The following is a 288,358-nucleotide window of genomic DNA, read 5'->3' on the forward strand; positions in this document are numbered from 1 at the left end:
AACCATGAATATACAAGAAGCCTACAGAACCCTAAATAGATTGGACCAGAAAAGAAACTCATTCTGATATATAACAGTCAAAACATCAAATATTCAAAACAAAGAAAGAGTCCTAAAAGCTGTAATTGAAAGAGAACAAGTAATATATAAAGGCAAGCCAATCAGAATTACACCAGACTTTTCAACAAAGACTATGAAGGCTAGAAGATCCTGAACAGACAACATACAGACCCTAAGAGAACACAAATGCCAGCCCAGGTTACTATATCCAGGAAAACTCTCAGTTACCATTGATGGAGAAACTAAGATATTCTAAGACAAAACCAAATTTACAAAATATCTGCCCACAAATTTAGCCCTACAAAGGATAATAGATGGAACACTCCACCACAAAAAGGGAAACCACCCTAGGAAAAGCAAGAAATTAATCTTCTTGCAACAAACCCCAAAGAAGAAAAGCACGCAAACATAAATATACCTCTAACAACAAAAATAGTAGGAAACAACAATCCCTATTCTTTAATATTTCTTAACATCAATAGACTCAATTCCCCAATAAAAAGACATAAAGTATCAATCAGACTGGATATATAAACAAGATCCAGCATTTTGCTGCATACAGGAAAATCATCTCAGCAACAAAGACAGGCACTACCTCAGAGTAAAAGGTTGGGAAAGGAACAAAACAGCAAAGTATACAAAGAACTCAAGAAGTTAGACTCCAGAGAATCAAATAATCCTATTAAAAATGGGGTACAGAGCTAAACAAAGAATTCTCAACTGAGGAATATCGAATGGCTAAGAAGCACCTAAAGAAATGCTCAATATCCGTAGCCATCAGGAAAATGCAAATCAAAACAACCCTAAGATTCCACCTCACAGCAGTTAAAATGGCTAAGATTTAAAACTCAGGTGATAGCAGATGTTGGTGAGGATGTGGAGAAAGAGGAACACTCCTCCACTGTTGGTGGGATTGTAAACTGGTACAACCACTCTGGAAATTAGTCTGCCGTTTCCTCAGAAAATTAAACATAGTACTACCTGAGGACCCAGCTATACCACTCCTGGGCATATACTCAAAAGATGCTCCAACATCTAACAAGGACACATGTTCCACCATGTTCATAGCGGCCTTATTTATAATAGCCAAAAGCTGGAAAGAACCCAGATGTTCTTCAACAGAGGAATGGATACAGAAATTGTGGTACATTTACCCAGTGGAGTACTACTCAGCTATTAAAAACAACGACTTCGTGAAATTCCTAGGCAAATGAATGGAACTTGAAACTATCATCCTGAGTGAGGTAACCCAGTCACAAAAGAACACTCATGGTATGTACTCACTTATAAGGTGATACTAGCTCCAAAAGCTCAGAATACCCAAGAAACAATTCATAGAACTTATGGAGCTCAAAGAGAAAAAAAGGACAGAATGTGGATGCCTCTGTCCTTCTTAGAAGGGAGAACAAAACACTTATGAGAGGAAATAAAGGGAAAAATAGAGGAACAGGGATTGGAGAAAAGATCATCCAGAGATGCCTCACCTGGGGATCTACCTTATATTCAGCCACTAAACCCAAGCACTATTGCTGATACCAAGTAGTCCTTACTGGCAGGAACCTGATATGGATGCCTCATCAGAGGCTCTGCCAGAGCCATACTGATACAGAGGAGGATATTTGCAGCTAACCATCAGACTTAACATGAGGACCCCAATGAAGGAGGAAGAGAAAGGACTGAAGGAGCTGAACGAGTCTGCAACCCTATGGGATGAAGAAAACGATCAACTAACCAAACCCACCACAGCTTCCAGGGACTAAAACACCAACCAATGAGTTCACATGGAAAGGCCCATGGCCCCAGGTGCATATGTCACAGAGGATAGCATTCTGTGGGAGGAGAGGCCTTTGGTCCATGGAAGGCTTGTTTTCCCAGTGTAGAGGAATGCCAAGGTGCTGAGGTGGGAGTGGGTGGTTGGGAGAGGGAGCACCTTCATGGAGGAAATGGGAGGGGAAGGGGGGATGAGTTGGGGAAGGGGTTAACATCTGAAATGTAAATACAGAGAATATCTAATTAAAAAAAGGAGAAATATAAAACCAGAAGAAATACTGTCAGTTGGTTGACTGTTAACTGAGCCTGGGTCCTCTAAGTAGCAATTACTAAGATAGATAAGATGTGTATAAAAGGTCTATGAGAGAAAATATAGAGGCTGCAAAAGTGACTAGTCCATGGTTTTGATCATGTATGTAGAATCCTTAAGCCATAGTTGGCCACCAGAGGAGTCTTGTGTCTTACTGGAAAGGGGCTGATTTAGAATAACTACTTTGGGACCAGGGAGATGGCTTTACAACCCGAGTCCAGGTCCCCAGAATCTGTGCAAAACCCAAACATGGTGGCAAATTGCCTGTAATCTCAGCATTCCTACAGTGAGATCAGAGGCAGAGATAGAATCCCCCAGAAGCTCACTGGAAGCTAGTCTGAAATAACATACTCTAGCGGTCAAATTTATTGCACTTTTTAACTCCAGAACATTTCTTGCAGTGCTGGATCTGGAACTTAGGGCCTCACACGAGCTAGGCCAGCACTCTGCCACTGAGCTCACCCCCATGCCTGGGTTTAAATAAAAAAGCATGCTTCTCCAACTCTTAAATGTCCCATAGCCTGTGAGGATAAAGCCAGCAAACACACTGAGGGTGGTGGGGGAGCAGAGAGATAGAGAAATCCTGACTCTTGGATGGTGCTAAGCATCCCAACTCACCAAGTTTATCTAGTACCTTCTCTTTATCTAGATTTTTGCCTTATGAGATTATAAATGCTATTGTGTAAATGGATTGAAATTGGGTTTTTTTTGTTGTTGTTTGTTTGTTTTTGTTGTTTTTGCTTACAGCCAAGGCATGCTAGCATACAAAGTCAGGACTGATTTTTTAAATGTTTATTTTACAGAAATAATTTTGTCAGTGTTTTATAGACATGCTTATGTTTTCATCATCATCATCATCACCATCATCATCATCTTTTATGTATGTTTACTTTGTACCTGGTGCTCAGGAAAGTCAGAAGGCTTTAGCTCCCTTAGAGTTGAAGTTAGAGATGGTTGTGAGCCACTATGTGGGTGCTGGCAATTGAACCTGGGTCCTCTGGAATAACAAGTGCTTTTAGCAGCTGAACCATCTCTCCAGCCCATGAGAATCTTAAGCTTTCATGCTACGGTTTTCTTATCATGCACATCACCATGCACAAGGCAAATATTCAGTTAGTATGCTTTGATCGTGACTGCAAAATATCAGATCTGTGTCCTTTTCAACTAGGACATGTTTTAGCTTGGTTTTGGTCATGGACAATACTTTCTTGCTGGGCAAAAAGGACCTTGTAGTCTATAGATTGTGGTGAGATGGCCATTTTTACTGTAAACATGGAATTCATCTATGGAAGTTTGGTTAGTGTTCTCCAGAGAACTTCAGAAACAGGGCTTCTTATGAAGTTGAGCAAATGTCCATTTGGATGCCCATGGTGACAATTTAAGGTGGGAAAGTAATCCATAGCAAAGCCTCGTTTATTTTGGGCAAAAAAGAAGAAATTGAAAACAATGAAGCAACCCAGACATACCGAGGCACTGGGCAGTGCTATGAGTTTGCAATCTAGCTTAGCCTAGTAAATCCACTTTCTGCTTTGTTGGTGGAGAAAGGCTTAATGAAGAATCTAAAAAGTTTGTATCCTCACAAAAAAGAAGTGAAAAAAGTAAAGGGATGTGTTCACCACGAGAGGAAAAACAATAAGCTGAGATACCTAACTATGAGGTGAGTTTTTACAACCAGCTGACTTGGTAGGATAAGAAATTTATATGATTCTTGATTAGAATGCATCAGAATACATTCTTTGTGACCACAGAAACTTCCAAGCAAAGGTTTGAGACTCAGCATCTTGATTGCTCCTAACAGGAGGGGATACTTCCTGGATGCCCATGTGTTGGCATAGTGTTAAGCTCTTTCTGTTCATTATCTCTTGTGACCCGCAGAACAATCCTGTAAGTACATCCCTTATGTACAGGCATTGCAGGCAAAGTATGTAAACCATGGCACAGGTCCTACCAGCAACAATGGACACATAGAGATAGTAGAGTCATCCTTATGCAAAGTAATTCACTGTTGGCTTGTCCAACTCATGAGTAAGGAAACCGAGGCACTGAGAGTTGAAGTAATCCATCCAGCCTGAGTTTGGCTGTTAGCACAGTGCCTGCTGTGCTCCTTGGCTCCCATAGCAAAGGGAAAACTTATTACACATCTGGTCATACTTGGATGCTTGGTATATAGCAAAGACATTACTTACTGGGGTTCGATATTTTTCTTTATTCACAAAACTCTGTCTCGCAACTACTTTAGTCTGAATGCTTGATCTGTCCCCTTCCATGTGCCACCAAATCATGGGTTGAAACCCAAGCCCTTATGAGATAGAATTAGGTGAGGTCTATGGGAGGTGATTACTTCATGTGGACATTTCCTTCATAAGTGGAGTTAGTGTCCTGATAAAAAGTCCCCCAGCTCTTGCCTCTTTCTACCATGGAAGGGTACACGGAAAACAGACCTTTACCAGATGCTGACTGTGCCAGTGCCCTCATCTTGTGCTTCTCAGCCTCGAGAACTGTGAGAAATAAATCGCTGCTGTTTATAAATCACCCAGTTTACCATATTCTGTTATTGCAACCTAAGTGGACCAAGACAACCTCCAATGTAATGTTGTAGACTAGGACACAGATATTATGGAAATCCTGCCTTATTAGCAAACACACTAAAGACATACTACCATGGCATACACAGGAGATCTTGGGGAGATTAATAACTTTTACTGCTTTAGGATTTTGGAGAGAGACAGAGGTTGAAGAGGAGGAGTGTTGGTTGTTAAATTATCGGTTCCATAGGGAAAGTATTTCTTAGTGTGCCCCCCTTTAGTAAAGCATGCATCTTCAAACAAAACTACCTGATTGATGCATGCCCCATTTCAATGACCTGTACACAGTGTCATCCTGACAAGGCAGGGAGAGGACGCATGGCCATTAAGTAGAAGTGCAAGGCTGGTAGTGAGGGAGGCTCCATGTAGGACATGAGTATGAGGGATGGAAAAGGAATTTGTTCACATTCTGCTGAAATCTCCCATTGTTTCTTTCAAAACACCACAAATCTTTTCTAGCAGTTTCAGCTGGGGCTCAGAGTCAAGGCCAAAGTTCAAGTAACATCAGAGTTTATTTTTGAAATAAAGGTTTATTTCCTCATGGAATTCTTGAAGAGTTTGCCCTGTGTGTGTGTGTGTGTGTGTGTGTGTGTGTGTGTGTGAAGCATTGAGTCTGGGCTGAAAGGAATTTATTTTAGGACCCTGAGCCGTCTTTGGCTCTCACGCCTATTGCCCTAGGAGGTGATTGATGGCTGTGTAAGTTTCCAGTCCACCCCCGGAGGCCCCGCTTTGAGCCTGCGCTCCTCCAGATGCAAAAAGCCTCTGTTGCCTCCAGGGCAAGAACATACTTTTCCCTCTCAGGCCTTGTAGCCGGGACTCCCTCAGAGAGTCATCTACTCTGGGCTGTGGCTCATTGGTTAGCACGTACATCGGCTGTGTTCTTCACTGAATTATAGGCGCTTTTCTGGTTGAGGAGCTACCGCAACCTCACATTCTTGGAGTCACTAGGCTGGATCTGAGGAGAAAGCATGCTTGTGTTAAATTGCAAAGCCAAACATTAATATCAAAAAGACTAAGTGGCACTTAGAAGATCCATCTATTGTCTGCCAGTTTTTATTAATTCTCTCTGTTCAGACACTTAGTACCCAGAATGACCAAATGTTAGAGTTCGGATTGACAAGCGATTTTTATGACCTGCTGGCTACATACTTTTTTCATTTATAATGAAAGTATCTTTCCTGAAGTCATAGCAAGGGCATGTGTGTGGAATGCGCAGTCTTAAAACACAGATACAGCAGGCCCAGGGTGCAGCTAAAGGGTAGAGTGTCTGCCTACTGGGCTGGTTTGACTGCTGCTTCACAAATGCTTCAAATAGCAAACAGAACCTATTGGATAGAACAATTAACCTCCAAGGACCGTCAGGAGAAACCCTGGCATCCTTCCTAAGCCACCAAGTCACGATTTATGTGTCATTCGGAAACATGAGGGAAGCTTGCTTTCTTCTCGTTGTGAAATGGGTCTGGGGGCTGTGCTGGCAAACTGGCCTCAGAAGAAAAGGATGCTTTTTTCTTTTGCAGCTGTGAAAACTGTCAGGTTGAAGGAGAAAGGGCATATCTTATATTGTTCATTCTTTCAAATTTATTTGTTTAAATTAAAACTCTCGGTTCTTTGCAGCAAGCTGGGAAAACAGGGAGGGCAGTGGAAGGAAAGCCCAGTGCTTGGTTCCCCAGCTCCTCCCTCTTGCCTCTCTCTCTGTCTCTGGTTTAGTCAAGGCTGTGCCCAACTCCACAGGTGGGCCCAATTTAGGCCCAGATAGTATCTCCTAGCAGGCTGAGGGGAAAAACTGCTACAAAGTCTTGGAGCCTTGGAGCTGGCAGTGGGCGGGACCTAGCACTTTGAGGTGTGGGAGGGCATAGTTGCTAAAGGCCTCCCTGTCCTCTGCCTTCACAACTTCCTTGCCTCTCTTGGCTCCTGCATGGGTTGGTGCCAAGGTTTAGAGGCGAATCTGAGCTTTAATTCACAGAGTTCTTATTGGTAACTCAGCCCTGAGGATGTGGGCACAGGTGGTTGCAGCAGCCTTGGCCTCCACATTGATTCTAGATGAAATTCTTAAGTGCCTCCTTCCTGTCTCAGGCAATGCCAGAAACTGCAGTGACCTTTCATTGCCCCTTTGGCCAAGTTAAATTCTTTAGTAAGGCTTTTTCATATCTGGCTCTGCCTATAATCTAGCTTCATTTATTCATTCATTTAACAGACACTTCCTGAGTAACCTAACATATGCGAGTCACTGGGCTTGGCATTGGCCGTACAGCAGCAAGCAAGACAAATGTGGTTCCTGCCTTTAGGGAGCTATCGGAGGGAGGAAGATGATAGTATTACAAAGAAATACTATTACTATTATCATAAACAAACAGAGATGATCAGATTACCATCTGTACACTGCACCAGATGCTGTGCTAGAGGGTGCTGGAGACCCTTCACCTTAACTGCTTTTTTGCCTGGTGAGCTTGGATGGAGAGTGACACTTTTAGGACCCCAATTGTCCCCCCATAGACCAGTGGAACCCTGGTTCCCCAGAGGCTGTCTCTATTCAGTTTCACATCTTAAACTGTAACAGCAGTCCCTCTCTGGAGGTCTCTGTCTTTCCTGTGGGAAAAAGACAGGCTATGAAGGAAGGTGAAGACTTTAGTCCCCTGACCTCCTCCCATCTGCACACAGACTCACTGGAGTCCTGGGAAGGGAGGAGGGGCTCTGCTCTGAGGTGGCTCCATTGCAAGTCCTTGATGTTTCCTTGATGAAAGCCAGGACTCTCTCATTCAAGAGCCTGCTGGAGTGAGTGAACTGACTAGGCTGGGGGGAAGGGCATGGGGCCCAAACTGAGCTTCTTCTAATGGAGCTCTGAAAGACTCAACTTCAGGAATCAGTGTAGGGGATGTGAGTGCGGGTGGCCCAGCCACCAGGCCCAGCCCAGGCCTGCTGCACTCGCTGCAAAGCTCGGCCCAGACAGTCTCCTTCAATCTGCTCCTACCTCATTCCTCCTCCTCTGGAGCAAAGATCAGTCAGAACAGCTCATAGGTCAGGGAGAAGTATCTCTGCCGAGTAAACCCAAGTCCGCTACTTCCTGCCAGTCACTCTCTTGGCTGAGGTTGGAGTTCATCAAGCAAAGAACTTTGGAGTCTCATTCCACAGTTGGACTTCACAGTTCAAAAGGGAGGGGGTCATGTTTTCTTGGTTTGTTGATTCTTACTTTAATAAGAACTCAGTGTTTCTAGTAAGTATGTTTTTATTTACTAAACAAGAATGAGTAGACATGAAGGCAACCGGATTGCAGTACATTAAAAAAAAATTTCAATTGACAATAATTAGTTATATATGTATAGGGCACAGTATTGGGTTTTGATATATGCATCGCAGAATTAATAAATAAAGCCAAGGAATATAGCCATTGTGTCACATACTAATTTTGTGTGTAGCAAAACAACATTTAAAAACAGATTGCTTTAAAAATGTATTTTATTGTTTCGTGTCTAAAAGTGTTTGCCTGCATGTACGTCTGCACACCACGTGTGTACCTGGTGCCTTCAGAGCAGAGAGGAGGGCGTTGGATCCCCTGGAACTGGAGTTAGAGAGTTGGGACTTGCCATGAGGGTGCTGGAAATTGAACCTAAATCCACTACAAGAACAACCAGTGCTGCTGTTACTGACTGAACCATCTCTCAGCCCCCATAGGCTTTCTCCAACTAAGGAACAATTAACTTTTCTGAAGCAAAGAATGGAAACAGTCCACATTGTGTTAGTGTGGACACAAGTATTTTGTTTAAAAATATTTTGCTAATAGATTCTCTGGGCTTATACTCAACAGAACATGTAGGATGGAAAAGGAACACACCCCAGGTCAAAGCAGATTCTTAGAGAAGCCGTTGAAAGTTCATGAGTTGCTTTGGGTGGAAATGTCCCAAGTACATGCAGACATCGAATGCACTGAAGACACTCTACTTTCCTGAGCACAGTTTTCCTTCTACAGTTGAGAGAGATCGGGGTTGTGTGCACTGAAAACACATGTCAGCTCCTAAATCCCCTCTTCTGGGGTACTACAGGAGCTCAGAGGAAACAGATCTGTGCTCCCTTTTGGCACAAAATGCAAGCTGGGTCCCTCAATCCCAACGGAATAAATTATTCCACAAAATGGGTTTGTGTTTATTCACCCATGCCTTTACAATTCCACAGTGCTGGTGTCACTTCCCTCCTGAACAGTCAAATAAGATATTTGCTTCTCTCTCCTCTGATTCTAAGGTTCAGGCTGCTGGCTTGCTGTAGTCACAGCTCAGTGTAGCTTGGTGCATGGCACAGAGTACACTCTAGAAGGAAAACTAGATGCCTGTAGCCGGACTTCTGCATGTTTCTGCTGTGACTCGCTAGTGTGGACGCCGGCGCGTTTGCCTTGTTTAGTATTTACAAAGAAAATCTAAGTTAACAAAACAAAGCAGAAAACAACCTTACCCACCAGTACCGGGCCTGAAGCTGCTCAGGAGGGCACATTCAGCGCACGGACCACCATAAACACACTCACACCGACCTTCCTTGGTTAACTCTCAGCTTCTCTCTACTTCCTTCTTTTTTTTTTTTTATTCCCTTTCTTTTCTCCCGGATCAAGCGTTAATCTGTGAATTTTTGACCGCAAAAGAAAAAAGAAGAGGGGTGGTGGGGGTGGGGTGGGGTGGGGTGGGGAGGAATCCCGAAGTAGCTGAGTGAGCTGAGCGAGGGAGGAGGAGAAAGGCAGGGAGGAGGAGCCCAGTGGAGCAGAGTCGGAGGGACTAGTGACTCCTGCGAGTGTGCAGCCCGCGGGGAGCCGGCGCTGCAGGCTGTGAAGCCGCCTGCCCGCCCAGCCGCCCGTGCCTCTCGCCTGCCCGCGTCCGGGCCCTGCTCTACCAGGATCCCGGCTGCCTCTCAGGGTTCCCGAGTGCCACAAGGCTATCGGAGCGGGCCGGTCCCCGCGCCCGCGTCCAGGATGCCTTTCTACCGGCGCACTGTGGTGCCCCAGCGCCTGTGCCCGCGCAACCCTCCGCAGCCGCTGGCCGAGCTCCGCGACGTGAGCCACCTGGCCGCGCTCAGCCTGCTCCGCCAGCTCGCAGACCTCTGCGGCCACTCGCTGGCTCTGCTCGAGGACCTTGAGGGGCACCTGCTGGCTCTGGGGCGCCGCACCGACAGCCTGTACCGGCGCACCGTGCGTCTCCGCCACCGCCTTCCCTGTCGCCTTCTCGGCCCCGAGGACGATGAAGAATTGCTAGGTAAAAGGCGCGAGGCGCCCACGACCCTCTCCCACCCTCCTCTGGGGATGCCCTTCTGGGTCTGCCCGTGGCCGCCCCTCAAAGATCGAGGGACACCTCCCGTGATCCGCTCGCTTGCTCCCTAGTGGCCCTCTGACTTCAGGGTTCTGGTCTGGGGGTTGCCGCCACTCTGGAGTGCTTGGAGAAGGAGGGAGGGGATCTGTAGGGTCCTGGGCTGCGCAGACTAAAGCGTCCCGGTGGCCCCGGGAACCGAATGGCTGCGCCTGCGTCTCTCGTGATGGGCCACTTTGGAAAGCGCGCCCGAGCTGCACGCCTGCCTCCCGTGCCCGTGCGACCTCGCGCAGGACTGGACCGGGCTGCCCGCGCCCAGCCGCTTCGGAGCTCCCTTCCCGCCCGCTTCTCCCCGCACACTCCGCGCTGCTTCGCCGGGAGTGGCCGGCAGGGGGAGGGGAGACTGCCCCGGGCTTAGCCGATTCCATCCACCTACCCCACCCCCCCACCCCCAACCGCTATGGTCCGGCTGCCCAGATTTGCTGGAGAGAACCATTTAAAGAAACTGTCATCGGTTTTCTTAGAAATGTGTTCGTTTTAAGAGGCACCAGTGCCCAAGAAATGCCAGGACCTGGGAGTTTCCTTTCTGAACACTAAAAACCTGTGAGACTGGGGCTGGCGGGAGCTCGGGCTCTTTACTACTTTGGATCTCAACACTTTGAGAGGGAGGGGCCTCCTCTGTGAAGAAAGGCAGCGTTCCCTTAGAATGTGGGACTTCTCTCAAAAGAGGTCGGGGCTGAGTATGTTTAAGAATGCCCAGAGTAGCAGCGGCATGGCAGGTAACCTGGCCAAGGTTAGAAAGGGGTGGCAGGGGAGCAGTGCAACCCGAAAGTTTCAGAAGGAGGCAGAAGATGGCTACTTGCTGACTTTTGAGTGAGGCCTTGGGAGAGATTTGTCTGGGTCAGCCTTTCTTCCTCTCAGACTCCACCTCTACCAAAAAGACAGGAGTCAGAGGCCCTGGCGCCCCTCTTCCTTCATAAAGGTCCCTGACCTTTGAGGTAGATGGCAGAGGTCACCTCTAGAGAAAAAGAAACTGAATCCTTTGAGCAAAGGAAGGTGAAGGACACAGATGACTGCCAGATGAAATGTGGACATGGGACCAGAAGCCTCTGGGAGTTAGGGGACCAAGAAAGCTGAGACCCGGGGTCTGGCTCCTTCTCAGTTAACAAAGAGGGTAAGAAGGTCATTGTTTTTCTTTCCCTGGGGTCCCACTGATTACCAGGATTAGTCTAGGAGAAATTTGATAAGACAGCTTGGAGAATACTTTTCCAAATCCCTGTACAGCATGCAGTGTACAGCCTGCGTGCAGCTTACAGCCTGCAGACAACCACCTACTGAGTTTAGCAGGGTAAGTTGAGGACAGGAGAAAGCTTTGCTTTTCCAATGCATAACTTTCTGTTTGCTGAGTCAGCTAGCCCTTCCCATGGGTTGGGGTGTTGGGATAGCTTCACTAAGTCACTTGAGGGCCTTTCCAGTGATCTATTGGGTTAGAAAGAGGTATTTTATGCCTCAGGTATATTAAGGGAGGGAATGGCTCTTAAGATAATGTGTCATTGAGTTAGTCTCTTGGAAGTTTGCAAGAGCTGGGAATCTACTTACCTTCAAGAACGTACATGTTACTTGGCCCCAATGTACTCCAAGAATTGCTGCACATACCAAACAGGGCCACCTTCTGTGAGTCTCTAAAAAGAGCTGCTTTTCTAGTTTCTTGCCCTAGCCTCTTCTTGAAATTCCCAGTGCACACTTTTCAATAGCTGTAGGTCCTCTCAACAATGGGCTGAGGGCAAGTGCCAAGTGCAAAGAGAGGTGGGGAGCATGATCAGAGTACCATCTGGTACCCCCTTCTTGCTGAGGCATAAGCTTCAACGAGGTGTCCAGCAGGCTGGATATTAGATTCTGATAATAAACAAACAGGCAGACATTGTCAAGTCCAGTCCTTTTTGTTTGTCCTTTCTAATACCCTTTCCTCCTAGGATTCCCACACCTCCACTGACCATCTTGCTGAGGGCCAGCTCTTCTTCCAGTTAACATTCTACCCTGCATACTGCCTCTCTAGCTAGACTTACCCTCCTATTCTTCCTCTAGCTATTTCTTCCAAAGAGGTTTGGAAACATGGCCAGAGTGAATGACAGCTGACAGGCCAGCAGCTTGTGGCCTCCCTGCTGGGACAACTTGGCTGCTACTAAAGGGCTGAATAGTGTGACAAGTCACACTGGCCCACAGCATGCAGGCTGGGCCTGGGCTCTGGGAAGCAGCAGAGGGAGGACAGGACAGGAGGGAAGATAGAAGAGGAGAAGGTGGATGCTAAAGGATCACATGTGATTCTTTACACTGTCTGGGGTCAAGCTCCCACCATCTTCAAGGTTACAGGGGTGGGACTGGGCTGGCTTGGTTGCCTGGCAACACTCCCCCCAAAGGCTGTTCTTTGGTAACTTGAGCCCCTTTGAAACTGCCCTAGAAACTCTTGTAACTGGCGTGAGGTGGGGGATGAGGGTGGTAGGGAAGAAGGCCCACTTAGGTCTGAACCAGGTCTCTGTCTGCGAATCAATGGCAATTGCTATATACCAAGGCCCGGCCTTGCTTCTAAATCGTCCCCCTCCCCAAATATGGCTTTGGATGTGACCCATTTGTTGCATCCTGTGGCCTTTATTCTGTGATCTTCTCAAAGTTGTAATGGTTAAAGCCTGTGGGAAATAGTTCTATGTCTGCTGCCATATGCTGAGTCAATCGAAGCTCTCCTACTCAGAGATCTATTTAAGGTTTGTAGGTGCTTCATGATAATTACGAAAGCAATATAGGTCTAGGTATGCTTATTTTATTTTATTACATGTTATTGTAATACACACACACATGCAACACACACACACATGCAACACACACACATGCAACACACACACACATGCAACACACACACACATACACACCAAGGTGCCACAGTGCATATGTGGAAGTCATAGACAACTTGTGGTATCTGGTTCTCTCCTTCTACCACATAAGTCCTGATGATTAAACTCTGGTCATCAGGTTCATTGGCAAGTGCCTTTACTTCTGAGCCATCTTGATGACCCTTCTAGTTACATTTCATAACACTGGAGAGCAATTGTTTCTCACTAACCCATGAGCTTTCTGGGAGAAACATGCTCTGTTGCATTTTTGCAGTTATTTTGGCTTGACTACAGTCAGTGAGATCCACAGCAGAGCCCCCTTCTTTGTTAGATACCCCTGCCTCTTGATGTTTCAACATTACAGCAACCCTGACTACAGACTGTAAGGGACAGTTAACTTATTTTGTTTGCAATTATAGTCCTCATATGTTATAACTCTGCATAGGATGAAAAATAGGAAAACTATACTTCTTGACTACAGTCAGTTTGCCACGAGATGAGATGCCACACTGTTCTTGCTTAGAAGAATAGGACGTGACCGCTGGGGTTGGATCTTAGGGATTCTTGAGAGACTTGGGATACACTTTGCCAGGACTGATTTTGTCTCCATCTTGCTTGTCATCTGAAGAAACTCTTGGGACAGTGGGTTGACAGAAGGAATTTGGGGGGGGTGGGAAACAAACCTACTTTCATTAATTTTTTTCTTCACTTCCCGTTTTCTCTTTAAATACTATGAAATTCTTGGTCTGCTTCATGATCTTTTCACTTGTTGAAAACATCTTCTCTGGAAATTTGAACACCAAAATGTCCACTAGAATTTCCTCTCCTTTAGAAACAAGAAATGTAATCTTCTCCGTTTTAGATGCAGGAACAGAGTGTCAGGCTAAGAGAGGAACAGAAGGTTTAAGTTATGACTTCTGGGCTCACATTTGACCTGGATGAAGGTGATCAGGTTGCAGGAGAAGAGTGGTGCCTTAGCATCATCTGTCCCTGTCTGTACCTCTCTGGCTTGGGCAGAGTCTATTTCCACTATATGAACTAAAAACTCAGTCATTAATCCATTGTGCCATTGTGAGCATCATTGTACTTGACAGCCGAATCCCAAGAAGAGGAAAGGACCTTTCCAATGTTACCCAGATGAATCAAGACTCTTAGTGCCATGGGCCTCAAATTAGACCAGTCACTGGTTGGCCACTCCCACAAGTTCTGTGCCACCACTGCCCCAGCACATCTTGCAAGCAGGACAGATTATAGTTTGAAGGTTTAGTGCTAAGAGAATTTTAGGGTTGCCAATATGTAATTCTAAATGAAAGGAGTAGAACCTTCAAATAAAGCATCAGCCTTTCAAAACGACTCAACGATCACTGGTATGTTGAAATTAAAATAGTTTCTTACTAGATTCTTTTTCTTCCTCTCCTCTCTCTTTTGTATTCCTGTTGTTTGTGATCTACAAATGTATTCAGCCTGCCAGTGTGGTGATGTGGCACTGACCAAGTGACAGAAAGTCAGTGACAGAAGTTTTTTATTCTGAAGGGGCTTCTGACATTCTAAACCAGTGTTCTGACCTCTGCCATGACATTGTGTTCCAAGTCAGTTCATTGAGAGGCCCTGCTCTGGCATTTTCATTAGCTGGAATTTGTCCAGGATAATGAATGATTCCCAATCTCTTTAGTTCCTGAGGGGTGCTTTAAAGAACAGCACCCCTCCTCATGGTTAGGAGGCAAGCTAGAGCTGGAGAGGAAGGATGCCTAACCCTGCATGGCACAGGGAGCAGGTGGGAGGCATTGGACACCCCTGTTAAACCTCTCAGTTAGGAGTGAAGTTTGCTCTGAAGAAATGATCGTCAGGTGGAAAAGGGTAGTTAGCCTCAGACACGCTGACTTCTGAAGCTCACCTTTCTTCAGGCCCCTTTTCACTTGTTTGTCTGGTTTGGTTTTGGTTTTTTCTGATCCTTCTGTTTTTTTTTTATACTGGCTAGTTGCCCTTTGAGATTGCAGTTCAGTTATGAGTATGAGGCTACATCTTGACTATTTTCTGTTGCTGCAGTACAGCTCAGTTGGCATTTCAAAAAGCATGTTTATTAGAAACCAAGGGGAACAAGAAAGTCAAATGATTGCCAGAAATGCATTTAGCATACATGTTTCCAAGGAATGGATTGCTTATCCTTCTGTGCATAAGTAGCTTAACAGGCTTACTGGCTTTGCTGTTCTGTACTCTTCCAGGGGCCTCAATTCATCATTTCTTTTAGGCATAACTTGGTTTGGGTTCTTACTGTTGTGCTGGATTCTAGAGACTGACAGTCAAGTAGACTGGGCTCACCTTTCAGAGTGCTCCTAGTCTGCAGGCCTGGGCGCCATCTCTGTTCCCACCATGTCAGCATGGGACCTCGAGTGGAAGAGCAAAAAACAAAACAAAACAGAAAACAACCTTCTGAAAGCTGAAGAGAGTTAACGAGTAGCGTCAAGACCTCAGTTTACACCCCAGAGAGTTCTTCAATTCAGTCTGGTTTGGGGCTCAAGAATAAAATTAGGGCTTCCAGAGTCCTCTATGGTAACAATTAACCCCAAAACATGATAGAATGCTATCAACAATTTTTTAATTAATTTGTACTTTTAGACATGAGACATTTTATGTTCAAACGTGTGGAGAATAGTTAGCTATTCGGCAAATAACCAATGCTTAGTGGGTCTGTGGTTACCATGAACCTTCTGCTCCTACTGCTCCTAGTTGGGAATGGCAGATCTTATTTATGTTCTTGGTTCAAGCAAGAAATAAGTTCTTTGCATAAGTTTGTTAAGGCAAATTTATTTTAATTTTTATTTCTGTCTTCCTGTCTCTGTCAGTCTGTCAGTCTCTCTCTCTCTCTCTCTCTCTCTCTCTCTCTCTCTCTCTCTCTCTCTCCCTGTCTGTCTGTCTCTCCCTCCCTCTCTCTCTCTCTCTCTCTCTCTCTCTCTCTCTCTGTGTGTGTGTATGTGTGTGTGTGTGTGTGTGTGTGTGTGTAATTATGTGCAGGTATGTACACATGTGCAGAGGCCAGAGATCGGCCTTAGATGTTGTTCTTTTTATCCACTCACTTGTTTTGATTGTTTTGTTTTAAAATCATTTATTTTTTGAGATTATAATTACACAATTTCTCCATTCCCTTTCTTCCTTCTAAACCCTCCCATATACCCCTTCTTGCTCTCTTTCAAATTCATGGTCTCTTTTTCTCACTAGTTGTTGTTACATGCATATATATACATATATGCATAAATATAACTTGCTCAGTCTGTATAATGTTACTCATCTGTATATTTTCAGGGCTGACTATTTGGTACTTCATAACTGACTTGTATGCTCCTCCCTGGGGAAGACCATTTCTTACACTCTCAGCATTCCATAGTTACTTATAGTTTTTTTGTTTGTTTGTTTGTTTGTTTGTTTAGGGTTGGGACCTCCTGGGCTTTTCCCCCTTCCATGTCAGCATGTTTATTGCTCTCATCCTTGTTCAGCTTCATCCTTAGGCAGTCATTTTGGTGAGAATTTAGGATGCTTTGGTTTGTTTTTAAGACACATTTCATTGGCCTGGTATTACCTACCGAACCCATGACTTCGTGCATGGTAGACAAGTGGTCTATCACTGTGATATATTCATGGCCCTTAAGTCTTATTTTCATTATTATCGTGTTTGTTATTTATTATTTATTATTGTGTATGATGTTTATGTGGAGGTCAGAAGACACCTTTTGGGAGGCGGTATTTTCTTTCTACCATGTGGGTTCTGGGACTTAGACTCAAATGATTAGGTTTGTATGACAAATGCTCTCACCCACTGAGATATCTTGCTGGCCTTATTAACTATATAAAAATATTATATAAGAATGTGATAATTCAGTTCATGTGTACAATGTGTAATGATAAAAATTAGGGTAGTTAACTCTCTTTATTTAAAATATTTATTAGTACATAGTAATTTGTTTATATTTATATACTATGCTGTGATGGTTCAATACATGTATTTCACATGTACTGATCAAATCAAGGCTTTTGTTTCTATTTATCCTTGGTCTGTGTTTGGAGACTTCAAGACCCTCTCTCCTAGATATTTATAAAAAATAAAATAAAGGGTTCTTGTGAACCGTAGTTACCCCACTGTGCTGAAGACCATTAGAACTTAATCCTGTGGCTGCCTGCATTTTGGTGTATATTACCCAATTTCCCTGTAAAACTCCTCCCCCGTCATTCCCACCCCTTGGTAACTGCTTTATATTTACATTTAGCACAGCCACCCCTCCTCCAAACCTTGTATGTATGACTGAGAACACACATTACTTGCCTTTCTGTGCTTGGCTTATTTCATTCAGGATAATGCTCTCTGATAATGCTCCATGTCTTTGCTGCAAATGATAGTGCACAGAGGATGGCAGCATCCTAATGGACAAGGCTACTTTGGTAATGCCACAGTCAGGTGTGAAGAGTAAGTATTAGTATAAATAAGCTTACAGCAAGGCTCGTGTGTGATGGACGGCGTGGCTGTACATGCAGGAAACAACTGGATACGAGCCGTTTAACTTGGAAAGTTTGTGCACTCAAACAGCTCTCCATCCTTCCTTCCCACCCTTCCAACTGCTCCCCTCTCTGGAAATTGTAAACAACTCAATAAAGTGTAGGGTTTTTGAGGGTGTGGATACTTGCACTTTCACCGCCATTTCTCCAGCTCCTCAGTCAGGATTTGACACCTAGGGCATTTTATTAGGTACTGTAGCTGGATTCCTTCCTTCCTCTTTTCTAGCCTAGGTTGGCCCATCCTGGGATAGTTTCTGGGTAGGTGGAGATGAAGTAGAAGGCAGGTCCCAAGCGGAAGGATCTGACTGTTGTGCAGATGAATGAAGGCTCTGGGGAAGATGCAAGAGACACAGCGGACTCAGTGCAGAGATGTATCTGGGAGGATGTGATGTCTGAGTCTGAAGGACAGTGTTCGTTATTGTGACAGGGGAAGAGGACAGGATTTCTAGCTCAGGAGGTTGTCTAAGCTAGTATAGGGCTGTAAGGGGGGCTGATGCGGGGAGGATGAGCTGCAGAGATTCAGGAGACAGCACAAGGCTCCACCGCACAGAAAGGCCACCAAAATGTATGGTTTAATTGAAGGTGTACCTCTGAGGCAGATGAGGCTGAGGTGGCCTGGCAGAGCCAAATTGTCCCCCCTCCCTGTATCCACTCCCAGCCCCAAAAGTCTCTAGCTGGAAGGACTCTAAGAAAGAGAAGGAAAAGAAGAGTCTACTGCTTGTGTGTCCCTGGCCCTTGAGACCTAAATCTTTCATTCATGTCAGTTTTGCTGTGAGAGGGGACGTCCGAGGGTTGACTGTATCTTTTATTACTTTTCCCCCCTAAAGAACGTAGATTCTTTGGAGTGATCAGCAAGTTCTCTATGGGAAAAAATAGGTTCCTTCCCTTTTTATTTTGTGGTGCTGGGAATTGGACTTATTTAGGGCCTACCCCCTGCTAGACAGGCACTGAACTACATCCTTAGTCTAAACAAAAGCATCTCTCCCTTTGGAAAGTGGAGTCAAAGGAAGGATGGGTTTTTAAGATCCATTACCCCCTTTTCCCTTTCTTTGAGCAGATTCCTTTGCTGCTGAGAGCCATGTAATTATCCTCCTGACATTTTATAGTCTGATTCCTCAGTATAAGCAAAGTACCAAACAAATTATTCTCCCCAACTGGGAGGCTGTGAGGTGACCGAGACCTCCTAATATTACCATACTCAGGGGCTCCCTTCCCTTGAAGAAGGTAGCACTCCAGAGCTGCTAGCAAAACAGCTCTTGTCATTTATGATGTGTCTCTTTTGATCCATTTCAGGATCTTATGCTAAGGAAAAATCAGATATTGTACCAGGAGACTTGCAAGGATCTTCGCTACATAGTTTGGTTTTTTTGTGTTAACCTGGGAAATGAAAATAACCTAAACATTCACAAACGGAGTGGTTATGTAAATCTTTCAAGGTCTGTGATAGAAATGATAAAATAGCAGACAGCTATGAAGAACCATGCTGTGAACAAATATGTCTTAGTTGACTGGTGTTCTAAGCCACAGTTCTTTATGTGTAAAATGAAGTTAATACTACCAATTTCAAAGGGTTATTTCCAGGGCCTAATAATGTGTATAAAATGCTTGGTGCATATCCTACAATCATACTCACCATCACCAGATACTACCCAAAAAAGATGTAATTCTTTGAAGTCATTGTTTGTTTGTTTGGTTTTGAACTAGGATCTCACTATGCGTTGCCTAGGCTGACATGAAGCTTTCTGTCTTCCTCCCTCTGCCACGTGAGTGCTGTAATTACACCCATTTACTACCATATCTGGCTGCTTTGAAGCCTTTTGAAACCCCTAGATGGAGATCCTGTTCAGTCTCTTATAAGAAAAATGTTTCCTAGACGGCTCCCAATTACAGCCATTCTTCTCTAGAACTTGTGGAGAAGTCTCATGCATGCACAGAGAAGCACACCCCACTTTTGAGGCTGTCAGCTCATCTCTCCCCATCCTGGGATTTTGCTTCCCTTTGAGTCCTTCCTCCATTCTCCCACACTGAATTTGTTCACCACCTCACTGCCAATCAAGGGTGGGGGCCATCCTCTGTAGTTGAAGCAGGCTCTATTGAGAATGCTGGCAGCCTTGGGATATTTATTGGTATAGACTGATGCCTGCCGACCTCAGACCCTGCCAGGCTAGGACCCTGAAGAGGCATTAACAAGGCAGCAGAGGGTAGATTCTGGTTTACCAATCTAGCAGCTGCCTTTGCCCTCTGGTAAGGCTCCTGTGTAAGTGTCTTGCTAGCTCTGTTCTAGTCTCCTGGTATGGGGAGGGCATGGATCCTGGCTTGGCTCACCAGTTTTGCAGAATCAACTTGGCTAAGAGATAAAGAAGGTTTTTTTTTCTTCACAAAATATACTGATAAGTTTGCCTGAAAGTCCAACAGGTCTATCTTTTCACCAGTGCTGATATGGATTGAGTAAATCCCAATCTCATAGCCAAGCAGCATTGAGGTCACAGAAACACCTTGGCATTGTCTACGAGATGCCCAAACCACTAAGCAATTGTGTCATTTCCCTGAACACACCCCACTTTTAACCAGAAGTTCTTGGGGACAGTGGTCAGGAACCAGTATGGTTTAAAAGTTTCCAAATGGTTGTACTGTGCAGCTAGGGGTGAAGACTTGCGTTATAGATGCTTAAGATGGATGTCACCAAGCCAGAGTTTCCTGACCTGTTTGACCACACAATTCTCTTCCTGCTGCTGCTCCTCCTCTTTCTTCTTCCTTGCTGTTATTTTGTCCATGGTTAATGTTACCAGTGAATCACATTCCCAGTGCTTCATTATATAGTCTCTTATAGATTATATTTGTGGATAATAAGCATGATGTATAATGTAAACTTAGGTTAAAGCAGGTGACAAAATGTTCACATGTATGAATTAATCCCAAACAGCCATGCCTCCAAAATTGAATAATATACTTTAAAATTTTCTAAGTGAAGGAAGATAATTAGAAAAGAATTACTTTATCAGTAAAAGGAATATGTGCTACAGCAAAGGAAAAGATCTTTCATCTTATGTTGCTTTGCTCCCGTTATCAAATCCTTTAACATTTTAAATGAAAACAATGTTTTTCTTTGTTATAACTATTCAGTGTCACACCTTCTGACACTGGGCAGGGTCTCTACCTTCAACCAACTTTTCAACAAAATAGAGAGATTTTGCTATGCAGACATTTTTTTGGGGGGGGGGGGAATCCAGGCAGAAGGAAAGACATTTAGACATTTTCACTTTATAGTTTCATGCTTCAAATTAGGCCAGGCCCGAGATTCTGGATCAAAGTGAAACGGTTGCTTCTGAATTGAAGCGCGCAGTGGGCTCCATGCTCTCCACATTTGGTCCAGACCGCATCATATGGCATAATAGAACAACTGTATAAACACGTTCAGTATTTCAAACCATGTACACTCCAACAGATTGAATTTATTTTTTTAATGTTTTATTTCATTTGGTTGGGGTTTTTGTTGTTGTTTTTTGTTTGTTTGTTTGTTTGTTAGTTTTTGAGACAGGGTCTTCTGTACCCCAGTTTTATTTTTAACTTGCTTTATAGCTGAGAATGATCTTGAACTCCTGATCTTCCTACTGGATCTTCCTACCTGCTGGAACTACAGACATGCATCACTAAACCCTGCTCAACAGATGCAATTTAGAAGACAGAATAGCTGTCCTTTATTTCATGATACTAACAGAAGTACTTTTAGAATGTGGATCCTGGCCAACAGCCACCCAGAGAAAGAAGGAAGCCTGGTCCAATAGCATCTTCTGTATTTGGACTTCCTATTTGGAACCTCCTCTGTAGCTATTTTGGGGTCCCAAAACGTATTTGATTCTGTCAACAGTCACTGGGGAAATACTGGCACAAAGGGTTTAAGGGGGACAGGGGCACGTTTAGCATGCTCATCTCAGCTGCGATCAGAGAAGAGATGCTATAAAAAGGAACCCCCACAGTTTTCCTCTCAAGCAACCCCGGACCCTGGGGTTGAAGACAAGGCAGAAAGAAGGGTCTTTAAAAGGAATGAGGAAATGGTGGCTGTTTAGAGACACCAAGGCCCAGACTCACAGATAAAATAAGCATCTCACGCTGTACACACATCCCAAAGCACTTCGTGAGACTCTATTTCTATGTATAATTTTTGTGCTTTCATCAGTTAAGATTTTCAATTTTCACCAGCAAAAACACACGCTTTAAGTTTAAAAAAGAGGAAGGAATCTATTTATGAAGGTTCAGAAGTAGGTTTTAAGAAACAGTTCCGCTCAAAGTGCTACAGGAAAGGTCCCTTCCTGAGATGTGGGAACAGTACAACTCAGAGAACAGAGTTGGGAACTAATTTCTTGAGGATTTGGGGGTAGTGAGATCTTGCTGAGTTCCAGCTTCTGGACCAGATTACCTCTTGGAATAACAGGTTACATAAATTTACTCCCCACTGTGAACTAGCTCAGTGAAATCTTATTTTTTAATAACTCCAAGTTAATGAAAACAGTAGAATTAGGGAACAGGCGTTATTCGTGTGCAGAGAGCTTTTGTATTTTGTGCCCGAGGCTTCTAGATTACCTGAGGCATGTGAAGATGAGGAGGAAGAAAGAAGTCCAGGTGGGGAATGCCTTGGTCTCAGAGAACATTTATGGATTTCCAGGTGCCAATAGGGGCTGCTAGAATAAGTAGCAGATAGGTGTCCCCTGTGGGCAGAGGGGTGGCAAAACAGTGCCTCTTCTAGGTGAAACAACTTCAAGATATAACTATTAAACAATGGAACAGCATCTGGGCGGACCCAAACTTAAAAGCTGTCTTCTCCGTCACAACTAAAGAAAAGTACCCTTTCTCCATGGGCAGTCACACATGACAACCAACTTCACTGAACCGTGGCAGCAGTTTGAGACTCCATTTTCAAGAGAACCCTCTAGAACACTGCCAGGTTCTTTGAAGCACCAGGGACACAGAGATTGGTCAGAGATAGACCAATCTGTTTGAGGAATTCCCAGGCTAGCCCCTCCAACTCCTATTCTATCGAACTAGCTTGATCCACTACTGCCCACCCTGCCAGGCACAATCATTTGGTGGTAGTAGCCTGGATATTCATCAAATGCCCAGGTGCTGGCTACAGTTTGAGGGGGGCATCAGCCATTCCTCTGCCTGTGGCTCTGCACTCTAGAATGAACAACCAGGGCTACTTGTTAACTGTGACTAAAACATCGCTTTAGGATACTGGATGGGAAAATGCCACGATCATTTCTTCCTTCATGATGGTTTGAAAACTTGGCTGTGTTCTCTTGAAATGAGCTTCAAAGTGGGAGCTCAGAGTGGGTTGTGGTGGTGACTCATCATTGCCATCTTAGCACTTGGGAAGGCTGAGGCAGGAGGATCAAGAGTTCCAGGCCTGGACTCTATAACATGACACTGTCCTTTAAAAGGCTGAGTTTTGGCATAGCTGAGATATATTCCCCTTTCATTTTCTTGTCCCTTAAGAAAGGAAAGCAGTTTATCTCTAATGTGGTGATTTAGAGTTGGCTCCAAAGACTAATTCCTACCCTGATCGTCACACTAAGCCTGTGCTGGCCTTTGTGCCAGATATTGGTGATACTGATTCTCAAGAGTTGTCTTTCACTCTTGAGAAAGCGTCACTGCAGACAGCTAAGTCCTCTGTGGAAAGCATTGGGCACAGGGGCAGGGAAAGCTTCCATAGCCCGTTCCTCTCTTTTCCAGAACCTAGTCATCCTTCCAGACTCACACCCAGCTCCTCCCAGCCTTCCCTCTGCTATGCTCGGACCCCACTTTATTTGCGTTTGCGGCCATGCTTCCTCCAGGTGGGGGGGAGATAGTCCAGGCAGAGGCTGCCAAAATGTATTGACCTTTCTTGAACCCACTTTTATTTCCTTTCCTTTATTACCTCTTGAATGTAATGTAACCCCCGTCATAGGAACTTGGAAGAACACTCTGGTAACTCCTTTCCTAAGATGAGCCAGGAGCTGGAACTCAGAGCCGTCTCTCCCTGGGGGAGGTAAATCTTGTCTTGGTGGTGGTGGGGACTTGGACATAGCATGCAGCTGCTGAGCCCTTCAGATCCTGAAGGGGTGGGATGAATTCCAAGTGTCTCTCCAAGCCAGACTTCAGTCCAGTGGCTGTGGGTAGTGAGCCACAGACCTTTTGGGGAGGAAGAAGCCCCATTATGATGATTGTGAAGTTACTTGCTTTTGCTTATTTGGCCTCTGGTAGGAGCAGAGTCCCGGTATCAGCTCAGAGGAGTAACTTTTAGTTCTGAGCCTCTATTTTTTCTGTCAGAAGGATCAAAAATACTCCTCTATGGAAAAAAGCTTTGGAAACAAAACCTCATGCCTACAATGTTCCATATTATCCTTGAGGAAAAGGACAGTGGCTGACTCATCCATCTGTCTTCAACATCTACTTTGAAAGTAGGGATGATGCAAGTGTTTGTTGAATGACTAATGGCTGAGCAGGAGATGGATTTTTGTATTTTTTTAAACTTTTGCTTACTACCTAATAAATCCTCTGTATCAATTAATGCTTTCTCTTAGACGTAGTTAGTTTTTAATTACTGGGATAAAACACCATGACCAAGGCAACTTATAAAAGGGAGGATTTATTCAGACTTAGAGTTCTAGAGGCATTGGAATCCATCACCATCATAATGGGGAAGATGGCAGGTGTGACACATATCCTGATCCTCAAACAGGAAGCATGGGGCACACCAAGAATGACCTACATCTTTTTCTTTTTCCATTTTCTATTAGCATATTTTCCACACAATATATTTTGACCATGTTCCCCCCCCCCACTCCTCCCAGATCTCCTTCATCTCTTAAGCCACCCAACTTTATGTTCATTTTCTCTCTCAAAAACAAACAAACAAACAAACAAACAAACAAAAAAGAACCCTCTCTCCTCCTGGCTCAGGGATCTATGCAGAAGAGGAGGTGGAAAGACTGTAAGAGTCAGAGGTGGTGGGCAACACCTAGGAAGTGGCAGCATCCAGACTCAGAAGGACCGATGCATGATAAAGTCACAGAGGTCGTGAAACTCACAGCAGACACAAGACCTGCACAGGTTCAAAGCAAAGTCCGGGCTTAGACAGGAAAGCTGACACTAAATCCCACCCCTAACCAAGAAGCTCTGTGTAATTGATAACCCGCTGGGAGAGGGAAGGTCAGTTTTCTCCAATGGAGTGTCACTGGGTGTGTCAACTACACTCCAGGGCAGGCCCCATGCTGAGGAGTAGTTAGTTAACCCAAAGCAAACTCTGTGCTTAAGCCTACTCCCAGTGATAGACCTCTACCAACAAGGCCACAGCTCCTACTCCTGTTGTACCAATTGGGCCCAAGTAGTCAAATATATAAGCCTATAGGGCTGTTTTCAGTCAAACCACTAATGTTTTGTAACTTTTACCATTACCAATACTGTGAGCCTCACAATACTGCAATACTCAAGAGGACATTTATTGGCTCTCTGCTGTCTTGCCTGCAATAAGACATACCACTGCCAGGTTGATGGTGACTTCCAGGCTATGGCCTTTATTTTATCTTATTTTTTAAATGTGTTTGGGTATTTTTCCCACTTGTATGTCTATGTACTGTGTTTGTACCTGGTTCCTGTAGAGACCAAAGGAGGGCATCGGATCTCCTTAGAACTAGAGTTACACGTGGTTGTAAGTCATCATGTGGGTGGCGGGAATCCAACACAGGTCTTCTGGAAGATCGGTCAATGCTCTTAACTGCAGAGCATCTCCCTAACCCCAAGTATGACCTTGTATAAACTCAAGTCTTGTACCAGGTTCCTCCAGGCTGCGTCCCTTCCATGCCTGTGCCACCAACCCAACCACAGTATGCAGTTTTGCTTAATACATACCTGCTGTGTGATTAACCGAGAAACAAAGGGAGTCCCACGTTTTCACAGTGCTATTTGGCCAGTCCAAAAAGCCCACTGTTATCTTAATGTGGCAGCTAGGTTACCTCCCCCAACCCCCGCTGCACCTCTGTGCTGGCGATGAACCTCGAGAGGAACACACGGTAGGCGAGTGCTCTGGTAGTGAGATACCCTCAGCCATTTAAAAATTCTTTGTTTAAAAAAAAATTGGAGACCGTCTCACTAAGTCTCTTGAGCTACTCTTAAACACATTCTGTAGGCCAAGCCATCCTTATATTTATGATTCTCCTGTCTCAGCCTCTTGAACAGCTGTGCCAGTGGGCCATGTACCCCATCTTATTTTTGCACACCCCTTTTAAACACACCTTTAACTTTTTATTAAGCAGAACACACCAATTTTTAAATTGTCAAAAGCCCTTTGTTAATAAAGGCATGGCTCATATCCCGATGTTTAGGAGCAATATGTGTGTTACAAACCCATTTTATCCTCAAGGATTTCATGGTAGAGTCAGCCATTGTCACCCCCATCTTGTGGGTGAGGCAACAGTTTCCAAAGAACGTAAATAATTTGCTCAAGGGTCGGAAGGGCTGAGGGTGGCAGAGACTGTGGGGAAGTCTATAGAGGCATTGTCTTGATTAATGATTGATATTAGAAGGTGTAGCACGCTGTGGGTGGAGCCACTCAAGGGCAGGTGGTCCTGGTGTGTAAAAGAAGACAAGGTGAGTGAAGCCTGGTGAGCAAGCCAGGAAACATCCTTCCCCCATGGCCCCTGCATCATCACTCCCTGGGCCTTGCTGCCTTGAGTTCCTGCTCTGACCCCCCTTCATTATGGACTCTAACTTGTAAGGTAGAATGGAAATCCTTGCTCCTGGAGTTTTAATTTTTTATTATTTATTATTTATTTATTTATTTATTTATTTATTTATTTATTTATTTATTTATTGGGCTGTGGTATTTCATCTCAGCAACCGGAAAGCAAATTAGGGCACTATCTGTAGGGATCCACCTAACTAGGAAAAGAGCTGGCACAGGTCTTTCTAAGGAGACCTAAGCTGATGGGACAAAACCCAGAAGGAGCAATTCTTGATAGGGCCAAGAGAGAAAACAGGAAGCTTGATTTTCTGTGTAAAAGTAGCATTTTTGCACATCTGTTTCATTTATAAAGCACCTTTACATGTATTTTATCCTATGAGCCTCTTGTAAGAAATGGAAAAAAATGGATTCAGAGAGATTGCAACTGGCTTGCCCAAGGTGGCAAGGGGGGCGGCTGTGAGGACCAAGAACCATTTGCACTGCTTTAGGTGCCAAGGATACAAGAATATATAAGGTGGGCAAAAAAGTCTTTGTCCTAACAGAGTGTATAAAATGAAGCATTTTGTTTCTTTTCATTTACCCTGCCTGTCAGGCAAGCAATATCGATTTTAGTTTTGATCTTGGCTGTGTGTTTTAGATTCACCTGGCATGCGTCCATAAAAAAACAATGATGTCTGAGGGCAAATACACGTGCGTACTCAAATTTTACAGCTGCTCAGGAAGCAGTGAGTATCCAGCTGAGCTTGAGAAGGATTGGCTTTGAGCAGTGATTCCTACAGTCACCTTGGGAGCCAGGCATGGTGGTGCACACCCAGAGCCCCAGCTACTTGGCAGGCTGAGTCAGGAAGGAGGGATAGCTTAAGTCCAGTCTGTGCAACACACCAAGACCTTGCCTCAAATAAAAGAAAAGAAAATTAGAGTCAAGCATCATCTTCTCAAGGTTGCGAAAGCGGCGGGGTGTCCACATGTAAAAGAATGCAGTTGGCACCTCACCTCACACCACACTCGAAACCTACCTCAAAATGAGCAAAGGGGTTAAATTATAAAACATCTTAGGAAACACAGGAAGAGCTCTTTAAATAAAGCCTCTTACCCCTTAAGCATATGGGTTATTACTATTTTGTTCTCACAACAAATATTTGAGCACCCGTGTAAGTCCCTTCCCTTTCTAGGGTCCTTGTTCTCCTCTCTCTATAAAATAAGAAAGTGGGACATCTCTAAGGTCTATTGCAATTCAGTCTTGTAATTGTGTCGGGGAACCTGTGCTGGGGGTGGACACGGGGCACAAGAGCCACTCTTAGAGACCTGGGCTTAATTATACATATCCTTGATACTAGCATATATATTTCACTTGAGACACGGAAGTTTCATTTTTAGATGGGTAGACAAGTTTTTCTTGTCTTGTTTTTATTTGCTCTAGTAAGCATGCAACCTGTCAGGAATAGGTAGATTTTTTTTCCTTCTCAGTCGCCATTCTTCTGACACTACGTTGACTAGACAAATGGTCATCCAAGGGCAGAATCTCAACTAAATCAGACTATGAAAGTTAAACAGAGGAAAGAAAACAAAACAGTGTGCCTGCAGATAGATGTGCTGAGAACAGGGGGGAACCCTACCAGAAAGCAGCCAGCCATGGACTCTCTGTCTCTTTGTCTCTGTCTCTCTGGCTTTCTTGCTCCTTTGCTCTTACCCATGTGCATATGCAGGCCAGAGGTTGACACGGTCCTTTCCTCAATCACTCCCTACCTTATCTTTAAAAGTCTTTTCAATGCTATGTGTATGTCTGTGTGAATGTATGTCACATCTTTGCTGGTACCCTTGGAAGCTAGAAGAGGGTGATGGATACGTACTTGGAGATGGTTCTTGGTGGTGACCTGCCTGACATGATTGCTGGGAACCAAAGTCAGATCCTCTAGAAGAGCAGGAAGTCTGCTCAAATGCTGAACCATCTCTCTAGCCCTTCTGCTTTGTCTTCTGAGACAAGGTCTCTCTTTCTGACCCTGGAACTCATAGATTTAGCTAGATTGGCTGTCCAGGAAGCTCCAGAGGTCTACCTGTTTTCATGTCCTCAGTGCTGGGTTCTACACATGTGCCCCTGCACTCAACTTTTTATATGGGGACTGGGAAACTTGGGTCATTTCTAGCTTGTATGGCAAACTTCTACTAAGACATCTCCCCAGCCCTTGCACCTTATTTTCTTTTGTACCAGTAAGTAGTCTTAACTGGTGGAAGAAAGGAATGGCATGATTCAGATAGTGGTTAAGTGCTTGGACTTTGGAGTCACCTTCTCTGGGTTTGAATTCTCACTCGTCGTTTCACTATGACCTGGATAAGTAGCCTGACATCCTTTGGCATTAGTGTCACTCACTGTATGTAAAGAATCAGCACAGTGTTATTTCAGAACCCCAATATGAAGATTAGAAGCTCGGCAAGCACTATATTTTGTCATCTAAGTGTACATATAATATTTAAGTTACTTGCATTTGCTCCTTAATCTTTATTTTATGTAAAGTAAGTACTATTTTCCAGTTTAATAAATAAACTAAGGCACAGCGACATTGTCACTATGTTAGTGTTAACTAGGTCATTTTTGTAACTTAAAAAGATGGCCTAGTCACAGAGTCAGGGCTTGACCCTAGGATAACTGATTTCTTCATGACCACTAAACCACAGGACTGTAATATGCCATTATCTTCATCTTGATATTTGCAGATAAATAACCAAAGTTAGCTCTGGGGATGCTGAGCAAAGTGTGGGTTCTACCCAAGGAAATCTACAACTGTAGATAGGAAGAGAAGACACACATGTAAGGGGGTATGATAAAAGACACATCACATCACAGGAGTTCTAAGTAACTTTGTCATGATGTTGGGCCACGGACTGGTTCCTTGCTAGATACAGGGAGGGATTTGAAGCCAAGAAAAGCCACATTAATGAGGCACAGGAATGGTAGGACTCTGTGAAGCATCTGTGCATTGGGGAAAACACCTTATGCCATATTATTGGAGAATTCTTGGGAGGCCCAGAGAATTCAATGGCAAGGTCAGGTGCTGTGGACTTCATTTTAGGATCCCAAAGAAGTAGCTATTTTTTAGCTGCACAGGCTTTGAGACCATCCAGGCAAAATTTGTCATAGTATACAGAGAAAACTGAGGCCAGAGAGGAAAGGATAAGCCCCAGCAAGCCTGCAGCAACTGGAGGAGGATTTGTCACATTAATATTTCTAACCTGCATCAGAAAGTCTGGGCCATGTCCTGGAGAAATCCCTCAGTGACATCTTAATCTGTTCCCCCACTACCCAGAGATGCTCTTTAGAATTTTCTCAAAAGTTCTTGCTTCAGAACCATGAGTGGTGTGACACATATCTCTTAATTTCAGCATTTGAAAGGCAGAAACAGGAAGATTATTAATTTGAAGACAGCCTGGGCTACACAGCAAAACCCCTGTCAAAAAGCAATACAGACAAACAAAAACAAAGCCACTAAGTCTACTGTGTCATTTAATGGCCTATTCTACCACAAATTAGGTCTTGAACAGAAACCTTGATGGGCCTGCTATGGCAACACAAGACTACATTGAGAGAAAGACAGAATAGGGGTCTTAACAGTGATGTGTCAACTCCCACCCACCCCTGCGACACTGGTATTTTCAATCTTTCTCAGGATTGTCTCTTAGCCTCATATGGTGGTACCAACCTGTAATCCTGGCATTCAGGAAGCAGAGACAGATGGATCTCTGTGAATTCAGGGCAACTATGGGCTACATAGCAAAGTTTTAGGCTGACCAGGGCTATACAGTGAGACCCTGACTCAAAAAATATTTCTAACTGACATCTACCGATGTGTAATTTAAGTATTTGTCAGTTCTCCCAGTTCAAGTATATGCACTTAAGTGGCTTAAGACAGTCATGAAGTGAAACCATTACCAGAATAAGTTTTTAAAAGGCTATTTATTCATTTTCTTGTGTGCATATATTGAATATATATGTACACTGTGTGTGTGTATGTTTGTGTGTGTGTGTGTGTGTGTGTGTGTGAACACAGGCCAGAAAAGGGTGGATTCCTGGAGCTGGAGTTACAGTAGCTGTGAGCTGTCTGATATGGGGGCTATGAACCAAACCCAGGACCTCTGTAAGAGCAGAAAGTGCCCTTAACCACTGAGTCATCTCTCTAGTCCCTACCACAATCAATTTTATAACATTTTCATTTATAAATTTATCTCATTACCCTTAAAGGTAAGCTCTCCTTACCCAATCAAGTCCTCACGCTACTACTAATCTCCTTTTTCTTTTGTGTCCGTTTGCCTATTCAGGAATTTTCCCATTTATTATTATTATAGTTATTGTTATGATGACAAGGGGAATATATGTCACAGTGCATATACCTTTTATGTATGTAACTAGGAAAGAGATCTATTGGCTCGTATGGCTACTCTCTATTTAGACATTTGAGGAACTCCCAGATTGTTGTTTCTCACAGAGCTGGCTGGCATCAATTTATTTTCCTCCCAGCAATGTACCCAGTGTCCTGCTTCTCTGCATCCTTGCCAATTCAGGTATTAGCAATATGTTTGGGCACAGCCATCCTAGTGGGCATGAAATGATTTCTCATTGTGTTTTTGACCCGAATTTCCCTCATGACTATGATGTTGAACATCTTTCATGGACATAGTAGCCATTTGAATTACCTTTAAAAAAAAAGTCTTTTGCCCATTTTTGAGTTGGGTTGTTTGTTTTTGGTTTTTTGTTGTTGTTTTTAGTGGAATTGTAAATATTTTTTTGTCTCCTTGCTTTTATTTTTGCATCTGAGACAGATTTTGAGTATAAAAGCCAGACTGGCCTTGAATTTGCAACCCTTCTACTCCAGCTTCTCAAGTGGTAGAGCTTCCCATCCCTAGCTTACAGGAGTTCTTTGTACATGCTGTATATTGATACCTAGTTCTATGTGTAATTTGTTCATGTTTTCCCAATTTAAGTTGTCTTTTCAGTCTCTTGATATACTTTAATACACAAAGGTTTTAAATTTTTATGACAACCAACTTCTATTCTTCCCTGGCTGCTCATCCTTTTAGTGGTATGTATAAGAAAATATTAACTAGAGATGTAGCTCAGTGGTAGAACATTTTCCTGGAATGCGTGAAGACCTAGGTTTGATCCTCAATATTACAAAGAATATGAAATTCCTTTCTCAGCCCAGGCCATATAGATTTACATTTGTTTCTTTTCAGAATTTTATAGTTTTAAATGCTTTTATTTTCATCTTTGAAAGCCCATGTTGACTTAACTTTTGTACACGTTGTAATGTAATGGTCCACATTGTAGGATAAGACATCATCTGGATACCTTTTAGAATTGTCACATGTCACAGCATGCACGTGACAATCAGAAGACAACTTTATGGGCTTGATTCTCTTCTTCATCCTAACGAGCGCTCCAGGGATCAAATCTGGGTTGCCACGCTTGCACAGCAAGCAGCTTTACCCACATCTCTCTAACCATCTCTACTCTTCTTTGTTTTTCCGAATGATGTTGAGACCCTCACCAACATCAGTTGATTAGAGCTGAACTCCATTCTTTCATGGATCCATGTGTGGATTGTTATGCCAGTACCACAATATTGTTATTATTGTGGTTAGTTTTGATTTCTGTGCAGAAGCTTCTGAGATTGGAAAGTACTACTCCTCTGATCTTGGTTTTTCACTGCTAAGATTATTTTGGCTGTGCCAGGGCCCATGGATTTCTATATGAATCCTGAAGTCACTTGTCTGTTTCTGCAATATTACCTTTTTTCCCCCCACTTTTTAGCTGTTTGCCAAGGATATCACCTACCATGAGCTAAGCACTGTTTTAAGTTTTGGAGTCATCATCGTGGGAGAAAAATAGCTCTTAATTCTGCCTTCAGGGACTAAGAATCAAGTGGGAGAGGCAAACATTAATCAAATAATTACCAAAATAGAGGTGACATGAATAATGAATTGGCTAAATCAGAATGGGGTTGGGGACAGCGGTGGGGTAAGGAAAAATGTTCTTAGGGAAATCAGTAACCAGAAAGTGCCCACAGCTAGAAGGACTTTGGGAGCAAGCACTAAGTAGCAGAGAACAACACTAGGTAAGGGTCACCACTGGTCCTGCAGGCCTAGGGGAGCTCCCAGGGGTTTTGTCCTGAAAGCAACAGGAAGTCGCCAACACAGAGAACTGACATGATCTAATTTTGCTGTCAGAATCTTAGCTCTGGATGCTCTAAGAAGAATAAACTGGAGATACAGGCCATCGCCATAAAGAGACATTGGAAGTTTGGGTCAGGGTGGTAGCTGGAAAGACTAGCATTTGCAGATGCAGGAGAAAGCAAGATTGTAGAAATAGTCTTTGGCTAGAGAGTGGGATAGAATGGCGTTGTCTTTTCCAAGATTAAAAACAACAACAACAAAAACCCACTAGGCAGCTTTGAGGGGATCAGTGCTTTTGACTTTAAGGTGTCTTCTAGACATTTAAAAAAGCTATTTGACCCTTATTCTGAATCATCCTTGCAAAGAAGCCATAAAACATTTTTTTTCTCATTTTTCAGATGAGGAAATCGAGTACCATAAGGTTAAGTGGCAAAGCTAGCCAGAATACTATTAGTCTAAAAATAGCCCCAGTACCCTTCTCTTCTAGGACAGTGGAGCTGACTTTTCAAGAAGAATCCATGTCAAATAATTTCAGATAATAAGAGAAAAGTCATTGGAAGCATGTCTCCCCACCCACCAAGGCCTCTCAGACCCCAGAGCTCATGATCCTAAGGCAGCCATTGCCCCTCTCCTAACACCTCCATAGCATAATAGCCATTCCTCACTCCAGGATGGATCTGACCCCCCTCCAAAACCTTTAGTTTCTGGACCCAGACTGTTGATCAGGAGCAGAAAACTACCCACTCCTTTTCCCTACAGTGATCATGCTGCCGGAAAGACCTCACTGCTTTTAGAAACAGACTATTGTTGCCAGTCTGTGGGGAATGTATAGAAAGCTGAGATGCTAAGACATGGGGCCAGACGCTGGTGGTTAAAAAAAAAAAAGTAACAAGTCAAAGTGAACTCAGGTTTTTTTTTGGAGGGGGTTGGTTAATGTCTAATGGGGAATGTGAGGACAAAAATAAATAAATGGGTGGTGGGAAATGGGGTGGAATGAAAAGTTAGAAGAAAGACAAATGTAAAACATCATGGAGTTAGAGGAAGAGAAAAATAAAGTATTTGAAGGAAGAAAGTTGGGGAGGAAACATCCTGCTTCCAAATCAGGAATCTGACATTTACTAGCTGGATGATGTTATGCAAGTTACTCAGTGTCTCTAAGTGGAGATAAAATTGCACTAACTTTATGGGGTTTGTGTAAGGATTATAGGGAAGGCATGTATGTAGTGTCCTGGACACAGTGTGTACCTCACGATTAGCACCGATAACTCTCAGCTGTTACTCTGCCTAGGCCTGCCCTCCTCATTTCTCTTGCCCCTGCTCCAGCCACCAGTTCCAGACTGGGCCGGCTTATCTCACCAGGTCTGGATCAGGCAGGAAATATCCTGTTTCGGGATTCTGCTGCCTTGCTTGTTTCCTCTTCCTTTCCTTGTCTCTTCCCTACCACCCCCACCGTGCTGATTCTTAGTTCTAATCTCTACCCAGTCACCATGCTGCAATACCCTTCTAGGTCCTGTCCTTTTTCCTGCTTTAGGCAGTAATTGCCCGGGTGAATGACACCCCTGTGTGAAGCATGCTAGCTTGGCTTGTTGACTGCATCCTCTGTGCTTCGGCCCTTGTCTTTTTAGAATGGTGGCTAAAATAATTCTTTAAAGTTCCAGACTTCCTCAGGAATCAGCCGACACTGTAAAGCCTGCTCCGGAGACATTTGTGAACTCGCTGTCAGCCAGGAGAGAGAGTAAGCTATGCTGCCAACAACAAATAACCAAGGCTTGCTCATGGGATCTAGACTAGTGGAGAATCCATTTTCAACATGTGTTTCTATCATTGTTGAAACAGGAAGAAGGGCTATACTATATGCTCTGGATTCTATATTTAAAAGATCCTCAACGCCTATGTGGGAGTGAGTCCTGCTGCAGCAAGGGTGGGCGCAGGGAGGCCATTGAGGAAACTTAATCCTGGGCGAGTTATTGGTAATATGAGCTGTACTGGTGTGTGTGTGTGTCTGTGTGTGTGTGTGTGTGTGTGTGTGTGTGTGCGTGCGTGCACGCGCGTGCACGTTATGATAGATTTGGGATATCGTCCAGAAAAGACAGGCAAGATTTTCCTTTAGATTTCATATGAGGATTAAGGAGAATAATAGAATCAAGGCTGGTTTTTGGCCAGTGTTTGGGCTTGAATATGTGGATGGATGGCATCCATCCTTAACTGGCACAGAAGTGGCAGAATCTGTGGGTTAAAAGACAAAGCCCAGTAACACCTGATGGGAACCCCAGCTTGGAGTTCTTTTTATGGGGAGCCCTGCCAGTTGTTGCACAATGACTTAAAAAGAGGAAGATTTTTAAGGAGAGCTCTTTGATAAAGCACACACACAGGCACGGCCACAGGAACACAAACATGTCCACACGTATCATATGCCACCCACACTGCTGGCCAGTCCCTTCTGGACCTCACACAGTACTATTCCCCAGGAAGTTCTTCAAGGTCTCTAAAGTGTCCCATCCGTGTTTTTATTTCTGGTGGGAATGAACATTTTGCTGATGATTTCTAGTTAAAGAAACAACATCCACGGTAACCCTCATACCGGAAGGACTCCCGGGAGTAGGGTTAGCGGTGATGCATGACCTTTTATCCTGTCAAACTGCTTTCCAACCTAGGGAAATGTAGAAAATATACGAATAGCACATCTATTAAGCCAATGTACACAGTCCAAGGTAACAATCTGTCACTCTTAAGCACGACTTCTAACACAACGTGTAGTACCTGGGTACCTCATTAGAGGAGGTTGCCTGGGTACCTCATTAGAGGAGATCAGGGTTGTGGAAAGTTGGAAAGAAAGTGAAGGCGCCACGGCCATGGACCGGTTAGATCCTGGCAACTGTTTCCGACTGAAGTTCACTTTATAGCCTTGCTATTTCCAGGATCCCCAGGCTGGACTTTTCGCAGTGTTAAAAGCAGGTACTAAAGGGCTGCGTTCGGCTTCAGGTTGCCAGACTCTCCAGAAATGGCCAGTTGGATAGAGGGCATCCCTCAGGCTGTGTGCTTGTGGGGAAGAATAGAAGAAAACAGAGCCCCGGAGCTGGGAGAGATGAACCTTATTTCAGTCCAGGCTGGGAAGCAGCCTCATCGTGCAGGGAAAGCCTATGGGATTTGTGAGAGGCCACAGGCTTCTCTTGGCTAGGAGTCAGCATTGTGGGAAAAGGAATCACTTTTCCTTCTGCCCAAGTAAAGGAGAAGCTGTGAGCTGCCTGACTTCCAACCTTTATTGATTGTGCCTTCTAGAAATGTAGAAAGCCAAGTGTAACTTATAGTAGCCACATGCAGCTCCTGTGAGGTTGTATTGCCCACTTATCAGTGTAATAATGAAGACAAGACATACAACTACCAAGCGGCTGTGCTAGGGTTTAGATCTAGTTGGTAAGCTCTGGACAGTTGCAAGTGAAGCTGCTTCCTAGGCATAGGGACAGACTGTACTCCTTATGACAGAGATGGATCAGAGGGCCACCGTGTGTCAGCCAGCCTTACTGCCTCCTGTGATTCTCGGGATTGTTTCCAGCCCCTCAAACTATCATCTCCTCGAGCCTCTAGACCTGTTTTCCCATCCAGTAAACTTGGGCAGTGGGTCAGCAGAGAGAGAGCAAAAGCCTACTGGGTTTTTGTTTTTGTATATTGTGTTTTTAATTTGTGTTTGTTTTGGATGTGGATTTTTAAAAATGTTTTCTGACATAAAATTTTGCTATATAGCCCGGGCTGACTTCAAACTTTCTGCTTCACTGTGAGGAATGCAGGTATAAGCCACCGCCCAGGCCAGTACAGGGAATTTTTGTTGCTGTTTACAGTACTGAGGACTGAACCCAGTGCCTCTGTGCAGTGCTGAGGAGCCTTTGAATTATAGACTAGTGTAACCTTGAGTTCCTGCTCATCCTGAGCACAGCACATTCCCATGTGTGATCCACGGAGCCCTAGGGAATCTCACAGTGGTGTTCCCAGGGCTACTGGGAGCAGCTCTGGTTTCATATCATATGTTGGAGATCTATAGGTAATTTCTTTTCAAAGGTGACACCTGTGTTGTGCTGGGAATCAGATCCAGGGGCCTTGATGTGCTCAGTAAGCGCTCTGCCGCTGAGCTACACCCCTGTCTCCAAAGGTGCCACTTGTGATCACAAAACAAGCAAGCAAACAAAAAACGAGTGAAACGGAACAGTCAAAGCCTAGAATGAGAGAAATGGGGATGAATGGTCTGCTCTGCTGAGAGTTCTGCAGCCGCTGAGGTGAGGGAGGGGGTCTGGGTGTGCGCATATGGGTATGTCTTGAGAGGAGTGTGTGCTAGAACAAAAAGAAGAAAACCAGAACAAAAAGAATGGGATGAAAGTTTGAGTCAGTGGGATGGCTAGTTGCCATTTTGAAGAAGAGACAGTAGAAAAGAGAGGAGAGCAGGGGGCTACCCTCCTGATACCCACCCATGATCCAGTGTTTCTGCCCAAAATCTCACTCAGAATACAGCACCAGCTTCCCACCTTGAGCTTTAAGGGCAGATGCCCCTTGGCTCACCACAGGGTTATGTTCCTAACAAACCATTGTAAGCTAAAAGTACTGCAAATAGAAAATGAGTTAATACACCCAATCCTTAGCCTAGCCTACTAAAGGCACTGAGATACATCACCTTATGGTTGGGCAAATCATCTACTGCAGAAGCTATTTTATAACACAGTATCAAATAGATCATGTAATTTATCGAACACCTGTATCAAAAAAATACTGACAGCACAGAACACCAGAGAGAGGCCATTGTTTGCTCTTGTGACCATACAGCGGACCAGGCTTGGGCTGGCTGATGCTTCCCAGCATCAGGAAAGAGTATTATATTGAGGGAAGACTAAAATTCAAAGTTCCTCTTGCATTAAATGTATATGTCTCACTGAAAGGTAAAATCAGTCAGTCAGTCAGTCATTAGTCACACCACAGTATGTCAAGGACATCTGTATTATTGCCCCTATTTTAAAGATGACGTTGAGGCTTCATGAGAAGAAAAGGACTTAATTAAGATCACACTGTAAGTAAGTCAGCTTGCTGCAACTCAAGCTGTGCTCGTCATCCTAAAAGCCTACATCCTTTTAAAATATTTTTCAATTACTTTTTTAAAATTTATTTTATAATGTGATAGTGTTTTGCCTATATGTATGTCTGTGCACCACATGCATGCCCAGTGCCCAAGGAGATCAGAAGAAGACATCAGGTCCTCTGAAACTGGAGTTATGAATGGTTGTGAGCCACCATGTGAGTGCTGAGACTTAAATCCTCAGCAAGAACAAGTACTCTTAACCACTTAGTAATCTCTCCAGCCTCTATTTTTAATTATTTACATATATGTATACATACATATATATGTGTGTGTATGTGTGTGTGTGTGTGTGTGTGTGCTCACATGTGTATGTGTGTTGGTATGTGCACATGTAGGGGTACCTGCCGTGATTACATGGAATCATTGGATCCCCTAGAACTGGAGTTATGGGTAGTTGGGAACTGCCTGATGAGGGTGATGGTAACCAGACTGGGTCCTGTGTGAGAGCTTCTGACTGCTGAGTTAGTTGCCTCTCTTGTCCCTGAAAGGGATAACCTGAGAGCAAGGTTGAGGAAGCCATGTGAGTTTTGCTGTTCTTCAAAACTTTAGATGCTACTGTTAAGACACGGTTCTAATCTCAGCCCACTTCCAAGCCAGATGCCCTTGCTTCTCAGAACTTCACCACTTTCTGCCTGAATCTTCTTGTTTTCTGGACCAAAAGCACAGCAGAGCTTCTGATAATAGAGTTGTCTTTAGACCTCACTTGAGCTCTCCTCTTGGGCACTGCTTCTCCCCTGTACGCACACTATCTCAGATAACCAGGGAGCTGCCTCTACTGTGTCTGGAAGGGGACATCACTTGACAGTAGTGGGAATACATCCTGTGCGGGTGGTGAGGGGTGGGGACAGACTGAGTCATCATTGTTATTTCCCTTGCATTCTCATCATTCTCTCAAGGCTATTAAAAGACTTAGTAACTAAACCATAGTGTGACTCGTGTTTTGAAAGTCAAGAGACAGTTGAAAGCATAGTGCAAAGCCAGTACAGGGAATGGAGTAACAGGAAGGCACTGTCTCTTGACTCTAGCATTAGGAAGGAAGGTCTGAGCTGATAGGCTCAAGGAACACAGGACCTATGTTTGGAGAAATGAGGACAGAGACAACTCTGGCATAGTTTATACACCTGTGGCTGGAACTCACTAAAATAATGGGTGACTCAGATTCTTTTGCTGTGACAAAATACCTGACATAAAGAATTTTAAAATAGGAAAGATTTATTGTGCTTTTAGAAGTTTCGGGCCATTGCCATTGGCCCCATTGATTCTGGGCTCTTGGTGAGGCAGAACATTATGGCAGCAGGAGCATGTGGTAAGGCTACTTACCTCATGTCAAACAAGAAAGGGACCATGGCAAGACATAGCCCATAAAGGAGCTATGTCCAGTGCACTACTCTGTCCAGCTAAACCCTGCTCCTGAAGATACTTACAGAGCACTTTCCCAAGCCTCCTGTTTGGATTTCTAAGAGATTTGCCATTAGCTCTTTGACCTTCGGACAGGTTCCTTAACCATCTTGTTCTTTCTGGAGTATGCAAAGGATTCAATCAGTGTTAGTTATTATGGGCAACAACAACAACAACAAAAGCTTCTATAGGAATGATGGCCAGCTCAGATCTGGGAATGCCAACTTCAGGGATTTTGTTTGGTTTATTTTGTTTTGTGGAACTTGCAAGTGAAAATTGACTACATGGGTTTGAGTGTGGAACAAATTTAGGCCAGAAATAGGAACTTGAGAGTGATCACTTTCTAAATGGACATTGAAACCTTAGAAGATTTTATAGGGAAAATCTATTGGGAAATAAAAGATGGCTTAGGAATAATCCCTAAGAACTGTCAACATCTTAGGGAAAGACAGAGACAAAGGAGCCCACTGAGGTGGCTGGGCAGTACCTAGAGATGGGAAATATTTTGGGGAGAGGCAAAATAACTGTTTAGCAGGTATGAGGCCCTTGCTTGCATCCCTAGCACTGAGAAGAAAAATCAGAACAGCGGCCTCACAGAAGCCAAGATAAGAGAATACATCAGCAGCGGCTGAGTGTGGTGGGGCTTAGGAGAAGCCATTGTAAGGAAACGGGAGAGAAATAAGAATGAGACTTGGACCTTTGGTCTAGTGTTTTTCACAAGGGGTAAAAATAGCCATCAAGAATGGGAGTGGAGGAATGGAGAGAACTCTTGTAAATAGCTCTTCATCTTCATTCAAAGGAGATGAGAGAAGATGACTGAGAGCTGGGGTGGGAGAATAAAGCAGACTTGAGTGTCCATGAGGAAGAGGCAGTGTAGAGGAAAAGATATGAGATTCTGGAGGGACAGTGGACATCCAAGACTTGAGATTCCCAGGTACATAGTGATCACAGACTTGCCACAGAAATGGAGGAGAGAGCCCAACAGGGACACAAACATGCATCATGTAGCATCTAGCCGTATGGAAGCCCTAGTGCTTTTATGATGATTCCCATCCATGTGGTCCTGAGTCAGTGGCAGAAATTGTGGGCATTTTTTTGTAATTTGTTGAAGTTTGGGGGATTTGCAAAGTGGATGAAGGATAGTCAATGAGACATGTTGAGGATACTGACAACAAAATCCAAAATGTCCACCCTTTCTGCTAACAATACTTTCTCTTTCCCACTCTATTACTTCTTAGCTTCTACTTACTAAAATCCTTTGTACTCCCTCCCCCTTCTCCTGTCCCCATGGTACTTTCAGGTTCCACGGGAGAACTGAGCTGGGTGATGGTACTGGTCGTTATTATGGTGTTTGACAGCTCAAGACACCCTGCTGCCTGCTGGACAAACTATAGGATTTTTTCTGTCCTGAGTCATTGGATTATGTCTAATCCAACCAGCTGCACTTGGCATGAACATTCTTTAGAAAGTGTTCTGGGGAAGCAGAAGAGTTAGACTTTGAGTTCTGGACCAGCAAGATGGCTCCAAGGATATAAAGGGGTCAGTTGCCAAGCCTGATGACTGAAGTCAATGGCTTGAACTCACAGTGGGATCCACATGGTGAAAGGACAAAATTGACTTTGACCTTCGTTTGTACACTGCAGTGTGCGCATATAGGCATGTATGTGAGCGTGCATGAGTGTTCACACACATACGAACACAAATAAATAAATTTAATGAAAGATAAATTTTAAAAGAAATTTGTTTTTGAGGCAGGGCTGGCAGTGCAGGCCTATAATCCCAGCTCTTAGGGAGGCTGACATAGAAATGAAAGTTTAAATCATGCCTGAGTTAGACTGAGTTCCAGACCAGTCTAGGCAATTTAATGCAATCCTGCCATCAGTGTAATATTTAAATAAAAAGAGGATCTAGGTGTGATCGGGCACACCTTTAATACTAGTGCTCAAGACTGAAGCCGGCTAGGAGTCCAAGGCAAGCCTGAGCTACATAGTGACTTCCAAGAAAGCCAGAACTATATAGAGAAACCCTGTCTCAACAAAACAAAACAAAACAGGAGGATGTGGCTTTTCTTCACTCAGTGGCAGGTGCAAGGCTCCAGGTTCAACACCTCTTCTCCCCTGTGCCACACACAGGCGCACACACAGTGTTCTGGAATGAGATTACTTAAATCTGAATCCAGGTTGGCTCCTTTAGTGTATAGCCTTGGGAAATGGGAAATTTACCCCCCTCCCCCAGTTTCCTCCTTTCTAAAATGGGTTCGGTAAGAGGACCTGCTTCATCAGCTCTTTGTAAGGGTAAAATAATACATGAATGTTTCCCTGATGTACAGTTCCTTCCCCTGTAAACACTGCTACATACTGTCATTGCTAGTGTGACACATTCCCTGAGAAGGAAGTATAAAGGGCCTAGCTGGCATTCAGACAAAGTGTGGAGGTGGAAATCGGATTCTAGCACACTGAAAGAACAGCCTTCTTTCATTTCCACACGTCCTCTGCTACTTTCTGGTCTGTTGGTCTTTCCCCAGGGAATGCTACCCCCAGGCTCTAAAAGTCTGCCATGGTCTTGGGACCTAGCTGCTGTGTCTGCTTGTTGTCAACTGGGAAGCAATCTTGGCTGTCTGACCCCTCCAGTCCAGTCCTTGGTTTCTGAGTCACAGGTCTCTATGCCTAACAGCTTCTTTTAAAAGAGGAGTGGGGGTGGGGTGGGGGAAGAAAGAAAAGCGGCTGCAATCTTCTTGCTGAGAATCTCAGCTCGAGTTGCAGGAATATTTTCTTTACAGCCATCATGAGAGGATTTGGGGCCTCATTGAGTGCAGACTGCTGTGGGAAGAGACATTTCAACTACTCCACACGGCCCCAGATAGTTGATGTAGGAACAATACTTTCTCAGGCACCCTGACATCGAGGACATCCATCTCCTATGTAGCCCCAGAAAAGAATGTAAATTGCTGACACAGGAAAAGAGTACATGGGCTGGAGACTGCATCTCTCAAAGCATCTCCCTCTCACATGCTCACAAATCAGGTCCCAGCTCATTTGGCCCAAGTTGGTATTTTTCCAAGAAGTATGTTTCCAAAATTCTTTGGTTAAGATTTTAGTTGGTGTGGTACATGAAATAATTTCAGGTGGTATGTGGCTGAATATATACATTTTAAAACCTTAATAGCTGTGAATTAATATTTTTATTAGATGAGCATTGGTGTTTTTCTTGCATGTCTGTCTGTGTGAGGTGTCAGATCCCCTGGAACAGGAGTTACAGACAGGTGTGAGCTGCCATGCAGGTGCTGGGAACTGAACCTGGGACCTCTGGAAGATCACCCAGTGCTCTTAACTGCTGAGCCATCTCTTCAACATATTTTAATATTTTTTAGAGTAAAACTTTAAGTAGCATGTTGAATCTGTCACCTTTAAGGATTGTATTTGCTTTGAAATGTGGGAGATTTTCTAAAAGCAACTTTTAAAAATATTAAATAGATTATTGAGACAATTGTTAAGCATGTGACAAAGTCATGATGGTGACTGGAATTTTAGACTCACTAGTCCTAGGTAAGTGGCATCTTTTCTTGTGCTCCTTTTGCCCTTACCCTAAAACTTAGTCTGTCTCTCTCTTCCTCCCACTTCCTCCTGCCACTTCCTTCTCCCTCTCCCTCCCTCTCTGACCTTTCCCTCCTCCTCCTTTTGTGCCCCCCCCATCTCCTTTCCTTCCTTTCCAAGCTTCGAAGTTGCACTGGTCAGTCCTCCAGTTCCTCTTCTCCCCCTCCTTTAGAATGTCTCCTGCACCATGTGTGACTGTCTAGCTGTCATCACTCATCTGAGTCCCACAACCTCAGTCCGCCATTGCACCTCACTACCCAATTAATCTTCCTCCAGTACAACTTTCAGCACCGCTCCCTCCTGCATTGATGCTCCAGTGAGTAGCACTCTGGGGCTAGATCCTGAACTAACAAGTCTTAGTTTTCTAGCCTATACCATCTGCCCATACCTTCCATTTCCTGTCTCGGATCCATCTTAGTGTTGCTGCCCTTCAAACCAACCGTGCAGACTTCCAGATTCTGCTCTCCCTATACACCTTAAGATTCTTTCCTCAGCCCTTAACATTTATTATTTTTCATACATTGCTATTTATATCAATTTTGTTGTTGTCATTCTGACACAGAGTCTTGTTTATTATCCCAGGCTGGCCTGGGACTCAGTACATAGCATTGGCCGGCCTTAAACTTAATGACTCTTACTGCCTCAGCGTCCCAAGAGCTGGGGTTACAGGAATAAGCCTCTATGTCTGACTCCTTTCTTCTTTTGTATCTCTCCAAGCAGGCTTAGTTTCCTTGTGGGAAGGAGTACGCTGTCCACTTCTTTTGTAATTTCTTTGGTACTTAATGAAGCATCGATCAGGTAGACCGTGCAGCAGGACGTGCTCTGTTCTGCAAAGTGACAAAAAATGCAACCTATAGTGACTTAAATGAATAAAAGCTGTGCTTCTTTTTCATATAGCAGAATTTGAAAGGCAGGTGGTTTGGCTCTTCTGCTACACATGGTAAATGTCAACATTTACCATCATAGTGGTTGTCTTATAGTTGCAAATGGCTGCCATAAAGCCAAGCATTAACATCTTCATCTTAGCAAAAAGAACTTGCTTCTTGTGGGCTTTGTCCTGTTGTTTTTAAAGAAAATTTTTTTTCTAAGGGACTGTCTCTCATATTTTATTAACTTTAACTGTCATGTGCTCAGTCTTAGATCTGGTTTAGATCAATCTGGGTCTTCCCTGTTTGGTATGAAAATACCTTTGTGAGCCACCTGAACAAACTACATGTCTGCTAACAAGCAAGAAGGTAAAGAGAATGGCTGTTAGGTAGATAGCCCCAGTTTGTCTACCCTTGACCCAGTAAAGACTGGTTCAGATAACCATTAGACCATTCTGATCTAGAGACAGGTTCTGAAACTTGCCAAGGGTATGACCAAGTGCTTTCCAGTTCTGCTCCCGCCTCCCCCTCTTCTGGTTGAGAGGAAGAGCTTGGGCAGATTTGAATTATGTCTTGTTAGATTACTGCTAGGTAAGTGGGAAGCTTCTTCGTGTGGCCAGGAGGGAGCAAAGAGGGAATGGACATCTTGCTTCTTGGAGAAATCACCCCCATCTTTGGTTTCCATATATGCTTTTCTAAAGTACTTCTGAAACAGAATTTGTGCCCAGTGAAACAATATAGAAAGTCTTGTCCAAAGCTCATTATATAGTGTTATAATGACAACAGATACTATCAGAACAGCCAGTGGCAGAGATCTGATGAAGCAGACTGTATGTGTTAGAATATTCGTTCGTATTTTATAGTCACCAAATGTGACAACTATGTAAACTACTGATATGTGAAAATATATGCACAGAATAATGTTGAGTAGAAAGATAGAACACGAGGGTGGAAAACTACTATGTAAAAGGCACATGTGTGCTTCGACAAATACCAAGGGACAGTGATCAAGTTTGAAATCAAAGGCACATCAGGTGGGGGTACAGCTGAGGTTTAATTCAGTGGAAGACTGTTTGTAGAGCATGCACAAGACCCTGGGTTCCATCCTAGCACTGTATGGGGGAAGAAGGTATTAGGCAACTGAGTCCAGTGTGCTGAGATTGAACAGCAATTCCAAAGTAGTTGGAAGCTACTGGTGGGTGCTCAGTTCACCTGGAGTTTAGGGAGATGGGTCTCTAGCTCTGCCCCCTCTCATGACAAAGACAGAGATGTTCAGCTAGAGTTAGTACTTGTTTGTACTTGGGCTTATTTTCCATCAGATTGCATTCTGAATGTGGAGAGAGCTCTAACATCCACGGCACCCTCACCAGGCCTGGCAACTGGTAAGATGAGGCATTTTGATGACAATGTCTACTGTCACTCTAGAAGAGTGCACATTACTGTGTGGAGACCCAGTGTGAGCTCCTTCAAGTTTCTCGGTATGAGCTGTGCTCCCCCATTCCAGATGTCATCCAAGGTTTAGACTGAATTTCTGGACAGGACATAAAGAAAAGCCAGACCTTCAACTAGGGTTGCTTGGCTGGAAGCTTTGCCAAGGGTGTGGTTTGATACAGAAGATATCTCTTTCCTAAGAGGTTACTGAAGCGGATTGTGGGTTTGCTGGCTCAGGTCTGAAGATGGAGAAAGCAGGATGGGTGTGTGTGAAGAGAGAAGTCTTGTTTTGCATTTTTCCTGACCACCAGCTGCCCAGCAAGAGCTGTCGTTTGGTGAATGAGCATGTGTTACCCCCACTCTTTATTACGGGGAAACAAGTTCCGACTGAACTTACTCAGGGTTGCTCTAACTCGGGGAGCAAGGAAGGCTGATGCACTCAATACAATTTATTGGGTCACTTACTCTGTCAAAGCCTTTCTGATGGGTTCTGGGTATGCCATTGTGGACAAAATAAGGCTGCCCCCCTCAGCAATCTGCAGTCACGGTGGGAGGTATTATAGATAAGCAAGCAGGCAGTAACAGGCTAGGATGGTGCCTTCCCAGAAGAGGAAGAAAATGAGGTTCTGGGAGCAAGGTAGGAGGAGTACCCATCACATAAGGAATGGGAAGTGGGGTATCAGCAAGGGCTTGGCAGGAGATGTAGTGTCTGGAACTGGAATGTGCATTGATGTATGTATGTGTGCACATAAATGCACATGCATTCCATGGCCCACATGTGGAGGTTAAAGGTCAACTTGTGGGATGAGTTCTCTCCTTGTCAGGCTTGGTGGCAAGTGTTCCAACCCACTAAGCCATTGTGCCAACCCCAATTCTTAATTCATGACTCCTTCAAAACTTCCTTTAGGCTGTGGAGCTCCGATCCTGATCTTGGCCCAAAGACAGACTGCTAAGTTCCCCTAGATGTACTAAAATGTTGGGATGAAGTAAATCAGATGTGAAGAGACAGTCTGAGGCGCCTTCAGAGCTTTTCATACACTGGTTTTCTGTATCATCCCTGATGCTTTGGAGAACGAAAGGACTTTAGAAACTAACAGATACTGAAATCCTACTGGGTCCCTGGCTTTGTGCTGGATACCTTCCTAAGCTGTGTCACTGACAGTCATAACAAACTTTATGACTTTCACACTATACCTTTTCTGTGAGCTCTGTGACTTTGCATTGCAGAAAACATAGGGTCTGTGCTTAGTGAATATTTTTACTTTTTTTTTTTTTTTTTTTTTTTTTTTTGTAGTGCTTGGGTTTGAACACAGGGCCTTGTAAGTGCTAAGTAAGGATGCTACCGCTGAGATACACTCCCTCCAGGGCATTCTGTGTGGCAGGTAAGGATGCTGTCATGGAGCTACACTCCCCCTAACACCGGTACAGTAAATACTTTCTCCAGGCACTTGGTTGATAACCCTATTGTTTCAAAGCAGCATGGCCTAGGGCAAAAAATCCAGGACTTGGAGGATCTTCACTACCTTCTTGGCTTGGACAATCAGTTTCACTTTTCTGAGACTATTTTCCTCAAGTATAAACTGATAATAGCAACTCTTTTTTTCCTGGAGGGTGTGATCATGCAAATGAGTCTTGGTGACCTCCAAACTGCTTTCTGAACTGTTAATGGGATGCCACATTTACACTAACCTAGGCTTACTGTGGATCTTTTTTTAATTATTTATTTCTGTGTGTATGTTTATTTGTGTGACCTTCAGAGGTCAGAAATGGAAGGGTATGGTTCCTTAGAGTTATGAGTGCTTGTGAGTCATCTGACATGGATGCTAGGAACCAAATTCAACTCCAGGTAGAGCAGTAAAGGTTCTTAGCTACTGAGCCACCTCTACAACCCCTAAGCTTTTAGCCAACCACTTGTCATGTAGAACTGAACTGTATTTCTCAAATGCAAACTAATGCCCTTCCTTTATAATGAACTCTTCTGGGTTACAAAAGGAGAAAAATAATGATGTAGTTTTTCATAAAGCCAAATGTCTTGTTCTTCTTGTTCTTGTTCTTCTCCTCATCCTTTTACTTCTCTTTTCCCTCCTCCTCTTCATTTCCTCCTCCTCCTCCTTTCCTCCTCTCCTTTTTCTCCTCTTTCCCTCCTCCTCTCCCTTTGCCATCTCCTCCTCCTCCTCTTCCTCTTTTCCTTCTCTTTTTTTGCAGTTCTCACAATGTTATTTCAACTTAGAGATGCTAAAACTTCCTTTTATTGATGGTATCACATCGTATCTTGGTTTTAGTATATGGCAGTTGTTTGAAAATGGCACTATTTAGATAAAATGCTGGCACCACTAGTGACAAAATTAGTACTGGCTGCACAGGAAAACACCCTGAACTGGATGGCAGAGATGAGGGCCAGATGCTGTGGGTTCCACCCAGCAAGCTGGTACCTCTAGGCTGCCCTGACTGAAGGTTGTAGTACTGTGTAGTGTTCAGGTGGAGAAAAAGTTGCTGTAATCCAAATACCTAGTTAAGGATGGAAACCTCTAGACCACTGCATCAGACAGCAACTGAGAACCTCTGTTGAAGGTGCTTTGGATCTCCAGTTTTTCTTGAAAATAATAAAAAAAAATTCATAATTTTATGTAGCATGTGTGTGTGTGTGTGTGTGCATGTGTGTGTGTATGGATGTGTACATGTGTGTATGGGTGTCCCAGGAAGTCAGAGGTGTCACATCCTGAATTCAGACCTCTAGAAGGGCATTAAGCAATCTTGACCACTGAACAATCTGTCTTAGCTATCTCACTGACCTTTTGACTTCTAGTCCCCATCCCCCTTGCCCAGGCCAGCTTCAGCTTCAGGAATCACTCAGTTCTATGAGAATGACAGGGGCTCACAGCTGGGACGAAAGCACTCAGTCATGAGCTCCACACATTCTCTCACTCACCTTTCACACACACACACACACACACACACACACACACACACACACACACACACCAGGGAGAAGGGGGTTGGGGCAAGACTGGCTTCTTGCCGTGGAATGCCACATGGCCTGTCTGGGGATTCGGGTGGGGAGGTGTGGTACACAACTCTCTGCCTGCTGTGTGACCTCTGGCCTACAGACAACCACAGGAGGCCCCGGGCTGCTGGAAGGGCCTGTACTTTCCACAAGGGCTCACAGTGTCACTACCTGAGCATGTGCTTTCACCAAGAGCCTGTCTGGATTATCCATTTCTTAGATTTCTCCAGACCTCTGTTCCAGCCATTAGATTTTTTTTTTCTACCTGGAATCCTTTGGCCAGAGGGTGTAGCCACAAGTTAGCCACTAAGGACATAGCCCAGGTGTCTGCTGGCTGTGCATCTGACCCAGGCAAAAGGCAAAGGATAACTTCTAGGAGAAAGCCCATGGGGCTGGAGTGGAAGGTAAAGCCAAGGAGCTGTAGTAGCTGTGTCCATGCCCAGACCCATGACCCAAGCCTGGCCAACAATACTTGGCAGGCTTCCTGGCTCCCTGTTTAGGGCGGGTCGCCATGGTGCTTTGCCTGCTGGCACATAGAGGCTGGAAGCAGAGCAGAGGCATGCGCCCAGGAGTGGGTGGGAGATGTGGTTACAACAGGGGAGAGTAGGACTTCTTGCCCTAGTTCCAACTGGATTTTGAGTCATCTGCAGGGTAGTATGACTGCTATAAGAAGAAGCCCCTATATCCTTATGGTCCCAGGGATTCCTGGCACTGTGGGTGCACATGCCTACAGTCTTTCCAAGGGGTTATCTGTGTCATGGTTCTGCTTTCTCCACTGACTGGCAGATTTTTCTTATGCCTAGTAAGCTCTTCCTGCCCCTGTGGCTGAGCTTGGACAGCTTTGTTTATCATTCTCACTTTGAACCAACCATCCATTTCTATGGGTGGCTTTTCTCCATACCCTCTCAATATCTGTTCTGGCTTGATGCTTAAAAGCAGTCTATGGAGGGCTGGGGAGAGGGCTTTATGGTCCTTTTGAAGGAGGCATTAGAGCTAAGTCTAAACTCCTGTGCTGGGTGTTCAAAGACTTCAACAGCTAATCTTTATAATACTCAACATTCCAATGTCACATACTTCAAGCATCAAGGCAAACACGTGCATACACATACATACATTCGAGAACGAACACACACACACACACACACACACACACACACACACACACACACTCATTACTTGCACATCTGGCTGTGTGTAAAACTATGGAAATGTAGACAGAATGTTTTAAGTTTTCTTTTTTTATTTGATGTCTCATAGAGGCGGGTATAAAATTTTATTTGCAAGTTAACAATGTCCAACTTTGTGTGTCTACATACATTTCAGTGGTCAGTATTCAATCTAGTGGTCAATAGAAATTGGTATGTTCATGTCTGCCTTTTACTGGCAGGTTGAGTAACCCAGTGTGTCCCAAATGAATTCAGATACAAAGTTAAAATAAGGTACCCCTCCCACAGGAATGGTGGCTCATGTTTGTAATCCCAGCCCTCGGGATTCTGAGACAGGAGGATTGCCTTGAGTTCTAGACCACTCTAGGCAAAGAGTGAGACCCCTTCCCAGAAAATATAAAAATGAAAAACAAACCATAGACTCCAATCCCATCTATCTCTCAGTGCCTAACGCAAAGACCACCTCCTCCTGGAGGTCTCCCTGCCTCTTCTGGCTGAGCATCCTTTCCCCTCCTAGCTGTGCTCCCAGCTTTTTTTGGCTTTCCTCCAACATTTCCAGCACATTTGCTCTGAGGCTGTAGTTAGCAGTGCATTTGGCTTTTCCCCCCATGGCGTATGCTCACAAAAAGTCCATTTCTGTTCTGGTTCCTCCTAGACACCATCAGCCTTTACAACCGAGTCAGCACTTGCAAACTCCTGAGGATGAGTGGCTTGTCCTGATGTCGGAGTTTAGCTGAGTTGAGAGAAGCTGATGAAGTTTCCAGAGTTTCTCTTTGAGAACTATTTTTCCCTCTCAGCCTAGGACATTAAGTAGAGGCGCCTCTTGCTTTCCCCCTTTGCTTCTCATCTTCTTTCTTACTAGTACCTGTGTGACATGTTCCTCCCCACAATTAATCCTTGGGGTCATCAATGGGGTGCGAGCCTCGGGAGACAGGCCACTCAGCCATTCCCTCCATTTGCCTTTAATGAAGGGCAGGAGAAAGAGGAAGGGGGAAAAAGGGGGATGGGAAGGAAGGGAGGGAGGAGAAGAAAAGGAGGAAGAATACATACTGAAATCTAAAAATATACTTAAAGTTTGAGTCTGGGGAAATAGCTCAGTGAGAAAAATGCCCACTGCACAAGAATGAGGACCCGAGTTAAAATACTTAGCATCTTATAATTGCTGGTAACCACAGCACTGGACAAGCAGATCTCTGGAGTTCACTAGCCAGCCAGACTAGCCAGTCCATGGGCTCCAGACTTAGGGAAAGTTCCTGTCTCAAAAAAAAAATGACGAACAAACAAGAAAGATGCCTGGCATTAATCTGGCTCCACAAGTAAGTATGTGCATATGCATGCACAACATGTATAACCAGTCAAATATATGCATGCATCACATACACATAGCTAATGATAAAAGAAAAGTATTATGCATAAAGCTTACCTGTTTGGGCATTTTATATGTATGGTTTAGATGGCATTAAGTATATTTGTATACTGTGCAACTGTCACCAAAATTTTTCTGTCTCCCCCAAAGAAACTGTCCATTTGTTAATCAGTAGCTCCTCATGTTAGTTTTTCTCCAACCCCTTATAAACTCTAATTTTGATTTTTGTTCCAATGAATCTGACTATAAGTAATTCATATACATGGAACCATACTGTATCAGTCCTCTATGCCTGACTGTCTTTCCCCAAGCTTCATGTTTTCAAGGCTTATCCGTATTATAGCATGGGCCAGAATTTTCTTCTTTTCAATGACCAAAGGATCCTCATTGAATATCCTATAGAATTTGCCCATTCATCTGTTACTTGCAATTAGGCAATATCCATCGTTTTGCTACTGTGAATAGGGTTATTAGGAGAATGAATATCTAAGGCTTGGCTTTTGATTGTTTTGGGTATATATGCAGAAGTAAAATTGTTGGATTTCTTTTACATCCACTTACTGTGTATGTGTGAGGTCAGGGGTCAGAAGACAATTTGCTTCTTTCTTTTTACCGTATGGGTTCTGGGAATTGAGCTCAGGTCATTAGGCTTAGCAGCAGGTACCCTTACTTACTGAGCCATCTCACCAGCCAGTTTTTCTTTCTCAAGCTAAGGTCTTATAACACAGGCTAGTTTGGAACTGTCTGTGCATTCCAGGATGGCCGTGAATTCACTCTCTGTCTCAGCCTCCTGAATGCTAGGAGTACAGACATTTGCCACTTCATGGAATTCTCCTGTCCCATTACTAGCCAGTTCTAATCCTGGTCAGCTTCCAGGATCACATGAGATCTGATACTTTTATGATGGTATGGCTGTAATTCTTGTAATTCTGTGTTTAAATCGAGGAACTACCAAACTGTTTTCTACAGTGCATGACTCATTTTACAACTCCTCCACAGATATATAAGGGTTCTGGCTTTTCTATATCTTCAAAACATCTCTCCACAGCGAGGAGTGTGAAGTGCTATATCCTTGTGCTTTGGGTTGGAATTTGCCAAGTGACTATTGATGTTGAGCAGTACTTCTCCTGCGTGGGGCTGCTAAGTCTTTGACCAGCCTTCGAGACTAAGCATTTAGCACTGTTTTCTAGGAGCTCTTGTAAGTCAGATGTTCCTGTAATCTTTCAGGCTATAAAGCACTTGACTTCAAGAAGTTTTTTCTTGTATGGTCATTGGCTTCTAGACTCATTATAGACTAAAGCCTGCAAACCCACAGATGTGGTCCTGCAGAACGTGCACCAGTGACATGCTCTACTGGTGAGCTATATACCAAATACTTATTTTGAGCAGCAGCGTTATGCTGAGTGCTTTTCTGATTTGTCTAGGCTGGTTTCGAGCTTGATCCGTTTGCCTCGGTAGCTGAGGTTACAGACATCTGCTACCAGACCTGGCTCTACTTGCTCTTTCTGAGCTGTACATGCCAAAGGCCCTGGGTTTCTTTGATCCTGGTTTCTGTTCATTTGACTCACATAGTACCACCTTACTGTGAGAGCTAGCATGCCATCCTGAAAAGAAAAGAATCAGGGGAGAGACTACAGGTGACAGATTTCTTTCAATTCCTTTTTTTTTTCTGGTACAAACAAGAAGATACATAAAGCTGCTTTTCTTTCCAAGCAGAGCAAATTCATCCCTTTCTGTCAAGGAGTTCCAACACTTCTTAGAAACTTAGCAGTTCTCCCTCAGTTTCATTCAAGATGAAAAAGAGAAACATACTTGGCAGAAAGTGTCAAATGTCTGCATTTGTGCCACCTAGGAACTGCTTTTTATTCTCTGTGTAAAAAGCTGCGACCCCCAGAGGAAAACAAGAAGCCTGTACTCAATGCAGTGGCAAGATCCTGTAATCTCAGCTACTCAAGAAGCTGAGGCAGGAGGATCACTAAGTTCACAGTCAATGTGAAAAAGTTAGCAAGACTCTATTTAAAAGGTTTTTATTTCTTTTTAAACCCCCTTTCCACATTAAGGACTGAGGATTTGGGTTGGTGGTAATGTGAAAACGTGCCCCTGGGTTCTCAGCAAGGTCTGAATTCATTCAGGCTGCTATATCAAAATTCTATTATAGACTTCGTAATTTATAATAGAAAATTATTACTTACAACTCTAGATGCTGTTAAATCCATGGATAAGACACTGGCAAATTTGATGTCTGGTGAGGGACTATTGATCAGAGATGGAATCTTCTATGAGGTTGAAGGAGCAAATAAACTTCATTCTCCTGGATCTCTTTAAAAAAGACAGGTCCATTCATTAGAGGGGAATCTTTAAGAAGTTTTTCCTTCTTATAAAGTTCCACAGCTCAGAACCACCACACTGGGTTCTAGGCTCGAAACTCTTGAAAGTTGAAGGACCTTTGAGACGTGGGTCTTAGCTGGTAGAAATAGGTTAATAGAACTACATCTGCTTCTAATTTTAGATTCGTTGTTTCTTTTTCACTAAGATGTGAGGAGCCTTACCATATGATCCCATTACCACAGAGCCATCCCACCATGCCTTCCCCACTATAATGGCTTTGAAATTTCTCTGGAACTATGAGCCAGAATAAATCTTTCTTTCCTTAAATTGTTTCTGTGACATATTTCATCACAGTGTTGAGAAAAGTAACTAATTTTCCATATTGTCCTCTCTTTTAAACCTCTAGCTGCTCCCTGTACCCCATCCGAGAGGTAGCTGTGGTACCAGGTCTATGAGCTCAGACTCAAAGGCCTGGTTCTCTAAAGTGAGCCCCATGCACTCCTGGTGAGGTGTAGGTCTCATGCTTTTAGATAATTATTTTTATGAAACTACACTTTATTTTTAGAATGGAAGGAATTCCATTTAGCTCATGGGGATTTCATTCACATAACTAATCTAGACTCTAGTGATGACTTCTCTCCTTGTGCTCAAATGACTGACAAGAGTACCTTAAGGAAGGAAGGGTTTAGGGTACAGGTCAGCATAGCAGGGAAGACAGGACAGCAGGAGCATGAGACAGCTAATCACATTGCATCCAGTCAGGAAGCAAAACCAACAAATGCAGGTGCTCAGCTTGTTTTCTTCTCTTTATTCAGTCTGAGACCTCAACCCATGGAATGGTACTGGTCCCATTTGGGATAGGTTTTCTCATCTCAGTTAATCCAGTGTAGAAGCCCCCTCATAGATGTGCCCAGAGGTTTGTCTCCTAGGTAATTCATGATCTTGTCAAGCTGACAATATTAACCATCACATATACTTTCTTAAAGAGTAAAAACTTGCCAGGTGGTTGTGGTGTATGCCTTTAATCAACATTTGGGAGGCGAAGGCAGGCAGAGCTCTATGAATCTGAAGTTAGCCTGGTCTGCAAAGTGAGTTCCAGGACAGCCAAAGTTATATAGAGAGTCTTTTGTTTCACAACAAAACAAACAAACAAATAACCCCTCCAAACCTAAAAGAGAGTGAAAAATCAAAAGAAAAGTATTAATTTAAAAATTGTGTGTGTGTTTGTTTGTGTATGTGTGTGTGTGTGTGTTTGTGATGTGTGTTTTAAAAAAGCAAGAAGGTGTCCACAAGTGACTAGTGATTGGGATGCATTAAATTGTTGAAAGGACAGTGTACAGGAATCAACAGCATTCAATTCCACAGCCCTCCTTTCCATTTCTGAATCTTTGATGTTCTCTGATGAGAGCAGGGGAAGCCTAGAATAAGTTTCTTCCTCCTCTTGGAATAATTCTATGACAACTTTTACTGTAAATTCAGAGACAGGGCCATTTACTATGTCTTGGATCCTGATTAGTTTCCTCTAATGTTATTCTTGCCGAAATTTAAGGCACAATTAGTAGAACCTTTCCTAGTCCATTTTTCTGTTTCTCTGAGTGCCATGGACTAAGTGATTATAAAAAGGAATTTTAAAAGCTCATAGTGTCAGAATCCAGGACGTCTAAAAGCATTGTACCAGCATCAAGGGGTGGCCTCTTGCTGCGTCGTAACATGGCAGGGGTAGCACATTGCAAAATGCAGCAAGCTACTAGCTCATATCTCTCCTTTTCTTATAAAATCACCAATTTCATTAGGGAAGTCTTATTCTAATGACCTCACTGTATAAGTTACTGTCACATTGCTGGGACCAAATACGAAACAGACATCTTAAGGGAGGAAAAGTTTATCTTGACTCACAGTTACAGAAGGGTTTCAGTCCTTCATGGTGGAGATGGAAGGTGACAGCTCTTCACATGAGGACAGACCAGAGAGCAAAAATATTGGTCAGAACCAGAAATGGATATAACTATCAGAGGCCCACTCTAGTGACCTACTTTTGTCAGCTAGGACTCATATAGAAGGTTCTACAGCCTTCACAGTAGTGCCACAAGTCAGATACTGAGCATTCTAATTATGGTTCTATGAAAGACATTCCAGATTCAAACCACAGCTTTTTACTAATTCCCTTCCGGAATATACACACCTCAAAATGCCACCTATTTATGAATTCATGGATTTGGTTTCTGTATTAGTAGCTCTTCTCACTTCTGTACCTAACAGAAGCAACTTAAAGGAGGAAGGCTTTATTTAAGCATATGGTTCAGAGGGTGTAGTTCAGTATGGTAGGTGAGTTGGTTGGTAACAGGTTCTTGGCCACTTAGTGGGTTCTTCTTACTTCTACCCTTCTCCACCCCCTTTCTTCCATTCTTTCAACCCCTAACACTACATAGGAGAGAAGAAAGGATAGAAGGGAAAGGGGATAATGTTATCAATAGGACTTCTTCCTGCTGATTAGGGGCATTGAGTTTCTTGGGGCAAGTTTGATCTTCACTGTCAGGATATCTTATTTCTTCTTGTTGTTTCTTTGTACATGACTACTTAACAAAACACAAACAACAGCAACCAACTAACAACCAACAACCAACAATAACAACCTCTTCAGGACCTAGCATTTTTATATCCTCTGAAGAGTCCCCAGAATTCCAAACATAACATAATTGCAGATATTCTCTGCCACTGGCAAAATCATACCTCCACTAGAGCACAAGGCAAATCATAGTTCGCTGTTGTGGACAATCTGAAGCAGCCTCATATCCCGTTCCTGGGATTAAGACAAAAACATATTCACATAATATTTCTGTGCTTTTTGAAGAAACCAACATTCTCACGACAGGTTGGTGGCAGCAGGAGCTTGCTTCTCACATGTTAGAGATGAGGCAAGAAGTGACAGTCCCCTGCTATCACCCTCAAAGGCCTGCCTTCAGGGAGCCAACTCTGCTAGCCATGCCTCCTGTTCTAAAGATTCTAAAGCCTTCCAAAACAATGTCAGTGGTGGACGATCAAGCATTCAGCTATCTAAAGTGGTGGGAGAAATTTTACACTCAAACCATAGCAGTCTCTAATACAAGAATTTGTTGAAATGCAAACATTCAAGCTGTAACAATGTTGAGGAACCATAGAATTACTCTTCTTTGGAAGAATCTCTTCAATTTAATAGTGCACTTCCATTTTCAACCTGGCTCCTCCAGAAAGAGGCTCAGGCCTTCTTCTTTACCTCCACACTTCCCTGGCCCACATTATCCCAAGGCACTGATTGTAAAGTATTCATACTATTTCTGTCCTGAAGGAATCCACATGAGACTCATCCTTCTGCTTGTGGGAGTGCTCCTTGCTACCCTGTATTTGGGTGTTCGATGGTGGCCTATTCCTATGGACTCCCTACCTTGACCCAAGCACTCACTGTACTGGGCCTTATAGCTCATTTAGCTCTTTGGCTAACCTAGTAAGGAATCATTTGACATCTGAGAACACCGAGACTTTAGGAAATTGTCAGGCAAGAAAGGGGCCGAAGCCAAAAAGACATGCCTCGTGAGGGTCTTCTGACATCCACAAACTTGTATTCTTGGAGAGCTAGTAACAGTTTTCTCTACACAGGCTGTCTTTGTGCCTGTGACAACAGTGAGCTAGGGGGAAACAGATTGCTTTGAGTCCAATCTGTCCTAGTGGGAAGCATGCCAGAGCATCTCTGGAGAGCCTGGGACTGAGCCCGAGTTACAGTCAGGATGTGGCCCAGAGCCTCATTTTCCTTCCTGCCCCCCTTTATCGTCCTCTCCTCCTCCCCTGCCTTCTGTTCCATGACCCCACTGCCCCTTCCATGGGAGCTGCAGAGCAAGCTGCTCAGAAGGAAGTGGCTTTTGAAATTCGTCTTGCAGAAGTGTCTCGGCATGCCTGCTCTGCAAATCTCATGGCTGAAAAGGAGAACCAGGGTCACTCTGGTGTGCTGTTAGGGACTTAAATTCAAGCAAAAGAGGCACCTTACAGCTTCTCTACCTGTTCTGGGATCTTACTTTTTGGTCCAGGCTGCTTTGAAACTTCTAGGCTCAAGCAGCACCCCCCCCCCGCGCCTCAGACTCCCAAGTTGCTAGGACCCTAATCTTATAAAACATAGTGAATGATGAATACGCAGATCCTTTACCTGGAGTTTCAGTTACCAACAAACTGACCTCAAGCTGCCTTCCAAACTTCATGATCACCAGTTTTATACTTAGTCCTCATTTCTCACTGGCCATATCAACAGTACCTAAAACAGGTCCTGCCCGGCCCTTCCTGTTCCTCCCATATCTGCTTATTTGACAGCTTTATGGGGTAGACAGAGAAGGCAAAAGCTGGAGTCCCAAGTTGAATGTCTCACCACCAGGCTCATTCTGTATTGGCCTCAGTTTGCTTTCTCTCCCAAATATGGCTAATCATATAGCCGACTTTCCCTGTCAAAGGGCCATGGTGATTAGAGTGATTTCTTGTAAAATTAAATTAGAGAAAATTATTTTGTAAAAGGTTCACACTATCTGAAAGCCATTTTTCCTTTTTTCCTGCCCTGTTTCCCCTTCCTTTCTCTCTCCCTCCCATCCCCCTTTTTTATCCTTCCCTCTTCCCTTCCCTCTGTCTCTCCTTTTTTTTTCTCCCCCATTTTTTGGACACAGGATATCCATACATAGCCCAGGCTGGTCTTACACACAAATCCTCCTGCCTCAGCTTCCCGAATGCTGGGATTACAGGCATGTGCCATCATGCCCACCTCCAGTGCCATTTCTGATTGGTAAGGAAAACTGAGCCATGCTTTAAGGCTCAGCCTGGTGGTACCTCCTCGATGACTTGGCCGCAGTTGAGAAGTGAGCACTCCTCTCTCTGAACCTGGAAAGTCATCACGGGGCACATGGCTTGGAGCCCAGAGGGAAAGGTGCTATGCCTGCACATGTGGCTCTTCTGGGCAATGCACTTGTGCGGAAGGCAGGGAAGTGGCTGTCGTCCCTTTTTATGGATCCCAGTGCTACACGTGACCAATTCTCAACAAGAGTGTGTGGAGCTGGGGAGGCATAAATAAACAAAGGAAAGTCAGTTTTGTGGCTTGGAAGCTAATCTTGGCACCAGTTACTTGTGTGTCCCTCTGGACATTGTGAGGTGAGGGCAAATGACAGAGTGCGCTGGCAGAATAGCTGGGGAGGGAGGTGGTAGGAACCTTTTACATAATGTAAATTAATCCATATTATTCACTCCGTTTATTTTTTCTCATTTGATTTAGGCTGTCAGTTTTGCCAGGATCCTGAGGAGACAGAACAGTTAGTCCTGCCTCATCCTTGCCTTGCCCCAAGTACCACACAGATTTCAGAGCAAGGTGCCTGCCTCCATGTGCCCCATACTTCAGCCACTGAGCAACAGAGGGAGTGCCAGCCTTTGGGTGCCCCCTCCTGTAACACCTCATAAGATTGCTGTCTTAGGAGCTAGCGAGATGGCTCTGAGGTTAAGAGCATAGACTCATAACTCTTCCTGAAGACCTGAGTCCAGGTGATCTAACTCCCTCTTGTGGCCTTTGCAGGCACCATGCATGTATGTGGTACACAGACATATGCAAGCAAAATACCCAAACTCATAAAATAAAATCAAATGAAATAAAATGAAATAAGAAAGCTGCATTAAGAATTGGTAGGTGCATCCATGAAACAAAGGAGAAAGGAATGCTGATCTTGAGCAACAAAGCTTCTTGGAGGTCACATTAATCACACAGAGGTTCTTTCTAGGGGTTACATTTGGGTCCTCCTCTGGCCATCTCTTCTTTAAATACATTATTGGGATAAAGTTGGCACTATTAAATGACGTTTTTGAAGTAGACAGGGTATGGACCTATGAAGCACCACTAAAGTCATACATAAGAACCATTTCATCACACCCAGAACTCCATGCCCTGGCTCACCTTTACCTTTCTCTACAGCCTAAGTGAAGAGAACAGAGCTCTATTGTTGGTGGGGCAGTCTAAGATTAGAACATTCTCAGGAGCTGTGGCCTTAGATTTTGGCAACTGGAGCCAATAGAGCTCCAGTTGGAAGTCAGTTCTTCGTGAAAGCTTAGTCCCCTGACTTTGCAATGTGGATGACCTGAGGGCATATAGTACTCTCCTCTGGCCCAAGTCTATCGATGAACAAGACACTATCAAAGGACTAAGCTTTCTTATCAATTGGGAGCACGTGCCCTTTCTGTGACAAAACCTTTCTGAACAGTACTTTAAAATATATATAAAAGGAGTGTAATCCATTTTCTTTGTTTTCTCATGCCTGGAATTGCAGTGGTACTAAGTAACCGGGTGAGGATGCTGGCCAGCCATGACCCTAATGTAAGTGTTCCTGGCCCAGCCCTTCTCCCCTTATTCTCATCTTGAGATTACAGATGCACTTCTCTCTAGCTAGCTTGTAAGGGGCAGTGGTGTACTCCTGGCTCACTTCTTCAGGGGAGGATAAGGATGAGAAAGGGTGGCTTCATTTGTCTGCCTGAACCACCAAATCATGCCATAGAATGCAGGGGGGGCATTAGCTTTTCTTCGACTGGAATTTCCAGAAAGCAGGCACTCTTTTGGGATTTGATGACTGAAGTGCATGCTGCCTCCCTGTACTGTGTGCAGACGTGTCAGTGAGCCCTGGTGGTGGGAATACAAGACCAGTGAGAGAGGACAGAAATACTTAGGTGAGAACGGAACACTGTCTGGCATACTAGTGCTGGAGGTTGCCTCTGAGTATAACCCTCCAAGAGGACATGCTTTGAGCTGGGGTTGGAGGAGGAACAGCGGTGAGCAATATAGGACTTTTAGAGAAAGCATGAGCCTTAAGGGCTTTTCTCACCCCCACACACATATACATACACACACACACACACACGCACATACACACATACATACATACACACACACATACAAACGGTTAGTGTTTTCTGCCTATTTGCTGTGCCCCAGAAAAGGTGGTAGCAGGGTTGTGAGCAGATTCCAGGATTTATTTCCTGTGTGCTCAGCAAGTGCCCAGTAGGTGCTCAGTAAATGTCTGTTGACAGATGGAGTATACTCTAATGCCATGTCAGGCGCTGGGAGGAATACAGAGAGAAGCTGGCCCTAGTCCCTGCCTGTGGTCAGAAAGGAAGGATAAGACAAGCACATAAATAACTTTATACAGGACAGGCTGTGGTAAATGCCTTGGGAGAAAAAAAACAGTGAAGAGCCAAGGAGATGGGGCACTCACATCTGGCAGAAGAGGCAGCTTGGCTCCAGAGAAAACCATCTCCTGGTGCTGAGTATGCTGACCTGGAATAGGAATGGGGTTTCGACCATGGCTCAGGAATGTGTGTATGGTGAGGTCGAGGAGTGAGAACAGGCTGCATTCCAGGCCCCAGGGGCAGACTGGGGACCTGAAAGTTCCTTAGCAAGCACAGATAGAATAAATCACTGACCATTCAGAGCCTTCCTAGAAATGGGGTTTTTCTGACTTCTCGCCATGCCTCAACCCCCAACATAGAGAACAGACTTAGCAGAGGTCCTAGCTGGTTCAAACCGTAAGTAATAGCCAGTCCCAGTGGCCTACCAGTGATTTCACAAAAGCCTTCCTTCCAAGTTCACTGTGCTTCTAGGAACAATAAAACTCCTTGACCCCAGGAAAGGGCCAATGCAAGGACCAATGGTTGGTTTCTGGCTTACTCTATCAGTCATGTGACGAAGATGAGCCATTGCTGAGCAGCAGTGTGATCAAATAGGGACAGGGGCCACATTATTATGAGACTGTTTATTTGCTTATTTGCTGCCCTAAAACTACACAGTGGGGAGTTGGGTGGTAACAGTCTCAGCTGTGCTATACATAGGCAAGAGCCTGGGAATCAAATCCATCCCTTCTTCTGCTCTCTGCTTCTTTGTTCCCTAGTCTGGGTCTAAAGGAGGCCACTTGCTGTTAACTGATGTATCAATAACAAGCTGTTATTCCATTTATCAGGCATTTTCAAATGTATCAATCATGTCATTGAATCTTCAAGAACAGTCTTCTAAGTGGGAATTGTCATTTTCTCTTGACAGATGAGGAAATAGGCCAAGAGACATTAAGGGCCTTACCCAAAACACACCTAAAATTAGGGTGAGCCTTTAACCCTGATCTCCTAACTGCAAGTGGCTCCATCTGCAGAGAGCTTCAAGTCTGAGAGTTTGAAACTAGTTATGAATCATCACGATTCAGGAACCAAACAAAGGAAAAGCTGAAGTGCAAGAGCTCCCAGACTAGAATCTGCTATTGTAGAGACAAAGTTCATCAAATGGGAAAAGAAATCTTAGCATATCAAGTCTAATATGGAGGCATCAAGAAGCTCCAGATTATTGAGAAGAGGGTGGAGATGGAACTCTTCCTCACCTGGGATCTTTCCTGCCCACTGTGCTACATACAGCCCCAGCTATAGCCCATCAGGGGTACACAGGGAACAGTTCTGCTCACAGCCTCAAGGCTGATGGGGCCAAGAGGGTCCCTAACCCTGATCAAATTGATTCCACAAATATATGTTACCTGTAAAAAAGCAAGAGTCAAGGTAGATATCACTCTGTGTATGCATGTTTGTATACTGGTGCCTTTACACATGTGTGCATGTTAGAGAAGAATCTTGGGTATTGTTCAACCACAATTTTTTTGAGATGGCATTTCTCATTGGTCTGGAGCTCACCAAATAGGCCAGGATGGGTGATGAGCAAACTCCAGACATCGTCCTCTCACTACCTCCCCAGTACTAGGATTCCAAGCCCACACCATCAGGTTCATATGATTACATGATGTTCAATGTTCAGTTATCACCACAATCAGTTTTAGAACATTTATCATCCCCACAAATAAATACTCTACCTGTTATCCTTGACCTTCATCTTTCAGCTCTTTACTCACCAGACATAGATAATGACTAATCTACTTTCTGTCTCCATGGGTTTACCTATTCTGGACATTTTATATAAATATTATACAATATGTCCTCTTTTATAAATGGCTCCACTCACTTAGCATAAGCTCTTTTGTAATTCAGCCATATTGTAAGATGGCCTGACACATTCCTTTCTGGGGCAAGATATTAAATTATATGAATATTCTACATTTTGCCTACCCATTCATCGATCGATACAGTTGACAATATTTAAAGAAAATTCTTTCTAAATTTTAAAAGGTATTTATATGTGTGTGCAATGTACCACCACCACAGGAGTGTGAAACTATCATACAACTTGTAGGAGTTGGATCTCCCCCTCGACTGTATGAGTCCCAGGAACTGAACCCTAGTTGTCTGGGTTGGCAGTAAGCACAACTTTTTTTTTTACCCACTTGTTTTTTAATTCACTGAGTCATCTCACCAGCACTGACAAATTTGAGTGTGTGTGAGAGAGAGAGGAGGGGGTGGAGGAAGAGAGGGAGGGAGGGAGGGGAGGAGAGTGCTATTATATTTTCCTGGAGACTATGTGTGAACTTTTGAGTATATAGGAAAGTGGCTGTGTGCTAATTAGTTTTTGTCAAGTTGACATAAGCTCCAGTCATATGGGAAGAGAGAACATCGGTTGAAAAATACCTCCAGTGAGATTAGCCTGAAGGTGAGTCTGTATGGCATCTTCTTGACTAGTAGTTGCTATGGGAGGATCTAGCCACTGTGGGCAGTATCATCCCAGGTGGTCCTGGGTATATAAGAAATCGGGCTTAGTGAGCCATGGAAAGCAAACCAGTAAGCAGCGTTCCTCCATGGTTTCTGCTTTAGTTCCTGCCTCCAGGTTCCTGACCAGGTTCCATCATCTTGTGAAAGCCAAATAAACACCTTCTTAAGTTGATTTTGGCTATGTTATTTATCAGAGCAACAGAAACTAAACTAACATAGTCTGCATCATCTGTCTTTATCAGCACTAGCTATCCAGTTGGCAGTTATCAGGACCATCTTAGTAAGACATGGTGTCTCATTGTACTTTTGCGTCATATTTCCTTAATGATTCATTATGCTAGATATCTTTTATGTTACTAGGTCATTTGTATATTTCTTTGGAGAAATATCTATTCACATTCTTTCCTATGAAAGTAACTAATCTGGTCCAAGTTCAAGTTCTAGGACACAAGAATCAGGAACTCCTCTGGAGGTGCCCACAGAACCCCAACACTGTACTGGTGCAAAGGCCAGTGGAGGCAGGCAGTGGAAGGGGAAGAAGAGAGGACCATAAATAGAGGAGTTGGGATATTTGGACCTTCTATTTGCCTAGCGGGTATTGCATGGATTAATGTTCCAGTCATTGGCAAGATCTTCTGGATCTTACTTCACTCTCTGTCCTGTTCCCCTGCCTTAGTCTGATCAAAATTCAGATGTATGTGTTCTCTAACTTTGCTGTTCTTTTCTGAGACTAATTTGACTTAGAAATTCCAAAGGTGCCATAGAAATCCACGGAATTTTAAAATTAGTTCTTTCATTTATGCAAAAAAAAAAGGGCCATTGAGATTTGAATAGGAATCACATTGTGTTTGTAGGTTTGGGGGTCATGGCTATTTGTTTGGTTGTGGGCTTATTTCTTTATTTAGGTTGGGTCTCCTGCAGTTAAGGCTAGCCAAAAACTTCCTGGGTAGCTGAGGATGACTGGAACTTCTGCTCCCCTGCCTCAGCTCCCCTGTGCTGCATCACAAGCGTGCACTCTTGTGCCCGGCCCTGAGCAGCTATCCTTCTAGTGTATGGCTTATTTTTTCTACATTTTTCATAATTCCTGTTTTTTTAATTAGGGACTGAAAAGTTTTAGAAAACTTATGTATTCCAGCGACTCTTAGCATTGGTCTCCACACCTCATCCCAGCGTTTCTTCATGTTACTTCCTGGCTTAGTTCTGACCACATCATTTTCACAAAGGTCTCCCCCTCAACCAAAGACCAACAGGAGGTGATCCCAAGAGTGTCCTCACATACCCTGGGGTTTGACTGAGCTCTTACCCAGAGCATAAATTGCCCCCTAACCTGTCTAATCAAATTGTGGGTTTTGTTTCTTGTTGCTTTTGTTTGTTTTGTTTGCTATTCCAGTTCCCTAGATTAACATTTGTGGTTATTTCTGACCAGGTCTACTTTTCTTTGTGCAGAAAACTAGCTAGCCTATAGTTTTGCTACATCTCCAAGGCATCCACCATTCTCTGTGTCTGCCTTTCACCTCATCTCCTCTGGTTAGGTGTCCATAGAAATGAAGTCAGTTCCTTCCAGGAGTCATTCAAAACTCTGTTCTATTGCCTGTTTTATCTCCCAGGGAAAAAACCTCTGAGACATAGTTTTATTCTAAAGTCAGAGACAATGGCTAGTCTCGGAGTAAAGCCTCTCCTTCCTCTCAATTTAGAGCTAAGTCTCACCCAAAAGGGAACACCACTGTCTTGGGTTTCCTCATCTGAGCCCCAGAGTTCAAGCCAGAGGACTTCCATATTGTCGGTGGTGGGTGCTCTATCTCACACGAGGGAGCAGAATGTCCCACCCACCCCGCCCCCGCCTCTTTCCAGCTTCTTTACCTGGAACTAAGCCTGAGCAGTGGTCACTGAGAACAGGATGAGAAATGCTCCCTTGCTACTCCTCCCAGGAAGATAGCCCTCCCACTGGGAGCAGAGAGACAGGATTCCAGTGTTCTCAGGAACAGCCCAGGATGGGTTTTCTGTCCCTGTCCTGGGGAAAAAGGAGGGAGGAAATATGCCTTCTTTGTACTATCCCAGGCTCATACTGAAATTTGCTGGATTTTCTTGAATAAGTGTGTCCCCCTCCCCATTCTTTGTACACTTTTAGGAACATTTCTAAGGACTTACAATTTTATAAATGACACTATTTTAGAGGGTGGCTTTAAGGTTTCCATGGCACGCACCCACATGCCTCCCACATACACATCATGGACTACCTCCTCCAATGCAGATACCACATACCACAGAAGAAGGTTTGTAATGACTGATGACCCATGGTTACCACTGGAGCGGGCAGTTTACATTAGGGTTCCCTCCTGGTGTTATTCTAATGTGCAGCGGTCTGTGTCGTCTCTTGTCTCACACAGAATACCTCCACTCCCCTAAACATCCTCTGTGTCGCACCCACTCACCCTCCTCTCCCCAGTAAGAGCAGGCAAGCCCTGGTCTTTTTGCTGTCTCTGTACTTTTGTTGATTCTGAACTGTCATATCGAGGCAGGATGGAAAGCCAAGGAAAATTAAAGGGACATGGAAAGGAAAAGAAGAGAGACAATAACTTCAACGCAAGTGGCAAAATAAAGATTACCTCCAGAGACAGAATTCTCCTTTCCAACAGATGGCTTGCACAAGAGCATTAAAAATCAACAAGTACACCACTCGTGTTTAGGGCCAGAACATGTCCATCCTTTCAGGTGAGCAGAGGTAGCCTTCCTCCTTCATCCTGAAGCCTGAGCAACGTGCACTGTAAAGCTGCCTTACAATTTTGCTTACAAAAAGCAAATTCTTTAAGAAGAGAAAGGAAACTGGCTCATATAGTTTTACTTAATTTTTAAACTTCCCTTAATCTTTTCACTTGATAGGAAATTATATATATCCTCTGAGCAATGCAACTTCAAAAGCCCGAAAACCTTATGTCTCGAAGTGACATGGTTAGTCTTTTCTGAGGCTGGAGAGACTGCTCGGTGATTAACAGCACTGTTGCACTTCCTGCAGACCTGGGTTTGTTTCCCAGCACCCACATGGTAGATCACAATCATCTGAAACTTTAGTTCTGGCCTTCAAGGGCACCAGGCACATACATGGTACACGGGCATACATCACCCAAAACATCCCCACACATTAAATAAATATTTAAAAAACACTAGCCTTTGTTTTTGTAAAACTTGCATCTACAGCAAGTAATTGCAACCTTTTCATCTCTTACTTCGTTAGATTTTTTAGGCCAATATTTAACCCCCCACCCACCCATCCAACCTTGTTAACAGAAAGCTACCCATGCATTTCACGATGTCCTAAAGCAGTGAACCTCTCTTTCCTTTTTTTCACTTCTTTTGTATTGATTCTTTGTAAACTAGCCAATCAAGAAAATCTGTGAGGTCAGACCCAAGCCAAAGAGGAAAGGGTAGACTCACCACCTGCATTACAATAAAAAGGAAGTTCACTTCTTGTCTTGGTACTCTTGCTCCTCCAAGTACATCCTTGTGATGAAGCGTAACGTTTGCCTGGAGACAATTCAGTAGAATTGGTGGTGTCTTTGTTACCCCCAATGTTGTTTTTTTTTTAAAGATGGCTATTTTGGGGACACTCAAAGTATCTCTCTCTCTCTCTCTCTCTCTCTCTCTCTCTTTCTCTCTCTCTCTCTCTCTGGCACAGAGAAGTCCACTTGTTTGAGCACAATTTATTGAAAAGATTTCTTTGCTTCATCATGTTGCTTTGTTGCTTTCCCTTCGAACAGTTGACTATATTAAGTCAGCCTGTTCCTGTCCTACTGATCTGTTTGTTTGTCACAAGCAACTCAGTCTCACTTGCTGAAGCTTTATACGTGGTTCCTATTGGATTGTGTCAGTCCTCCAGCTTTGTTTCTTTCCTCCAATATGGAGTTAGTTATTCTGGGTCTTTTGTGTCTCTCTCTATAAAACCTTAGAATTAGTTTTAGTGAGATCCAGAAAATAGCTTTCTGGGTTTTCAATTGGAATTGCACAGACCTGTAGATCAACTTGGGAAGAAGTGGCATCTTGGCAATATTGAATTGTCCTGTTGTAAGCAGAATATATTTCTCCTTTATTATTGATTTCTATCATCATGGTTTTATAGTTTTCTCCAAACAGATGTTGTATAGCTCGTGTCAAATTTTCACTCGTGTTTGATACTTTGGGAATGCTAATATATGTAATGTGTTCTTAAAAATAATGAACAAGTTATAATTAATATAGGATATGTTATACATATCTCATATATATATATATATATATATATATATATATATATTGATGAGCGTGAGGGAAAGATATACTAAAAATATGAAACATTTCACAATGTTGCCTATCACCTTTGCACAGGGACCACACTAATCTTCTCTGTCTTGTTTCAGCTTTGCATGGTACTGAAGCAAAAAACATCATAGTAATGTGTCTTTAGTTCCAAACTCCACTTCTTCATTGCAGTTGGCCTTTGTAGGTCAACCCTGTGTCCTGCAGCCTTGCAATAACAATTAGTTGCGAGAGTTCTTTGGGTTTTCTTCAGATTGTCTACCTCTATGGTCATGTGACCAGTGAACAGAGACTCTCCATTCTCTGTTTGTACTTCAGCTCTTATTGCATTATCTTCCCTATAGGGACTCTGACAGCAGTGGTGAGTGGGGACCTCCCAGCCTTTCTATTCCCGATCTTAGTGGGAAAGCACTGACAGTCTTACCACTAAGTATGTCTGCTGTAGATCTTTTATAGATATTTTTCTTTTGGTGTGTTTGATTTTCGAGAGGGGGGGTCTAGCATTGAAGTCCGGGCTTGCCTTGAACTCAAAATCCTCTAAACCATGTCTGGAGTGTTAGGATTACAAATGTACACCACTACGGGGGCTTGTTTACTTCTGGTTTGCTGAGGGCCTTATTGTGACTAGACATTGATCTTTTCATCAAAACCTTTCTCTGCAGCTACTAAAATTATTGTGGGATTTTTTTTTTGTTACCTTATTCAGTACTTGATTCATTATGCTAATTAATTGATTTTTTTAATTTTTGTTTTTGTTTTGTTTTGTTTTTTGAGACAGGGTCTCATCACATAACTCTGCTGGCCTGAAACTCACTTTGTAAACTAGACTTGTCTGAAACTCCTGGGTCTGCCTCTTGAATGCATTGATTGATTCTTGATGCTGAACCAGCCCTTCATACCTAGCATAAATCTCAGTTCACTGTGAAGTACAATTCTTTTTCTACATTGTTGGATTTGATTTTGTCTTTGTTTGATTTTAGTATTAGGATAATGCTGGTTTCATAGAATGTATTAAGAAGCATTCCCTCTGGCTTCAAGAAAACTGGTACATTTTTTCTCACAAATATTTGGTAGAATTTACCACCGAAGCAATCTAAGCTTGGTGTGTGCTGTTTGGGAAAGGTATTAATTAGTGGTACAGTTCCTTTAATAAATACAGGCCTATTCATATCACCTAGTTCTCTTTGTGTGGGTTTTGTCAGGCTGTCTCTGAAGGAACTGACTGGCTTTGTCTAGGGTGTTGAATCTGAGGGCCTAGAGTTGGTCCCTGAATTCCTTTGATTCTTTTGGTGTATGTGCAATCAGAAATGATGCCCTCTCATTTGTGACATTGATAATCTATGCCTTTTTTTTCTCTGCCTGGCTTTAAAGATTATTGGATTTTTATTTGTCTGTTTTGTTTTGTTTTACTTAAATAATTTTTCTCATTAATTCATTTATGTATTCACTTTACAGCCTGATCGAAACCCCCTCCTTCCTGTCCTCCCAGTCCCCTTCACACCCCCTCTCCAATTCTCCCACCTCCTTTTTCTTTAAATACTGAGGGTTCTGCGATCAGCTTTCTGTTATCCACTTCCTCTGTGGTCTGCAAGTAGATAGCATGTGATTCCTTTTCATTTAAGTGGTTAATGTGTGCCTTATGGCCCATAAAAAGTTACTATGAGCTAACCTTTGTCAACTTGTCCTCAGTGAACTTTCACTAATCAATCAATTAAAATTCATATTTTCACACTCTAGTACTGTTTTCTGCTTATGTAACTTCCATGCCTCCTTTCACATACATTTTCTTTTTAAGTCATGGTCTTGCCAAAGCGTACTAGCTGCTCTGGCTGGTCAGGGCTCCCCACCTCAAGTGATCTTCCTGCTTTAACAGCCTGAGTACCTGGAGCTACCTATGTAGCATGTCTGTAAGCTTCTGCTACCTTAAGTTGTCACTCTATATCTAGTGTCTGTCTCCAGGTTTTAAAGGCAGCAGTCTTCTGTACCTAAAAACAAAAACAAAAACAAAAACAAAAAACCCCCAAAATCATGGCGGGGGGGGCTAGAGAGATTGCTCAGTGGTTAAGAAAACTGGGTGCCCTTCTCGAGTTCAATTCCCAGCACCCATGTGGTGGTTTATGACCATCGCTAAAGGGATATGGTGCCCTCTGCTGGCACACAGGTGTACATGCAAGCAGAGCACTCATACATTAAAAAAAAAAAGAAAATCTTAAAATCTTAAAAAAGGTTTTAAAATTCTTATCCAGCTTTTCACTTGGCACTTTAAGGTTTTTAGTTTGTTGTCTTAAGTTTAGGGTCTTGGATTTTATGTGGGAATTGTTGTGATGGTAGGCGTTTGTGTCTATTTGGTTTTGAGCTCAGGTCTCTCTATGCAGCCCAAGCTGTCCTAGAACTATAGTTTTCTTTTTTTAAATATTTATTTGTCTTTATATGTATGAGTACACTGTAGCTGTCTTCAGACACACCAGAAGAGGGCATCAGATTTGCAGATGATTATGAACCACCATGTGGTTGCTGGGAAATGAACTCAGGACCTCTGGAAGAGCACTCAGTGCTCTTAACAACTGAGCCATCTCTCCAGGCCCCAAATTCTAGTTTTCTATGTTCTTATTTATTTTCTCTTTTATTTATTTAATTTTTTGCTTGCTTTGGATTTAGTTTATTCTTTAGTTTTGTGGGACATTTTTGGTTTGTATTTCCCGTATGTCAGCTGGTTTTGTACCACCGCTCTGTTACTTGCTTCTTTGGTGTTAAATGTCTTCTATTTTATGACATAAGTCCCTTTAGTGATTTTTCAGTTACAGTATTTTCATCTCATTTTTCAACTACAGTATTTTTATCTCATTTTTGTTTTGACATTTTAGACTTAGGATTTTTTTGTTTTCTTGTTCTGATACTAATATTTGGGGGGGGGGATGTTTTTCTCAGTTGTTTCTTAATTGACTTGAGGGCTATAATATGCATTTTAGCATATAAATTGGTTGCTTTTTTATTGCTCTGATAAAAAACAACAACAACAAGCAAATTCTAGAGAAAGGGATTTATCCTGGTTTGTGATGAGAAATCTATAGTGATGGGGGAGACATGGCAGCCAGAGCAGGAAGCCAAGAGGTCACATCTCAACCTCCAACATGAAGTAGAAAGAGTGAAGAAGGGTTGGTAGCCTATGAACCTTCAATCTCACCCGAAATTGGCAGGCTTCCTTCAGCATGGCTACACCTCCTAAAGGTCTCATCCCATTCCTAAACAGTACCTCCAGCTGAGGACCAAGTATTCTAATCTGTGAACTTGTAGGAGACCTTTCTCATTCAAACCACCACATTCCACTCCTGGCCCTCATAGGCTCATGGACATCTCATGATGTAACGTGCATTTAGTCCAGCTTCAAAAGCCCCTGTACTCTCTCACACTTTCAACATAGTTTAAATCATAAAATCCAAAGTCACTTTTCAGACTCAAAACAATTTCTTAACTGCGATTCCTTGAAAAACAAGAAGCAAAGTACATACTTCTAGCATACTATGCACATTGCCATTCCTAATGGAGAAGGGGGAATGAAGACATGGTGAAGAAATACTGGGCTAAAGCAACACTGAACCCCAGCAGGGCAAATACCAAATCCTGTAGCTCTGCGTCCACTGCTTCTATGGTTCTGTTCCTCCAACTCTGCTGCCTGTCACCTCCCCCTCTCCCTCCCCTCTCCCTCCCTCTCCCCCTTTCCCTCCTCCTCTCCTTCTCCCTCTCCCTCCCTCTCCCCCTCTCTCACCTCCTCTCCCTCCTCCTTTCCCTCCCCCCTGTCCTTCCCTCTCCCTCTCTCCCTCCCCCTCTCCCTCCCTTTCCCACTCCCCCTCTCCCTCTTTCTGTCTCTTTGTCTCTCTTCTTTCTCTGTGTGTCTCTCTCCTTTCTGTCTGTCTTTTTCTCTTCTCTGTCTCGGTGTCTGTCTCTCTTTGTGTCACTGTCTGTGTCCCTGTCTCTGTCTCTCTCTCTCTCCTCTCTCTCTCTCTGTCTCTGTCTCTGTCTCTGTCTGTCTGTCTCTCTCTGTCTCTCTCTGTGTGTTTCTGTCTCTGTCTCTGTCTCTCTCTCAGCTTTCCTTTGCAGATGTCTCACAGCTCTCCCTAACATCTTGGGTTCTCCACTGCAACTCGGGCTTCGCTATTATAGCTGCAACACAATGGCTTCTCGTGGTCTTCTGCTCTCTGGGGGCCGGGGGCCTTCTCACAGTAACTCCAACACTGCCACATAGTGCCTAGATGGACCTTCACCACTTTGAGTCGCATTAGTAGCAGCTTTCTCATGGTGAAACACTTAGTTTCTAGATGCAGAAATACTTCCTAGGCTTTCTTTCTTTTCACAAGATGGAAGCTTAATTGGATGGGCTATTGCTCTGGGGGCACCCTTCCCATTGTTCTAGTGCAAGCAGTACAATTACAGCCTCTCTTCTAGCACATGCCCTGCTCTAACATTAAGCTTCCCAGTGGTTTTTCTCGACAAACTGTACATTTTATATTTCTTTCTGCCCTACTTGTCCTTTTCCATTGAAGACCTCCATAAGTCTTTCCAGCAATAACCATGCCATGTATTTGATCTTATGCTACTTGAAATTTCCTCAACCAAAGAAGTTAGTCCATTACTTTTTATGTAGCCTCCAGCAAGTTCTTAGGACATAGGCAAAGGGCAGCCCAATCCATTGCCAAGATATCACAGGAGTGGCTTGTAGTCCAGTTGTTAATATTGTCTGAAACCTCATGAGCCCCCCCTGCCTCTTGTCTGCATTTTTCTCAATACTGCTGTCTTCCAGGCTCTACCAGAATGTTCAATTAAACTCTGCTTACCGCATTCAACTGCTTTTCTAGTCCTAAGTGCCAAAATCTTCCACATATCTTCCAACTAACTTCTCTGTGATCATTACTATTCTGTCAATGTGATAACATTCTGTGAGTGAGGTAATTTACAGGAGGAAAGGGGTTATTTTTGATTCTAGTCCTAGAGGGAAAGGCCTTAATATCAGGGAGCCACGGAAGCAGGTGAGCAGAGCAGGAAGCTGAGGGACCACATCTTCAACCACAAACAATAAGAAATCACACTAGGAGGGAGGGAGGCTAAAGACTCTCAAAGGATGCCCTAGTGATACACTCTCTCCAACAAGACTGCACTTTCAAAAGGTTCCGCGATGTCCCAAAACAGCACCATCAACTGGGCAAGTGTTCAAATATGTGAGTCTCTGGGGGACATTTCTTTTTCAAGCCACCGTGGACTGAGAGAATCTACTATAGATACACACTCAAGAAAGATCAGTGAAGGCTAGGAACCGAATTCTCATGTAGCTAACTTTCTCCTTTCTTGTGCTATTATTGTCTGTCCAAGTACATTCCAAATCTAACAAATACCTGTTTATGATTACTGTTTTACAATACCTGCTTACGATCACTATTTTATATAGTCTTACGTCTTTTGAAGCAAATACAAGAAGAAAGAAAGGGTAAAATCAATTTTTAAAGTTTCTTTCCCTGCACACTGACTTAACATCTTCCGTCGTGTTTTTCCACCAGCACATGGACACAGTAAGGCTTTTATCCTAACTACCTCCTGAGTCAAAAATGTTTTATCTATTTATAATACGGGGATATAATACTAGTTTTATAGATGTTACTCGTGAAATTATTTTTTAAATCAGCTAAGTGAAGAAAATAAGTTTATTATTATAATTCCCCCACATACACTTTCTCCAAGAAATGCTGGGGATTGTACCCAAGGGATGCAGGCCCTGACAGATACTTGTTAGCCACCTGATATCGATGCTGAGAACTGAACTCTGGGTCCCCTGTAAGAGTAGCAAGCACACTTAACTGCTGACCCATCTTTCCAGCCCCATGAACCCAAGGTCTTGTGCATAGGAAGGAAGTGCTCTACCACTGAGCCACACCCTCAATCCTCATTATAACACCTTTTGATTGTTATTTACATAATTGCCTTTCATGGAACTCCTGATCCTCTGTGTGACTATGCAGTGCTATTGGAAATGTGCCCTTAGTACATTGGTTTTCAAACTGTGGGGGTGTGGAGGGGTCTGAACAACCCTTTTATAAGAGTAGCTCAAGACCATTGGAAAACACAGAGATTTACATTATGCTTTATAACAGTAGAAAAATCACAGTTATGAAGTAACAACAAAAATAATTTTACGATTTTGGAATGATCACAACATGAGGAACTGTATTTACACAGCGTTAGGAAGGTTGAGAAACTTGGTTTTAGTATGTTTTGTAAAATATGTATGCTGACAGGGTTTGTTTTCCTGGGGTTTTTGTTTTGCCTTTGTTTATAAAATGAGGTCTTGTTGGGCTTAAGGATTAACAGGGTTTCTTTTCTTTTTTTATTTTAGCACTTTGGATACATCACATCCTCTTGTCCTGTTTTCTTGTACATGAATGATGAATTAAGTTTTGTCTTTTCCTACTTCCAAGATTTTCTTTTTGAGTTTGAACAGTTTAGTCTTTCAATAATTGTGGGGGTTTATGCTACTTGGAGTCAATTGAGCTGGGTGTGCTATTAATATTTTCCATCAATCTAGATTGGCTTCATGTTTGTTTTATTGATGGTTTGGGGCCTTATACACACACATATGCTGGTACACTTGATGGTGTCCTGTTTCTCTGAAGTTCTGTATATTTTTGTTATTCATTCAGATTCAAAAGTCTCTTCTGACTATTTTTTCCTGGTAGGTAAGTGTGTGTGTGTGTACAGTGTAGCTTGAACACTGCCTTTGCAGGCCAAGAAACTTAGAAATTTGCTCTCTGTTTAATCCCAAACAAATAGCTTAAACATTGTCTCCCAAGTCAACTCTTGGAAGGGGTGTGATTGTAGGCGGACGCAGTCCTCAAGACTGCCAGGGATATGTGCTGTTTAACTTTAAGCCTGGCTTCGTAGGAGTGGCTCTTCAGTGAAAGCAGCTGATTCTTCAACCAGTGTCAGATAAGAGACTGAGCTAGTAAAGCATATGTCCTCTGCCATTTTATCTGCAGGCAGCTAGGGACTGTTTGCCCCATGCCCTGCTCTCACGGTTGCTTACTTGGATGCAGCTTGTACATGTATCAGGTCTTACAGGTCTTTGGGAATGGTATGATGCCATGAGGTAGCTGGATAGCTCTCTCCCTCCCAGGTTTTCTCTAGTGTGTCTCTTTCTGTTCTGCCATTTCCTTTCCTGTTGCTGCTAGTTTCATATAATCACCAGCCTCCTGTTAATTGCTCATGGCTAAGATCTCCATTGTTTTCAACAATACTCTTTAAGTGTGAACTTTCCCATGGCCTCTTTTAAATAAGCATTCTCTATAGGGCAGACCTGTGGAACTCTCCATCCCACCATGTGCCTGACACTGAGAACAGTGCCTGCATCCCCCAGACTGATAACCCCTTGCCCTGTGACTGGGCACCAAAGAAAGACAATGGTAGTGCCAGTTCTTCTCTCCTTGTCTCTCCAAGTATAGACTCTCCATGCTGAGAGCAAGCTGGGGTAGAGTTCTTGGCCTGCAGAGCCTAGGACAGAACATCTGCCCTGTGAGTGGGATCTGAGTAGGGGAAAGGCTCTTCTACCAAAAATGGAGCGTCTGTTACACTGACGTGGGGAGATGATGTTCCTAGGGTGGAATTGTCACTATTAGACTGGGAGGTGAGGAAGAGGGAGCTGTGATTTTTTTTTTGTGGCCTCTCCCATCCAGAACAGTCGCATAGAATGTGGTTGCGGGGGTGGGGACATGGATGGGGACTGTGGTACAGATGCTACAGATTCAGGGTCCTTCCTGACATTTAGTAGATTTCCTTGGATAAATACTTCTCCGTTTGTGTGTACTCTGAGAACAGTTGCCAGAGACTTTAAATAGGTGCTTTAAATTTTTTTTTTTTACCAGTGAAATGCCTGTTACACTGGAGAGAAAAAAAACGAGCTTCCCACACAACCATCCTAGAAGTCCCAACCCTTAAATTTTTTCCAGGGGAAAAATATTTCTTTTGTTGGAGACTTTGCCTCATATTATCTCTCCTAGAATTCAATGAAATCCAGATCCGAGATTTCATGCACGCGCAAATGAAAGCACACAAAATGGCAAGATAGGTTTTCAATATAAGGCTCATTTCAAAAACCAAGTGAAGAAATCATTTGAGGTACTTTGCAGAGTAGCTGCTCTCCAGAAATCAGGCGGTAATCAGAGGGGAAACACTAGTAATTACGTGTAAATCACTCTAAACTCAGGAACAGCAGAAATAATCTCATCCCTGGGAACTGCTTGAGGGGAATGTTGAGACTTCTCTGCTCTTAATACAACCATAGTGTTGAAATTTCAATTGAAGTTTTATGGAGGTGGTTGGGAAATTGTCTTTAATAAATATTGGCAAGAATACAAAATAGCCCTCATCTGGTTTCTCAAAGCACCTGGGGCATCCCGAAATGTACAGCAGATTGTGTGGCAGGTGGACAGAATGAGACATTCTCTTGCCTCTGAACTGCTTCACTGCTGGGAAGTTCCTGTCCCTTCTCTCTGCCTCACTTTCTCCTTCTGTAGCCCCTGCCTCACTGGAGCATGCAGAAACATGGTGCCCCTGGGACAGATGCCTTCTGATTGGATACCTTCTCCCTGGTTGGACTTTTTCCTCAGTCCCACAATTTGCTCAAGAGAATGGCCAGTTGTGTCAAAGGGCAATATTGCCAAAGAGAAGCCAGGGCTCTAGCAGCCTTTGCTTCTGTCTCTCATTTTTTATCCTATATGCCCCAATTCTCAACAGTCAACATCCTCTGTGCCCCAAGCAGACAGCCATTTTCCCTAGCTCTGGGGCTGAAGGGGTAATACTGGTTCATCTGCTCCCCAGGGACACTTCCTTACTTGCCTTTTCAAAGGAAGTTCAGGATTGATGGCCAGGGGCACACTGAGGACTGGCTACTTGCAGTCTCTGACAACTGCAGGGGTGACCTGACCTCTCCCTTTCTCATCCCGACCTTCACTCATGTACTCTCTCTTTTGTATCAAAATATCCCACTCTTCACCTCTCTATTCTAAACACAGCCTTTCCTCCCACTGCTTCCCAGCACATCTGCAGTGGGGCCTCTCAGCTTTATCCAGAATATCATGAATTTAGATACTGCCTCCTATCTTCTCTGCATGTTGTCTGCCCCCCCATCTCTATCCCTCTCCAAGACCTTCTTCCCCTCCTTACACTCTCTCTCCATCAGTAAATACATTCTATTCCTTCTCTAAATGGCCTGGCTACCATTATGACCTCACCTCCTTGACCTTTTGGCCTTCCTTGTCATACCAGTTGTCTCAAGGCTTACTCTGGGTCTCTTACCATAAGAGTTTTCTCTTCTCCTGGCCCTAAATACTCTCTAAAGAGACAGCAGGATTCCCTCCATACCCATCCACCCAGAACCCAGGCTTGAAGCTGATAAAAGGCAGGGCTCTTCTCTTAGTCAACTGAAATGACAGAGAAGTAGGCACAGTCGGTCCTGTGGAATGTCCCAGAATTCAAGGGAAAACCCGCTGCTAGACTCGCCCACTGTGTCCTGCTAAAATGCCCATTGGGTACTACTCAAACCTCTGACTAAATAAGAGAGGAAAGAAACGCAGATATCAATGTAAACTGTCTCACTTTTAAATGTTGACAGTTATTCTTTTTCTCTTCAAGAACCCGGGAGAAGGGCTGGAGGGACGGCTCAGCAGTTACAAGCACTTCTGAGTTCAGTTCCCACATGTTCACAACTGCCAGCAACTCCTGTTCTGGGAGATCCAACACCGTCTTCTGGTTTCTGTGAACATAGCACAGACACACCAGAAAAAAAATCACTCATATACATACAATTAAACTAATAGAAAGACCTGGGAGCAGTAGGAAAAACACCTCCCACAGTAACTCTGTTCCCAGTCCTGGAGGTTACTGGCTCAGGATGGCCCACTTCAGTATCCCACTAAAGGTAGCTGAGCATGGTGGCTCACACTTGCATTCCCAGCACGTGGGAACCTGAGGCAGGAAGGTTGCTGGTAGCCTGGGTTATACAATGCATTCTAGAGCAATCTGGGCTATACAGAGTGAGAACTTATCTCTGAGAGATGGAGAGAGAGAGGGAGAGATGAGAGAGAGAGAGAGAGAGAGAGAGAGAGAGAGAGAGAGAGAGAGAGAGATCTGTATCATAGGGTTGTCATAAAAGTAAAGAGTTGCTACATATAAAGTGCTTAGTATAGCAATGGGTGCAGGTAAATTTTGATTTAAAAAGCTATTATTAATATGATCAGAAAATGAATCAAGAAATCATTAGGTCTGTCTGAAAATTTCCCTCTGGGTTTCCTCATCTAGCTTCATTTTCTAGCTACATTTCCCATGTGTTACTAGCTCCTGACTGGAGTTTGTGCCCTTCTAGAAGAAATCCTGCTCTTCACTTTACCAGCCTCCACCCTTGTAGGCTTCAGACCCAACCTCAGTCATGGGGTTCTCACTTGGTGCCAAGACTCTTAGAACATCTACTTGAAAATCCCCCCACTGTCATGCTGTTAGTATTATGGTATGTGGGACCAAAAAAAAAAAGTTTCCAAGCTACATGCTTTGCTCAGCAATGGAGGCGTGGAATGGGGCTCATATCCCAGATATGAAGTTGTTAGTGCATTCCCTACTAAATGCTGAGGGTTTGGCTGGGTATGGCAGTCCACCCACTGAGTCCCAGTGCATGGGAATCTGAAGTAGTGGGATTGTGAGTTCTAGGCCAGCCTGGACTACAGAGCAAGGCCCAGTGTCAAAACCTAACCCAAATCAAAAGTGACAATGAATGCTGAGACTTCATTTATATTCCTATTAGGCTATTCCATGGCTCTGGTATCTTTCAGCTTCCTCTGGCCTCACATTCTGTCCAATACCAGCCATGCACCATGCAAACTGAACTCATCTAGCCATTCTCCCATATGTCTGAAGCATTTAGTACACAACACAAACTTACATAAAGTGAGTGAGTGCACAGGATCAGTGGACAGAATGATGCAGAATGCCTTCTACATTTCTGCGGCTTTGTAGCACTGAGATTTGGGGGTTTGGTGACTGATGGGCCCGATGCACATCTTGACTCTGCCTCTTGTCAATTGTGGAACATTGGACAAGTTCGAGGCTCTTTTCTATTGCTGCTACAAAATGCCATGACCCGGGCAACTGCAGAAGAAGGGCTTATTTGAGCTTGTCGTTCCAGAGGGTCCATAATTGAAAGAGCCTGGCACAATGGACAGACATGTTGACTGGAGCTTGAAGCTGAGGGCTGAGGACTCACATCTCAAACAATAAACAGGAAGTAGAGAACGTGAACTGGGAATATGGAGACATTTGAAAACACACAGCATACCCTTAGTAATATAGCTCCTCCAGCAAGGTCACACCTCCTTACCCTTACCATACAGTGACACCAACTGGGGGTCAAATATCTAGATGCCAGAGCCTATGAGAAACATTCTTATTCAAACCACCATAGTCGGTGTGTAACAACAGAGTCCTAATCAATGATATTTTCTGTTTTTATGAATCATGATTTCATCTAAACCCAATACCCAACTGATGCTGTCTAATGGTGCTGGAGCAAGTTCATTTTCTCTACTAATTCATTAAAAGGCAATAAAGAAGTGTTACTGGAAATGTTGGGGCGTCCTGGTGGAACCAACAAATGATTCCAGGAAAGTCAGAGTCTCCTTTTAAGGTTGTCTTGTTAATAAAAGATTTTGAAAATGAACTCAGTGGAAGCTCAAAGACAGTTTATCAGAGTTTTCAAAGAAAAGCCACAGGGCAGACAAGCTGTAAATCTTGTGTCTGCCTGGAGGAGGAGAATGGAACAGAAAAGGAGGAAAAGTCATGGTCTTTGAGATAAGCTGACACAGAGGTCAGTCACGTGACATGGAAAGAAGACTAAGGAAGCTCAAAGCATTAGGGAGTGTAGCAGGACAATCCCAGTGTAGGCAAGTTTCAAGTCTCACAACTGCCCTTGGGAAAATGTGGAAAAGTGAATTGGGGGTCAGCCATTTGAGACACACTGGAATGGGGATCATCATCCTGTGGCAGCAGGCAACCACATGTTGGGAAAAGGAACTTTAAAGAGAGTAAGGTCGAAGTACCAGGGAGTTTAAAGGCATCCTTAGGCTCTGGCCACCATCCAAAAGAAAAAGACAGTAGAGAAGAAAAAGGAATAGTTACACCTTCCTGAGGTAGAGCTCAGAAAGCCTCCCAGAGCCAGGAGAGCCTCAAGGTGTCTTGTACGGAGTGTATTAGTGAGTGGGAATTCTCGGAAGGAAAGGTACACCACTTTATAGTGAGCCCACCATTCTAAAAGTGGTGCCTTAGGGTAGGTTCTTGCCCTGACTGACTGAATTAACTCTTAAGGGAGGAATCAAGAGCATGTCTCCACCTAGAGGTAGATTCCAATCTTCATCAGAGTGTAACCAGGGTGTTGCTCCTAGAAGTAAAAAGAAGGTGAATCCATAGGGGAGGGGCAGAGTAAAGGTGGGTCCTATGTACAAAACTTAATTCAGAGTGGGTTGATCAAAGAACCAGAGCTTTTAAAGTTTTAGAAGATAGCATAAATCGTCATAATTTTGAGTCAGCATAGACTTCTTAGGCACAGGTGACAAAGAAAAGGATTAGATAAACTGAACTTTGTCAAAAGTAAAAAAGGGGGGAAATGTGTTTCAAAGGACACAATGAAAGAAAGTGAGATGCTCTAACAAAGAAAAACCCACAGCTACATGGATTCTTTCACTTCTGACTTCTTCCAGACTTTTAAAAGAAGAATTAACACCAAGTTTACTTAAATGACTCCAAAAAACAATAATAATAAAGAGAAGAAAGAATCCTTCCAGACTCATTCTGTGAGACCAACATTACCTTGAATAAAAATAAAGCATCAGAAGACACATTAAAAACAAAATTACAGACCACTGTCCTGAATAAACAAGGTGAAAAGCTTCTTCACAAAATGCTGGCTAACTCATTCCAAATGACAAACAGTCACCTTGATCAAGAATGCAATGTAAGGGATGCAAATCGATACAATATCTCCCATCTTTTCTTGTGGAAAACTCTCAGCAGACTATGTCTAGACACCCTTGGGTAAATATCAAAGGAATCAATGAAAGTTCCTGCATACTTGTGTTCACTGATCATATAGCCAAGATAATAGAATCAGCCTAGATAGCCATCAACAAGTAAAGGGGTAAAGAAAATGCCAATCTTGACAACACAAGGTCAAAACCTAGCTGGGCTAAAGAGTGAGTTCAAGGCAAGTCTGGGCCACTTAATGAGATCCTGTGACTAAAATAATAATAAAATTGGTGTATATACTTAATGGAATATTATCTAGCCATGAAAAAGAAAGAAGTTTTTATTTGCAGAGAAAGGCTGAAATGCCTGATCTTCACATTAGTGAAATAAGGCAAACCCAGAAAAATGAAAGTCACATATTTTTCCCATATATGGAATCTCTATAAAGACAAAATAAAAATAGAAGATGACTATTAAGAAGATATAATCTAGGGAGTGGGGAAAGGAGGTAAAAGAATTTTTTTTAAAAAAAAAAAAAAAAGGAGGATTGAATGTGGCCAACAGTCTATGGGTATGAGGAAATGTCACACTCAAAACCATCTTTTACAATTAGTCTACTCTAACTTTTTAATCTTGCTTTTAAAATTAGGTATAATCCAAGAGCAGAAGCACACATTTATTAAAATTCTAGCACTTGTCGGGAAAAGGTAGGCAGAGGTTGGGGCCACACCAGAGTACATAGCAAGTGCCACAGCAGCCTGTTCCTTACTCATCAACATGATGAGACCCTGCTTCAGAAGAATGTATATGCTAAATTTAAGTGTTGGTGGCTCATGCCTGTCATCTCAGCAGTTGACACGCTACAGCAGAAGAATCATAAATTGAAATTTAACCTGAGCTACAACCTTCTGCAACTTCAGTTCCAGGGTCTCTTATTTTCTCTTCTGTCCCCAACAGGTACCAGACACACACAGAGTACACAGACATATCTGTGAGCAAAACACCTATAAAAGAAACTACCAATTCAAAAACAGAAAAAAAATCCAAATAGTCTATACCCAAAGTAGTTACACAAATAAGCAATAAACATGAAAAAAATTATTATCCTTGAGAGAAACTTGATTCTTAACTACATAAGGTACCACTTCACACCTAATAAGATGATTATGATTCCTCTCTTTTATTTACCAGTCAGATTTATATTAATAAATTCTCAACACACAAAACACCCACACAATGAACTCAAAACTCAATTGATATAAACACAAGCTACACACCTAGATGGGGCAAATGCACCCTATTTATTACTTAATCATCTGTCTAAGAAATCCCCAATACTTATGGCTCCCACGACTGTGTGGCTCTGGCTCTTCTTCCTCTCCTATAGGTTCTTGTCTCGTCCTCTCCGTCCCTTCTTTTGTCTCTCTGTACTCTCTGTACTGGTCTCTAAAATTCTCAGCCCGCCTTCCTTTTCCATTGCCCAATCACAGGCTCTCGCCTTATCTTGTGTCTGCCCTCAACTGCATATGAACAGCAATCCACATTTCCCCCTTTTTGTCCAGTTAAAAGGCTCTTTCCTCTCAAATATAAATTGAACACAACTATTAAAATTCGGTAATTTATAAAGTTCAAAATAGACCTAATCTCTAGCCTCTCATTTTGTCAATTAAATAGAACACCCTGTCTAAGTTACCTATCCTAAGTTAAACAAGACTCATAAATCCATATCTGTTACGTCCTACTTTAGCTTGTATACTCTGAAAACTATCGATTAAATACATTCTCTCAATGCTAAACAGACCGGGTAGACTATGAGACTGTAACTAGTCTTTCAACCCCATCAGAAATCTGAGAACAGCCAATAATATCTGAATTTCCTCTATTGTTACAAAAAAAATTAAGTACAAGGCTTAGACCCAGTCCTTCTATTACTGCCTTTACAAACTGATTTCGAATGATTAAACATATGAGTTAAGGGCCAGTTAATAAATTCTTGGCTCTGAGTTGATTGCTAGAGTTTTTGCAAGATATTTTACTTAGAAATAGCTGAAAGTAGTTAACGAACAACAGTCCAGATTACTTTGCATAGTTTTCAAAAACACCAGAAATCCACAGAATGTGACATTTAATGTTATTTAATCATTTGTTTTTGAGGCATATCTGCTCCTAGAAGCACCCCTTTCTTCAAAGAAGAAATTGGGCATCAATGGAGTTGCTCCAGTTAGAGACAGCCACTAGGCAAGAATTTGCCTATTTCTCCTACATACCTGTAATGCTCATGAGAGAACACGAGTTACAGGGTAGAATAGCTTAGTTCTGCTGAGACAGAATAAGCTAGTCCTTAATATTTCTTGTTACAAGGGTCTGTCAGATGATCCTGGGCCTGAAGGCTGAAGACTGATGCTCCAACTTCCTTACACATAGGCGCTGTGTAGGTCGGCAGCTGTCTCGACAACTTGTCTCAGTTCTGGAAGCTGTAGGCTTCCTATATTCTCACTCTCTTTTTAAAAAGATTATATTAAAGGCAGGTTTGTTAGGAAGCTGCTCTCAGGTGGACCTAGGCCAGGAAAGTCACCATGGAGAAAGAGGGGGTAAGGGAGGAAGAGAGAAAGGACACAGGTGCAGAGAAAAGAGGAGAAAAAGACCACTGTGAATTTTTTTTTGTTGTTTTTGTTTTTGTGGTACTGGGTTTTAAACTTAGGGCCATGTGCCCATTAATCAGGAGCTCTATGGTTGAACTACATTCCCAATTCAGCCCAGGATGGTTGTAATCTAGTAGACAGACCATAAAAGGTGTTAATAGAGATATGGAGCAATTAGAACTTTCAGACATTGCTGACAGGAATGTGAAATGATACAGTTTCTGCAAGAAACAGACCAGTAATTTCTGAAAAAAAATTAATGACATGACCCACCCAGGTTACCAACATCAGAGAAATAAATGCATACCTCCACATAAGAACTTTTATATTAATATTCATAGATTTTTATGCATAACGGTTAGAAAATGAAAAGGGCACAAATTTCCTTTGGTATGTGAGTGGGGAAGCAAATCCACATGATGGAACTCAGTTATAAGAAGCAATGAAGTAAGTCAGACATGGTGACACATACCTGAGTTTCAGCACAAAGGATGCTGAAGAGTGCAGTGAATTGGAGACCACACCCGGTCTATATAGTAAGTTCAAGGTCAGCCTCAAAACCAGAATGAGACCTTGTCTCAAAACCAACAAACAACTCCTCCTCAACAAATTGAAGATATGTGCCATAACATGGATGAAATTTGGAAACATTGTGCTAAGTGGAAGAAGCCAGGCATAGAGCCTCCAAGTTTTTAAGGATTCCATTTATGAGATGTGCTCAGGTGAGAAAATCCATAGAGAGAGAATAGACTAGTGTTTGCCAGTGACTAAGGGAGAAAGGAAATAGAACACTAACAAATGTGGGGTTTCCTTGGGAAGAGCTGCAAATTATCTAATGTTCAATGGTGAGAGGGCTACACAATTCTGAACGTACTTAAGTCCACTGAATTATATATTTTAATTGGTTGGCTATGTGTTTTTATCAGTTTTCTATCACCATAACACATATCTGAGTTAATCAACTTACAAAGCAAAAATATTTATTTCCATTCATGGTTTTGGTGTTCTGTCTTTGATGGATTGGCCTCACTGTTGAGGGCCCATGGCAGCCAAATGTGGCAGGAGTGCTGGGCAAAGCCAAGGATCCCATGAATAGTCAGAAGTCAGAGAAACAAAGAAAGATACTAGGAATCCCACAGCCCTTCAAGAACACTTCCTTCATGGTCCAAAGACTCCCCCCTACTATGCCTCACTCTTAGTGGTTAGACCATTTTTTTTTCAATGGTAAGAAGCTGGGACCAAGCCTTTAACACAGACATTTGGGAGTCTTACAGATGCAAACTGTGGTGGCATGTGAATTATATCTTAATAAGACTTTATTTTTAAGGGGAGAAAAGAACTATTTAGAGCCACCATGGTCAACTTAACAAGTCATCAGAAGGTATCTGTGTAGGAATGTGTTCCTTTGGCAATTGTGTCTATATTGTATGCAAATATGTTTGAAGTGCACACATGCGCATGTGCACATATACATGTGTGTGCATGAGCACGTGTGCACATATGTGTAACTATGTTTCAGAAGATTCTGATTCCTAGGTCTGACCCTAGGCCAAGCGATCACATAGGCAAAAGTCCTCCTCGGACTTTCCAGCTATAGATGAAAATTCTGAATTTTCTGTCCTTTGAAAAGGTCTTTGCATTCCGATTGGACACCATTGGCAGCAGCGGATCTTCTGGGTGAGGCAAATTTAAAGAAATGGATTTTTACCATTTATTTCTATTTGCAGGCAAGGCTTCAAGAGAGGAGTGGAGTTTTAAATACTGTATAGAGTGGGGGGCTGGAGAGATGGCTCAGCAGTGAAGAGCACTGGCTGCTCTTCCAGAAGTCCTGAGTTCAATTCCCAGCAACCACATGGTGACCCACAACCATCTGTAATGGGATCTGATGCCCTCTTCTGGTGTGTCTGAAGACAGCAATAGTGTACTTACATACATTAAATAAAATCTTTTTTTTAAAGATTGCATGTAGTGTTTAATGTCACCACTAGGCCTCCCGCCAGCTACCCTAATCTACTTATTGTATAGAAGACCTAGGGACAGAATGCTAGACTTTCCCAGTAAAGACTATGTCTGATGAAAGCCTTCTCAAGTTGGCCTGAACCCCAGGCCACTAATACCAAAAGCAGGGGATTCTTAGAAGAATTAGCCTTGACAAGTCCTGCACCCCTCAAATGAGGGACATCTGTGGCTAATGAAAAGAGAGCTGACACTTAGGCTTGTGGCACTGATGGTAAAGTAGTGGACAATGAGTACCACCCTAGACTTCCGACTTTAAGTAACTGAAGTTGAACATGTCCATAGAAAGAAATGACAATAGCCTGTGACACACATGCGCATGAACGCGCATACACACACACACACACACACACACACACACACACACACACACACACACACACACTGTTTCTTCATAGATTTTAGTTCTTCATTTCTTTAAATAAAACGTTTCAACTGTTATTCTTCTTTGCCATTTGGGGAAATTTGTTGACTTCTACTCAGCTAGCTGAGGATTTAATGTCATTGTATCATTCATAATCATTCTTCATTCCGTGTTTGTAGTATCCTAACACCTTGATGTCCCTGTCATTTGTAATCAGTTGCCTTTCAGCCCCTGCTTGATGAGCTAGGATGCTGGTTCCCTTCTCAGTACCTTTCTCTCTTCATCCAACTCTCACTAAGAAGCATTTTAGTAAAACCTTTGATCCTTATTTTATTTCGTTTTGGTGTTTTGACATAAAGTGTTCTGTAGTCCAGGTTGGCCTTAATCCTGCTATACAGCCAAGGATGACCGTGGACTCCTGGTTCTCCTGCTTCTACCTCCTGAGTGGAAGGATTTCAGGGGTGAGCCACCACTCCTGTCTGGTTCTTATTTTCAAAAGCACTTGTCTTAAAAGTAGACATGAAAGATGGAGCTGGTTTTCCCTACACTATTGTCACGGGCAGTGCATGCAGTCTTACTTAATCCTCGTGGCAATCCTGAGAAGGGAATCACATTATTGTGATTTGAGACATGAGAAAACTGTGACCAAACCACACATCTGGTAAGGACCCAAGCTGGATTTGAATCAAAGTTGGACTCCAAAGTCCCAATCCTTTTCCCAGAGGCCCATGATTCCTTCAGCTTCGGTTTCATCTACAGCATTTTGAGTCCCTTTTCTAGGAGCAAAGTTTGGACTGAAAATCATTGTCTATTTTTGGAACCCCATAGTGATTCTGGCTCATTCACCAGAGGGCACAGGGAAGGGCAACTTAAGAGGGAACTGAAGGCAATTGCACTGTCATGGGATGGAGGGAGTGGACCATCTGCTGAGATGGATGGATGGATGGATTAGCTGCAGGCCTTGGCAGGCCTCCCTCTCTTCCTGAGGGCTAGGCCTTGACTTTTAGAAGCTAGCACAGAAATCTCAGGTAGTGTCTGAGGTGACACTGGGAGCCATGTTATAGCACCCTCATGCCTCTCCCAGTCATACTGCTTTAGATATGAAGCAAATTTTGGATTTTGAAGGTTGTATAGCTGACTCAGACCATTGCTCTGGCATTGCGGTCATAGACACATGTGGGAAATTCCCAAACTAACTTTCCCACAGAGCTGTTTTGGAGTGGGGGACAGAAAGAGGCCAGGGGTGGAAAATGTATTTTAGTTATTTATTTGATTAGTATTTGTTAAATTGGCAGACCATTTCAACCAGAGGCTCTGAGTGGGATTCCCCCAGGGGTCACTTCCGGGCATAGAAAGAGTCTAGAGCTTAGAAGGCCTGGGCTCAATTTTTCCATGTGGAGGAGAGAAACATCATGATAGAATAAAACTCTCCAGACTCTTTTACTCATCTTCATGCTGCTGTCATAGAAAAACATTTGGACATCCATATACTTCTGATTCCCCCCCCCCCCCGGACCACTTGGGTTCTTTCTCTCTGTTGAGAGTCTAGGTGTTGTTGTCCCACACCCTGGCTACATCCCAGTCTTTCCACTTCCTTCAATACTTCTTCTTAATCCCTGGCTTACCACATGCACCATACCTCCAAAGTTCTCCCATCCTGCTGCCTGACCCCAGTTCATCTTGTCACCACAGCTAGACGGCTCTGCCTACCGAAAGGCTGTCTGAGGATTTCCCCAAGGGTTGCTATGCATCTTAACATCATAAAGTCTAAATGCCTCCATTCAAAGAACTCAGCCAATCCTGGCCCAGTTCTTGCCATCCTCTAGTAGATGGAGAACTCTCTGAAGATAGACAAGCTGTGCCCCGTATAATTTAGGACCGTGGCTGCACAGAAGGTTACTTGGGATATGGTGGATTCAGAACTTGTTAGCTAAGGGCACAAAAGAGTGAATATGACAACGACATCATGAACTGGGGTGAGCTTTATGTACCACATGGAAGACCATGGGTTCCATTCCAGTGCTACAAATAAGATAATTAAAAATAACTTGCATGGTTCTGTGTGTAATTTGATTTATTTTGTTGAATAGTTGTGCAGGGGACTCTTTCACTGGCTGAATGAGTAGCCTTGGATAAATATCCCTATTTTCTGAGATTCTAATATTTCACAAGAGTCTCCAACTTGTACTCAGGCCCAAGTGACCCACAGAGGTGTTTGCTGATGAGCACATGAAATCATTTGAAATGCCTGTGTCAAGCACATGCATGCTTTAGTTGTGTAGTGTGCCAGCCCATTTCCCCTCACCCCCTCACCCCATCATTTTCATTAGCTGTTCAGCGCCTGAAGGCATTTACTTTTGTGACTCTGGGATTAGACGGTGTTTACTTCCCTTTCAACTCTGGCACGGCTGGAATTCTGTTTAACCTGCTTTGAAAGGAAACTCGCTAGTGCTTTGCTTAAGCAGTTTGCAATGCCATCTAATATCCAGCAGGCAGGCGGGACTGACCGTGCTTCCTGAAACAGCCCAGGAAAGAATAGTAGTGAGGGCCTCTAGTATTTCTGACTTGTGTGGTCAGCTGCACAGGGAGATGATATTCCATTGATTGTTTTTACATACCCAAGCACAAGTGGTGCCCGTCTACAGTGCAGAAAGGACCAAGCACAGCGTGCCATTGGCAGCCAGCTGGGCATACAGAGGGTATTGGTTGGAAGCACAAAGTATGGATTTAGCCCAAGTTGCCTGGCAGGGTACTCTCCAGGACAGAGTATTGAATGGGGGTGTGTGCTGGACATGGCCCAGTCTATGGAGGGACTCCACAGAGCCACACACAGAGGGCAGATGGGGATCAAGGAAGCATTTTCCCCACTGAGTTCCTTGGCACTAACCAGTCCCAAGGGCTGCATGAGCTGCAAATCTGCCTGGCCACAGGCCAGCAGAGCACAGCTCCCTGAGAGATGTTAAGCAGACAGAGCAGCGACTGGAAGGCAGCAGCGCGGCTCCAACAGCAACTGAGCCCCACTCTTTTGGGCAGCCTCTGGGTAAGAAGTGCTGAGAGCTGGGTAGATGGCTGGTGAGTGTGGGCCCGGCAGAAGACAGAGTCAAGGCATGGGGTGAAGGTAGAAGAGCTGCTGTGCACACAGTGCTAGGGTTTCCCCTAAATTTGGCATGGATGCCGGAGAGGGGCTGTCCTTTTGGGGAGTCAGAGTGGCCAGGGCACTGCATGTGGGGAGTTGTAGGCTCCAAAATGGTGGGTAGGAAGGGGATGAGAGAGAGGTGTGGCAAGAGAGAAAGGAAGGCTACACTTCTGATTAGGCTGTCTCGTGTGTCTGGAACAACCCCAGGGTGCTTCCCAGAAAGGAGACTGGTGATGCTATGTAGCCTGGATTCCCTTTCTCTGTTCTTTTCTACTCTGCTGCTTATGAATTCAAGGAGACAAATATCCCATAGTCCTGTTTGTCAACATCTAATAGAACTTTTTTTAAAAGTAAACTTGGCAAAGCAACTACACGAAACACATTGCAGAGTAGTAGGGGAATGTTTTGGCACACTTGTTGGGCATGGTTTCATGTCAACCAGGCACTGAGTTGGGACCGAGGCCTACAAAGAGTAGAGGGTACTTGGGTGGTATGGCTGTGCTAGAGGATGATAGGGGCTGAGTGGCTGAGGCTCGGTGGTGGCCATGACCAAAGATGAAGAAGATGAAGGAGGGAGGGTATGCAGAGATGGAACACAACGGGAGGATGACTAGGTTGTGCTGTATGTTATGTGTGTATGCTTGAGACATAGGTGGGGAGCCTATCCGTAGCTGTGGCATGTGGATTTCCTCTGAACAGTTTGAAACCAGCATGCTCTGGCAGTGATTGCACGGCTAGGGACAGAGCCAGAGAGCCCAGTGTCCGCTAGGTAGGAGCAGCGGGAACTGGCAACCAGACTGTGCCTGGCAGTAGCAGGACCACTGATGTTTCCTTGCCTCCTCTACCTAATTTACAGTGTGCTCACTGGAAGCCACACTAACCTGTGCCATCCCTGGCACACTCAAGAACTCCTGGGGCTCTGAGTGAATACAGTTCATGAATACAGTTCAGAACCAGTCTTAGTTACAGACATACATGTACCTGGTACTCTACAGTTATGTATGATCGTAGCCTGGCCAGGCTGCTTGCTGGGATGTAGTTGCTTGCTAAGATAGGAGTATGGGAGAGATTCTGGGATCCCTGTTGTCTCTCCTTTCAGTACTAGGAGTTCAGAGCATACTAATGGTTCAGAGAAATCCTGGGCTTTGCTGTCTGTACCGTACCCATCTTTCCCACCACTTCCTATAAGAGATACCTGAGAAGGTTTGATACAGAAGCTAGCCAGCACTTGGCCTTTCATCCTTTTGGCTACTAGGCAACTGGCCAGACTTCCACGGTGAAGGCATGAGGGTTCTATGTGAGTGATCCAAGGGCAAGCATCCTTTAAGCAGCAAGACTTTGGTCCAGCAAGTGGGCCCTGGGCTTCCCTGGCCTGGGGATGCTAACAGATACATACAGGATCCCACCCTGGCAAGTAGCATATGAGTAGGAGTCAGCCAAGTCTGAGACAACTTGTGGTATGAGCAGCCGCAACACCCGTCTCCTCACATTATTTTTGAAAACACTGTGCAGGGGAAGGAAGGCCAACCCCAAAGCATCTGCGAGCCATATTCATCCTCCTTACTGCCAGTTTGTGACCGATGTGAAAAGCAGCACGGGGTTGCATATCTCTGAGAATGCTTTTTGCTAGTGAAGTGTTTTATTTTTCTTTAAAGCTTTTTTTTTTTTAAATGTGGATTTAGGGGAGAGTATGCCCTGTGTGCATGGGTGCCCAAAGAGGCCAAAAAAGGGCATCGGATCCTTTGGAGCTGGAGTTACAGGATATTATGAGTCATCCCCTACCTCCAGTGTGAACTCAGATCCTCTGGAAATCAGCAAGGACCTATCACTCCTGTCCTCAATTGTGTTCCTGGTCTTCTAAACCTCGCTCCTCGAGACAAATAAAGTTTTTAATTCAATCCTTAGTGTCCCTACTGAAATGCAGTTGAATATTCATTCATTCATTCAATAAACTTTAAAAAGAGTTGATGTCTCACATACACCCACAGTCCTAGCACTGGAGAGGCTGAGGCAAGTTGGTGGCAAGTTTGAGGCCAACCTGGGTTATGTAATGAGATTGTTTGGAAAACAAAGTAAAGGGTGAATAAAAGATATACCAGTGTGTTGTATAAGCTGTTCTCGAACTTTAGGACCCAGCAGTCACCCCACTTCAGCCACACATGTAGTTGGGATTAATGCCACACACTACCAGGCCTGGCTTTCAACAAACGTTTGTTGACTTCATTGGCAAGAGAAATGCTGGGTTGCATAGATGAAGAAATAAATTTTAAAAAAGACAATACTTGCCTTTAAGAAATAGCTAGTCTAGGGGGAGAGAACCAGAGAGCAAGCAATGAATCTTAAGTGTGTATAAGCTCACACAGAACTCCCTGAGAGGGCAGCTCTGAAGTTCGAAATAGAGGAAGGAGACATCGCCAGGAAGAAAGTGAAGAGAACCCGGCTGAGGAACACACAGGGCTTTCCTGGCCTGGGAAACCTTGGGCAGATGCCGAGAGTTCTGGAAAGCAATGGCATGCTCAGGCGTTGGCGGGCTGCCCTGGGATGGGTGTGTAAAGGACTGGAGATCTGGGAGAGGCAGGAAGTGAGGCGAATCCTTTGGAGCCTGGTGGGCCATGCTGTGCATCTTGGCCATTTTCCCTCTGGAGGCAGCAGGAAGCCATCTGAAAGGCTAAAGGGCAGGGACAGGTCTGTCTAACCTTGGCTTTGGATAGTCCACCCTGAGGCCTGAATGTGTCAGGTGGATAGAAGGGACAGTGAAAAGGCACCCACTAGGGAGCCAGATCCCCAGTGCCTAGATTGCTCAATCTAGACTTGCAGACTGGGGCTGGGGATATGGGTAGTAAGGAATATGCTGGTGAGCTTTCTATCTTTGTGACAATGCTTGTAATAAATGATTTATAAGGAAGAAAGGGTTATTTGGGAAGATGATGTAAGAGGTTTCAGTGCATGGTTGGATCGTCCCTTTGCATTGAATCTGTAGTGAGGCAGAACATCCCAGTGGGAAAAACAACCATGCTAAGAAAGAAGCTGCGACCAGGGTTCCAGTAACCCCTTTAAGGGCACATCTCCAATGACCTAACTTCCCTCCGGTGGACCCCATGTATTAAAGGTTTCCCTGCAGCCCAACGGTGCTATTAGCTAAGAGGAGGATTGTGGGAAGCTGCTACTGCAGCTGCTCCTGGGGACTTAACTCATGGTTTTATGGGCATCGCAAAGGTGACACATTCAGAGAAAACTCCTGGCCTTGTCTCCCACTATTGCTACAATCCTCCCCATCACTGTTAATGTCAAGCTAAGCTTTCCAACTGTTCAAAACCCAAATGACCTCAATTCTTCTCTCTCCTCCACATTCAAGTCGTCGTTTCTACCTTCCAAGTATATCGGGAACCAAACAACATGTTACCACTTTTGTGGTCTGTGGCCTGTCTGTCACCTCTCAGCTGGAGATCTACAAGCATCCTGTGGGATCTCCTGGCAGATTCTTCCATAGATTCTCTCTACTATTTCCAACACCACAGCTAGTGTGATCCTTATGTAAAGGAGATGGGCCCTTGCCTTGGCACAAACCCTCTCTGATAGCTGTCTTTTTTAGGTGACTGGCACCCCTGTGTGTGTGACCTCATGCTGACATTCTGCTTCTGGTCAGTCACTGCTCCAGCAACAGTGGCCTCCTTGTTGCTCCCTAGACAGCCTCCAGGGCCTTTGCACATGCTCTCGCCTTTCCTCCAGATTCCTGCACAGCTTCCTCCCTCCCTTCACTGAGAACTTTGCATACTGCTTCAAAACTAAGCTTCCTTGATCCTCCTGCTAAGCAAGCAGCATCCCAGCCCTCGAGGCTCCAGAGCGCCTCCTTCGCTTCATGTTTCTCCAAACTTCTTGCTTACTACATGTTTTAATCATTTGTTTTATGTGCTGCCTCTCTCACCACCAGAATGCAAGCCCCAAGCAGTAGGTGCTTTCTCTCTGCTGCCTCTACCTATGGTTGGATTGTGCCAGACACATAGAGGCTACTAAGCAAGGACCTATTGAATACAGAAGCAGAGGAATTCTGAGGATCCCTGGGTTGCCCTGGGCCGCCTCTAGGCCACGTGATATAGAATTCTCAGGAGTAGATTGCTTAAGGGCAGCAGGGATTCCACTGGATTATAGGAGTTAGCAGGCGAATCCAGAGTAACCTTAGACCAGTCCCTTCACCTCTCTGATCTTCAGTTTGCTCATTTATAAAATGATTACCAACACTGAGATGGGAGATGGTGAGATAGTTCAGAGGATAAGCCTGAGTTCCATCCCCAGACCCACAGCGAGAGAAGAAAGCCAAAAGTTGTTTCCAATAGCCTCATGTTAATCAAGATATATGTACGTGCATGCTTGCAGGTACCCTGCCACTGAGCTATGCCCTAGCCTAATTAAGTGTGTGTGTGTGTGCTTGCCTGTGTGTGCCATGAGCTTCATCCCTGGAACTACAAAGCATTAAGTAAATAAGATGTCACAGATGAACACTTTATATTGTTATGTAATATGGTAGTCAGCAGCACTGTAGTGAGGCCTGGTGGTGTGGGCCTATTCTCCTGTGTGCTTAGGAGACGAAGGTGGGAGGATCAAAAGTTTAAGGCCTGCCTAGACAAAATAGCATTCAGAGTAAGTTCAAGGCCAGCCTGGGCAATGTAGAAAGACCCTGACTCAAAATAAATAGTAAAGAAAGAGACTAAAATTGAGCTCACTAATCAAGCATTTGCCTAGCATGCACGGGGCCCTACATTCAGTTTCTAGTACTGCAAAAACAAACAAACAAACAAACCGTGTTTTGAGTAGCTCAGAGGTTAAATGAGGAACTGATCAACTGTCCTTGCCACTCAGACCTGGAGACAGAAGGCAGAGATGCCTACCCCTTTGATTCCCTGTTTCTTTCTTAAACTGTTCTAAAACACAGTCTTATCTTCAACCTACATCTATAACTAACACTCCATTACAGCTGTTCAAATAATAATGGGGAAAAGGGCTGCCAGGCGGCTGCATTCAGCTGAGCCAGCAGTGTTCCCTGTAGTGGGCTTAGTTCTGACCAGATGGCCTCGGACAGGGCAGTGGTCTGGGAGATGTCAGTGGTGGGATGACAGTCTAGCCCACTTCTCAAAGCCAATATGCCCACCATGTCTACTGCTCATGTGGGTTCACTTCCTCTCCTAGACCCATCTTTCTTATCTAGTCTAGTTAGAGCTTATAGTATACCAGGCACCGGTCACTTAAGATTTAATCCTCACTGCAACTACATCAGCATTCTTGGGACAAGTTCTCAGAGAACACAGGCTCAGGGGTAGTCCCCCACAACCTTTTCCTTCTTCTATAGAAATCATCAGATACCTGCTCACCAAGGTCTAAGCTGGACCTATAAAAAAGAGAGAAAGAGACAGACAGAGAGACAGAGACAGAGACAGAGACAAAGAGAGACAGACAGAGACAGAGACAGACAGACACAGACAGACAGAGAGACAGAGACAGAGACACAGACAGAGACACAGAGAGACACAGACATAGAGTCACAGACAGAGAGACAGGCAGAGAGAGAAACACACTCAATTCTTTCTTTGGCTCTGTGTAGGCTGCAGGTGGAGCCTAGGGAAGGGAACGCAGGCCAGGCCAGATGGAAGTCATCACTATCCCACCGGCTCCAGGAGGCTGCGCAGAAGGGAGGTGCCTTCCCTGCCTAGCCCCATCAGGAATGCTGAGGTTTCTAAGGCCGTTTGTGGGGAGGGGGCAGGCTACTCTAGGTGATGAACTATTATCCTTTCTCATTCCGAGAGCACTTAGTGAGCTGCTCTTTGTTACAGTAGAAACAGAAAACCAGAAAATCCCAGTGGGGGTTAACCAAACTTTTCCTTTGTTCTGCTGAATAAGAGGACTAAGCGAGGAGCTGGGTGGGGCCAGCACAAGGGTAACAAGTCCGAAGATAAAAGACCAGGATAGAATTCTAGTAAAAACAGTGATAAAAAGTAAATGCAGAAAGCACTGAATGTACCCAGTGAGGAAGACGCCTGGTCCCCTCACAGGTCTAAGTCTGCAGCCTTGAAAACTTGATTTTTAACATCCATCCATCCATCCATCCTTTGGCTATATCACAAACTCCCCACAGGCCAAGTCCTGAGCTTCTGGGAAAACAAAACAGGCAAGGCTTCTACTTTTTTTAAAATTTAGAACCAAGTCTACTATAGTCCAGGCTAGCCTCAAATTTACTGTGTAGTGGAGGCAGTAAATATTATTTTTTTAAAAAGAAAGAAAGCAGTGTAGTGCAGGAGGCTAGAGCATGCCAGTGGTCTGTACACAGGGATCTAGGTGTGAAGGTTTGAGAACGCTCGTGAGCATGTGGTCTGTATACAGGAAGGTCCTGGCACTTCTAGCAAGAGTGGTGGTTGGATGGGGTTAAGCAATGATCAGCTAGTTCTCAGCTTCCCTGAAGGTTGTACAGTCCAGTCAGGGAGATGTCTGGAGGTAGGTTCTCTGAATAGCAAGCTATTCACAGTGTTCATGAGCCCTGAATCTTCACACTGCGAGACTCCATCTCATCTTTCACGACAACACAGGCGCCATCACAACCTGGGTTGAACACCTTCATTCATTATATGTATGGGGCTCTGATGCTCAGTAGAGACTTGGCACCTAGAGAGTGCTTACTAAATGAAGGACTAAATGGATGACTGTTGTTCCCTCTGCTTCTGCTGACTGGGTCATTCCCACCTTTGGACAGACGTTCAGCTTATCTCTCATTCCATGGGAAAAGCCTCCTTTGCCTCCTTGCACCTACATGTAAACTCCTGACTATCCTTAATGTTTCTCTCTGAAGCCTTCTTGACTTCCCCAGGCAGGGTCGATCCCCCCATCCTCTGAACATTCTAGCATACTCTATGATGTTTGTCTGTTTTGCTGTCACCTCTTTTAAACTGTGATTTTTCTTAGTGACAAGGACTATTTTTGTCACTTGTGTATCTCTAGCACTGGCCCTTAGAGGGTGCCCAATAAAAATTATTAAAATAAGGCTGGGAATATAGCTCGATAGAGTTTGTACCTAACATACACAGAGCCTTCAGTTCAATCAAAAAGTTGAATCAATGGGGAAAACCAACAACAATGAAACTGTTAGCCTCTTTTTTTTTTTTTTTTTTTTTTTTTTTAGAAGTTTGCTGGAACTGGCTTGTAGTGGTTAGTAACAGCCAGTTGTTAAATATTTAGGAATGTGTGAGCCAAATGGTAAACATTCCATCTTTAAAAATGCAATTACACCAGAAAACGGAAGACAAGCTAAAACTGAGGGACAGTCAACAAAAGAAATGACCAAAACTATGCAATAGGGAATCCTGGAGTGGATCCTAGAACAGAAAAAGGACTATGTAGGGAAACCTGGTCAAATCCCAGTAATTTCGTATGGTGCTGTGTCGAGGTTAATTCCCCAGTTTTGACAAATGCTTTATAATTAGGCGAGATGTCAACTGAAGGGGGAGCTTGGTGAAGGGTACACAGGGTCAAAACCATACAGAAAAGATACTCATAAGTCTAAAATTATCCTGGAATTAAAATAAACTGTTAACCAAACAAATTATATAAATCTGTAATTAGACAAATCATGTAGAAAACAAAGGTGATAACTGCAACTCCTCACTTCCTAATTCTCTTGAAGTTTTCCACGTGAGTCTATGTATGCCCTTGTACTTCCTGTTCTCCCCTGGCTATGCATGGCACACTGCACCATGGCTCCTCCCACTTTGTGCCATATTTATGTCACTTTGGAAACTCAAAAAGACCCAAATGTGTGTATCTACATCATAGAAATCTGAAAGTGCCCCAAATCAGGGTTGGGTTCTTGTTCTGGACAACTGTACTTGCTGTAGGTCCAAAGAAGTAGTGGAGGCTATGTGGGGTTAGCACACATGAGGTCCTGAGTCCCATCCCTGGAGGGAGAGGGGAATGAAGAGGAAGAAAGAGGAAAAGGAAGAAGAAGGGAAAAGGAAGGAAGAGGAGAGAAGGAAAGGAAGAAGAAAGGAAGGAAGGATAAAATGTTAATAACATACATTAACCTTTAAAACGTGATTCATCTATTGCTGGTGACTTCATGAATAGTCCACAAATAACTGGGGAAATGATGCTCTCAGTAACCATTATGATTTAACAAACAAATTCATATGATGACAAATCCATAAGGGTGTAATGCTTTTTTATTGGTTCACTTTCTTCTTACTTATGAATATAAATGAACTTTCTACCTAGAAAGTGCACTGGCCTTTCTACCACAACCAGAGTTTGGCTTTGAATAGGAGGTGTCGGCAAGATCAATGAAAGCACTATGTGAGAATTAATTGGCCGTATGAAATCTGCAATAGAGTATACATGTCTCATCATTGTTTAGAAATTGTGTTTTGCTGTCTTATATAAGTAAATGTATAGTGCTCTCTAATCTGCACACACACAGTTTTTGAGAGACCATTAATGAACATTTTTTAGAATACCACTGATCCCAGGGACTCACTTTGTCTTCAATTGCATTGAAGAAAAGAAAATCTCCACCTCCTCTGTGCCAGGCCACACCATACCTTTATATGGAGACCTTAAGTTTGCTCTTTGGCTCAACTGTGTGAGAGCATTGTGGTCTATATTTTACAAATGGGGCTATTGAGACCCAAAGAAGTTAAGTGAGAAGGCCAGGAATAAAACACTACTTATACGTGCATTCAAAGCTAGTTATTAGTTCTTGTTGCTGCTGTAACAAATGACCATAAATGTAGCAGCTTAAGGCAACACAAATCTTATGGGTCTGGAGGTCAGAAATCCAAAGCAATCTGAACTCATACTTGTGTGGTGAGTGGTTTGCTCACTAAAACATCTCCCCAGACCTATGTCATTTTTTTGATTAGCATATGTTTATTGTACATAATGATAGATTTTGTTATTGCATTTTCTTATATACACACATATAAAGTTCTTTTTGTCAGAGTCATGCCCTTTACCTTCTCTGTTCCCCTCCCATTCTTGCTTATCCTTTTCCTCCTCCCCGACCTAGTCCCTCTTCTGAGTTCCAGTTTCTATTTGTTTGGTTTTGATGACCCAATGAGTTTCATTAGGATTGTTCACAAGTTTAAAGGTACCAGTGGCCACACCACTGAAGAAAATATCTCATCTCTTCCAGAGACTTTAAGTGTCATAGATTTTTGAGGAAGTGGGTAGCTCATGATTACTGCCCTAGAGCTACCATTATCTGCCTGTAGGTCGTGGGAAGGTGCCTAAGGACCTTTCTCCTCTCTTGGCAGGATGTTACCAGGCCCAATCTTGTACAGATCGTATGCCAGTAGTGGCAACTGCCGTGAGATCAAGGGCCAGACAACTGTGCCATATTTTAAGACAGCATTTCACAGCACCCCCCTCCAGCTCTCCTATTCTATATGCACTTTCTTCCAGGATGTTTCCCGAGTCTTGGAGGAGGGGGATATAAATGACCTATTTATCACTAAACCATCACTTATCCTTAGTTACCTTAACCAGTTATGGGTCTCTTCAGTTACCTCTAACCACTGTAAAAAGAACTTTCTCTGGCCAAAGCTGGTCATTGATTAATCTACAGGTATAAATATAATTATTTAGATGGCAATCTGATGGGTACAACTTGTCCATTTAGCAAAACACTACCAGTGGCTTCCTCACTAGGACCTATGACCTCTTCAGTCATAAGCTTTTGGCCAAGTTGCCGGTAGCAGATATAGATGCCCTCCTATAGAGTGGACCTAAGGCTGTATTTAAAGGTTCTAGGGAAGACCCTGTTTTGTCTTTCCTGGCTTCTAGAAGTTGCCTATATTCCTTGGATTCAGAACTAGCCGTGGCTGGTCAAGTTTTTGTCACATCCCATCTTTGCTTCTGTTTCTGTCCTCATACCAGCCTCTACCTCCTGCCTTTCTCTTTCCCTTTAGAAAGACCTCCTTTTAGCCCAGAGCAGCCACTTGATAACCTTACTAACTAACCTTTGTGCCTCTTGAAAGCCTTAGTTTCCTTAGTCTCCTGTCTGTTCCTTCCTTTCTCCGGGGACAGCAGTGTGGGGACCTCTGACCACTATGATGGCCTTTACCACGTTGCTGTTGACCTGGGGCCACATTCTGAGCCTGCTTCTAGTCACCAGCCATGGTCAGCTTTGTGCATCTTTTTTCTTTCTGGGTTTTCACATCACCCTGTTCTTGAAAAAGCCACGACCTTAGAATGTGTCTTTTCCCACTCTTGCCAATGGCACTGTCAGTTTGTCTGCGCTTAGTATCCCTCTGCATGCTCTTTTAGGCTCAAGCTCTCTAAGCAACAGTTGCCCAGCGCTCTCTCTCTCTCTCTCTCTCTCTCTCTCTCTCTCTCTCTCTCTCTCCTCTCTCTCTCCTCTCTCTCTCTCCACAGTGAGGATCCTGCTTCCGGCCATGAGAAGCCTCACCTACTGAGACTGGTTAGAAGTTACTCACACCCCAGAACATGACAGATACCTCACACCACAGCCACTGGTCTTGCCAAAAGCTGTTCCCTTCTATATACCAAATTCATACCCACTCTCTGGTACACGATCTGAATGGCTCCTTGATATGGGCACACTTAATTTGTTTTTAATTGACTTTTTTTTTTCACAGTTCTTTGTATGTGTGCTACAGGGCATGTGTAGAAGTCAGAGGAGGTATGGGAGCTGGTTTTCTCCTTTCCTAATAGTAGCGCTTATTTCTGACAAGCAGATCATTTACCATTATGGGGAAGCCACAAACTGGTGACCACTGGGCTAACTAATAGGCACGGATTGTGTCCCAGAACAATTAGGAATCTTTCCATGTGCTCTGAATTTCTGGCTCCTTTTGAAAAACAGGAAAATCTGGTAATACTAGATGTGTCTTTCCACAGGACAGTAGGTAACTGGATTGGGACGGTGGCTTCCCTTTTAGCTAGATCATGTCCAGTCCTTCACAGTCCCCACCAGCCCTTATTCTATTTTCCCATCTTTCTTCACTGTCCCATAGGCTTGGCTTATAAAGGCATTTGAATTATCTTATCCAAATTATTTCATTCATGCCCAAGTTCCCACATATAGCACGATCTCTTATGTATACATGAAACTCTGAATTTCATTTCTCTCATGATGGTACAGACGCAGCAGAATGTTCCATCAATACTGAGATGAAACCATTTTCCTTTAGGTGATCTTTTTCATTTTATGTGTATGAATGTCTTGCCTGCATAGGTGTCTGTGCAACACCTGTGTGCCTGTAGATGATTTTAGAATGCATATGAATTTACCTCTGTAGCACGGGAAGGCATTATAAAAGTAGCATGTATTGACAGAACCTTTATCCCTGAGTCAGAGGAACATGTGAAAGGCAATATTGCTCTCATGTTTCAGAGGAAAACTGAAGTTTAGAGATTGACACAGTAGGATTGGAGCCGTAGACCTGATGATTTCTGTAGTTGGGGCCAAAGACTTGGTTGTATAAAGAAGCTTCTGGAGATGGAGAAGAGCTGCCCCCAGACTCCCTTAGAAAGAGAGCACAGACTCGGAGAAGGTTTCCTGCTTAGACAGAGATCAGGCATGTGTCACACACCTGCCCTGTGCCTCTTGCTCTCTCGGGGACTCTAAGCCCCCCCCCCCGGTAGCCCACAGAAAAGGTGAAACAGGTGAAACCAGATTGCTGTTGGGATTTGGGGCTCATTTGATGAGTCACATTTGATTCTGCCACAGTTGACAGAAGCACCTTGCCTGTGTGTGCTCAGAGCTTACTACTCCCTCGTGCCGTCGCTGGCGTGCGGTGCGGGGTGGGAAAACCCAGAGAAATGATGTGTGGCTAATTGTGCAGCAGCAAGCAGGAAGGAGTGTGCGAATGCCAGGGACTCCCACTGGGGCAGCAGTCTGGTGTCATGTGCTGCTGAACAGCTGCAGGAAAACTTGTCTGGACCCCTTGGATGCAGAGGGGTGGGTCCGGCAGACTTGGGTAGTGAGTAACTTTGGTGGCAGAGAGGATTTATAGGAAGCAGATATTTTCTCTGGAACCTTTGTCTGCTTTCTTTGCCACCCTGTCCCCTCTAGTCACCCCCAGCTCTAGCCGTGGCTAAGAAGCTATGTAGGAAGACCTCAGCCACAGGGCCAAGTGTTCTTCAACACGTGACATGTCCACATACCTATTTTAGGGTCACCAAAATGTGACTACTCAGCTTGGTGCATGTACTAAACCTCTGGACCACAAGCTCCAGGCCAGCCATGAAACAGGGAAGGTAGGTCAGATGTAGTGAGGGCGATAGATGCTCAGGTAAGAGACTGTCTTTCAGACTCTATTGGAAGGAAGCCCAGACTCCATGGCCCGAGCACCTCCTCTGGTCCTAGAAGCATACACTTAGTCCACTCAGTCTCTTTGAAATCACATGGCTTACCTCTTTCTGTGTGAGAAGGCAGAAGGAAATGTTTGCTATGTGTCAAGAGATGAACGTTTAAGCTCCATAGTGATGCATCTAAATAATAAACTATTGTGTTCAGTGTGTGTGTGTTTGTGTGTGTGTGTTTTATTAGGGATGAAACCTCGACTTCACACATGCTAAGTGAATACAGTGTCTGAGCTATTTCCTGGCCCTATTCATTACTTCTTATTGAGGGTTCCTTCTGAGCCATGCGCTTGTCTAAGATATTTAAATTCATTATTTACTTAATTCTTAAAAGAAAAAGATCAAGAACTTGAGTTAAGAGAAGAAGACTAAAAGACTGACTCATCAAAGGTCACCCAGGGAGTCAATGACAGAGCCAGTATGTGCTCCATGCAGAGCCAGCATTCCACCTGCCAGTCCCACTTGATAAATAAGAAGAAACTGTACTTTAGGAGGTTCCTTGCATCAGGGGCAGGCCTGGATTTTCCTCTTCTGTCTCTGCTCTTTAGCTTACTGTGTGACCTTAGACACATTACTCAGCCTCTCCGCTGGTTCCCGTTTGCAAAAAGAGCCAGAGTTGGAAATGTCAGCATCCCGAACCTTTGCAAGTCTATACTGTGAAAAGCAGTATTAGTAGGAGACATAGAGAGGAGGGACTCAGAATGCCCAAACACAAAGGATGGGAAGGTCACCTGGGCCTGCCTTGGCTTTACGAGGTGGGAGCGGTCCTGGAAAGGAGACTTGTCAAAGTGGATATAGCTCACACCGCCCAGTCAGCAGCCTTTCTGTGAGTAGCCACTTGGACCAGGTGATCATGGTGATGACCAGGTTCAGCAGGCACACCTTCACAGTAGGCTACTGCTGCCACCTAGAGGACAGTGGTGACCCGGAGCTTGGACTGTACAGAGCTGTGATTCAGCCACTTGCACATTCCCTGTCTCCTGCTGGTTTCCGGAGTGGAGAGAGACAGCCTGGCCCTGTTCAGCGGTGGGGAGGGGAATGAAGCAGAGCGTCAAGTAAATAAATCCATCTGGAAGTGTTTGGGGCTGTGAGAGCTGGGGGCTGGCCCTGCAGTTCAGACCATGTGGCGCATATTTCCATCTACACCAGCCCCCCAGCCCCCAGAGACTGTCTGAGCCGGGAAAGAACGTCTCAAGCCCCACCTCAACTACCAGCCCCCACCCAGGCCTCCTCTGCTCTGGTGCAATCCACAAGATCGTGGCTGAGCACTACTTCGAATTATTTCAGTGGCCCCGCGGTGCCTGATGAATGAATGGCTTTTATAGTTCGGCATTAGGCAGGACCTGTGATGGAAGGGAAGCACGCTGGGATTTTAGGATTACCCTGGAAGGCAGCTAAAGCTGGCCCAGGTATAAAGGCCCTGCCAGACCGTGCTTGCCCCTTTGTCTCTAGCACCCGGCAGCACGATGCTCAGTCAGAATGAAGCCATGAAGTGATTTATTAATGTCTCAAGCACTTAGGGCACACCCTCCTGTGCTAGACAAAGAGGCTAGAAAAGGACTGCCTTAGAGAACTTGAACTCAGAGTTCAAGTTGCCCCTTGTCCGTGAGGTGCCATCTCCAAGACACCCTATGATGAGGCCCAATTGGTAAACTAGTTACAGGAGGAGATTAACAATTACTAATAAACAGAATCATAACCATAAACTTCTAGAAAAGTTATTTTTAAAAATTCACAACTGGGACTGGAGAAATGGCTCAGCGGTTAAGAGCACTGACTGCTCTTCCAGAGGTCCTGAGTTCAAATCCCAGCAACCACATGGTGGCTCACAACCACCTGTAATGAGACCTGATGCCCTCTTCTGGTGTGTCTGAAGACAGTGACAATGTGCTCACATACATTAAAAAATAAATTAATTAAAAAAAAAACAATTGTTTATTTCTCGAACTTTTCCATTGATGTTTTTAAACTACAATGTCCAGTGAGTAGGAGAAACTAGAGACAGTCAAACCCTGCGTGAAGTGCGGGTGCAGTGTGGGGGCACTGCGGGTGCAGTGTGGGGGCAACTGCACTGTTGGCAGTTGAGGTTACACAGTTCTTTGCAGTGTGAGACTCCTTTGCAGTGTGGGTCACTCAGTGCCCTGACTTCCTGGCCCAAATCGGCAGTTGTACTCTGGAGCCACTGTGACAACCAGACATACATCTACACATTTCCAGATATTTCCAGAGGACAGAAGGGACAAAACCTGGATGCAGGTCATCTGGAAGGAACTTGATAGCTGAGAGGAAGCTTCCCCAACATGAGATGCTAAGCCAGCCCTCATGGTGACAAGTACACTGGTGCTATAGAGCTGGGACGTTGGCTTTGTCCCAATAGTATAAAATAAGCCTTGATTTCTAGATCAGATCCCAGAAGCCCACAGGACCACAGTCCTACCAAACTGTATTGGAGCCAAGAAGCAAGCACAAACATGACAGTTAGGGACCTGTTAGTGACATGATTACTTGGGAATGTCCACAGGATACTGCAACCCAGCCCCGGGGACAGATGACGGGTTGGGTAGGTGTTGTTGGATGAGAATACACTACGATAGAAATTGCACTGAAGATCTGAGATCCATTAAAATGGCCACAGGTTAAGGTATTGGTATTACAGGGAACACCTTCATACACACACATGCGCGCTCGCGCGCGCGCGCGCGCGCACACACACACACACACACACACAGAGAGAGAGAGAGAGAGAGAGAGAGAGAGAGAGAGAGAGAGAGAGATGACCACTCAGATACAGTTCATAGCCAATTGAAAGTCTTTACTCCAGCCAGCTGGAACTACACTCAGGTATTCGGGACCTGAGCATAGCTTCAAGTGTTTAGGGTAAGAGGATTTTAAAGGTCAAAACCACATCGTGGTACCTCACTCAGCAGGTACAGGGGGAAGTCTGTAGTTTAACTGAAGCTAAGTTGTTAGCTGGGACATCTGGACCTTGGGTTCCTACAATAGCGTTAGATAATTTCCACAGGACTCTCTATCAAGGACATCAGATTCTAGTTAAAACTAAAATGGCCTCAGCAAAATATGAGAGGAGGAACCTCTGCACTGTCTTGCCCTATTGCATTGGGCAGGGTGAAGACAGCGGGATAAAGGCCCTGTGCTGTCTCTTCTCTGCCTCATGCTCCCATTCTTGGCGTGAGCATCCTCATCCATGTCATCAGTGTCATGACTGTTCTATTTCTGCTTCTATGCCCGCTGGAGTAATCAGTTTAGTTGTACAGGAGATAGAACCCAAGGCTCTCCATAGCTGGACAAGCCATACACTCAGATAAAATTATCTTAAGTTTCGGCTTTCACCACATCCTACCAACACTCACCAGTGCCACCTACACCGCTCACCAGTGCCACTTTGCAATCTGACCTCCATGACCTAGCCCCTATCACCTGCCATTCTGGCCACTTGGTTCCAGTTAACTTTTTTCAGGCTCCCTACTTTCCTTGGTCTCAGATCTTGCTGTGTAGTCAATGCCAAGCCTACACTGCCCTTTTCTCCTCATGGCCTTACAGTCATTCAGTACCCTTTGGACTTTTCCCATTGCAGCATGAATGCTTAGAGTTCAAGGCCCAGCTGAAATGTTCTTGTCTTTAGGAAAGCCTCCCCAGTCCCTGAGACAAGCAGCCGCTCTCCCTACTCTGTGGTCAGTTCCTGCTGGTAAGTCGCCTAAGGGAATTTGCCAGGCCTCATTCGGCTTTGCCATCCTCTTCAACCTCTAGTGGGGACAAAGAGAAGGTGCCACTGGCACTGACAGAGTGACGCAGCCATAAGATTCTTCCCAACTGGGACAGTCTTCGTAGCTGTTTCCCTGTGACTACTATCTTTGGATGCGGGTTTTTGAACGAGTCAATGAAGGAAAGGCTGAGATGGAGGGCCAAGGCCAGGCAGGGACAGAGAAGTTGGAGTGGAAAATGGAAGGACAGAAAGGACAGAAGAGGAAAGGGGAGGGCAGAGGCCCTTTAGCAGGTTCCCAGACAAAGGGCACACTGGTAGCACACAGTGGAGTTAGGAAGGCTTGGGGTTCTGGAGATGAAGGCAATCTCTGTAGTGGGTCAGTCAAGTATACAGTTATTAACGGGCATTAGTGCTCTTCGGTGGTAAGCATTTCATGGAAGCATGTCTTGCTAGGACCAAATGACAGTCAACCAGGGCACCTCTTATGAAAGAGCAGAAGCATCAAGGGAATAGCTGCCAAGCTCCTCAGAGAACTCTCCAGATCTCCAAGGGCCACTGGAACCCCAGAACGTCCTTACCCAGAAGCCTCACTCTTGCCTAGGAAAGGTAGACACAGGGGGAGAAGAGACAAACGCTGAGCAGCCTCTGTCAAACACATGTTGACCCTTACTGTGGCTCCGTGAGGTACAGAATGGCTCCATTTTTGAGATCAGAAAACTGAGGTCCTGGCTGGGTTCAGAGTATTATTGCTTGAGGACACCCACTTGAGAGTGTTGGACTCAGGATTCTAACGTAGGTTATCCTCCCTTGATGAGTGGGCCAAGATCCAGAGACTGGCAGAAATTTGACCTCCATCCTTTCCGACTTTGGCTATGAGACTCATTTCTTTGGATTGATTTCTGTAAGTATAAAGAAAACACCAGAGAATTTTTCCTAGGTTTGGAATCATGTGCTGTCCTCCACTTTCTCTGCTTCAAATTCAAGAGATTTTAACCCAAGAATCTGCAGTGTTCACAGAAACATTCAGGGTGCTTTTTGTCATGATATACACCCAAATGTGGGCGTGTGCAGCCTGAGGCCAGGTTTTCCATCCGCTCCCTCTCATTGACCTCACCAACATATGATATGGCTGATGCTCTTCTGGACTCCTAGCCCCCCTCTCCCCCTCCTTTTTAATTTCATTCAGATGTCTCCTCCACACTGTCTCTACTGTGGTCCATTGCTTTCACTCAGTGGGTGATGGGTGCCTTCTGTCTGTTGGCAGCTGTGAGTGACAGGAAGTTGGACAGGGCAAATTGGGACAGTTTTTCTTAGAATTCTCATGTTGATGTGGTTAGGCTAGCTGTTGTAGGTAGGCTGGTACCAGGGGCCCAGTGATGGGGGCAAAATATGTAGCCCCGGTAGAGGCTTGGCTCTGAGGTGGACATGTTAGCTAGGAAGCACATGCTAGCTGTTTTCTGGACTTGCTCTAGAGTCAGGAGTAGAGTAGAATCCTCTGAGCTTCCCAGAGTTGTGTCCTGCATGAGGGACAGGATGTTAGGATGCTCCTGCTACAAAGAAGCCTTCTGAAATCTTGTTGACAACAAAACTCACTTTGCTTTGTACAATGACATGTAGAGGAACAAGTTACTGGTCCTAGATTGGGGCTTGTGCTCTGGTCATCTTAGTGGGACAGGATGCCTCAGAAACACCTTCAGGACCTATTTAGAGGCGGGGTAAGAGAAAATTGGTGGAGCTGAGCAAAGCATGTGATATGCATGTGAAAAGATGCTGTAGTGGAATCCACCATTCTGGACAGTGTGTATAAATAAAAATAAATAAAATATACGGAGAATCTGAACTGCCTATGCTCACTTAGGCCTGTAAAACAGCAGTTGGCAGAACCTAAGCTGAAAGTTTGTAAGTTTGAGGCCAGCCTGCGCTACACAGCAAAACCCTGACTCAGCATGCATGGGACTGGCTTAGGTTGTATAGCTTCGTGTATGACTGACTCCTTTCAGTAGGAGCAGGAGCTGTCTCTGACTCTGTTGCCTCTCATACCTTTCCCCCCTGGACTGCCTCAGTTTACCTCAGTAGGAGAAGATGCACCTAGTCTTACTGCAACTTGATATGCCAAGACTGATTGACATCCATGAGAGGTCTCCCCTTTTCTGGAGAGAAGTGGGGGGAGAAGAGGTGGGGAGGATGGGGTAGAGAGGACAGAGAGGAAATTGTAGTTGGTATGTTAATTAATTAAAAGAATCCTTACTGAAAAGTAAACAATAAAACAAGTCTAAACAACAAAGAATGCAACCACTTCTTCTCACTCGCTGTGGTCCTCTGCATATATGTTATGGCTGTGTGCCTACAAGAGTGGGGTGCAGCCAGCATAAAAGCCCTGCACAGAAAAACAATACCCTCACCTCACTTTCTCTTTTTTCCTCATGTCCTTACAGGTGTCTACCACTGGGTGAACTGGACTCGCAGCCTGAGGGCAAGGGAGCTCGTGGATGTAGCCAGTACAGGTCAGCTACCAGGGTCAAACTGCGTGGGGAGGGAGAGAGCATATGCAGAGGGCCAAGTAGACAATGGCCTTCGCCACTTCCAGCCGCCACCTTTTCTGGACACATTTCTCAATTGCATTTCTCATTCCCCACCACCTTTTCCATGCTGTTGTTAATAACACTTAACCCCATCCATCAGATAAATTCCTCATTTAGCTTGCCCATTGTCCTACACTCTCAGAAAAATGGATGCCCCAGTGGGGCAAAGACTTTGTTCTGAACACCGCTATTGTTGCCATCTGGCACATAGTAGGTGCTCAACAAACAGTGAATAAATGATTGAAAGGATGCACTTTCTCAGGCCATCCAAAGTGAGCACGTCCCTAACCTTTTATGGTGGATTGGAGACATCCCTAGCCTTTTGTGGTGGATTGGAGACATCCCTAGCCTTTTGTGGTGGATTGGAGACATCCCTAGCCTTTTGTGGTGGATTGGAGACATCCAACCTTTACTCACGCCTGCTGGTATTGATTTCTTCCAAAGAGGAAGAACCGCTGCCATGTCTTCAGGTGTTCAGGTGGGAAGCCTTTGCAGCCCCCAGGATTGTGGCTGCATGACACTTTGTCAGCCTTGGGCTGCTGGGTGTTATCTAAATGCTTGTTAGCAGCTGTGGGACACTGGCCCTTCCTCAAAAGACACCCTCTGTGCTAGTGGACCTGCTTCGAAATGAGAGGCTCAAGGCCTGGGGGTCTGGGAGCTATGTCCCCTGCCATCATGCTAATGAAACACTTCAAATCCAAATGAGAAGTGCAGATCTGAACTCCTAGAACACTGTAGTTGTTTCAAAGATGTTTTAATGACACAAATACCGTGAATATATTCTCAGCAGCGTTTGTGTTGTCCTAGCGCTGGTGAAGGAACACAGTGCCTTGTGGGTGCTGGGCAGTCACTCCGCCACAGAGCTGCATCCCTAGCCCATGAATGCATCGTTATTGTGAGCAAAATCAATTCAGCTGCTGAGAAAATCCTCTCCGGTGTCCACCCTGCTCCCCAGTGGTAGCCACTGTTTTCCTCGTGGCATGACCCCCTTCTTTTGGATCTTCATCTCTGTATGTAGCTTGGTTTTACATGGAAACCTAAAGACACTTGGTGGTTCACCGGACACCGTGAGTGGTCTGCAGCTTGCTTTTCTCGTTTAACAATGTCTTGGAAACCTCTGTGCGAGGGGCGTCTATCTCACTGTTCTCCTGATTAAACTTTATTTTTAAATCATTGCCATTTCAAAAAGAAAAAATACAGGCGCTCTTCCCCTCGCTTTCCTCTGTGGTCAGAAATCCAGAACAATACACAAGCAGGATGCTGACACGGACTGCTAAGAACCAGCTTTCCATACTGCTAACCCATGCTCACCTAGTGCCTGCTTAACCCTTAGAAATGCTTTTTAAAATTACTTACATTTGTATGTGTGTGTGTGTGTGCGCGCACGCGTGCGTGCATGGGCAGATGCTAAGTGCCTGAACAAGCCGTGGTATGAAAGTCGGAGGACAACTTGTAGTAGCTAATTCTCTTCTTTCCCCTATGAGGGGCTAAGGACAAAACTCAGATCATGAGGCTTAGCGTTAAGCACCTTTACCCACTGACCCATTTCACCGACCCCACCATTTTTTTGTTTTATTTCATTGACTATATTTATTATACACTATGTTATGGTGTGTAAGGATATTTTCATATAAATATGTCCTATCACTGAACACATTGCCTCCAACCCCTCCCCCTGCCTGTCTGCTCCACCTTCATATAATCCCATTTGTGAAAGTTTCACTTCAACTCCCATGTTGTATACATGATTTTTTTGTATCTATATAAAAATCTGGGAATCACAAATGAGAGCAAACATGTGGCATTTGTCTGTCCAAGACTGGCTTAATTTGCATCTATTTTCCTGCAAATGGATTAACAACTTTGTTCCATTTCTTGAATTAGGTCCTTTCAACAAAATAAAATTTAAAAAAATACAATCAACCATCATGTTACCTTTAGGAATTCCTTTTCATCATCACCATTATCTAGAGCAGTGATCCTCAGCCTGAGGGTCATGACCCCTCTGGGGTCACACCTCAGATATCCTGCATATCAACTATTTACATTATGATTCGTGAGAGTAGCAAAATCAAAGTTATAAAGTAACAATGAAAATAATTGTATGGTTGGAGTGGGGGTGTCATCACAACATGAGACACGGTAGTAAAGGGTCCCAGCAGTCGGAAGATTGAGAAGCACTGCTCTAGAGAGTGAGTCACTGCCAGGGTCACCACATGTATCAATATTCTGTTGCCTCCATTTGTTTGTGTGTGTTCAATAGTTCTCCTTTGTTTTGCCAGGTTGTTTTCAGTGGTCTTAATGTATCAAGGAATGTTTGTCCATTCAGGCATTGGAGGGCATCTGTAGTGGTTCCTAGGTTTGGCTTTTATGAATAACTCTGCTGCAAGCACTTGCCTAGCAGCTTTTAGGGGACATAAGTTTTAATTTCTCTGGGACAGATGTCTAAGAGTGCAGTTGCTAGATCATATGGTACTTGCGTGCTTAGTTTTTAAAGAACCTGCCAAACTGCTTTCCAGAGTACACTGCTATTTTACATTCCCATCAGCGATGTATGAGGATCCAATTTCTAGACACTGTCATCAGCATTTGGTGTTGTCATGTTTTAGTAAAATGTTAGACATTTAGATAGGTGTGGTAATGTCACCCTGTGGTTTTAATTTGTATTTCCCTGGTGGTAACTGATGTTGAACATCTTCCCATGGACTGATGTGACAACCATGTCTCCTCCTCGGTAAATGTCTATTTATGTCTTTAGCTCATTTTCTGCTTGGGTTGTTAGAATTTTTAACTGCTGAGTTTTCAGAATTTTTAATATATTCTAGATTCAAATGCTTTGTTAGACAATATGTTTTGCAAATATTTCTCCTAGCATTTAACTTTTTTGGGAAAAAAATTCTCTTAATGGAGACTTCCACAAGGTGAAAGTTTTAACTTTGATAAATTACAATTATTCAATTCTCCTTTTTGTGAGTTCTTTTGAGTCATACATAATCTTAGAATGTAGAATTCAAAGGATCCTTCTATCTCAGATCTTAATGGTGAAAATTGCAGGCCCAGGCCACAAGTCCCTGATATGAACACGTTTTGATTATCAGATATGTGGTCTGCCTTATATCCCAGCTGTAGATTTAAATTTGAATTTCTCTTCTTTTCCTAATTTTCAGATTTTTAAAAATGTTTATCATAGTTGTTAGAGTCTATAAGATACTTTTCTGCATTAATTGACATGATCATATGATGTTTTTCTTCCTTAGTATTCTAACATGATGAATTAAATCAATTACATAGAATTAGTGTAAAAGTCTCCGAACAATTTGGGGAACTTATCAATAAAACCATTAGACCTAGATATTTCTGTTTTGAGTTTTAAACTTTAAACTTTTCTCCCATGTTTTATTTTTCTAAGCTCGGGAACAATTTTATTATAGCTTAAAATGAAAACCCAAAGTCATGCAAGCGCCAGACCTCAGTAGCTTCCCAGAAGAGAATGGCAGGGAGGAGTGGGAGGGACTACTTTAGCTAAATGGGCATGGAGCTTAGCCATATGGCCGCAGACAGCTATATGATGGGACAGGGGATTTACAGAAGAGTAAAGAAGCCCATTGTGTTAGGGAGAGCATACTGATAACAGAGGTAAAAAGAAGAAGCAAAGTCAGACTCTCCTGAGTCATTCAGAAAAGCAGACTGGCTTGGGAAGCAGTGTGGCCATGCTCTGTAAGGGACTGCAGCAGGCAAATCTGGGAAGGAAAGGCACCATATCACGTTAAAGGGACAATTATTCCCCTCTTTCTTTAGCATAGTTTAAGGTCATCCTGCCTTCCCGAGGGATGGTCCTTTGACCAGATGATTGACCCAGCCAACTAGAATGTTAGGTCTTCCTCCATCCGGGCTAGAGTTCTATTCTCCTGATCAGAAGGTGATTCCATCCCAGATGAAGAGGTAATCCTGAAACCATTAGAAGATAGTCAGAAAATGATGGATAGAACCCATTTACACCATGAAAACTTAGTTCTTGTTCCAAAACTGCCCACCAGAAGAGGCCGATGACACTGGAGGAACTCAGGGCAGAGATTTTCAAATCCATTTCTTATACGGTAGAGTTTGGAAGTCTATACTTTTTTTAGGCTCGTTCATCTTATCCAAGTTATCAGTGTGCAGTCCCCACTGCACTCTAAATACCTACTGCTGTGTCCACACCACAACCCATGAAGTACTCCAGATTTAATACTTTGTATAGGGAATTGTCTTTCATTCTGTTTTCTCTAAAGTGTTTTTGTTTTGTTGTTGTTTTTTTTGTTTTGTTTTGTTTTGGTTTTTTTTTTTTTTTTAGCATTCCTTATTCGTGCTTCCTGGCTTTAGAATGAATTGGTTAAATCCAATGAATAATTTCTGTGGTGATTTAGCTGGGATAGTAGTGAACCTATAGAGTGCTTTAAGAAGACTAGACATGTTTTTTCTTCTTCATGCAACTTTATCCTTTACAAAGACCACTGGAACCTGCAGGAAAGGCAACCAGGGCTAAAGAACACATAGAACCTACCTCCCTCACTTACATCCTCCCCTCATTTGTGCCTGTTTGTGAAGGCCTGAACTTCAGGCTCCAGAAGTTAAATATTTATTTTAAACCTTTAGCAGGCTGTGGACGCTTAGTAGTATCCCCGAGTAGAGACAATACCTTCTTCTCCTGATCCGAAAGAAAATGAGGATGTAGTGAAGTGCATACATAGTTACACATAGTCAGGAAATGATGGGGTGGTGCTTTTCTAGGTAGAGCTCAGGCTGACTGAAAATCATGATGGGCGGGATGGGTGGGAATACCGGTGGGTGCAGAAGCGTGAAAGGTTATTCGTCTCTGACTTTCTTCTGTGGCTCTAGAGTCAGGTCCGCTCAGTGCTAGCTTCAGGTACCCACGTGGAAACCAAATGGACCTTGATGCTTGGCTAAGGCTGGAGCTGTCTGAATGATTTAACAGGCTCTCCCGGGAGCAAACCATAGGTCTACAAAGACCTTCAGCATCATGGGGAAGCAGTTGTTAGCTACAGCTTTCCACACTTTCCCCAGAGGAGAAAGTAGGACCTGGGTTAGAGTTTCTTTGGCTTCCACAAATGCTATCTGTGCCCACCTATGTTCCCTTCATATGCACTGCCCTCACACATCTGGATTCCCTTCAACACATCTATTGTCTCCAAAGCAGAGGTGGGACCTTAGCTTCAGGTTGTGCTCTGTGTTTCTTAATAGTCTAAGAAAACATGCAATATATTACTAATAAAGAAAATAAAAAGATCTGTATGACAAGAACTTCAAGTCTCTGAAGAAAGAAATTGAAGAAGATCTCAGAGAGTGGAAAGATCTCCCTTGTTCATGGATTGGAAGGATTAATATAGTAAAAGTGGCCATCTTGCCAAAAGCAATTTACACATGCAGTGCAATCCCCATCAAAATTCCAACTTCAAGAAGAATTTGAAAATTCATTTGGAATAACAAAAAAAAAAAAAACAAACAAACAAGATAGCAAAAACTATTCTCAACAATAAAAAAACTTCCAGGGGAATCACCATCCCCAAGCTAAAGTTGTATTACAGATCAATCGTGATAAAAACTGGATGCTATTGGCACATAGACAGACAGGTACATCAATGGAATAGAATTGAAGATCCAGAAATGAACCCACACACCTATAGTCACTTGATCTTTGACAAACCATGCTGTGGGGAAAAGACAGCATTTTCAACAAATGGTGCTGGTCCAACTGGTATTCAGCAGGTAGAAGAATGCAAATCCGATCCATGTTTATTGCCCTTTACAAAGCTCAAGTCCAAGTAGATCAAAGACCTCCACATAAAACCAGGCACACCGAAACTAATAGAAGAGAAAGTGGGGAAGAGCTTAGAACACATAAGCACTAAGGAAATTTTCTTGAACAGACCACCAATGGCTTATGCTCTAAAATCAAGAATTGACAAATGGGACCTCATAAAATTGCAAAGCTTCTGTAAGGCAAAGGACACTGTCAATAGGACAAAAGTGGCAATCAACAGATTGGAAAAATATCTTTGTCAATCCTACATCTGATAGAGGGCTAGTAACCAATATATACAGAGAACTTAAGAAGTTGGACTCCAGAGAATCAAATAATCCTATTTTAAAATGTGGGACAGAACTAAACAAAGACTTTTCAACTGAGGAGTATTGAATGGCTGAGAAGCCCCTAAAGAAATAATCATCATCCTTAGTCATCAGGAAAATGCAAATCAAAACAACCCTGAGATTCCACCTCACACCAGTCAGAATGGCTAAGATCAAAAACTCAGATAACAGCAGATGCTGGTGAGGATGTGAAGAAAGAACTTGTCCATTGTTCTTTCTTGCAAATGGTGGGCTTGCAAGCTGGGACAACCACTCTGGAAATCAGTCAGGAGGTTCTGCAGAAAAATTGGACATAGTACTTACTACCTGAAGACCCAGCTATACCACTCTTGGGCATATAGCCAAAAGTCGCTGCAACATATAACAAGGACACATGCTCCACCATGTTCATAGCAGCCTTATTTATAATAGCCAGAAGCTGGAAAGAACCCAGATGTCCTTCAACAGAGAAATAGATACAGAAAATTTGGTACATTTACACAATGGAGTACTACTCAGCTATTAAAAACAATGACTTCATGAAATTCCTAGGCAAATGGATAGAACTAGAGAATATCATCCTGAGTGAGGTAAAACAATCACAAAAAACCCACACGTGGTATGCACTCACTGATAAGTTGATATTAGCCCAAAAGCTTGGATTACCCAAGATACAATGCATAGATCACATAAAGTTCAAGAAGCTGAAAGACCAAAGTGTGGATGCTTCAGTCCTTCTTAGAAGGGGGAACAAAAATATTTACAGTAGAAAATACAAAGTCAAAGTTTGAAGAGATTGAAGCAAAGGCCATCCAGAGACTGTCTCACCTGGAGATACAACCCTCGTACAGCCACCAAACCCAGACAATATTGCCGATGCCAAGAAGTGCATGCTGACAGGAGCCTGATATAGCTGTCTCCTGAGAGGCTCTGCCAGAGCATGACAAATACAGAGGTGGATGCTCACAGCCAATTATTGGACTGAGCACAGGGTCCCTAGTGGAGGAGTTAGAGAAAGAATTGAAGGAATTTGCAACCCCATAAAAACAACAATACCAACCAACCAGAGCTCCCAGGGACTAAACCACTATCCAAAGAGTACAAATGGACGGACCCATGGCTCCAACTGCATATGTAGCAGAAGATGGCCTTGTCTGGCATCAATGGGAGGAGAAGTCCTTGATCCTACCAAGGCTTACTGCCCCAGTGTAGGGGAATGTCAGGGTGGGAAGGCAGGAGGGGCTGGGTGGGTAGGGGAGCACCTCATAGAAGCAGGGGCAGGGGCATAGTGTAGTGGGTTTATGGTGGGGAAACCAGGAAATAGGATAACATTTGAAATGTAAATAAAATATATCCAATAAAAATAAAAATGAATAAAAAGTAAGAAAATAAAAGTGGCAGTGACAAACACTAAAGGCAGGTGCAAAGGCAATGTGGACTTTAACTGTGTAACTTTTGATCTACCAGAGTCATATCCAAATCATTTTCTTGATTCAACTTCACACCCTACCTGGGTTTTAAGGGCATCTTAGTCGCCTCTCTCCCATCTGTTCCAATTTCTGTTGCACGTTCCTAATTCAAAGCTCCTGCCCCCGTCCCCTGCTCTGTTTTGTTTTAGAAACAGCCTCACTATCCTCAAGTATGTAGCTCTTGCTGTCCTGTAAACTAACTATATAGACCAGGCTGGCCTTGAACTCACAGCGATCTGCCTGCCTCCGCCTTCCAAGTGCTAGGATTAAAGGCATGTGCCACTGCTCTGTGTCCTGCTGCTTAAATCAAAGCATTTCACACACTCAAGCCGCACACATGTCTGCCTTTCTCATTATTTTACAGCCTTTATTTTTGAATGGTAAATGTTTGCTATAATGCTCGAATTCCAAAGTCCTTTATGACATCGTCTGACCCTTCCTGAATGTGTCTGGTGTGTGTGAGAGGAGGGGAAGGGGGTGCAATTTGATGCTTTGGAGTCTCACATAACTGAGTCATATAACCCCTCCTTACTCTTGAGCGGTTTGTTCCCTGCCTTCGCCCCCATCTTCTTCTGGTCCTCAGTCTCTGTCCCCATTAGAAGTTGTAATAAACCGACACGGGGGGTGTGGGGGACTCATGCGACATTGGAGGAAGTGACAAGTGCTTCCAGCGTTTGAAGCATGAATAATGCTGGGGTTCACACAGGACTGGGGCCCAGGAGGGCAGAGCAAGTGTTGCCATCGGGGTCAAGTGTCCCCTGGCTGGTTTGCGTGAGCAGAGCAGCTCTGCGCAGCTCTGCGCGTCACGAGGCGCGTGCGGAGGCGGCAAGAGAGGCAGGCGGTGAGTCATGGTCCCCGCGCACCTCCGGAACTGGAGGCTGCTTGGCTCTGCACAGCCCCCGCCTAGCTCCCCGCTCCTCCCCGCTCCTTCCCGCTCCTCCCCGTTCTTGGGGGCGGACGGGTGGCATCAGGGCCCGATGCTGGGCGGTAGAGGGCGCTGCTGTGCAGCTGCTGGCAAGCCAAATTGGCAAGCTGGAGCTGCCTCTGTCTGGAGGGTTGAACAGCAGCAGCCTGGAGGCGGGGCTAGTGGGGGAATGAACCTTCGGGCAGCCTAGATGTTTTTAAGGAAGTGTACTTCAGAATGATTCATTGCTGCACAGAGTGATGGCGCAGTGGACCCCCCCCCCCATCCCGGCAGGAGAATGCCTTTCTTGCTTGGCCCAAGCTGTCTAGAGTTGGCAGCATTGTCCTCTCCTTAGAGAGGGTCCTTGATAGAGCCCGTTAGGGGACCTAGCCTGCAACCTTCTTTCCTCTGATGATTGCCACTTGAGGAAAGTGGCCTCAGATTTGAGCTGACAATAATGCAAGGCAAGAGAAAATGCTCTACTTACTGGGGACTGAAGTTTCACTGTTGAGATTTTTTTGGTCTTGAAATTGCTCTGTGTGTGAGTGTGGTGTGTGTGTGGGGGGGGGAAGGAGAGAGGGAGGGAGGGAGGGAGGGAGAGAGACTTTGAGCTTTTATTCAGGGTAGAATCCAGAGCCTTGTGCATGCTAGATAAGTGCTATTCAACTGAGCAGCATCCCCAACCCCAAACTCCATCATTCATTTATTCATTCATTCATTCATTCATTCATTCATTCCAAAAATCTTCACTATGTTTAAAAGCCAGTCATAGTGCAGAGAAGGGAGAGAGCCAAATGTTTGAACAATGGTCCTCTGCAGAAAACAGTTGATGCTTGACAAGGGGCACCTAAGTAAAACCATGCAAGGACCTTCATGCTGCACCCTGGGATAGTGTTGTTTTGGTCACTGATGCATTCTGGGGACATACAACAGTTACTGACACACAAGAGACACCCGCTTGTCCAGTGACTGCTAGAGAAGGCCAGGAGAGTGCATGGGACCCAGAAGAGTCCAAGATGAGGACGTTAGCCAGGCAGATCGGGGCCAGATGGAGAACAACACAGACAGAAAAGAGCCTTGGCAAAGTACAGAGCTCCCTGTCCTCACCTCCCTGTGCCCCATTTCCCTCATTCAATGAGAAAAGCCAAGAGGTGGCTCTGCAATCTAAGCTTGCTTCCAGAAATGAGCCCAAGTATGTAGGTTAGGGCCTGACCAGAGCTTTTCAGCCTTTCAGCCAGGGAGGCTGAGGTTTGGTCCTCTGGCTCAGCTCTTCAGATTCTGAGCTTGCCTATTTTCTACGCTCCTTCCTCCCCTCACCGTCTTCCCTCGAACTCCTACAGAATAAATTATCTATGGCATGAAAGTCTATACTTGTGTTTTGCCATGAGGTTTATTTTTTGTATTAATTTGCGTTTCAAAATAGTCTTTGTTATTTACACATTTTTATACTAGCACAATTTTGTTGTAGGAAAACAAGTCAGCACTTTTGTGCTAAGAATAAAATAAAAATCACAACTATAATTTCACTGCCCAATGTAGTTCTTGGATTTTTGGAATGCCTTCATTAAAATTTGCACACACTGGCACTCCTCCAGTTAGAACTGGTACAGACTAAATCTTATGTTCCTATCAAAGCATGGTCCGTGGACAGTGGTCTCTTACCCTCTGTCAGTAACTTTGATGGCAAGACATTTTGGCTAAAAATCCCAAACTGATCAAGTCCTTGGGAACGTTCAGAGGACGTTCCCTGAGCCAGCTCTGCTTCCGCACCACGGTATGGGTGCCCTAAGTCTTCAGTGGGGCTAGACTTTCATTTGATTTCAGAGGGCCATAGAAAAAAGTGCTGAACTCTGTGCTAGGAGGGAAAGCTGGGGAAGGGTGCTTAGGAACCTATTACCCCATTTGTCCAAGGGGGAATCCCTAAAAACAAGCCTGGGCAACTCAGATTGTCTCAGCTTCTTTAATGTTCCAATGTATGAGGAGTCTTTTCTGTCTTTAGTCCTTGCTTATCACTATGTGTCCAGTCACACACACACACACACACACACACACACACACACACACACACCAAAGTCCCTGCTTTCAGTGTAATGCGTCTTCATACAGAAGGAACTTAGGTAACTAGTCTAAATTCAGACAAGGGGTCAGAGGTAGATTTGAGACTGGAACATCCTTTCAGACAGACAGTTAAACTAAATTTTTCTTAGATGATTCCTCTATTCAGAAACTTTTGAGAAACCCCGTTTCCTGTAGACTGGAATGGACAATTCTGAGCCCGACACTCAAGGTCCTCCATTGCCTCTTGATTCAGCTCAGTTCTTCCCAGGGTGACCTTTCTCTTCCCAGAATCCTCTTCCTCCCTCCCTTCCACCATGCTTTAAACTGTCCTTGTCAGGGTGCCCTAACTCTCTGAGGTTCTGGGCGATAGGGTGGGAAAGGACTCACTTCATGGCTCGGGCTGGCCTTGAACTTAAGATGTCTATGATGGCTGCCACTGATTGTGAACCTGACAAGATCTAGAGTCAGACATTCCTTCCATCACATGTAGCACCTCCAGTTCCTAGAAACATTGAGTCAAGCCCATCCCCCAGCTTCTTTTTATTATCTGATACTTGGTCCTCAGTGCTGCCTCGTATTGCCCCAACTCAGTGTTCTGTGGCACCTCACACCCAACTAACTGCTTTTTGCATTCCAACCTGAAGACAGGAGCCAGACCCCTGCCTGGCCTGGAGACGAAGTCTAATACGGCCACATGGCTCACTGCTCACATAACTCTCTGAATGCCGTCCAGATCATCTTCATAAACAAGCTCTAGGCTCCTGGGAGGGGATGGGTCCGTTTTAGTTCCCTCTTTATCCTTCAAACACAAACATTTCACTTTGTTCTTTCTCCACCCTCTTATGGCTTTTCTTTTTTCTTTTTTTTTCTTTCCACTTTTCAAGATTTATTTAGTTAATTAGCTTTTCTTTAGGCAGGTCTCCTGTAACCTAGGTAACTATGCTACCAAGGATGACCTCGAACTCTGATTCTCCTGCTTCCACCTCCCAAACTCTGAGATTACAGGTGTATATCACCACTCGCAGCCTTCATTTATTTTTGGAAATCCAAATGTCTCTCCCTGCCAGTAATGGTACTGCAGGAAGGCCAAGAGCTCTAGACGGTTCAGATCAACAGGGCACTTCAATAACTCGAGACCAGCAAATTGATTTTGGGCCCCAGCCAGTAAAAATATTTGTGAAAATGACTGGCAATTAGGCAAGGCCCACCCATTCCTAGAGCAGATAAGGAAGAGGTGTGTGGTGCTGAGGCTGACTTGAGGAGTCCTGGGGAACCAGTGAGAAAGTGAAGGGGCATTGTTCTCATTTTCCAAATGAGCACATAGAAGGGGAAGTCGTGATTATGTAGCTGTTGAAAACAGCGTTTCCACTTGTTACCTGAAACAATAGGAGCTGGGAGCGCAGTTCGGAGAGGCAGTGATGTCATGGGAATAGCATGAGACAAGTTTCTTTCAGACCATGCCTGTTTGACCTGGGGTTTGGTCCCAGCTATACCTCTGTCTTGCTCACTGTTAAAGCTTGCTGGGCTATTTCCCTGGCCTGGACTTAGTTTCTTCCTCTTGGATATGGTAGGGTAGGCAGTAGGGTGGTGTGTGAGCAGCTTGAACTGTCCGCTTCTTCCAAGCCCTGGGCATTTTAGGTATTCAACAAAAGACAAGCTCAAGCTCAGATCCGGGAAGTTCTCTTGGAAGGTGAGACACAGACAAGGTGGCTAAGAGAGGTGACAGTGCCTGGAGGCCAGGGCCCGATCCAGGGTAGGGCTGGTGGTTTGATTACTGTGAAACTGACATGTCCTGACAGGAACTGACTGAAAAGGTTCTAATAGGAACTGACAGGAGAAGGGGAGGGGACGGCAAGGAGGATGGAGATTTCATTTGCCTCTGGGGCCTGAGTGAGAGCAATCTTGAGTCCTAGGTTTAGTTTTGCCTGCTCACTAAGCAGCTTCAAGCATGTCCTTGCCTCCCTTGGGGTCTCAGATGCCACGTGTGCCCAGTGACACCACCCAAGTTGTAGATCACTGCAACAAATTGCAGAGCTTCAGGTCCAAGTTACCTAGTAGACGGCAGGATATTTCTGAACTCTTTGTTTGCTCATTTGTTTGTTTCATTTTGTTTTGGAGACAGGATTCTCTATGGTGCCAAGGTATCCAATGTTCTAAATCTTACATAGGATATCTAGGGCCATGGTAGAGGTTTTACTGAGACCTGGGGGGGGGGGACCACGAACAACACCAGCAGAAGAAGCCCTGGGGACTTTCAAAGGTTACACCTGAGGGTGGGCAGTTCCCCAAAAAGAGCTTGCTTCCAGACCCAGCAAAACTTGGCCTTTGCAGTATTGAAAAGGAGACCTTTAAAGATCCCAGGTCCCCAAATAATACATATTGGGTAGCAGTGTGCCTGCAAACCAGGGGCCTTGTGCACACCAGGCAAGCACTGATGAGCCGCAGCCTGAACCCTGTACTGGAAAAGTTCGTTTTGCACGCTTGCACTCAGCCGGAGGTAGGGCTTTGGGTTTGGATAAATGAACTCAAAGCCCTGATCCATCAAAGCTATTTTTCGAATAACAGTCGTTAAGAGCTGCCGCCTGATGAAGGTCTCCAGCGACACAGTTGTGGAACGAAGCGCATCATCTGTGTTCATCAACTCATTTCATACTTTACAGCAACCCACACTTTACAGATGAGGAGACGGGCACAGAGGGGCCAAGGAAGGTGTCCAGATCGCACAGCTGGCAAGTGCCGGGGCAGACAAAGCTGTCTCCCAAACAGTAAAGTGTGTCGCCACTCACAGCACCTGGAACTGTCACCAAGTAGAATTACAGCTATTTTCGGATCGAATTATGGCTGCTGCAGGTATCTCAAAGATCGTTTGTACTCATCACTGTGCGCTTTGAAATTATGCTAATCATTAGATCCTTTGCTGGATCTTGTTAGATTGAATATATTAATCAAGCAGCACGCATGACTACATTGTAAATTGGGCTTCAGGAGCCGGTCATCAGTTTCCTTTCTGATCCTAGGTAATTTACTTACTGCACTGGAAAGCATTTCTCCTCACAAAGGGTCGATAAGCAGTGCCGGATTGCCAAGGCTGCGTATGGCATGACTGGGCAGGCTCTGCTGCTAGATAACTGGGTGCTGGAGGCTCATGGGTACCACACTGAGCATGCTCCCTGGTCCCTCGCCTGCACAACCTCTTTTCCCAGACCAGTAATGACAACCACGAGGCCACCTGAGCAGGCTGGAGTCACTAGCAACCAATGGCCATGCTGAGATGGACACCTAGGTCTGTGTAAGTTCAGCCTGTATCCACCATGGCTTTGCCTTCTCTGGGTACTTGGTGTCCACTTTCCAGTACAGTTCTCTCAAACACAAATGACCTGCCTCAGAAAGGGGACACCTAATGGGCAGTAGATCACGCCACCTTTGTAGCTCTCCAAATGCATCTCCACAGCTGGCATTTAGAGCAAGGTCCTTTCCTGGTAGAAGGGGAATCCCCAAAGCAGGCCAGCAGGGGTGTGTAGCCCAGTGACTGCCAGCCTGCCGCACACTTGAGTCCACATCCCAACTTGGCCGGTGCACACCTAGGCCCATGTTAGAGGTTCGTGCTTCCATTTGCTTAGCTAGTCAATGAGAACAAGAATGACTTCTCCTTGTACAGGAGACAATCACAGGCCTTAGGCTGTACCTGCTTTGGGCTGTAGTGTGAGCCATTGTTGTATCCTCACAGAGACTAATGCACAGAGGGAGCCTTGAGGCATCTGGAAGACCTTTGAGAGATACTGGCTCTTGCTCATAGCTGTTAGCAGTACTCCCCTGTTCTGGTTCCCTGATGTGTTCAACAGCAGACACCCTTAGCTTCCTGCTTCACACCTCTGCAAGCAAGTCAGAATCTGCTAGGGAGCTGTTTGGTTTCTTTTGTCTCTACTGTCTTCCTTTGAGACACTGTCTCATTTTTCAGTACAGGCTGGCTTTGAACTCTGGACCTTCCTTTCTCAGTCTCCTGGGGGCTGGGATTACAGATGTGAGCCACCACACCTGTTTGCCGAAGAAGCTTTCTTTTAAAATGGACTGGACCTAGCCTCTAAATCATGGAATTCGACTTGGGGTGGGGACTAAGAAGAAATAGTTTTTCCAAAACTCCTTAGAGGAATCTTAAGTGGAGATGGCTGAGAGCCATGGCCTCGAACAGAAACTGGCGGTACGTTGCTTTAGGGGGACAAAGGATGGAGTGGGGGACTTGGAGCCCATACCCTGGCTCTACAGACAGGATGAGAGGGAGCAGAAGTGTGGATGTGGAGCGAAGCTTTGTGTGTGATTGAGGGAAGAGGAGGGGAAGCTGGAGCCCACAATAAGAAAGAGCTGGAGGAAGCCACCAGTGTGGGAGTTTGACCCCAAGCCATGCCAGACCAGTGATCTCACCCACTGATTTTCTGTCAGAAGGAAATGGGAAATATGAAGTCAGGAGACAGATGACACTGTGTAGCCTCCTACAGGTGGCAGATATGAGAAATGTTAGCACATAGTGAGGAACATTCAGCCCTGTCAGTTCCACTCGTTCCTGCTCCCCACAAATCCACCCATCCGCTCCCTCATACACTTATATCAGACACCACCTTTAGCCCAACAAAGCAGAGAGCCCCCTGTGCACTAGTGAACACGAGGTGACCAAAGCAGGACCACATATTGAAGCAAATGCTAGGCTGCCAAGGAGGGTATTTGCTGCCTTTTGCTCCGGCAGAAGACTGCATCAACCTGGAATCCAGACAGGGCGGGGTAATGGTTAGATTTCAGGATAATCAGAAAGGGAAATGGCCAAGAGGAAAGCAGCTTGCATGCCGCAACACAGGGACTAATAATGATACAGCCAGGCCTTCTGGTCCAGTGATCTTTTTTTCACCCCCTTTGCCAGCCCCCAACTTTCAGCTTTGGTCCCTAATCTGCCTGAGCAGGGGAAAGTGAATAGATTCCTGCTACATCCCTGTGGCTCTAACTGGTCATATTGAGTCAGCCTCCAACTCAGAGCGAGTGGATCAAAGACCAAGGCACAGGACATTTTAGGTTTCAGATCGGTGTGGCTTCCTCTATTGTTTGGTTTAGGGCATCTTTTGCCAGGTGAGAGTTGTCTGGCTCCCCACCCCCACAGGGAGACTATGACTTTAAGAGAGAAGTCAGAGCCATGGGGATCGGTTTCAAGCCGCCCTCAAAAGACAAATCTGGATTGAGTTTAGGAAGAAAAAAGAAGGGGTTAGCTTTGGTCCTGCCTCCTTTCCCTTCTCAAAGGCTTGCCCCTCCTTCAGCCTATGCCTGGAAATTCACTTCTTTTGGCCTGGAGGTTAGGAGCCCACCAGCAGCCTTGTCCTTGCACCTGGTCCCTCCCCTTGTTCCAGAGCACCCCATCTGGAGGACTGCCGAGCTAGTGGCTGCAATGCGTAGGTATGTGTCTGGAATCTCAGCTTTCGCTTTGTCAAAGCTGTCTGGGAAGAGGTGGGAAGGGTTCCAGGGCCTCCAAGACCCTTGGCAATAGGTGGGAAGAAGATGATGAGTGGACTTTGGTGACTCCTCGAGGGTCTCTGTGTTCAGGCATCTATAGGAATGTGTAGAGAAAGGATGAGAAAGCCTCATCCGTGCAGCCTGGCCCATCTCCACCTTAAGTTACTTCCCAAACCCATGATACGAGGGAGCTTGGCAATGAAGAGAGCTTTGAGCTCTCTGCGGCAAGAACATGTGGAAGATGGATTTGGTCTTTGTTATTGTTTACTCACTATACAGTCCAGGTTCGTCTGTAACTCATATCCTCCTGCCTTCTGAGAGCTGGGCTTGCGGGCCTGAGCTACCATGCCCTGCAGAGGGATTTGTTTTTAGGCTGGATGTTGAAGCCCCTGAAAGGCATGCTTAGCTCTCTAGGTTGACGTCGTGAAGTCCGGCATCTTTCCCCTACCCCAGTGCAGCCCCGAGCAGAGTGAAAGCAAAGTGAGCTCCTGCCTCTGGTCTTAATGCTCATTCGCTGGTCACTGGTCCTGGTGCAAGCTGGTGGCTCTAAGAGTTCAGCCTTGAATCTCAAACCTTATTAGAGATCTCCTATGCTTTTGCCAGGCCTTTTCATGTGTGTGTGGGGGGGAAGCGAGGGGAGTCCCATCACACTTTCTCTATCTCACATACATATACACCACTACCACTACCAGCAGCAGCACCCTTCCATGACACAATAAAACTCTTTACAATCAAAGAACCACTCAAGAGTTAGCATTCTCGGCTGTACCATTATTCTGAGCATTCTGGGTGGCCATGAACCCAGCCAGCATCCCTTCTGTCCCAGTGGTCCCAACTCACTCCAGTCACAGGAACCAAGTTCTCAGATGCTTTTGTCAAATACAAGCAATGCTTTGTCCATCTAGGATTCCGATGGGCTGTCCAGGGGTCCGACTTTAGCCCTAGTGACTAGAAACACTGGATTGGTACTTTCTGTGTGACGGGACTTTGAAGGAACCTGTTGCTCTCAGCAATTTCTCACCTTAGAGTCCTTCTGAGTGGCTGAGGTACTGTTCAGGGGCCAGGCTCCAGTCTCTTTCAGGAGAGACTGCTGTCAGATGAGATGGATCCACTCTAGTGCCAACAGCAACAGCACCTATTATGTCCTTATCGGGTCATCTTGGAACACTGGAGGCTACCGATTCTTCTCTCTCTCTCTCTCTCTCTCTCTCTCTCTCTCTCTCTCTCTCTCTCTCTCTCTCTCTCTCTCTCTCTCTCAGGCTGGATGTACAGGAAAAGACAGATAGAAACAGCCCACATAGAAGAATCAACTGCCATATTGGGGAGCCAGTGTACCCCCAGATACAGTAGAAATGGACAACAATAAGCATCTAGCAGGCATTTCATTGCTGGATTAAGTAGACAAATAAGTACATAATGAATCCTGAAATGAGTCCTGGGAGATAGGCAGAGCAGAGCTTAAGAAGTCCTGGGCTCCCCTTAAATCTGTGTCACCAACCGAGTTGATCTTCTCTGTCTCTTCCTCTGTGCACTCCTCTTGTACCTAAAATCACTAAGCCCCTGTCTGTGCAATAGAAACCTGAGTCCTTAGAAACTAAACGTCTTGCCTGCTATCATGTAAGCAAATTTAAAATCAAACCCCAGAAGACCCAGAAGACTTCACATGCGCCCTGGCCTGCTGGGGGTGCAGCTTATCCAAGAGCCACTGGATGTCCTGAGCAGACAGATGGCTGGGACTGGCCAGGTCGCCCCCTGCTTCCCTGGCAGGGTTGCTAGCACCTATCTAAGTTTCTCAGAAGTACTGTTGTCCCCACTAGCACCCCTCTCATGGACATTGCCACTCAGCTTCAAGGTTATTTCTGTGCCATGAAAGGAGTGGAGAGTTGCATGTTGTTTCCCAAGGCTATGAGGGTGCTGTGTTTGATTATCCGTGCATGCCTTCCGTCTCACTGTGGCTGCTCCTGCACTCTGGTGGTGAGATGTCATCAAGATGAACCCTCTAGTTCCTTCGGGGAAGTCTGCTGCCCACTTCATTATGACCTTGGGATTTATCAGTTCCTTTAAAAATAAAGCAGAACCCCGAAGCAAAAGGCTCAGCTGTACAGCAAGAAGACGAAAGCAGGGAAATAGAAAGTTCACATGAGGAAGGTTGGATGTCTGCCTTGTCCTAGAGATCAATAGAGAACCTGAGTAATTTCATATCACTTCAGTCAAGATTGCTCCCTATCCTGTGTGTTTGGGGGGTTATGGTGTGTGTGTGTGTGTATGTGTGTGTGTGTGTGTGTGTGTGTGTGTGTGTGTTGTGTACTTGATTTGTTGTCTTTTTGTACCCAACTTGGTTTGTTTGAGGGAAGCTAAAGTTTTCATAGACTATTTTTTCAATGTGGAAAAAGCCATCTCTTCGATGTAAAGCTGAGAAAATTCCAGTACAAGGATCCAAGTGAATGAGGCTTCTGCCCAAGTATGGGAAAATATTCATCCATCTCGCCCCTTAATTAGAAAAATGGCCTTCCAAGTAGTGAGTCATGCTGCCCACTAGCAAATTCCTCCATCCCTAGCCAATGCTCTAGGGACAAGAGAGGTGAGTGATGGCAGTGGCTATGACACAGAAAAGACAGGAGAAGGGACTTGCATTCCTGATGTCAACAGCTCTGTGGCCTAGTGTTGCCTGCTCCTCTGCCAAAAACAATTCATTTGCCTAGCCGCAGCATCCAGGATGGTGATTCCATGTCTGAGTTCACCCGTGCATTCTGATAAGTGGGGTGTAGCAAGGGGCACATGGAATCAGCCACAGCTCTTTGCATGATCTGGGCTTTTTCTTTGGGGCGGGGGAGCATGGACAGTGAAAAGTGTAAAGCACGCTGGATCGTGAAGGCACGGCCAATATGCAGACATGTGTGTGTAACTACCACCCACTGCAAAATACAGAGAGGGCTTGCACAAGCAGAAGGCTCACTTTTGCCCCTTGCATCCAAGCTCTCTCACTTTACATTTCAGTATTTGTAATTGGTGTTGTGCTGGGAAATATAAGAAGCAGTTCTGCTGTGTGTGTGTGGAGGAGGAGGTGCCCGCCTTGCAGTGTTTCCCAACTTTATGGTGTAAACATTCCCACCACAGCTGGTTTCAGGCTACCGACAGCTTAACAATTGGCTCAAAAATATCTGGAAAATGGGAGCAGATGCAGAGGCTCACAGCTAAAGACTAAGTGAAACCCCACAAAAGAGGGGGAGGAAGGATTCTAGAAACCAGAGAGGACACCATGAGAACACAACCCACTGAATCAACTAAGCAGGACTCTTAAGGGCTCACAGAGACTGAGGAGACAATCATGGAGCCCGTATGGGTCTGACCCAGGTCTTCTGCATATATGTTATAGCTGTTTACCTTGGGGGGGTTGTGGGACTTCTAACTGTGGAAATGAAGAGTATCTCTGATGTTTTTGCCTCTACTTAGCACCCCTTTCCTTTTACTAGGTTGCCTTGTCCAGACGTGATATGAGAGTATGCACCTAGCCTTATTGTAATTTGTTATGCTCAGTTTGATTGATATTGCTCTTCTTTTAAAGAAAATAAAGGGGGGGAAACAGAGGAGTGAATTTGGGGAAGAGAGAAAATGGGGGGAACACTTGGAGATATGGAGGGAGGAAAAACTGTGATTGAAATGTAATATATAGAGAGAATTAAAAAGATAGATTGATTGGTTGGTTGATTTTTCTTTTTAATCTGAAAAATGAAGTTTGGTTCTGATGAGTCTGAGCAAGCTGTTTGTGAAGGGGGAAATCAAGGAGGTTAAGTACAATTATGTACCCAGTACAGTCTAGTGGACTGCAGTATGGGGTCTCCCCCATACTGTCAGCCCATTTACCTGGGGAAAATTGTTTACAGGATTTAGAATTATTACCAAATACATTAATCTACACAAATGACTCTAGAGTCATAAACATGAGCAAGTTACTGTAGCTTTATCACTCAAAGTGCTATACACTTTGAAGATTGATGTCTTTGTTGCTTTTTCTGCTGCTGTGACAAAAATATCTTGGCAATAGCATCTTACAAAAGAAGGATTTATTTTGGCTCACAGTTTAAAGGTATAATCCTTCATGGTGGGGAAGTCAAGGTAGTAGGAATTCAAAACATTTGGTCATATTGAGGCTCAGGAATAATAAAGCTATTAATGCTAATTCTCAGCCCATTTTCTCCTTTTTAATACAGTACAGGATTTCAGACCAGGCAATAGTGATGCCCACAGTGGGCAAATCTTCCCAGTTCATTTTATCTAATCTAAATAACTCCTCACAAACACACCCAGATGTTTATCTTCCAGATGTTTCTAAATGTCATTGAGTTGACAACTAAGATTAGCCTTTACAAAGGAGTAGCCAGGAAATCACATAGTAGTCCATTCTTTTTTAAATTTTTTTTATTAATTTTTTTATATATAAGTACATGTTGTTGTCTTCAGACACACCAGAAGAGGGCATCAGATTCCATTACAGATGGTTGTGAGCCACCATGTGGTTGCTGGGAATTGAACTTGGGACCTCTAGAAGAGCAGTCAGTGCTCTTACCTGCTGAGTCATATCCCCAGCCCTAGGGAATCTTATTGGGGAATGTGTTCCACAACTCCTTGTGGGTGACTGAAATTGAGGATGGTACTGAACCTCATAGAAACCACTTTCTTGAGTTTTCATTAGTTTTATGTGCACTCTGAACATGAGGATGTGTTTGATTTCAAACATTTTCATCACATTTATCCATTTCTACAGTCATCACCATGGTTGAGATACTGAGCTGTCCATTACCTCTAAGAACTTCCCCCTACCAATAAGATCTCCTTCATGCTATCTCTTGGTATTTGCACCTACCTAATTTGGGCTCATGAATTAAAGGAATACATCCACCATGCTGGTAAAACTTTATGAGAGGAGTTTGCTCACATTGGGGTGGGTAAGGAAGCAGAGACAAGGCATGAAGCAGAACCAAGTTATAAATCTCAAAACTCATCCTCCACTGACCAGGTCTTCCAAAGAGACCCTACCTTAGAAAGGTTCAACAACCTACAAAACAGTACCATCAGCTGGGGACCAAGTAGTGTTCAAATATAAAATTCTGTAGGGATGTCTCACATTGAAATCATAACAGTCTACCCCTTGCCTTTAGAGGCTCATGATCAGCACAAAATGCAAAATGCATTCAATCCAACTTTGAAAATCTTCATAGTTTTACACCTTATAACCTGTTCAAAAGTCCATACATAGCCTCTTCTAAGACTCAAAGCAGTCTTTTAACTGTAGGACACTGTAAAATCAAAAACTAAGTAACAAACTTGCAACATATAATGGCACAGGGTAAGTAAACACCTTCACTCCAAAAGGGAGGAACAGTTGTTGCATCTGGCAGTATTTTGTTCTTTTCATGACTGAGTAGCAGCTCATGACCCAAATGTAAGCATTCATTTTTGGCATGCACCTGTAGAAGGACAGCTGGGTTGATTTCAATGTTGGGACTTTATGAGATAAAGCTACTCTGAGCACTCATGAAATGGGTTTGTGTGTGACTATGTATCCATTCTTCTGGGACAAGTGCCCAAGAGTTCATTTGCTGAATTGTATGGCAATAGCATGCTTAGTTTTTTAGTAACCACATTCTATTCCAGCATTCCTGTTTCCTCTCACGTTTCCCACAACAATGGATGACTGATTTGGTTTCTTGACAATCTCACCAACACTTTGTGTGATCACTGGCCATTCTGATAGGCACGTAGTAATACACATGACAGTCTTGTCTTAATGTCCTTAGTCGCTGATGACTTTGAAAATATTTTCATCTCTTGTGTACATCTGTCATCTATATGTGATCTTCAGTGAAATGCTTGTTATGACTTTTGGTCATTTTCTTTTTTTTTCTTACAACTTTATTTTAAAAAGAGAAATACATGTACAGATTTTTAAAGCATTTTGGAATAACACTATATGAATATAATTTTGTCAATACTTAATTCTTTTAGAGGTTTGATAGCATGCATTGAAATCTTACTAGTTACCATAAGCATAGAGTACATTAGAACAGAACGTAACATGGAAACAGTCAGAGTGTTCTTGGTGTGTATAGATTAAACATAATGATTATTGAATACCAAAAATAGCCACAAGGCTGTATTCTTAGCTCTTGGATTATTAATGATTTAAGGTCCAGGTGTACCACACTCTGAGAGGGTGCTATACACTTATTTTTTCCTAAGAAGAACTGAGGCTTTCACTTTTTGGCCTTTGTTTTTCTTGAACTTCATATAGTCTGTGAGTTGTTTCTGGGGTGTTCAGAGCTTTCTGGTGCTAGTATCCAAGTATCAGTGACTGCATGTTATGTCTGTTCTTTTGTGACTAAGTTACATCACTCAGGATGATATTTTCTAGATGAATCCATTTTCCTAGGAATTTCATAAAACTTTTGGTCATTTTCTAACTGGATAGTTTTTTGTATTTGTTTATTTTTAGAGACAAAGTCTCACAATGTAGCTTTGGCTGGCCTGAAACTCTCTCTAGATCAGAATGAGCTTAAGTTCAGAGATCCACCCACCTCTGCCTACCCAGTGCTGGGATTTGTTTGGCTTTTGCAGTGATGAGCTTTGAGAGGTGGTTACTATTCCTTCGTTGGATATGCAATTGACTTTCTTCTACTATTTTTTTTTCTTTATTGTATTTATTTTATTTTACATGTATGGGATTTTGCCTGTATATAGGTCTGTACACCACTTTTTTTTATGTCCTGCGCTCATAGCCAGAAGAAGGTGTAAGATCCCTGTAAATGAAGCTACAGAAGGCTGAGAGTTGTCATGTGGGTGGAAGGAATTGAACCTGAGTTTCTGAAAAGGCAGCCAGTGCTCTTGTGTGCTCAGCCCTTAAATGCAGTTCATGTTGCAGTGACCCCCCCAACCACAAAATTATTTTTATTGGTACTTCATAACTGTAATTTTGCTACTATTATGAATTGTAAGGTAAATATTTTTGGAGACAGATATTTGCCAAAGAGGTCACAACTCATAAGTTGGTACCACTGCTCTAGCTCCCTCTAGTCTAATTCATCTTTTCATTCTCTTTATATATGCAAAAGAATTCATTTTGAGGTTCAGTTGATAAATTTTTCTCTTATGGCTCATCTTTTCCCTTGCGAATCTAATGAATTTTTGTGTAACTCTACATTTCAAATATTTGTCTTATGTTTACATCTGGCTTATATTTTTCCAGTTGATTTTCCTTTCTTTTTCTTTTTTCTAGTCCTAGGAATTAAAACCTATAGCGTTGGATGCCAAATATGCTCTATCACAGAGCTGTATCTCTGATGCTTTGTGTTTTTATTTTGTCTTACTAAGTTTCCCAGGTTGGACTCAAAGTTGTGACCTTCCTTCCTCAGCTTCCTGCTACCATGCCTAGTGGAGTTACTTTTATCTCTAAGGCATGAATTTTAGGTCAAGCCTCTCTCTCTCTCTGCTCATGTATACGGATTAATTTGGCTCCCTCTGTTGAATAGATTATCCTTTCATCAAATCGTTTTGCACCTTAGTCAAAGATCAGTCGGGTATAGTTTGTGGCTATATTTCTTGATAGAAATTGCATTAAACCTATAAACAAATTTAGAAAAAATTCATGTCTGTAGGTCTTGAGTCTATGAACTTAGTGTGTCTTTTCATTTATTTATGCCTTCTGTTTCTTTCCTAAGCATCAAGTGACATTTAGCAAAATGAACATTCTCTGAAAGAATATCTTGAGACAAAGTCTCTTGCATCTAGGCTGGCCTGGATAGATAAGGATGACCTTGACCTTGACCTCTGATCTGCCTCCACCTCCCAAGTGCTGGAATGACAGGTGCACAACCATCCCTGAGTCATTCAACACTAGGGTCTGGAAGTCATAGTCATAAGCATGCTCTTTTCTTTGGAGTAGCTGTAAGTAGTAAGTAGGTGTTTTTAAGTTGGCCCCCACATACAAATGCAGTTGTCTTTCTGTATCAGCTAATTAAAATCCAACTTTGCTGAACTCATTTATTAGTTCTAAGGGTTTTGTGTAGGTTACTGGGGATTTCCCATGTCAATAATTCCATTGTCTTAAAATAGGGATCTTAGTTTTCATTTTTAACATGTACCCACTTCCTTTATTCTTTGTAATTGCATAGCTAGGCTTCCTAATATTGTGTCAGGTAAGAGTGGTGAGAGTCGGGCCATGGATGTAGCTCCATGGTGGAGCATTCAGTTACTAAGTATGAGGCCCTGGGATTGGTCCCCAGCACTGAAAACTCAAATTGTAATCAAAGGCATTCTTGCCTTGTTTCTGTTCTGCTGAAACACTGACCAGGGAATGAAGAAAGAACAGAAGCCCAGAGATATGACAGCGAAGGTGGCATCTAATGGTGGTCTACTACTGCCACAACCTGGAACATCTGACTGGATGAGGGGTAGGGGTGTGGGGTGTGGGAAAGATTGGCTCTTCTCAGTATGAGGTCTCTGTGGGTGAGCAGGCTATAAACATCTAGGAGAGAAAAGCTGCAGTTGTTACTCTTTGCACAAACTGATCAATAGTGCAGAAACACCCGTGCTTGGACTCCAGAGGAAAAGCTCTGCCTTCCTTCTGAGCTTCACCTGGGTAAGGATTCTGTACTTTCATGGGGCTGAAGCCTTAGAGTCCTTTGTATGTGTCCATGTTAACAGCACACATCCACTCAGGACTCCCTCCGATTTCCCCTTTCTCTCCTCTCACACACCTTTCTTTGCTTCTTGGATTTTATGGTGCTGGGGAGAGAACCCAGAGCTTGAGACATGCTGGACAAGTGCTCGTACTGATGAGCCACAACCCTAAGCTCTCATTAGTGTTCATTAGTTCATTAGTGTTTTGGGGTTTTTTATTTATTTTTTTAAATCTTCTATTACTTTGGTAAGCTTTTCTTTTTTTTTCAAGAAGTGCTAACTAAAGCATTTTGTGATGATTATTAACTTTGTTACCTGGTAATTTATACAAGTCTTAGTATTGGCTCTAAAAGTGGTCCCTCAGTGGTGACAGTGTCCACCTACTTCCTCCTTGGTCTCTCACCCTGACTTTTCATAGGTAAGGAATGAGAGGTACCAGGCTATAGGACATTCAGAGAGTCACTCACAGCCAACTTTTTGCCCAGTTTTGTACCAGCAGGGCTCCCACTCAATCACAGCCACTGGGAAAGGACCAACTTATCACTGTAGACGGCTAGAAAATGCTGATCAGCCTTTAACACAGAATCCAAATCAAAAGCTCAAAGATGACCATTAGGGTTTGGCATAGTGATGACCGTCCAAAATTTCAGCACTTTGTAGGCAAAGGACTGTCATGAGTCTGAAGTCAGCTTGGACCATATAATGAGTTCTAGGCTAGCCTAGATTATACAGTAAGACCTTCTCTCAAAAGCCAAACCCCAATTCCCAATCTATTTGTCAGCAGACTTGTATCCCCACATGCAAGGCACAGGAACTTGGGGGTCACTGTCTCTGAACAAGTCACTTGGCTTATGTACACCCTAAGTGCATCCTTATGGAGGAAGAAGAGAGTGGCAGCTCCTTTCCAGAGCTGGCAAAAGCTTGCATGGCCATGCTCTGAGATAGCCTCTGCCTGTGCCTGCTGCACCAGGCCCTGAGTAATGGGCAAGGGAATGACATAAGCTGGGGCAGCCACAGACAGCTTTCTGCCAAGTTTCAAAATTATAAACGCTTTCAAAGGGATAGCAAAGTAGGGAGAAAAATGTCATAACGAAACATTTTGCCACATTTGCTAAAGATCTTTTCTAAGAAACAGCTTATTACAGATCCAGCTGTGAAACCCACCCCATCTCAGCTTAGATACAAGTAGTCAGTAGTCCAAATTAGTTGTTTCTAATCTCAATGTCTATGTCTCTCATTTCCTTTCCTTCACCTCCCCCACACACACCTAATATAGAATCTCATCTCGTATGTTTTACAACTTTATATAAACAGCATCATATTGTGTTTGTATGTTCTTCTGTAACTTTATTTTTATGCTTTGGCAATTTATCCATGCAGACACATTTTCATTTTAATTGCTGGATGCTGTTCTGTAGCACTGTACCGCAGTGTGTCCGTTCTCCGGTCAGGGTGTGACTGGGTGGTTCCTCCTTGCCTAGTGCACAGTCCCCAGCCCTGATAAAGGACAACAATCAGTACTGACACACCGCCTAATTCTCAGACATTGAGCTTTCCTCTCATTGTCCCATCATGTAGTTGCAATGCCAGTATGAACTGCTCTTTGGGGTAACTGAATAGGTCTACAACTTCAAGTTCAGTCAAGTTTAGTAGCAGGTTCACTTCCAACCAACAATCCCTACTTGGTGTCTGTGAGAAATTTCAGAAAGACCTGTTTGTGGTCTGGCCTCTTGGCTGGGAGTGGGGAGCTAGTTACATCAGGTCAACTGGGACCAGTATGAGGTTGTCGTGGATACTTATAACTCCTCTACAAAGACCACACACAGTTAGGACTCATGTCTACACCTTCTTTGCCCATCCTCGACCTTGATCTCATCTCACTGTGACCTTATTGAAATTCCTCTTGTTCCTGTCACTTTCACATCCACCCTCGGCAATATATCCGACCCCCTCAGAGTCCTGCCAGTCTTCATGAAGAAGCCTGCAGCCCCAAGCACTATGAGTAAAGAGTAGCTGGCTGCAGCTGAACTCAGCCGAGCTCAGCTCACCCACAGATGGCCTTCAGTGGAGGGCTGGAAATTTGCTTTTTCTTTCAGGAGAATGTATTCTAATCTTTCTCTGAGGGGGTAGCTGAAGAAATGGGACCTGAGTGCGAACACATATCCTCTGTTCTGGTCTCTATTTGGGATTTTTGTTGTTTTTGTTTTGTGCTAGTGATGTGTTCTATTGTTGAGCTTTGCCCCCAACCTCATATTGATGGATTTTACTTGACACCTACTGTCATATGCATACTCTCTTAGACTTACAGTACCCGAAAGGACACATGTTAGCTGTTTACACTAAGTCACTCAGCCTACAGGTACCCATTCACACTCAGCAAAAAAGTATTTTTAGTTTTGTATGATGACACTCAGAGAGAGTCACTTACCCTCAATCTCAGACCTAGAATATGCTGGAGGCAGCATTGTACCCCAGAGTTACATGGATGGGATGACCCTTAAAGCACTCCAGTCCCAAAGTAAAGTTCAAGTGTCACTCTGCAGGGTCAGACGTGCTTCATTTTTTGCTTTCATGAACATCCCATAACTCTTTTTTTAAAAAAGATAATATCCATGATTTTGCTCTTAATATGAAACTTCCTCATCCCTGGGTCTCCAGCTCTTAGCACAGGCCCTCCTTCACCCATAGAAGGGTTGCTTGGATACTTGTTGACTAAAGGATGAAACGACTGTTAGTGCACTGTTGCTGTCCTCAAACACACCAGAAGAGGATGCCAGATCCCATTACAAATGGTTGTGAGCCACCATGTGGTTGCTGGAAATCAACCTCTGGGAGATCAGTCAGTGCTCTAAAATCTCTATAGCCCCCTGGATACTATCTTAGTCGCTGATCTACTTCTGTGAAGAGACACTATGACCATAGCAACTCTTATTTTAAAAAAGGATTTAATATGGGGCTTGCTTACAGTTTCACAGGGTTAATCAATTATCATTATAGTGGGAGCAGGCCCATAGGCAGACATGGTGCTGGAGCTGAGAACTTTATATCCTGATACACAAACAACAGAGAGAGGAATAAAGAGGGCATGGGCCTGCCATGGGCATTTGACATCTCAAAGCCTACCCCAAGTGACACACTTCCTCCAACAAGGCCACACCTCTTAATCTTTCTAATCCTTCTCAAGCAGTGCCACTCCCCGATGACTAAGCATTCAAATATATGAGCTTAGCCAACGAGGGCCATTCTTACTCAAACTACCACACATATGAACATGGAATTTTAACATAGTAGGTAAGTGACAGTGATGGACTATTTATTGAACAGATGATCTGTGACATTATGATCACAGTACCTTACAGAAACATCTTAAAGGAGGAAGGCTTTATTTGGACCCACAGCTGAGATTTTGGTGCATCACAGGTACACCCGAGCAGAGAAAGCAGAAGATAGGACACAGGAAAAAGGGAGTATGACTCAGTCAAGCCAATAAAATGGCCACTGTTAACATGGAAAGATGGACCTTGCGATGTTTAATCTTCTTTGTAAACCTAATTTTGTAATTCTAAATTTAGAATCATCTAGGAGGCACGCCTCTAAATGTATCCGTGGACGCATTTTCAGAGAAGTTTAACTGAGTAGGAAAAATCTACACTAAAAGTGGGAGGTACCATCGTATGGGCTGGTTGCCTAGACATCATAAAATAAGGGAAAAAAAACCTGACACATGCCCTGCCATTCAATTCTCTCTTCCCTCTGATCTGTCCAGATGTGAGCCAGGTCCCTCTGCCACATCTGTGAGTTGCTCTTGTTCTACTGTGCCTTCCCTTCCATGATGAACTGTATAGCCCACCCAACCGTTAGCAAAAATGTACCTTCCCTCCCTTAAGTTGTTTTTAATCAGATTTTTGGTTACAGCAACAAGAAGTGTAACTAATACAGGCCATAGTACATATTGTTTCCTTACTTTGGCTATCCCCCTGCCCCAAGATGAATTTCTCTGTATAGTTCTGGCTGTCCTGGAACTCATTCTGTAGACCAGACTGGCCCTAAACTCAGAGATCCACCTGCTACCTCTGCCTCCTGAGTGCTAGGATTAAAGGTGTGCTACCAAATCCAGCCCTACTTCAGTTTTAGCCTGGTCACACTTTACACCCATTTATATAACCAATTTATTAGCATTTATCATCCTAAATGGAAACTCTTAGGTAAATATAAATCACACTACAGCCTGAATACAATGTGTATCTTTGCAAACTCACCCATGTGAATTTTCAGCTCTGAAATCAATCACTTCTCAAATGCTATTGATGCTATTATTGCTAGGGTATAGACCATTTCTTGAACATGTCCTGAATGTTATCAGAAACTGTGTATTTTACTTAGTCTCTGTACTAACCCCATGAAGTAAACAATGTTATTATCCCCATTTTACAATATGAAGAAACTGTGGCAGTACAACTTTTTTTTCACTTAAGACTAAAGTCACACAGTGAGTGACAGAGCTGAGATTATAGCCCTCCAGCCTCGTTTTCATTACACATTGCTTCCTTGGAAACAACTAGGGTTCAAACCCAGGTGTTTGCCATGCCAGACAAATCCTGTACCGCTGAGCTAAATTCCCAGATTCTTTTTATTTGTTCCTTCTGGTTTTGTTATGGTTGATGATGGTGGTGGTAATTGAGACAGAGTATGTAGGCAGGCTGGCCTTGAACTCTATATCCTCCTGCTGCAGTCTAAGTACTGGGGTCCCATTTGTATGCCATCACTGCCAGCTCAGAGACATTTTCTTAGAGGCCTCATGACCTCCTCTTGGCTATTGTGGTCCTGTCCCTTTTAGGCCACACATAGTTGGTTATTTTGGCAAATATTTACTCTCCATTTCACCTAGGGTCTACATTCTTCAGCCCTGCTGCTCTTCCAGGCAAATGGAAATTCAAATAGGCTCTTCCTTAGTAAAAGCTCTACAAGCACAATAAACTGAGAAAGCTGTGCAGAAACCAGCTTGGACCCCTACTTGCACCCCTCTGTTCTGTTTGTTCTGTCCACACTTAACTGGCCTTCTTTTGTGTCACACACTCAATATGTGGCATGGGGTTGACAGAGATGAGTGGCCCCCAGCCTCTGCCCTTAAGGAGCTACCAAGTTATTTAAGCAGCTGGTAGGAGCAAGTTGATAACATGGTGAGTGCTGTGATTGGTGAGCACAGCCAGTGGCGAGAAAACAGATCAGCCCTGGGTCCGGTAGACTGGGACTCACGGCAAGACTGCTTCATGGTTGGAAAGTGACTTAAAATTCTTGCCCTTCTGGATTTTCGCATGCTCCGGGCTCTCTCAAAACAAGAAACTAGGATTTGGGGCAGCTCAATGAATCCAAGTTCGGTGTATTTCTGTATTTCCTGCCCTGGTCAGTGATGGTGAAAGTTCTATTCTCTAAAGAAGACCCCTAGACCCCTCAGCATGAGCATCAGCCTGTGTCCCTGCTAGATTGCCAGATTGGACCTCATATGGTTGGGGTCCAAGACAACACCAGATTGCATAAGAAAAGTGAACCAAAAAACTTCCTAACTGATATGGCCCTAGTAGCACAATGTGCTAGAAACTCCTATATGCAGATAGAAAATCTTAATGGTCTGTGGTACACTTATGGGAGGTTGCCAGGTAGGGAAAAGTAGGATCCAGTGAATTCTTCAACCTTCCAGCACAAAATAGGTGCTGACATTAAATTATAGTTATGCCATGGCACAAAGAGTCCATCTGTATAAAATATCAAGGGCCAGATACTTTTGAAGAAAACTCAAGCGTAATTTGGTACAGATGTCAATATCTGGAGAACTGGGCATAACCTTTAGAATAGGTGAACAGGTCATCACCTACATACAGGCCCACATATGGCCTGTGGGAATAAGAAGAGTCCCAAGACTGAAAGGTGGGCTTTCAGGAGCCCCAGATGCCACCTAAGACTGAAAATTGGATGTACATCCTTTGTGGGGTGTGGATGGTCTTGACTCATATGCTGGTCAGGAAAGCTGACTCTTTGTGGCAGAGTCAAGAAGGCACTGTGGGGCCTATGGTACTCAACTGGCTTTTTGTCTTTCCATATAGCACTACTTGTTTCATCATTGTGACTGAATACCGGACAAGAAGCAATTTAAGATAGACAGGGCTTCTTTTGGCTCATGGTTCCAGGGTACCTCATGGTGGGGAAGGCATGGTGGTGGGAACATGAGGAACCTGGTTATATCAATTTAGCAGTCAAAAGCAAAGGGGGGGATGTTAGTACTCAGATGGTTTTCTTCCCTTTCCTTTTTATATGGTCCTGGACCCCAGGAAATGGAATGGTGATGCCTATATCCGGGATGGATCTTCCATTTTCAACTAAACTTTTCTAGAAACGCCATCAGAAACACACTCAAAAATGTGTCTCCTCATTAATGTCTGATATATTTTTTAATCTAGTCAAGATGAAAATGAAGATCAACCCTCACAGCAGTAGACATTGTTAACAGTCCTCCTTGGACTACAGGCATTGGAGAAGGGAACTGTGACCAATCAGGGTTGATTCACATTTTTCAAGAATTGGGCCTGGTTAAGCAGGAAGAAGGGCTTGGACCATCTGGACTGCAACAGGCCCAGATCAAGCAAGGGATAACATCTAAAACTAACCTCTTCTCTAGGTATTTAAGGTGGCCATGCATGCCTTTTTGTACAGTGCTCTGACCACATGCCTGCAAGGTACGCAATTTGCGTTTAAAAAAGCCTGTTCAACTGCTTTATTTTCTGATGTTACTGAGAATTGGCAAGTGCCAGGGCCACAGACTAAGCCCCTTTAATGACAGGTAAAAACACCTAGACAGAGCAGAAAGCACTGCCTTCTAGATCCCCTCCCCCACCCTACCACTTTCAGGGAGAAGTCTCTGTTCATGACCAATGAGAATCAAGGATGCCTCATGGCAACAGAGAGGCTGACCTCCTATTGGTCCTGAGATGTTGCTAAGCGCTTTCATTGGTCAATTCTTGAAACTCCCTGGGTCCTGCATTCCTAACCTTTTAAGGTGATCAGACTGTCTTTGCTGCTGGGCCTGCCCTCAACCTTATCTGATAGGTAAAAGGACAGTCTTTTCGACAACGGCTGGCAGCCTGTCCTCCTCCACGAGTGCAGAATGACTCTGGATTGGACAAATCCATCTTGAAAATTTGAACAGCTGGAAGGTAATTCTACATACGTAGAAGACCAGGCCAAATGCTGGAAAATGGAAGAAAGTTTACACTTTGTAAATCCTCAGTCTTCAAAGCAGAGTGTAAAGGACTGTGGTGCGTCCTGAGGGCTGCTGTGAGAGGCATCCCACATCGCACTTGGCCAGTGTGAATGCAAGCTGGCAGTGTTCCTTATCACAAAGGAATCTGGTCCAGGCCCTCCTCTTCCAGCGCTAGCGAATGCAGAAAGCTTATTAAACTTGAGAGCCTGCTGGTGCTAATAAACTGGCAGAGCCATCTGGATTCTGCTCCCAAATCCTGCGCTAAGAATCATGCTCCAGGGGCGTTTCAAGGAGAGAACATGCGGAGCAAAGGTGCAGGGATCACCTTGGCTCCGTGTTTCTGCTCCTTGGTGTCTGTGATGCAGGCCAAGGCCCTGTTGCTGGCTCAGAGGAAGACAGAGATAGAGCAAATAAACAGGCACCGGCTACTCACTAGCATATGTCTTTTTCCATTTCAGCCCAAACAGCATTACCAATTTAATAATGCTATCACTATCATCAAGGACATGCAGATGGGAAAGCCAAGGAGGCAGACAGGTTAAGTGACTCATCCAAGGTCACGTATGTATCAATGGCAGAGTTGAGATTAAAAAACCCCAGGGAAGCTGAGGGTAGAATTCAGCTGTAGAGTGTATTTTCCTATCACCTGTAAGACCATGAGTTTTAACCCCAGTGCACTCATGTGTACACACACACACACACACACACACACACACACACACACACACACACACACGGAGGGGGGAAGGATGGAGGGAAGGATGGAGGGAGGGAGAGGGAGGGAAAGGGGGAGAGGGAGAAGACAGAGAGAGGGGGAGGGAGGGAGAGAGAGAGGGAGGGAGGGAGAGGGAGAGGGGGGAGGGAGAAGGGAGAGAGTTTATTTCATCCAAATTGTAGTGTAATGCATGTATAGGAGCAGCTGTCATGATCTTAAGGATGTAAAGTTGAAATGTGATTTTTGTTTTGCTTACCCCAGCCCCCCACCTCACTTCTGTATCCTCGTTGCTCACCATCCTGTGACCAGGAACCCTCACATTTCCCCCAGGCTCTGTACCATCTGTCCCTCTCCCGTTTGGCTTTCTTTCTCGGTGGTTTTGGCAAGGAGAAGGGAGCTGGTCTTTATCAGTCATGCATAGGCTGTCCACAAATGGCCCCTGTGAGGCCACCAACACTAGGGAGAGAATTGCTCTGCCCCATTTCCAGGACCTGTACACTCTCAGGAAGCAGTGGCTAGGGCCACAGCATGAAATGTTTTAAGGATGGGACATTTGCCAGCAGCTCTTAGGTGACAGAGGAGTCCGTTGCTCTGGGGCCTTTCTTAAGGTCCACCTGCTAGTCACCAGTACCAAGAGCAGCACCATGAAAGATGGTTTAGCTCAATGTGTATTTGTCCCTGAAAACTGAGTTCAGGGAGTCCAGAGGCCATCCCAGATTTCTCACAACTGTCATGAGGCTCAGCATGCAGGGCTGAGAATGGAAAATGTGTTCTTCACACTATGGTACCTGGTGATAGTACCAGCAGCCCTTGGGACAGTGTGGTCCATTCACATCAGTAGAACAAGTGCAAGGGAAATAAGAGAGAAGCCAACTGTGTTAGGAATCAAAGCCACCAACTGCCTCACAGAGGAATGTGCCCCAAGGGCTTCAAAAGTCAATTTTTAGACAAACCCTATTGCCACCAATATTTAAACTGGCTGTCTGTACTGATTCATTGTCTTTGAACCACATACTCGTGGTGACAGGTGACATTTACTGAACATCTGCTGTATGACAGGTGCCAAGCTAAACACATTTTTTATTAACTCGGTCCTCATGACAAACCTATTAGAGAGATACAACTTTCTCATGATACAGATGGGAAAGCTGATGCTCAGATTAAGTGAGTTCGAGGCCAGCCTGGTCCACATAGTGAGTTTCAGGACAGTCAGGGCTACATAATGAAACCTTATCTCAAAAAAAAGGAGGGCAGCTGCCATCTGAAGTCAAAGAGGGTCAGGAACTGTGTTGGGAATGTGAAGAGCGAATGCACTCCTATCCATAAGCTACTAATATTCTTAAAATCTCAAACCTTTGCTGCCTGAGTTCTGGGGAGGTGTGGTCGCTGCATCACCACAGTTTACATGTGTGTCCCTAGGCACTCTATGAAGAGAAGAGGGGGTTTTCCGCCATAGCATCACAGGACATGACGGAATTTCCTTTAGGTAACACCAGGAGGCGCAGCAACCTGTTTCTGGCCTGTGGAGTCTTGTATTTTTGTTTTGTTTTGTTTTACTTGACTTATTTGGGCATCCCAAACTGAGGTGTCGAATACACAGAGTCTTTGTACTTAAGGTAATAGAGGTTACTGGAGAGATAAGGGTTGTCTGTTGGCTCTGGGGATCTCCCTGCTGGAGAAGGTCCTGCTGTGGTACAGGGCGAGGTGGACTTGCAGGAGTTGGGAAGCAGGGACAGCAGCAGTTCCCCAACAGGGAGTCCTCTGCTAAGCGATGGGAGACTAGAGAGAACCTAATTTTGCAGAATGCTAGTGTTGGGGTTAGAGCTGCTGTGTAAAGTTGTGTAAGCTGTGTCCCGTGCAAAGTTGAGATGAAGCCCAGGTCCAGTAGTCCTATGTCCTGGGCAACTTTGTCCTAATTCTCTCAAAAGCATCACGTCTGTACAAGGGTGGCCAGAGCCCATCCCTTCTTTATTAGCTGATGTCCATTTTGCTTATTTAACCCCATTCCCAACACCTATTTGTCTCTGTGCAGACTTTGTGATGCCTAAGACTTCAGGCTTATTGAAGCTTACTTCTCTACTGTCCCATATCCCTTTATCCTACCGATCTTTCTATCCTATCCCTCAGGCCCCAGCTCCCAGCCCTCAGCCCCCAACCCCTACCTCAGGCAGAGGTAGGGATTCTCTAGAAACATGTGCTTTGGCACATCTGAAAATTTTATTCCTTGGACAACCAAGATATTGGCAGAGTTGGGACACTGAGGTGTTGTCCCTTCCCCCTTGGACCTTTCACTGTCCCCTTTCAGTCACTGGGCATGCATTTACTGAGCAGCTGCATGGTTTGGGCCCTGCTCTGGGCACAAGGCCATTAAAAAACAGTAACAACTAAATATTCCTGGCGTTTAAGGTATAGTTCTAGCATGACCCTCTCTCCTTGATTTTACCATCCTTATTTCTTGCTCGGGTGCCATGGAAGCCCTCCTCTTCCTCTCTTCCAGAAGCATCCCCCCCCAAAAGGCTGGACCTTGCTGCTTTAGCTTCAGTGCCAAGACCCTGGGTATTCCATGTGGGGGAAAACATACGTAAATTTTGTTTTTGTATCCTGGCTTGGCAAGAGCCATAGGGCACTATGCTTTGCCTAGGGGATCTTTCATGCACTCCATCCTGTTTTCTCAATTGAGTCAGCTTTGGCAGTTAAGAGGAACTGTGGCTGGGGACCCAAGCTCTAAGATATAACATTTATTAACACCCATGTAGTCAGTTGTTTTTCCTGTTATCCTTCCTACCCCTGACTCTGGCGTCCTTCAGTAAGAGACATGGACTCAGGGTTGTAGAGATACTTCAGTGGCAAAGTGTACCTGTTGATTTTGCAGAGGACCTGGGTTCAGATCCCAGCACTCTCATGGTGGCTCACAGCCATCTGTAACTGCAGTTTTAAAGGAGGCAACACCGATCTTATGATCTCCTTGGGCAACACAGAAATACTCATACACACACAATAAAATCTTTTTTAAAATTGTTAAGAGCAGTAGTCTGGGGATGGAGAGATGGCTCGGCGGTTAAGAGGTCCTGAGTTCAATTTCTAGCAATCACATAGTAGCTTGGGGATCCAATGTCCTCTTCTGGTGTGTCTGAAGACAGAGACAGTGTACTCACATACATAAAATAAATAAATAAATCTTTTTTTAAAGTAAATAAAAGTAGCCATGGTCTTGTATTTTCCACATAAGATGGTGGCCAGTTCTCTGTCTTTTATCTTTCCTGGTTCTTTTCTTTTTTTTCCTTAGAAGTTGCCAAGAGAAAATTGAAAATATAGCAGATGACCACCCCCACACCCAACATGAACAAATATTAACATGTGTTGTTTGTCTGTGATGTTGCAGTACTGTGCATTTAAACCTGGGGCCCTGTGCATGCCAGGAAAGCTCTACCAACTGAGATACTCTCCCCAGCCTACGCATGGTGTTTCCTAGCGAAACAAAACATTCTGGGTACTGACATCCTGCCCCCCCCCACCCCGTGGAATGTCCTAGATACTGCCAGGCCCTGTGATCACCTTCTGGCCAGCTCTCTGTCATCTGGCCTTCCCCACACCACCAGGCCACTATCATTTTAGATTTCTCCCAGCACAGCATGTCCAGATCTAGTTCCCCAGCTGGTGTTAAGACTGGATTGGTCCAAGCAAACTGCCAGCATCACCTGCTCTGCCCCAGGACACAGCCAGGAAGTCCCAGGTCCTTTCAGTGGGCCTCTGACTACAGGTCGAATCCCGTTATCACCTATGTGCACTTTTGGAGTCACTTAGTCACATTCTTTCCCTCCCCTCCAAGAAGTCCACTGGATTCCCAAACTTTGCCTCAATGATACTTTATCTTGACACCGGCCAGACAAGTTCTACCTGCAGCTCATTCTATGCTCTCGTCCTTTTATTTTCTCATCCTCGGGCGTCTACAAAGCAAATGCAAAGCCTCTCGACTCTAATTTGGAAAGCAGCTTTAGCCAACATGGGTCTCGTTCTCCCTGGTGGATGACCATGCTTCCAACAAAGAAAACAAATGCCTGCTTCGTGCCTACTGGGCTAGCTGTTGAGCAGCAGCTCAGCCAGGTGAGGGCGCTGCAGGGTGGCACTTGGGATGGGAAGGGAGGAAAGAATGCTTGGCTAGAAGCCTCTGAGGAGGTTCGCCCCTTAAAGCCTCTGAGGTACATAGAACTGGGGAGGCTGGATATTTTCTCAGAGTTTCTATCTCTTGCACCCAGCACCAAGTAGAGGGGAGAATGAGCTTGCAGTAAGGCGAGCTAAGCACTGAAAGAGTGGAAACTGAGGAAGGAACGCCATGCCTCAGCTGGGTCACGAAGGCGCTGGGAGTAGCCTGTGATTTCTAAACCAACTGGTTTGAGAGTAGCTTGGGAAGTCCCAGGATTTCTGGCAAAGGGAAGGTCTTGGCTGCTAGAAATGGTCTGTGAAGGGCAGGAGGGACAGGAGAACATGGACAGGGTCTTAGCTGCATGTCAGCCCTCTGACTCTTCTCCTTACAGGCAACTGTGTCCCTGTCCCTCAGCCATTCCTTGTGAATATAGGATGCTCCAACCTGACCTAACCAGCTGGGGCTTGTTGCCCAAAGGCTTTCAGACCTGTTGTTTTCTGTCTGTGCAGAAGGGAGGCCCCCCTCCAGGTTGCAAATGGAAAAGGCAGGCAGGACTTCTTCCAGGCTCTCATTCTGTCTTAGTCTGGCATTGAGTTGGCCTAACAAGGATGCAGCCCTCCCATGGCCTCTCCCCTAGACATTTCCTAACAGGCGGCAGCTCTAGAAGAGAAGCATTTCTCTCTTATTAGCACCTGTTGAAGGGGGCCTGCCTCTCAAGAGAAGGCTGGATTTTTTTATGTACAAAATCCAAAGCTTTGAGGATGTGATGATAACCTGTTTCAGACTGTTTCTCACCTGGTGGGAGGAAGGGAAAGGAGAGTACCCCCTCCACTTTAGGATTGGAGGGGAGCCATTGTCTAGGCCATATAAAGTCTATGATTTTACAGAGGTATTGCTGAGGGCAATGGCAGCGTTCAGTCACAGCCAAAGCTGCGTGTAGGGAACACTTTTATATCCAACACTTAAGAGTCAGAAGTAGGACGATCTCTGTGAGTTTGAGACCAGCTTGGTTTACCTATCCAGTTCCAGCAGACCAGGGCTTATATAGTGATATCCGGACTCAAAAACAAACAGATCAGAATCATGGCCAAGTGGTGGTGAAACGGTGCCTGTGAGGTCTTCTTCCCTTCCCTTTGCCTTCCTTCACTTCCAATTCCTAGCTCACCCGATTCATATACTCCTACACAACCTTCAAAGCCCATTCTGAAGCGGTTTCTTTTATAACGTGCATATCACATAACCCCCAACATGGCCTGGAGACTCTTTGTAATAAGTGCCTCTGATTATTTGAGGAGGACTCTTCTGCATTGTCACCTCACTGAGAGTCAAGTAATATTTGTGATAGAAATTAATAGTCCTTCCGAGTAACTGGAGCAATAAAGTTTAGGTCTGTCTTTCCTTGCCAGAACAAGAGCTTGAGACAAGGGGCTTCTACTGAGCCCTTGAAAGGGTGCACCAACGGAGACTTATTGTGAGCTGAAGCAACACTTAAAGACTTGGCCATCAGGATTTCTTGACGTGGCCTCATTGAGCCTCTGCTTACCTTAATTCAGACTGCAGTAGGTATCAGGGGCTAGGGGTCTGATGATTCTGCAGCCCTCTTCCCAAGGAGTTGCTGGGATGATGACAACTCTTCCTCTGAACAAATATTCCTATATGCACGGTGTGGGAAGCGGAGCCCCCTGCCTGCCCATGACAACGGGCAGCTTCTGGTGCCATTGTTTTTAGATCAGTAGAATAAGATTTAGGAACCCCACCCCCACCCACAACTGTCAACTTCCCAATACAACAAGAACATTTTCCTGTTCTTTCTCCCCAGGGCTTCTCTTCTTGGTGGGGAGCACTGGGTGTGGAAGCAAAGCCCTCCTGCATGCTAGGCAAGTGCTCTAGCTCTGAGCTGTAGCCCCAGCCTCTAGGTAGGAGTCTGAGCTGAGCACCTGCAGTTCCTAACAGCTTCCCTTTCAGAGAACACAGGTACTCCTCTGATCTCTCTGCGCTATATTTTTTTTTTACTTAGAAAAATAAAACGTGTTTCTTTTTACTTTTTGTCATAGATATCATTACTTAAAGCTCTTTGTGTAGGACAGGTAGTAATCCTTTCTGTCCTCTGCTACAGACATTATCTCCTAGTTTGCTACTTTGATTTTTAGGGTATTGTACTTTTGGCTGTGCTAACTTTTTTTAAAAAATGATGTCATATATGCTAACATTTCCCTTTTTGATTTCTATGCTTAGAAGTTTAAGCCTTCTCACAGATTGGATAAGTACTCACGCGTAATCTCCTAGAGTGCTGAAGGCAATTTCATGGGTGGCCTAGAGTGCTTCTTTTCTAACCCCCAGGCATCCCTCCCCACCCCTCACTTAACACAACTCACCCTTCTTTGGAGGCACAAATCAATTAGGCTGGGGTCTCAAATATGCTAATGAGGTCAACCCTTTCCCCAACTCTCCTCATTCTTTCAGCCCCTTTGAAAGGGGACAGCTTGAGATAGGTACTTCTCCCAAAGGACTGCCTCATTAGCAGGAGCAAAGACATAGAAAAAGTGCAAAGCAACTTCCACCCTTTCTCTCCTCCTTTTTACCGATCCTAAGCAAGCTTACTGAGATCCAAACCCAGGGTTACCAGTTGATGAAAGGTCTTGGGACTCTAACCCCTCAGACTTGAGAAAAGTCACGTGGCCAGTAGCCAGAGTTCCCCCAGCAACCGCCAGGCCAGGGCACTGCATCTTCTCCATTGAGCCAGCACGGTTGCCATGGGAACATGAGTACTAAATTGCTTTGTGAGTATAGAAGCTGAAGACCTCAGCTTTGATGCACATAGCCCAAAAATCGATTGACCTCCAATTAGGTTTTTGTTGTTTTCTAAAGGCATCTTTCTGTTTTCCTCTTGCCTATATGCCTTCTGAGGTCTGCATCGGAGACTCAAATATTTGGCTCCATTTGCTAGTATATGTATATATATATAGTATATATATATATATATAATATTATACATACATAATTTAATACCTTGACTTATTTCAAAAAGGATTTAAGGTGGCTTATGAAAATGCACCCAATACTTGGAGCCAAAATTTGATGCAAGAGAAGGATGAAGCAAAGAGTAAACAAGGATGAGTTGGAAAGAAGTAGTAAGCGACTGGATGTCAGGATGTCCCTGTGTGATAAATGAGAGTCCCAAATGTGGCTCTTAGGCTTTCATGGTAGATAAGGAAAATGGGCAGCAGAATCGTTACAAGATTTACAGATAAAAACAAATCAACTGATTAATAGAAGCTCAAGCATTTCTAACCTTGAAACTAAAGTTTGCTTTTCTCTTGTAGACTCTAAAAAGTGATGTCATTTTTCTACCCCCTATACCCAACAGATTACTTAAACCAGTTCAAAGTGAGACTAACTTCCGTATATGGTTTTGTTTCCAAACTTCTCCACTTTTATTATTGGTGTTTATAAATAATGAGTGTACATTTCTGGTAATGTCAAAAGAGTAGAATACAATACAGCTTTTAAAATGAGTTAACCAAGGCTGGGAAGATATCTCAGTCACTAAAGTGCTTGGCATGCAACTATGAAGACCTAGGTTAGATACTCAGCACCTGCTAGAGATCTGTGTTTAGTGATGTAGCTTGTAATCTAAGTGCTAGGAAGGCTGAGACAGGACCATCCATCCCTAAGGCGCACTGGCCAGCCACCCTAGCCTAAACAGTGAGATCTCCAGGTCCTAGTAAAAGAGTCTGTTTCAAGAAAAACACGATAAGGCTGGGAAAATGTCTTAACAGATTAGAGCACTGGCTGCTCTTCCAAGTGGTCCGTATTTATTTTCCAGCACCCACATGCTAGCTCACAACTGGCTGTAACTCTAATCCCAAGGGACCCAATGCCTTCTTCTGGCCTCCAAGGGCACCAGAACATGTGGTACAAAGACATTGCTTGCACAGAACATTAATTAAAAAAAAAAACATTGTAACCCTCAGGGTATCTTCCATGCCATTCTGCCACTGAGCTATATTCCTGACTTCAAAAATATTTTTAAATGAGTAACAATATACATCAGCACGCTAAAATAGAAGGATTAGAAAAATACAGGAAAGAAAATCTTTTTCTTTTCTTTAGACAAGATCTTATCATTCTATATAACTCTGGCTGTCCTGGAACTTGCTGTGGAGACCAGGCTAGCCTCAGACTCGGCAGAGATCCCCTTGCCTCTGCCTTGGAAGTGAGGGGGGACTATAGACATGTACCACCAATTCCAGATTTTTTTAGGGAAGGTTGTATATATCCAGGGTACTCAACCTAGAACTTCTGACTACTAAGCCAGTGCCCTCCCACTGAGCTCTACCGCCTGCCTGCAGGCTTATTTCTCATGCAAATCAGTGCGGCCTTTCTGCCGGACAATATTGCAATGCATTTCAAAAGACGTTAAAATGTGCATACCCTTTGATCTGGTAATTCTACTTTTTCCAAATGCATACTAAAGAAATAACCAGAAAGAAAGCCCAAAAATTCATGTACAAAATTGCAAATCAAAACATTGGTTACAGGGGCTAAGGAGATGGCCCAGTAAGTAAGTGCAGTGGCTACTCTTTCAAGAGGACCCTGGTTTGATTCCCAATACCTACATAATGCCTCACAACCATCTGTAACACCAGTTATAGGGAGATCCAATGCCACTCTGGCCTCCAAATACTAGATGTGCACATGGTTCACAGATATAAACATAAAATAATTAAATTTTAAAATATTACTGGGAGCTAGAGAAATGGCCCAGCAGTTAAGAGCATGCACTGGCCCTTCAGAAGGCCTGAGTTCAGTTTCCAGCATCCACACTGGGTGGCTCCCAAGTGCTGCAACTCCAGCTCCTTGGGATAGTCCTACACCTCTAGCTTTTGCAGCCATCTACGCTTAGATACATAGATGTACCACAAATACACATGCATATACATAATTTAAAACAATACAACCCTTAAAACTATTTATTTTGTGTGCCGTGTGTGCACATATGTGTGTGTGTGAAAGAGTTGGTATGCATATGTCATGGTGCATGTGTGAAAGTCAGAGAACTTGTGCCTCAGTTTGCTCCTCAGGACCTTTGACCACCACACGCCTGCCACTGCACGCTTCTTTCCCCAGACACATTTTAAATGTGGCTTTCCAAAAAAAAAAAAAAAAAAAAAAAAAAAAAAAAAATCACTGGCTGTGATGCATGCCCTCCAATAAGATGGGTAAACACATGTGTATGCAGTTGTTTATGCAAAATTCTGCAAGACCAGTATATCCTTCAGATACGAGAAACTGTGTGGCTGTTAAAACGGTACAAAGGCTGTGGTGTCTCTTGGTGGTAGAGTGTTTGCCTAATTTGTGCAAGGTCCTTATGGTTTGATTCCCAGCACCATAAAAAAAGAACAAACTAGCTGCTTGAAACACAAATGGAAAGTTCTATTTATCATCAAACTTCCCAGACTGCACTATAATCTCTGTTGTGTGTCCTCTCTGTGTCTTGGATCCTTCTTTCACTGCAGTTCTAAGTTAGCTAATACGTATTGTGTGCTTGTCTAGTTCACAATGTGCAAGTCTGGATGGATGCTAACACCCATCCTTGCACTCGCTACCATTGTACACTATCCACGAAAGAAAATTAAAGCTCCCAGTCTAATTGAAAAGTAGCTTTGACAAAGCAATGGAAGAGGCGCATTTTATTAAACCGTCACCCCTGTGCACAGGTCATTTTAATATCCTGTGTGAAGAATCAGAGAGCTTAGAAAGCAATGCCACCGAGCCGGTTGCTCCTCAGCTAAGCCCCAGGGGTGGCAGAGACAAGAGCTCAACAGGCTTCTTTTCTGTGGGACATCAATTTCAGTTGGAAGGACGACAGTAGTTCGACTTGGGTATTTGACAGACATTCTTCTTCTCCAAGATGAACCAAGTGAGCCTGGAGCTTCAAAGAAACAGCTGAGGGGATTTGTTACCAAAGATAAGGTGTTGTAATCTTTTAACTGAAGATGCTGAATTTTTGAAAACCTGTTTCTGCCACTGGAGCCTTGGCTGTGTCTCAGAATTTAAGGATGCTCTTTCTGCCCCTTAATTCTTTATGATCTGTTGGGATTCCCAACTCCATCTTAGATGCAAGGGTCGCTTCTTGTACTGGCTTGCTAGGGTCCCGTGCCTGCACCTGTGCACACAGTCTTCACCCACAGCCTATCATGTACACCTTGGCCATGAAGTCGAACACTCCCTTGATGTCAGACTAATGCATCAGGAAGACTACCACTGCAGAGCAACACAGGTGTGGCAAGACATGACACAAATCTCCAATGTCCGTGCTTGCCTGTATCTCCGGCACCAGTCTGGGCCCTCTGTCTGCCTTACGGCTTTAGTCTCCCCAAAGCTAGTGAGCTTTCAGTAGCACGTCTCCCCTGCCTCTCAGCCATAAGTACAGCACCCAAGCCCATGTTCATCCTTCAGTTCCCACACTGCCCGTCTTCCAGGCTCCCTAAGTCGGAGACATCGGCAGTACTAGTGCTGCCTCACCAGTGAGATCTGCTCTCCGTCCTTCATTTTTGTCTCCACTCATGGGAGGCCACCTTGCTTCTCATTCACCCCTCCCAAAGCCCTTTGGCTGCTTTTCATCCCCCTCCCATAAATGTCCCACACAAAGCCACCATTGGCATTTACAGACCACTCCCTAACCCAGAAGTTTCCAATTATCTTGCCCGTGAGATTCATACCCCTTCTCCTGCCATCTACAGGCATGGCTGGGCTGGGGTCTCGTCCACCTGGCTGGCTTGCTTCCTCTGCGTCACAACAGGGACCGTCATCCTATTTTACATCATCACCTAGGAGCTGCCTCTCCAATGTTCATTTTATTGGCAAAATTGTTCACTTTTTATTTTTAAGGGTCCACAGTCCTTAGGCACCACTCACATGCTCAGCATTAAATGACATAACCAGCCCCCAAAACGAATTCTGTATCACCTTGTCTTCTTTCCTTTTTTTTCCTTTCACTCTTTTCACTTTCCCTCCCCCTCCCTTTCCTTCCTTTTTTTTCTTCCCTTTTTTTCCTTCCCTCTTCTTTGGAGACTAGGTTGCACTGTGTAGACCAGGCTGGCCCTGATTGAAATTCTGGCTCAGCCTTGAACGTGCTGGAATTAAAATCATGAGTCACTAAATTTGGCTCTATAATATCTCTTTATTTTTCTCAAGGACTTATTGGTGTGTGTGTATCTGTGAGTTCATGAGAGTGTTTCATAATGTACATGTAGGTGTATGTGCCTGTGCATGCACAGAAGCCAAAACAGTGGGCATGGAATCTCTCAGAGCTGGAGTTACAGGCCTTTATAGGATGTACTGGTGCTGATATCTGAACTCCAGTCTTCATAATTATAGAGCAAACACTCTTAGCCAGTGGGCCATATTAATGGGAAGGGAGAAGCTTGTTCTTCTTGATGCTTTTCATTTCTCAATGAATGAAACAACTCTGGGAGTTGGCAAGTGACAATCAATGAATGAAAATAGCAAGAAAATAAAAGTAAAATCTTACCGAATGAGGGCTAAAGGCCCTGTAGCTGAAAAATTAAAGTGTGTACCTAAAGGGAATAATCTGGAAAGAAAATAACACTTACTGAGCCTTACCTTGTTCAATCTCCAATATGGGCTTTGTGTGCATTCTCCCCCCACTGTTCTAGAAACTGTAAACCAGCACTATGTTCCATGTGGGAATCTGGGGTCCAGCCACCTCAGTGCTTCCTAGTCTTTGCTGAGTGTGACAGCTCAGCAGTCAGCTGCAGCACACTTTCTGGTCATGAACAAGAGAGTAGAGACAGCATCTAGTATCCTTGTGATTGTATCTAACCTTCACACAGAGGGAAAGAGTTGTGTTTGCTCTTACAAGTTAGGCCCATGTCGTGAGGCATGGAAGCAATTGTTGAAGTCAGTGAAAAAACACCTTTCCCCAAATCGGCAAGAAAAACAATCCAGCATCATCTCGCTGTAATCAAAAAAGATTTCTTTATTTATTATATATGAGTACACTGTAGCTGTCTTCAGACACACCAGAAGAGGGCATCAGATCCCATTGCAGATGGTTGTGAGTCCCATGTGGTTGCTGGGATTTGCACTCAGGACCTCTGGAAGAGCAGCCAGTGTTCTTAACTACTGAGCCATCTCTCCAGCACCTTCACTGTAATCTTGAGCCAGTTTTTAACATCTCTGAAATGTGACCTAGGAAGATTTGTGGTGCAGGTGAGCTCTGTGTGAAAGGGTGTCCTGTGGCTTAGCCACAGGCAGACTCTACCAGGGATCCACTTTCTTCTCTCCCCAGCACCCTCTGGAAGAAGCATGGTTAGTGAAACTCACACTATGTTACAAATCAAGGAACTGTGCTCTGACCCTGGCAACTCCAAGGGAGTGTGACATTTGTCAAGTCACTTTCCCTTTCTGGGCTTCAGTTTCTTCTTCCATTTGTATCATATGGAAGTTTTATTTCATAGCAGTTGGATGTTTCTTTTTTTCCCCTCATTACCCAGTCACTCAAAAAGCAAAGGGCTATAGTCCAAAATATAGCCCTTTGGTAGCGTGTTTGGTTAGCATGTACGAAATCCCGAGTGTGATTCCTAGAACAACATACATCAGACTTGGTGGTGCATACCTGTGAGCCCAGCACTGAGAAGGTGGAAGTCAAAGGATCAAAAGTCCAAATTCATACTCGGTGCATAGTGAGTTCAAGGCATGCTTTGCTACATGAGACCCTGCCTCAAAAAGAAAAGAGAAAAAAAGAAAAGAAAAGGAAGGAAGGAAGGAAAGAAGGAAGTCAAGGTCATCATCTTCAGCTACATAAACAGTTGGAGGCCAGCCTGCTCTCAAAAGAAGAAAAATGAAATGAGATGTAGCCTACTTGCAGAGCACTTGCCTGTCATTACGCAAAATCGGAAGGAAGGAAGGAAGGAAGGAAGGAAGGAAGGAAGGAAGGAAGGAAGGAAGGAAGGAAGAAACCTAACCGGCAGATCGAATTATTCTAACCTGAAGGGCTATGTTTATGGAAGTTGGATATCTCAGGAGATGTTTCCCAAAGGCACAAGTCCCCAAAACCTGGTGACCTGAAAGAAAAGTCAGGGTTCCTCATCAACAGATACAACCCAGGCCCCTCCCTTCTGGCCTCCAGAGAGATGCCCCCACAGGCTTGGGCCTTACTGCCAAAGCAGGCCTGGAGCTGATTCAGGGGCCCAGCTGCCTGTTGCCATGGCAACATTCCAGCACACTTTGCATAGTGACGGGGATGCTAGGTTTTGCTAACAAAGTGCTCTGTAAAGGACTTCATGTCTTTGGTGGGGACAATTCCGCCTTCTTTTTCTCGCAAATAACTGTGGGGGCTGTGAAGAGGGAGTTGGCAAGTCACTTCCTCTGTCTTGGCCTGCGCCCCTGGGCTTTCCTTGAAGGCACAAGTTGGCAGCTTTTTCTTTCTCTAGTTCCAAATATACCATCACCACCCTCCTCCTGTCCACTCCCCCGTCCAGAGGAAAGAATGGTTTTTCCCTTAGTTAGAGCCCAACATGTTTACGAAAACAGAAGGAATGCGCTGTTCTAATCGCCTGTATCCCTTGGCTGATTGCTGGGTCAAACAGTCCTCAATCCCCTTTCCTTTGTTCAGAATACCCAGGGATTTCCAGGATTGAAGCAGGAAGACTATGTCGTATCCTGGGGAATGAGTCCCTAGGGCAGGAAATAGTCTCTGAATTCTGAGTGGACTTGGAAGGAAGCCAGGCAGCTGAGCAAATCCTGATTTTATTTTATCCAAGGGATATGATCTCAAATACACATTGCTGATCCTCTCTGGGCCTCGGTTTCCTTATACATGCAATGGGCATGACAGTAGAGGCTTTAGATGGACAGTATGGAAGGGATGTTCTACAGTGTGATATATCTTATGCTTGTCTGCTTCTGTTTCCTTTGCCATCATCTTGGTCCAACAGAAGGCTAGTACATTAGCCTCCTGACCTCCTCATTTCTACTGCAATGTCCCTCAGCTCAGCTAGACTTAGTGATTATGCCAACATTTAAATAGCATCCTAGGGCTAGGGATGTGATTCGGTGGTAAAGGGCTTGCCTAGCATGTGTGAGACTCTGGCCGTTCTTTGCACATGGTGGGTGGTGGTGGTGGTGTGCTGTATATATCAAGCTGGTCCTGGTGGCACAGCTACTAATTCCAGCTACTCAGGATGCCACGGTAGAGGAATGCTAGCTCAAGGCCTTGATGGCCTACTGGATAAGTTCCAGGCCAACCTGGGCAAGTTAGTAAAATCTTGTCTCAAAATAAAAAGAGGTCTGGGAATATAGTCTAGTAGAAGAGCGTTTGTGCTGAACATGCACAAGAGCCTGGGTCCAGTGCTCAGAAAAAAGAAAGAAAAGAAAATGAAAATGAAAAACAACAACAAAAAGATTCATAGGGAAGCTGAGGAGAGATTCAAGGACAACCTAGGCTAGAGAGTAATAGTGAGTCTCAATTCCCCACCACCAATATTTACCCTGTGTCACTCCATTGCTTTCTAACTCTAGTGGCTTCTCGCTGTACCTTGAGTGAAACCCAGCCTTCTCCCCTCATCTCTTCCACTTTGACATACTAACCTTTCCATTTCTCAAAGACTTTGAGGTTCTCACCTCAGGGACTTGACACTTTCCATTCACTTTGCTGGTTCCTTTTTGTACTCAGTTCTTAGCTTAGAAGACACCTGCCACACACACACACACACATACACACACACACACACACACACACACACATACATGCACACACACACACACGCACACATACACACACACATACATGCACACACACACACACACACACACACGCACACGCACACACACACGCACATTCTGGTTCCCACAATCATCCAGCGTCGCATCCCCTTGGTGGTGTCCTTCCTAAAGCTGCTCACAAGGTAATATTGCTTTGCTGCTTTGCACATTTGGTATATCTGCCTCCCCAGTGCCCACAAAGCAGCCATGTGATGGATTCAACAGTCCATTGAATGAACGAACAAATGAATGAAGAAGGCACTCAGAGCACTGGACGCAAAGCCTAAAATGCAATAGAGAACAAAGATGCCCATCTTTCTTTTTTCCTCTTTCCATTTTTCTTCATTTTAAGTTTATTTGAGACTAGGTCTCACTGGGCAGCCCTGGCTGGTCTGGAACTCAGAGATCCACCTACCTCTGCCTCCTGAGTGCTGAGATTAAAGATGTGCACCAGCATATCAGGCATGTTCACCCTTGCTTTTGGCCACCTTTATCATCTGGCTATGCAGTAGAGAGAGAGCTCTTTGGCTAGATCTGTGGCCTCCAAAGCCGAGAGTATGTTCATTTATTAGCGTATGGGAAGAAAATAATAGAATTTCTATTAACACTCATTTTAGCACATTTTAATTTCCATATTTTTCTGTTTTATCATTTCAAAAGCCAATTAGCACAATATTACATGTACATAGTTTATATATAAATATACATATCTTGGAGAACAGACTTAAAAATACTTGGAGACCATGGCTGGTAGGAAATAAAAAAGCAGGTTGTAGGCAGCATGCTACAAATACACTGGGTTGGACCAGCACAAATTTCAAGAGCAGAGTATTAGAGGTTGAATGCCTTGAGATTAAGGTGGAGGTGGGGGCAGCAGCAGGTGTAGACCCCCACAATTACTAGCACATCTGTTGACCTTCACAAAGGACCCTGCCTGTTCTATCCTTCAGAGACCTGTGAGTTTCCTTTCTAGGAGAGTTCCTTGAGTTCCTTTTGCAAGGAACTCTCTAGAGAAACTTCAACTCTAGAGCTTGGTGGTTTGTCATCCCCAGAGAGAAGTAAGTAGAGAGAAAGACTGAAGTCCAGGGGCTCCCTTGACACAGGTTGGTGTTTCTCCCATTGGTATGTTCTCTGTAAGCAAAATGGTACCTTGATTGGAGTAGGTGGTGTACTTGTTGGATCATCAGAAATACCCGGGACACCTCCTCCAAGTGTCTGAGCTGAGAAGACACTCAGGAAGCAAGCAAGCCCATGGATTTACTACCAAGATTGAAATTAAATAAGTCAGGTTTGGCCTAAGGTCATGGGGCATCCAGCCACGGCTTTGCTCTGTGCTCATTTCTCTGCTTAGCCACTGTGATGAGTGGCTACATATGACCCTGGCCTTCCTTGGCTCCTCCTCCTTAGCCTGCTACTTACATCGCCAGCCAGTTCTCCAAAACTTTCTGGTTCTCTTACTGGGGCAAGAGCCAGACTCAAAATATTTTAAATCACAATTCTACAACCTCTTACCTTTACCAAACCCACATTCTGCATTTCTTCCCACTCTTTCTGTGGATGGTAATAATACCTCTGCCCTTCTAGTTGTTTTGGCCTCAGCTTCAAATTCTACTGAGTAAATGCTACTAGATGCCAGACACTTAAAAACAAAAACAAAAAACGTGTGTTTCAACTTTTTGAGACTTTATGGGGGGGGGGGGGATGCAGAAGGCCTGCATGCGATGGCATGCCTGTGCAGGTTAGAAGACCCTTTTGTGGACTTAGCACACTTTTTCTACCTTGGAATGGCTTGAAGGTTGTAAAGTTATGCGGCACGTCTAATTTGCTCTTGCCTCTGTGCCCCTAGAGTTCACAATTTGAGTTCCCAGCTGCTGCTCCAGTTGCCATCTGTGCCTGTTCCCATGCCTTTCTGTCATGGTGGTGATATTTTGGGGTTTTTTGGGGGGTGTTTGTTTTGTTTTGTTTTCTTGAGACAGGGTCTCACTATGAAGCTCTGTTTGGCCTGGTACTCACTATATAGGTCAGGCGAGCCTTGGACTCACAGAGATCTGCCTACTTCTGCCTCCTGAGTGCTGGGATCAAAGGCATGCACCACCATATTTGGCTTGGTGATAACTTCCTATGTCTTTGGTACTAAAAGCCCCAATAAACCCTCATTTCTATAAGATGCCTTAGTCGTGGTGTTTTATCATAGCAATAAAAAAGTGATTAATATACCAAGCTCAACTAGCAAGCAGCTTTACTTGCTGATCCATCTCACTAGTTCTAGATATTTTTAATGCAGAATTAACATATACACCAGCAAGTGCACACAATGACTAATGACCACAAAGTACACATTCCATACTCACTCTTGTTTCCTTGGCTTGAGAAGTTGGGCGAGAGCAGGACCAGGACTTCAGAGTCCTCTTCCCTTTAGACATATTGCAAATCATTCCTCCAATACCTCTGTGAATAGTTTAACCCAATTTAAAGATACACATTATTTTTCCTTGAACCAGCTAATTTAATTTTGCCTCAAATATCCAACAAATTAGGCTTTTTGACACACTCAATTTTTCTTCTTGTTATGAAAGCCTATTATATACTAGCATACGAATATAACTACTAAATTTACAAAGATCATGCATGTACTTTTAAAATCCTCCTCTGTACTATTAGCTCATACCCACTTGCAAAGGGCATGCCAGATTTTGTAGGACATTGTACTGGGAAAAATTAGTGTGAAGGGAAGTCTGTTTCTAGTAGGAAAGAAAAAAAGACTTTGATGGGGCAGCATCTATACTAGACCCAAACTCTGTGGGGCAGATGTGGCTATAAAGGGGTACCTTCAGTTCTGGTGACAAGTCTCCGAGAAGACACTCTCAAAGGGTTTGAGTCAAGACTTGAGAAATGAGGCTGGCTTTTCATGCATGCAGTTGAAAATGGAAGGAAAAAGCATTCCTCTAGAAGGAGTAGAAATGGAAAAATCTTTATTGAGACTGAAAGAAAATACCCTGCTTCAAGGTTGAGAACTAAGACGGTAGCCCACTGGGATAGAATCTCTCAGATGATGGCTGAGTAAGCTTCCACACAAGCTCAAGAATAGGATACTGGTGGAGTGCTGGGGTCACAGTTGAGCCGTTCCTTGGAATTCAGGGCTTTCATGAAACTTCAATCTGAAAGACCCCACACCAAACGGAAGTATGTTCAGGTCATGGCAGATGGGGCCAGCCGTGTGGCCAAACAAAACAAAACTAGACTTAACATTACCTAACTTGGGTCCATGACACAAGCATGCAACTTTCTATCTCAGTATCTTTACCCTAGTTTATTTCTCCATCTTCTACTTGGACCCAATAAGCCAGGGCATTACAGAAATGAGCACATGCCTAAAGTGATATGTTGGCTCTTGTCCTAGTTCTGGGGTCCAAGTGGAAGTCTGGAGATAGCACTGACTTCTGCCCTTTTCTCTACCCATTTCTTTTTTTTTTTAACCATCCCTGAAGACAGGGGAATCTGCTGATGGGGTGGCAAACAACCTTACTCACTTTCACTTTAGAAACAGCCCCCAGCATTGCTTTCAAGCCCCAGATTTCTCCGTCTTTCCTCTGCAGGGTTTCTGAAGCATCAAGCATGGTAGGGCTGGAGACAGAGGTACTAGCCAAAGGGTGGGGCCTGCCTCTCCCTCCGACCCCTCCTCTCCAGACTTGGCTGCTCCTGGTTTCACACAGTCTGAGCTTATGCCAGAAACTCCTCAAACTCCATGTAAAGACACTATGGAAGTGCAGCCCCCTCCCCAGCACTTTTCCCCATCTATCTGTTTGTCTGTCTGTCTGTTTGTCTGTCTACCTATGTATCTCAGCACATTAGCACATTGAACGCTATCAGAGACACCCACCTCAGACTAGGGGACCAGTCAGAAGAGCCATCAGCACTCTGCATATCCCAGATGTCCTTTCTGATAAGAAAGAAGGGGTAAGAAGATTTGAGAATGTGGGACATGAGAAGCAGTGTGTGAAGCTTTCAGGGACCCATCAGAAGAAAAGATCAGGTCTGCAGGGCAGGGTGGCTGGCTCCATGGTTCTGCTAATACTTAACTAGCTACTAGCAGGGTGGTCTCTTTTCACTGGCAGAAGCTCACTGACACACACTCTGTGCCAGGCACCACTAGTCTTCTGCACAGCCTTCAAGGAAAGCTGTGGACTACCACACAGTACGGCCTCATGAACTTATGGAGTTCTAACACAGCTTGTGCTAAAAGTATTCAGATGGAGGCTGTGGGAAGGGAGCTGGGTTTTGGGAGCACAGTGGCATTATAGTTAAAGTTTGAGGAACTGCCTATAGGGCTTGGGAGTCGGTCTTACAGGGGAAGCAATAAGAAGCAGATGGGGAGCACATTTAGCAAACACTCACTATGTATCTGATATCATGTTGGAGAAGTCTTACACTACAATGGTTCTTCGTTATGCATTATGAATGCATTCCAGGATCTTGAAACTACTGATAGGACTGGTCCATGAATAGACTATGCTTTTCCCCCCATAAATACTTACATACCTACAGTACAGTTTAATTTATAAATTGGGCACAGTGTGAGACTAACAACTATAAACATTAGCAAAACAGAACAGTAATGTACTATAATAGAGTTCTGGCACTGTGGTTCTCTGTCTCTCAATATATCTGGTTGTACCATGATTGCCTTTGTTGTGATGATGTGAGATAACACTGAGCCCATATGAGTTATGCACATAGATGCAGATGACAGCATCAGACTACTTATGACCTGAAAAATTGTCAAGCGAGCTGGATGTGTTGGCTCACTCCTGGAATCCCAGCACTTGGAGGCTGAGGCAGGAGGACAGCTGTGAATAGTGAGCACACACACACACACACACACACACACAATCATTAAGAGAATTAAATTATATCAATAAGACTGGTTGTATGTCAGGGGATGATGGCGATAACTGGGATATTTCATAGGTTAAGGTTTTTTTAAAACTTTATTTAAAAAAAACAAAGATAAAAGAAAAAATTTAAACATTTTTGCATAAACGTATACAAATACAATTGTGTCAGTGCTTGGCTTTTTTTTTTTTTTCTTTTTTTTTAAGGTTTGAGGTTAAGGTTTATTTTAACCAAAGCATTTTGGAAGTTTGTAGTTAGAAGCTGTTTTCTTCATTTTTCATGCCCCAATGAGTCTGCTTACACTCTTACCAAATGTAGGTTCTATTTGGTTTGTTGTTCCAGAGGAGATCACTGAGGGCTTACTCTGAGGCTGAGGGTGTATCTCAGTGCTTGAGAACTTGCATAATATTCACGAAGTCCTAGGCTGGGTCCCTAACATCTCAAGAATACCTGCTTTGGTTGGAATCCTCTCTCCTAAATCAACATCTTCAACTCAGCTTGAAATGTAACAGCGGCTTCTTCACTGGCAGACAAATGGTTCTGAACTTTTTATATTTTTCAGCCCAAACCTATTCTTCAATCTGTGGAACCTGATTTGGGAAACATGGTTTGGTCTCATCCTTTCTTCCAACCTCCCTAGCTGGGGTTTTCTCATAGGCAACATGGTTCTGATGGCACATATTGCCAGCAACAGTTGGAACACATTTTCTGCTCGTGTCTTCCACCCACAAGTTTCATTCCTTTCGCATGCACTTCTTCTTTCTTCACAGTTTTACAGATAGATTTGTTCTTATCATAGTATTTGCAACCTTGGCACACAGCTCCTCTCTCCCTCATTAACTTGAGAACTTTCAATTCTCAGAAGCTCCTGGTGGGTTTTTTTTTTTTTTTGACAGAGATAAGGGATAGAAGAAGAGAGGGAGAGAGAGTGAATATAAATTAATGGTGAAAAATAGGAAAAGGATTTCAATATAACCTCACTGGGAAGAGGAACAAATACAGTGGTCTGCTGTACATACTCAAGTCCATCTTCAGGGTCCTAATACAGAATGTTAGGTATAAATGTAAGGCAGGAGGTATGCATAACCCTCCTAATTACGTTACTATTGCTATGAGAAAATACTGAAGAAACCCAACCTGAGGGAGAAAGGGGTCTATTTGGCTTATACATCCCACTAAGAAGTTGGGGAAGAAGCTGAAACAGGAACAGACACAGGAACCATAGAGGAATGCTGCTTACTGACTCCCTGTTTTCTTATCCAAGCCAGGACCACCTTCCCAGGAGTGGCACTTCTTGTGGTTTACTGAACTCTCTCCCACATCGATCATTAATCCAGAAAATGCCCCCCAAAGACTTGCCCACAGACCAATCTGATGTAATAACTTCCTCAAATGAGGCTTCTCTTTCTAGGGGACTCTAGTTTGTTCAAAGTAGACAAACTAATCAACAAATTAACTAGTCAGGATATGGTCCCAGTCTTTAGTGACTTACAATGTTATAGTTTCTGTCTATCTAGCAAGGTAGTCTGATTAGTTGTGAAAACTAATTCTTTTACTTAGGAGACAAGTTCTTCCTCTGGCTGACACCAGGACTTCATCCTTCCTCTCTACAGCATTCCAATTTCTTGGGTGTTACCATTTCAATAACCTGATAACCAAGGGGATGGGCACATGTGTCTCTATTGAATATCCTCTTTGTAGCCAAGCTGCCTCCCCTCTCTTAGTCTCCATTTGCTTATCTGAAGACTGAATTCAAATAATACTCCGTGAGGAAGGTCTGTAATGATAAACTTGATTGCACTACATGTGTTTGGTACTTGAGGAGGTCAGACGAGGGCATCAGACCCCTTGGAACTGGAGTGACAGACACTTGTGAACCACTATGCAGGTGCTGGGAATTAAACCTGGGTCCTCTGGAGGAGCGAGCAGCAAGCGCTCTTAACCACTGAGCATCTCTCCAGCTCCATATTCAACTCTTGACCAGGGTAATGAGTGCACAGGTGTATCCAGTTTATGTCCATTCATTCATTCATCTATTCATTCCCCATCCCTTCTTGTCATTTTCTCTCTGAACACTTCCCAAACCCATCTTTTCTGGTCCATGCCTCTTCATGTCATTGGTATAACCTAGATGCCCACATATACAAGCCAACTGAATTTTATTGTTTCAACTTCCAAAATGTCCCATACTCTGGGATCACCTCCCAGTGCCACAGCTGTCTTTCTAGGTCTCTCTGAGCTTTACTTTGGTCCAGGTTTACAATTTTGAACCTTTCAGGGCTCATACTTAGGACCAAATGTCTCCCAAACTTCAGTAAGTCACTTAGCACATTCAATACCAGGCTCATGAATGGGCACGATTTACTCAAACCATATTCATAAATCTATTTCCCCACCATTCTTTACTCTGGGTACTTCCCACTTGCTCTGGGGCTAATTCAAGGCCTTATTTTACTTTCATGCTGGATCCTTTAGAGACTTCTTGTCACATTCCACAGTGAGCTGCATGCAAACCCAAGTCGGGGTCTCACCATCTTGCATTTTCTTTGCCATTTCTCCCTCACTAGGCTGGGACAGCTGGTCACTAGTCTGAGGGATGTTTGTGGATTGTTAAAGATTGAAGAGACCCTTGACAGCTGGGTCCCTGGTGCTTGCGATCCCTGCCCTTCCCAGTTTGCCCTTTCCTTTTCTGTATCTCGCCAACTTGTCATCCTGCGTGACACAGTCCACATGTGGTCTCCTCTGGGAAGTACCCCTCAGCCCTCCAGACGGGAGCAGGTTTTCTCTGATTCTCCTTCAACATTGTTCATTCTTCTCTGTATTGTCTTTTGATGTGTCAGTCACCCCTCCTAGAAAGTGACTTATGTCCCTTGCTCCTACCACCAGCACAGGGCTTAGGCAGAGCAGATCCCTGGGAATTGTTGACAGAGCGCCTAAATGACAGGTGGGTGGGGGTGGGGGGACGGGGGATAGATGCATGAATGGATCTCATTTTAGACCTCTTGTTCCCAAATCAGAAAGCTCTGACCCACACCCACAATGCTCTGTGGCTGTGATTATGACAGACAGCCCCCCCCCCCCCGTCCCTGTGTCTGATGACATCAGCACTCAACAGTCTTACTACTCGCCTAAGTGAAGCCACTCAGGGCTTTCTGGCTCCAGCAGACTTGATTCCAGGACCAATGGCCCTAGCTTTCTGCAAAGCTGTTGAGGCTGGAACAGGCTGCTGAGCCAGCACCACCTGCCCCTTGTCACTTATCCCACAGGGCTGCAGCACTCGCGACAGTCTGCTGCATATGTGTGTGAGAGAGCGCGCGCATGCGGAGCGCGCATGGATTTTCCGTGGGACATGAAAAGAGCCTTCTCATTGGCTGCCGAGGGTCCCAGTTCCAGTCTGTGAATCTCTGGGCTGCTGGCTCTGCCCTCCCATGGGAAGGCAAAGCAGGCAAGGGAGGGGAAAGTGGAGTGAGGCTTCAGGTGTGTCTGACAAGGAAGCAGGTACGCCTGGTGGCCACATTGAGCATTCCAGAGGCGTCTGGATGTGCTAGCGCCAGCCTGCAGCCTGGAAGCCTCGTGCTCTGCCCAAATTTCTTCAGGTTTCTCTTAGGACTGGAGCCCAGAACCTACTGGCAGCTGTCACAGATCTGGATCCGTCCCCCAGTGGAACAGGGAGCTGTATCACTTAGAATTCCTGGGTAGCACATTCCTTCACTGGTCCTTGTCACACTCATGGATGAGGCTCTGTTATTGGCCCCTCGCTCCTGCAAGCTTCTGCAGATCCAGAGAGCAAGCGGCAGCAGGAATGACAGCTCTGAGAAGAGAGGCAGCCAGGGACAGTAAGGGCAAACGAGTCGGGTCCCGAGGGTTGCGGGGGCTGGCCCCATGTGCAGACTCAGATGAGGTGGGGGTTGCACTCAGGGTTTGTTAGGGTTCTTTTTTGGAACCTGGGCTGCTAGACCTGACAGGAGAGCTGAACAAGGGGGAGGGGATAGAGAGGGAGGAAGGGATTGAAGGAGGGAGGAGAGAGAGAGAGAGAGAGAGAGAGAGAGAGAGAGAGAGAGAGAGAGAGAGAGAGAGAGAGAGAGAGAGAGAGAGAGAGAGCCCTAGCAGGCGCTGGTCCAAGTAAGAGGTTCAGATTTGGACAATACTGTACCAAGGGCACAAGTGGGATTTGGAAGAGCCATGTGTGTAAGAAGCAAAGCTGAGGTGATGTAAGCACCTGGGGAGGAGCACAGGTCGAGGAGGAGGAAGAGGAGAAAGAAGGGGGGAGGAGGGGGAGGAGGAGGAGGAGAAGCGGCGCGGCGCGGGGCGGCGCGGCGGCCGCGGTGGCTGCGAGTCCAGAACAGAATGATGGGCAACTCTCACCACAAGCAACCGAGGAGTAAGAGCCAAAGCAGCAGGATGCATTCAGCAACAGGTACTCCCTTTCCTTCCCTCCTTTTCCCAGGGCTTCTCTAGCCGGGGCCTCCCTGGCTCATAGGGCCCCTGACCCTTGGTGTGACTTGCAGGGGCTGGCAGGGGGCGGGGAGGAAGCCTGGGGGAAATGCGGGTGAACTCCCAGCTCCCCTGCTCCAGTGCCAGGCTGAATTGCATAAGTCTGGGCTCCTTGAGCAGGCAGGAGCTGGCTCCTTTTGCCAGCAACTCTGTGCAGCCTCTGGAGGGTGGCTGGAGCACCAGCTACTGAAGTTTATTGCTAGCACAGGGCTTTCTCCCTGGAGCCATGCACAGCTTACCCTTCAGGAGTCTCCTTTGTTATTCAAACCTCCGGCTCTCCCAGCCCCCAGCCCCGCCCTACACGTGTACACCTACACCTCTCAGGGCTCCACCTCGGCTGCCGCCTGCTCAGAGTAAGCCAGATGAAGCTGTTTCTTGCTGTGTAATGCCCTGCCCCCCACCTCCCCTCCCCAGCCCTGACTGAGCTCCTCTGGCAGCTCGGAGTCTGTTGTCCTCCTACTTTCATTGTACTCCGGTTTGCCCTCTGTGCCCCTCCAGAGGTGGACTCAAGGGTGCTGGCATTGTCTTCCCCAACAACTTCTTCCTAAATGCTCACAGTGTGGAGATTAGGGTCTGGAGACAACTTTTGATAGCTTGCCTTTGTAAGGCACTGCTGCAAGAGCACTGTGCAAAGAAGCCACTACTCTTGTCCTATGCATACCAACTTAACTTTTATCCCCTTCCCCCTTTTTGAAACATAGGCCTCAGACATTCCAGGAAAGTGCACTACCACTGAGCTGCATCCGCAGCCCTCCTCTCTTGGCAGCACCCCATTTTTCTCCCCCTCACATAGTTTCCCAGGGGAGCCCAGAGTTCTCTCTGCCCACTTGGGAAGCTTTCATCCCACTATCCAGGTCAATGGGAAGGAAAGAGAAGATTCTGCCAAGTGGAACTCAAGTTTCCTGTAGAAAGCAGCGGATGGGTCAGTGTCCTTCTGAAAGCATGTCATGTTCAGACACAGAGGATGCCTCTGTCTGTTTCTGGGATTCTGCTGGCCATGCATTTCAGGGTAGTTGTCCAAGACTAGCCATAGTAGCAGCTCTAGAAGAGGAGGATCTCACAGTGTGTTTTCAGGGAGCAGCTACAAGAAGGTCACCAGGGATGTGCTGATGAGCCCTACTCCAGGTGCCTGCTAGGAAGGGTATTGATTTGGACTTCAGGGTAGGCAGAATTGGCTTCTTTAGTGGACTAAGTCAAGGGCAAGATTCTGAGTACTAGAGTTTCTTTGTAATATTCTGAGAATGCGCTCTTGTTTTCAAAAAAGATTTATTTATTTAATGTATGTATGTACACTGTAGCTGTCTTCAGACACACCAGAAGAGGACATCAGATCTCATTACAGATGGTTGTGAGCCACCATGTGGGTGCTGGGAATTGAACTCAGGACCTGTGGAAGAGCAGTCCGGGCTCTTAACTGCTGAGCCATCTCTCCAGCCTGAGAATACACTCTTTTAAGTCTACTAATAGTAGATAATGGTCCAGCCTCCACCGGGTAGCATCTCTTTCTCTGCCATGAAGACTGAGGCTCAGGACCCCGTGGCATAACACAGAGATGCTTTGCACAGCTTTGTTCAGGAACTGGAAGATAGCTTTGCACTTGCTAGTGTTGGAAATTTGGGCAGTTACTGGCTGTTGTTTCATTTCTTAGCAGTTGTTAGATGTCTTCAATGTCTGCCCCAATCCAGAGTCATCCTGGAGAGAGTACCCATTAGAGAGGCCTCTGACAGCATGAGAAGGCCTCCTCATGACCACTTCTCCCTCCCTAATACCTTCCACCTCTTAACCTAGCACCGTGCCTGCTCACTTACTATCTGTACCCATCCCCAGAAGCTTCCAGGGAAAACTCATTCCCAGTGGGTAGGCCAAAGAGTTAGTATTCCGTTCCCCATCCCTTGCAGTATACTGCCTCACAGGCTGGTCAAAGAGGGAGAAAGGAACAAGCAATCAACCATGCTCTCAGAGAAAAGCCGAGACCCTAACCAATGGGAAGTCCTTCAGTGACCAGGAAAGATTTTTGTCAGGGGAGAAAGCCTTCTTTCTTTTTCCCATCATGAAAGACAAATGTCCCATCCTCAGGATCCTCTTAGCCCTGCCTCTCCCCTCCCTTATCAGTCTGGGCTACCCTGAGGAAACCAGCTCTGTAGAGTTGACCTCTGCACCTCTGTCTGCTGCCAAAACTAAACATAACCCACTGCTCTAGCTCCAACCTAATGTCTCATGAAGTACTCCACACCCAGCTGAACACAGCTTGCTCCATCTTCTTGCTTCTCTTTCTCCATTCCTTCTAGGAACCCAAACTAAGAACCTAGGAGTCAACTTCCATCTGCTCTCTCCTTGATCTCACATACAGTTTATCTGTGCATCCGCCCAGCCCCTTACCCACCAGTTAGTTGTTGCTGAGGATTTCTCTGAGACATAGCCCCTGCTCTTCTTGTCCAGTGCTAGTGTCCACTCGTGCCTGCTAGAACTGATTCCTGGTCTCTGCCTCTGGCATCCTCCTAGCTTACCTAACAGCCACCATAGTGTTCGTCCCTGCTTTGTTCACACTGTGTGGTTTGTAGTGTTCATACTTTCTTGCTTTCAGTCCAAACCTTGCTGACTCGGGGTGGGAGGATCAAGATTGTGTCTCTGCCGTGGAGGTAGATCCCAAGTGGCCCTAGGATTATTGTAAATGGTGGAGAGAAAACATCTTACCTTTCAGTTCTGAATGTATTTTTAATGCCTATTAGAAAAGTCTACATAGTGTATGAAACCCATGGTTTCTCATAGTTTTTGATAGGGTAAGGTTAAGCGCCTTTAAAGTGAGACTCTTTGAATAAGATGATTAATAGTGTAGTTGCTGCATGGAAAAGGCAAAAGTTGAGAAACTGGAAAAACAGTGCTTGAGCTCTGTGGGGTAGAAAGGGTTTCTGGGATAAAGTGTATGTTCCTTTAGTGATCTCCATTATTGGGCCCTGCCTGCTTCACCAACCTCATCTGCTGTGACTTCTCAACCTAAACCTGATGATACAGCCACATTGAATGGCTTCTTCTTTTCCAAAATTACCCGTTCACCAATTCTGCGATTTGCTCCGTGTGTTTTCCTCTGCCTGGGGCATATCGTCCATCCTCTGTCATGTTCTGGCAACTTCCTATTTGTCCTTCAAAACCCTCATCCAGTGTCATCTCTTCTCTGGAAACTTCCCCATCCAGTCTCCTTCCTTCCTTCCTTCTTTCCTTTCTTGCTTGCTTGCTCTTTATGTACATTTGAGCTGGTCTTCAGAATCTGCTACTTTTGTATTGTTTTTGAAATGGAATTTTACTTTGTAGTTCATGCTGACTTCAATTTTGTTTTGCATCCAAGTCTGATCTCCTGGGGTCTTCCTGCTGTAGCCTCCCCAGTGCCGAGATGAGAGGTGTATGGCACTACAACTTGAGACTGGGGTTGCTGTTCATTCGTTTGCTTAATACCGCACTGGGGGTTGAACACAGGGCCTTTTGCATGCTAGACAAGTGGCTGTACCCTTGAGGTCCACTCCTGGTGCCATAGTTGTCCCTGCATGCTGAAATAGACTCCGAAGACTGCACATCTAGGAAGATGAGAGAGAGCCCATGACTGGGTCTTCTGGCTTTTTTGTTCATGAAAATGCATGTCAGTTGCTTTTGTTACTTGTATCTTTTGATTGTAAACAGTCCGGGATCCTTAAAGGGGACTCTTAGAAGCACTTGCAGGAATTTGTGAGGATGCACTATGAGCTAGTTTGGAAAGCCTTTTCAAAGTTGAAGTTGTTTTTCAAAAGGGGGCAGGGGAGTAATGATCACAGAGTGGGGAATGCTCCCAAGCTGGAGGCAGAAATGGGCCCTGCATGTTTGAGAGAACACCAGGAGCAGCCACTAAGCTGAGCAGTTGGCACAACTGGATGGGGCCAAGCAGCTGCCTAGTAGGAGAAGTGGGGTAGGGTAAGATAGCAGCAGCATGTGGGAACCTAGCAGGACCTTAGACCATGGTAGGCTGCTTTGAGAGGAGAACCCTTATCTGCCAGCTTCCCATCCCGGGAATGATTCTTTTCACCAGCTTTCAAGCCTGTCACTTCTTGAGCAAATGTTATAGTGTAAGTGGTGTAGTAGTTAATGTGTACTTGTGGTCCTGTTGCTACCTAGCATGTGCATAACTTTCTGTGTAGTGGCTTGCAGACCAGGGGGAGAGACCTTGCATTAGTGGCACACCTACTACATGCTAACCCTGCTTAACCCCTCAAACAACTGCCGGGGATGGATTATTGATGCCATTCCACAGATTAGGAAGTGAGAACCAGAGGGAGGGCTGATCCACAGTCTGATAACAAGGACAATGTAGAAGAAAAACTTGAGCTCAAGTCTGTCTGCCTTTCAAGCTTGAACCTATTATGGCATGTCATGTGCTTCTCAGCATCTTCGCTGTGGCAGGAGTTAGTAACCCTGGAGACTGGGTGCTGTGGAAGGAGGAGACCATGGCTCTGTTCTGGTAGGATGAGCAAATCTCTATAGCAACAAAGACTGCAATGCCCAGCTTAGTAGAAGTCCCACCATATGTCTGTTTGATAGCATGTTTGTATTGTTGGAATAATTGAACTCATGAGGCTCTGTGTTGAGTCCAGAAGCTAGAGCAGGGGATGCCTGAGCTATCAAGAAAGTAAGCGTCTTGGAAATAAGCCTAAATCAGGTGTTTAGAGAGGCTTCAATTCGGGTCCAGAGATAACTGTGACCAAATTGGCTTTCAGCATCCCCTCCTGACAGGTGCGGTGCTCTGAGCGAGGTGACCCATGTCTCAGGTTGAAAATGAGCGTACCGTTCTCTTGTTCTCTTCTCTGTACTGAAACCATACGAAGGAATCTTTTGATGACATTTTCAGGGCATTTTTATAGTTGACCTAGCCCTTTCGTATTCACAACTTTATTGAATTTTACAGCATTTTTGCTATCATTAAGATGGAAGCTAAATGACAGACACTCAGAAGAAAGTCAAATTACACCCCCTCTGGGGGCCTTCTTTCTAAAGACTTATTTCCCAACCAGACTTAATGAATCCAGGGAATGATTTCATTTAGTGCGTGGAATGAGTTAAAATTCTAGGCTAGTGAACAAAAATATCTCCAAGCATTCCTTGCTTTCTATAGTTGCAGATAACCTTTCAGCAGAGGTGTGGGCCCTAGAGGACCGGGACTATCATGGTATTTATATACATGCACATTGTATTACTTACTCTTACATATCTATGAGCAAAATACCCAAAGGAAGAGTTCTTTAAAATGAGAAGAAAACCTCATAGTTTCTGAGGACCCAGTGCATGGTAGTCATGTCAGAATGTGGTGACAGGACATGTAAGGAGCCGGTTCCCCACCTATAAGAGCCAGGAGGAAGAGACCTGGGTTCTGGGTGGGGACCAAATAGTACCCTTCTCCCTAACCCCAGTAACCCCTAAAGTTCCTACCACTTTACTAAATAGCACTACCAGCTATAGACAGAGCAAACTCATAAGCCTACTGGGGACATGACATAATCAAATTATGACACCCACATTTCCTGAGTCGAAAGTAGAAGGAAGCTAAAGAAAATGTTTAAGAAAAAAAAAACCCTAACAACAAAACATGGTGACCTTCATAATATCAAATTACAGAAAAAAATTACTAAATGTAGAGCATCCAACTTTGCTGAAATATGGTAGTTGTGTGAGAACTGATTAAAAACTATTGAGCAACATAAACAATGCTTATTAAAAATGGGGGAGAGGGAGAAATGCTATAATTATAACCTCAGGAATAAAAAATTAAAATTATGGAACATAAAAATACAAAACCATCTCTGCATGTGGTCAAGAATGGGAACAGAATGTGCAGTGCGGGGTGGGTGAACCTTTCTTGAACAGATTTCCATTAATACTATGACATGGCTTGCGAAAGAATAATACAGACCAATAACACAGAGGACAATCACACTGGCAAGACACAAGGAGAGACCAAATGGGACAGGGAGTGCAGCGGGATTAGTGAACACGGCCCAGGTTTGAATGGAATCCCAGGTTCTTACGTTGCATCTTTAGAGGAAGTTGTTTATTTCAGCCCTCATATGCTTAGTTTCTTTACTGACAATAGAAAGATAACAACCAAGCTAGGTAAGCACCTTTAATCCCAGTGCTTGGGAGGCAGAGGCAGGTGGATCTCTGTGAGTTTGAAGCCAACCTGGTCTATAAAGCAAGTTCCAAGACAACTTCACCAAGAAACCCTGTCTCATATAAAATAAAACCAAAACCAAAAACCAACCAAACAAACAAACAAAACACTCACCTTACAGGGATGTGGTCAGAACAAATGATCGAAGATGTTTTAAAAGATCTTGTAAGGTATCAAATGCTGGACAGTGTAACACATGGTTCTCATCATGTGGGTCTTGACACCTTTAATTTTCAAATGACCCTTTCACAGGGGTCGAATGGCAAAGTCACCCTGCATATCAGATATTTATAATATGATTCATAACAGTAGCAAAATTACAGCTACACGTAGCAATGAAAATAATGTTATGGTCGGGGGGGGGGTCACCACAACATGAGAAACTGTATTAAAGGGTCGCAGCATTAGGAGGAATGAGAACCACTGATGTATACCATACGCACGCACACACACACACACACACACACACACACATGCCCACATGCACACATGCACACACACAAAGAAAAAGTGCTAGGTACTGTTATGGTTTGGATATGTTTTAAGTGTGCCATCTGAAGGTGCATGTGCTGGAAACCTGGGCTTCAGTGTGGCCATGCTGAGGTAATGGAAGCGTGATCTGGAAGAAGGTACTTAGGTCCCTGGGAATATTGCCTTATAGGAGGCTGCTGTAGTTCTCTTGAGATCCCAGTTAGGTCCCACGACAGCAAACTGTTGTAAGATCAAGTCTGAACTATGAATCCTTCAGATGTCCTGTCTCACCACATGGTCTAACCTTCTCTCTCATGAGGCCTCTGGCCATGCTATGATGTAGCTAAAGATGCCCTTCCCAAGGCCAAACAGATGAGACCATCTAATCTTGGATTTTCAGCTTCCAAAATTGTAAGTTAAATAAACTCTCTTTTTGTAAGCAGTATCTGCCTTTCGTACTTTGTAGTTGCTACTGAAAACAGACTAATACGGCTAGTGTTTCCCATTGTGCCTCTCTGTCGACCTATTTTGAACCCATTGCTGGCTTCCTGACTTCAATAAGGGAGGCTTGGAGGGGCATAGAGTGTGTCTATGGCCATGGCTATCTTATTTATTTTTAAAATGTTGTGCAAGTGTGTATTATCTGCCGAGCACACATCCTGTACCTGTCCTTCCTTTTCTATCCCTATCCCCCCTCGAGTTTGTCCCCTTATTCCCTAGATAATTTTACCTCTGCTTCCATATGATATAGATACACATGATTTCATGTGACTGTAAAAAAATACAAGGACCACAGATGAGAGAAAACTAGATATTTGTCTTTCTGAGACTGGCTTAAGTTGCTTAATGTGATTATCTCCAGTTGCATCAATTTTTTCCCCTACAAATGGCATAACGTTGATCTTTATGGCTGAAGAAGCCCCAGCCATTGTGTATGTATTCGCCTTTGCCTTCCCTCCTAGAACTCGGCTGTTGTGAGCAGTGCTGCAATAGACATCGTTGTGTAAATATGTGTCTTTAAATAGCTGATAGCTGTGCTTGGCACTGGCGATGGAAGCCTGGGCTTGTGCATGCTGGGCAAACAGTCCTCGATGAGCCCCACCTCATGATTATCACATTTTTGCATGTCAACATTGAAGTGTCTTCCATGGGGGGTGGGAACCAGACATGTTGTCTCTTACCATGTTGGAGCCCAGGCATATTCTTTCATTTGGTTATGTTTATTGAAGAACAAGGAAATCCAGAGATTTTTAATAAAAATGAGGTATATGGTTGGAAACTATTCATCTTCTTTAAACCTTTCATTTTTAAAGACTCACAGAACCGAGGTGACATTGCCAAGGTCACTCAGCTACAGATGTTAAAATGGGCAACACTTGAGCTGCTCCTTTACTGCTGCCGCCCCTGCATCACGAGGGGGGCTATTCTTTTGACCTCTGGGAGCAGCTGAGCTGTTGCAGACACCTTCGGCCACACAGCCATGGTGTGTAACCATAACTAAACAGGGCTCTCAGCTGAAAAGGTGGTACTTGAGATGACTAGCAGGTCCCTGGTAGGAGATCTTACATGCTGATACGTCAGCTCTTTGTCACTCTTAGGCAATATCTACAAATGATTTGGGCTGGTTCAGCCTTCTGAGTACTGTCTGTGATTCTATGGGGTACTTGTGTTTCTGATGCAACCTTCATTTCTCTCGGCAGTAGATTTCTTATTTCAGAAGTTAGTCTCCTTCCCAATTCTCCGTGAACACAGATGGAAGGGTGTGGGGTCCTAGGCATGTTTTGTTCCCTGTTACTTATGTAAAGTCCTGTTCCTGATATTGGGGAGGGTGGCCCAGGGCCATCTCTGGAAATTCCTTATAGGGTTAGGACAGGGGTGAGCAGTGCTATTTAAAGCTCTTCAAACTTGTCTCAGAGAGGATGTGTCATTGTCTTGGTTGGCCACACTGGAAGTGAGAGATGACCACCATTCAGCATCCTTCACAGTGCTCTGACTTTGTACAAGTGAGCAAGGAAGATGCCTGGGCTGCCATCATTCTTGCTGAAGACACTTGTGTGGGGCGCTGCCTGCACATTCTCCATTACAAGATGGCGCTGACATCCGGCTGGAGTTAGCAGTAAACAAGTCATGTGCGCACATGCTGGGTAACTTTCCACTCCTTGAGCTCTGCCTCTCCCGTGGCATCATAGGGCCTAATGAGTTTCAACCAATCAGGGGGCTCCACGTCCAAGGCGAGGACAGATTCCTATATAAGGGGATGGGCTAGATAGTTTGGGGGATGACAGCCCTGCTCCTGATGCTTTGGAACCAGAGAGTCAGAGGAGAGGCGAGATGGGCGATTCTGTCGGTGTTTCCAAAACTGATGCCCTTTTTGCCTTAATGCAAAACTATTTTCTTGTTTGTTTGTCACCATTGTAACCTTTAATGTACTGTACTTGCCCTTAGACACAGAGATAGCAGGGTTATGGGGATTATAGAACTCTTGCCTTATCAAGTAATTTTGGCATGCTTTTGTGCAGAGAGACTTGTGTTGCTACCTGATTGGTGCATCCTCCTGTAGCTCAATCACGTGCCCCAAGAGTGGGCTGTGACGTATGTGGCACATGCGCATTAAGTCTCTTGGCTGGGCAACAGCTCTGTTTGCTGAGTTCTCGGCGGGAAGCCGGCGCCATGTTTGGGTGCAGCACAAACGGCTCCCTACACACTTGGGCTTTGGAGAACCTATTCTTTTTGGCTGGGGGAATTTCTGGCTCTCCCCCGTCCCGTGCTTCTGTTCTCGCCTCATGGCTGCGCACTGCAGCTTCCACCCTCTCCCCTGCCAGACTCTTGACTTTGGGTTTGTCCTCAGTTCTCACCTCCTCTCTGGAGACATTGGGGCCTGACCTGGAGGACAGAGGCTGTGCCCAGAGCAAGGAGCAAAGGTGCAGAAGTTGAAGTCTGTTTGGGTGCTTCACAGAACCCAAAGTCACACTGCTGGATCTGGGGGTGGAGATGGTTCTTCCTTCTCACCATTATCAGGATTCCAGCCTCCAACCCCCAAGACAAACTCTATGTTATTGAAATGTACACACACCATTTTCCTATCCAGGGGACAACAGTTTACCCCGACACCAGCCAAATTCTAAGCAGGTGTGGAGTTTGGGCAAAATGCAAATATTGATCAGGATTCTAGTCCTTAGCTTCTTTAAGTGTTCAACAGCATCTCTCCGGCTACTCCTGTCACACTGACAGCAGCCCGCTGCATCCGGAAGGACCTGGAGTGAGATGCAGCTGAAGCAGGGGAGGAAGATGATAAACTCAGGCTTGTAAAAGGCAGGTCAGAGGTCACAGCCAGTAGGAGCCAAAAGTAAAGCCAACAACACTTTAAAAGGGAAGCATTTCTGAACCTTGGGTAGAGGTCTAGAGTAAAGATGAGATAAGGCCCTGGAGGAGCCTGGGGAAATATAGGCCAGCACTGGAAGGGCCGGCACTGAGTCAGGAAGTATTTTGTAGATATTGGCTCAGTTCACACAATACCTGCATAGTATGTGTGCTTTTATTATCTTGAAAGGGAGAATATATATAGATTCAAAACTGTGCTTTTTGTAACTAATCTATAGAGGCCTACAGACGTTAAGTAACTTGTCCAAGAGCATACAGGCAATAAAGGAAGAGGCTGAGAATTTGGGCTTGCGAGACAGGGCTTCCAAGTCTTAGCCCCTATAAAAATCTGCCTGTGTGACAGAATATGCTCACACAGCTTTGCCCTCTGAGGTGGCTACACTTTAACGTTGGATCTCAGTGTCTCCCAAGAATTCCCCTAGCTGGACTTACAGATATCATCCGTCATCTCAGCACTTAGAAGGATCGTGAGCTTGAAGTCAGCTTGGGCTATATAAGATACTGTCTAGAAAAAGATGTTATGTAATGGTTCTCAACCTGGGGAGACTTCAAACCAACTCTGCCTGGGCTCCACCCTTCACTAAGTCTTGGTCTTACTGGTCTCATATAAAGCACAGCCGGCAGGGAAAGGGAAGACCAGAAGGTTTCACAGAAATACCTCAACCATTCCTGACAAGCACCAGACACCCGTCTGCAGCTTGACCTATCTCTCTACCTAGGACTATAGATAGATTTTTCTTCTCTAGCAACAACCAGATTTCCTGAGAGATATCCCCAATTCTCTTCCCTTTCTTTCTTTAACCTGCTGCAGTGTGGCCTCTACAAAGCCACCTTTGCCAAGTTCTCCCTCTCAGTGTTTCTGAAGTGAATATCACCAGCTGATGACACTATTAAATGTAGTCCCTTAGTCTTTTTTACAATGGCTTTTTAAAAACCATGTGATAGAAATTGGCCCTGAAGATGGGAGCCCCAGAAACTCCTGACCCTGTGCTGAGTTGAAAATCTTAATACAGGTGATTCCACACACCAGCTCGAAACCCTCAAACTGCATTCCCATCTCCGTGTCCCTGTCAGAAACAGATGAGAACCCAGCTCATGGTGGGTCTCCTCCCCCACTGTGGGCAAGAACCAGTCATACACCTCCTCTGATTAGAAAATGGTTAGTTAGACACAGGCTCAATCCCTGGCCCATACTCGTTTTAGCAGTAGAGCCATTTAGCCATTTAGTGCTAGGGAACAAAGGAGTCCATTTGTAATCGGCTCCTGGCCCACATGTCTTTTGTGTGTGTGTGTGTGTGTCCTTGTCTTCTAAGCATACAGAAACAAATTTGAACAAGTTGTGTTTTCAGTACTTTAAAGCCAGTGACTCTTTCATGCTTTGTGCCCCAGGAAACAGGCTTTTCTAGAATCTGTGATCTGCTTTCTGATAGAAGTAGAACCAATGAAGAAAGTTAGCAGTCTTCTCCTGATGCCACAGTGAATGGGGTTGGATTCCAAGTCCCATTGTCCTCTGGCACAAGTACCTTAGGAGAGCCCCTGTCTCTAGGTGAGCTTCATTCACTTTATTCCCACTACCTAGGACCTATCATCTAGTTCTGTGCTTGATGAGGATGCTCTACATTGTAGAGTCTGGATTGCTGAGGGCCCTTGCTAAGAGCTGGAGAAACCAAATTGAGTTACACCCAGCTATAGTTTACAGACTTGTTCCAGGCCAAGCGGGAAAGCATGTGTGCTTGAGAGACTTGCAAAAAACAGGGCCTATCTCTGTGCACGTCTCTCCTCTGGGAAGGAAGGGGCCTGCATGGTGACAATAGAGCAGGGCGCTGACTCAGACAGCCAGTTCCTGGTCATTTCCCCTCTCAGCAGGACAGCCTCTGAGTGGGAGCTCAGCCCTCCATGAGGCTGGGACTCAGCCTCTGACTGAGAGCTGAGATCCTTACCTAGAGAAAGATAAGCCTAACTCCCAGACAGTTCCCTTCACTGTCTGTCAGCTGTGAGTGCAGCGAACAGGACCGTTGAGGTCGTAGCTTGAGAGCCAGGGGTTTGAGAAGAGAAAGGTGAAAGCCCCATTTTGAATCCAGGATTGCCTTTCCTGGACTGGACTGCCCAGGAACTTCACTGGGCAGTGTGACTAAATAGGGCCAAACTGACACGGCCAGAAGTGCTGCGAACTGGCTAAGGACGTGACCCTGGGTTTTCTACTGAGGAACTTAGGGACAGGTTTGGAAGAACGTGGAGCCCCTGGGCTCTGGGCTCCCAGGGTGAGCCTGGCACACATTTCTCTGTTGTGTGACAATTGTCTGGAAGTGACTTCTTGGCTATCCACACTACTAGGATGGAGAGAGGCGAGTCTCTTACCCTCTTCTGGAGCCGGGGAGGTAAGTTGTTGGGAAAGCAGGTGAGGATGGCCAATTTGGAGCGGAGAGGGAAGAAAGGGAGACTAAGTTCTAGAGGTGGGCAGGAGGGAGACTTGAAAGAGATAAAGCGGCTTTGAAATCGGGTGGTTCTGGATATAGAAGGGGTGGCTGTGATCACATCCTAACCCTGATATCTTGGGAACTTAGAGGATTCTAAAAGTGACTAAGGAATTGTGTGTGTGTGTGTGTGTGTGTGTGTGTGTGTGTGTGTGTGTGTACATATCTCAGCTCCTTTGAGTCAACGTAATGTAGATTCCGAGGCTTTCTCTTTCAGTTTAATCTCAGTCCATCTGGGGACTTAATCTGACCTCTAGGACTTCTACTAAAATGCTGGATTTGCTTTTCCAAAGCATGGTCACTGGGAGAATCAGGTAAAAGGGGGCTCGTCACTGCTCATTTCCCCATGTGCTTCCTAGTGCTGTCTAGACTCAGTTCAAGCCAGACCTCTGGGCGGTAAGATAAGTGCAAGGTCCTGGGTCACACTGGAAACTTTGTTTGGCTTCTGCAAGGAGAACCAGTCGGGATGGGTAATGGAACATGAGGGGTCTGAGTCTTGAAACATCTGGGATGCTGTTGTTTTGGTGGCAGCTGGTGGGACAGAACGGGAGTGAATCCATGGGGTGCTTCTGGGGCTCTAGTCAGCCTTTTGTACCTGGAGTGGGTTCAAAAGAGTATTTATGAGCTCTTAAAATGATGAGAAAAGCAGAGAGATGCAGTTAAAAAGAAGTAATGTGAGGACCATGTATTACAGCCCCGCATGATGACAAAAGTGGTGTTTGGTCTTCAGGTCTTTGTGGGGTTGTCATAGAGTGAAGTAACCAGATGGAGTCTCTGTAAAGTCTCCCATTGTCGCAACTGGGGCTGTAGACAAGAAGGAGTTTCCTAACAGGCTCTGCATAAATTCACTGGACAGCCTAGAGGAGCAAAAGTTCAGCACTCGGAGGGACTGCCTTCTCCCCAGTCAGAGTGGGATACTTTGATGGGAAGCAGACCAGCCTCCCTCTTCTGCAGGAAGGAGACAGAAGGAGGGGCAGCTGTCACCTGGGATGTAGGCCCGGCCCAAGCCTGCAGTTGCCTCCCTGCCCCCCTCCACAGCTGCTGCTCAGGTTGCAGCCCCCTCATTTCCCTCCCTCACACTGGGCTCCCTGCTTCCCCTCTCCATCACTTCCCCCACTCTGCAGCCAAGGGTGTCTTTTCAAACAAACCAGACCCTGCTGCTCAAAATCCTCCAACCGCCTCCCCTCACCCCCTGGTGAAAGTCCCCATTTCTTTTTCTTCTCTATTGGCTCCTTTCTCTAAAAACAGAACAGAGATAAGATTATTTCTCACTCTAATACTGCTCTGACATTTCATAAATCTATGTCCTAGACACTGGAAGGGGCTATATTTAACCTTGCATCTTGTAGCTTTTAATGGAGGGACTTGCTGAAGGCTCTGCCTTCTAACACCACAGGAGACCTGAGGCTTGTCTTTATTTTTGGCTAGCCTAACCAGCAACCTAGAAGGCCAGAGTAGTCCTACTTTCTAGTAACGTGAGCCTTTCTCCATCCTCAAGCACCCACTATCCCCTCTGTCCTTAAGTGAAGGTCCCTGCCCCACCTTTTAGAGCATGCCCTCGGCTTTCTTACCTGCAGGTACTCTCACTGACCACAGAGTCTAAGTGTGGCAGCTGGTGAGCACAGGCTAGGACAACCTAGAGGTATGGGCTGGGCTGGGAGCTGGGCTAGGAAACAGAGCCAGGAGAGAAGGACATGCGTTGCCATGGATCTGCTTGTGCCACAGACTGGGAGGAGAAGTGATTGTGAGTAAGGTGGTACCAGAAGCCTTGTGTATATTGGCTAACGAGCCCAACCCAACAGTCCTGTGAAATAGGACCGGTGGGAAGGCTTGGTTGGACTGAAAGGAATTAGGTGACGTGTCCAAAGTCATATCTGTCGAGAAAATGGCAGCTAGGGTCACAAAGTCTACTTACTTTACCCTGACCCAGGATATCCCTGATTGAATTGGTCCTGCCCTTTGGAGCAGTCCTTATGGTCGCTCCCTGCTGGAGCCCTTGGCAGACTCTTGCTGCACTGCCAGGCATCTTGGCCCAGACCCACCTTAATTCCTACCCCAAGCCAAGGAGTCCGGCCTGGTAGTTGGACTTTCTTGTTGTTGTTTCATAGTTATTTTTGTTTTCCCTTGTTGGGAAAGAATCTTATAGTGTAACCCAGACTGGCCTCAAACTAGAGGATCTCCTGTCCCAGCCTCTGGACTGCTGGGGTTGCAAGTGTGTGGCATGGTGCCTGGCAGTTTCCCTGCTCTCGGGTCTTGAGGCTGATTTTTCTCTTACTATTCTCTTCTTGCTGATAATAGCTTCCTGAACCACTACTAGAGCAGTACGCTGTACTCTATCTCCCCGTAGCTGCCATTGACACTGACAAACACTAATGCTTTCTGTGGCCTGGGACAAATTTGGTCCCCCATTTTGTCCTGTTTCTTCAGCTGCAACGTGGGGTGGAGGAAATTCTCTAAAGGCACTTGCAGTTGTGTGAGTCTAGGGTGCCAAAGGTCCTCTCCCTTGGTCATCCCCACCCCTGCTGCTTAGTGGTATTGGGATAAAACTCACCATGGCTGTAGGTTTTGAAATCTTTGCTGAGCCAAGTGATCGCTCCAGAGCCAATTCACAAAGCGACAGCTCAGTGACAACAGCCGCATGTGCAAGTTCTTTTCTTGTTTACCAACTTTTCACAGTGGGCAGTGTGTGTGGTGGTGGTGGTGGTGGGACGGGCTTCCAAGGCGATTTTCACGGTACACCATACTGCAGCAAAGAACACTGAATTACATGGTGAGAAAATGATTCTCTCTCCCACTTTCTGATTACCTTAAGGAGAAAGTCTCAGTGTGGTACTATTCTTCCACCTCTATAATGCTTGCTAATCTTCTGCTCTGACAAAGCCAGACCTGCCTCAGGCTCAAATACAGGGACAGGCGACAGCATCTACTCAGAATTTTAATTACTGTGCTCTGTTTCTATTGCATTTCTTTTTACAGTTGCTTTCTAATTATGGCAAGTGATACTTCTTTGCTGTTTTTGTGTTGCTTGCTTCTGTGTTTGTTAAGGACAGTGCCAGGGATCAACCTAGGACCTAGCATGTGTGTGCAATCCATCACTGAGGTTCATCTGCAGTCCTTGGTTGTTATCGTGGTTTTAGGAGGTTGCCATTTAAAATTTATTTCAATATAGTTTTATCACTATTATTTTATAATATTTTGAGCACAGCAAATGTACACTTATTAAGGGAAAATTGGGGGGGGGTCCTTAAGCATGGGAGGGGTTCCAAGAGAAAAATACTTGGTTTTGTTTTGTTTTTGAGACAGAATCTCATAATGTAGCCCTAGCTAGCCTGTAACTTGCTATAATGTAGACAAGGCTGGTCTCATATTCACAAAGACACCCCCTCCCACTTTCCAAATGCTAAGACTGAAGATGTGCACCTCTGCACGCTATTTACTCTGTTTAGTTTTGAGTCAGTTTTATGTCTCTCAGGCTGTCTTCAGACTTGCTATCTAGACAAGGATGACCTTGAACTCCTGATCCTCCTTCCTCTCTCTCCTGAGTTTCAGATTTTGTGTAGTACCATACCCTGCTCTATATAAGTGTGTGTGTGTTTACATATATACATCTATAATTCTCTCAGAAGGCAGAGACAGGGTCCCCAGAGCAAGTTAGTTGGCATCCATATTGGTGATGTGGAATTGGGTTTGATTCAGAGACCATGCCTCAACAAATAAAGTAGAAAATTGACCAAAAATGATTCTTCAGATTGACCTCAAGTCTTTGTGTTTGTGTGTGTGTTCCCATGCATATGTGTGTACATAATTACATACACACGTGAAAACAAAAAGGCTATAAAACATTACATTTTTTTAGACAGTTCTATTGGCACATGCTTTTAAGTCTAGTATTCAAGAGGCAGAGGCAGGCAGATTTGAGTTAGAGGCCAGCCTGCTCTACATAGCAAGTTCCAAGACAACCAAGGATATATAGAAAGACTTTGTATCTAAAAGATAAAAAAAGAAAAGGAAATAAATAAATAAATACATTTTTTAAAGTTTTCCAAAAATATAAAAGCATTTAGAGGAAAAAGACAAAGCAAATAGAACCACTGATCCCAAAGCCTGTGGGAATGGAAAGAAAATGGCTGCAGTGTGATCCGTACCAGAATGTGCTGTTCACTTCACAGACATCTCTGGAGTGCCAGCTACAGAAGGCTTTGACAGATTTCCTCTGCTCTCTTAGACTTTGTTGCCCCGCTCCCTCTAATCCTAGACTCTTTTGTGCATCTTAGCTTGCTGCTCCCTGTATGAAACGCCTCTCACACATCCCCTACCTATTACACCTCAGCTCATTGTTCAAAACTCAGTTTGAGCAGCTCTTCCTCTAGGAAGCCTTCTTCTAAATGCCCAAGTTGAGTTCTGCTCCCGGGCATGCGCACATCTCTACTGCAGCCTCGCCCACACCGATGGACTCATTTGTTTGCAGACCTGAGTCTCCTGCCCTTTGGGTTCCAAAAACATTTTCTAAGGAAAACTTGGAGGGTGGGGTGAGGATAAAAATGTAACTGCAAGTGAAGCCTGTGACAGTGACTGGACCCTGGGGACTGTCTGGCTCCTGGGATCATTTGGACCGGAGACTTCCCAGATTCAGAGCCAATACTCACACAAGCTCCAAATCCAGTCTAGAGAATGTCCTTGAGGAGCTGTTACAGGTTATGTATAGGAAGATTATTGGAGTATCTTTGGGAATTGCCATCTGAAGTCAAAAGAAAGCAGAATTGGCTTAAGGAAGAAGTGAGTTGGGGTAGTATTTTAATGACAGCCTCAGTCAACTACTTGGGGACTCTGGTGCTGTGGTGGCCAGTCACAGGTGTTCTAAGTTTGGAGGAGTCATTCCTTAGGTGCAATCTGTCCCTGCAGACAAAGAAGATGGGGTGTAGCCTTGGGCTACCCCAGGGAGAGCTACCAACTTAAATCAGTCTTGTTGGCCAAGGGAATAAGATGCAGTCACAAGGGAGAATCTGAATGGTTGATCACAGTGTGTACCACAGAGACCTGGTCAGGGTCCCCGAGGCTATAGTGCTGGAGAAGCGGTAAGAAGAAAATAGCAGGAGTTTGGAAGATAGACTGGCAGGCCTGGAGGTGCAGGCCATAATCCCAATTACTGGAGAGGCTGAGGCAGGAGTGTCACAGATACACAGCCAGTCAGGGCCACACAGAGAGAGTTCAAGTCCAGCCTGGACCATTTAATAAGAGCCCAGCTCAGACATAACAAGTAGAAAATGACCAGAGATGTAGCTCAGTGGTAAAGCACTTGCCTACCATGCATGGCATAAGGAAGCAGTGATGTGAATCCCAATACCAAAATCACCTCCCCCACAACAATAAAACCACTTGGTGGCAGGGCCTTGAAATCCTGGGTATGCTATTCCCATCCCTGTGTTTAAAGGACATAGAGACAAGAAAGTCACAAGGAGCTTCTGGTATAATTGGGGCAGAAAATATTTAAAGGGACTATTGAGAGCAATGTGCAATGTGTTCCCCCTGTGATGTGTACCAAAAGACCAGGCTGTCTTAACACTTTGTTCTTGATTCTCTTTTGGAGACCTTATTATCTGGGTCTTCCATAAAGCATGATTATTGGCCTCAAACTACACAGGTGGAAAAATGAGATCCAGAGATTTGCTTCAGTCTTCAGTGCAGGTCAGATTCCGCCCCTCCCACCCCAGCTGGGACGCCTCCGGCACAGTGTGCTGTCACAGCCTGTGCCCTCTCCCCAGCACCACCTGCCCCCTCAAAGACACATGCAGTCCTCTGCAGTTTGCAAAGTGCTTATTACATATATTTTATCTTGACACAAGCCTGCAAGATAGCAAAATAACGGTGTCAGAAGAAAGCAGATTTCTACCTTTGTTTTCTTAACCTGCCTGATACACAGTTCAGAAGTAGATATATTCCCATCATATTTCTGTCAGGGACATTCGTTTTTATTCTGTTTTTCTTTTGCCTGCACATTCTTAACCACCTGTGAAATTCTTCCATTGCATTCATCTGTTCTTCCATAGCTTGTCTCAAAAGTGAGAAAATTGTCATCAAAATCAAGTTACTTCCTTTTAAGCTGCGAGGGAAGAAATAGAGGTTTCATAATTTTTCAGCCTTACGCAAAAGCAGATGTTCTCAGTTTGGAACATGAAAAAAATATATGAAATGGAGAATACATCTGGTTTTATGTGTGATTAGTACTCTGTGAGAGCTTTCTCTTTTTTTTCCTTAAAAATTTAAAAAAAATTTTTTTATTTGACGGGTGTTGGGGATACCATGATGTACATGTGTCTGTTCTCTCCTTCCATGGTGTGGGCTCTAAGGATCAAACTCAGATCATCAAGCTTGGTTGCAAGTGCCTTTCCTCACTGAACCATCTCGCCTGACCAGGATAGCTTTCTTGTTGAAGGAGTGACACTACACTTAAAGGCCACCAAAAACCCTATTTCAGGATCCGGGACTCTCTCAGTTCCTTCTTCAGCACCCCTTGACCATGCTCTCTTTCCTTTTTCAGCTAGCCCTCTCTTCAGACCCCAGGCTTCTTTCTTTCTCTTCTTCCCCTGTCTAAAAGATTCTTCAAGTGTTCTGTCTCTTCCCATCAAAGGCCAGTGGGCATAAATTTGGAGATTAAAAATAAGAGAGAAAATTCATCCATCTATCCCCATGGGTTTTATTGTACTGTACCTGGTCTCAGATTTTACCTAAAGGGAAGCTTTTCTCTGGGGTTTTTCCTAGTAGACAACTACCCTAGCAGCAGTTCTGTGTTTACAGGAAAAAAGTCTTCATACATTCTCAGCAGAAACAAATGCGCATGTTCTGTGGCCCTGCCTGATTTTCACATGACTTCATTTCCCATCACTGTCACAGAACCCTAATTTAAGTTTCCTTTCTCTTTGGAATTACCAAAATACTCTGTTGGCCTCTCAGTTAAGCAGGGTGGAGGGTTCATTTCCTTTACTTCCTTGTAGGGAGCGTGCAGTAAGTAATGGGGGCCAAGGTGGAGGTCAAGGGTCAGCGTTTGGTTTTAAAGATTAGCAAAGTCAACAAATGATCCTTATCAAAGTGTGATTTTCAAAGAGTTAAAACATGAACTCATTCAAAAATATATTGGGATCAGATGCCGAAGTTTTGTTTAACTTACTAATGACGGAACCAGCATTATGGTAAAGCTAGTTTGAAAAACTACATAAGGGCTGGGATGATGGTGCAGTTCGTTAGGTACCATGCAAATGTAAGGACTTGAGTTCGAATACCCAGCAAACACATAAATGCCAGGTAGGTGTGACAGTCTATCTGGAATCCTCAGAGCAAGCTGACTATGTAGACTAGCAATATTGTTAATCTCTGGGTTCAAAAAGAGACCCTGCCTCAATAAAAAAAAGTGCAGGGAGATCAAAGACACCTAACTTCAACCTCTGGCTTCCATACACATATGTACATAGTCCCATATGCATACACATGCAAAAAGAGAGAGAGAGAGAAATGCATGAGAGTTAAACATAGAATTACCTCAAAAAGAGACTGGCATGGTGGCTCAGTGGTTAAGAGCATTTGCTATTCTTGCAGAAGATCTTGGCTCTGGTCCCAGCACCCACACCATGGCTCACAGCCATCTGTAACTCCAGTTCCAGGGGATCCATTTGCTCTTCTGGCCTCTCTGGGCACTTCACACAAGTGGTGCACAGATATATATGAAGTATCTTGAATAGGCAAATTTATAGGTGTAGAAGGTAGATTAGGAATTACCAGGGCCTAAGTGAAGGTAGGTAATGGCAAAGCAAAGGAGTAATGGGCAATTACTGCTCCTTTCAAACACAGATGTCTGTTCATTAGTGTGTGTGTGTGTGTGTGTGTGTGTGTTTACACATGTGCATGTATGTGTGTATGTGGAAGTCAGAGAACAACTTGCAGGTTTCAGGTTTTTCCCTCCTCTACTGTGTCTTCCAGGATGAAATGAAGGTAATTAGGCTTGGAGCAAGAACCTTAACCCACTGTGTAAACTCCCAGGCTTGGAAACTATTGCTTGATAGAGATGTAGTTTCCATCCGAGATGATGACAAATTAGGTACGGATAGTACTGGCCGCTTTACAGCATTGGGAATATAATTAATGACATTGGTTTCTTAGAAATACTTTTGTGGAAGACTAGAGAGATGATGGCTCAGCAGTTAAGAGAACACACTGCTCTTGCTAAGGACCTGAAGTGGTTCCCATCTCCAGAGGGATATGACACCTCTGGCTTCCATAGGCACCTGCAATCATGCACAGACACACACATACAGAGCCCACATGATGGTTCACAACTACACATAAATCCAGTTCCAAGGGATCTGATATGCTCTTCTGAGTGCTTAAGGTACCAAGTACACATGTGGAACACATACATATATGCAGGAAAGCATTCACACATGAAAAAGAAGAAGAAGGCGAAGGTGAGGGTGATGGTGAAGGTGAGGGTGATGGTGATGGTGATGATGATGGTGAAGGTGATGGTGATGATGATGGTGAAGGTGATGGTGATGGTGATGGTGATGGTGATACACCTAATAATTTTTTTAAAAAACTAGAATATAGCTAAGTGGTAGAAGTCACGCCTAGCACCTCAACACAAAATTACTTTAGAAATAGATATGAGAGTCTTAAAAAGAAAATTGAAGTACGATTAAAATGGTTGTTCTACAAGATAATATAACTATAATTTGGGAGGACTACTTTTCCTGCTGAACAGAATTAATTTTAACCGCTATCAGACAAAAATCATATGCAGCTTATCACTCTCCTACAAGTTAACTCTTGACTTCACAGAGTCTGGGCCTTAAGCAATGATGCCTAAGAATCTAGCGTTCTTCGGATGGTGTCCTCACCTTTACCTGAAGGTTGTTCAGTGATCTTTTCTGTGTTGTCATGCTTCACATGGTTTTTACTTCTTTCTTTTCCTTCCTTCATTCCTTCCATCCTCCTCCTTCCTCTCTCCCCCTTCCCTCCCTCCTTTCTTCCTTTTCCCCTTTCTTCCTTTCTTTCAGATAGTCTTTCCCATATTCCAGGCTAGCCGACTTCATAAGTAGCAAAAGATGACCTTGAACTTCTGATTCGTTGTCCTCCACCTGCACAGTGCTGGACTGACAGACATGCACCACCCCACCACACTCCGTTTATACTAAGGATCCAACCCAGGACTTCCAACACTAGGCCTACACTCTTCCAACCAGGCTACACGTCCAGCTTATATTGTTTTTTCCTAATATCACAAAGAATGCATGACAAAAAGCCATCCCCACATAAGTCTTCATGAAAAAGCCTTCACTTTATTAGCTTCAAGGCCTGACTCTCATTGGGTATTAGCATCTTGGTGACATCTTTTAGTACCACATTTCAGACCCACTTGGTTCCATACCGAACATGACCATCAGGCTGATGTGCTCCTTTTGAGGTACCACCTCCAACTTACTCCTGATCTACTGAACATTTCCTAGGACATCTTACAGAAGCATCTGGAATCTGGCTAGAGTTTGGAAGTACATTCTCAAGTATTTTTCTCCTTGGTGCCAGCCAGAAGACATCTCCCCACCCCTGACTAGCCTGTCCTTGCCTGCATAGCTTTGAGCTTACAGATATTTTCAGTGAATGCTATTGAAAGTCTGGTCTTACAGCTTCTCTGGCCCATGGCAATATATCCTGAATTTCAGTCATCCATACACAATTTCTATCTATCTATCTATCTATCTATCTATCTATCTATCTATCTATCTACCTACCTACCTACCTACCTACCTACCTACCTACCTACCTTTGCTTTTGTGTGTTGTTTTGTTTTTGCTTTGGGCTTTTGTTTTTTCTTGAGATAGCATTTTGCCATAGATAGCCTTGACAGCTCTAGAGCTCACTACATAAACGAAGCTGGCCTGGACTCCCCACACTCCCACCTTAGCTTCCCGAGTGTGGAACTGGAGTCACGTGCCATCAGTTTATCTGTGCTATGTTCTATCTTCAAAAGCACCTTTTTCTTTTTTTTAAAAAAAAAAGGTTTTTAACTTCTCAAAAGTGAAGTTGATATGCTAAAACCAAGTTCACTAGAGTACCACTGTCCCCAAGCCACCTCCATATTCTGCTTGATTCTGTTCTTTAAAATGTTTGCTCTTTGACAATTTTATACATGTGTAGATACTGTTTCTTGGGCGTTTCACTCTTCATTACCCTCTCTCATTCCTGGGGAAAATGGCAGGCCCCTTTTGCAGTACTCATTAACTGCCCACAGGCCCTCAGTGAAAAGTGGGGCTTCATGAACCCCTTCTGAAAGAAAAAGTCACAGGGTACCAGTGTTGTTAGAAGATGACAGCCTGGGTTTTGGCACCAATGTTAGAAGAAGGATGAAGATAGTAGGGGGCATATGGCCCATGGAGGTGTGGCGAGGCCTGGGGGCAAGGGAGATGCCTCTGAGGGGCCCATGTTGGGAATCCCTTCCCCCTGAGGGACCAGCCACACAATGGTATAGTACAGAATAGAGTTTATTCAGGTCATGGGAGAGTTAAGAGGGTGGTAGAGGCAGAGAGAGAGAGAGAGAGGGAGAGAGAGGTGGGGGTTGGGGAGAGAGAGAGAGAGAGAGAGAGAGAGAGAGAGAGAGAGAGAGGAGTAGGAGTGGAGTAGAGGAGAAGAGGCCGGCCATGAGCACATGGAGGGAGAGGGGGAAGGGAAGGGGAAGAGGAGGGATAGGGGAGAGAGCAAGGCTGCAAAAGAGCAAGAGGCAAGAGAGAGAAGAGGGGGCAAGCAGCCCCTTTTATAGTGTCAGGTCACTGGGGCAGAGCATACCTGGCTACTGCCAGGTAATTGAGGGGTGGGGTTTTCAGAATCCCAACACCTTCCCTATGCCAAAACTCTTCGGTACCTTTGGCTTCACATGAAGATGGTGGCTGCCTTTGGGTCCTTGTACTGCTCAGCTTCACTTAAACTGTGGCTGACTGTCTTCTTATACACCTCATCAGAGCACTGATGGGAACTAGCCTAGGACCTCTGCAAGAGCAGTACACACTCTTAACTGCTGAGACATCTCTCCAGTCCCAATTTTTATCCATGTTTAAATTTTTTCTTCAGGCATTGGCTTTGCTTGTTTTACAAGTAAGTTAAGGACATTGACCTCTAGTCATATGCATAGTTTGTGACCATTTTCCCTAGCTCTTTGTCTTCTTTCTTTACTCTTGGTTACCTCCTTTGCTATGCAGATTCTTTTGCATTTGATGTAATTCCATTTGCTATATTTAATTTTTGAGACTTTTTGGGTGCTTTGCCTGCATATATATGTCTGTGCACTGCCTGTGTGCAGTGTCGGCAGAGGCCAGAAGAGGGCATTGGATCCCTCTGGTACTGGAGTTACACACAGATGGATGTTAGCTGCCATGCATTTTACGTGACTGAGTATTTTGCCTGCCTGCATGTATGTATGTATGTATGTATGTATGTACGTATGTGCACCACATGCCCGGTGTTCACAGAGGTCATAAGAGGGAATCTGATCCCCTGGAACTGGCCTTATAGAAGGTAGTAAACTTCAATGCTGAGAATTGTACTGAGTCCTCTGCAAAAGCAACAAGTGCTCTTAACTGCTGAGCCATCTTTCCAGTCCCTGCTTCTGAGTCTTGAGCTAAGTTTGGACTTCCCAAGTCAACTCACAGCCAGGCTCCCCAAACTGTTCTACCTAGTGATGTTTCAAAAGGAAAAGGAAAGCCTTTCTTTCTGCTAGTTGTTTAGCATGGAGACAAGGCAAGGCATTTCCTTTGCCAATGTTCCTTAAATTTTGGTGACTGTCACCCTCATACTGGAGCCTGTCTGCCCATTGCAGGAGCTATAAGTATGTTGAGCCAAATATGAAGGGTGCTTGTGGCAAATGTTCACTCTAACCTTAGATGTGGTCACACCTTTTTCTGTGAGTTAACCACTGCAAAGTGCCACAGTGAAGCTCTCCCATGTGCACACATGCACTTGGAGATTAGAGGTTGTTGCCCAGTGTCCCCCTATTGCTTTCTATCTTATTTTTCAAAACATGGTCTCTCACTGAGCCTACAGTTTACTACTTGCCTAGTCCTGGCTGGCCAGCAAGTTATAAAGATCCACCCATCTCCACACCACCTTCCTTTAGCACTGGAAATACAGACACACTACCATGCCTGGCTTTTTACAATGGTCTTTTGGAACCAAACCCGGGTCCCTTTGCTTGTGTAGCAAGCACATTACTGACTAAGCCATCTCCCTCAGCTACCAATATTGTTTTTATGGGGGGGGGGAGGGAGGAAGGGAGGGAAGGAGGGAGAGAGGGAAAAAGAGGAGGAAGGAAGATAAATAAAATTGTATGCTCCAACAGTGGAACACTACATACCACCGGCTTGCCTGAAAAAAAAAAAAAAGCTCCCTGTATCAGTGTATTAGCATGGATTCCTCTCACAAACATACCGTGAAGGAAAGAGCAAATTGCAAAAAGGTTATGTACAATTCGATGTGGATCAGAATATGCAAAGCAATATGAAATAGCTTATGATATGTGAGCCCATACACAGCACCTTTTTAAGCATGCATGTGGGACAGGCACATCCAGTTCGGGACAGCACTTCCGCTGCAGTTGGGAAGGCACAGAGGCTTCAACTGGGGCAAATATGGGAAGATGAATTTGTTTCTAATGGTACTTTTACAGGCTTGAAATAGCTCAGCATCTAAAATGAGAGGGAAAGAAAAGCAAGGCAGAAGTTGTTTCTGCTGCTCTTTTTTCTTTCCCTGATTAGGAGACTGAGGTACAGGTTCTTGGATATCTGGTACCTTGGAGAGATAGATAATCTTCACAGGAAGACGTCTCACTCTGACTCACCGAAAGTCTGCTTTCCCCAGATGCTGGAATAAACCCTTGGGATGGATCATTTGGATATAATTGTTACCTTCCAAGTCCACAAGGATGGTGACTTCTGAGTTGTATGACTGTCATCCTCATACTGGAGCCTGTCTGCCCATTGGGAAAACTCTGAGTATATTGAGCCAAATATGAAGGGTTCTCAGGGCAAATGTTTGACCCGACCTTAGATGTGACCACACCTTTTTCTGTGAGTTTACTACTGCTTCATGGCCCCATGAAACATGACTAGGACCAGAATTTTGCCATGATGCCTGCCTCTTGCAAGCAGTGTTGCCTCATTAAATGACACAATGGAGTCACTGGGCCTTATCAGTACCACTCATCTAAAGCAGAAACCAGGATGGGTGGGGAAGGCTGTCTCTCTGTGCTTGGCCCCCGTTGCCATGGGCCCTGTTGCCATGGTTCCCAAGCAGTTTCACTTATGATTTCCCTCAACCGCTTGCTTATGGCATCCATCAGCAAGCAGGACCTAGAAAGTCGCTCAGGCAGACCAGGAAGAAAGCTGATAACAGAAAAGACGAGTGAGGAAGGGAAGTAATTAAGCAAACATGTGGAAAGAGGAGGTGGAAGAAATTTGGTGTGAGGCCCAGAAACAGTTTGGGGTTTATGATTTTTTTAAAAATCTTTTTGAGATGTAATGAGCTGAAGAGGCTGGGTCAGAATTTGCTGAGAAGTCCCCCATTATATAGCTACCATGTGGTACAGGTACAGCAACTCCATGACCTGGATTTCCAAAAAAAAAAAAAAAAAAAAAGTCCTAGTTTTAAGGATTCTATTCTTTGTCAGACCAAGAATCCTGATTTTTGATTCAGGAAATAAGGTCACTGTAGTTACAGTGGCTCTCTAAGTCATCCAGGAAAGCCTGATTTAGAATCCCTCCCCTGGCTGCTTGGCAGGGAGTCCTCACAGGACCTGCCTCTGGGCCCTAAAGGCCTGAGTGAAGTGGCCTCTTATTCAGCCAAGAAATATCAAAGTGCTCCGACTCCACGCTGCTTTTCTCTGGCTCTGTAGTTCTCCAAGGAGCCAGAGCTAGAATGGCACGGCATTGTGACCCTGCCAAAGCTGCATTTCAAAGCAAGCTGCATTAACTCTGTGGAGTAGTACCCTGTGCCTTGCCTTCCTCTCCTGTAAAATGAGAACACATTTGGGGTGTGGCAGGGTTATTCTGAGCATCAGCTGAGGTACTTGCTACCTTTAGTGAGAATGTTAGCTGTTACCATTCACTCCTTGGAACTGAGCTACGTGGCTCATGTCTGAAATCTCTGTTCCCAGGTAGCTGGGGCAGGAGGATTGCCAAGAGTTCAAGTCTAGACTAGGCTGTATGTTGAGTTCCAGGTCAGCATAAGCTGCAGAGTGAGACCTTGCCTCAAGAAAGAAAACAATAAAAGAAAATCCACTCCTTCTTTTAACAAATAAATGAGTCCTTTGTACCAGCCTTGAGGCTGAGCCTAGGGACATGAAGGTGAGCAAAAACCAGACTAGGTCCTTGCTGGCATGTCCCTTATGTAGAGCAGTGGAATACTAGTCTTTCTGTCCAGAAATCAGTTGCTAGACTTCATCGTCAATGACCATTAGGCATTTAAAAAATTTGCCTTTGTGAAGAATAATAAATCCAGATATTCATTGGCTTTGCATTTGATGCAGATTTCCCTCTAAAGGTAAATCCTTCACTTCACAGGTTTGAATGGAATATTACTTTAAAAATAGCATAGTTTTCATTAAAGGAGGCTGTGGAAAACATTCTTTAGCCTACGATCTCCTGGGGGGCCAGTATATGTTCTTTGAATTGGATTCCTTTCAAACCTTTAGCCCAGGAGCTTTTGTTTCTGAGAGGCCAGAAGACAAGAGGGTCTGTGAGGGGAAGAGATGGTAAGGGCCAAGGACAAACTTGACTCTTATAACTGCAGGTAAGCATGCATTTGAGTTCCCAAGGAGACTTCATGCAAATGATTTATTGTCATATTTTGCAAGCTTTTGCTCCTCACTCCTTAAACCTTTCTTTTAAGCAGAACGAGCGTGGGGTTCAAATAGGCACCCAAGGCCCCTCTATTTGAAACTGTTTCATGTGCACTGAGAATGAGCTCAATAAAGAATGTGCTATTTTCCCACAACACTTGTCCCCACACTCATCAGCAGGGCTTGCCTTTCTCAATCCTGCAGGCCCACCCTTCAGAAGCCATTATCTGCTGACAATTGGTGGGGATCTCTTGTCTTTTCTCCCTCTCTCAATTAAACTCTAAGGACTGCAATTCCCATCTGCCTCAGAGCAAACAAATCTCTTGTTACACCTACTTCCCAGAAGCTGGAGAGCTTTTCTCCTTTCTCCAACCTCTATAGTTCTGCTTTTCAGAATGCTTGACCCTCTTAGCGATTTTAAACTGCAGGTGGCAATTAAATTGGTTTCCCAAAGTTGGACCAAGCCATCTCACCCCCTACATTTACCCCATCCCTGGTGACCCTTGAACCAGAAAAGAAAAAAAACAATTTTGTGAGATGCTATTTTTCTCTCCCTAAGCAAGCCTATGTAAATACAAATGTGATGTAATTGCTAGGCAAGATGCTTTTTCTCTAGATGAGTCTTGCTGTCCACTGAGCTTAAGGCTGGCTATGGTACTAACAACAGCATGGTGCCCTGCCTCAACCCTTTTAACATAAAGGTCAGCCCCGCTTGAGGGGAGCCAAGGGCCAACAAAAAAGGAATGGCTCTTCATTCACGGATTCTTGTGGGTTTTGAAAGTGGAAGAGGAGAAGAAAAGGAACAGAAAAGAAAGAGTACGAAAAAAAAAGAGGGGTGCTTACAAGTACACAAATAGAGACAGTGGAGAAAATAGAAAGTGCTTTATTTTTCCTTTAATAGGCTGATTATAGGAAGTATTCTAGTACATTGTCTTAGTGTATGGAATAGTAATCGGTTTTATCTATTTTTGTTCTTGAGGTTTCCATTAGAAAAACCTCACATTTGTTAACATTTCAAATAGTACTGAGAGTTCTCAAAGGGAAAGGGCGGGTCACAGTCCTGTCCCCCTCTCCACCGCACCGCACCCCCACCCCGAACTCTCAAGTTCTCCACGCACTCCCTGGAGGGCAGCAGTGGGAACAGTAATGCCTGTGTCGTTACAGATGTGTTCCCTATGTATGTAAGCCTGTGCGTGTTTCGAATATAAATTGAAGATGGCACTGTACGTTCCAGCCCTCGCTTGTTTGTTTGTTCGTTGCTGTTCAAGGTGTTATTGGGATTGAGACAGCATCTTGCTATGCAGCCAAAGCTGTACTTCAACTTATGCCCTTTCTGTTTCAGCCTCTAGAATGCTAAGATTGCAGACATACACTGCCACACCCGCCATTTGCCCCTCCCCCGCTATGCGGTACTACAGACTAAACTAAAGCTTCACATTACATTGGGCAAGCTCTGTGCACTCTACTACTAAGATATATGTATCCTCAGCCTTCTATTTTTTTTTTTTTTGAGTCAGGATCTCACTGAGTTACCCAGTTCATCTTGAACTCACTCTGTGGCTCAGGCTAGCCTTAAATTTTTGGTCCTCTTCAGTTTCCTGAGTAGCTAGGATTATAGACATGCACCACCATGCCCTGTTCTTGCTCTCCATCACCCCACCTCGAGCCCTGCCTTTTAATTTACTATTAACTCTAATGTTTCCCCACTTCCTCTTTGTGCTAGAGAGTCAGTGCTGTGCATGTGCTAGGAAAGTGCTCTGCCATTGAGCTATAACCCCAGCCCTCATCTCTGTGGATTCAGTATGATGTATGGAACCATCCCTATCGATGGACAGAAGACCCAGCACCATTCCAACCAAGAGAAATGTTAAGCAAACATAATAACAAGGCACATAGAGAATTTTGGGTTTTCCAGTAATATTCAACTATTACACATACAGATCTGAAATGCCTCCTTTACTCTTATATACGGGAGCTTCTTTTAGATTATCATCTATTTTGTTCCATTCATCTAGTTAGCAGTTTTGGCAGCAGCAGTCATGTTTCAAAAATAAAAAGGTGCCTAGAGGCATAACTCAGCAGTGCAACATTTGACTAACATGTATGAAGTCTGGAGTTCCACCCCTTGTGCCACAAAAAAAAAAAAAAAAAAAAAAAAAAAAGTAAAAGAGGTGAGATTAATTTAATGATATATTTTACTTAATCCAATATATAACAAAATAAGACCACATGTAATCCACATTAAAATTATTAAATCATTGTCCATTGTTGGATTTTGAAATCTAGTGTAGATTTTACAATTCCATCCAATTTCAAATGCTTAAGGGTCACATGTGGCTGGTGGCAATGGTGGTGGGTGGGGAGGTTGAGCAGGCAGAGAAATGTAAACTATCATCTGAGCTGTGAGCCTCTGTGGTTGGTAGGAATGGATTAGGAAGTTAGATGCTGCAACTTCTGGGGACCTCTCTGGCTTTGAGTTGTGAGCAAAAGTACCAAAGACCCAAAAGGTCCTCCTCTTTTCCGTGGGCTCCAGTTCTGCTGGCCAGAGATGAAGAAAGGGCCTGCTACTCAGGGGTGTTCTGAGGCCCAGCACTGGTTCCCCTTTGTCCACCTTCAGAGGCAACTCTTCTTACAAGTTTCATTGTATTTAAGACTAAGTGCCCATTTCCTCCTTTTTTTTTTCAAAAGCTGAGTTGTGTGGCAACAGGGCTTTGAGGAAAGCCCTAGCTCTGAGGTCAGGGAGGGTGTGGTGGGAGGAACCCACATTGTGGCTTACTCAACTGTGAGATCTTAACTTGGGTGGCTAACAGCTACTGTGGTCCTGCGCAGCAGTGGTGACAGCAATGGCATCACAGCCCGGAGCGTGGAATGGTGAGCAAGGGAACAGTTACTGACTGTTTGAACTAGGGGTTTGGTACCTGATGGGTGCTGGCAGTGTAGAAGGAGACAAAAATCTGGAGAGCCCAGGTGATGAGACATCCAGCTTTGGCCAGTTTGGGGAATCATTTGGTCACTACCCTGAGCTTGACAGGATGCTGAGAAATGGGATTATCCCTTCCAGAGCCACAGGCTTTCCCTGGGCAAAGTTGGTGGCCCAGTGCCCGCTGCCTGATTTCCAAGCCAGCCCTCCTCCCTTGCCTGCCCTTCCTAACTGGCCAGCAACCAAAAAACAGAGCCTGGGGCTAGCCAAGGTCCAGAGCAGATTTGCTGCAGGAGAAAAGAATTTACTCCTGTGGAAGCCTGGGAGGGAGTTCTTGGTCACCAGCACTGCCTGCAGTGTCCCCGTCACCTCTGGAGTCGGTAGGGTTGGGTGCCAGCATTCTTTTATCCTTACCGCTCCTGTGCCTAGCCCAGCAACCAGAAACTCTCAGTGGTGGCATCAGACTCCTGAAGAGCCAGGCAGCAAGCTAGCTTTTTTCTGCCTGATCACACAAGCTGTAGCCTCCCAACAAACCAAGCGGAGCTAGTAAAACAAGGTGACTTCACAGCAACTCAGAATGCCAGCATGGTGGCTTTCTGGCTCCCAGCATCTTGCTCCTTCACCAGTTGGCCAAGATCCAGAAGCCCCATTGAATACACCTCTGGCCCAAATGTCCATGACACAAAGGTTCATGGACGGCCTGTCATGTCTGGGAACTACACAGTAGTTGCTTCAGATGAATGAATGCAACCATGGACACATTTTTCCATGGTATCATGTGGCCTGAATATCATTTTGGTTGTACCTCTCACTCTCAAGGTCCCCAAAGTTAAACTTGTCACCTTGAACATTGTATGGAGATACCTGGGTACCCCCTGATTTCCTTCAAACGGTCCTAAAGTAAAACCAACTCTGGACTCTTGAGGGTAGGCTCAGCAAACAGTCTCCTGGCCCTGTCTCTCCCCACATCATTGTTTTAAGGCTCTTCCAAACTGGAACATCTTACCTTAAAAATCAAGGGCATGCAGCTTGGCATTTAGCAGACTTAATTCAAGTCTTAAGCCTGTTACCTCCTATAGAGTCTTAGTCATAAGTTTTTTCATCTCCACTCTGTAAAATGAGGGGCTACGAACATCCAAGAGTGCAGCAAGGAACAGACAAGAACATGTAATAGGTTGAACCCTATGAAATTACCCAAAGCAATTTTCTCTGGTTCCATATAATATTTAAAAAGTGCTTTATGAAGGAGAAAATACTATAATAAATAGTCCTAAATCGACATTTTTATTCTTAAGAGATACAGTTAAGAAGTCACAGAATATTGCCTTTTGAAGAAACAACTGATCCTTTCTTTCATGAGCGTTATGGGCTATACTGCCAGAAGCCACTTCTCCACCAACATAAGGTGGCAGACATTTTCTGGAACACTTGAGCTTGGGAAGGGGGGGACCAGGTTTTTGTTTGTTTGTTTGTTTAAGAGATCATCCTAGTTCGTAGAAAGCAGAGATGAGCAGAAGGCTAGCTCCTGATAATCCCTGCCTATGAACATCTTTTTCATAAAAGCATCCTCTTGCTCCAGTCACAATTTCGAGGCTGTTGAAGATAGGCTTTTCTTCCCATGGGACAAAACCAGAAATGTCCCAAGTATCAGAGACCTAGAAGAAACTGGAAGTGTACACCCACCAACCTTGCCCTTGCAGATAGCGATCATCAGGCCTAGGCAGGGCCTCTTGACTTCTTGTAGTTCTGACAAAACTTGCCTTTGAACTCCAGTGTATGAAGCCAGGAGAGAGAGCCCCCTCGCCATCTGTGAGAGATACAGTCGCAATGCAAGCTGTAAAGATGCCCTACCTTTTAGGCCAGTGGGGACTGGGTGGGGACTGGGAAAATGTGATTCCGTTGATTCTGCCACAGGTGCCAGCACCTAGATCAACAAGGACCACTGAGGCACTAAGTGAGCTGTTTCGGGGTATCTGGCCAGTGTTTCCTAATTCGGGTACAATTGCAATTTGGATTTCTCATTGGCAAGACTGTGCTATGCTCTTCATGACATGGTAGCAAGACAAAGATGGAAAACACCCTCGAAGCCCAAGAGCATCATGGTCACTTAGAATCTTAGAATGACCGCTTTTACTAGGAGCTCCATAACAGGAATCCTAGGTGTTCTTTTCTAAAAAACCTTTTTTGTTGGTTGGTTGGTTGGTTGGTTAGTTGGTTGGTCGGTCGGTCAGTCGGTTAGTTGGTTGGTTGGTTTTTTAAGAAAGAGTTTCTCTGTGTAGTCGTGGCTTTTCTGGAATTCACTCTGTAGACCAGGCTAGATGATTCATTTGTTTTATGTGTATGGGTGTTTTGCCTGCGTGTACGTATGTACCACATGCATGCCTGGTGCCCTCTTAGGTTAGAAGAGGGTGTCTGGTTTTCTGGAACTGGAGTTACAGATGGTAGTAAGCCACCATGTGGGCACTGGGAATTGAACTCAGGTTCTCTGTAAGAGCAATAAACCATCTCTTAAGCCCCATGGGGTTTTCTAATTGGGCCAGTGGAGGCAAGTAAAGTCACTCAAGCAAGACTGGAACCAGAGAGCAGGAAGGCCAGTGAAAATACCCACTGTGTTCTGTGCTGAGCAGACAGTGAGTTGTGCTGCTCTGGGCGCTGGCATCTTGTGGCAGAGGGTTTGCACAGAGAGTGGCAATTCACCATGATGGACGTAGGCTACATGACATTTGTTCAAGGAAGTACTAATAGCCAATCATAGCTATGGTTAGCGTCCCTGTTGCACAGATGTACTCAGCCAGATGACCACAAACCTCTAATTGGAATTTAGTCTGTTTTCCCAGCAGTGCATTACTGTGGCATTAGCAGTATCTAAGACTTTTGTCTCTAAAGAAACCACAGATACGTTTCTGTGTCACTGAAGCTGCTGCTTGAAAATTTATTCCAGTCGATAAATACTTCGAAATCATGGTAGTTAACAGAGCCACCGCTAAATCCTGTTACTTAATGTGTTGATAATGAAGGATAGATTACCAACCTCGCATTAAAAATCTATATGGTCAACCTTAAATCCAGCTGACTTCCTTTTCATCCTGTGTGTTTTATGCTTGTAAAAACATTCTGAGAAAAGGTCTATAGATATTATGAGATTTCCAAAGGAACCTATGCCATAAAAATATTGAGAGATCAGAGCTGGAGAGATGGCTCAGAGGTTAAAGCACTGGCTGCTCTTCCACGGGACTTGATTTGGTTCCCAGATCGCATGGAGGCTCACAACTATCTGTAACCCCAGTTACAGAAGGAAATGATGAACCTGGCCTCAGAAACCAGGCTCACACATGATATACAGACATACATACAGGCAAAACACCTATGCACATAAAGGATATTTTCCCATTAGAAATAGGGGCTGGAGAAATGGCTCAAAAAGTGAAGAGCACTGGCTGCTAGTCCAGAGGACCCAGGTTCAATTTCCAGCACCTACATGGCAGCTCACAACCATCTATAATCATTTCAGTTCCAGGGTATCTGACACTCTCTTCTGACCTCCACAGGTAGCAGCCATGCATGTAGTGTATACACATACACAAAGGCAAAACACCCACGTACATAAAATTTTAAAAAGTAAAAAATGTAGGAAATAGTATTATAGGCTTAATAGAAAAGCAGCTGATTGGGGTCGATGGGAATGGCCTTGAATGCAAATATAGGAAATGGTCCTTGGATTCTATAGTTACTAAGGAGGATACCGAAGGGTTCTGACCAAGAGATTGCCCAAAATATTACAGAAGTATGTCTCCAGTGTGGGGCCACAGACATGCAGCATTAACAACAGAGACTTGAGGAGAACAGGGGGCAGTGAACAAGGGTTCTGCCTTCAGTATGTTGAATTTGAAAGTAAAAACTTCGATACTCAGGTGAAGATGTCTCCTTAGCTCTGGGAAATGCAAGCGGGCAGGCTGGGAGTGCAGCCATGGCAACAAAAAGATTTGGGAGTCGCCCTTCATTTGAGTTGATCAAGGAAGCACTGGAGTAATTGAAGTCCCCAACAGAGAAAGGGCAGTGAGAGAAACGAGGCCAAGACAAGGGATTGGTTTCTCCAGGGACCAGATTTCCAAACAGATTTGTATGCAGGAGGTTTGCTGGTAATTGATTGCTTTTTAAAGTGGGAGGGAAATGGGAGAATTGTTTGTTTCTGTTTTATTTTGAGAAAGAGCCTCACTGTGTAACCCTGGCTGGCCTGGTGCTTACTATGTAGCTCAGGTTGGCCTTGTACTCACTGAGATCTCCCTACTCGACCTCTTGTGCAACTTGCTGGGGACTGCTTTGTAGAACAGTCCCTTTAGTGAATGGCAGTGGCAGGAGTCAGAGACAAGAGTTGAACTCTTTCATACTTGCATGAGAGACCTCTCAGTCCAGCCTGTGGTGCCAGCAGAAACCAGACAGCCAGGCCTTCCCTTTATTGTCTCAACAAGGTATTGTCTAGATTCTGGGTGCAGACAAGGGGAGTTATCTTGGACAGACTCAAATGTGAGCTGTCTCTGTCAGCACCCTGCCAGCTTAGGGATGGCTGCCTTGGTTCTGTGCCTGCTCTAGGCAGGAGCTCAAGGTATGAGTGCTGCAGAAAATGCAACTCCTCTACCCAGGCCTCTGGGTGAGCCGTATGCAACCTTCTGGAGCAGTCTGTGGAACTGTGGGCCTAAGGAGCCTGCTTCTGAAAGGAACCAGAGTTTTTGGTGACTATAATTCTCGGTCCTTGGTATTTCCTTCAATGGCTCCCATTTAGAGCCAAGCTGCACAACATGGGGTCAGAAAATTGGAGGGAATGGAGCCAGTGCCATCCTCAGTACAGTCTGTGCTTAAGATATTACCAAGCTAAGCAAGTCCCTGCCGCAGAAGCAGCTTCTGTGGTCTCCGTGTTCCTTCCTTCCTTCTGGGGTGACCCGTATCTCAGAGAGAGGGTGTCACCACATTGAGGTTACAGCCCTGTTCTAAGGCCTGTGGGTTGCCTGGGAAACCTGATATTGTTAGAACCGCCAAGAAAAAGGAGATTGAGTTTCATTTTAAAAGACAGAAATCAAAAAAAGTTGGCTTTTGATTTTGACTTTCATGTCCTCATACCAACTGACAAGGCACAAATTCTTCTCAACACTTGAAGTTTAGAGTAGCTGTAGGAAAATGGAATTCAGAGAAAGAGGGGGGAGGAGAGGGAAAAAGAAGGGGAGAGAGGGAAAGAGAGAGCGCGAAGGGGGAGAGGGAGAGAGTTTGGCATTTGGAAATTGATAGGCTAAAAGGCCCAGTATAGCGTGACAATCATTTCTCATTGAACACAGATTTTACATAATTTAATTTTGGAACATGCCCATCATCTTAGAACTTGGGAGGCTGAGATAGAAAGATCTCAAGTTCAAGGGCAGCCTAGACTACATAGTGACAGTCAGTCTCCCCCAACCCCCAAGTGAATGTCTGAAATGTAGCTCAGTGGAAGGTGTGCCTCACATGTTGAATTTGATCCCCAGCACCAAAGTAATTTGGTTGCCAATGTATTTGCCTTGTTTTTTATTTTTGAGTCACTCTGTAGCCCAGGTTGATCCTGGACTCTTATCATTTCTTCAGCTTCCTGAGTGCTAGGATTACAGACTCAAGCCAACACACCAAGCTACCAATGTGTTTTTCTTTTTGCTTTCTTAATATAATGTGGCTGTCATGGAAGCATCAGCTGGAACTGAGGAGAGCTGCCCACTTCTGGGTGGACAGGCTCTGAGGGAGAAGGAGCAGCAAAGCCCTATTCAAGCTGCTTGAAGTTGGTCAGATGAGAAGTAATAGGGCTTTGATTGGGGGAGGCACCAGGGAGTGGAGGAAAGAAGGGATAGACAGTTTAAGAGACCACACCAACTAGTTTTGGTGACTCCGCAAAGTAGTGGGAGAAATCTGTACGCCCTGCTACATGGATACTCTCTGTGGTCCCAGCCACAAATTAGCTGTTGTGTTTTCAGGGTTCTGTGACATTGACAGCCCTTACCCATCCATTAACTCACCAGAGATCACCCATTTACCGTCTAGACAGCAGCCTCTTGTCATATGCATTAGGCACCAGGCAGAAGGAAACCCAGTCCTCACACCTACCCTGTGAAGTACACAACCCGACACACCTCAGATAGCTTTGGCTAACATAATACTGTATGCGTTAGTCTACATCCTCACTGTGTGAGGTAACTGAGGCTCATAATGCCAATATGATCGCCCCAGGGTCTCATAGGTAAAAATAAGCGGCAGAGTAAGGATTTGAACCTGTGAAGGGTACTGCAGAGCAAAGGGGCTTGCCCAACACACACAGTCCCTGTTGGCTACTGTATGCCAACTGTAACATACTAATTGCATGCGCAGGCCACATACTGCTTCTAGGTCCAAATTCCTGAGTCTATCGGTGGCTCTAAACGTTCAGGGGACCTCCCTACAACCAAAAACAGAGGGAAAACACAGTGAGCATAGGTCACCAGCAGTGCAGGCCATGAAGCAGCCAGTTTGGTCACATGGCATCTCATTCCTGCTCTGAATCAGCCCTTCCAATAGTTTTCACTTACACTAGGTATCACATCTAAAGTTCTGACCAATGGTCTACAAGACCTCATGGCAATATGGCTCTTGTCCACATTTGCAGTATTTTTTTTAAAACTATACTCCCCCTCAGTTATGCTCCAACAATACATTGACCCCTACAGCCATTCTTTCTCACTCTGGAGCCTTTGGACTTGCTGTTTCCCTAGCCAAGCATGCTATTTTTACTTTTTTTGTGTGGCCGCTTTCTTGTTGTGCTACATATTTTTTTTTTTTTTTTTTTTTTTTTTTTTTTTTTTTTTTTTTTTTTTTTGCTTAACTGTAAACTCTACCTTCTTCACTGTTGTTTCTCCCAGTGTCTCTGTGACCAACGCACAGAAGAAATTCTGTAAGCACTTGTTGAATGAGCGAACTCATTATTGCCACACCAGCTACGTCTTTGGCCCTTTATAAATACTGTTTTAATGTTTGAAAATATCCCTGTAAGTTAGGTGTGATTAACTCCATTATGTAGATGGACCACCGAGAGGTGATGTGATTTAGACTGGCTCCCCTATGACCACATCACTCCAAAGTAAGCATTCAAACAAGGTCTTGTTTTTTTTTATTTTTTAAGGAGAGGTCAGATTTATTTTATGTGTATGTGTGCACCAAGTGTGTTCCTGGTGCCCAAGGGGTCAGAAGAAGGTATCAGATATCCTGGACCTGAAGAAAGTTGTGAGCCACCATGTGGGTGCTAGAAACTGCATCTCTCAGGCCCCATTAAGTGGAATATTAATTGAGAATATTATGGACTCTCTTCCCCATGCCATGTCAATTGATTGACTTGAACTTCCTCAGGAAGGAACTGAAGCAATTCTGGTGGTCACTAGCCAAAATTGTTTAACCACCACGGTTGTACTATGTTTTTATTCTTGTTAATAAAACCCCCAGAAGTACCTCAAAAAGCAAAACAGAATTCCCCCACCCACTCAAGTGAAAAGTAGTCCCACTCCAGTGGGAAATGTAGCTGAAATCCACAGGGCTGAGTATCCTCTGGAGGATGCCAGGAATAGACTCCCGATGGCCCTGAAATGTTTCTCTTCCAACTTCTAATTTGCCTAGCTCCTTGCACCTCAAAGTAAGATATGACAACTTAGGAGGACATGCAGAATCCAGAACCTCTGTGTACCCCCGCCCATCCTACCTACTGTATCCCAGCCCACTTTTCAGTGAGATCCCTAGGGACTTAGGGATTCCTAAGCACAAACGTCTTGGGACACAGTGTCTTAGAAGGGCAGTCCCTGAGTAATGGACTCAGACTCCCCAAGGTCAGGGAAGAATCTCAATACTGCCTGCCCAAGACCTCCGTGCAGGCCTATCCCAACTAGTATTGCTTGCTAAATCTGACCACCCATAGTCAGCCACTGATGGAATAATTTACTATGCACACTCTGTAGCTCTGCCCCTTTCTGTCACCCCTCTTGGGCTGTGGTTCCCATGAAGGAGGTCCAGCAATGTGGTGTTTGTATATGCAGACTTTAGTAAAGCCAAAGACATCAGAAAGACCTTGAATAGGCTTGTCTCTTCTCCTCCTCTTCTATCCTCACACCACAAAAGAGCCCAAGAAGGAAATGCTAAGGTATCCACACTGTTGCTTTCCTTGTGGCCTTAGCTTACCTGGCCCTATGCCTCTTTTCAATGTCCCCTGGAAATTCCAGTTCTTTCCAAGGTGCAGAAGGTGTTGCCAAGTGCTGGCTACCAACCCCTCACTGTACACAGCACCAAAATAAACCCCCGTTGATATGGAAACGGGTCAAATTATTTTAAGAAAAAAACATTGCTCCTTCATTAAGTCGTGTTGTTATAGAAACCAGAATTAGGAAAGTAACTTGGCCATGAAGGTTAGGTGCAATGTTTGGGGACAGGGACTTTTCCAAATAGTGGAAAACGATTTGTGAACACATTTGCCTGGTATTTGTCTCTATGCTGGGAATGAGGGTGAAGGTTAGTTTAGGATCCCATTGCCCCATCTGGATAGGTCACTCTGCAGGGCCTTGCCAGTGGGATACACCAAGGCATAAAGCATTATGTAAGCTGGAGCTAACTGAAGGGATGGATGTCTAGCACTGCCCGGTATGCAAATTAGCACCCCCTACTCAGCAACAAACTGAGTGTCCCAACTTCCTGGAGTTTAGAGATGGCTCAGTGGTTAAGAGCACTGATTGCTCTTCCAGAGGTCCTGAGTTCAAATCCCAGCAACCACATGGTGGCTCACAACCATCTGTAATGGGATCTGATGTCCTCTTCTGGTGTGTCTGAGGACAGCTACAGTGTATTCATATACATAAAATAAATGTTTTTTAAAGCACTTTTTTTAAAAAGGCAATTAGTCCTGAAAAAAAAATAGCAATGCCTGATTTTCACTGTTTGTTTTTTTAAAGACAGGATCTCACTTTAGCCAGCCTGGAATTCACTTTACACCAGGCTGGCCTCAGACTCACAAAGATTCACTTGCCCCTGACTCCTGAGTGCTAGAAAAAAATGTATGTGCTGCCACACTGACTATAAATGAAATTTTTAAAGTTTTCTAGAAGGAATACTAACGGAGCATGGTGTAGTAGTGTGTGGTTATAATCCCAGCATTCAGGAGGCTAAGGAGGAAGAATCAGAACTTGTAGCCAGCTAGAGTAAAGAGTGTACCCTGTCTTCGTCTCAAATATAGTGTTTTAAAATGACTGGGGATAGGGTTTGGTTTGGGGTGCTTACCTAGCACATGCAAGACCCTGGATTCTACCCCTGGTATCACTGTTCTGAAAAGTTGAAACCCTATCTGTTTTTTTCACAAGGCTTTTAAATGTGTAACATATATATATATATATATATATATATATATATATATATATATATATATAAAAGCCTCATGACTAAAAGATTCTTGAGGCTTTTAAAATTCATTTTAGCCAATAAATAAAAAAATTAAAATTGCACATATCAGTGGGGTAATGTTTCCACAAATGTATATATCAGATGATGTTCAAGACAGATTAACAGTTAGCTCTTCAGTTGCTTATCTTGAAACTGTATCTGCCTTTGCAGAGCGGGTTGGGAAATTAACTGCTGGAGGGAACTGAATTTCAACATGGATCTATTGTTTATCAACTGTGACCTGTGCGATTTATAGTCTCTCTCAGTCTCATTTTCACAGGGAAAATGTGTTGTGGGAATTAGAGATAATGTATGCGCAGGGTTTGTCTAGTACCTGACATATAATAAGGACTCAATAAGTGCTTTTGGAGACTTGCCTGGTGAGCTTTTTAAAACAGTTTATGTTGAGCACAACTTGGAGCAAAGAAGTCAAATGTGAAGCTCAGAAGCGGTATTTGGATGTCCCTGGATGGTTCTAAAGTTCAAGCAGGGTTGGAAAACCACACCTTCAGGCACGTGTATGCCTACCCTGGGTTCCTATTTGGGCAGAACAATAAACATGCTTATAGAGAAAACAGTACTGGATACTTAAGCATACAAAAGCCAACACTCGGGTGTCTACCTGTGGATCACACTGTGGGGTTCCAGAAGTGATGATTATGGCCCCTCCCCTCAGGAGGGTCTTAAGCAGTAGAAAGGACAAACATTAGCGAGCAACCACAATACTCATGGCCAAGGCTGCATGCAGTCGAGGTGCTGGGTGTGTGCGTGTGACATCAAGTAGTAAACCCCACGAAAAGCTAGCTGTAAGAATTACAGGAGTAGGCGTGGTGGCTCACACCTGCCATCTCATTGCTCAGGAGGCTGGAGGCTAGAAGATCAAGGGATTGAAGGCCAGTCTGAGCTATAGAGCCAGACCCTTTCTGGAAAAAAGTGAAAGAGAAGGAAACATTGTAGGAGCCATTTCATTTTAGTAGCAGGTAAGGGTGGCAGAGACTCTGAACAGTCATCTTCTGTCTTCCTTAGAGGACTGAGTGGGTATTTTGAAAGCCAGCTGAAGTGGAATTCATGCACTTGTTCATCCCACGTACATTTACTGAGTGTCTCGGATGTGCCTCAAACTATGGCTAGGTTGGCAACCAAGACAGATGAGGCCCCCGGCCTGGTTTCGCAAGCAGTCTGATAATGAAATCGATAAACGAGAAAAGTTTGAAACGGTGGTAAGTACTGTGAAGAGAAGCAGAGCGATACCGCGAGAGTGATTAGGATGGGACTCCATTGCACAAAATCACAGAAAGCCTCCGAGGGGGGGGGCGATCTCTGAGCACGTTCAAGGGGTGTTTCTGGCAGAGTGAATAGCAATGCAAGAAGATCTGAACATTGAAAATGGCATATTTGAGAGGCAGCAAAAAGACCTCTCTGATGAGAAAGAAAGCTGTAAGCAAAGAGAATGCTGAGCAGGGAGGCCAGGCTGGAGGCAGGGAGCAGAGGCCAGCTAGCTCAGACCCTAGCTCGTGGTACGCACTTGATTTTACTATATAGTGTGGTGAGAAAGAGTGGGTAGAACAGCCACGATGGGATATGATTTGCCTCCTTTCTTTACTAACAGCTTAAAATAGATTTCACTTGCCATACAAGTCACCCATCCACAGCATGCTGTCCAATGGTCTTAGCATAGCATTCTCAGGTATGTGCAACTACCACCCACATTTGAGACAAAGACTTTTTTATTATCCCCAAAAGGACATATTTCGCTCATGAGCAGCCACTTTCTCCTTCTACCAACCCCTCCATCCATCCCTACTGTAAGGCAACCACCCATCTGTTTTCAAGCTCTATGGATTTGCCTCTTCTGGACACTTCGTATAAACAGAATCATACAATGTGGGACCTTTGGCGACTGATTTCTGCTACTTAGCATGATGTTTTTAAGGTTCCGACATGTTATGCCATAGCGTAGCAGTGGGTTGTTTTGATGGCCGAAAAACATCCAAATGTTCTTCTTTTTCTACTATCATTTGATGAACATGTGGGTGGTGTGTTCATTACTTTTCTGTTACTATGATAAAACACCATGACCAAGGCAACTTATAGAGAAAAGAGTTTATTTGGGCTTTCAGTTCCTGAAGATTAAAGTGCATGATGTTGAGTGGAAGAAGCAGCTGTTGCAAGTCTTTAAACTCTCAAAGCCAGTGACATACCTCCTCTAGCAAAGCCACACCTCCTAAAGCTGTCATCAACCGGGGGCCAAGTACTCAAAGGCCTGAGACTATGGGGGGACATCTTATTCACATCACCTCAGGAGGCATCAGCTATGTTTAGTCATTTGAGGAATTACCAGGCTGTTAGCCATAGTGGCTACGCCATTTTCCTCCCCAACATAGTTATGGGCAGTTTCTTGATACGGGGGCCATTCTACTTGGTATGAAGTGGTTCCCCTTGTCCTTTAGTTTGTATTCCCTTGTGAGCTTGGGCTTCTTGTCCTATGTCTATTGGTCCTTTGAGACAAGGTTTTGCTTTGTAGCCCAGAGTGGCCTGGTACTCCCTGCATGCATCCAGGCTGACCTCAAACTGAGCTTCCGGTCCTGCAAAGGGCTTTGCATCACCATGCCCAACTGCTATTTGCCTTTATTCTTTTTTTAAATTTATGTTTATGGGTGTTTTGCCTGCCACTATGTCTGTGTAACCACATAAATCCAGTGCCAGAAGAGGACATTGGATCCCCTGGAACTGGAGTTATATATGGTTGCGAGCCATCATGAGGATCCTCACAATAAAACCCAGGTCCTCTGAAGGAGCAGCTAGTGCTCTTAACTACTGAAACGTCTTTCCAGCCCTTCCTTCTTACTACTGAGTCGTCGGAGTATACAATACTCTAGATACAAATTCCTTATCAATTACGTGATTGGCAAGTATTTTCTTCATTTTTTTTGAGGTAGTCTTTTTCTTTTTTTCTTTTTATTTGTTATATGAGAATTTCATGCACGCATATAATACATTTAGATCAATTCCATCCCTCATTTTCCATCCAGTTCCTTCCCTACCTCCACCACCACTTTTCCTCCCATAAATATGGAAGCACATAAGTGCTCTCTTTTCTTAAACCCACTGAGTCCACTTAGTTCAGCCAGTTTGTCTGTTGGCAGAGGACCATCCACTGCAGCATGGGCAGCCTACCAGGAACTGCTTCTAAAGAAAATTGACTGTCCCTCCACTGGTGACCATTAATTACCTGTAGCTACTCAGCTAGGGGTGGGACCTCATAAGCTCCTCCTCCCCCATCCATGCTAGAGTTTTGGCTGCCTTGATCTTGTGCCAGAGCCTTTTCCTTTTCTTAACGGTGACCTTTGAAATTCAAAAGTTTGTAACCTCAATGAAGCCCAATGTATCTATTGTTTCTTTTGTTGCACATGTTTGCTTTTGCTGTCAGAAGAAATAATCCACGGTCTCATTCCTAAGTGAATTGCAAGAAGAACTTTTCTTTGATTGTTGTGCAATGAAAAGATAGGAGGCGGAGCTACAAGGGACCAAGCTAAGAGACAGGCGCAGAGAAGAGCACTTTGTCCACAGCTTTCTTGCTTCTGAGAGAACTCCACGCATGGCGCATAGTGTCTGATTCCTGGCTGAGGGTGGAGCACTGAACCCTTTGAGGTGATCATCACCCAGGCACGCTGCTGAGCCAGCCTCATTTTCTTGCAAGACTTTTATATACATGTCACTTCCTTCTCCTTTTGCTTTGAACCCTATTGGGGAACTCAGACATTTGAAAAGATACAGGCTCCTGCCCAGGTCAGAAGGTAACCTGGGTGGTCTCCAGTGGGTGTAGGATCCGAGAAAAACCCTTCTTCTTTCTGGACCTCAGTTTCCACATCTGATGCATCAGGGAGCTGGATAAGGTTTCTGACAAGCTTCTGAGACTTCGCTTCTCCGTTTTCCCAAGGTAACTAAGCAATACCTATTTATCATGGTAGCAAGGGAGAGCCTACACTAACCACCAAGTAATGTTTACAGTATGATTGCATCTTTGTTTGACATAGGAAAACTTCCAGAAAGAATATACTCAAGGTATTGACAGTGCTTGCCTCTCGTGTCAGATGAGGAGTTTGCTCGTTCAATCTGTTTGCTTTGATCTCTAATGGTGACAAACTTGGTTTTTTTTCTTTCTTTTTTTTTTTTTTTTTTTGAAAGAAAAAGAAAAGCGTGGCAAATTTTTAAAGAAGTTGTCTAGAAACTATTAGCAGGCAAGGGAAGTGGAAAGGTGGTAGTGGACTAACTTGTCTGTCAGTAGTAGAGATCTGTTCACCCCACAAACCTCCCTCCATGCCAAGGCAATTGTGAGGCTGACATTCGCGCAGGTGACATCAGTGCAGGATGGGTGTTGCAGGAGGCTCTTTGGATCCTCATCTGTGGAAAGTGGGTGGGCAAAGGGACTGCTGCAAACTCAGTGCTGTCAAAACAAACTGCTTTCCCAATACCTTCTCAATCCAGGGAGGGGGATGGGCCTGTGGCACTAAGCTGAAAGCTCTGAGTTGCTCTAAATTGGGATGAAGTCGCTGCTGGAGAAGGAAATATGACATTAGATAAAGCAATCATCAAAGTGGTTAGATAATAAAATGCCTTCTTTTGGCAACTCTCTTCTCGGGAGGGTGTAATCATTTACCCCTGGGGTGAGATCTAGGTGACTCATCAAAGCACCCACTATCTAGCCGAGGTGACCTTCATGAGGGCAGACATTAGCTTGTTGGCTTACTTGTTTGCTTTTTCTCCTTCCTATTTCTCTTCCGTTCCTTTTTTGTGCATATGTGTGCTGAGAATTGAACCTAGGTCCGCATACATACAAGGCAAGCTCTCTGTTACTAAGCTACAACCACATCTAAGGGATTTTTTTGAAAAATGAAAAAAAAAATGTTTAACTGTAATGAGTCCTGACTGCATCTATTACTGGGCACTGATCTCTTTCCAGACTCGTGTCCTTGGACAGTGATCTTTGCAGGTCTGCCTGGGCAGGTCCTTAGTATAGGTGTTTCCCAGGATCCAGGCCCTACTTTGAGCCCTATGATCCTTTAACTTCTCTGAAAGTTATAATTGAGGGAACTTAAATTCAGGGAGTTCACACAGCTAGGTTAGGTAGAGGCAGTCTCAAAGCTTGATAAGTCCAGCTCCAAGGTACACACCCCCCTCTGGAATATAACTGCCCAGACTTGCCAACCATTTGTTTCTTGGTCAAATGGGCAAATCTCCTTCCTTGTTAGTGCTGAACCAGTCACTAATCAATGCTTGCTGAGCTGTGCTCACTCAGCCAAACCCAGAGCTGATCTTGACTTAGTAAAGTCCTCACTTTTCCACAAGACTGTTTCCTTTGTAATGGCAGCTTTTTTTTTTCCTCCCATGAACAAGCCTGAATTTCCTCAAGTTTGTGGGCCAGAGGAAGCTGTAGGCAATCCAGCTGAGTTAATCTTGAGTTAATCTTATTAGCCTATGAGATCAATTGGCTGCAGGCACCAGGCAAGTGACAGCACGGGCATTAATTCAGCAGCAGTTGGAGCAGCCTCACAGCCAGGGACTGATTTATCAATCCCTTTAATGGATGGGATCACGTTTAGCTAATTGTGTCTGAGGCTGGCAAGAGTAAGATGACCTCCTTGTTAGATGGGTCTCCTGCAAGGATGAGAAATGAGAGAAGAGGCTGGGTGGCAAGTCATGCCACCTTCCTGGCCACTCCTGTTTGGGTTCTAGGTATCTCTGAGCTACGTGTTACTGTCTGGAAGGCAGCATATTGCAGGACAGTGGTTATCAAAACATAGTCTTTGTCCCAACAGTATCAGCATCCCTTGGGAACCTGTTAGGACAACGATTTCTCACCCTCAGCTGGAGTATCTGAAAATGATGCTAAATATTCTAAATTTTTATTTCCCCAAAGAGTTATGAACACAAACTCTGGTACCAGGCAGCCTGGGTTATATCTGTATGACCTTGGACAAGATCTGTGACCGCTCAGTAGCATGAGGGAAATGATATCATCAGCATGACAGTGATTCCGAGTGGTTCATAAAGTCAATATGAAGGGCTGCAGAGATGACTCAGTGGTTAGGAGCACAGACTGCTCTTCCAGAGGTCCTGAGTTCAATTCCCAGCAACCACATGGTGGCTCACAACCATCTGTAATGGGATCTGATGCCCTCTTCTGGTGTGTCTGAAGACAGCTACAGTGTACTCACGTATATTAAATAAATAAATAAATAAATAAATAAATAAATAAATAAATAAATAAATAAATAAATCTTAAAAGATAAAGTCAATATGATTTGCTAAGTAAAATTCTATTGTTACTGTGGTGGAACTTAGGTATAAATGTGTGTGTAAATGGACAAGGTGAACTTATTAAGTGCTTTGTTTCTACAGTTACACACTTTTAAAATATGGTTAGGAATAATCTATTTTTAGAATCTAGTGAGGATACTCTGGCGAAGTAGAGAAGCATAGTACTTCGTGCTACTCAAGGATCTCATCCCCACCTAGGGGCAGGAGAGTGAGTCTATGCGCCTTGGGTGACATTGCAGTAGAACCAGACTCATGGTTGCAAAAGTTTAGAAGGGGAAAGATATGAACACATGGCGGTTGCACCAGAGGAAGCTTAACCACAATGTTGAGTATGGCTGTCCCAAGGGGATCAGCTGAGGAATTGGTATGAGACTAAGGAGTGGACACAGCAGGAAGGGAAGGAGTCCATCTAAGATGCAGAGAGGTCTTAGAAGCTTCCAAGTTAATCCATTGCTGTGGAGAGGTCTGAATTACCTGATAAGAGCCAAGTGGATATCCATTTTCAAAAATTCTCAAACGTGTCCTGCTGGTCAGTGAACTCTCTGCTCATTGCCATCTCCATCCTGATTGGGCTGTGAAATCTGACAGAGAGCTGGGAGATCTGATTACAAGACCACGGTCCAGCTCAGGTGATTGAGGTACGGGTATAGAAGCGGCGTGGGGATTGAAGCTCCAACCACATAGGCTACTTCCAGCTCCACCTGTCCTTTTTTAAAACTACGGTGCCCAGAATCTAGATTCTAGTAAGAATAACACTTTAATTTTTGATGGGCCCAGTGCCTATTCATGTATGGTCACTGCCTGGGCTTGGCTGAGATGCACTGGGATTTTTTGCAGTGTGTTCCACGTTCCAATCTTGTCTTGATGTTTCAGTACAGTACTGTTACGGTACACTTCTGCTTTGTAAGGCTTGTTCTTCAGTTGCAGGTTTTGTTTATGTGTTTTTTTTTTTCCTTCAGAAAAGCTTTATTGAGACCAAGCATAAACACACCATAAAATCTACCCATTTCCAGTTGTGCAATTCAGCAGGTTTATAGAGTAACATCAGAGAGTATGGAACCATCACTATCATTATCAATGTTAGAGCATCACCCTAATGTTTCTATTATCGGTCACTCGCCATTTCCTCGGAAGCCTCTCTCCAGCCTTAGGCAAACATTGATATATTTTCTGATTTTATGAATTTACTTGTTCTGAATATCATAAAATGGGATCATTCACTACGTGACCTTTTGTATCCAAATTCTTTCACACAGCTTGATGTTTTCAAGGTCTATTCATGTTGTAGGATGTGTCGGTACTTCTGTTTCACTGTGTGATCAATTAGTTTATCTAGTGGCCAGTTTGAGCATTCACATTGTTCCACTATGGGACTAGGATAAATAGTTCAGCCATGAACATTCATGTTTAAGTTTTTATGTGGACATGTATTTTCATTCTCTTGGACATGTTCCTAGAAGCAAAAATGTTGCATCATGCAATAACTCTATGTTAACATTTTGGGAGATTGCAAGGCTGTTTCCCAAAGTGGCTTCATTGGCAGTCAACGAGAGGACTAGTTTCTCCACGTCCTAACCAACATGTATCTATGTTGTTGTTGTTGTTGTTTATAGCTGTCCTTGTGGATGTGAAGTAGTATTTTTTACTTCCATTTCCTTGGTGATTAATTGTGTATTGAGTATCTTCTTGTGTGCTTATTGGCTATTTGTGTATCTTTGGAGAAATAACTTTTAAGAGCCTTTGCCAATTTTTGATCTGGATTATTTATCTCATTGATTTATAAGAGATGCATATACATTTTCGATAAGTCTCTTATCAGATACATGACTTGCAAATGTGCTCTCACATTCTGTAGTGGGTCTGTTCACTTCTTGCCTGGAATTATTTGTAGCAAAATGTTTTAAATTTCCATGAAGTCCAATTTGTATTTTTCTTTTATTGTCATATCTAGAAAACCATGATCTAATCTAGTGTCTCAAAGATTTATATCTATGCTTCTCAATGTTTGTACTTTTAACTGCTATGTGTAGGTCTTTAATATACTTGGGTTTGCTTTTGTGTGCACATAAGAATGGATACTTGGTTTTTGTTTCTTTCTTTTTTCTTTTCTTTTCTTTTCTTTCTTTCTTTTTTTTTTTTTTTTTTTTTTTTTTTTTTTTTTGCATTTACCTAATTAGTTGCCCTGACACCAGTTTTGTTGAAAAGACCGTTTCTCCTTGAATGGAATTGTCACCTATGTCAAAGGTCAGCTGGTTAGGCTTGTCTGAACTCTCAGTTCTAGTAGATTGTTTTATATATTTGACTTTAATTTTTTAATTATAAAAAACTTGTATAAAGTTTTGAAATCAGCAAGTGAGTCCTCCAATTTTGTTCTTTTTCAAGATTGTTTTGGCAATTTTGGGTCATCTGAATGTTCATAATGACTGCAGGGTCCCTATGTCAGTTTTTACAAAGAAATTGAAAGTGTAATAAAAATTGTGTTGTATCTATATAGCCATATATGGTTTATTTTAATAATATTAATTATCTTCATCCTTAAATGTGGAATATCTTTCTTCTTGCTCTCATTGTTAACTTGTTCGTGTTTTGTAGCTTTCAATATTCAAATTTTATAGCACTTTGTTAAATTCGTTCCTGTGTGTTTTATTCTTCTTGGAAAGGAGGCGCTGGTACTTCAGATTGAATGTAAGGCCTTCCGCATCCCGATGAAGCTCTACTACTGGTCATTATTCTCAGTCCTCCCTTTCATTTGAATTCTTTGAGGTTTTGTTTTATAAGACACCGTCTCACTGTGTGGCCTGGACACAGGGCTGCTTGCTCTGTGCACAGAGCTGGCCTTGAATTCATAGAGATCCAGCTTCCTTTGCCTCCCAGTGCTGGGACTAAAGGCATGTGCTGCCGTGCCCATCTATAAATATATTCTTAAAAAGAATGAAAGCCTGGTAGCTCCAGGTTTTCCGTCTCAACACCTCATCCCAAAGTGTGTGTGTGTGTGTGTGTGTGTGTGTGTGTGTGTGTGTGTGTGTGTGTGTGTTTAGAGAGAGGAGAGGTGAGTGCATAGGTAAGTAGGTACATACATATTTTACACATATGTAGTTCAGAGGACAACTTTTGGGAGTCAATCCTCTTCTTTCACCTTGTTGATGTGTTTCCACTGTTGCTTCTGTTGCTGAGCAGTGAATTCCTGAAGAGCTGGCTCACAGATATCTAGATGATTCTCTAGGCTCTGCCTCCTATGTCTCCATAGGAATAGTAACATTTATAGATGCTCACCACCACATCTGCTTGCTTGCTTTATTTATTTGTTTGTTTATTTATTTATTTGAGACAAGATTGTTCTGCATAGCACTGGCTATCCTGGAACTCTCTCTGTAGACCAGGCTGACCTGGAATTCACAGAAATCTGCCCACCTCTGCCTTCCAAGTACTGAGACTAAAGACATATACCCGTACAACCCACCCTACCACCCCTTCCCCAGCCACATCTACATTTTACTTACATTCCAGATATGGAAGTCAAGTGAATGGATAGTGCCTTTTACACAGTGCTTTATTGTTTTTTATGATGATATTGTAAATAAAATTGGTCTCTTTTTTATTAGTGTTCAGCACTGGATTCCAAATGAACCTTATATATGACAGGCTAGAGCTCTTCCATTGAGCTACAGGCCTAACTCTCTTTCAAGAATTTTTATTTGGAGATGTGGTCTCACAATGTTGCCCACACTGACCACAGATTTTATATCATTCTGTTGATGCCTTTTAAAAGCTGGGATTATAGGCTCGCACTATCATTTCTGATTAATTTTCTTATTTCAAATTTTTATTACAATCATTTAATAAAACATTTTATAATTTAGATTAAACACATTGTTTTTAATAGATTTCTAATGGATTTCTTAGAATCTTTCATGTATGAGATCATGTGGTCTTTGAAATTTAATTTGCTTCTTCCTTTCCAATCTGTGGGTATTTAATTTAATTTTTATTTAATCATTCTGATTACAACCTGTATGTATTAGCTACTTTCCTGATGCTGTGATAAAATATGCTCAAAAGCAACTTAAGGGGGAAAGGATTATTTTAACTTATGGTTCCAGAGAGATAGATTCCATCAGAGTGAGGAAGGCATGGCAGAAGCAGTAAGCAGAGAGATCACATTTAATAGCAGACTTTCTCAGACTGTCCAGTATTATAAATAATGACACTGAGTCTTTTGAATATTGTAAAGCTTAGGCCTTTGCTGGGCAATCTCCCAACTCTATTCCGTCGAATTCTGTCCTATAACCTGACACATAGTCAGGTCTGCCTCTCTGCACTACTCTGATCCATCCATCAACTTCAATTGTCTAGTGAATCGCCCTTGTCTGATTTTTCTCCCAGGGGCCCTCTCTCTGCCCATAAGATTCACCCTCCAGTTCCTGCTCAGCTATTGGCTGTCAAATCTTTATTACAGCCAATCAGATACAACTCTAGATTACCTCAGGCAAGTGAGGAGGAATGAATATTTACAAAATATGAGATGGTTGATGGGCCATAGAAATAGCAATGCCAAGATCCTGCCAGCATTCAGCTCTCTGCCAGTACAGAATTAACAATTAAATATACAGAGGTACACCTTCACACAGTGTACCCCAACAACATTTCATCTGTGTAAAGGAAGCAGACAGCTGGGCCAGAAAGTGGGATTAGGCCATAAAACCCTCAAAGCCCACCCCCAGTGAGGCATGTCCTCCAGCAAAGCTCCATCCCCAAAAAGTCCCATAGCCTCCACCAAACAGCACCACCAGCTGGGGACCAAGTGTTCATATACGAGAGCCTGTGAGGATAATTTCTCATCCAAAGCGCCACATTCCAGTATAATGTTGAATGGAAGTAGTAAAGAACACACCCCGCTCTACTTTCTGATCGTAGGGAGAATGTATGCAGTGTTTTCACACATTAAGTGTTGTGTTATTGTTTCTCTTACATGTTTTTGTCTACTCTTCGTGTTTACATACTTTTAACATGAATCTTTTTATGCCAAATCTTTTTTTGTGCTAAGATTGATCATGGTTTTGTTTTTCATTATATCGGTGTGATTTGTTGCATTGATTTTCACATGTTAAGACATTCTCGCATGTCTAGGATAAATTCTACTTGGTAGTGGCACATGATTACCTTAATATTACTGGATTTGGTATGCTAATGTTTCGTTGAGAATTTTTACATGCATCGTGATCAGGGATAATGGTCTGTACTTGAGTTGTTTGTGGTCAGTGTTAGTGCCAGAGCACTACTGACCTAACGCAGTGAGCTGAAAAGTGTTACATGCTCATCAATGTCAAATGAGTTTGTAAACTCACTGAATGAGTTTATAAAAAATTAATGTTATGTTCTCGCTTTCGCTGCACATACACTAAAAAAGAATTAGTGTTACTTTTCCTTTAAATATTTGGTAAACTCACCAGTGAAGTGCTTCTGGATTTTTGTCTTTAAAAAATATCCCATTGTCTACATACTATATTTTATTTATCCATTCATTTATTTAAAAGACCTATTCATTTGTATTTTATGTGTATGAATGTTTTGTCTGCATCTAAATCTGTATAACACATGCATGCAATGTTCATGAAAGCCAGAAGAGGGCGTCAGATTCCCTGGACATAAGCTGCCACGTGGGTGCTGCTACTGGATCTTACAGAATCAGTCCTCCTAATCGTTTCAAACAGTTCTACTCCTGATGACTAAGCATTCAAATATATAAGCCTTATGGGAGTCACTTGTGTTTGAACCACACTGTGCAGAGGTCAGTTCTCTCTTTCCATGGAATCCAGGGATAGAACTGAGGTCATCAGGTTTGCAAAGCAAACACTTTTATCTGCTAGACCATCTTGCTGGCTTCATCTTGAGTCATTTTTTGACAGTTGTGTCTTTCTAGGAATTTAGTCATTTCATCTAGGTTGTCTTTTTGGCTAACAACTGTTCACAGTGTTTTTCTTTCAGATTCTTTTGCATCTATAGGTCAATTATAATGTCCCAGTGTTTACTTCTGAGGTTTAGTCAGTGTGGGCTTTCTGTCTCTCTTTCTTGGTTACTCTAACCATAAAAATTTTTTTTTGAAATCCCATTTGGCTTCCTTCTGTCTGTGTTTGGACATCAAAGAATGCCAATGAATGTCCTTTACAGGCAAGAACCTAAGTCTTCTCCATGTGTAGCTTTCAGCCAGAGCCCCAAAGCAATACATTTCTGATCCTTGTGCCAACTAAGGCAAATTTATTTTGAACTAGTGTCTTTAGTAACCAGTGACTGTGGTGCACAGAGCTGTCACGGTCTTACCTCTCACTGTGGGAATTAAGCTGCAGTTTTTTAGTACATGGCCCTAAGCCAAAGTGGCTCATTTCGAAGTAAGTATGGGGGTCTGGAACAGAGCCGAAAGCATCAGGTTCTGACCAGCAGGGACCCTGGAGCAAAACACTGTGGAAAGGCCTGGGGCTTGATCTTATTGAGTATTGTCTACATTGAGTCCTGAATGGGAACAGAAGAAAGGAAGACCTCCTACCATTCTGACCATATGCCTCCTCTTGGTCACAGTGCCCAGGACTGTGCTGTCCTGGTTGGCAGGGACTCAGATGACAGGTGGGAGACTCAAGAAGGCAGGAAAAGACATTTGAGATGTGGGGCAAGGGCTGATTCAGACTGATTATCTGGGGTGACTGGCCCAGTTTGTATCTTTTCTGCTTTTCTCTGCATGCTTACGCCTAACCCAGGTCCTGTGGTTAAATCATTTATTCGCTCAGAACTCTAATAATTCATTTATTGTTAGAGTCAATAAAATGTCTGCTTCTAGATTATTTCCAGACTAATGAGGCATCCATGTCTCCTGAAAGCAGGTTTCAATTTTAAAACAGAGCAAACCCCACCAACATTTCCTTAATGAGAAGATGAAAAAAATGTTAACTCTCTGGAAGTTACATGGGTGTGTGGTGGACAAGAAACCTAAACCGACTGTGACAGCTTCAGCCCCACCCCAGGCTGCTGACTCAGGACCAAGAGGAAGAGGGAGCTGCCAGACTTTATGATTTCTGTAAACAGTTCTTGAAAAAGAAACCACACACTTGTCCCTCTGCCAGCCCACAGCTTGTCCCCACAGCTGACAGGGCAGCCATTGTCTTTTCTCTGATGCCCTCTGGCAGGGCTTCTTAATTTTAACTCCACAAATCTTTAGCAGGTCTACAGCTAGAACTTAGAACTTAGGAGGTCTGAGAACTCGGGAGGGGGGGTTAAAAAATAATTTGATCTTTCTCCATGAACAGAATTTTAGCATTTCCTTGAAATAAGAATGTAGACAACAAATCACAATGACATTAGCCATATCTGGATTTTCTCACCAAGAGAAATCACACCTATTTTTGTATCATGTTCTAGTTGTTACATCTCAAGGATCATCAAACTCTAATCTCTAGACTTGCCATTAGGCCTTGTAGTTTAATCTATTTTTAGTGATAGAACTGGACCCCAAAGTGATGAAAAATATGACAGTCTCATATGACTGATCTCCCTTGTTATACTGCACATCACATTTTATGCATGTAAGACAAGGAAGAATGTATCTGAAAAAAACGCTATTTTGAGATAGGATCCAGGTTTCCTAAACTGCCGGGGGACTTCACACATAGCTTGCCAAAGATTAACATCCTGCCTGAGATCTTAGACTACTTTTATTCCTTGGGCCTAGTTTTGTTGTTTTGTTTTGGTGTTTGTGTGCTTTTATCTGTTTGTGGAGATGAGTGAGGAGGTCTCATTATGTAGCCAAGTCTGGCCTTCAAGTCGATGTCCTCCTGCCTCAGTTTACCAGGTGTTTGGATTAAAGGCATGAGCCACCATGCCTGGGTCCTGGCTGGGTGTCACTCTTCTGTTTGCTAGGTAGCCAAATCTGGCCTATAACTTGTCATCTATCTGCCTCAGTTCTAAGATTACAGGTTTGTGTCACCATGCCTACATCCCCTGGGCTTTGTTTCTGAACCATAAAACTCTGCCTGTCTGCATGCTAGTGCTATGACATTTGTCAGCTTCACCTCCGGGCCACGTGTCTTAATCTTCCAAAGCAGGGCTAGCGGCACTGCTCGTAGGAACATTGTAGCAATTAACAACTGGAAGGCATTTGGGCTTGAACTCGTAGTCACTCTAGCTAACTAAGTATTGGCTATTGTCATTGTTGCTGGTTCATCTCATTCATATGCTCTACTATCCCCTCTGTTTCTTAGAAGAAGGAAATTCAATTATAGAAAAACACAGTGATCAAGGCAAGGGCATGCATCAGAAGAATGGCAGAAAGAAGCTAAGTTCAAGGCCACATCTGTGTAAACCTCAAGCCCAGTGGAAGTCAGTCTACATAATGGAGAGGAGGTCACTGCCCTCAGAGAGATGATGGCCATCGCCAGGGAGCTCAGGTAAAGAGGGAGCAACTAGCTCCTTGGCAGTCTGAATGAGATAGGCTTTGCCTCCTGTCCTCAGTACAGCAATTAAAGAGAGAAGTAATGATGAAAACCAGATAAAAATGGTTTGCCATGTGGCCACATTGAGAAGAGGAACAAGTAAAGAGGCGCAGTAACTTCCAAGTCCTTATATGGGGCTATGGATGTAGAAACTAATCACTGACCCATTATAGTCTGGGCTCTGTTCTGTCCTGCAGGTTGGTCTGATAAGTTGTCAGAACTCTTCCTGGGAGGCAAGTTCCTCCTTTGGCTGACATCAAGGCCCTTTCCTTCTCCCAGCATGCAGTTCCTAGGAAATTTTTAGTTCTTTGGGTTTTGTGGTTTCAGAAGTCTGTTAGCAGAAGAGAATACCGCGAGTCGGTCATTAGAATGTTCCCTCTCTTGCTTAGATGGTTGTAATCCCTATAGCTTCCCCTCTAGCTTTGTTGTGGGGACCTTCTAGCTCCATATAGACAACACCAGACAGGTCTAAGGGACCAGTCCTCCTTCCAAAGGCTACTACTAATGCAGCATCCATATTCTGTGGAGGAAGTCCACATTTTCACATTGCACAGATCCTGCAACAAGGAGCTCATGTTGCAACCCAGAACACCCTTGTTCTAGCCTTATGGTTCAATGGGGTCTGGAGTATAGGGCAAGGAGGAGCTTCGATGGGCTGGGATGTTTAGGGGCAGATGTGGTTTCATAAAGGAAGTGATCTTAGAACTGAGCAGATAGCCAGTAGACTGGTGCCAGGAATGTGAATCCCACCTCTTTCCCCTTTTCTGAGTCCCCCATTTCCCTTTCCCCTTTTCCTTTCCTTCCCTTCAGAAGGTTCTCATTATAGTGTGCAGGTTGGTCTTGAACTCCTGGGCTCAGTCCCCCAACCTCCACCTCCCAAATAATTAAGACTTAGGACTCATGTCATTCATCCTGCAGGTTTGAGTTTTCAAGACAGATGGATGGGATATTCAAAGGCCCAGAAGCATGAAAGGGTGTGGTGTGTAAGGAGAAGAAGGAAGTGATTCAACATCTCTGGAGACAGGACAGGCTAGAAGAAGAAAGTAACTGGGCAGATCAGTGGGCACGCCTACCTTTTGACCAGATAGAGAAGAATGTCAAAGTCAGATCCAGGACAGCCATTGACAATGAGACTTGTAAGTTCAGAGCAGCACGTGTGTACACATGCATGCAAACACACTTGGTAACACCACTCCAGATACATAGAAAGTGTGTTGATTAGCAGAAGATAGTAGAGGTTGGACCAGCAAGGAACGATAGGGGAGAGATGGGGAGAGGCTGAACTGAGAGTATAGGAAGTCTGGGCTGGCTAGATTGTCTGGCCTAGTCCATACCTTCGCCAGGTTCATTTATGTGTGGTAAGTGGGAAGAAAGACTGGAACTGCAGGGAACTGGCCCTCCTTGTTTCAGCTGTGAGATAAGCTCCTCCCCCAAGCCATGGCCAGTACCTCACAATTTCACTCTAACCTTTCTCACGTTAACATCGGGGAGCCCCCTGTCCCAGTCCTCACTCTACCTCCATCCCCCATTCGGAGGGCTGCTGAGGTAAGGGGCCCCTAGTCTACATCTGCATGTGGCAGGCAGGAAAGGAAGGGGGTTGCAGGGAGCAGGTCAGGGCCTGTTCACTGTCAAAGGAAATATCCACCCCTTTAAGCCTTTAAGAAACTGTTTTCTTCCAAGTAGATCCCCCTGTTACCAAGGCAACTTGAAAACTCTGGTCTTTGTGTTTCTGCCCAGGGTCCCTGGGGAGATATAGCCTGCTGGGCTTTCTCCTAGTCTGGGCAAGATGCAGGATGCACTAACTGGAGACCCTTGTGTCGGGGTAGTCTCTCACCTCATTCCCCAGAAGGAGCCCTCGTTACCCCTTCCTGAGCCCCATAAGACAGTTTTGACCATGGAGGGCACAGTCTGCACATCAAGAGGCCCAACTTCTTCATGACAAATGTCTGCATCCATCCTAGAATCTGAGGCAGGTGTCATGGAGGGGGTCAGCTTACTTCAGACTATGGTATATGCTAGGCAATCATTGTTACATAGATATCTCAATTCTATACTAAACATTAGAACCATCTCCCTGGCCCGGAGCCTGCTTTGGGAGCTGTATGGGAAGGCTTGTAAGAAACTGGCCAGCAAATGTCCTCTGGACTACTTAGTCCCCACACCTAGGCTGGCATTAGAATTGTCTAGGAAGTGTTTCAGAACTAGGAGGCACGAAGATTGATTATGTGGGTAGCATAGATAGAGATTATGAGCACAGATTCTGGGGGGTCACACTGCTGGGGTGACCTTGAGCCAGTTATGTAAATTTCCAGATCTCCATTTCCTCACTTAAAGATCATTTAAAGGACCAACTGAGGAAACAAAAGGACAGTTGAGCCAGTATCTTAGGCAGCAGAAGCCTCTGTCTCGTGCCATCTCTTAGGAGGAGGGATTTGAGAACCCTCCTCATCTTCTCATCCTTCTACCCCTCCCCCTTTCTTCCTTTCTCCTATTCTGGCACTTCCTTATTCTTGGCATGTAAAAGAGCTGCTATGAGGTGCAAGGTTCCGTTAGGTTGGCTGCCCAAGATCCCAGGTGTGGCCTGTCTACCTTTGGGTGGCAGCAGCAACCCAGAAAAGCAGTGTTGTCTTCAGCGAGCTGCCTGCTTCCTCAGGCACAGGCTCGCTTGTTCTCCAGGCAGAGGTATTTATACACCTGCCTTTTCAGCACCAAACTGCTGCTGCTATTCTTCCGACCATGTCATTGGGCTGCTTAGCTGGTTCTGTGAATGCAACAGTGACTGGAAAAGCAAAGAGTGGGTGTGGCCACAGAGAGGATGGGGTCGATGATAGGCCTTGGAAGCCTGCAGGGCTGCCGCACAGTGGTTCTTTTTTTCCTCCTGTCCTTCACCTGATCTCCTTAGTCCTTACAAAAGCTGACCCCAATTACCCCTGCCTACAGCATCATGAGAAATCCCAGGGCTGCTGGCATCTCATCTGAACCCCTAAAACCCTAGAAGGAGGCCCAGTGTTCAATGGGACAGCTCACAACCTCGTGCTCAGCACTGCCACTGGGCCGGCCTTGCTGGATTTCTCTGCAAAACACAACAACCACCTACCTGCCTTGCTCCCTCAGAGCCCCCAGATACAGCTCACTTGACCCAGTGCCCCACCACCACCACCACCATTAGAGACAACATTGCCCGGCCAGATTATAGTATTGAAATGCTGGTGAAACACTTCTCCTCCCTGTTTTCCTCTGAAGATACGAGGACTGTTACTGTGAGGGTGCAGAGCAAGGCGGAATCAGGAGACAGGTCTGACTTGTTAGACAGTAGGACCAATGGACTGGAGGCAGAGAGAGCAGTTCTGGGAGCTGACTACAAACAACTACAGGACTGTAAAGAAGCCATTCACCGTTGCCTATAGGGCCGCAATGGACTGGAGGCAGAGAGAGCAGTTCTGGGAGCTGACTACAAACAACTACAGGACTGTAAAGAAGCCATTCACCGTTGCCTATAGGGCCGTGGCTTCTAAGTCTGTGTTCTTCCTTACCTTAAAGAGGGTGAGACTAATAAATAACCTGCTGCCAAGGATGTTTATCAGGATGAAGGATAAGGCCCAGCACTCACAAGGAGGAGGGGAAAATGTTTTCACTCATGTCTGAGAAAGCTAAGCAAGTCCCAGAATGGGGTGTAGGTCTTCGGACTCCACACTCTATTAAAAAGCAGGGAGGTCTTGCTGACCCTACTTAATTAGCCTGCTCTGGGAATTTGGTTCCAGCTAGTTCACACGAGTCCCATAGCACCATCTAGTGTTCCAAAATGGAAGGGCCCTTTCTCTCCACCTTGCCTGCCTCCACCCCTCCCTTCCAAGAACTGCTTGTTACTGGTCCTTCTTTTCCTAGAGGATTCCAAGGCTTCAGGCTAGCACAGATCAGCTAAGGTGCCTGGGAGTAAGCACCTTAGGTCCCTGTCTATGTTTGTTCAGTAATGCAGACGGACGCAATCTTTACACACCCTTTATGTTCTTTTATTGAGGAGAGAAAGCTTTAGCATACAGAATAATTTATCTTCACGGCACAGTAATACAACAGTAACAGTAATAACAGTAACACATTTGTTTCTCTGGAGCTTCCGAGTGTCTTTGGATCACTCTTGTACCCTGCATGCAGCCCACCCCCACCCGATTCCCACCCCACCCCACCCCCACCCCCACCCCACCCCACCCCTACCCCTCAACCCAAGGAGGCACTCAGAGCTTCGGATAGCTCCTGTAACTGTCACATCACAACAAATATTGAAGAGCTGGGAAAGAAGGGTAAAGGTCAAAGGAAGTTCAAAGCCCCTCTGCCCCCAGAGGCCCACAGACCAGTTTACTGCTCACACGCTCGCTCGCTCGTCTCCCTGGCTGAGGCTACAAGCATTCAAAGTAAGCACCATGGAGTCAGGCAAATTCTGTGCCAAGGGGGTCTCTGAAATTTGAGGTACAAGACACCTGTTTTTTGCACTCCTCCACAAGTACCCAGGCAGCGTGACCAGCATGTTGACATCAGCAGACAGGGTCCATAGCTTCGAAGAATAGAGTTTTCCCTTCTGGAATTCTCGATTGAGGAATTAAGCTGAAAAACAAACACAAAACAAAGTCTTCACATGGTTCTTTTTACTCCTGCCCTGGTGGGGATGGGGAAGCCAAACAACTGAAATGTCTAACGACTGACTCAGGAAGGTAAAATGATTCTGCGTCACACAGAAGACAGCCATTTTAGGCCTGCTGCTGGCCCTCCAGCTGGATGGATGACCTCACCTTTGAGAAAACCCACTAGAAAGAAAGAAATGCCGCCTCTGTGTGGTGAGATTCTGAATGATTGTGAGGGAGCTCTTTTGTCCTTATGGCGTTCTCTACTTCCCAATGTTTCCATGATGACTATACATTAACGTTTCTCATTGGGTAAACCATTGTAAAAGGCAGCAGCAGGTTATAGGAACCCAATTCCACTGATCTTCAGACTAAGAAAGCAACATGCTAAGCAAAAAGGCCACTTACCTCTTGCTGATGAATAGAGATCTCACCATAAACCAGTCTGAAGACTAGGTCTGTCTAGGACTCCTCTTCCTCAAGTTCCTTCTTCTGGCCTTAAGTTCAAATTCTAGGTCTGGGTTCTCATCTTCAGACTCCAGTGCGGAAGATACAGCATTTTTTGTTTTCTTCCTGCTGACCACAGACAATTGGGCTCCACTTTGCCCAGCTGCTAGGCACTGTGCAGCAAGTTCAATGTCCAGGAACAAGCTGGGCCAGCAGTGAACCAGGCTGCCATTTTGTGGCCAGACTGACATAATACATGTGTACTTTCTACTGCAGAAGCAGGATTTTCTGGACCCAAAATTGAACCGCAGGTCTCTTACTAGGGGCACCTGAATTTGTGCCCAAGAAGCCCCTGGAGTGTGTAGGAGGCAGTCACCCTTTAAGCCACACTGGTTAACTGGAGTTCAACAACAGGCCTGGGAGAGATTTGCCCCTCATGTGAGAGCCATGGGGGGTGTTGGGCGGCAGTGTTGCAATGAGTCCAGTATCTGCAGAGCCTGACCTGTTTTCTCCTTTCAGAACTGAAGACTCTTTTGAGTCAGAGGGGCTTGAAAGAGTAGGCCAGCAAGGCCACCTCCACAACCTTGAGGACACAGTCTCCTCAGAGGCCTCTGGCTGAGGCTGCAGTCCAGAGCCTAGCCAGGAAAGAGAGCCCTGTTCCTAAAGCAAGATTCACTCCTTAGGACGTGAAACTGCCACCTCTGCCTCCCCTTCCCCTGGTCAAGGGTCCTGAGGCAGGAGTCTGAGGAAAGGTAAACCCCAGCATTCAAAGTGAAGTCCGCATGCCACCATCAGCCAAAGAGAGTCAATCTCAGCCGAGCTGTCCACTGCGTGTGTGGCTTTGCATATTCTCACTGTGCTAGGTGTAGGTTCCCCTTTCAGGCCCTTCTGCTGGAAATATGGCAAGTGTATATTTCTTGGTGTCATCCTGCTCGCTGTCTAGTAAGTGGCCTCAGTGGCATTAAGAGTTTCGATCTAATGCCTTTAGATCCTTGATTGGGGCAGATCACTCAGGCATTGGGTAAAGTCAGGATAACACTGTAGAACACAGGGCAAAGAAGCACAGGAGAGGCAAAGATTGGGGACAACTAGAGAAGACAAAGGTGACCAGTGCCATTTACAAGAACAGAGACTTGCTTTGCAACTTGTGTGAGGACTGAACACAGTATATGTCAAGAGGACTGTGAATACTGACCTCTCCTTTCCTAGACGGCCCTGGTTGGGCACATCTCACTCTCTGGTTGTGACTGCAAAACTATCTGGAATTCTGCAGGTCTTCCTTGGGTTCTTCCGGTCTGGAGCTTTCGTACGGACTGGTCAGTAGATGGGGCACGTACAGCAGCAATAGCAGAGCAAGGGAAGCAGTGGAAGGGTGTGTTCCCGTGGCCAACTCACCCCAGTATTCACACTCGAATTCGGCCTTGAGTAGCTCGGTGGCCCCCCTGCCTAGGAGTGAGGCAGAAGAGCACGGAGGGGCGTCTTCGCATGTGGCGTTGCCCCAAGCGACCTGCATGGCGAATCAGTGGTGGTGAGCTGTAGAAGGAAGGATTGGTGCCTGAAAGGCCCTCCAGAAGTGGGACTCGATTCTGGTTCCTCTGTCTGCTAGAGTGCACTATGGAAGGTGATCCGCCCAGGTAGTTTTCCGCATGGTAGCCTATCGCAGAGCTAACGGTCTGGGTTGAAGTGTCAACAAGGACAGGCTCATCCACCACCATCAGCTCCCCATGTAGGCTATGGTGGTGGGCAGCAAGTGCATGCATATGTGCATGTATGTGCTCATGCACATACACATGCTCGTGCCCTATCACCTCGCTCCCCTGCTCCTGTTCTGACTCCAGGACCCTAACTACAACTTCATCTTCTTCATATTTATTTTCATCACTATCCTCATTCTTCATCATCTCCTCCTCCTTATCTTCCTCCTCCTCGTCCTCCTCGTCTTCATCCTCCTCGTCGTCGTCATCTTCATCATCCTCATCTTCATAATCCTCATCCTCATCTTCCTCATCCTCCATCTCTTCTTCCTCTTTCCTCATGTCCTCCTCTTCCTCCCTCATCTCTTGTGGGAAAGCCTTCATGTGCTTCCTCTGGTCCTTCAGATAAAGCCCATGCCCGCCTGCCTCTTCTCCCTCACCCTCATTTTCACTGTAGAACTCCACACCTTCATTTTCATCCTCATTAGGAATTAGTGCAAAAGGGCAGCAGCTATTTTGAACTCCAGGGAGCGAAGCTGGCTTGGGAACACGCACTTTCCTTTCTATCTCGACACACTCCAGAATCAGCTCATCCAGGTCTGCCATTTCAGTGGACCATAAGAGTTCCTTTCTGAAAAACTCTGACAAGCCTTTGAGAAATTGGTTTTGGAGGCGACAGTCATCCCAAGACAAGAACTGAGCCAAGAACTGAAAAGCATCTGCATAGCTGCCCAGGGTACAGTTTCCCTGCTTGAGCTTGCGTATGGCCTTTTTAGCCACGCGTGAGGGGATGGGGCCACAGAATTCCTTACGGATTTCATCAAGGAAGCGCGGGAAGTTAGCATGCAGGGAGCTTCCTTCCTGGGTGACTGAGATAGCCCATTCTCTTGCTTCCCCTGTGAAAAAGGAGATCAGAAAAGCCACCCGTTCTGCTCCCCCAGGGAAGTGATCCTCGTGATCGGCTATGAAAGTCTCTAGCTGCATCAGAAATTCAGCCAGGTAGACTGGGTCGCCTGAAAAGGGTTCTATGTCTGGTCGCTCCAGCGGTGGCAGAAGGAACTCTAAGGTTGGCTCCTTTGGCATGGGGGAGTGCAGTTCTGGCTGGGACAGGCTGGGTGACAGAGGAGGGTCACTGGACCCGTCGGGGTTGGAATAATCCTGGACCACATTAATCAAAAGATCATCTGAGACATACTCGGGATCTGTGCGTGGAGGAGGCCAGCACAGGAAAGGCACCTCCTCCTCCTCTTCCTCCTCCTCCTCCTCCTCCTCGGGAGTGGGATCGGTCTCATTGAGCAGGAACTCAAAGTTCTCCTCAGCAAGGACCGGCACTATGGGCACCGGCCAGCGGATGTAGCTCGAGACATTGCCCCGCAAGGAATTAACCTCGGCCAAGGCTCTTCCGAGCTGCAGGCCCAGTTGGACATTCTCTCCTCGGAGGGCATTTAACTCCTCTCGCAGGGCCACATTCGCCAAGCGGAGGCTATTGAGATTTCCCGCCGCCTCTGACATTGTGACAAGTTCCCGGGGCTTTGAGTGCCGGGCACTTGGGGGTTGGGAGTTATGGGGACTGCGGGAGGAAGCAGAAATGCGGAGGTGGGCGTGGGAGGAGACCAAAGTGCGGCGACAGGGCAACCCGGCGCAAGCGAGGCCGGGCCACACCCACAGGGGCTCGGTCCGGGACGCGTTACCTCGTGGCAGGGGTCGGAGAGGGCAGGCAGCAGCTCGGGACCTGGAGGCAGCAGGCGCAGGAGACGGACGAGACGCTGGCAGAGGTGACGCCGACAGAGGCAGGCAGAGTAGGAGAGAAGGGACTGCGGCAGGATCTGTCGAGGAAAAACCTTGCAGACAGCGATCCCTCGCCTTTTAAGCTCAGCCACGCGCGCCCCCCGCAGGGGCGGGCCTTCGGGAACTGAGGGAGCCCACTGGCTCCCGCGGCTGCGCTCTCACTCACTCTCTCCTTCCCTAGCTGCAGTTAACTCGGGTCGGGAAAATGCGACAGCGACTGCCCACTCGAGGTCGTCATGGCGACAGCCAGTGAACGTGTTCCTCTCCTCGGGCAGGCCCCCGAGTGTAGAGGAACTGCTTCGCGAGGCGCAGCTCAATCTCCAGAGCCTGTTGCAAGGTACTGCGAGGGCGGGGGGGGGGGCTGCCTAGAGGCGGCTGCGCAGCAGGAGGGAGGCAAAGAAGAAACAGGGAGCTGCAAAAGAAAGAAAAACAGTTCCAAACCATCTCTCTTTTCACCTTCCACACTGATGATGCTGAGATTCTGTTTCCAGGGCTATTGCTCTCTCTCTCTCTCTCTCTCTCTCTCTCTCTCTCTCTCTCTCTCTCTCTCTCTCTCTCAAGAAGGATACAGGCTAAAGACAGTTTAGTGGTCAAGCAATTCACAGAAAGGGAAATGGGAATCTCCCTCAGTAGGGACTTCCAGCCCTCCTGTTATATTACCCATGCCTTGGAATTCTGGCACCAGAAAACAAAGGGGTCTCCTCAACTGGTCTCCCCACACTCTATCCCACACTCTATTCTTGTAATAACCTCCCAGACAGACGCAATGAGCTCCGCCATAGAATCACATCCTCAATGTCGCTTAGTGGTATAGTGGTAGCATGTGCAAGGCCCAAGATTCTATGTCCAGCACCACCAAAAATAACAAACAAGCAAGCAAACAAGCAAACAAATAAATAAAAAAGCCATCTCTTGCTACCTCTGCGTTTCTCTTACTACTTGAGTTTTTCAGAAACACAGGGCACGGGGCTGGTCCCCCCGGGAGGTGCCTGATAGATACTAAATGTACAAAAGATCTTAACAGTTCTTATTTCTCCATGCCAGCATATATTAACCCCAGTGCAGGATAGAAAACCCCTGATGGGCCTCCCAACTGGGATGCAGCTGAAATCCCCAACTCTCGGCAAAGGGCAGTAGTGACCTTAGAGAAGCAAGATGCTAAGAGATAGCCATGAGTCCTGTGTCCAACAAGGAAGAGTCATGCAGGAGGGGGGAGGGGAGTAAATGTGTTAGTTTAGCGTCGGCAGAATTAAGACCAGTAAGCAGAAACTCAGAGAGAGACACACTCCATCTCCAAAGAAAAACTTCTGACATGCCCCAGGGGCCACAGTTCAAAGAGAGGAGTGCTCTTTGGCTGTCTTACCTAAGACTGAATAGCACCTGGAAGGGCTTCTGAAGACGGAGTCTGAGCAAAGAGATATAGCTGCAGAGAATCAGGCCTGAGAGCAGGCCTCAGTACCAGATTCGGAGTCTGTTCAGAGGCACAGAGGATGTTCCTTCTGAGCTCTCACTTGCTGCATTTCATCTAAGCCATGGCTTTGGTCAAGCTCATTTAAATCTTACACATACTTCCTTCATCATGTGTTGGTGAACGTTGCTGTCTTCTATGTCACCACCTTCGGTTTTCTTACTTTTAGTCTCTCTAGATCTGACCCCACCCACAGTGGAACCAGATCCAGAGAACATCAAGTATGAATTCTTGTGGCCACATATGGTGGCACAAGCCTGTATGTAATTCCAGCACTCAAGAGACTGAGGATCTTGAGTTCTGAGGCCAGCCTGAGCTACATGCAAAACTTGGTCCCAAACAAAATAAAGCAAACGTAAGTTCTTAAAGTCCAAGACAGGGTTCCAGACTGGACTTCTCAGTGTGGCTCTCTTCCCTTATGCACACTGTTCCTGGGTAGCGCTACAGAACATCTGAAGAACTGCAGAGCCTCAGAGAATGGAACTTTAGCAAAGGATGTCTACATCCTGAGTGTTGGCTCCAGGTTGAGCACTTAAGGTGGGGACCACTCCTCTTCTATCCTCATGGTCCTGGAAACCAAGCCCTTTTCCATTTCTGAATCCAATGGCCAGAAAATAGCTCAAAGAAGCAATCAAGTCAGAGTGGGTAGCTTAGTGCAGGAGACTGGCTCATGGTCCTCCCCCCAGCCTGGCACTTGGCTGAGGTTCCCTAGAGTGTGTCTCCACTATGCTGTTTTTCAGAAGAATATGAGGAACAGTATTCAGAGGCCAGACTTCTGGGGCAGACCTTCCGCTCTTCTGATGAGGCCCCTGAGCCTACTCCCAGTCCAAGGTCCCAGTCTGCCAAGCGACTAGAGTTTGTATTGATGGTGAGTTGCCTCTGCCCCAACCTGGGAGAGCCAGCGTGCACCCACCAAAAGGGGATCTTGAACTGTTTCCGTGACCCCCTGGAAGCTGCTGTTCATCACCGCTCACTAGCAGGGCTGCTGTGAGGTCCCATTGGGAAGGGTCCTGCACAGTGGGTGCCTCGCAGGCATCCTGTCCATGCTTTCCTGCCTTCAAGAGGATGCTTCCAATCATTCTGCCTAAGCAGCCGTCCTATGGGCACCAGCTCCTCGCCACTCAGAAGCACACCCTTTCCATCACCCTCTCTCCCAACAGCCTGCAAAATGGCAGCTGAGCAAGGATGAGACCACGACCCAGGGTGTGAGGGCCCCCGAGGCCTGCCTGAGCCTGTCTACTGCCAACAAGCAAACTGCCTGGAATGGCCCCTTCCCTCTACCCATCCTAAAGGAGAAGCGCTGGCTTCAGCCCTGCTCCACACAGTCTGACCTTGTGCCAATCAACATCTCCGGTAGAGTTGCTGAGCACCACCTGTTTGCTTCCCTTCATCAAACGGCCCATCCTCTCCAAATGCACTGGGTGCTGGGGAGGGAGGGCCACTCTGTCTGCTGCTGGCTCACCCTGCACTGTCCAGGTCATGACTCCCCAGGGAGTGGAAGCTTGCCAAAGGGGACTGTGGCTGCTCTTCCCTCTCCTTCCTCTATCCACACTGCCAATAGAACGGATGCCATGTGGTAGCAAACAAAGGTTTCTTTGCAGGATGTGCCAAATGATCTTGCTGAACTTAGGTGTTCTTTGGAGTTTAAATGGAAACAAAGTTTGTACATTTTGTTTGTTTCACATAAAGATAATGTTATAAACCCAAAGCTGGGTCTGCAACATACAAATAATAGACAAGAGAGGGGAATCGGAGTACACAGTGGTTTAATTGTAGCATAACAAGGGAAGGGAACACAAAAGACACAGGGAAAAGACAGAAAGACCAAAAGGGGGCCCAGGATGACCTTGAGAGTCGTGAGAAACCGTTTGCATTTGTCTTAGTCTCTTTTCCTATTGCTATGATAATAGACAAAAGGAACCACAAGAAAAAGAGTATATACTGGTTCACAATTCAAGGCATCAAAGTTCATCAGGTTCATCCAAGGCAGCTGGAGCTTAAAAGTAGCTGGTCACATTGGGTCCACAGTCCTGAAGCAAATGAGTGCTTGCCGCTGCTCAGTTCCCATTTTCCATCTGTAGGGCCCAGGATCCCCTGCCCAAGGAATGGCCCCATCCACAGTTAGGTTGGATTTTCTTGTTTAAGTTAATCAAGACCATCCCCACAGGCACATCCAGAGGCACATCTCCTGGTGATTCTAGGTCCCGGCAAGTTGACAGCACTATCTCAGTCTCTAGGTTACGGGCACATGGAACTCCTGCTCCCCACTCCAGTGGCTGTAAAGAAAAGGTCCAGTTGTGTCAGGAAATAAGACATGGGGCCTTAGGAAAGCAAGACCTCAGTAATCAGAAGGGACAAGAGAATGCCTGGAAGTTAGTATGACCCCTGTTGTGTTGGAACAAGTTGGGAAAAACAATGAGGACAGCTCTCTGGCTCTGTGTGGTCATGCTCCTTGGGTATGGGTTCATCCACTGCCCCCTAGAGTCATCTTGAAAAAGAGGGGCAGGGAATAGAGCTCACAACCTAGGGAATTTTGCCAAACAATGATGTAGATTCACAAAACAGCATTGATGTGCTCTGTCTAAATGGCTATCTCACTTGCAGGCGGTTCTTGAGTTTCTCCTGTGGAGCCTTTTGCTGGAAAGGGGCTAGAGTGGTGTGGCTGGGTCGGGGGTAAGGTCTGTTCAACTAGCTGTTTAGTGAGAGACAGAGAGGGGAATTGCCTGTCTAGAGCCATGGACCACCTCACCCTGACTTTGCTCCAACAAATTCCAGAAGTAAAGGCCACGCCAGCACTTTAAGAGAACTAGATAGGGCTCAGTCAACACAAACTGCTCGTTTTGGTAGTATGTGGCCAGGTGGCTGTAGGACAGGCTATCAGGCTGCTGCTTAAGTGTTGGGGTCAGTAGAAGATACCATCTTCGCCTGGACCCTGTGAAGGCCTAGAGAAAAGATCATAGTCACTCTAGGCATGGTAGAACATACTTGTAATCGTATCGCTCTGGAGGCAGAGGCAGGGTGATGAGGTCAAGTCTAGGCTGGACTCACAAAAGCAATGCCCAGGAGTCTAGAGTCCATCCTAGTGGTAGATTATTTGCCTTGACTATAAGAGGCTCTAGATGCTCTCCTCATCGCCAGAGGAGAAACTTTAATGATCACAATCAAATGACATCTAGCCTCAGCCCATCACTCCCACTCCACAAGCAGTGATGCTCACCCCTGCCTGTGCATCTGAAGAACATCCCAAGGAGCCCTAGGCAAAACTTCTACCTAGGCCCTCCTCCCAGAAAGTTGAATGTTCTGGAGTTAAGGTCATGGAATTTCAAAAGCTACCCAATTTATTTTATTATGGAGCCAGAGTTGAAAAAACACACCCCGGTAAACCTAAGAAGTTCAGGTAAACCAAGTATATGTACCCAGCACCAAATTGGGAGGGATGGGGAAGAAATGTCGCCTGCCTGGATGCTATTCATGTTCATTGCTACTGCCATCATCCCTTCTCTCTACTGCAGTCCAGCTTCCACTGTACTGTAAACAGAAACCAGGATGCACCCAAGTGTCTTTATTTTGACTACAGGGCAGCAGTTTGATAGACATGCAAGTTTTCGACACTCGTTGTTTAACACAGAGACAGCCGTGAACCCCAAGTCCACCCTGAGACGGAGGCGGACCATTATTGGATTCTCTAACTTTTCTCAGCGAGACCAAGGTGACCCCAACATAGTTGATCCCCTCAAATCTTTTCCCCTACCCCTCCCACTACTCCTACCATGCAAATGGCATTGTGGCAGTAGGGTACTGGAATAATTCTGGGGAGAGGGACTTTGAATATCCTGAGAATGCCAATGTAGTAATTAATTAAATGGTAACTAAGGACTTTTGGCAAGACCAGCAGTTGAGTTTGGAGAGCAGGTATCTCAGGCTAATAAATCCTGAACAAAAATAATCCATTATTATTTGCCATTACAAATGGAATGTAATTTAGGTATAAAATTCACACCTTTAATCCTAGCACTCAGTAGCAGAGGCAGGAGAATTGTCTCCAGTTTAAGACCAGCTTGGTCTCCATGAGTTCTAGGCCAGCTGAGGACTAATAATAAGGTCTTATCTCAGAAAAAAAGAAATGTTAACATATATGCCAAATTTAGGCAAATAGATAAAAGTGGGGAATCATCCCCCAACTCGTCATCTGCTGTTGACTATAATACAAGTCACTGTTACAGTACAAGGAACTAAAGTTATGTAGTCTGCCTATCATGTGCCTGGGATATAGTCAACATTCAACAAATGTTGACTATTATGAATTATCATATTGGTAAAGTAGTAATGATAGTAATGTTTTAACAGTCATAGCTGTGATTGCGAGAACATTTTTGGATACTGAAATATCTGAATGATGTGGTCACATCTTTGAGTTATTCTAAGTCTTTTATGTTCAAAAGTAAAAAGTGACAGATGCTGGAAAACTCCAGATCCACTGCTGCGACTGTGAGCCACATGGTACTGTGATCTTTAGTCAGTTTAGAAACTTTTTTTCTCACCTCAGGACTGATAAACCCTGAGGTCAGCTTCTTTTATGAGTCCAGGGAAAAAGTATGGGGGAAAACCCAAGGTAGCCCTATGTGACACTTCTACTCTGAAAAGAGTCATCAAAGCTGGAAAGCCTTTGGCAGCCATCTGGCCAATTCAAGGGTACCCTGTGACTCACTGTGTGGTGATGGGCAAGAACCCAACTTCCCCCCCCGCATCCTCATCTGTGAGAAGAACCAAGGAATTCTGTTGGCAAATGGTGCTTGGCACAAAGTTAATGTTCTTGTCATGAAACAGCTGATTGGGGATCCCTTGCTGTACCACTCATGTGTGTCTTTCATCCCCAGGTCACAGCAGCATCCCCGCAAGCAGCCTGGCCCGCTCTGCCACCTCAGACATCAGGCCTGGCCACTCAGCTCCACAAGTTGTTCAGGGAAGAGTTGCTGTTGGGCAGGAAGCTCGATTCCCAAGTCTCACCTCGCCACCAGGACTGAGACACTCTTCTAGTGAGCCTGGAGACTCTCACCAGGCACGCAGTGGCCCAGACCCTCCTGGCATGGAGAACATGGCAGTGGTGTACAGTGTCCCCAGTTCTTGCAATGGACCAACAGAGTCAACGTTCTCTGCTTCCTGGAAGGGAGATGCTTTCACATACATGACCCCAAATGCCAGCAGCCAGGGCAATCAAGTCAGTGAAAATGGAAAAAACCCTTCCTCGGGGAATTCTTGGGTTCCTCTGAACACACTCCCACCTTTGGTCCCTAAGGAGGCAGCCACGCTCTTTGTCACCCGTGATAATCCAGCAGGATGCACTGGGCTACCCAGTTACTCTGAGCACCCGACTCTACGAAGACAGATATCAGAAAGACCTCCCAAGATTGGCCTTCTTGCCCGTGGTACCTCAAGGCTGGAAACGGGCCCAGGTGGGACCAACAGGTTCCGAGAGCGGTCACTGTCTGTGCCCACAGACTCGGGTGTTACCTCAGTGGACTATGATGAAGAACAGAAGGCCAGTGAAGCCCGTATCCTGCCTTATGCCAGTACAAGCTCCGAGGGCAGTAACAGTACCGACAACATTGCGGCCCTCAGCACTGAGCAGGAGGCACAGCACAGAAGGCAAAGATCCAAAAGTATTTCACTCAAGAAGGCCAAAAAGAAGCCCTCTCCACCCATGCGAAGTGTCTCGCTCGTCAAAGATGAGCCAGCCCTCCCACCAGAAGGCGAATTGGTACTGCCCAAGGACCAGAGGCCCAGGAGCCTTTGCCTCTCGTTGGAACACCAAGGGCACCACCCGCCTCACCCAGATGCTCAAGGTCACCCAACTGTGCCAACATTCAAAGATCCAGAAGGTACGCAGTTCTCTCATCACTGGTATCTTACTGACTGGAAGTCTGGTGATACCTACCAATCCTTGTCCAGCTCCAGCACTGCCACCGGCACCACAGTCATTGAGTGCACTCAAGTTCAGGGAAGCTCAGAGTCTTTGGCCTCCCCTTCCACCTCCAGAGCGACTACACCCTCCCAGCTCTCCATTGAGGTGGAAGCCAGGGAAGTAGCCTCCCCTGGGAGGCCCACTGGACTCATGTCCCCTTCCAGTGGTTACTCCAGCCAGTCAGAGACACCCACACCCACTGTCTCCATGTCGTTGACCCTGGGCCACTTACCTCCTCCAAGCACTAGTGTCCGAGTTCGTCCTGTGGTACCAGAAAGGAAGTCATCACTGCCACCAACATCCCCAATGGAGAAAATCTGCAAGTCACGGTTATCATTTGACCTACCATTGACCTCTTCAACCACCCTGGATCTGTCAGGGATGAGTATCTCCATCAGAAGCAAAACCAAGGTGAGCCGCCATCACTCCGATACCAATTTTGGAGCCAAACTAGCACAGAAAACTAGTCCAAACCAACCGATCATGCCCATGGTTACTCAGTCTGACCTCCGTTCTGTTCGCCTGAGGTCAGTCAGCAAGTCTGAGCCAGAAGATGACATTGAGAGCCCAGATTACACAGAGGAACCTGGAGCAGAAGAAGTCTTCACCTTGCCAGAGAGAAAAGTGAAACCTCCCATAGCTGAGAAACCTCCACTGGCCAGAAGGCCTCCAAGTTTGGTCCACAGGCCACCCTCTCTTCCTGGGGAGTATCCACTAACTTCTCCTACTATGGCTATGACACCAAGGAGCTCCATTCCACACATGAAGCCGCTCCCCCAAGACAGCTACACAGTGTTGCGGAAACCAAAGTCACCCAGCTTCCCCGTTGGGAGGAGCCCTGGGGAGTCAACAGCAGCCTCCAGCCTTGTCTTCTCACCTCTTGCCAGTTCCTCTGGTGCTTTCTTCTCAGGAACACAGCAACCTTCCCAGACCAGTGTAGAAGACGTGGACCCCAAGGTGAGAGCCCTGCCTGAAAGAATCAGCCTTCAGAGCCAGGAAGAAGCTGAGAAAAAGATGACCAAGATTCCACCTCCAGTACCAAAAAAGCCCAGTGTGCTCTACCTGCCTCTCACCTCCCCTGTAGCTCAAATGGATGCCTGCATGGCAGAGCCAAGGCTGCCTTTCAGCCCCATCATCACCCTGGAGGAAGATGCCAAGAATCCCTCCACTGGTGATGACCAGAAGTCACCTGGTAAAAGGGTGACTTCGACTCTTCACATTGACAGAGAAAAAGAGGTCATCTCTCCAGGTGAGTAAGCTGGCTTTTGGCTTTTCCCTTCAGTTGCAGCAAGGGATGAGGGTGAGGCTGGAGTTCAGAGTCAGAGCAAAAGCAGTATGACCAAATCAGAAGAGGCACATGTAGAGCGTTTGGGTTAACTCTGAAAAGGAACTGCTGCTTGGCCTTACTGTCCTAGGGATCAGGACTGACCCAGGACAGATCTCCAAGGCTAAGTCTGGGCAATCTATCCTTGTCTCAGGCATTACATTAGCACATTGGAACTTCCAGCCTCCATCTGCCAAGCCAGACATGCAGTCTCTGCCCTAGGAGTCCAGCTCACCAGATAATAGTTTTCTTTAGCCTCACTAAATTTAGATGAATGCACAGGACCCAGTATTCTGTAATACCAAGTTCAAGTGTCCTGGAAGGCTTGCGGGATTCTGAAAAGATGTGCTGTGTTATTACCCGCATTCTCTTTCAGAGTCTCCCAGAAGAAAGGGCACAGTCTTCCTTAGATGATTTCATTCTAACTCTTCCTCTCCCTCTAAGACTAGGCCAGTTCATGATTCTCCTTTTTGGTTGATGCTGTTTCTGTAGGTTTTTGTTTTAATTGTAAGATGCACACAGCACTTACATTTTCACCATTCGGGGTAGGGAGGGCACAGGTTGCTTTGAGTGTGTTCCGCTATCGTTCTTTACCTTATTTTTTGAGACAGAGTCTCTTACAGAAGAACCCAGAGCTTATTTATTGGCTAGACTAGCTGGCCAGCAAGTTCTGGGCATCCACCTGTCTCCACAGAACAAGAAATGGATCACTAGGATCACAGACATACACAATGATGTCTGGCTCTTACATGAATGCCAGGGATCTGAACTCGGGTCTTCATGCTTGCATAGAAGATGCTTTACCAACTGAGTCATCTTCCTGGCTCTAACCCCTCCTTTTTGAGACAGAGTTTCACTGTCTTACTTAGCTTGGCCTATAAGTCACAATTCTATGTTAGCCTCTCAAGTGCTGGGGTTGTAGATGTCTGTCACCATCCCTGGCTTAATTTCAGCCATTTTTAGCTATGCAGTTCATTAGCAGTTAAGACCACTGATGTTGAGTTACCCTTCTCCGGAATGTCTTTTATCTTAAGAATGAAGGTCTATACCCTTGAAACAACTCTCCCTTTCCTCCCTCCTCCCCTGCTGTCCTGATGACCATGGTTCTCCTTTTCAGGCCTATAGATTTAACTGCTCTGGTTGCTAAGTGGAATCATAGATTTGTCTTTCTTTGTGATTTGCTTATTTTTATTAATGCCCTCAAGGCTCAATGATGTGTTTCTCATCATTTTTAAACCCTTAATACTGAACATCAAAATCTCATGACCTTCTTTAAGCTGATTTAGACGTTCAGTGTAAGTTAATCACTGTGCCGAAAGCAAGTGAGCATGTCAAAACCACGGGTTATTTTCAAATATGCTTCCTCGACTCCACAGGCTCCATCCGATTCAAACAGGTCCCATCCCCCGCCCCCCACTGGGTGAGGATAATTGCTTTACCCTGCTCTCAGTATCTTGAGTTTTTTTAATTATGTATTTATAACAAGGGGGGCTGGGGAATATAGCTCAGTGCCAGAGAGCTTATCTACTGTCTGCATGGTCCCAAGTTCCATCCAAAGCACTAATTTTTAAAAATAAACAAATAAACAAGAAAACATGCTCAGACCACCTGCTTTAATGAAAAGCAAACATGAGACCAGGGATCTGGACCAGTCTTCACCATGTGGACAATGAACAGCCTGGGGGTAAATCATTAACCTTTTGGACTTCATGTTCCTCCTTGAAAAATGGAGCCATCAAAAGGCTTCTTCTTCCCTGATGTTTATTCCTAGTTGCTTTGAATATCAAGTGAAATACTGAAATTACATGGGCTTTGTCCTAGCTATCGTGGTCAAAGTCATTCCTTTTGGTTCTTTTGCCTAGGGAGGTCTGTGGAACCCTGTGTGGAAGAAAAAAGTTTAATCAGTGATAAAACAGCCGAATGGATTGCGGAGGAGGATGATGACGTGTTTGTGGCTTCTCGCACAACTGAAGATTTATTTACTGTGATACACAGGTCAGGATCATTTTCTTTCATTGTAATTGCAATTGCTTTCCCCTTTTCTACCTGAAGAAAAATTGCTGCCTCTGAGCAGCCATTAGAATTGCAAGTGAAGATTAAGTCCAGGTACCTACATTTGTGAGCACAGTCTGGGGCCTCACATCTCAAATTCACTGATGTCTTTGGGTGAAGCGGAGGAGGGGAGGACCAGGTGCTGAGAGAGGCCCCTCGTCTCCTAGCAACTGCTTGGCCTATTGTGTCTCCATCTGCTCCCTCACAGCTCTGTCTGCAGTCAGAGACATTTAACCCTTCACAGAATTCCTTGTACCACAGAATTCTGTCTCAGGGCAACATAGAGCACTGGGCAGTATATGAAAGCAGGGACTTCTGCAGAGGGGGAACAGAGGTGGGCATAGGGGCATGACACAGGGGTCTATGAGCCCAATTACTGGTATGGAGTCAAAAACCTCTAGCTGTCTTGATTCGGCCACTGAGCTACTGGCCTTGACTCTTTTAAGTTTGTTCTTGATCTCAGAATGAATAAGGACTGAACCTGTAGCTTAGGGCAATCGTCTCCAGTTGTCGGCATTGAAGAGCATGTGGAGAACCGAGGGCCCTGCAAGGGACCTGGGAAGTAACGCACAAGGCTGTCATATGCATACTGTTGAGCACATCCCTAGCTGGCAGGTTTTCAAAGCTTTGCTGGCTTTCTGTTCCCTGAATTCCCTGAATTGCCTCAGATGAATCTTTCTCTCATTTAGGTCCAAAAGAAAGCTCCTGGGCTGGAAAGAGACCGGGGAGGGCTTCACGGGAAGCAGACCCAGCTCCCATTCCCCAGTGAAGAATACAGCTGATTCTCCCACCGGTGAGTCTGCTGCCGCCCCAGGGCCAAGTGGCAGTGCCTGCCTAGATGCTGGTAGAAATGATGAGTTCAAGGCCTTGCTCCAGAAGAAAGGAAGTAAGGCAACTCCCAGGACCCGCCCCTCAGCGGCTGAGCTGCTGAAGACCACTAACCCCCTGGCTCGAAGAATTATTGCACAGTTCTCAAAAGACTACGAACCCACTGACAACCCCAGTACCTAAGCCCTGCTTCCTACTTACTAGACCTGAGTAGAGAAGGAGGAAGACGGAGGGCTTTAGAAAGGAATTTACCACAGGAATGACAAAAGAATCATTGTCTTTGACATTAACTCACACTCTGGACAGCAGAGAGGACAACTCGACAGTGGAGCTCACTGGGCACTCGAATAGGCTTCAGACTGTCCGCATTTCCATTCTTCATTCTTGCCATGACTGAACATTGGAGTCCGACTTCTCATCTCCCGGCACTGTGCACTGAGAGCCTCGGATTGGAGAGCCTGTGTACCATTTTCTCAACGTCTTAGCTCCGTTGTCCATTGGCTCCTGTCACTGAGAGGCACAAGTAGGGAGAACAGATTGGGGACTTCCAAAACCAGGCCTGGGGACAGAGGGTACAATTCCACTGCTGATTATTTACTCTCTTGAAGAGGCCCCGATGGCCCTATGTGAAGACACAGAAAGACACCGAAGCATCCTCAACCACAGTGTTACTTTCCTCCAGAGAGAGTTCTGCAGGCATGCACTAATTACGGCATGGGGTTGATTGGATGGCTTTTGTGGTGCAAAATATGAATGTGACTCTTCCAAAACTTCATGCCTTTTTCAGTTTGATTGTCTATGCGGAGATCAGGGTGATGAGTTTTAATAAACTTCTAGGACCTGCCCCCCCATTAGCTAGAAAAGATGGGACAGGGTGGTGCTGACTGAACCAAGCTCAGCAAATGAATGGGACATTTGTTCACTCACGTCTAGCCAAGGTAACTCGCATGCGCGCCTTGAGGTCTTTCAAGTGTCTGTCAACATGGGTAGCCAGGATCTGTGCCCAACTCATGCTGAATACTCCAAGAACTCTCATTTCACTTGCATGTAACATTCATTACAGAAGTATGTAGGTGAAGGCCTGGCATCAGCGAAGGCTCCAGGAGTAGAAAGTAAGTGTATTTTGTCCCGGTATCATTCCATTCCAATTGTGCATTTTTGTGCTTGCTTGGGTTTTGTTTAAAGGAAGTCTGACTCTTTCAAAAATCGAGAACCTGTACACTGAAGAAAAGATCTACTCAAAATCAAAAAGGCAGCCTTGCTATGGCCCAGAATACAAAAGGGCTACTTTTTGCCATCTAGGTACTGCCATTTGGTCAACTTTCGGTTAGCCGCAGTGGAGGACAGCAGAGGAGCTGAGATCAATAGAATTTGGAAAGACTTCCAGAACAACCACAACTACCCCTTCTTTTCCAAAGTCTACAGGTACTGCTGTTGTTGACAACTCAATTTTGTAAGCAGAGCAAGAGCTCCTGACTTCCATATACCTGATTTCTGAGGGGCTAGGGATAAGACAGGCAAGACACTGAGCAGAGACCCTGCTGGCCTGTGTTAGAAAGTTCACAGTCTTCTGGTCCCCAGAGGCCAAAAGGAAATGAACTTGTAGCATGCTTTGCAAAAAAAAACAAAAAAAAAACAAAAAACAAAAAACAAAACAACAAAAAAAAGACAAAAACTAGTTCCCTGACCCTCCCTTCCTCCTGTACCCCTGCCCCCTGCACCCCTTCCCTACCAGATTCCTTACTCGGTCTCTTGGAGGATACAGCAAGAGGCCAGAGACAAGCAGCTCTCCATCTTAAGAATCCTTATCAATGAGGATCAAGCTCTTAGCTCAACTGCCCACACTCCAGCAAGACAGCGTGGCTGAAACTGAAATTAAACTCCACTGAGCACTGAGAAGACTCGGGCTAATGGCATGGAAGCCCTAGGCTGAGATCCTTGGTTGGGTTGGTCTAATTCTGAATTCTAGACAAATGAAAATAGGTCAAGCTCACCAACTGTCTTCTAGTACTTCTCTCTCCAATTTAAAAAAAAAGGCCTCTTAAATAATGAGACAGTTCTGAGGATCTCTAGTTGTTTTGGAAGTGTTTAAAACATTTGATATGAAGATCTTAACCAAGTTTCTTAAGTTTTGACTGAACTTAAAGAAGAGTCAGGCAGGAATGTGGTATACAGTTGTAATCCCATCACCCAGAAGATGGAGCCAGGCAGATCTCTGTGAGGTTGAGGCCAGCCTGATCTATATAGCTAGCTCCAGGCTGCCGGGGCTACATAGTGAGATCTGGACTTCAGTCTTGGCCTTAGTTTATAGGCCTTGGTATCACAGCTGACCTGAACTCAGAATTCCAAAAGACAGAGGCATTTGCCTCTGTGGGGAATGAAGGAGCAGATGTCCACGATTTTGTCTAAGAGAAGCAAAAGGCTCCCTGGCTCTGCTCCTCAGAACCATTGTAAATTGTTGAACGTATGAGCATATGGGTCTCTGTACAGGGCTTGCTACTTTTGCTGGTTTTATGGGAAGTGTCTTGTTTGTTCCTTCTCATGGGTTTTGCCTCTCCCCTCACCTTGCTACCTCTGGAGGTGTCCCCCAAAAGATTGTAAAACTGAATGCTTAGACTGCTTGAGGTGGTTTCAGTTGCCTGAACCCTTGCTTTCCTCTGCAAAACTCTGTGGGCCTGGGATGTTTAGAACATTTCTGCATCACTATGACCCTCAGAAGCCCATTAGCACAAGAGGGTTTGGGGCAGAGACTTCACAGTCATAGAAAAGACTTAGGCCTGGGAGTGTCCATTCAGTGTTTGCAGGAGTGGACCTAGTCCTAAAGAAACCAGATTATTGGGGGGGGGGGGAATCTACTAGTCATTGATCAGCACAACACCAAGTATCTTTCTAACACTTAGCCTTCCTCTATCCTTAACATCATAAACAGCAACTCTCTTCCCTGGGTACATGTGCTGCTGCCTGTGAGGCTGGGGAGAGTTGGGGAGAAACCCCTTTCGGGGAGGTTCTCCGGCAAGTTGCTACCAGAGTAAGTAATCTCTATAGGTAGCGTACACAGTAAGTTGGAGGGAAATCAATTGGCCCCAGGTAGTCAGTCTCTGCTTCAAGCTATTTACATCCCCGTTTCCCTCCAGCTCCAGTTTTTAGTGGCAGGTAGCTCTGTTAGAGTAGCTTCGATATAGTCAAGGACTGGTGATACAACCCCCACCCCAAGATGCAGTTAATGCTTTGCATTTGTGGTGCAAATGTGAGTGGTGGAGAGCAGGCTAGTTTTAGTACAAACGCTGACTTTGCTTGTGGCTCCTCCCCTTTGCCTGTACTTCTGGCCTACACAGGGCTCCCTCCTGGCTCCAACTTGTCCTTCAGTGCTAACACCCCGTGAATTGCGAAAGTACCAACAGGTCAACCAGAAAGGAGTCAAGGCCATGGACAAACAACCCATTCTTGTTAGCTTCGTGACCACAAGGTTAAGGTTCCCCCAACAAGCGTTCTGCCTGACATCTACTTTATCTAGACAACACAGATCCAGTTGTCTCTGTAACTTGTTACTCTGAACAGACCTACCCATGCGCCTGTCCACGCCCCTCCTCACCTTTGAACCAATCAGGAAAAAGACTAGTTATCTATCACTCAGTGCTCTGTTGCTCACTGCTCCGCCCTCTATGTTTGCCAAGTCTGTGGCACAATGGTGAGCTTTTCCTTTGATATGATTTGCCAGGGCCAGGACTAGGGTGAGGCGATTGTGGAGACGCCCACTCTCAAGGCCCCGCCAGTGCCTTACCCTTACCATGGCCCTGCGATTTGCACTCTGTAAAGTTGTATCAGTTACTCTTCCCGAGTGTAGTTGTGATTTGGGGGCAGGTTCTGCACCAAATGTTTCTTTGCTGTTTCTCCATTTGTTGCCAGAAGCCTTTTTATGCCTAAGAATTAAAGAATCTTCAGTATTATCACAAGCATGTCTAAATAGCCTGTTCCAGCTGGTAAGTTAGCATCCCGCTCAGGAGGGACACTATGGCCGGAGCCCTTCAACACTCGGTTGGAGGTCTGCCCCTGTGACCTGTCTGTTCTCTGCTTCATTCTCCCTTGTAGTCCTTGTGGCCCAGCACCGATTCTCCTCAGTGCCTCCTACTTTGTTCTCCTCCTAAGAAGAAAACATGCTCTCAGGAAAGGGATGATTCATTTGCTTTGAGACCGGGAGGCTTAATGCTACCTTTTCTGAGGGTCGCTTGCATTTGAACAGGGGAACAGCCTTAAGCCAAAGGAATGAAGTTCTTGCAGAATGTTAGGCATCAACTACTTATACAAGTTCTTTTTCACCATGGAAAGATCACACTCCCTGACAGCTGACTCCGGAGTATAGAAAATCCTGTTTTCTCCTGGAATCATTGGAGTTAGTAGCTGATGGTCAGTTATCTAGCTAATAACGCTGTGCTGTTTTCCTTCCAAGGGACTCTGAGATAAAGCTACTTAAAGCCTCTGAGAAGGCCTGTATCAATCATTCATATTGTACATTAACATGTTTGTGGAAATGGGATTAATACTATATGCCATTTAGGTAAAAGACACAAAGATTTAAGGAGTTTGTGAAATGTGTCCTGTTTGTGCAAGGTGACTCTGTCGAATCCGTTTCTTACTGATGTCAGTTGTCCAATATCAGTGGTGGTTATTGAATTGGTTGGAGGTACAGTTACTAAGCACAGGCCTCCACTCCCCCTCCCGCCATTTTGTCTCTGTTTTGTGCTTTGGTGTGAGAATGAGACCTTGTCTAACCCAGAGCCCCCAATCCCTTCAATGCCTTTGCATGTATTTCAGCTATAAGTGACCAAGATAGTAAGGATTTAAAAGGACAAGAGAGTAGGAAAGAGGTACAAAACAGTGCCTTTGTCAAAGGTCAGAAAAACTATACGATTTTTAATGACATGAAATAAGCCAAGTCAAATTATTTTGAAATCAACTTATAGAGGACTATGGTGGTGAGTGGTTTTTAGACACATGTTGGAGGCACTTTAATAAGTTTAACAAAAAAGAAATTTGCCTAATGAGGATTGTGTGAAATAAGTTTATATGTTTCCTTCAGTAAAGGCCCAAATCTTGGCCACTGGTTCTCAAAATGTGATCTTGGAACCACTAAGAGCAACATATGAGAGAGAGGAAGGGGAAGGAGAGGGAAAGAGAGAGGTGGGAGGAGAGAGAGAGAGAGAGAGAGAGAGAGAGAGAGAGAGAGAGAGAGAGAGAGAGAGAGATTACTCCTTTAAGCCCCCCAAATCACCAGAGCCACACCTCCCCAACCAGTTACCAGTCTTTCCTGTTACAGTTACTAATCTCTGGCAAAGAGGTGTGTGTCATCTTTTTGGTCAGCTACATGTTTGCTCGGTGTTAAGAAATTGCCAGATTGAATCGGGCAGTGACAGTGACAGTGGTTCTGTTTGATATTACCAGCCCTTAAGTAAAAGTCCTCACTGTGGTGGCTGTTCTCCAGGAGGGCTCCAGCAGATTTTTTTTTTTTTTTTTTTTGAGGTCTTGCCTAATGTAAGAAGTGTGACACTTGATAGTCTTGACCTTCCCCACCCCCCCACACAGGGAATCAAATGAACAGAAAACCCTTCTCAGCCTCTTTCTTCGTAACGCTAAGCTTTATAGAAATTTATTCCGTATGTGGTCTTGAGCTTTTCTATGTCCAATTTTATAAAATGTTCTGCATGCAAACACAACATTGTGGTTACCGTACCAGTCACCTCAAAGCCATTCCTTCTTCATATGTGTGCTGGTGAAGAAATACCAACATGTATGTTCTACTGTTTTCTGATTGACTGTAAATTACATTTTCATTACTTTTTAAATGAGATATATTTACTCTGGCTAGCAGTTAAAATTTTATTCTTTTTATTATCTTTCATTGCTACTTTTTTCTACTGACTCCAAGGCTTACTTTGGGGGGGGGATGGGATTTCTTATTTCTAGATTGATGTAATTCTCTTATTTCTATATTTATCTATAATCACAGAGTGTAAGAGCTGAAAGGGACCAACCTCCCTCATTTCATAGAGGAAATCAGGCCCGGAAGGGTCAAGTGGCTTACTGAAGGTCACACAATGAGTGTGAGGCAGGGCCCAGCCTCAATTCGTCTCTGGCCTCTGGGATGAATATCTTGTCATTTTAAGCACTATATTTATGAAGGACCCGTGACTGGCTTCTACTTGTCTCACTCATTGATTTCCCAGGTATTTCAGTGAAAACAATCTATATGCTTGAAGGGAACATGCACAAGCGTTCTTTAGTTTATGAATCCAAAGAAAATCTGGTTATTAGTTTAGAAACGCATCTCCCTCCATGTTTGCTATCTGTGCCCTACTCCGTACAGAGGATGTTTTTCCTAAAATCTATGTGGGAAAATGGATTTATATAGAGCAAATTTCATTTTTGGTAGGAAAGCTTCCCTATGTAAGGGAATCTTCTAGGGGCTTCTTTTGGAAAAACAAAACAAAACTTTTCTTGTCATTTGTTTTTTAGGTCTTTAATTACTTATTAGCGTGAATTTTTGTACTTGTTGTTTATTTAAAGTAGGGCAAGCCAGTGTTAGCGTTCCCAGAATTTACTAGAACCTTACCTTCCTAATCTTTTTGTGAAATCTTCAGACTGTGACATGCTTATAAACTACTCAGTTATGTTCAATAAACTTCACCTCACTTGATATTTTACCAATCCCTGGGCTCAAATTCCACCTCTATCTAATCAGATCCTAACAGAGCTCCCTGGTCAGTACTTACCTCTACATGTGGTCTCTTTTCCAGAACATTCTTGGCTGGTATTCCTTAGTGTGCTCTTACTTTAGCCATCTCAGGCCTCCTTCCATAAATCACGCATACCTCACTGTCCTATGGACCTGAAGGCACTATATCTTGAGGGTTAATCATACTGAGCAATATTTCCAGTTGCTTCCATGTTCTTATTTCCCTCGGATCTCCCCTGACTTCCAGGCTCAATGAACTTCTCTCACCAGAGACTGATGGGTTTTTCTCCCGTTGTTTCAGGAAACAAATAAACTTTTTTTTTTTTTTTTTTTTACAAAGGGCCTGGGAGTAATTATTTTAGGTTTTTGTGGGTCACATGTGGTTTCTGGAACAGATCCTTTTTGTGTGTGTAGTTTGTTCATTCCCTTGTTTTACAAGCCTTGGGACATATGAAAACCATTCTCAGCTCACCGGCCATGAAAGACTGACCCCTGATCCACACTACCTTCTCTGTGACCAGCCCAGCGTGTAAAGTAGGCAAGGGCTGACACGGTGCCTCAGCACGTACAGGGGCCACCAAGCCTGATGGACTGATCTAAGTTTGAGTAGAACCCACAGGTAGACGGAGAGAGTCAACTCCCGAATATTATCTTCTGACTTCTGCACACGTGCAAACACACAGGCTCACACATACAAGTACATAAATGTAATAATTTACAAGTTTTTCTTTTTTAATGAGTCTTGTACTAAAAGCTATAGCTAACTGCCTCTCAAACACTTATCAGACAAGTTGGCCCACATTGGGACAGGCACAGGTGCAGAGGACTACATATGACAGTCTTTCTTTGTGTTTCCCCATCACACACACACACACACACACACACACACACACACACTAATACAGAACACCTTATTTTCTTGTATGGATCTGTTCCATTCATTGTGTTTCTGTTTGCCCAAGATTGAGGTAACCTGGTAGTAAAGTTTACTTGGAGCTTTTGTCCTGTCTTGGGCCACCTGTCATATCCCACACTGCTTATCACCAGTTTAGGGTGCTGTCATTCAAAAGTCTTATAGAACACGCTATAAGATTCTACTTCAGTTTACAATTTCCTGGAAAAGTCACCAGCTTCCTGGTTCCTTAGGCTGAGTTTTAAACCCAGAATACACACATATTTCTGTCCTAATGCAATTGATACCTTCCACTGCACAGCATGGAACCCCAACAAAAAACTGGGGTGCAGGAAATATTTGTGCCATTGTTCCCTGCCTCCTGAGTCCCCATGCCCTAGAGTGCATCATCCTGTTCCTCCAACCAATAGGCACCCAGCACACAGCTTCCTGTTTTCTTAACTCCTCCCTCTACCCTTCTCCCATCCCACACCTCCCACTTCCAGGAATTGAAGTTCAGATTCACAGTTCTCATACTTACTGTATGCACCAGTGGCTGCAAAAGTTGGAAACCTATGTGAGTGTGTTTTCTGTGCCTGGCTGTGAATTAGACTTGACTGGGTCCATAGCATACAGTGCTCTCATTGGTCCTCTGGTTCAGGACCAGATCTCATGAGACTGGTTAAGGAAGGAATGGCAGAGAGAAGGGTCCTAAAGCGTCACTCTCTTGCCTTTGGAGAGCTTCTTTGCATTGGCTTGTGCTGACCGACTCCTCTCCAAAGGAGCCATTTAAAGGAACTCCTCTGTGTCATTCCTGGACAGGACAGCATCCACAGTCAGGATGTGTATAGCATGTGGACTCAGTTACTGTGACATAAATGTGGCTTTCCAAGCTCAATAGACTCACTTCTTAGGCCCGTTAGCTTGATTTCTATCATTTGAGCCCAGGGATCCACCTCTTTCTCAAAATCTAAATTTTCAAACATCAGAATCCAGTAACTTCCAGAGTGACTTTCAAGCACCCACGAAATGATTCATTTCTGCCTTCTGTTTAGGATTTCCGGAAGTAGGAAGGGAAGGAAAAGAGGGTTGTGCCTTGGACCCAAGAGGAGCCCAAAAGCAGAGTGAGGACTAAGAACTGGTCAGTCCTGCTGCGCAGCCCTGGTATAGTTGTACTGGGTTAGTGCTGTACTCGGTGCTCCTGGGCCCACTACACCCTGAAGACAAATGCCAGATGGGAATGTAGAGACTGACAGCATGCACTGAAAGGCAAGGGTAATGCCCACCCCAAGGGTGGGACTGTGTCCTGGATTCCAGTTTCAGGAGAAGCAGTAAGAAGGAGAGATCACAAACCCAGTCTTGGTTGGATTCCAACACAAACTAGAAGAGAGCCCTCTGTGGGGTGATATTACAAAGTGGTTTCTTGTCTTTCTTTGTTGTTGTTTTGTTTTGTTTTGTTTTAAGATTCCTTACTGGCTTGCTACCAGCAATTGAACTGTATTATTCTTTATAGAGCTAGAGCTGTTTGTTGTCTTCTTAAAATAAACCTTTTTCTTTTAAAACCACTTTCTGCTTCCCTCCCTTGCTTTCACGGTACCAATGCCTTAAATCTGGAACAGGCCAAGTTCAGGCATTAGGTGTACTAGCCACACAAGTGATACTGAACAACCTGCTTTCGCTACGCTCTACATGTTAACTAACCATGGAGACAAGCTTTGTGAAACAGAATATATTCATGAAACAGGTGAGAAGTCTGGATGTCGTCAGATGTCATGGGGTCAACTAATGGACATCTGGCACAAGTAGGGAACCAGCAGAGGCAGCCCTGTCATACTGGAAAAGCAAAGCAAGCAATGGTCATCATGAGCACATAACCAAGGAATTATTTTGCTTTTGATTCAACTCAATCCCAGGGCTTTACATGTGCTACAAGTCCTCTAGGCTAGAGTGCCAGACCTAAATAGAGATTTCTAAGGTTTACTAAAATTCAGGTTTTCCCTCAGTTTCATATGAGGCTCACATACATTGCATTTGGTACTCACAAGCTCTGAGAAGCCCAAACAAATATGTAACCCACAATATCTTCCAGAAATATGCCCCGATGAACATGCCTTAGGTTCTAAGGCAAAGGGTATCTGGGCGGGTATCATGTGTCGAGACATCCATCTGAAGGGTTCAAGTTCAACTGCTCACAAATGTGCATAGCACTAGAAAATTGGGTCACACTCTCTCCCTGCTTTGTTCTCTGGCTTAATAGAGCTACTCAGCAAAGGGGACTACAGTGACTAATAACAAAACACCCAGACCACATCTGACCCAAGTCACTTCTAGCCATCAAAGAATATGCTTCCACCATACAGCTGTGTGGGAACAATTATATATGAGTCAACTCCCATCTAAAATGAGCTTCAAAGGCAGGCATTGTATATGCCACAGGCCTGAAGCCCCATCACTTGGAGACTGAAGCAGGAGGGTCTCATGCTACCTTGTCTTCAAACAATAAATAAAAGAAATTTTATTCTCTGGTCTTTCTTATTTTTTCTTTCTTTTATTTTTGTCTATCCTTTATTTTTCCTCTTCTTTCTTTCTTTCTTTTTCTTTTCTTTTTTTTTTTTTTTTTTTTTTTTTTTTTTTTTTTTGAGTTCTGCTCTCATTATGTAGTCATGACTGGCTTGGAACATACAGTGTAATCTAGGGTGGCCTCAAGCTCACAGGGCTCCAACTCTTTAAAGTACTGGGATTAATTTGTTCTTTACCTTTTAAGACTGAGGCCCTTTCAGCTCTGTGTCTTTGACTTTCCAGAGCCCAGGGGCTAGCTCATGTCTCATGTCACCAATTTTCCCTTCCAAAAAGAAACTACACAACTACAAAATCAACATGGCAAGGGAGAAAAGGGCAGGGCTACAGTCAGCACAGCAGCTGTTCAAATGGAGGATAGAAGGGCCAGCAAGATGGGCATAGTAAAAGGGCTGCCACCAAGCCTCACAGATTTTAATTTGATCCCTGGGACCCACATGGTAAAGAGAAAGAATGTAAGCTGTCCACTGATCTCCATGTGTGCCTGTAGCTTATGCACCCCAACAAAGGAATAGACACCTATGTGGCTTAGGTCCTGGAACTTTGATGAAGGGTGTCAATCAAATAAAGAAAGGATGGACACATTAGAACAAGTACAGTAAGGCTAGGACCAAGTGGGATTCTGCTATTACCTCAAGCCAGAGCTTCTGAGTGTTTATTAGGTACAGCACAGGAGGATGGTTGGGCTTGTCTTCGTAGGAGGTCTCCGCAGACCAGCAGTCTCAGGCTTTTTGAATGAACATGCCAAAGGAGGAAGCTGTAGTTGGAGTCTTTGCACTCAGTGGTCAGCCATCCACAAACACTCAGACTCAGAGATCTAAGGAAAGCTTTTCCATCCCAATGAACCTCCCAGAAAATGCTTTGTCACTGTCATGGGACTGAGGCCTTAGAGGCCTTGGCATAGCTGTCTTTGCCCATGTCAACAATACACATTGTTGATGAGAATACATGCCCAGCATGTGTTAAGCCCTGGGATTGATTGATCCAAAACAAGAAAACAAATAAACATGAAACCCTGATTTTGGCGGATTTCACTCATTCACAACTTTTTGATTCCTTACACATACACAACATGCACTAAATAAAATCAGCATCGGCGTTTCTCTGGTAGGCTCAGAACCTCCTGTAGTCACTGCTCCAGGAGTTAATTATGCTTTTAGGGATTCACTTTCACTGGCCAGTCTTACAAAAGGCAACTCCTGGTATAGTAATTATGAAAGAGAGAAAATCCCCTGGACCCCAAGACTGAGTGGACTCAAAAACATTGTTAGAAGTACAAGGTTATTTGCCACGTTTCATAATTTTACATAAGACAGAATATATCCAGTTTGCCTTATTCCCAACACTTGTGGATGTACTAAATTCAGCCTGCTATGAAATTTACTGAAGGCATTTTAATGTGTGACCCTTGCATGAAGGGTGGATTTCCTGGTAGGCAGTCTCTGAGATGGAGTTTATTTATGACACACATGTTTCCAGGGACTGTCCCAGGGGTCCACAGCTGTGTGGTGGGGAACAAAAGGAAAGCAGATTAGGCAAGAGCAGATGAAAGGAAGCACAGGAAAGGGTCTGCTCACTGTGGCTTAATGGCGGGCTCTGAAGCCTAAGTGACTCGTCAGGATACAAGGTGTGGCTTCACATGTTTGGAGGCTCTGGGTACCATCCCCAGCACTATTAAACAAACACATAGTTGTTTCTAGGCCACAGAACCGACCCTTATACTCGACCTTCAGTAGGACACCAGCCCTAAAACATCCCACAAAGGACGAAGCCTTTGGTCTCTCTTTAGCTCTGAAGGAGTTGAAGAAAGCCTTTTGCTATAGCACACCCAGCAACTAGACATCAAGTTCTCCTGTGAGGATGCCTTGTTTACTGTTCAACTGCTGTGAAGAGACACCACAACCAAGGCAACTTATAAAACAAAGCATTTAATGTGGGCCTTGCTTACAGTTTCAGACGGTGAGTCCGTGCCTGACCATCATGGTGGGAGCATGGCAGCAGGCAGGTTGGCATGGCACTGGAGCAGTAGCTGAGCGCTTACATCTTATTCATAAGCAGGAGGCAGAGAGAGACCAAAACCCAACCCCAGTGACACACCTTTTCCAACAAGGCCACACCAGTCCTTCCCAAAGAGTCTACCAACTGGGAACCAAACATTCAGATATATTAGCCTATGGGACCATTTTCATTCCAACCACTGAAGAGATCCAGGTGACAAATTAAACGTTCACCACAGGCATCTTCCTTTCCAAAATACTACATGTTGCACAATGACAAATTCTTATTTTCTTATTCTCTTTTCAAGATCTCACCCAGGTGACACTCCAGACCAATTAAAGTTCATTTGGTTCTGTTGATAGCATTTTAAAGTTGTAGTCACCATCTTGGGACACATTCCAGCAACCTTCATTGGACTTGTTATTTCCCATGTCCCACTAATGTCTGTTAGGAAATCCTTGCTGAGGGAGTGGCATGTAACATGAGCAAATGAGTCATCTATCAATTATAGATATGGTGCTAATATCTACAAAGTCCCTATGATGATCTAGGTTCCATTTGCTCCTCCATTGCTAATTTTTACTCTTTATTCAGCATCTATGTGGTGAGCTCCTACTATACACCAGACACAGTAGGAGGTGCTGAGGGGAGTCATGACCAGTGCTGACCCCATGACCACTCTCATGAAGTTTTCCATCAGCTGGGCCATCCCCGGGGCCAGAACCAACAAGCTCACATCCCTGTGATTGCAGAGTCACCTCCTCCTTTCTCAACATGTGCTCCACGTTGTTCTAAGCAAGCATGTACAGAAGCCTCAGTTATGGGGGCTGATAACTAACTCCAAAGGCCCAAATAGAAAGCCTCCCTCAGTACCTTTCATAACCACTTGGCTGGCATGGCAAGCTCCTGAGAAACTTCTCCTGTATGCCTGTCCTCAGAGCATCCTGTCTACCTATCATCTGCATATGGGAGTGGAGCAGACTCCTCCCCATCCCCACTGCATTGTCCAGCCGTTGAACGCTGCCAGGGATTCACATCCCAAGGACCCAGCAGTTCCACTCCCACATGCGCATCCTGAGAGATGTGTATGTAGTTCCCAAAGGCAAAGGTGGTCTGTAACAGCATTGCACGCAGCAACCCGAACTGTCCAATGTCCATCAAAAGCAGAACAGAGCTGAGCACCATGGCACATTCCTGCAACCCCAGAACTTCAAAGGTTGAAGGGGCATGAATGGAATTTGAGGCCAGCCTAGACCTCAGTGAAACCCTGGTTTTTGTTTGGGTGTTTTTGTTGTTTATAAAGTAGATGGGTAAGCTGGATACAGTGGAGTGCTCCTGTGGTCCCAGCAACCCTGAAGACTGAGAGGGTTCCTGAAGCTAAGAAGTCCAAAGCCAGTCTGAGCTATATAATAAGGCCCCATCTCAAAACAAAAGAACAAAGAACAAGGGCTCATTGGTTTAGAGCGCCAACTGCTCTTCCAGAGGTCCTGAGTTCAAATCCCAGCAACCACATGGTGGCTCACAACCATCTGTAATGGGATCTGATAAACTCTTCTGGTGTGTCTGAAAACAGCTACAGTGTACTTATATATAATAAATAAATTTTTTTAAAAAGAACAAAGAACAAAAAATAAAATGGAAAAATATAGACTGCTATACATAAATAACCACAATTACAGCCACGCACAGCACATATGAATCATGCATCATGCAAATACAAAGCTGAGCAGGCTGAAGGTGTGGTTTAGTCGAGTGTTTGCATATCATGCAGGAAGCTCTGGATTCAGTCCCCAGCACAACATAAAATCGGGCAAAGTGAAACATGCCTGTGATCCTAGCACTCAGGAGATGGAAGCAGGAGGACCGGAATTCAGGTCATTCTCACTGTGTAAGGAATTTTAGACCATTCTAGGCTAGGTAAGACTCTGTCTCAGACAACAGCGAATGTGTGTGAGTGTGTGTGTGTGTGTGTGTGTGTGTGTGTGTGTGTGTGTGTGTGTGTGTAGTGTGTATAAGAAGCAGGACACAAAAGAATACACATGCTACGATTCCACTTAGATACAATCCAAAACCAAGCCAAGCTAAAAGACTTGTGTACATGAAGATATAACTATAAAGAAAAAAATAAATTGTTATGAAGAGTTAGGAGTGTCAGGAGTGGTGTCACATGCCGGTAATCTGACCATTTCAGGGACAGAGACAGCTCACAAGTTCAAGGTAGCCTGGGATATGTAGAGAGGCCTTGCTTTTAAAAAGTTAAGAAAGTGGCTGCTTCTAAAGGGTAAGCAATAATTAATAAAGACAGATGGGCCAGCAGTGATGGGACATCTCTCTAATCCCAGCACTCAGGAGTCAGAGGCAGCTGGATCTCTTGAGTTGAGTTCAAGGCCAGCCTGGTCTACAAATCAAGTTTAAGGACAGTCAGGGCTACACGGAGAAAAACAAACAAAAACCAAAATAAAACAAGACATGGAAGGTTCGGGATGCAGCTCAGTTGGTAGAGCATTTGCCTAGCATGCACAAAAGGCCTAAATTCGATCCCCAGTGCCACATAAACCAGGCATGGTGGTGAAAGCTTAGAATCTCAGCGTTCAGGAGGTAAAAACAAAAGGATTATAAGTTTAATATCATCTTTGGCTACATAGCAAGTTCATAGTAAGGCCATCCTGGATTACATGAGACTATCAAAAAAGGCACCCCTTTAATATGCACAATTTTTTGTATCTGTTAAAAATAAAATTTAAAACCAGGTATGATGGTGCAAACCTAGAGAATTGAATGCTGGAGCATAGCAGAAAGCCTTTTAGTATGTCTTATAGTAAATCTCTTGCTCTGACAAAACACTATGAACAAGGCTACTTATAGAAGAGAGAATCTCCTTGGGCTTACAGTACCAGAGGGATAAGAGTCCATCATGATAGAGAAGCCAGACAAGAGGCAGCCGTGACCATTGCTAACACAAACCCTTAAAGATGAGAATGAAGCAGAGAGTGAACTGGAAATAGGGCAAGGCTATGTAATCTCAAATTCCTTCCAAATGACATACTTCCTCCAGCAAGGATGTACCAACCGAAATTTCCCCAGGTAAGTGCCACGAACTGGGAGCCAAGGGTTCAGATACCTGAGCCTATGGGCAACATTTCTCAGTCAAACCAACACAGCAAGTTTAAAGTCAACTCAATGAGACAAAGCCTCAAAACTGCCTAGATAAGAAAACAAACAGAAGTAGTTTTAAAAAATGAGCCAAGCATGGTTGCACACACCTATAATCCCAGTGCTTCAGAAGCCAAAGTTTGGGAGTTCAGCAGTACACATGGAAGGAAGGTTTCTCAAGCAAAGTTCTATTTTCTGAGTGGTGGCCATGATGTTCATCTGTAACTAGTTTAATAAGTGCGCCAACTAAGTGGACGTTTGGTTAAGGCACATGGTTTTTATACATGTATGCTATATGATGTGGTTCTCTCCCTCCCCCCATCCGTGTGTGTGTGTGTGTGTGTGTGTGTAGTGCTGTGGATAAAATGCAAAACGTCATGCATGCTAGGCACGCACTCTAGCACCAAGCTAGACATTCTCAGCCCACAATTACCTTTTAAAATCTCAGGATACATGTCCGAGTTACCCTGAATTTCAGGTGCCGTGGATGGGGGGAGATGTGTTCCTCAGAGAGAGATGGGAAAGGGGCAACTGAGGGAGGGAAGGCAGCTGCAGAAATCAAGAAAATCAGCCTGCTTTCCAGAACACAGAACAGGGCCAAGAGCTGCTTACTCCCGTCCTTGTAGCCATGATGAGGATACTCTTGCACATTAGGAAAAATAAGCTGAGACACAGACAGACAGGAAACAATCATATCAGGAAGCAAGCATATGGGGAACCATCTTTGCTCCCTAATGGGCAAACACATACACAATTCAAAATATCCAATGGCCAGTTTTTATTTTGCCAATTAGCGTAGTGAAACGAACGCGGGTGGTGGAAGGAATGGCAATATGTCAGGCTGGGTAGAGCGCGGAATCGATGCATGGTTATTGGCTGCTAACACTAAATAAATACCAGCCTTGAAAATCAAATCTGCCAGTATGCTCTGGGGGATTTGAAATGCTCATATCACTTTACTCAGTAATCCTATTTCTAGGAGTCTATTCTAGGAAAATTATGTAAAGGAAAGAAGATGGTATATGAATGAGTCTAGACATGATTCCCAAAGCTCACTTTTCACCCCAAGCCCTGGGGTGTGTCCAGTGTCTGTCTGGCATTGATGCTTAATGGTTTCATATCTTTAAAACAGAATTATGACTTCCTTGGTCCTTCCCAAGCCAGCTGTTTCCAACCATCCTGATAAACAGCTACCATCCTGGCCCACACCACTGCCCTCTCCACCCAGACACTTGCAGCAGTCTCCCCGTCTACCACCTGCCTTCACTCTTGCTTCTCCCCAGTCTGTTGCCCATACAGCAGCCAGGATAGTGTTTTGTCTTGTTTCTTAGACAAACGTGCTACAACACCCCCCCTTGTTTCCTTTTGAAATAGGCATCTTGCTATGTAGCTCACCCTGGTCCCATTACATTTTAGAAATCTTTCAAGCATTCTAAAGACAGGTGTGCTGGCTCATACCTGTAATACCAGCACTCTGGAGACTGAGGCAGAGGATCAAGAGCTTGAGACCAGTTTGATCTTAAAAATAAACAAAAAGACCATGCCCCTATCCCATCTAAAACTGTGCAGTCAGTCCTCTGATGGCTGGAGAGAATTCAAAATGTGTAAGGTTTTTTAAAGATGTATGTATGTATGTATGTATGTATGTATGTATGTGAGTACACTGTCTTTCTTCAGACACACCGGAAGAGGGCATCGGATTCCATTACAGATGGTTGTGAGCCACCATGTGGTTGCTGGGATTTGAACTCAGGACCTCTGGAAGAGTAGTCAGTGCTCTTAACCACTGAGCCATCTCTTTAGCCCTGTGTGTGTGTGTGTGTGTGTGTGTGTGTGTGTGTGTGTATGTATGTATGTATGTATGTATGTATGTATGTATGTATGTATGTATGTAAGACAGGGTTTCTCTGTGCAACTCTGACTGTCCTGGAACTTACTCTGTAGACCAGCCTGGCCTTGAACTCAGAGGTCTGCCTGCCTCCGCCTCTGAAGTGCTGGGATTAAAGGTGTGAGCCATCACTACCTGGCTCACACTGGGCTTTTTACTGTTGCTATCCCTTGAAAATAACAAACTCTCTTCCTTCTCCAGATATTCGCACCTGCACCTCCTGTCCAGAATATTCATTCTCACTGTAAACTTCTTGAGTATTAGTCCCAGGCTTGCTGAAGAAGGTCTGTGATCTAGTTCTTTAGAGCAGTGGTTCTCAACCTTCCTAATGCTGCAACCCTTTAATTAAGTTCTTCATGTTATAGTGACCCCCCAACATAAAATTATTTTCATTGCTGCTTCACAACTATAATTTTGGTACTGTTTTGAATCGTTGTGTAAATATGTGTCCTCTGATGATCTTAGGCAACCCTTGCCAACAAATCGTTCAACTTCTCCCCCAAGGGGTCGAAACCTAGAGGTTGAGAACCATTGTTAAAGCAGCCATCCCTCTTAGTTCCTGTTATCACATCATCTGGTTAACTCTAGCAGCACTTGATGAGACCTGGAGCAGTTTGCGGTATTTGTCTGCATGGATTCCTGGTTTTCTCTGTCTTCTAACTGGAATGCACTGGTTCAGTGCTGGATTCCCAATACCTAAGGGCCAATATTTAAGTGAAATGAATGAATGTATAAAAAAGGCTTTGCCAAGGTTTTCGGTAAAGAACCTTTGTAATGGTGAATTTGTAAAATCTATTAGTGATGCTAGTTTAAGGGGAGATGCCTCAGGAAATACTAGCAGGAGTATCATTCCCAGCTAATGTAATGAAAAGCACAGAGGTTTCATGTAAAGGCAAATGTATACTCCGACCCCCCCTTCTGCCTCTTGTTTTGCCATCTGTGGTGGGTGAATTTGATTGTCTGAGCATCAGTGTTCATGTGTTGCTTTTTAGTTTGGGTTTTGGTCTTTTTCCTGTGCTGGATGTAGAACCCAACAGCTTGTACATGCTAGGCCAGCCAGCACTTTACTACTGAGATGCATCCCAGACCTCAGCTTTTAAAGATAAAGTTCCACTATGTCCCTCAGACCTCAAAGTTGCTCTACAAAGTAACTCAGTCTTACTTTGAACTCAAAGTCCTCCTGCTTCTACTTCCCGAGTGCTCAGATTACAGATGTGCCACCACACCTGGCTTAAATTGCCACTCTCCTCCTCTTCTGCTTCAACCCAAGACCTAGCCTGTGTGGGGCAAGTAGACTGTCACTGAATCACATCTGCAGCCATCATCCATATTTAAACAGAGGGAACAAGAACAGACTTTCAAGGTAGAATCGTGGAACTCAGGAAATCCATGTGCTGAGAGTGTGTGGCATGAAGCCTTGAGACTGGATGGCTTTGTGGGTAACAGGAGAGAACCCTGGGAAGTCTGGGGTTTAGATGTCAACCACACAGAGAAAGAGCAGCCTAGGAGGAAGCAGAGATGAAGCCTGCTATGCGAAGGGCTTTAACATTTTGATCATGCAGATGAGGTGTTGGCACAGCAACACACTGTGAGAAGTGATGGCTCATTACAATACTGGACAAGGGGCTGCAAAATGGCATGCAAACAATGCTTGTAACCATGGGCAACCACGTGAAGAACATGCCTGAATGTGTGCTCAGTAAGTATTTGCTATGAGGTGAATCGATGAATGAAAAGGAACATAGACATGGACAAACACTCTTAAGGGGGGAATAGCAATTGGAGGCTGGAGCTAGCTCAGTGGTTTTTACAGGGGACCTCACTGCTGCTTTTACAAGGGACCTAGGTTTGGTTCCCAGCACCCACATGACAGCACACGGTCATCTGTAATTCTAGTTCCTTAGAATTCTAGTATCATATCTGGCCTCCATGAACACCAGGCATGTGTGTGTTGCAATACATATATGGAGACAAACTTTCATATACATAAAATAAAATAAACAAACAAGGATGGATGAGTTATCTCAGCAGGTAAAGGGACTTGACACCAATCCCGATGACCTGAGTTCAATATGAAAACATCTATTATAGAGAAAAAGAGAACCAACTTCTATGAGTTGGCCTCGGACCTCCAAAGTCATGCTGTTGCATACAAATAAGTACAAATAAAAAATTTAAAAACAGCAGTTAGGCTGGAGAGACGTCTCAGCGGTTAAGAGCACTGACTGCTCTTCCAGAGGTCCTGAGTTCAATTTCCAGCAACCACATGGTGGCTCACAACCATCTGTAATGGGATCTGGTACCTCTTTCTGGCATGCAACTGTACATGCAGACAGAGCACTCATATACATAAAATAAATAAATTTAAAAAAAGAAAACAGTTCTTAGTAGTGTGGTACATGATTTGAAGTAATTCCCCACATTTCTAGAGATGTGTCGTACTCTTTCTAATGGGTTTTTGCCACATCTGTACAACCATTTCTCTCTGCCACATTCAGAGGTTCTGTTTCCAGAAGCCTCGGCCAGTTTATCCTGTCTGTTCTCTCATGATTTCTTTTAAAATCCTGGACAGCATTCTTGGCCTGCTGATTTTTGTTGTTTTGTTTTGCTTTGTTTTTATTTTTGAGTGTCTCACTCTATTTCAGGCTAGCTAGGAACTCACCACATCACCCAGACTGGTCTGAAACTCATAGCAATCCTCCTGTCTCAGCTTCCTGAGTGCTAATATTATGGCACTGTCTCTCTTTAATCCATCCAGTTTCATCAACACTCAGTCACGTCTCACCTGTGGAAGCTCTGGAGAGAGTTCCTATAGGAGCCCTAGCTGCTAAGTTGCTCCCAAGCCAAAGAGAGACAGATGTGTAGATGATATCCCCAAATCCCACATATACTGCATATACTGTACTAGCTGGCTTTGGTCAACTTGACACAAACTTAGGCATACCTGCCTTAACTTCTTGTCCCTACGTCCCTCAGCGATGGAAGTGACCTGAGAGTTGAAAGAACAAATAAACTCTTTCCTTCTCAAATTGCTTTTAGCCATGGTGTATTATTACAACAATGGAAACCCTAACCAAGACACATGAAAGTACACACAGACGTATACATACACCTGTATACCTGTACACACACATGTACACACACACAATCTTTCCTATATAGACTATGCTACGACTCTAACCCTGTTTGTTTACACTTTCCTGCTTCAGTTCAATTCCCTTCAGCTTCTGGATTTGGCACCAGCAAATCCTTGGAATAAAAGGTTTCACTGTGGGCTCGAGAGATGGCTCAGTGGTTAAGAACTCTTACTGCTCTTGTAGGAAATCTGGCTTTGATTCCCAGCACCCACCCATATCAGACAGCTCACAACTGCCTGTACAGTTCCAGGATATCTATGACCCTCTGTCCTCCCAGGGCACCAGCATTCATGTGATACACATAAACTCAAGCAGATGAACATACACACACACACACACACACACACACACACACTCACACACACAAGTTTCCACTAGAGTCCCTATCACAAAAATGTGTGCCTAGGTAGACTGAGTGGACACTAACTCAACACTCTTAGTGAGTGCGCATGTGTAGACTTATGCTAATGTGACCCTGTTTCCCTTAGTTGTCTGGACCAGCTCTGACATAGGATTTCTACAGGTTTTGCATTGTTACCCACACTGTCATTAACCATGCCACCATTAGCTTGCAGAGCTTCTGTTATGATATCAATGCATTCTCAGAAGAAGAAAGGCTACTTCTCCCACTCACCCACTCTGGAAGACAGAATCATTTAGTCTCTGGAAGTCATGAGCAATACCCTAAAGACTCTGTTCAGATTAATGTATTTATCTATCCTAAAAACTCTATAAGGGATATGCTATCATAGCCCCTGTTTTCCCCATGATTGTGACAAATACTTGGTGACAAAAGTGAGATTCTTCCAGAGACATTCTCACTGCTGTCTACAGGTGCATTGGCATTTGGATTGTTTTAAGTCACCAATGTGGCTTACTTCCTGGGTCACATAGCCTCCCAAGACAAGCTCAACACCAGGTTAGAAGAAGCAAAATATTATGACACCCAAATGACCTACAAAAATCTAGTGACTAGTAACTAGGTCAAGTCAGCCTCAAAGTCAGTGTTGAAAACAGCATTTTGTTTAGATCACAAACAAGTGGTTTGTGTGACCATAGCTAAAAGACTGTCTTGAAATACTGCCAACCAAATCCTGACCGCTACGGAGATCAGGGCTGTTTCTGGATTTCCAATCTGGAACAAGTCTCCCTACCCCAAGGGCCATGATGAATTCAGTTCATTTCAGTAGAGCAAAGGCTACTGCTTCAGCATGGCACAGGTCCCAGTAAAGCCAAAGTGGCATCAGGCCTGGGGATCCATGATTCCTGTTGCTGTGATAAATACCCTGACAAAAGCAATGCAAGGGAGAAAGGCTTTGGTTTAACTTATAGTTCAAGAGGATCAAAGCAGCAGGAGCTTAAAACAGCCGGTTGCATCCCGGTCACAGTCTGGAAGCAGAGGGGATGTGTGCTTGTCTCTTCTTCCCCCACCCCCTAAACCAAGGGCTAAGGTAGGGGATAAAGGTCCTTCTGTAATGCTCCTCTGCAGAGGTCCTGAGTTCTACATGACACTGATAGAGTTCCATAGATGGCTTTAAAGGCATGGCCTTTATGGGTCAACAACCCATACACCTGATACAGCCAAGGGCAGAGGACAGAAAGCTATGAGCATGAAACCTGAAGAAATGATTCTACTCAGCAGGGCCAAGGAGACAGTACACTGGGCTTGGCCCACCCTACAGCTATTGACATAGGTGCTAGCAAAACACATGGAATTACTGGCTTCACCCAGATCCACTTCCTCCCTTTTATAAACTCAAGGCCAGAGAAAGAAGCCACCTACTTTTAAGATAAGTATTCTAACCTCAATTAATTTAATCAACATAATCCCTTATTGGCATGCCCAAAGTCTAAATACTCCCTCAGAGATTTCCCCGGAGGCTCATTGTCTTAGATGACTCCAGATACTGTCAAACTGACAATTACCTGTGACCACAATAGTGCCTAAGGTACCTGTTTTGCCATTGACTCATTATTCTCACAATGCTTCATTTTAGTCTTGCTGGGCCTTGAACCCAAAGTTTCAAGTATGTTGGAGAATTGTTTTGTCACTGAGCCACACTCCTTGCTGCCTCAGGAAAAGGAGCTAAGTCAGGGACATGGTCAGTGGGAGTATTGGCTGGTCCTCTCTCCTTAGAGGGAAGTTTGCCAGTTATGCAAGTTCAAAATGTGCACATCCTGAGCCAGTAAGATGGATCGGCACCTGTTGTCAAGTGTGGGGACCTGAGTTCAATCAACCATGTAGTGGAACCCACAGAGTGAGTGAAGAATGAGCTCTCACGCAAGGTGTTCTCTGATCTCCATACGTGCATTCATGCATCTACAACCACATGTACACACTACTAAATGAGACGTAATAAAACGTGCATTAACTTACCTCAACTGTGGCTCAGTCACCAGTACCACATAAATAAAATAAATAATATGATTTAAAAATAAGAAAATGTCCATGTACTTGTAATAACTGCAATTTTAGAAAAGAATAAACTGAGGCTAGCTAGGGCAGTTAGCGGTGTGCTTGGCTAGCATGCATGAGTAGCTTCAAACCAAAGCACCAGGAAAAGAAACTACAACAGACCAGAAACCACGGTCAGTGGCCGTGTTGGCTGGTCCTCTCTCCTTAGAGGGAAGCTTGACAGCCTTTGTCTAGAAGCATCATGTTAATATTATAAGGCAAAATCCTGTCAAACTCAAAAAAAAAAAAAAAAAACCCTAAAATCTTCCAAAAGTCCGAAGTCTTTTAAACTGTAGGTTCCTATAAAATAAAGAAAACAAGTTACATAAACACTTTTATTCCAAAAGGGAAGTGCCAAGGCATAAAAATACTCAGACCACAGCAAAAGCAGAATCTAGCAATATAAAACTAAATTCTGTAGTTTGGGGTTGGTTGTCTTCATTCCACACTGGAGGCTCTTCTTGACAGATAGCCTATAATTCTGGCATCTTCCATATCTTGGAATCTCAAACCAAAGCTTCACCTCACCAATGGTCTCCCAGGGCCCCTCTGCAGGACCTCTGACCCTACCATAGGGTCCCAAACCTCAGCTGTTTTCCGCGAATCCCTTCAATTTGTATGTTTACATTGACAAGTTTAGCTTTAGATATAGCCTGGCCCCCTTGGACCACAGCTGCATTGGTTTCTGTCTTCTGACTTTGAGGAAACACTTTCCTATTGTCCAGGACACACAGAAACTTCTACCTCAAGGTGCTACTCTCTTTAACAATCCCAGCGGCTGCTTCAGTCTCCAGTGTGATCAGCAAACATGGAATTTTGGGGGTGGAGTGGAGTTGGTTTTTCGAGACAAGGTTTCTCTGTGTAGCTCTGGCTGTCCTGGAACTCATTCTGTAGACCAGGCTGGCCTCAGTGTCACAGAGATCTATGTGTTTCTGACTCCTACATATCACACAAATAGCCAGCGGTCTGATCCCTGATAAAATCCGTGATCTTTTGAAACATTTGGTCCTTCATTAACTGTTTACACTCAGTCTTCCAAATCCCTGAAAAAATGGCCCATTAAGCTCTGCCTCCAGCATACAACAGCTTCTCCAGCCCATAATCCCAAATGTTTTCATGTTCTTTTCTTAAAAAGCAGTCTAAGGCAATAAAAACTGACATGGTCAGGCCCATCACAGAAACAGCTCAATTCCTCTGGACCAATTTCTGCCCCACTTTCATTTCTGTTGCTGTGATAAAATACCCTGACTGAAAACAGCCTAGGGGAGGAAAGGCTATCTTTGCCTTACAACTCCAGGTTACAGTTCATTATTTCAGGGAGTCAAGTCAGGACCATAAAGCCTCGTGTCCACAGTCAAGAACAGAGATAAAATAAACACATGGGGCCTTGCATGCTTCTTGCCTATGCTCACCTGGTTTTCTCCACTGTTACACAGTTTAGGATCCAGCCTGTGAAATGCTGCTTGCTGTCCACAGTGGACTGAATCTTGAACTGCAAAAGAGATAGACAGGCATATGGTGACAGATAGATAGATAGATAGATAGATAGATAGATAGATAGATAGATGATAGATAGATAGACAGACAGACAGACAGATAGATAGATAGATAGATAGATGATAGATAGACAGATAGATAGATAGATAGATAGATAGATAGATAGATAGATAGATAGAAGAATAATAGGTGGGTAGATAGATGCATGGACAGATGAATGGACAAACAGACAGATATAGAAATGCAGGACTACAAGATGGATCAGCAGGTAAAGGTGCTTGCTAGGAGCAAGAGAAGTGGCTCAGTGGTTAAGAGCACTGGCTGGTTGCTCTTCCAGAGGACCTGGGTTTGATTCCCAGTACCCACATGTTGGCTCACAACTGTCTGTAATCAAGTTCTAGGGCATTTGGCCCCTGCCTTTGGCCTCTGAGGGCATCAGGCATGCAAATGGCACACAAACATACATAAAGCAAAACACACAAAATAATAAAATAATCTTTAAAATTAAAACATGGACAAAGAAAGCTGGGCATGGTGGTACATGCTGTAACCGCAGCACTCAGAAGATGGGGGTAGAAGGATCAGCAGTTCAAGGCCAGCCTAGGATGCACAGCAATTTTGAGAAAAGGCCATACTACTCAAGACCCTGTTTCAAACATTCATGGAAACGGGCAAAGAACACAAAAAGACACTGAAGTTGTCTACAGATGGCAAACACATGAAAATCCGTTTAACCTCACTAGTCTTACTGCATACCCAAAGAAAGATGCACACAAGTTAAAAGAAAAATAACAGGGCACAGTGGACTAGAAGGATGGTTCAGTAGACTATAACCTCTTCTTCTGCAAATTTGATGTCTTCTAACTTCTGTGGACAGAAGAACATGTGTAAGTGTACTAACACAGAGACAGGTACACAAAAAATAAATTTAAATATTTTTAAAGTAAAAAGTGCTGTATGCCTTTATTTTTTAAAGATTTATTTATTTTATGTATATAAGTACACTGTAGCTTCAGACACATCAGAAGAGGACATCAGATTCCATTACAGATGGTTATGAGCCACCATGTCATTGCTGGGAATTGAACTCAGGACCTCTGGAACACCAGTCAGTGAGTGCACTTAACTGCTGAGCCATCTCTCCAGCCCAGTGTCCCAGCACTCAAGAGGCAGAGGCAGGGGGATCTCTGTAAGGTCAAGTCCAGTCTGATCTACATAGAGCAGTCCCAGGCCAGCCAGGGATATTTAGTGAGACCCTGCCTCAAAGGAAAAAAAAGTAAAAAAGATGAAAAAGTACAATGGCTAATTTTGCCACATTGACTGGATCTAGAATCAAGTAAGAGAGAAGCCACCTGTGAGAGATTTTCTTGATCAAGTTATTTGTTTATTTTTATTTTGACTTTATGCATGTGGGTGTTTTGCCTGCATGTGTATCTGTGCACCACTTGCATGCCTGGTGCCTGAAGAGGCCAGAAGAAGGCATATGAGATCCTCTGGGACTGGAGGTACAAGAAAGTTATGAGCCTTAACAGCCAGTTCAACGTTGGGAATGGAACTTTGGTCCTCTACATAAACAGCCAGTGCTTTTAACCACTTCGGCCTTTGATCGAGTTACTTCAAGTGTAAAGGCACCTTTTGACAGCAGACAAACAAATGGAAGTTTAAGGAATTGACCAATTGCCCTCAAGTTTCAATGATGAGTTTGTGTGATATGCTTAGCCCAGGGAGTGGCACAGTTGGGAGGTGTGGCCTTGTTGGAATAGGTGTGTCACTGTGGGTGTGGACTTTAAGACTCTCATCCTAGTTGCCTGTAAATCAGTATTCTGCTAGCAGCCTTCAGATGAAGATGTACAACTCTCAACTCAGCCTACACCATACCTACCTGGATGTTGTCGTGTTCCTGCCTTGATGATACTGGACTGAATCTCTAAACTTGTAAGCCAGCCCCAATTAAATGTTGTCTTTTATAATACTCACATTGGTTATGGTGTCTGTTCTCAGCAGTAAAACCCTAAGACAGTTTCTCTACCCTGTTACTGATGTCACTACGTGCCATGTTCCTTTTTGATATCAAAACACAGTTTCTTCAAGTTTCCAAAGTGGCTTTCAAGCTTTCAAAGTAAAAACCAGTGGCTCTCCACAAATCCTCCAGGCCTTCAGCACCAGGTTATGACTACTGAAGTCATAATAGTGTTGAGTCATCCAGACTATTGATTGGAGCAGGTATCGGTTCTTGGCCTTTCCTTATGAAGACAGCCATTATTGAACTGCCCAGACCATATCGAATGAGTCTCCTTTCAGTATTTTATTGGTTCTGTTCCTCTATTGAACCATGACTAATACAAGAAGCCAATACCACGTTAACATTACTAAAAGGAAACTTGGAATGGCTATGTTAATAGAAAAATAAGCTTCTGAGCAAGTATTACCAGAATTGGAGAAAGTCATCTCAAAATGATCAAATGATTATTTGTCCAAAAGATGAAGCAATCCTAAACATTTATGCACCCAGTAATGAAGTTCTAAATTATATGAAGTAAAAAACATTACAACTCAAAGGAGAAAGGATAAATCCACAATAACATTAGAGAAATGTAATATTCCTCTTTCAACAATTAATGTAACTACATCGATTTAGTAAGGATATAAAAGAATTTAAAAGCAACATCAACCAATAGGATAACACTGTCTTTAAGAAACCTCCTCCAGGCCTGAAAAGATGTTAAGAACACTTGTTTCACAATCTTGTGGAATAGAGTTCAGATCCCAGCACCATGTAACAAGACAGGCATATTGAACATGCCTATAGTCCCAACCGAGACAGAAGAAAAGGCAGAAGTCCCCTGGAGCTTGCTTCTTTCTAGCCTAATTGAGAAAGCCTAGGTCCCAGGTTCAAGGAGATATACTGCCTGGAGAGATGGCTCAGCCATTAAGAGGATTGCTGCTCTTCCAGAGGTCCTGAGTTCAATTTCCAGCACCCACATGGTGGCTCACAACTACCTGTAACTATAGTCACATGAAACCCAATGCCTTATTCTGGTGTGTATACATAAATAAATAAACCTTACCAGTGGTGACACAACCCTTTAATTCCAGCACTCAAGAAGGAAAGGCAGGGGTTGGGGATTTGGCTCAGTGGTAGAGCACTTGCCTAGCAAGCGTGAGGCCCTGGGTTCGGTCCTCAGCTCTGAAAAAAAAAGAGAGAAAATAACAAAAAGAGGCAAAGGCAGGTGAATCTGAGTTCAAGACCAGCCTGGTCTACTTAGTGAGTTCTAAGACAGCCAGAACTACACAGACAGACCCTGTCTCAAAAACACAAAACAAACAAACAAAAAACAACAAGAAAACCAAAAGTCCTCAGTCTTGAAGGGTAAATAGTTATTCAGATTGGTCAGTCTTGGTGTCACAGGACAGTAATGTAATTATTCAGGAGGCAGAGCAGTGAGGTCATGCTTTTGACGCTAGTCTGGATTACATTGAAAAATCCTGTCTCAAAAAAATTTAAAACATAAAAAAGGAAGAAAGGAAAGAATCCCAGGCAGGAAGGACATCATGGAGGCTGGAGAATGGGCTGTAAAATGAATGGTACCTGGGTGTCTGGAGATTAGCAAAACATCAGGTTGCAGATATCAGCATAATGGCCTTAGGGCTGCATGCTAAAGGGAGGGGGCACCATTCTATTAGATGATGGGGAGCCACTGGAGGCCTCAGTTAGGAGAGGGACAGTGTCAGATTTCTGTATCTGAGAGCTCCCTTTAAATGCCACTAGTGGGCAAGAATCAATGCTGACACTGCTCCAAAGGTATGTAAAGTGTACAGGAAGCTGGAAGGAGGAAAGAGGAGAAGAAACAGTGCCTAAGACCATCAGTGAGGAAGTTAACAGGATGACTAATCAAGTGTCCAGGAATGGAGTTCACTGAAGTCTGTATGTCATCTTGAAATGCTACGACAAAAGGCTAGCAAGATGAATCATCAAGTAAAAGCACTTCCTGTCAAGCCTAATGACCTGAGTTAAATCCCTGAGACCCACAAGGTAGAAGAGGAGGGCAAACTCCTACCAGCTGTCCTCTGACTTCAACACTTGCTGTGGTACATGCATGTACACACACACACACACACACACACACACACACACACACACACACTCACACACACACACTCACACACACACACACTCACAAAGAGAGACAGAGACAGAGAAACAGAGACAGAGAGATAGAGACGGAAAGTAAACAAACAGATACACCTTTCCTTTGTAGTGTTTTTACTTTTGAAGGACGGTCTCCTGTGTAGCCCTGGCTGACCTGGAACGCCCTATATAGATCAGGCTGGCCTTAAACTCATGGAAATTCATCTGCTTCTGTCTCCTGAATGCTGAGGTTAAATGTGTACACCGCAAGGCCCAGCCATAAATAAGCATTTAAAAGAAGAAATGCTAGAACAACCAAAACAAACAAACAAAGACAGATTGATGGGTGAGTGTATGAAAAAAACAAATCTAACATGTTCACTGTTTGGTGATGCATGCCTGTAGTCTCGAGGACTCCAGAGGTGGGATCATCACTTGAGTCCCAGAATTCAAGGCCAGCCTGGGCAAAATAGCCAGATGCTATCTCAAAAAGAAGATTGGTTTATTTATGAAAATAGCTCCGTTAAGAAAGTGCATACCATACAGGCATGGCGATTGAAATTCAGTCCTCAGCACCCATCTGAAAAACTTGGTGCAGTGGCACAAATTTAATCCTAGCTCTGGGGAGGTGGAGACAGGAGGCTGGCTCCTTGGGGCTTGAGATCAGGTTCCTCGGAAGAGATCCAGGGAGGTCTCAAAAACCAGGATGGACAGCTCCTGAGGAACAACACCTGAGGTGAGGTTGATGTCTGGCCTCCATGAACACCAGACATGTATGTCCCAGACATGAAGAAGAGTTCTACAAAGCAACGGTAGGTACATAAAACCGTCCTCAACGTCCACTCTGCTCAGCTAAAGTGCTCAGCTCCTGCACTCCTATCCGTACTCCTCCTCCTGACCTCCAGGCCTGGGAAGTCCAGACCATCAGATGGTGAGGGTGCCTGCTAGGCTCTCCACAGCCACCAGTATGCTCCTGTGTAAGCCGGAGACTGGGTTCTTAATGATCTGCTTTGGGGCACAATTTGGCCCTCGCACCACTGTCAGTACCCTCCAATGGTCCCTGGGTAGCTGACTTGGGGAACATACATGGAAACATACATGTGTGGGTTTCCATCTGGGTGACACACGTACCTAAGAGCCCAACTCTGCCACCGAAGCCAGCTGATAGGAAATTTGGAGCTGATCATTGACTTTCCCAAGCCTCTTCCTCTAAATCAATAGCACCATTTTACAAACAAATCTGCGGTGGAAACACAAGGAAGTGCAGCTCAGCAGTGGAAAGCATGGGTGCAGTCCTGAGCGTAATGTCCAGCTCTACACGGACAAAACCCAAACAACCAACCAAACAAACAAATAGACCAAACCCAGAGTTTTGCAGAAGCTGAAAAGAAAGTCTGCGGCTCCTAGAATGACACCATTGATACTGGTTGTTCTTCACTGTCTCTGGAAAAAAATCTATCCACTTGATACATTGCTAAAGACACATTACACAATGCCAAAGAAACATAGATAGAGAGGTATTCCTCTCCAATGACCTCTTGAAAAATCACTAATTCTCCGCCAGACGGTGTTGATGTATACCTTTCTTTAATCCCAGCACTTGGAAGGCAAGTGCATCTTTGAGAGTTTGAGGCCAGTCTGGTTTACAGAGTGAGTTCCAGAACAGCCAAGGCTACACGAAGAGACTACATTTCAAAGTCTCAAAAACCCAAACCAAACCAATCAAACTAACAAAGAGTAGGAAAGGGTCACATCTGATGATTGGAATCAAGAAGAAAAACAACCTGATTAAGCATGATTAAAGTTATGCTCCACCACAGCCGGCTCTTTTCTACTCTTGATTGCAGAGTGTGGGGCCCAGAGATCCCTATCAGCATCTACTGGGATGAGATCAACGTGATCTCTGTGTTCTTGCTTCAGAGTAAGTATTGTTGGGATCACTAACAGATGAGAAATCATAGCCTCTTTCTCTTGGTACAGGTAGAGTAGGCAGTGAGTCTAGGCCAAGGTTTGCAAACCTTTTTTTTTTTTTTCCTTTTTTTTTTTTATGGGAAGAGGGCTGCCAGCTTCTCTTCTTGATTTCCCTTGTTCAAATCATGCGCAGGCGCCTCAGTCAGGGGAGATAATTATGAGAAAATGCAGCTAGCAGCAGCCATTACTGGCTGTGAGTCACTCCTGCACTCCAGCCGATGTTGCCATGGTTTCAAGACTGCATCTTCCTCCTCTCTGCTCCCTCTGCCCTCTATTCAGCTAATTTGTCACTCTGCTTCACACTCCTCCACAGTCAGACTCCACAGATTGATGCACATTTAACCCTTAGGGAACTGGGCTCTTTTGTTGCTTCTTTCTCTGATAACATTACTCTTATCTTTTTCTAGTGTATTTGAAATAGGTTATCTTGTAGGTCAGGCTGACCTTGGCTAGAGAGCCAAAGCTGGACGTGGATTTCTTATGTTCCTACCTACCTGTATCTCCCAAGTGTCAAGAATTCAGGCGTGTGCCACTATACCTGCCTATTGCCTTTTTCTTGAATTACAAAAAATACACACTAAGATACATGACAGCATATATTAAGCAGATAAAAATGAAAGTTATAAATTCACATTCCAAATACTGCAGATTTACCATTTTCACCCAGTTTTTATGATGTATATTACACAGTTGACATCATATAAAGTTTTATTTGTTTGTAGCCCAGGCTAGCCTCAAACTCACAATCTAGCTGAGGATGGTCTTGAACTTCTGATTCTCCCATCTCCACCTCCCAAGTCCTACCATCATAGGTATATACCAACCATGCATCTTTACATGGTACTGGGGATCAAACCAAGGGCTTAATACTTGCTATGCAAGCACTCAACCAACTGAGCCCTAGTACAGGATTTTATATATGTCTGGTTGAACCTGCAATGGACCTTTATTCTTTTTATGGAGCTATTGCTCTCCAGGCACTGCTTTGGACAAATTCAGTCATGCACACAGGCTTGATTACTGTCTTTGTAGCTGTAATCATCTACTGCAATACACAGAAGTTTCACTACCTCCTGAGCACTGGGATGATGAGTGTACACCACCAGGCCTGGTATTTTACATTGGTGCTAGAGATCAAACTCGGGGCCTCATGCTTGCATGGCAGGCTCTTTACTGACTGAGCCATAGCTCTGTACTCTGGTTTTCACATGCACGCACGCATGCGCGTGCACCCCTGTTTGACAAATCCTGGCAGTGTAGCCCAGGCTGACCTTGATCCTTTTGCTTCACCCTCCTTAGTGCTAGGGTGGTGTGTACCATCATGGCCAGCTCTCATGACTCTTTACTGGGGCCTGAATACTGCCTTGTTTCGTTCCCACTCCAACACTCTTGTAGCCACTGCTTACAGAAAAAGGCCAATCTCGACTAAAATCAACAAAAAACAAAGGCAAAGATGTCATCTGGGCCACTTGGCCCTAAGCAAGAGTCAACACTATTACTGTTAACTACCCCACCCCACCACTTAACCAGACCTGGGAGGTCAGTAGATGGGGGTTAGGGTTCCATTTCTGGTATGGAGAAGCAGTGACTCCTTCCATACCAGCAGCATTCTCCACAATTGATACTATCAATCTAAAACAAGGAGGGACCAAAATTCGTCCAGAAGTCACAGCATCATAAAACAAAGGGACCCATGAGTCACCTCCAAGTCCAGCAGAGACTATTCAAAAGCTAAATTTAGCTTAGTTTTGGTGGGACAGGCCTATAATCTAGCATTCAGGAGGCAGAGGCAAGAGGACAGGAAATTTAAGGCCAGTTTGGGCTGCACCCACCACTTGAGAGGCAGAAGCAGGACATTGGAAGTTCCAGAACAGTCTAGGCTACTAAGCAAGGCCTCATTTCAAAAAGAAAGGTTGAATGAGAAAGAGAGATCAAGAGCACTTTAAATTGCATTATGCTGTGCTGTCCTACAAAATTTGAGCTAAGAGGTGGTTGGTACGTGTCTTTAGCTCCGGAAGTTGGGAGACAGAGGCAGGCAAATCTCTGCTAGTTCCAGGACAACCAGGGATACACTCAGAGAAACCCTGTATTGAAAGAAAAAAGATAGGAGGGGAGGGGAGAGGAGGGAGGGAAGGAAAAAAGAAAATGTTGGAATATACAGAGACTTGAGTGACTATATAGATTGACACCAGTGGTCACATGCTATCCTGCTGAACGGTATTAATGGCCTGTCTGTCTTTTAGGTGTATATATTATGTACTACACTATATACAACTTTAAAAATCACATTCTACACCTTGGTCTATAATCTTCCTTAAGGCTATTTCTATACACACAGCTTATAATCATTATTTTAAAATTAAATTAGGCTGCTTCCAATGTTTCTCCATGACAGACTTCTGCCACAGGCAATAGAATGATAGGCTTTAAAAAAAAATCCATCTTTTGTACCTATCAACTACTGCTTAAAAAAAAAAAAAAATATATATATATATATATATATATAGATAGATAGATAGATAGGTAGATAGATAGATAGATAGATAAAGAAAAGCCACTAGGGACTGCAGTTCTGTGTCGGTCTGTTAGAAGACGGGAGAAGGCCATTATCTAAGCTCCCTCGGCTAGCCCTTTGTCTAGCATCCCCAAGGTATTAGAAAAAGTCCACGCCAAAGAACTGCAGTGGCCTGAGTTTAGCACTGCGCATGCACAAAAAGTGGGCGGGGCGACAGAGAGAGAGAGAGAGAGAGAGAGAGCGCGCATAGAACGGGTGCAAATGAGGAACGGAACAGAGGCGGGGCTTTCTCGTCTCTGGGCAACCTTTGTTCCCGCCTCTGCGTAGGGCTTCGGCTTCTTATTGGTCAAACATCTCTAGTTCCTATAGGTCAAAGAACCAATGGACCGCGGGTGTCCCAAGCTATGCCTGATTCCGGAACCGTAGCAGAAGTAGTTGATTGTGAAGCAGCTTTAAGGCATTGCGTAGGACATACCTATGGGCCTGAAAGGGCCCTTTTCTGGCACCGGAACAGTTGCCTGCCGGAGAGTTCAGCCGCTAGCTTAAGAGATGCCGCCGAAAGGGAAAGGTGGTTCTGGAAAAGGAGGGAAAGGTAGACCTTCCGAGACAACCAGGGAGTGTGGGAGTGGATGAGGAGATGGGCAGGAGTTGGCCGGCAGCTGTGTGTGTGGGGGGGCGGGGGCTCATAAGCTGAACAGTAGGGTGAGCAAGAGCGCCCTGAGCTACTATGACTTAAGTTTGGGGTTCCCGTGGTAATTCAGAGAAGATAAGTGCGTCGTAAGGGGCTGCTGTGGTTCAGGGCAGGGGCCATCGTGGCGGGTAATAGAAGCTGCTGGGGATGGTTCCTCGAGACCTGGAACTGCAGTTTTAAGGGTTTATTACCACTAAAATTGAAGCCGGCAATGAAAGGAGGCCTACACTTGTGGTCCATATGGGTCTCTTAACAACTAACAGTATGACAACATAACCCTCCCCCATTAGGGGGGATTCACTTCTTGAAGATGGGTATTGGGCACATGGCTGTGCTTTCAGGCTAGAAAAATAAGATAACTCTTAGTAATCCCTGGATGAAGTGGGGAAGATAGCCGCCTCAAAGTACTTTGCTGAATGTAGTTCTGAGAGGTATGTTATAGAAAGTGGAAAGAGGAAAAAGTAACAAACTGGAGATACTTGGGGCAGGCCAAAATAAGCAGTAGCAATAGGGAAAAGCATACTCGACCTGAAGAGTCCAGCCCCAAAAGCAGTTTGTGTAGTTTAGCATTACTGAAGTAAAACTTCAAGACAGATAAACCAGTGGGGAAAATTAAAACAGAAGATTAACCCATGGAGTGTGCTGTATATGATGTTAATTAAGTTCTGTTAGGGGTCAGGAGGTCCTTTAGAGAGATCATTTCAGTAGTTCTGGTAAGAAATAGAGTTGGCCTGAACTAAGATTGTGTTTGTAGGAATGCGGAGAAGAGAAATAAAGGGAGTGTAGTAGAATGATGCCCCAGAAGCCCAAGGAACCAAGATGTTTTAAAGGAAGGTATAGGAATGAGGCACCACAGAGCCATGCCACGACACACGGGGGGGGGGGGGGGTGATAAGGATCTGAGTTTGAGGTCACCAGGAGTACATTGTCCTTCTTTAGCTGGTCATCCATCAACTATTGCCTGGGTAGCTAAAAATGTGTCCCCTTCTACAATTTTTCACTTGTTGGATTCTCAGAAAGTATTCTGTCTTCCTCACTTGGATGCTAGTTCCTTGGCTACAGCTATGAATCCTATTCACCCTATACCTCTAAGAACTGGAACTTGGGAATTATTTAGGGAAACAGTTGTTAAACTAAACAGTTTAGTATCAGACACCTCTAACACTTGGCCTCTAACACAATATGCTGCCATTGATATAAAACTTAAGTAGTAAGATGTGCTACCAATGCTTGATAACCCAAATGTCACAAACTCCAGGAGGATATCAGTAGCCATTGTTGTAGACATCAGGGAAAAATTTTTTATACATATATATTTATATCATTAGCAAACACTCTACCCCTGAGATATAACCAAACCCCTCAAAATACATTCTTGGAGATTTTTGCATGCTAGAATATCAAGTGTCACACACTGTCACAGAACATATTAAGAATTAAATAATTTGGGCTGGAGAGATGGCTCAGTGGTTAAGAGCACTGACTGCTTTTGCAGAGGTCCTGAGTTCAAATCCCAGCAACTACATGGTGGCTCACAACCATCTGTAATGGGATCTGATGCACTTCTGGTGTGTCTGAAGACAGTGACAGTGTACTCACATACATGAAATATATCTTTTTTAAAAAAGAATTATATAATTTTATATAATGGCAGTGTTTGGTGTTCTGCCATTAGAAGGCAAGCAAGATATGGAATGGGATCTGAAGAATCTGGACCAGGCTTCTAGAGCTCCTTCATCCATGCCCACACTCATTTCTTTATCTATTTTCTGTGAAATATTTTGTAGGGCACATTTCCAGTTATTAGAGATGAGTCACAGAGTAAGTTAACTTGATTGCATGACTCACTGTGTAGCTCTTTGGAACTTGGGGCTGTAATGGATGGATTACCTTGTGTTATGAGTTGGACCTATCTGTAAATGTCAAAGTACACTTGAAATGAGTTCCTATCCTCTCTTCTCTAAAGGAGGTGCAGCCTCTGGGAGTGACAGTGCTGACAAGAAGTCTCAGGGTCCTAAAGGTGGTGGCAGTTCAGTAAAGGTGAGTTATCTTTTTTCCATGTATAGTGTTAAGGTGTATGTGTATGCACGTGCATAAAAAAGATGATGTGAGTAATCTGCTCTTATCTATGATGCTTAATAGTAAGTTAAAGTCAAGATGATATAAAACTGGAAACCAGAAACCAGTCTGACTTTTAAAAGGTGGAATTTTCATACTTCTAGCACTGTTTTTCTAAATGTGTTAACGTAGGGACTGGGATTTTAGCTCAGTCAGTAAAGTACTTGAGAAAGGACCTGAGGCTAGTTGGTGAGTTTTAATCCAGTGAAAGACCCTATCTCAAAAGAAAAGAGTGGGGTGGACAGCACTGTAGAAAGGATTATCTTCTGTCCTCCAGATGCACACGTACATAAACTTGTTACTTTGACCGTGGGTGGGAGATAGTCCCCAAATAATTACTCAAAGCACTTAGCACTCGATTCCAGAGGCATGTCAGTGAACAGAACTGTACTACTATGGCTATGTAACAAGTAGTTTCCCTGTTTGGATCAGGATACAGGAGGTAAAAAAAATAGATTTAATTTCCTCTGCCTATAAATTCAATCATATACATGTAACATAAAAGGAAGAGAGAAAGATGGGGAGAAAATGTGATCTAAGATGTTCTACTCAATACACCTATGCCTCAGAGATATAGTAGGAGATGAGGTAGTCATTGTTACAGTCTGGGATGGGAGGCATCTGCCTCTGTTGACCTTCATGAGAGCTGGCATGTTGATCTTCATAATGGATGCTCTAGGGTCATTCGGGCTGTGTGCACTTTTCATTGAATTGTACTGATTATCAAACCCCCAACATATGAGACTATTGCAGTGCATATAGCTTTAGATGGCTACCCGGTCCCCACTAAAAGAACCCAGTCCAGTGTGGCTCTATGGGAGATAAATGGAAAGGACCATGCAATTAGGTAGAAGGGCAGATTGGGGTTTTATTTAGCTTTTTGTTTAATGCCTATATATTTTACTGTGATTCCCACAATAAAACTAAAACCATAGTTTTAAACTATAGTTCAATGGCATGGTCAGAATATTGACACTGATACAGAATATTGAGCTACACCTCAAGCCTTTCACCATATATAAAAAGCACTCCTGTTAACCTTTATAACTAGACACCTCCTCCTCCTGCCTCTCCTTCTATCCCTACAACACATACTTTTTTGGAGATACTCTTCTTTAGCCCAAGGTAGCCTCAAGTTCACTATGTAGTAAAGGATAGCCATGGATTTCTGACCCTCCTGTTTCTACCTCCCAAATGCTAGAATTAGAGATTTCTAACTTATCCCTTGTCTTTCTATCCCGTTTTTGGTCAGTTTTTTGTTATTATTTTTGTATGTGTTTGTTTTGAGACAGAGTCTCACTGTGTAGCCCTGGCTGTCCTGGAACTCACTATATAGACTAGGGTGGCTTCAAACTCTCAGAAATTACCTGCCTTTTCCTCTCAAGTGCTGGAATTAAAGGCATGTGCCTCTAGGCCCAATCTTTAATAATTTCATAATGTCCCATTAGATAGACTCATATAGATTTTGACCTTTGACCTGTGGCAGTGTTTTTTTGCACAGTGTAATTTTTCTGGTGGTTTCATTCAAATCAGTGTGACAGTAGTTTGTTACTGTGTGTTGGTAAGTTCTGTTTTGTGATATAGAAGTACCATATCTGCTAAAAGATATTAGTGTTTTGTTGTTTTCAAATGTTCTGGCACCACAAGAACCCTAGAACCAACCATAACCCTGTCTATACCCACATGCTGTTCCTGTGTCACTAAGAGTTCTGAGTCACACCAGCTGAGGCTCCCTCTTTCTATTCCCTATCTGTTCAGATAGATTTGAGGTTCTAAATCCTACCTCCTAGGCTTCCATATGTTCTGTCCTCCACATCTCTTCACACTAAGAAGCCTTGCCTGCTTTTCCTCAGATTCATTCACCTGCTAGACCTCAACTTGGGGTCAGTCCAATAGGCCACTTTCTCTGAACTGAACCCAAACTGCTGGTAGGGAGACCCAGTCTTGGTGACGGGAACTCCAAACCTGGTTTATAACCTTAGCATGGATGGCTCTCAATGTTGCTCAGCAGCCCTTTCCCATTTCCTTTAAGCCACCCAGCACCGTGCTACAGTTAGCAGGTAACTTGGGCCAGTGGTTCTTAACCTGATTGTTGTGGGCTTAGCTCATCATATACCTGCAGAGCTCAACCCTCCAGGGCCCGTGCTCTGCTGCATCAGGATCTCTGGACTTGGGTCCTGGACCTGAATATCTTAAGAAGGTCTGGAGATTTTTCAGATGTGCTGCCAGAGTTAAGCAAATACCAGTCTAGTTTCAGGGCTTGCTAATGTGAAGATTTTATGCGATCCATTCATGTAAAGCACTTAACACTTTGAAGTTGTCTTTAATTCAAGGAAAGATAAAAGAATAAAGGGCTAATAGCATAACTGAACTAAGTATCTTTCTTTGTGAAAGTTCTGTTTTCAAAAATCTTGAATACAAATGACCTGGATAAAAAGAATAAAAAATCCTTTAAATGAAAATGTACTTTGAAAAGAAAATGTACTGATTTCACAATTTTAAAAGTTTGTATTTTCATAATAATATTTATAATGATTTATTTAGTCATTAATTGAATTAGTTTGATAATACTATCATTTAATAATTTATTAAATTTAATAATTTCTGACCTTCTCATGAGTATTATGGTATACATGCATCCTTACACAAACATGCACAGTCAATAAAAGGAATAAGTTTCTTTTAGATGGTGTTTGTTCGGCAGGAGAAATGACTTTGCAGTTAAAGATGACTCTGCTCTTTTGGAGGACCTGATTTCATTTCCTCAAACCCATGTCAGGTGGCTCACAGACAACTGTAACTCTAATTCAAGGCAATCTGGAATCTCTGGCCTCCACAGGCAGAGAGGAAGTCAGAAGACAATTGCAGGAGTCAGTTTTTTCTAATACTACGTGGGTCCTGGGGATTGAACTCGGGCAGCAGTTTGCTGAAGCTGGTTGCATAGCTCCCGTGGGAACTATCTTGGAAGCTTAAATCACATGGGAATAGTCATGGAGGCTTAAAAGCATGCCCAAGGTCATACAAGAGATCTGGGATTGGACTCCAGGATCGGAACACTCAACTATTAACATTTCTTCCATTTACCATTGAACTGTATGGGGGAAGGTAGGAGATTCCCATGGGTCATTGCCCACTTTTCATCTAAATCAGGGTTCTGAGATACTATTTGATACAGAAATGAATTTGTGGCAGTCTCTCCACTGGGCAAACTTGTACTATGTTCAGTGGCTGTGAATTAGATGTTTTGTTTTGTAGTTACCAGAGATAATTGAAAAATGACTCTTGTACCAAGAAGATTCATTTTCTTCTTCAAGTATTAACAGGATATGCTTTTCCCTTGTAGGTCAGACACATTCTATGTGAAAAACATGGGAAAATCATGGAAGCCATGGAAAAGTTAAAATCTGGGATGAGATTCAGTGAAGTGGCCACACAATACAGTGAAGATAAAGCCAGACAGGGGGTATGTTGCTCTTTATCATTTGAATGTTCTGTCATTAATTTTAGCAATATTGTTTCAAGAGAAGTAGAAATATCCAGCTTATGGGACTAAGGATGTAGCTAAATGGTAGACATGACGAATCTTTCACACATCACTTCCGAATGCAGAGGATTATGAGCACTCCTGCTCCATCCAGTCTTAGACTTCTTCCTCCCATTTGTCCCTTGTGAGCCAGATGAATAATACAGCCAGAGAGCCATTGTTTTCATGCTGGGAAAACTAGAAGCTTCAATAGAGCTCTGTTTTTTTTAAGGCCACTTGATAGTATATATCTTTTGGATTTTTTAGGGTGACTTGGGTTGGATGACCAGAGGATCCATGGTGGGGCCATTTCAAGAAGCAGCATTTGCCTTGCCTGTAAGTGGGATGGATAAGCCTGTGTTTACAGACCCACCAGTTAAGACAAAATTTGGATATCATATTATTATGGTTGAAGGAAGAAAATAAAATCACATGAAAGACCGAGTAAGTGTTTTATATTTTATCTCTTTAAAAGGTATGAAATAACCCTCATGTTTTGTGAACTGACAATGTGGGTTCATAGGTCAGATTGGGTGGGTAACACTGTGCAGTATGGCCACTTTCAGTTCTCAGCGATGACTCATGCGGACTCCTTTAACTTATATTCTCGTTACATCCCCATTTTCCCCAGACTAATATTGACCCTTTGCTTTAGTCAGGATTTCCATTGTTGCAATAAAACACCATGGTTATAAACAATTTGGGAAGGAAAGGGTTTTTTTCACTAGTCCCATAATTAACTCTGAAACTATCTTCAGAGGAGTCAAATCTCAGGCCCTGAAAACCTTGGACATCTAGTACATGCAGCCATTTCACATCAACTTCTGCTTAAGATTATTTTTATTATTCAGGTATATGTGTGTTTTTCTGAGTGTGTCTGTGTGTGTGTGGGTACCCACAAAGGACAGAAGAGGGTATCAGAGCCCCTAGAGTTACAGATGGCTGTAAACTACCTGACATTGGTACTGAGAACCAAACTGGTTCTCTGTAAGAGCAACAAGCACTCTGAGCCATGCCTCCAGCTCTTCAACGTTTTCTTTAAATACATGTCTGTCAAAGAATGTACTTGGAGGTCTGCAGGTTTCTCAGCAGGAAAAAGTGCCTATTGCCAAGTGTATTCGCCCAAGTTTAGTCCCTGACACCTACATAGTAGAGAGAACTGGTAACTGTAACTTGTCCTCTGCTTTAGTCAGGGTTTCCATTGCTGCAATAAAGCACCATGCCATAAACAATTTGGGAGGGAAAGGATTTGTTTCATTAATTCCACACCATAGTCCATCATTGAAGAAAGTCAGGGCAGGAACCTGGAGGCAAAAACTGAAGCAGGAGCTATGGAGGAGTACTAGATACTGCTTGTTCCTCATGGCTTGGTTAGCCTACTGTTTTGTTTGGGTTTTGTTTGTTTATTTGTTTGTTAGTTTTAGAACCAAAGACCACCAGTACAGGGGTACTATCACCCACAATGAGTCAGGCCATCTCATATTTTTATCATTGGTTTAAAAAAATGCACTGCAAGCTTGCCCACAGACTGATTTGGTGGTATTTTTTCAACTGAGGTTCCCTCTTCCCAAATGACTAGCTTGTGACAACATAAAAGCTAGCATATCCTCTGAGCTCCACATGCATGCTATGGCACACAAGGACAGGGACACACACACACAAGGAGACACACACATGTACACGTAAAACTAAATGGTCTAATTTAAAATGAGAAAAAAGGTATCTGATTATCCCAAGGGGTTGTCTGTACTAAACTAAGCAAGGATTCTCCAATTCCTAACTAAAGAGACAAAACACTTTTCCTAGCTGGCAGTGGCACTTAGGCAGAGGCAGGTGGATCTCTGAGTTCTACGACAGTGTGGTCTACAGAGTGAATTCCAGGACAGCCAGGGCTACACAGACAAACCCTGCCTAGAGAATAGGGACAAAATTTTTAAAAAATGTACACTTTTCTTTTATGCTTATTACTTGCTGTCCTGGTTGAGGTTGTTTTGCCAGATTGCCTGTAGGCAAATCTATGAGACACTTTCTAGATTGATGCTTGATGTGGGAGGGCCCAGCCCATTGTGAGAGGTGGATTGTGTAAGAAAGCAAGTTAAGCCAGCCCTGAGGAACAAACCTATAAGCAGTGTTCCTCTGTGGCTTCTTCTTTAGTCTCTGTCTCCAGCTTCCCAACAAGTTCTTGTTCTGACTTCCCTCAGTGAAGAAGGGTGACCTAACACCTGTAAGAAGAAATAAATATTTTATGTATATGAGTATACATAGCTATCTTCAGACACCAGAAGAGGGCATCAGATCCCATTACAGATGGTTGTAAGCCACCATGTGGTTGATGGGAATTGAACTCAGGACCTCTGGAAAAGCAGTCATTGCTCTTAACCACTGAGTCATCTCTCTGGCCCCTTGGTCAGTGTTTTATCACAGCAATAGAAACCTAACACTTGGGTTACATTATGATTCTCCTTTCTATAAATAATATTATGTTATCTGTTTTAAAAATTATTTTTTAAACTGTATATGTGAGTGTTCAGTCATGTGTGTGTGTAAAGGCCATATGGTCTTCAAGACCATCTTAGTGAGTTTTTGTTTTTTTTAGATGGGGGTCTCTTATTGGCTTGGGGCTTACCAATTCAGCTAGACTGGCTGGTCAGCAAGCCATAGGGATCTTCTTTTCTCTATCTTCCCAGTACTAGGATTATAAACTCTTGTCACCACACCAGATTCTGGAGAATGAACTCAGCCTTGTACTTATACATTAAGAACCTGACTGACTGAACTGGCTCCCCACCCCAATGCTATCTCTGTCTTTCTCTATATATACTTATTTATTTATTTGTTTGTTTGTTTGTTTAGTGTGTGTATGGAGGTCAGAGGAGCTGGATCTCTTTCCCCCATGTAGATCCTGGGAATCAAACTCAGGTCCACGGGCTTGGCAGCAAGTTGGTCACAGAGCCATCTCGATAGTACTTTGTATCTATATTTAAAATTTTTTGAACTGCTGTTTTTAATACATAAAAATGTAAAATGAATAATAAAGCACCATACTGCTTCAAAAAATTGCCATTTTTAATTTAAAATTTTAACTAGTATATATGTTATGTATACATGAAATACGTGTGCAGAATACATGTATCACCACATTAAGTGTGGAGGTTAGAAGACAGTTTTCAGGAGTCGTTCACTCTAGCTACCTCTGCATGGTTTTCCAAGATCGAACTCATGTCTCCTGGCCTGAACAGTGTCTTAGTGTTCTGTTGCTGTGAAGAGACAGTATGACCACTACAAACTACAACTCTTACTAAAGAAAGTAATTGGGGGTTGCTTTCCGAGGTTTAATCCATTATCACAGTGGGAAGCATGGCAGCATAAGACAGGTTGCTGGAGAATAGCTGAGAGTTGTACATCTGAATCATCAGGCTGCAAGAGAGAGAAACACTTCCTCTAAGCCTTACCTCCTATTCCCTCTGGAGTAGAGCCATTCAGTGATCACTAAGCATTCAAATACAAGAGCCAGTGGGACCCACTGTTATTCAAACCAGGACTGACAAGCACCTTTTTACCTGCTGAGCCATCTTACTGAGCCCTTTAGCTGACGTTTGTTTAAGAGTGAGCTTTTTAACACTTGTTCTTTCTTCAACTCCATCCAGTGGTAGCCCTGTGTTATCTGTCCGAGGCCAGCTCCGACACACAACAGGTCCTCCCAGAGCAGGAGCAAGGATTGAAAGAAAAGAGACAAGTTAGTTAAAGGTAACATTGGTTCTGAGACCTGGAACAAACAAGTTAACAACCAAAGATCCTGTAAACCTCTTACTGGAGGTCAGGTGAAAAGGTCAGAGACAAAAATGGATACTGCTGTGTCTACATTCCGAAATCCACCCTACCCTAAACTGCATTTCTAAGGATACTTCCTGGAGCTACAAATACGAATGTACTTCCCTATACCACATTCTTAAAAGCCCTGCCCGGAACTTCAGATGTAGGTGTACTTCCTTATAGCCTTATTCTTGAGAGCCCTGCCTAGAGCTACAGATATAGATGCACTTCCTTATAACCTTATTCTTAGAGCCTGCCTAGAGCTACAGATGTAGATGTGCTTGATTACAGGGCGTAGCACAGAAACCAGATTCCTGCCTTGGTCAGCCCCAAGGTGTTCTGGAATAATATTACTCTGCCACCGACTGTTCAGAGGTGCCAAGAATGCTTCCCACAGTTACCTCACCTTATAAACTGGTGAGTTTGCCTACAGACTCAGCTTTCCCATTTTTAAAAATTCTGAATTTCTGCTATCAAGCAGGTATGCCATATAACAGAAAAATGTTCAAAATAAGCTAGGCATGGTGCTACATCTTTATAATCTCAGAACATCTGGGTTTAGGTTGGGGTTTATGAGTTCAAGGCCAGTCTGGAGCTACATAGCAAGTTCCAGGCCAACTTGGAATACAATATCATGCCTCTGTCAGAGCTCAGCTAGAATGCAAAGAAAGTACTTATTGAAGTAGTTTCACATAATATAATAGTACCTTAAACCACATTCAAAGGGCTGGGTGTGTAGCTCAGTAATAGAGTGCTTGCCTAGCATAAGCAAGGCCCTGTGTTCCAGCTCCCATCCACACTCACAAAAAGAATAAATAATCTAACATATATATCTATAACCGTGAATAATGCAATAAATTATAAAAATTTTGAAACTTTGAAAAGCTTTTTAGTACCTAGTCTTTTGCTTAGAACAGTGGCCCACTCAGTATATTGTGAATGCCTGCTACATAGGTATCCTCCATGAGAGGAAGTCAAGAGACTGAAAAATTGAACCAGAAAAACTAGATTCTGTGGCCTGAGGAACAATTAAAACTAGCCTGGGAGAAAGTGGAAGGAATGGGCCTCTTCCACCAAGTGACCCTTTGGGAAGTTAGCCTTCAACTGGTAATTATGATTCTGAAAGAGTTGATAAAGGGAAAAACTTGAGGCATTTTAGGCTGGACATGGTGGCTCACCCCTTTAATCCTAGCACTTGGGAGGTCAAGGTATTATGATCTCTATGAGTTTGAGTGCAACTCAGCATAGCAAGATCCAAAACAGAAAGACCCTGACTAAAAAAGCAAAGTTTAAGGCATTTTACAGTTTTTATTATGTTTTTGTTTGTTTGAAACAGGGTTTCTTTGTGTAGCCCTATCTGTCTTCAACTTGATCTGTAGAGAAGGCTGGCCTTGGACTCACAGAGCTCCACCTGCTTCTTCATCCTCAGTGCTGAGATTAAAGGTGTGTGTTACCACCACTGTCTGCAAGGTAAAGTTCAAGGCATTCAACATGACTGGAGAATGTAAGAGGAAAGTAGGAATGTGAATTATTACCTCTATGGAGAGTAATTTTCCAGAGGTCTCAAATTTGGAAATATACTCATTGACCTTGGGACTCTATTCCTAGAAATTTATTGCCTAAAAGGCATAAAGGTACTCATTATAGCACTACTTGGAAAGAAAGTGTTCAGTAGAGTGCAGTGAAGTCATGTGTGCTACTGTGTATACAGCAAACTAGTATTAGGATAGGGAAAATGTATAAAAAGAGCTTGGGGTATATATAGCTCAGTGTTGAGCGTTGCCTGGCATTTAAAAGGCCCTGGATTCCATCCTAATGCTGCCAAATAAATGTAGAAAGTCTCAAGAATGGCATCTAAAACTGTGAGGGAGAGCAGACTAAAAAATTTTGACCTCGGAAACAGAAAGAGAAACAGAAAAGGAAACAAAGATTTTCACTTGCATGCTGTAAGGTTCCTGAATAAACTGCTTTGAGAAGAAAAAAATTTTTTTGATCTCATACCATTACGTTTGGACTTCGTCATCATTTCTCAGACAAGGTTTCACTGTGTCAGTGTGACTGACCTAGCTAGAACTTGCTCTGTAGACTAGGCTAGCCTTGAACGCCCAAATCTGCCTCCCTTGTTTTGGGATTAAAGGTGTATGCACTGTTGGGATAGAAATTGAGTCTCACATATGGACAAACCACACCAGGCCAACATGGTTCCATGTGGAGACGTTTAATGAAACAACAGGACAAGGTGGGTAGAGAAAAGAGAGAGAAGAAAAAGAGGGAGGGGGGGGTCGGCCTTTTTTGTAGACTGTGACATCACTTGCTCCCAGGTGTGGGTAGGTGGGTGTCTGAACCGGTGTCCACTGGGAGTGTTTGGCCTTTTTCCATGGCAACGGATACATGGGGGTTCCTGTCACCTGTGGGCAGTGACGATGCTGGGGGTGAGAACAGCTCCTAATACCTACATGCACCATCACACCCAGTTAAACCAGGGGACTCAAATATTTTGATATGAAGGCCTTTGGCAATGTGTCCAAAGCTCTGCATTCCTTCTCAGAGTTGAGAGGGTTTTGTTTTGTTTTGTTTTGTTTTTAGATGAAGTCTCTTATCATGCCCTGTATTCGAAAGTCTTTTTGTTGTTTTAGATTTTTGATTTATTTATGTGTATGTGCCTATTTACCACATGCATGTAGACACCCTTACACCCTTACAGTCCAGAAGAGGGTGTCAGATTCCCAGGAGCTGGAGATACAGGTAGTTGTGAGCCACCTGATATTGATGTTGGGAATAAAATTTGGGTCCTCCTAAGAATAGTAAGAGCTATATCTCTGCAGACCTGCTTTTCAGAGTTTTTAAAAAAGATTTATTTATGTATGTGAATACACTGTAGCTGTCCTCAGATACACCAGAAGAGGGCATCGGATCCCATCACAGATGGTTGTGAGCCACCATGTAGTTGCTGGGAATTGAATTCAGGACCTCTCTCTGGAAGAGCAGTTAGTGTTTTTAACCACTGAGCCATCTCTCCAGCCCCCAGAGTTTTTTATTAAATTCATGAATAAATATGTAAGATTGGGGGCTGGAGAGATGGCTCAGTGGTTAAGAGCTCCGGCTTCTCTTTCAGAAAACACAGGTTCCATTCCCAGCACCCACATGTCAGCTCACAACTATCTGTTATCCAGTCTCAAGGGATCTGAAAGCCCTCTTCTGGCCTCCTCAGGAGCCAAGCATGCACAGTGTGCACAAATATACATGGATACAAACACCCATATACATTTTAAAAAACTTATTTTTTAAAAAAATGCATCAAGGTTATGACATTTACTAAAATACTTGAAAGTTTAAAAACTATAATGTGTGTGTATATCTTTATTTCATAGCACCTAATGGTAGATCTAAAACCACTTATAGGGATCAAGCTCAAGACCTTGTACACAATAAACACATGACCGTGATAGTCATGACTATTGGTGGTTATTGTGAGATATCTACAGACATAAAATCTGTAATTTCTATGGATGACAATCAATGCTTTTGCAGTTCCTGGCAGTGCAGATTTTTAACCTCAGCACTTGGGAGGCAAAGGCAGGCAGATCTCTGAGTTCCAGGCCAGCCTAGTATATGGAGCTGGTTTTAGGACAGACAGTCTACACAATTTTTTTTTATTTCAAAAGAACAAATTTTTTTTGAACAATATAAAAACTTGTTGGTGTTTCTTAAGTATAAAGCATTGTGGAGGCAAAAGAGGAGAATCATGCCTGGTCAATCTAGTGAGGTCTTGTCCAAACAAAACAAACCCAAACAGCCGCACACCGTTATGAAATATAATGCAGTGATGGGGTACCTGGCAGGCCCATGCCAAGGTGCGCCCTTGAGAAATTATGCTGTGCAACAGATCTGGTATAAAAGGGGTTTATTTGGGGAAGAGAGGGAAGTGGGGCCTTAAAGAAGTAAAGGCAGACAGTAGACAGGTAGACAAACAGGAGCAGAGCTATGAGGACAATGAAAAGGATGAGGCACAGAGCAGGACAGAAAACGGGGTGGGGGGAGAGAATGTGGGAACAGAGAGAGCACTGAAATGTTGAACAGTTTTTCTATATACAGGCCATACCTGGAACACCTGGTGGCTGTGGTAGCATGTGATGACATAAGCCATTGCTAGGTCCCTGGGAGGGGGCCTACACTGCCACCACCCAGTTTATTCAAAATTTTAAAGAGTTTTCAACATTTCATTCATTCATTCATTTACTTTACATCCTGCTCACTGCCCTACCAGTTACCCTGTCCCACAATCTTACCCCCATCTGCTCCCTCCTCTTCTCTGAGAGGGTGGGACCCCTCCTGAGTATACCCCCACACACACACATAAAATTTCTGCTGGGCTAGGCACATCTTCTCCCACTAAGGCCAGACAAGGCAGCCCAGCTAGAAGAATATACCCCACAAACAGGCAACAGCTTTTGGGATAGCCTCTACTCCAGTTGTTGAAGAGGTCAGGCTGCACATCTGCTGCATGTGTGCGGGGAGGCCTAGGTTCAGCCTGTATATGTATGTTCTTTGGCTCCTGTCTGCAAGCATAATAGAGTATCAATAGTGTCAGGGATTGGTCCTTGCCCATGGGATGGGTCCCTAGTTGGGCTGGTTATTGGTTGCCATTCATTTTCTGCTCCATCCCCAATCCCTGCATTTTTTTACACAGGATGAATTGTGAGTTGAAAGTTTTGTGAGTGGGTCGGTGTCCCTATCACCCCACTGGGATTCCTGCCTGGCTACAGGTGATGATACCGATGCTACACTCCAGACCCAAAGAAGCTAAACAAAAAGGAAGGCACAATCGAGGATGTTTGAATATCACTGACACGGAGATCTTACTTAGGAGAGGCAGATAGAGGGAGGAAACTGGATGGGAAGGAGAATAGGGGGGGTTCAGGATCAGGTATGAGGAGGGACAGGAGAGATGACCAGATGGCCATGAGAATTGATGGAAATCTGCAACTGATTGGGGTGGAGAGGTGGAGAGCATCTCCAGAATGGGACAGAGACCTGGGATAAGGGAGGCACTCCAGAATCAGTGGGCTGTGACTTACAGTACTGGGGATATGGAACCTGAAATGGCTTGTTCTGTTTTTGTTTGTTGAGTCAGGGTCTTATATATCCTTGGCTGCCCTTGAATTCACTATGTAGCAGAGGATAACATTGAACTTGCGATCCAGTCCTCCTGGCATTGTCTCACAATGCTGGGATTACAAGTGTGCAGAGGTACCATCACACCAATCACCCCTGGCCACTCCTAGAAAATGCACACGCTGCAAAGACAGCTAAGTGAGGTTAGGCAGGACCAGGGCTGAGTCCATGGTGGATGATATGAGAACCAGAATCCAGAATGCAAATGCATTTTTCCCTTAAATCTTCATGTGGTGTGAAGAGGCCAGAAGCTGGGTATTTGGGGAAGTATTTTCTCAGGCATGGAGATCACTAATCAGGGGACCTAAGAGGGCCCTTCCATGAAGTCACTGATAAAATTCCAATTGGTACTAAGCTGAACTGGCCCCTAGAGGTCAAGCCCAAGTGTTTTCCTCTAACAGTTGACCTGTGAAGGTTCTGTGTGGAGCATCTAATACAGGGAGAGTTTCCTGTCCTCACTTAACGACCCTGGTGGGAATAGTTACTTACTAAACCTTTAAGTGAGTCTTTATTTTTAGATGCTTATTGAACAGTTGTCAACTAAATTGAATTCTTCTAGACCCTAGGGATACACTAATGCACAAGACAAAGTGAGTCCATGCATTCAAAGAACGTAAGAGTGGGGTAATAGTTAATGCATGTCATTAGAGGGGCTCTTTTAGGAGCAGGGTTGGAAACTGTAAATAAAGGGAGCTACGAAAAATTATTTGTTCTTGGCTCCTGGCACATAGTTCCTAAAACCCTGAAAATCTACTGAATGATGTATTTGCTGATGAAATGGTTGGTGGCTAGACACCCCTGCCCTCTGTTCCAGCTCTGAAAATGGAAGCAGGTAGCCATAAGACCAAGATTCCATTAAAGGGGTGGGGCCCAACCTCCAGGGCTATAGTCACTAGTAGCCAACTACTTAAGCATGATGAAGTAACAATGAAATAACTGGATGGTTGGGGGTCATTACAACATGAGCAATTGTATGAAAGGGTCTCAGCATTAGGAAGGTTGAGAACCACTGGTAGCTTAAATGCACCTAGTTGAAGGGATTATGGTGTTGCTGGAGGGTGTGCAACCTCCTTCATACCTACATGTAATCATCCTTTTTATTCCCTTATCCTAGGTTTACTTTCTTTAATAAACTAAGTATAGCAAACCGTTTTTAGGAGTTCTGTGAATGGGAAGGAAATAAAAACACAATTTTGTAGTAATGTGTTATTAAACAATCTTTTGAGCAGAACCACAAGACCAGCTGCATCTGGTTGCCAAAGATCACAGCTGGGCTTGGTGACATCCCCTCACAGGAAGGGTGGAGTCACTGAATCCTTACCCAAATACAGCTGCTCTAATTGTATATAGCTTCTGGGTTTCATAGAATTGGGGGAAGGGGGCTCCATCTTTGCAGCAACGGAGAAGTCGTCATCACACTGGGTGGGCTTTCCCAGGGTGGCTACTTTGCTTACCATGCTTCAGTCAATAACTCCTCACCTATATGCACTGTAAGTAAGCCCATAAACTCATTGGTTCTCTAGGGTAAATCATACTTTGGTTTATCATTGGGACCTTTAGAGAGGGATAGATATTGCTTATTCCTTCCACACTGGGAGAAAATTCTTTTAACACTACCCAGTAAAAGCAGACTTTGTGGAACTGAGGCCTAAAACTTGAAGTCTCACACTAACTCTGAGTAGTGTCCAAACGAAATTGCAGGGCACTGGTTGGTGTCCAGAGAATTGTTTTGGTATGGATTTCCACCACCACACTGGGTCACAGTGATGGAAGTAAAAAGAACTCAGTGTTCCATAGTTGTTTTTCATTCAGTACAAGGCTTTATGCCTTACTATGTCATTTATCATGGGCAGGTCAAACTGAGTATTAGATGTTTCAGTTCAAACACAGAAACACTACCCTCCACCTC

The 288,358-nt window shown here is 44.4% G+C and overlaps 3 protein-coding genes across 10 annotated transcripts; 2 read left to right on the plus strand and 1 right to left on the minus strand.

Moving 5' to 3' along the window:
• Positions 1-9,673: 9,673 nt before the first annotated feature.
• NHSL2 (NHS like 2) lies at positions 9,674-238,510 on the plus strand (the record flags this gene model as incomplete). Of its 8 annotated transcripts, none has more annotated exons than XM_080910895.1 (8): positions 9,674-9,953; positions 226,735-226,890; positions 228,762-228,889; positions 229,182-229,374; positions 231,599-231,730; positions 232,899-235,232; positions 237,170-237,302; positions 238,049-238,510. In XM_080910895.1, the coding sequence occupies 8 exons, from the start codon at positions 9,674-9,676 to the stop codon at positions 238,368-238,370; spliced, it is 3,678 nt and encodes a 1,225-aa protein (XP_080767021.1). In that variant the 3' UTR covers positions 238,371-238,510. The 8 variants fall into 8 exon arrangements, with proteins under 8 accessions (XP_080767021.1, XP_080767024.1, XP_080767025.1 ...); XM_080910896.1 differs by lacking the exon at positions 9,674-9,953 and adding an exon at positions 163,300-163,369; XM_080910897.1 differs by lacking the exon at positions 9,674-9,953 and adding an exon at positions 175,821-175,863.
• RTL5 (retrotransposon Gag like 5) lies at positions 224,071-226,277 on the minus strand (the record flags this gene model as incomplete). Its single annotated transcript, XM_080910904.1, has 1 exon — positions 224,071-226,277. One exon carries the CDS (start codon positions 226,275-226,277, stop codon positions 224,475-224,477), a length of 1,803 nt encoding a protein of 600 aa, XP_080767030.1. The 3' UTR covers positions 224,071-224,474.
• A 33,039-nt stretch (positions 238,511-271,549) lies between the features above and the next one.
• PIN4 (peptidylprolyl cis/trans isomerase, NIMA-interacting 4) lies at positions 271,550-280,367 on the plus strand. Its single transcript, XM_080909641.1, has 5 exons — positions 271,550-271,721; positions 273,787-273,860; positions 277,282-277,401; positions 277,729-277,905; positions 280,315-280,367. The coding sequence occupies exons 1-4, from the start codon at positions 271,679-271,681 to the stop codon at positions 277,885-277,887; spliced, it is 396 nt and encodes a 131-aa protein (XP_080765767.1). The 5' UTR covers positions 271,550-271,678; the 3' UTR covers positions 277,888-277,905; positions 280,315-280,367.
• The last annotated feature ends 7,991 nt before the right edge of the window (positions 280,368-288,358 follow it).

Source organism: Micromys minutus, assembly GCF_963924665.1.
Source record: "Micromys minutus genome assembly, chromosome: X".
Classification (NCBI taxonomy): domain Eukaryota; kingdom Metazoa; phylum Chordata; class Mammalia; order Rodentia; family Muridae; genus Micromys; species Micromys minutus.

Excerpts from the sequence above, each read along its gene's own strand:
- PIN4 (XM_080909641.1), top strand. The coding sequence starts at position 271,679 with ATGCCGCCGAAAGGGAAAGGTGGTTCTGGAAAAGGAGGGAAAG. Across the intron at positions 271,722-273,786 it reads TTCTGGAAAAGGAGGGAAAG|GAGGTGCAGCCTCTGGGAGT; the intron begins GTAGACCTTCCG and ends TCTTCTCTAAAG. Across the intron at positions 277,402-277,728 it reads AAGATAAAGCCAGACAGGGG|GGTGACTTGGGTTGGATGAC; the intron begins GTATGTTGCTCT and ends TGGATTTTTTAG.